Source organism: Gymnoscopelus microlampas (genome assembly GCF_963454915.1).
Source record: "Gymnoscopelus microlampas genome assembly, chromosome: 6".
Classification (NCBI taxonomy): Eukaryota; Metazoa; Chordata; class Actinopteri; order Myctophiformes; family Myctophidae; genus Gymnoscopelus; species Gymnoscopelus microlampas.
Window position 1 is genome coordinate 22,618,705 of NC_139943.1, and position 288,358 is coordinate 22,907,062.

General features: G+C 41.0%; 10 protein-coding genes across 11 annotated transcripts in view; 1 reads left to right on the top strand and 9 right to left on the bottom strand.

The window, feature by feature from the left end:
- Positions 1-54,368: 54,368 nt before the first annotated feature.
- On the bottom strand, positions 54,369-55,512 carry LOC311046909 (mixed lineage kinase domain-like protein; the record flags this gene model as incomplete). The annotated part of the gene is made up of 3 exons (XM_084059488.1): positions 55,077-55,512; positions 54,574-54,699; positions 54,369-54,484 (listed from the first exon to the last, which is right to left on the bottom strand). The coding sequence occupies exons 1-3, from the start codon at positions 55,507-55,509 to the stop codon at positions 54,369-54,371; spliced, it is 675 nt and encodes a 224-aa protein (XP_083915614.1). The 5' UTR covers positions 55,510-55,512.
- A 27,235-nt stretch (positions 55,513-82,747) lies between these two features.
- On the bottom strand, positions 82,748-140,365 carry tmtc3 (transmembrane O-mannosyltransferase targeting cadherins 3). Of its 2 annotated transcripts, none has more exons than XM_084060317.1 (14): positions 140,268-140,365; positions 138,710-138,923; positions 133,597-133,815; positions 129,274-129,373; positions 124,190-124,305; positions 123,308-123,480; positions 117,489-117,741; positions 105,704-105,852; positions 104,906-105,026; positions 102,249-102,360; positions 100,387-100,490; positions 99,134-99,303; positions 97,746-97,972; positions 82,748-85,102 (listed from the first exon to the last, which is right to left on the bottom strand). In XM_084060317.1, the coding sequence occupies exons 2-14, from the start codon at positions 138,896-138,898 to the stop codon at positions 84,195-84,197; spliced, it is 2,841 nt and encodes a 946-aa protein (XP_083916443.1). In that variant the 5' UTR covers positions 138,899-138,923; positions 140,268-140,365; the 3' UTR covers positions 82,748-84,194. The 2 variants fall into 2 exon arrangements, with proteins under 2 accessions (XP_083916443.1, XP_083916444.1); XM_084060318.1 differs by lacking the exon at positions 140,268-140,365 and adding an exon at positions 139,765-139,883.
- A 3,576-nt stretch (positions 140,366-143,941) lies between these two features.
- On the top strand, positions 143,942-192,158 carry cep290 (centrosomal protein 290). Its single transcript, XM_084059123.1, has 49 exons — positions 143,942-144,013; positions 144,151-144,197; positions 144,844-144,987; positions 145,725-145,778; positions 149,230-149,376; positions 149,935-150,117; positions 150,782-150,871; positions 151,481-151,603; positions 152,023-152,146; positions 156,749-156,921; positions 157,772-157,934; positions 158,118-158,218; positions 158,331-158,397; positions 159,747-159,844; positions 160,229-160,313; positions 160,496-160,626; positions 161,213-161,377; positions 162,448-162,552; positions 162,940-163,043; positions 163,752-163,854; positions 164,262-164,492; positions 166,531-166,704; positions 167,101-167,212; positions 167,480-167,688; positions 167,900-168,051; positions 168,911-169,022; positions 173,128-173,583; positions 174,066-174,230; positions 175,923-176,030; positions 176,440-176,574; positions 176,713-176,982; positions 177,561-177,668; positions 178,656-178,855; positions 179,368-179,581; positions 182,669-182,806; positions 183,654-183,875; positions 184,430-184,561; positions 184,697-184,839; positions 185,146-185,301; positions 185,488-185,611; positions 187,656-187,790; positions 188,619-188,705; positions 189,123-189,287; positions 189,402-189,524; positions 189,635-189,804; positions 190,361-190,502; positions 190,693-190,766; positions 191,283-191,374; positions 191,524-192,158. The coding sequence occupies exons 3-49, from the start codon at positions 144,844-144,846 to the stop codon at positions 191,766-191,768; spliced, it is 6,954 nt and encodes a 2,317-aa protein (XP_083915249.1). The 5' UTR covers positions 143,942-144,013; positions 144,151-144,197; the 3' UTR covers positions 191,769-192,158.
- Positions 192,159-192,236: 78 nt separating this feature from the next.
- Positions 192,237-199,752, bottom strand: rlig1 (RNA 5'-phosphate and 3'-OH ligase 1). The gene is made up of 7 exons (XM_084061119.1): positions 199,555-199,752; positions 196,712-196,829; positions 196,002-196,097; positions 195,732-195,848; positions 194,352-194,549; positions 193,542-193,711; positions 192,237-192,915 (listed from the first exon to the last, which is right to left on the bottom strand). The coding sequence occupies exons 1-7, from the start codon at positions 199,648-199,650 to the stop codon at positions 192,727-192,729; spliced, it is 984 nt and encodes a 327-aa protein (XP_083917245.1). The 5' UTR covers positions 199,651-199,752; the 3' UTR covers positions 192,237-192,726.
- Positions 199,753-201,232: 1,480 nt separating this feature from the next.
- LOC311046910 (uncharacterized protein) lies at positions 201,233-205,702 on the bottom strand (the record flags this gene model as incomplete). Its single annotated transcript, XM_084059489.1, has 4 exons — positions 201,233-201,303; positions 202,522-202,600; positions 203,473-204,322; positions 205,684-205,702. 3 exons carry the CDS (start codon positions 205,700-205,702, stop codon positions 202,591-202,593), a joined length of 879 nt encoding a protein of 292 aa, XP_083915615.1. The 3' UTR covers positions 201,233-201,303; positions 202,522-202,590.
- An 11,348-nt stretch (positions 205,703-217,050) lies between these two features.
- On the bottom strand, positions 217,051-228,753 carry drc1 (dynein regulatory complex subunit 1 homolog (Chlamydomonas); the record flags this gene model as incomplete). The annotated part of the gene is made up of 16 exons (XM_084059490.1): positions 217,051-217,184; positions 218,501-218,603; positions 219,224-219,373; positions 219,909-220,018; positions 220,503-220,589; positions 221,043-221,132; positions 221,749-222,181; positions 222,549-222,683; positions 223,007-223,146; positions 223,658-223,780; positions 224,380-224,466; positions 225,872-226,009; positions 226,992-227,175; positions 227,335-227,447; positions 227,622-227,709; positions 228,617-228,753. 16 exons carry the CDS (start codon positions 228,751-228,753, stop codon positions 217,128-217,130), a joined length of 2,175 nt encoding a protein of 724 aa, XP_083915616.1. The 3' UTR covers positions 217,051-217,127.
- Positions 228,754-231,131: 2,378 nt separating this feature from the next.
- LOC311047235 (enhancer of mRNA-decapping protein 3-like) lies at positions 231,132-236,550 on the bottom strand. Its single transcript, XM_084059882.1, has 7 exons — positions 236,409-236,550; positions 235,807-235,974; positions 235,249-235,478; positions 234,594-234,935; positions 234,326-234,479; positions 233,008-233,225; positions 231,132-232,339 (listed from the first exon to the last, which is right to left on the bottom strand). Exons 2-7 carry the CDS (start codon positions 235,968-235,970, stop codon positions 232,005-232,007), a joined length of 1,443 nt encoding a protein of 480 aa, XP_083916008.1. The 5' UTR covers positions 235,971-235,974; positions 236,409-236,550; the 3' UTR covers positions 231,132-232,004.
- Positions 236,551-255,938: 19,388 nt separating this feature from the next.
- LOC311046742 (AT-rich interactive domain-containing protein 3B-like) lies at positions 255,939-272,255 on the bottom strand. Its single transcript, XM_084059261.1, has 9 exons — positions 272,013-272,255; positions 270,653-271,306; positions 262,333-262,407; positions 261,961-262,033; positions 260,529-260,712; positions 259,887-260,137; positions 258,505-258,774; positions 258,121-258,210; positions 255,939-257,358 (listed from the first exon to the last, which is right to left on the bottom strand). Exons 1-9 carry the CDS (start codon positions 272,034-272,036, stop codon positions 257,216-257,218), a joined length of 1,764 nt encoding a protein of 587 aa, XP_083915387.1. The 5' UTR covers positions 272,037-272,255; the 3' UTR covers positions 255,939-257,215.
- Positions 272,256-275,689: 3,434 nt separating this feature from the next.
- Positions 275,690-279,966, bottom strand: cox5aa (cytochrome c oxidase subunit 5Aa). The gene is made up of 5 exons (XM_084059679.1): positions 279,809-279,966; positions 278,473-278,589; positions 278,149-278,270; positions 276,261-276,378; positions 275,690-276,149 (listed from the first exon to the last, which is right to left on the bottom strand). Exons 1-4 carry the CDS (start codon positions 279,879-279,881, stop codon positions 276,265-276,267), a joined length of 426 nt encoding a protein of 141 aa, XP_083915805.1. The 5' UTR covers positions 279,882-279,966; the 3' UTR covers positions 275,690-276,149; positions 276,261-276,264.
- Positions 279,967-286,066: 6,100 nt separating this feature from the next.
- LOC311046912 (protein mono-ADP-ribosyltransferase PARP6-like) overlaps positions 286,067-288,358 on the bottom strand; it is a gene marked incomplete at both ends in the record, with an annotated part of 9,303 nt that continues 7,011 nt past the window's right edge. Inside the window, 6 exons of the mRNA XM_084059491.1 lie at positions 286,067-286,163; positions 286,279-286,363; positions 287,485-287,548; positions 287,644-287,723; positions 287,820-287,889; positions 288,204-288,276. Of these exons, the coding sequence (XP_083915617.1) occupies positions 286,067-286,163; positions 286,279-286,363; positions 287,485-287,548; positions 287,644-287,723; positions 287,820-287,889; positions 288,204-288,276 (469 nt within the window). The remainder of the gene's footprint in view (positions 286,164-286,278; positions 286,364-287,484; positions 287,549-287,643; positions 287,724-287,819; positions 287,890-288,203; positions 288,277-288,358) is intronic.

The window sequence follows — 288,358 nt, forward strand, 5'->3', positions numbered from 1 at the left end:
TTATTAACAAGTTTGTTAACAGTACAGGTAGTACAGTCAAAGGTTATGCTAAAAGGATAACACAAAAAGCCCTTGGGGGCTTGTTTCCATTGTGGTCAGTTGTAGTCAATTAATCAGTAATAGCCTACTTATAATACCTACAATACAATACAATACAATACAATAGAAAACTCAGTAGAATCAAAAGGTATGTTTACAGAGAAAGGATCGAGGGGTGGGGGGCGGGGGAGTTAAAATACTATATTCTGATAGTAATCATTGCTATAGAGAGACAGATGTCTCCCTGTCTCTCCAGCTCTTTAATAAACAGAAAATACTTTTTTTCGGTAGGTGTCAAAATCTCAGCCAATCAGGAGAAAGTACCCATTTTTAAGCTTAATTTGTATAGTGTTCCAGTTCCAATTCTGCCTGCTCATTTCTTAGTGTCATCACTTCCAATTTCACTTGTTGTCTCCGCCAGGCCGAAAGGCATGGCGAGAGAGTATGTTTTCCACCCCGTCCGTCCGTCCGTGTGTCCGTGTGTGTGTGTGTCCGTGTGTGTGTCCGTGTGTCCGTCTGTCTGTGACCAGCTAATCTCCGGCACCGTTGTCTTGATCGCAGCGAAACTGTGCACACGCACTCCCTGGATGCCAATTCAGAACCTTTGCCCCAAATTTTTCTCATGGGCCTTTTATAGCGCCACCAGGAGGCCGATTTGTGCAAAACATATTTTTTGACAGCACTCCTACAGATTTTGTCCAAAAATCACGCAAATCGGTACACAGTATCTCTGTAGTCATTAAACAAAATAGGTCTTTCAGATTTCTCATATTCCATCCTGATTGGCTAAACATGTCTTCCAAAGTTTGCAGGACTGCTCCATTTTGAACAAAATGCCTCAAATCATGAACAAAGCATGCAATTTCCGTGAAATGTTGCACGCTCATTCCCATTAGGCCGTGGAAGAACTACCATTTGAAAATGTTCAAATCAGCCTCATGGTGGCGCTATAACAGGCCGGTTCGTGTTTTTACCTATAATTGCACCGATCTGTGTAAAACTTTGTATGCACACTCCCTAGTGGTCAAGGAAAAACCTTTGCCCTGCATTTTTCACATCTACCTTTTATAGCGCCACCAGGAGGCCGACTTATGTAAAACACATTATTTTATACTACTCCTTCCAATTGTATCCAAATTTCACGCAAATCGGTACACATGATCTCTATAGTCATGTGATCAAGACGGATGTGTTTGATTTTTCATATGCCATACTGATTGGCTAAGATTGACATCTAAAGTTTGCATTATTGGCTTGTTTTGAACAAAATTCCGCAAATCATGAACACACCGTCCAATTGCGCTCAAACTTTGCACGCACATTCACACTATGTTGAGGAACAAATGCCACACTTTTAACATTGGCCTGTTATAGCGCCACCAACAGGTCTAATTTAGCAAAACATGTTTTTAACAAAATGCCTCAAATCATGAATGCAGTCAGTGTCCGATTGTCGTGCAAGGCCTAAGAAGAAATGGCAGCCTTTTCATGCGGCCTATTATAGCGCCACCAGGAGGCCACAATAGCCTACCTGACCTGGCGGAGACCTGTGCTCCGAGGAGCACTTTTTCTAGTTTAATCTGTATCCTGATTGAGTTCTCTGTCCTGGTTGGATAAAATTGGAAATGAAACTGAAACTGAAACGAAAATGCATTTTCTGTTTAATAAAGAGGTGGAGAGACAAGGAGACTCCTAATACTGAACAAACACTCTATAGCAATGAGTACTATCAGAATATGAGCTATTTAACAATGATTTTAACCAACGCAAATCACTTACCCTACCTTTAAACTATGCTCAATTGTAATTTAAGGTCAGCTTTGTTTTTTGGGTAGGGAGACGAGATCTTTAATGGGTTTTGGTAGGGCATTCGACATTTTGATGGCAGCATAGTAGAATACATTTTCCCCATACTGTTTTATATTGTACGTATAATACTCTCTAATATTATAGTATGTTTCTGATTCGACTCCGCGTCAGAGAACTGTGCTACCTGTCATACTTCTTCCCTTTGCCACCTGTCATAACTCACTGTACAAGAAAATGGAAAGCTGAAAATGCTTGTAAGCTGTGTGCCCTAAGAAGAATTAGAGGTGAGCTATTATTGAGCAGGATAAACATCTAAAAGAGCTGTAATCAAACACCCATTTTATTGACGTTGGCAAACAAACGAATAAATTATGCAATCTTATGCATCAAATCAAACTAAATGATAATTATGATAATTATGTAATCAAGAGCCATGCTAATTGCCGCCACAATCACTTCAGTAGCATGCATGTGTGACACTGACTGATGTACCAATCCAGCAGGTCTGAGTTCACATGCAGCTTGTTTTCCCACAACATTGTCCCCATGAATCACAACAGCCAGCGACCGAGGTATGTGGGCGTGGGTTTTGCGGGGGTGTTAAGGTGTTCGAGTATATGCGTACGTGTGTGTGCTTGGTGTGTGTGTCGGTGCGTGTGTGGGCGGGCAACAGCATAATCATTACAGCCAAAGACAGTGAAAGGGCGTCCTGAATGCACGGCCTCGAATGCTCCGTTCCCCGTTCTCCAATGACAGCGCATACATTAACAAAAAAAGGGGCATTATCTGCTCTCTTGAATGCGTGACAAAGCTCTTTATCGTCACTAACTGTCCTGTTTTGTGTGTGTGTGAGTGTGTCCCCTACTTCTTCCCTCTCTGTCTCTCTTTCTATTCGAGTGTGTGTGTGTGTGTGTGTGTGTGTGTGTGTGTGTGTGTGTGTGTGTGTGTGTGTGTGTGTGTGTGCATGTGTGCCTGAATGTGTGAGTGCGTGTGTGCATGTGTGCGTGTGTGCGTGCGTGCATGTGTGCATGAGTGTGTGCATGCGTGTGTGCGTGCATGTGTGCGTGCATGCATGCGTGTGTACGTGCATGTGTGCTTGCATGCTTGCGTGCGTGCGTGCGTGGGAATCAGCACTGGACCCTAGTTACAGGTCAGGTGCTCTAAGGTTACTAATAGCCCACACCAATAGACTTGTGATCCACGTCTTGCCCTTTATGAGGCTCTACCCCCCTACAGGCCGCCCCCCCGTCCCCCACCCCCCAAGCCAGCCCTGTCCCGGGAGGACGTAACAGGAGGCTTATCAGAGCGCAGGGCTGTGCTGTAATACTCCTGTGAAAGGGTTTCCAGGACACCTCCCAATATTGATTTTTCTGGGCAGGAGGGCTGAAACTGAGACGGACAGGCTACCCCCCCCACACACACACACACACACACACACACACACACACACACACAACGCCCTCCCACCCTGACTCCCACTCCCCTCCCTCGGAAGCATCAGGGTGGTGGGAGGATTATTTGTATGTGTGGGTGGGGGTGGGGTGGTGGTGCCGGATACAGCAGGACAGGAGAGATGGATAGGCGAGGGATTGAGAGAAGACGAGAGACAGTGATGGAGACAGAGGAATGGAAGGGGAGGGAGAGAGAGACAAGACAAACACGGCAGGGGCTGGGAGACAGGGAGCAAATGAATGAGAAAGATACAGATACAGAGAAAGAAAGACAGGGGGGGACACACCAGAGAGAAAGATTAGAGAGATATGGCAATGGGAGAGATACAGCAAGACAGAGAGAGATGCAGAGAGTCACAGAGATAAATGGAGACAGACAGCGAGAGGAGAATGACAGAGACTGTGTGAGAGAGACAAAGATGCATCACCTGTGTTGGAGGGACCCAGTCTGTATTGACAGGGGAGGGGGGGGGGGTCGGAGGGGCTGGGATGAGTCAGTCAGACAAGGAGGGCCTTGAGGGCTCTTGTTCGGTGTCGCCTTGGTGCATGGCGAGGGTGCGCATCAACTCCAGCCCCTGTCATCTGATCCAAGGTCAGCCCTCCTCTGTGACGGAGCACTGTGTGAGTCAGTGGCTCCTGAATAACGCTTTCAAGCCCCGTTCACGTCTCCCCCTGGAGATGAATCACTGAACTTTAGCCTATTATTTCTGGAGAGGATCCCATTTCTTCCGCGCAACTTTGTTTCCTAAACGCTCCAAAGGAAACGTTGGTCAGAGGCTTCGCCCACACAAGAAGGCATCATTAGGTCCAACGCAGCCTTCGTGTGGGTATATTGCAATTCATAATTTTGAATTGGAGCTGGATAAAAAATAAAATGCAGGAGGGATTGCACATACTGTATGTTATGGGTGTGTGTCGTGTGATCAAATCTTCCATAAAGTCTATTGCATACCCAGCGTTATTGCCCTCGTTGAGGCTCACAACCTGGTCAGCTGCCTATAGGGCTGATACGGTAGCTGTTCAATCAACACACAGTAAAAATCAATATTGGCAGCTGACCAAACAAAAGTGTCACCATGCGCTGAACTGTCTGTCAATATGAGAGACCTGCTGGAACTCGCCATGCCAAAATCGGTTGCTATGGATGACGTGGTCAATTCACAGCGTAGGGGACGCTAGCGTTTATCTCGACAAAAAGGTTCCAAAACACAGCATGATAAGCAGCGACCTTTGGTTCTCAGAATGTTTTCAGCCAACTAACTATCCACACTATCAGGAAATCCCAGCCAGACTCAATTAATGATCAAATGTGTTATTTATCCTTCCAAATGGAGTATGATAACAATAAAATTGGTACGTGATTGTACACTCGCCATACTCTGATATTGACTGTTGACCAGGTTGTCAAGTTGCACCTTTTCTGGAGTGCTAGCAGTGTACACACCAGTTATTCTGAGTGTACAATCAAATTATAATATTATTTACCATCACCATAAGTTATTTTGCCCTAATTTGATTACACAATATAATAGTGTTCATGTCAAATGGTCCATCAATGTAATTTTCACTGCTAGATGCCAACTACGCAAGCGCAACACGACAAATAATCATTATTATCCATGAAAGGCTAATCTGGAAAAGCCACATTAGCCATGTTTCTAATAAAATATATAAATCTATCGGCATTACTGTCAAATTCTGTAGTTTGGTTCATCTTAAGTGTCTCCTAACCCTTTATTATTGTTTAATTTATCCGTATCTTATATATTGCAATGTCATTTGGGGAGCTATTTATCCAACACATCTTCACAAACTTCATATGGTGCTAGAATGATTCTGCAGGATTGCTACATGTAGTGATTGGTCTGCTCATTCTGCTCCTCTTTTCAAACAACTTAATATTTTGTCAATTATCAATTTAACCTGCAACTATATTTTCAGTTTTCTTTGCCCTGTAAAGCCTTCTTCCAGTTCAACAGTGATGTGCACCATTTCAATATCTCTTCAAAGTCTGCTTCACTTACTCATTTTAAAAATATACACTTAGAACCCATTTGATGAATCAAATGTAACAATTCACATACCTCTTACACCCACACGCACATACTCTTTTCTACTAATATTTCCTTTGCATTCATACTGCGTATCGATTGTTGTATTATTTATGTTGCCAAATAATGTATGTTTGTTTTTAATTGTTATGATTACTTTGTATTATTTTTGTTAAATGAGGTGAGAGTAACTTTATAAATCCCACAGGGTTTTCTAAATCTCACCTGCACAACCCAATTTTTTGCTGTTGTTGTTACAAATTTGTTGTTTTTAAATGTGCAAATAAACAAAAGATAGATGCTCCACCATCTTTGCTGTAGTTCGATCGGACAGAAATCTTGGATCTGGGTTTTCAGAACCATCAATTATCAATTTCTTCTTGCATACATGCCAAACTTTAGATTTAATGGTGCTGCCAAAACCAAATGTTTCCCTTGAGATGCTTTATTTAAGCACAAAAAAATAACCACACACACACATCCACAAAAGGAGTTGGATGGGTGTTGTCATATTGTATTATCTCAACTTGTAGAAAGCACCGCTTCCCCATTCAATTTACTCTTTGAGTGATTTTCAAAGGGGAAACTTGATAATACTGTGACTGAAAGCCAGGTGACAAAAGCGTGGCAACAAAAGCTATCTCCATCTTTTACTATAATGACATGAAAGACACCTGTTCTTTCTCAGATGCTACACAATAAATAGGTAATGAATACGGTACAGCGATAAAGCACAACATAGTGGCATAGTGATTTACCAGTGCTAAAATGTTACTCAACGGTGTATTGCTTCTATACTCAACGTTTTCATAAAGGCACATGGTGCTCTCAAGCATGACTCACCATCATGCTAAAGACCATTGCAACATTGTAAAGACATTGCTCATTCCATGACTGATCTAATTTATGAATGTTATAGATTCCACTTGCCCTGCGGCAAAAAGCTTGTTTGCACGAGGGAGATAGTGAGGACCAGTTACAAGTCTCTTTTGTAGGCTTTGTGTATTAAATGTGCTCTACAACAAAGCTTGCCTTGTCTTTACTACTGTAACTTATTAATTTTTTTTTTTTTTTTTTTATTGAGTTATTATGACAGTGAGTGTTGATATTGAGTTATGACAGTGAGTTATGACAGGTGGCATGGATATTGAATATTAACTTGCCTTTAGCCTAAAAAGACAGCAAAAACTTTGACACAAAAATTCAGTTTCAAGATATAGTACCATATTATTGTCTCAGTAAGCAATACTCACATGAATATGTTAATTGGACAACCTTTTGCTTTGAGAGAAAGCAAGGTAGTGAGGAAGTACAAAATGTTTAGGGTAAATTTGCTTCACCCAGCTGAACCACTTGCGTTCTTTTACATAAAAGGTTTGTTCAGGTTTTGTGTGAAAATGTTGAAAACAAGAGAAGCGTATAAGGACACTTTCATTGACAAACTTTCATTTGTCAATTTACAACTTTTGCATTTATCAGGCGCTCTTTTCAAGAGTGACTTACAAAAGTCAAGATTAGAGTAGTGGCATGAACCCTAGTCAACCAACAGCAGGGTAAAAAGAGTGCCAAGAAAAGTGTACCTTTCTTGTAAGTGCTACAATGTAACTAGGATAGCAGGTAGATGATATCAAACCTAGAATCTGTCTACATAGCATACTATCTAAATGATAGACTTAGCATATGGACAAGTAAGATTTGAACAATTATCTCTGGATAACATTGTAACTAGCATCTATTCCACTAAAATAGGTGATACAAGGAAAGAAGAGTGCTATGGGGTGAGGAAACAATGTCAGCGCCTAAGAGAGAGGGAGAGTGAGAGAAAAAGGGCCCATTTCACCCACGCAATAGTCCGGCCAATGCTGGGTACCGGAACAGGCAATTCAATGTCAACACTATAACCCTGCAAGCATGCGCGCGCGCACGCACGCACACAAGTGTTGCCCAATCTCTTTTTTTTATTTGAATTTGTTACATGAACACCAGTCCTTCCCAAATCTCTGGCATCGGATTGTGAATGTAAATACATTTTTCTACCAGTATCCAGTAACGCCATGGCTGAAGAAGTATGCATCTTTTCATAGACAGCACCTTAGTGTATGGCAGGCAGAGCTGTTTGTTGTATGTTTTATCAGATGTTGGATACACCATGGAAAATCACTGTAATCGATGACCATTTAAATATCCCTTGGGCCTAAAATGTGAGGCCAAATAAGTTCATTTGTTGCATGTCTTGCTACATTCAGCTGACTGTTAATCAATTTTTTTAAGATTAAGACTTGGAAATGCTTTGATGTACAAATATGTTGTGCAACTGTGTTGCAACATATTTTGAAGGGGTTTCTTTAAGGATACAATCTGGAACTTTGTATGGGCTTGTAAAAAAACGTATGTTTTTACATAATTGTTGCCGAATGTTGTGGAGTGTGTTTTAACTCATAGAAGTCAAGAGGGATTATGTGATCAGGCAGACCATCAGGAGCACCGGGATAATTCGCCGTGGGTCAGTCTGTCTGAGGGGCGGTAGATGGTCTGTGTGTTGATGTTGTTTTGTTTTACTTTCCTCGGCTGACCGGCCCACAGAGTGAAAAGAGATCGGCCCACCGGTTTGATTTTCATAGTCAACAATAAAACTAAAAATGTGGTCCGGGTAGCTCAGTCAGTAAAGCACTTGCTTTTGGACGACAAGGTGCTGGGCTTGATTCCGGGCCCAGCAATTTCAGCCTTATTCATTGAAGCCACTAGATTTGGGTTTAGGCTACTTTCTATCTACTTGATTTGATAGGCAAGTTGTGACAACAACATTGTACTGAATTAGCTGTGAGAGGCTGTGTGCGAAAGTATGCATTAGAGTCTTTTAACCTGTTAATTAATTAATTAACGATGAGATATAATAACAATATAAACTAGAAAAAGTGCTCCTTGGAGCACAGGTCTCCACCAGGTCAGGTAGGTTATTTTGGCCTCCTGGTGGCGCTATAATAGGCCAATGTGAAAAGGGTGCCATTTATTCCTACGCCGTGCACGGCAATCGGACACTGCATTCATGATTTGAGGCATTTCGTTCTAAAAATGTGTTTTGCTAAAATTGACCTGCTGGTGGCGCTATAACAGGCCAATGTTAAAAGGGTGGCATTTGTTCCTCAACATAGTGTGAATGTGCGTGGAAAGTTTCTTCATGATTTGTGGCATTTTGGTCAAAACAAGCCACTACTGCAAAGTTTAGATGTTAATCTTAGTCAATCAGGATGGAGTATGTAAAATCAAACAGATCCATCTTGATCACGTGACTATAGAGATCATGTGTACCGATTTGCGCTGAAATTTGGATAAAATGGGAAGGGGCAAAGGTTTTTTCTTGGCCTCTAGGGAGTGCGCATACAAAGTTTTATACAGATCGGTGCAGTTATAGGTAAAACTTGAATCGTCCTGTTATAGCGCCACCATGAGGCTGATTTGAAAATTGAATTGAAGTGGCATTTCTTCCTCGGCATAGTGGGAATGTGCGTGCAAAATTTCAGGGAAATTGCATGCTGTGTTCATGATTTGAGGCATTTTGTTCAAAACGGAGCACTCCTCCAAACTTTGGAAGCCATTTTTAGCCAATCAGGATGGAATATAAAAAATCTGAAATACCGGTTTGTTTACTGACTATAGAGATACTATGTACCGATTTGCGTGATGATTGGAAAAAATCTGTAGGAGTACTGTCAAAAAATGTGTTTTGGAAAAAGCGGCCTCCTGGTGGCGCTATAACAGGTCCATGTGAAAAATGTGGGGCAAATGTTCTGAATTGGCATCCAGGGAGTCTGTGTGCACAGTTTCGCTGCAATCAAGCCAACGGTGTCGAAGATTAGTTGTTCACAGACGGACGGACACACACACACACACACACACACACACACGCACACACGGACACACACACGGACGGACGGACAGGGTGCAAAACATACTCTCTCGCCATGCCTTTCGGCCTGGCAGAGACAATAACGTTCAGAAGTGGGCCGGTCAAGGCATTAAATGCCAGGGCTGAGTTTTTGTCACATTGAGAAGTAAACACAGCTAAAGGTTTGATGAAGATTTAATTCAGCTACACAGACCTATACCACTAGACACCGCTACACATGTAAATTATATTCGTGTTTAAATACACTTGTGTTTGACAAGTGTATGCAAACATGCATATAATTTACATGTGTAGCGCCTGGGATTTGAACTCCGGTCTCCCTCATAGCAAGCCAACATCTTATAGACTAGACTAAAAGATAAGTCCCTCAGATCTCAGATCCTCTGCCTGATGATCAAAAGCCTAAGGCCACCAAGATGATTTTTCCTGCGTGCAGCGCATGTTTTTAATTGTTTATAAATGGGAGTGCTGCGTTTTTGGAAACTCCAAGCGTCGGTCGCGCTGGGCATTTACCTTGCACTCGCACGTGCACACGAGGCGCTTACCTCTGCCTGCAGAGAGCTAAAGTATTTTCAACATGCACGCCTGGAAGCACTGCCAGGCATGCGGCCCGGCGTTTTCAGCCGAGAAAAGAAGCTCCAGTGGAAACGTTGCCCAATATCTCCTCCAACCAAGGTGGAATGCCCCTTTAGGCTAGTGGATAAGATGTTGGCTTTCCATGTAGGAGAACAGGGTTAAATTCCCAGGCATTACATATGTAGATACTACTTTATTTCTTATAGGAAGAAATACATTCTGCACACTGGTTATGCTGCAAGAGCTCCACTGTATATTTATTGCTGTCAACATTTTGATCAATCAGATCTTCATCAGGCCTTATACATACACTATATTTGCGTTTTACATCATTCACATTATTCCTGTTGTGTAAAGTACAGTATGATCATCAGCTATAATCATCATACCAAGAGTTTCACACAACGCAGAGAGAGACACTGTAAAGTGCTGTTAAGTAGCGTGTTTCTTTTTCAATAGCAGACTGACTTTGACAATAATGACTTGCCCTCGGCTCTTGAGACAGAGAAGCTAACCGAAGAAAGAGCATCTTTCAAACCTCCCATAGTGTGTGAGTGTGTGTGTGTGTGTGGGGGGGGGGGGGGGGGGGATAAGCAACAGTTACGATATGTCGGTGCCTGTAGGCGTTCAATTCTAATCAAAGCATTGCCGAATCTGTGAGGGCCCCTTTGAGTCTCTGCTGAACAGGATGGTTCAGAATGGCAGCCAAGCAGATGAGGCTGCCAATGTGAAGAACAGAAGTTTAGAGAGTGAGAGTGCGCGCGCCAGAGAGAGAGAGTGTTGATAGGATGCTATCAAAAGCAGGTATTGTACATTGAGTGAAATAATAAAGCATGTGACCCTTGGATGCATCCTGGGTTTTGCAGTGAGGGGTCAGGAAGAACTTGTCAGCATGTTTCACGTGGTTTGGTCAGGGGCCCTGAGGTGATTTATCTTTTTCTTGTCTTTTTTATTATTACTATGGCTTGCCACTTTTACTCATAGGGGTTCATCACAAACTTTTAAGTTACTCGACCGCTGAATTACTCATTAATGTTTTCAAATTGTCTTGTCTTCAGTTACAGGCAGTGGCTAATGTTAGCAACTTCGCCAGGAGGGCTTCAATATGTGTTAAGCATGGTTTGTTGGTTCCCCATGACACCTGGCTGTGCCCTGCAGGATCTGTCAATTACTGACATCCAAATATGTGTCCCCCTTTTAACGTTTATCACTTTGGACTGCTGTAGGCATATTCATTCTGCTAGTTACTACTAGCACCATATCAGCAGATGTCACTTTATATTAAACAGTGTGAATTGAGCAATGTGTTTTGTTTCTATTAATAGTAGATTTGTTGTTATGTTTATTCTTCCTTAGAAACCAACAACTACTTACACAACAATGCAACTGCCTTTTGTTAATAAACCCCACCAAAGAGGATCTCGACTCCTGTACTTTCACTGGTACCCCTGAAGCGAATCAGAGCAGAATCCAAACCCAGCTAAAACCGTTGATATACAGTCCTTACTCACAAACCCTCAATAACAGAGGGAGATGCTCTACAGTTTGGGTTGTGTGTGCAATTACCATGTTTGTTTTTATAAGGCAATTGTACAAACTGTCTGAGCTGCCTATGGCCCCATAGTATTTTAACAACAACTTAACCACAGTTATTCAGCATTGAGATGATTAACCTCACCCAAACTGCACACCTATCCAGTTACCAGACACCATGCACTGCACGGTGTGCAGTTTGTGTGAGGTTTCACATGCATTATTTCTCTCATATGCTATTTCTACTAAACATATTTTCTGTAATTGTTTTCAGGGAGCCAGTGCAGTTTTACCAAGAACTGATTTTTCTTCATTGCGATAAACTTTGGGAGCAGAAGGGAGGTGATTATTTGAGACTTGAGTGGACAAGATGGGAGGTGGATCAGGGATGCAAAATCAATCAAAGTGGGGTGAAGAGGTTTCCAGGTGGTTATCAACTAATGCTGAGTGCTACCGCGCACCGGCACATAACCAAGTGATAAGATAAGATAATCTCTCCTCCCGTACTTTTATCATACTCAATATGATTCCATCCCATTGGTCCAATTATCCATCACTGTCAGCTGCTATATAAGGGTGAAAACATCAGCCTTCAAGGGAAAATAATCACTCATTTGTGGTTAAGATTTGAGGTTATTTGAGGCCTGGTGCCTCAGCCAAGTTAGTGCGCAGATGATGTGAACTGTGAGGACCTGAGTTCGAACCCAACTGCCTCTCTTGTCTTGCATGTCTCTCCTCTCCCTCCTCTCCTGTCTCTATACACTCAAGTAGAGTATAATTGAGTTTAGGTCGCTTGAAAAGGGCACTGACCGATGTACAGAGGTCCATAAAGAAGGAAGAGACATTGAAGAGGAATACTGCAGTGGTTTAAATCAAATTAATATTTTACAATCCATCAGTCATTGCAGTAAGAGCCATGTCTATCTGCCATTATGGATGTCAGCTCTGATGAAAAATGGTTTGAAAAGTAAGGATGTGGTCTGGTTTGTGAGGGCTATATAAAATCTTGCTCCAGTATAAATGAGATCATGGCCAACATTGATTTCAAGTGACGTTGAACTTTGGTAGAACCTTGCGTTGCATAACTACCATGACTTAAGTCCAAATACTGTCAGTCATTTTCATCAGCTGCTCCTGTGGAGGAACACCAGCTCAGTGGCCTTGTGTGGAGAATGTACCCTGAGATTGGCAGGTCGAGGGCTCAATCCCCAGCAGAGACATACCAAAGTAAACTATAAAAATGGCAATACCTCCCTGCTTGGCACTCAGTATCAAGGGTTTGACTGGGGATAAGTCCTTGCAACATAATAGCATCATGTCCCGAGGGACGAGGGTGTACTTGTACATCAAGGTGCCTCATGCTACAGACACTGGCGATAGGCTCATGATGACCTATGGGCCTCAAACTCTTGCTCAGGCAGCAATGACACTCTTTGCTGCCTGAGGAAGAGTTGAAATGACTCGAAACGTGTACGTGTTGCCATAAACTTGCATCCTGTCGATGTGAAAGGGAAATGTTCATAGCCAATTGAGATAGAAAAGATTGGAATGTAAAAGTGGAATGGGAATTTCCTCACTATGACAAATTTGATTAGTGTTTTGCATTCTGTGTGAACACAATGAGAAGTGAAAAAGTGCATTGTCCATTTGCCTTAATGGTTTGGGGTTTTGAGGCACTGTTACATAAGAGAATGAGGTTAGAGTTTCAAGAAATGCGTCCAAGCGAATGAGAAAAACTGTAAATCTCTGGGTAGCAGAGAAGTCAGACTGTTTGGCCCTCAGTTCTAAGTGAATAAAACAATAATTTGGTACATGGATGTTCTGTTCTATTCTCTTCACCTTAGGGAGATGAATAGATCAATCTTCAATAGGCCCAACTAAAATACGGAGACAATCAATAACTGAAGCATTGAGAAAATAGAGCAAAGGATTCATTTAACATTGTCTCCATTCTCTTACAACATTGGACAACGTTGAACTTGTTGGATGAATGTTTTAGGAATAACTTTGTGCGGGGGAAATAAGTCTTGGTCTGTATGAGGTGTTAGATATACGCTGGTGATGCAGAAATGTATTTGTACAGCTGCATGGATTCTGATTAGATTTTAGGGTAAACAGATTCAGCCAACATACTGTAGTCCTCCAGAGATCTCAATGGCCACTCTCCAAACATCTCTTCAATTATTTGTTTCAATTTACTTGATTTTAATTTGCATAGTTGAACATAAAGATTAAATTATGATGAATGGGGTTGTCTTTAAATGCACAACATTTAAACAGTGATTTTTTTTTTTTGCTTCAAATCACAGAAAGGGATTTAGCATATGCCTTAACTCACCCACTCAACATCCATACACTATATAATAACTTTTATTTAACCATTAAATGTATATGGAGACCAAAGGTATCCTTTTCAAGTAACGAGCCAAGAAGCAGAGAGACTACACAACTTGGCATAACAGAGGACAGTACAATGCAGATCACAGCCAAAAAACACACTGACTGACTACCACAATAACTCCAATGAGTGGGTGAAATTAAAAGAATGAAAAACAGAGAAAATATACTAAGAAGGAAACAAAAAAATAAAGCTACACCTCAAAGCAGGAGCATCAGTAATTTTAAGACATATTTCCACTGTGCTCAGGTGGCACAGTGGTAAAGTGCCTGCAACACCGGCGGAGGCTGGGGGTTCACTGTGTCCACACTAGCATGGATATTTTTGTGCATTTTGAAAAATATCCATGCTAGAGTGGACAGGCCCTTAGATATGAACACTGTGTTCTTCCAACGCCCCAAATCTCCTGCTCTGTGTACTCCTGCATGGGCTTTCATGGGCTCAAATGAAGCTTAGGGTCATGTAGATTACATCTTTCTAATGCCATGGGGCCTCAGTAACAGGAAGTCACATGGCTTGAAAACTGAAATGAAATCAGTCCGCTTCAAAGGGATATACAGCACTTTGAAACCAACACATTCAGCAAAGGAACTATGGGAATGTGATCGGTCTGGGCTTTCTAATAGTATCCTATTTATGCTACTTCAATAGAGGTGCAGTGCTGTGTGCGTGTGCGTGTGCGTGTGTGTGTATGTGCGTGCGTGCGTGCGTGTGTGTGTGTGTGCGTGCGTGCGTGCGTGCGTGCGTGCGTGCGTGCGTGCGTGCGTGCGTGCGTGCGTGCGTGCGTGCGGTGCGGTGCGTGCGGTGTGTGTGATGAAGGGAAGAAGAGGAACAAGCCAGTAGCCCTAGAATACACAAAAACATTGCTATATCTGGTGCATATGTGCTTCATAAATGTCTTCATAAAAAATCAACCCAGGTCAAATTTTGGAAATAATATTACTGCAGTGCCACACACAGTGCTAAATACACACATACAGTACTAGACTGAGCCACTTGTAGACCACAAACAGTAAAAGAGAAATAAGAGCAAACAGTAAAAGTGAAATTAGAGCAGATTTGAAGAAACCATAGAAGTCCAAGTAGCGCAGCATGTTATGTCAGATATTGAGAAAATGTAGTTTGGAACAGCGCTGCCACAACATTTTTGTCTGGAACAGCTGGGCCAACTCAAGTACAGACGGACTTGAGTTGATGGTGATTGATTGACTGACTGACTGATGAAATGTTGGTCTGCCTTGACCTAGAGTAAAAACAGCCAAGCCAATAATAGAGCAATCATCCCTCCAAGCTATGGGATGAATTATATCCTTGGTTGGTCTACAAATTAACATTACAACTAACAACTAACTAGCCAATCACAGATCAATTGTCCCTCTGGATGTAATGAGCGGAGTATGAGTCACATATGGCCCTCTTCAGCTAGAGTTAGATCGTCAATAGACCGAGAGTAGAGCTCATAGATAGGAGAAGTGCAGACAGTCAGTGTACGTTTGTGGTGGTTCTAAAACTTCCATGTGGTGCCCATTGAAATCTCTGGCAGTCAGCTTGGCAGTCGGCCGCCGGCCTGGCACTGGCACAACTGTGAGGTACATACATTTACCAACATATTCCTGATGTGAAATTTTCATACCGTTCCATCTCTAGTTATGACTCGATGTAAATGTCAAGAAGAATAGAGCCATAAAATGTGATAGAACATTTTAAACCAGGGGTATTCAACGAGTTTAAGCAAAGGCCACAACTGTAAAACACAGGGAAAAGTATTTTAAAGTTGTCCTTTTTTCTCCCCCCGGCCCCCACACACATATGTAAAGTGACTTTGAGTACTTAGAAAAGCGCTATATGAATTCCAGGTATTATTAGTGTGGTTGCCCGAATGGGCAACCACACTAATAATACGATCGACACCCGATTCGAAGAGACCCGCGACCGGCATCGGCGCAACCACACTTTGCACGTCTAGTTATTACTTAAAGGTACAACAACGTATAGGCTTTCCCTGTTAATTTAAAAACAATGTTTACACATTATTAAACAGTGTTTTGCAATGAAATTATGATCAATCATGACTTTAGCTTTGCATCAATCAAAAATCATGCAGTGTGATGACTGAGGCAATTAATTCGCACGACGACAAGCAGAATTGCAGATCTACAGTAGATTAGGAAATAAATATTTTCTACCGGCAGAGCGGCGCACTGTCTCCACATTTACACACCAAAGATTACATTTACACGCATTTGGTGGGTTTGAACAGACTTCCTGTGTTAGCTGATCTAAATTATCATGGATCATGGATCATGTCCTGAAGGTAGGTGCAAAGCAACCGTATGAAAACAAGCCCAAAAGAAGTGACTAGGCCACATGAGCACACACAATATATGTATTTGAAAATAGCCAAATCAACAAGCTCACAATGTGTTGTGGATTGTAGATCTGCTATTTACAAAAACTCTTAGAGGAAAATGTGAAATATTTGGGATATTTTTGAATCATTTAACAACACAAATGTTGTATGGCACAACATGTTTTCAGATGGGGCGTCCGTGGACAAAATACATATTGATTGGGGTCCTTGACATGAACATATTTGCGAAACACTGCTTTAGACAAGCCCAAATAAGCAACTACACCTTAGAAACAAGTCCAAAAAAACACAACCCGCAACTACCAAAATTCACACGCGCGGGGCATGCCTTTTCAGAAAAACAAGCCCAAAGTCGCTTATAATAAGCAGACTTGGCAACATTGCTTGTAAGCCAAAGCCACCAGTGGTTTGTACTGGGTGAGGGTAGCAACAGGAAGCCAGTCAACGGAACACAAAAGAGGGTAGACATGTGAAAATAAATTTAAATAAAATGACAAATGAGAGGGGAAGAATAGAGACTGCTGACCAAGAGGAATGCACACACCAAGAAGTGTTGCCACACACATCCAATCATGTAAACAAATAGCTTCCAACAATCATGTCACAACTCAAAACTTTCAACAGCAACAGTGCTATGGCCAAAACATGATGTATTGCCTTTAAACCCAAATATAACCACAATGGACCAAAAATAAATCTATAACCTTAACCATTAGTAGACACAACATACTGTAGAACAATGAACAGGCGCCTACCTTTTTTCTTTTCTTTTTCTTTTTGCACTCTTCTCAACTTCTGTGCAGCAGAAGTCCTGTCAGTAGAATCCACTTTTTTTTTGTGTTGTGCCTCCAGTTTCACATAATCAAGCCTCTGGAATGGCATAGTATACTCATACCAAGCAAGCCAATCAACTGTGCCACAGGTGAACTGATTGCCTCCAACAGACATACCAATGACATTGGGGGGGGGGGGGGGGGGGGGCTTGGATTACATTTCATTTTGAAAGAGCTGATGTTTAAGAAGTTAAAATTAAATAAACCATTAAAATAAAGATAAAGATGTAGGTGGCCTGATGGAATGGTGTTTGGTTGAGATTAGGCATAGGGTTTATGTGGTTTAATTCATTACTTTTAATTTAGGTCAGGCACTGCTATTAGGCCAAAGGTACCAATATGGAGAAATTACCCCAAGCTATTTTGAAAGTAAAACTTTATCAAGTCTGGATATAAGCTATACGCAGCTAAGACATCCATTTCTGTGAGCTACTAGTAGATATAATGTTACAAAGATAATAGCTTTATGACAGAAAAACTGCCTTTAAATGTTCACAACGCCTCACCCTCATTATCTATGTTCAGTCATTTTTCAATGATCATTCTCATAACAACAATTTTATAATGTTTTGTGTAAAGTATTGTTGAAATGTGCAATACAAATAAACATGCCTTGCGTTGCCTAACTCCTTCCTTTAAAACTCTACTGTTTGGTTTGGCAGGCTGCATTAGACACCTTAGCTGGCAGATAGCTGAGTGTTATGCAATTTTACTACAGGAATGTTGCCTAGCACAGTTTAAGTTTACAGTAGGCATGGGTTTGGTGTGTCTAAGGCTCTAACTGGAGCATTCTGTGTCTACACAATGTCTAACCACTTGATGTTTCCTCAAGTAAGTAAGTAATTAGGTTAGAGAAGCTTATTGTCAGTATCAGCCGAGAATGCGGGAGACATACATGCAACCCCTTTTCAATGTCCTAGACCCATAGACTGTAAAAAAGAAATGGACAAAGTTACAGTACACCCATACTCTAAAGACCGTAAATGAAGCCTTATTTTTCAACGATTTCAAATCCGCCATCTTTCTATATCCGGTCAGAATATGCAAATAAGAAACCGGAAATGAATTAATGCTATTGGTTGGGACCAGAGCGGGGGTGGGGAATGAATGCTATTGGTTGTGTAGTTTGTCAATCAAATCATCACAAGGTAGCCACACCCCTCTTACAGCATACCCTACTTTATTATTATTATTGAAATTCTTTATTAGGAATAACCCCTTGAGATGTAGCATCTCGTTTTCGAGGGGATCCTATATCATCAATTTTAAAATAAATGGGACCATAATTTACCAAAACGCATATCATGGTGATTGAAAGAAGACTTTAAACTAACGACTGGAAGCATATAGTATTTATGACAATGTTTATTATTAAGGTAATAAAATCAAGTGTAAAGTTCGGCAAAAACCTATCCGCTTGAATGGTGCCCAATTCTTTCTGACACCAGCAGGGGTAAAACAGCAAGACTACAGGCCAGTCATATGAACTGTCATTCATTTACAACTCAGAAGCTGGCCCCTTGGCTAGACCCCTGGGAGATTGCTGAGGTGGAGCGTAACACCTACCAGCAACAATCAGCTCCCAGTACTTACTGCATGTCTTGCCGCACCCAAGCCGTGCTACTCAGACGGTAAGTTGACAGTGCCCGGGATGGAATCCCCCCATAGTGGACCAAAGCCAAAGGCGAGTGCTTTACCAACTGAGTTACCCAGACACAACCCTGATGTTTCCGCAAAATATGGCCAAAATCAAAGAACCCTTAAGTATAGTAGGACGCCTGCCAGCCGCCACCACTCAATACTTCAGTCCAATACTTCCACTGTGAATTGAAAATGTAATTTATCTGCATGACAAGAGCATTGCTTTCTTTTGGCTATATCCTTCATGTTCGCACGGAAATGCATACTCCCGCACACACTTTTCTGTTTTATTAATCAACCGCTCGGTCACGTAGGGACCTTATCCTGATGAATGTGACCGAAACTATGTGACCGGAACGTTGGTTAATAAAGCAGAGAAAAGTGTGTGGGAATGCTCATTTTTGTGTGACTGATTTCATCTAAGGGGATTTACTCGCAGCACCACAAACATTTTTGAGAGTGTGCCTGTTGATCTCTCCTTGCATCCTTAATTGCCAGCCAAAACGCTCGTTAGCTTGCTTCCCGTCACTAACCAGTGTGAGAAGGACTGTTGACTGTCTGTGTTCTGCCAAGAGTTCAGAATTGAATTGAATTGATTGAATGAAGTGTTTCTTGTGCTTGGAGGCTACTCTGGCACTCTGATGCTTTAAGTTAGCATCCATGTAGACCTACTAACAACCTTGTTTTGCCATGGTAATGTGGTGTGTGCGTGCATGTGTGTGTGCATGCGTGTGTGTGTCTCTGAGGCTCATAGCCTGCCAATGAACCTGCACGCCAACTGTTCCGAGATACTCACATCAGATGCGAGGAAGAAACTGCCATCGATTTGACATTTGATCACAGTGGCATAATGTGATTAGTTATAAGTGCATTCGAGTGACTGTCTTCCTCATGCTTTAACTACTCAGTGATGCCTTTTGACCATTATATACTGTTAAGAGAAATTAAATGACTATATTGGCTGTATCCGCATTCTTTTGCAGGTCTGTGTACTGTAAGGAAAGATAAGGCATGAGGTGACTGAATTGAATTACATGCTGAATGTAGAGTGAACTGTCTGGGATTTGAACCCTGGTCTCCTGCGCGGGTATGGATGCTAAAGCCAAACATCGAATACACTGTGTGTGTGTGTGTGTGTGTGTGTGTGTGTGTGTGTGTGTGTGTGTGTGTGTGTGTGTGTGTGTGTGTGTGTGTGTGTGTGTGTGTGTGTGTGTGTGTGTGTGTGTGTGACCCAGACATCTTTACAGCTAATACACCAGATGTTGTGATTGATGAAGAGTCCAGGGCAGTGTCTACAGGTATTAGAGATGGCATGCACCTTTGACCTTAGCCTAGAGGAAGCCTTTAAAGTTTATCACCAAGGTCATTAAATACCAACCTCTCCTACATACCATCTCAGAGCTGGGCTATAGGTGCAGACTATTTGTATATTTATATTGGGCAGCCTAGGACATACCCACAGACTGGACTTGAGCACTTGAATGGGAGCATATTCTACGTTGCCAAACATTATGTTCCCATGGTCCTATCTTCCCAGGTTCTACCCATAACCCTAACAGTCCCGATACCTATCTCTAACCCTATCCTATCCCTAACCCTAATATGACCCTAACTTTCTAGGACCCTGCGAACATAGGACGCTGGGAACACACAGTAGGAATGACCCCACTTGAATTGTACCTGTATTCCGTAGTGTTGCTTGAATGGGACTGACCGGCTGATAGAGAGGGAACATACTGTAGAACACTGGTCTTTAGTCACACTCAAACCAAGGATGCTGTCATTATGTAGTCGGTATGCTCAATGGCTGGGTGCCCAGACTTTGGCTGCTTCTGATCAAACGGCAGATTTGCAGTGACCATGCTGTCCCTAATTGCTCATTTGGGAATACAGCCTTACAACCGCATTTTCCCAGCACTGTTCAGCCAGCATGTTGGCACACTGTACTTGTGCACTTTGGCTAGGAAACCATTTGTATCTTATGATGAATGGTGAATTTGGTGCAAAGTTTATGACTGATGCTTTAAACAAGAATAACTTTCACAATAGTATCCCTTTGGGTTCATTGTGCAACACTCATAGAAGGAGCTGGAGGCATGCTACATGCTGAGGAAAGTGCACCACACTTCGATAAGTTGAACTGAAAGTTTGCAGGAGTGGCTCGTTTTGAACTAAAACTTTGCCGTAAAACTTTGCACGCACATTCCCACTAGCCCGAGGAAGGAATGCCACCCTTTTCACATTGGCATATTATAGCCTCACCAGCAGGCCAATTTCTGCAAAACACATTCTTTTATATTACTCCTACAGATTTTGTCCAAACATCACGCAAATCGGTACACATTATCTCTATAGTCATGTGATCAAGACGGATCTGTCCCACCGGTTTTGTCGGCCGTCTATGCGAACACAATTGGCTCGTGTTTGGGGGAGGGAAGGGTATGGTGGGGGAGGGTGATATTGATCATTGCATGAAATCCTACGGGCTGGGGGCGGCACCTGTTAGTGGGGAGTGTTGGGCGGTAGGAGGAGGACGAAGGCTCACCTCTATAAAGACTGAATTTCGAACATTGCTTACCAACAATAACCTACACTGTACCTGACCTGGCAGAGACCTGTGATCCGAGGAGCACTTTTTCTAGTTAAGACTGATTTATATTATGTACTGTATATTAAGCATTAGACCAGCGCTACTCAACCCGCGGCCTGCGGGCCGCATGCGGCCCGCCGCCCGCGTCTTGGCGGCCCCTTGTGGTCAAACCAAAAAAAAATAAAAATCTTTTTTTTTTAAGCACAGGATAAAAAATATACATTTCCGTTCAAATATATGGGTTGCTATTTTTTTTTTCAAAAACAAACATCAATTGTTACAGGTATAATGCATAGTTTTCTATGCATTTCGGGTTTTTGGGGGGGTTTGACCCCCATTTTTTTTCGGCCGCGCGGCTTTGCCGCGCGCCCAGGATAGGTGTCCCTTATTTCAATCTCTGGGAGTTAGCAACCCTAACCTTGAAAATCGAAAATAGGACCGTCATTTTTAGCTTGCGGCCCCTTGGACTTTTGGTATTTTGCTGAGTGGCCCCTGAGCCATCTTAAGTTGAGTAGCCCTGCATTAGACTGACTTTCAGAGATTAACAACAGGGGTTGTGCCCCAGCCAGATGAGATTCTGTGTAATCCTTTTCTGTTTTAACCTCTTAAACCCTATATATTTCATTGACTGGAGTCCCATGGGGCTCTATACAAGACCCCCTTCTGTTTTCACTCTACACTTATATCTTAACTGAAAATCAACAAGCGTAGCTATTTTCGGCGGATCTTCACCCAGAATAGGGATGCTAGGGTTCATGTGGTTAAGACTAATTTATACTTACAATATACAAGTATAAATTAATCAGCATTAGACTGATATTCAGAGATTAACAACAGACTGTGATTGATTTTGCATATTTTTGCATTGCTCTCGTTTGTCTGGATGTGCATGGTACATTATGCATTTTTATTGCAGCTATGTAGAGATACAGTACATCGATCAGTTGTTCAGCATTTGTGCACAGCAAGCCCTCACTCTGCAATGAGACTGTAAGAGCATTCTTCTGCCTGCCTGCCTGCCATGATGTTTGGCTTGCTAACAAAGTGTAAGAAAAAATAGAAAAAGTGCTCCTCGGAGCACAGGTCTCCACCAGGTCAGGTAGGTTATTGTGGCCTCCTGGTGGCGCTATAATAGGCCAATGTGAAAAGGGTGCCATTTCTTCTTAGGCCTTGCACGACAATCGGACACTGACTGCATTCATGATTTGAGGAATTTTGTTAAAAACATGTGTTTCGCTAAATTAGACCTGTTGGTGGCAATTTGGATAAAATTGGAAGTTGTAGTATAAAAGAATGTGTTTTACATAAGTCGGCCTCCTGATGGCGAAGGCAGATGTGAAAAATGCATGGCAAAGGTTTTTCCTTGACCTCTAGGGAGTGTGCATACAAAGTTTTACACAGATCGGTGCAGTTATATGTAAAAACAGAATCAGCCTGATATAGCGCCACCATGAGGCCGATTTGAAAAATTGCAAGTGGCATTTCTTCCTCGGCCTAATGGAAATGTGCGTGCAAACTTTCACGGAAATTGCAAGCTGTGTTCATGATTTGAGGCATTTTGTTCAAAACGGAGCACTCCTGGAAACTTTGGAAGACATTTTAGCCAATCAGGATGGAATATGAGAAATCTGAAAGACCAGTTTGGTTTAATGACTATAGAAATACTGTGTACCAATTTGTGTGATTTTTGGACAAAATCTGTAGGAGTACTGTCAAAAAATATGTTTTGCACAAATCGGCCTCCTGGTGGCGCTATAAAAGGCCCATGAGAAACATTTGGGGCAAAGGTTCTGAATTGGCATCCAGGGAGTATGTGTGCTCAGTTTCGCTGCGATCAAGACAACGGTGCCAGAGATTAGCTGGTCACAGACGGACGGACGGACACACACACACACACACGGACGGACGGACGGGGTGGAAAACATACTCTCTCGCCATGCCTTTCGGCCTGGCGGAGACAATAAAACCTGCACAGCAGGTAGCTCCTGTTTTTCAAAAATATATTAAGAGTTAGTGAGTCTGAGGAAAGTCAGAGGAAGGGCCTTGTTTTTTTGTTTTTTATCCAGCACCATGCCTACGTAGTAGTGTGAGGAGAAGATGTTCAGTTTTTGGTCCACTCCAGATAGACCTGAACCTCTTGCTGGATGGTTGTCTTTGATGACCCTGGATGAGTGTTAACAGCCCTCCTAATGCTTACATCATGAGTGGATGAGTGCTAACAGCCCTCCTACTGCTTACACCATGAATCAAGATGAGATGGGATTTTTCTGTTTCTCCGTTTGGTCTTCACTGTGGAGCACCAGGAGCTATTAATTATACCAACTGCGCTCCACACGGTGGCCCAGCCCTCTGAGCCTCAGCACGGGGTTGGAGAATGTCAGTTGGTATTTCAATTCCAGGGGGGCTTTGCCAATGTCTCTATTAGAGTGGTGGCTTTTGTTGGCCCATAATAATAATGATCATTAGATAACCTTAGATAATATTCTTTCAAATGAGCATAATGGAAGCATACTTCATTTAGAGATTTCTTCTTGCAATGCTGTCAGCTGATGTCTGTTGGGCTGACCACAACCCTCTCTTCTTCCTTGCTCTGTTAAATGTCCATAGAGTTTAAAGTTGTCAAATGAATCACCCAGTGTATGATCACTATATGCACCTTTAAATTAATTACTCACTGTGGATAAGTTCACATTCCAAAGCATGTCTCATAATGGCTCTTTATATATCACAAACTTGACAAATAATCATAATAGTATAATAATAATTAAGAACTAGAAAAAGTGCTCCTCGGAGCACAGGTCTCCGTCAGGTCAGGTAGGTTATTGTGGCCTCCTGGTGCGCTATAATAGGCCCATGTGAAAAGGGTGCCATTTCTTCTTAGGCCTGGCACGGCAATTGGACACTGCATTCAGGATTTGAGGCATTCTGTTCAAAAAAATTGTTTTGCTTAATTAGACCTGCTGGTGGCGCTATAACAGGCCAATGTTAAAAGGGTGGCATTTGTTCCTCAACATAGTGTGAATGTGCGTGAAAAGTTTGACCGCAATCGGACACAGCGTTCATGATTTGCGGCATTTTGTTCAAAACAAGCCACTACTGCAAACTTTAGATGTCAATCTTAGCCAATCAGGATGGAATATGAACAATCAAAAACATCCGTCTTGATCACATGACTATAGAGATCATGTGTACCGATTTGCGTGAAATTTGGATAAAATCGGAAGGAGTAATCTAAAAAAAAAAAGTTTTACATACGTCGGCCTCCTGGTGGCGCAATAAAAGGCAGATGTGAAAAATGCAGGGCAAAGGTTTTTCCTTGACCTCTAGGGAGTGTGCATACAAAGTTTTACACAGATCGGTGCAGTTATAGGTAAAAACACGAATCGGCCTGTTATAGCGCCACCATGAGGCTGATTTGAAAATATTCAAGTGGCATTTCTTCCTCGGCATAGTGGAAATATGCGTGCAACATTTCACGGAGATTGCATGCTGTGTTCATGATTTGAGGCATTTTGTTCAAAACGGAGCACGTGACGGACACACGGACGGACGGACGGACAGGGGGCAAAACATACTCTCTCGCCATGCCTTTCGGCCTGGCGGAAACAATAACAATTTAAGTTGGCTGTAAATTGAGTGAATTATATTTACTCAACACACCCGTTCACATTTACAAACATAAAGGCTGAATAGACATTTAATACAAGAGCCATATTGTTATGTTATATAATTGAAAATGCCAATAAATATATTGTTTAAAAAAAAGAAAAGAAGGCAAGTAGATTCTTGATAAAGAATAAATAAGGTTTTACTTGAAAATACGGAATAATTGATTACAGAAACTTTTGAAATATCAGCAACAATTAAATTCCTAAATGAAATACTTTGTAGTATACTCTATGATAATCCATCTAGAGTGCAGGATTCCAGGGGTCCAGGATTAAATATTTTGTATCCTGGAGAAACTATTGTCCAACCGTCTGTATTCCTTGAGTATCAAAATGCTGCCCATCTCTGTCCAAATTTCCATATTAATCTAGAGTCCATGATCGTCATAAAGGTCCTGTGGAGACTTTGGTTAGAAAGTTCTCAGTTAATAAACTTGATACATCCCCATGAAATCTCAGGGGGTTTTGAAAAATTATCATAGCGTCTTGTAGAATGTCCAAGAAGCATATTCCACTATAGGAAATCCAAAATGTTCTGACTTCTGTCTTTTCGTTTTCGATTGTTATAGTGCCCACTGCACAGGCAAAGAGGACGAGATAGCAAATGAATAGGAAAGGAAATGGGGTGATATTCACAGTGTAGTACGATCATTGTATATTCTGCAGGTGTTTAATAAGGGCTATTTGTCCACTGTGCATACTCAAAAGGTCTATGCATTATAATATATTTCCAGACATCCTGTCGGGATTAACAGGGGGTACTGCAGAAGGGATGTCTTCTCATCATGATTTATTTGCTAGCGGTGAGGAAGCGAGAGGGACATGGACCTCTCTCAGAATAGCTCATGGCATTTGTACCAAAACTCCCTCTTTTCCAGTGTTGAAGATACCAAAACTCCCTCTTTTCCAGTAGACTGTGTTGAAGATATTGACTGGAGTGAAGTAAACAATAGCGGTTCTGTGAACCTCCATGTGCAGAGAGTAAAATGGCTTTTTTCAGGCATCCTCTTGCTTGCACATCTGCATGCGTTGCCCAAACATACAACGCTCAAAACCCCATTGTGTGTGGGTCTTATCTCTTGTTAAGGATCATGTATTTACATTTTGCTTTAGCTATTTCAACACCCTCTTTTGGAAAATACATGAGCCTGTTCTGTCGTCCAACTTGTCCCATATGGACAGTATCAGGTAAGGGGTAGCCTCCTGTCCCCAGTATAACCACCAACATGTTCATAACTTGATGTATGTAACAGACTGTACTCCAAGTCAACAGGTTAACAGAAAACTGTGATAATGTATCATAAATGGTAAATGGTGCATTTATATAGCGCTTCTATCCGAAGCGCTTTACATTGATTGTGCCATTAACCCATTCACACACACATTCATACACCGATGGCGGAGGAAACCATGCAAGGCACCAACCTGCTCATCGGGAGCAATTAGGGGTTCAGTGTCTTGCTCAAGGACACTTCGACACTAACTCTAGGGGAGCGCCCCAGCCCGGGATCGAACTGGGAACCTTGCGGTTTTCCAGTTCACACTACCCGGCCACTCTACCCCTGAGCCACTGCCGCCAGATTGAGCAGATCCGGAGAAGAGAATTAATCCTGCCACCCTGCCTCTTGACCTGTGTGGTAAAAACGTTTTTTCCAGTCTTCTTCTGTTCAATGTCACAGGTTGCTGTGAATTCATTGTCTAAAATGGCACTTAGGCATTTGTGCACTATGGCAGTGCAGATGGACCCTTGCGTCTTATTTCTGCTTCGACATGTCCGCCTCCACTGGGCATACAATTCAACTTGGGCTCCTCAGGGCCCTAGCAATTAATACTACATTATTGTCAACGGGCTGGCTCAGCAAAATGTCCCGCAAATCTGTCACCCGTCCCGGGCGTGGACTACTCCCAGTCCTAGTATCCTCTTGTCTTTGTGCAGGTGTTGCTGGCAGGCCCTCCTGACTTATGCATGGATCCTTTGTCGTGGTGATTTTCAGGAAATCCTCATGGTTCCAAAGGCTACTGTTTATACATACATTACACACACACATGCATTGCATACATACAATTACATAGTTATACAAACATGCATAAGAAAACAATAAACAAAACAACAAAAAAATCTAAATTCTATTCAGCCCAGATGGCTTTTTTCCAAGGTGATCAAAAGCTCTGATACACAAGTCACTTTTGCTCGTTTGCCTTTGTAACATTATTCATTGTTTCCTATTAGGTTCAGGTGCACTGGTCCATATATCATCAGCCTTGTGTCCTCAGCCTTGACCTCGGCTTTAGGACCCTCTGTATGGGATATGTATGGGAGACGTGTGTCCCACTCATGGCCTGGCTCGCAGGCCGTTCCCTCTCTGTCTCATTAGAGCTCATTCAGTTAAGCCCCTGTGTGACAGAATTATTTCTGTCAGTTGACCATGTAAAGTATGTGACTCATTGATTTCCTTTTCCTCCTTAGACATTGTTTTCCACTTAGCATCATCGTCACCCGTCAGGCCGTCACGCTAGTTTTTTCCCCCTTTCTTTCTTTCTTTGTTGTCTGGCTCGCTGTTCGCCTTCACATCTACATGTATGTTCCGTGGGCTCTCTGCACTCATCAGCGCCCCAAGAGGGCTCCACAGCACATCTCAGCACACCTGCCTCTCGTCTCCAATCTCCTCACCTGCCCTTCATCTCCAATCACCTCCAAACTCTACAAGAACCTGGCCTGCATGCCACTGGGCGCCAGAGCTTAACCAGCCTTACGGATTAACCCGGAATTCTGAGTCGTGGCAGCCAGCGGAGCCTACACCCCTCATCTTCCCTTGTTGTTGACCTTGATTAATAAACTTGTGGGCTTTAACCTTCAATTCGCCTCTTCCTTGCTGTGCGCCTGGGTCACACACACATCGATCCTAACAGCATACTTCATTTAGAGATTTCTTCTTGCAATGCTGCTTCTTGCAATGTCTGTTGGGCTGACCACAACCCGCTCTTCTTCCTTGCTCTGTTAAATGTCCACAGAGTTTAAAGTTGTCACATGTATCACCCAGTGTATGATCACTATATGCACCTTTAAATTAGTTACTCACCTTGGATAAGTTCAAATTCCAAAGCATGTCTCATAATGGCTCTTTATATATCACAAACTTGACAAATAATCAAATAGCATAATAATAAAAATGATAATTGAAGTTTAATTTACAACTTGGCTGTAAATTGAGTGAATTATATTTACTCACCACACCTGTTAACATTTACAAACATCAAGGGCTTTATAGAAAAGGCACATCGATTCTTTATAAAGAATAAATAAGGTTTTACTTGAAAATACAGAATAATTTGATTACAGAAACTTTAAAGAATTATCCTTATCCTTATCAGCACCAATTCAATTCCTAAATTAAATACTTTGTAGTATACTCTATAATAATCCATCTAGAGTCCAGGATTCCAGGGGTCCAGGATTAAATATATTGTATCCAGGAGAAACTATTGTCTTAGAATTCTGTTTGACAATAGCTGGTATACAAGAGCGGAGTCAACTTTTGGGCCAAAATCAGATTAACTTGAGTCATGCAAACTTGAATACATTTTAACATTAAAGCCATAGAACATTGAATTCAGAGCCATGCAAACTATTGAATTCCAGTTTACTTTAGAGCCATGCACAAATGAATTTCAGTACAACATTCAGTTTAAACGTTTGACTAATGCAAGAATCTGAACTGTAAAGTGGAGACTGGGGTGGTGGAGGCAAGCTTTGCCAGCAGCAGAAATTCTGTTGTTAAGCCAGAACAACTTCCGGGTCCAGGTGTGTATTTTCATGCGCAGTGCTGTGTCCCTCGCTGCTTTAACAGATCTGAGACTAAAATAACGACTAAAGTGTCATTCTACCGCTTTCCTGGCAACGACAAAGAGAAGAGGAAATCGTTATTTTATATATATCTATATATAAATATATCTATATAAATAAATATAAAAAATAAATATTATAATGTTAATAATAATAATAAATAAATCTGTGTATAAATATATATATATTAGCCTACTTTTTATCTATGATATTAGCATTAAGACCCTTTTTAACACTCAATGGTTCTTTTCTGAAAAAGGAGGTTATTGTAAAAAGATTTACGAGTTCCGATATGTTTGTTTACAATGAAGAGTGGACGGCTCTGGTGCCTTTTGGACCCGGAAGTGACGTCGGACTACAAAATGACATCAGACTTAAAAACCGAATTGAAAGGCAGAGATCCACATGTGAGGGAGCCGTATCTAAACGGACCACCTTGTTGAGGGAATGAGTTGTGATTGGTGTATAGGAAAGCGTGGCTGAAAGCAATCAGCAGAATGACAGATGATTACAGCTGAGGCTTATATGACTCCCATGCCCTGCATGAACTAACGCGAATCCGCGATGCTTCATTTGTGCATTATACATATATGTATGTATTTCCAGATGTCCTATCAGGATGGAACAGGGAGTACCTGGTAGGGATGTCTTCTTATCATGATTTATTTGCTAATGGTGAGGAAGCGAGAGGGACATGGACCTCTCTCAGAACAGCTCTTGGCATTTGTACCAAAACTCCCTCTTTTCCAGGAGACTGTGTTGAAGATATCATCTGGGTTTAGCACAAACTGGAGTTCACAGAACTGCGAAGTGACAAAAGCGGTTCTGTGAACCTCCATGTGCAGGTGGAGCAGGAAGTGAAATGGCCTTTTGAAGGCATCCTCTAGCTTCTCATGAGATCTGCATGCGTTGCCCAAACATACAACGCTCAAAGCCCCATTGTGTGTGGGTCTTACAGTATCTCTTGTTAAGGCCCATGTAGGCTCATGTATTTACATTTTGCTTTAGCTATTTCAACAATGAGAAGGATCCACAATTACTTTTTGTTACTTACTCTGCTCTATTGTTGGTCGTAGAGTGATGCTGGTTCTGGAGAAATGGCTGGTTACAACCAATGACTCTCTCAGCTGACCAATTCACGGCAGTCTGCACCATGTGCTTGGCTGTGGAGGCATTGAACTAGATCAACGATTCCCAATCAGTGGACCGGGCTCACTGGTGGGCTGTGCTTTAATTAAAACCTTGAAAATGTTGTTTTCATTGTGATTTTCATAAATAGAAACTTATATAATACGTTAATTCCATTGACCAAGCCCCCACAACCGACTGATCGATCCTAAAAAATAAACATGGTCTGAAAATGCACACGGCCAACGCATCTGACCACTTAAGTGGTCGGATGGGTGGGCTGCAAACAACGTCAAGATTTTCAAGTAAGGCCCTGATAGAGAAAGGGTTGAGAACCACTGAAGTAGATGGTGATGGAAGAGGGACTCAGTGATGGTCTGGACTCAGGAGCATTTGATATGGTCTTGTTGGTATACTGATACTGTAAATATTAAGACAATTCAACACATGATTGTTAGCTGTGGTACAATGAACCATTCATAATAGCATTATCCTCAGTTTACCCTTCTCAACCCCTCAGATGTGAGAGGGCATGCAAGGCCATTTTATAGAACATCATGGAATGAGGGAGGTGTATTACATTTGATAAATGTGGTATTTTCTTTATAAACAAATATTGCAAAAATATATTTAGCTCTACAGTACTTCAACATTGACATACAGTAGAAGCCTTGTAGGGGAGAACCGGGTCGGTTGTAATGCGTCTTGGTTGTAAAATGCACGTTTTCTCTTGATTCGTCAATGCCATCATCATAACGTCATCGCGTCAGTATGTGACCAGTGCTGTAATGAACGTGCCCAGGAAGTAAATAGTATTTTCATCCAGGCTAGAGAGAGTTATCGCAGAAAAGAAATTCACCTTGAGTATCTTTGGTCTACAAATCTTTCCTTTAATGTTGCTGAGCTAAAATCCACATGGTTGTCTGCATGTATCTGTTCTTCATCAGTTTACATCGTTTTCACACGCTATGCACATTAGTTCTGTTCTGTAAACAACTCCAAAGCAGTGGAGCGCAGAGCGGGTCGATTGTAACACCCTCTTTTTAGGTGTAATCAATGGATTTTCCCATGGAATTCACTCTGCCATCCGGTAATATTTAATGAATTCCTTATGTATGATACATTATCTTATCACATCTTTGGTATGAAAACAATGTGAAACAGTTGCTTGAATTAAATATATTGATTTAAGCTGAAAATGATTTGTTCAATGCTGTTTTTTAGCAGTGTTACATGACAGTAGTAACTCATGCTGTTACAATTAGTCTCATATGCGCTTAAAATGTAACATCGGAACAGCGTCCACTTTAGGTTTAATAACTCACAACCTGTTTTATCAATTGAAAAACTTTAAGTGTTTTATGATAGCGGACATGTATACTGTAGGTCCTTTGCTTGAAAATATTACATATGTAGGTAAAAAGATCGCTGAAAACGTCACAAAAAAACGTCACAAAACGTCAATCGTGCAGGCTCTCCCCTACATACTGTTGTACATACCTTGTACTTTCTTCCTGCATGACTGCCTGTAACCACTTTCAAAAGAAAATGCCTAATTTCTGTGCAATGCTAGAGTAGGTAAAATGTTGGAATAGCATGAAATACTGTTCCACTGTGACTTCTTTACAAGGCTCAGTAATCAGACACCAATTTATTACATTGATGTTGCTATACTGTACATCTCATATCAACACGTGGCATGGTGTTGCACAACTGTTGTTTCCGACAGAAAGGATAATGGCATTCCAATAATTTTGTGAAAAGCCTCTGTTGTTCACCTTGTTTGACTCCGCAGGTCAAACAAGGCTCAATGCTGATCGATTTGTTTGATGACAGCAAGTACATTTTTCAGATATCAGTCTGTTTGTTGTTGCTGCCAGGCCAACTCTCTCTCATTTCAGTTTTAATGAAGATAGAAACATCTGGTAGATGGAAGTATTCCCTCAGTACTGGGGCACCCCGCCCACGCGGGCCACGTGGTTAGAGCGCATATGGGTGCAACATGCTCTGCCTCTGAACAGTAAGTCTCCCGTTCAATTCCTGGCCGGCCAGACTATTTTTGTCTTTCCCCTACTTTCTCTCTGCATTTTCTATAGCTCTGTCAAATAAAGGCTAAAAATGTCAGTCTGTACAGACATTTTGGGGGCAGGGGTTCAAGCACAGAAAAGCCCGCCCCCCCCCCCTCATGTTGCCATACTGCTGCCATCCACAAGCATACACTACTGTACGTTCATGACTTTTCATCATAAGAAATTATTTTAGATCAGCAGTCCTACTTTGTCATGCCTCCTGATTTTAGGGTCTCAAAAGATTGTGTTTTTATGTTCTGTAACATTTTGTTACACTGCACATATTTTTTTTATAATTGAGACATTAACTGAACTACAGATTTATTTGACTATCGCACTGAGAGGAAAATAAACCCCACAGTATTCAAACACATGCACACGCGCGCACACATGCGCACACGCACGGGCACACGTGCGCAGTCGCTCGCTCGCTCGCTCACACACACACACACACACACACACACACACACACACACACACACACACACACACACACACACACACACACACACACACACACACACACACACACACACACAAGTGGGTGACTAATAGGACTAAACTACCAAAATTATGCGAAACAATAACTACCTGCATCAGAAATGTATTGCATGTTGTCCTGCTTGACAGAGATAGTGTGCTTACTTACAGCGGCCAGTAATGACAAATTAGAGTGCCCTACTGACATACTTACTATATTTCGTTTTAACAGATATATAACAAGTGTTATTTTGGTTTCATATCTGAGTAGTAGAGGATGCATGTGGCGCTTTTCATTATGTGCTGTTCATTGATTGAGGGGGGGGGGGGGGTTATTGGAGAAGGGAGTAGGGCTACTTCTTAAAGTGATAAGGTAAATTAATTCTAGCCTACACATCTCAGTCTTTATATTTGATAGAATATTACAATAACAAAACAGCCATCAGCAGTGCCCATAATGCACTTCAGTATGACAGAGGCAGACATAGCTGATAAATATTTCTATTTCTCAAACAGGAATCTCATGTTAGGGTATGACTCCCTTGTGTTTCATGAGAAGAGCTATATTTAACTGCCCGGTCATTGGCCTCGGTTGTCAGCAAACAACTTGGAGCTCTCAGTGAGAACAATTGTGGGAATTCACTAAACAGCCAAGTGGTAGCAGAGACTCACAGGCTTCACCCAGGCACTTAATCATTCCCCTGCAGATTATAGCACAGCACAGCTGGAGTAACCAGTAATTATTGTATGGTATCTAAATGTCTCTGAGTCAAGAGCTCCTCAACACAGTATTTGATTTTGGGAAAAATGTGACACTTAACATTAACCATATGAACCCTAGCGTTCCTATTTTGAGTACGCCATAACAAGTGAAAATTGTATTTAATTGAATGAGTAATAGAATTTTCGGTTTATTTTTTCCATCTCAAAATTGTTTTGTAGCCTGTTGGCATCAAACATACATATCAAATGCTTCATTAGAAAGTGAATCTATTTTGTTTTTTACATGACAGTGTCTACAAAGTGGAACATAGTTAACCACTTTAATGCTAACATCCTTATTTTGGGCATGTTATTATTATTCATTATTTATTTAAAAAAATGATATATATGAATCACAAATGTTCTGAATAAAAACAAAATACCAGATCTACAAGAGATTGGCTTGTAGATAGGCTTATTATTATAAAATAATTAAGTAAGTACGGTAGACCCATACACTGTAGGCCAGGAGCCTATCTCCTGTTTCTGTGAGGCAGCTTGATACACAAATACACCCCCTGCACATGACGCTAGTATGTTGCAGGGACTTACCCCCAATCCAACCCCAAACGCTGAGTGCCAAGCAGGGAGGCATTAGGTCCCTAGCCAGGCCGAAAGGCATGGCGAGAGAGTATGTTTTGCACCCTGTCCGTCCGTCCGCGTGCGTGTCCGTCCGTGTGTATGTCCGTGTGTCCATCTGTCTGTGAACAGCTAATCTCGGGCACCGTTGGACTGCTCGCTGCGAAACTGTGCACACACACTCCCCGGATGCCAATTCAACCTATGCCCCCAATTTTTCACATGGGCTTGTTATAGCGCCACCAGGAGGCCGATTTGTGCAAAACATTTTTTCTAATATTACTCGTACTCCTACACAACATCACGCAAATTGGTACACAGTATCTCTATAGTCAAGGGATCAACACGGATCTGTCCGATTTTCCATATTCCATCCTGATTGGCTAAGATTGGCTTCCAAAGTTTGCAGGATTGGTTCATTTTGAACAAAATGCCTCAAATCATCTACGCAGCATGCGATTTCCGTGAAATTGTGCATGCACATTCCCACTAGGCCGAGGAAGAAATGCCACTTAAAAATGTTCAAATCAGCCTCATGGTGGCACTATAACAGGCCGATTCGCGTTTTTACCTATAACTGCACCGATCTGCGTGAAACTTTGCACGCACTCTCCCTAGAGGCCAAGGAAAAACCTTTGCCATGCATTTTTCACATCTACCTTTTAGAGCGCCACCAGGAGGCTGACTTTTGTAAAACATTTTTTTTGCTATTACTCCTTCAGATTCTGTCCAAAAATCACACAAATCGGTACACAGCATCTCTATTATCATGTGATCAAGATGGAAGTGTCCGATATTTCATATTCCATCCTAATTGGCTAACATTGGCTTCCAAAGTTTGCTGAATAGGTCCGTTTGAACAAAATGCCTCAAATCATGAACGCAACGTGCGATTTCTGTGAAATTTTGCACACACATTCCCACCAGGCCGAGGAAGAACCCTTTTCACATTGGCCTGTTATAGCGCCACCAGCAGCTCTAATTTAGCAAAACACATTTTTGGAACAAATTGCCTCAAATCATGAATGTAGTGGCCGATTGCCGTGCAAGGCTTAAGAAGAAATGGCACCCCTTTTCACATTAGCTTATTATAGCGCCACCAGGAGGCCACAATAACCTACCTGACCTGGCGGAGACCTGTGCTCCGAGGAGCACTTTTTCTAGTTAGTCTTTGGTATGACTCAGCCTGGGATTGAACCCTGACTTCCCATTCTCAGGGCAGACACACACTCTAAACACAAGGCCACCGAGCTGGGTATTTTTGAATAGCTGAGGTGTAAGTGGTTAAGAGGACAAACTGTTCCACTTTAAAGTTTGCACTTGGTAAATTAATTAGAGCAGTTGACATCTGGAAGACAGATGAATTACATTGGAGGATTCTAGTCTTTTTTCCCCCTGCCTGCAGCACTGCGTGGCAGGGTGTTATGAACACTCCTGTCCATGTGTCTCTGTGTGACTATGTGTATACGAATGGATTTTCTTGACTCTTGACGGCAGTGATCACTAGGTTGGATTGAAAAAACCTTTGGGTTGAAATGGTGAAAGTTCAAGGTCATGGAGACATTAATCTTTCACCGTTTTGACCTACAGTAAATGGTAAATGGCCATCCAGCAATCAGTCTGGAATGGAGTGACGTAATTGGGGCGGACAGGATTTTTTATCTCCAGGTGAGTTTAATTTGGCTTTCCCACACCCCTATTTCACTGCTCCTCTCTTCTCTCCTCTCTCTATTCTTTTGGTTTGGTTTGATTTATTAGACAGACAAATATATATATACTTTTAAACAATGTCAAATCAATGTGTAGTCTCAAGGTCACGTTATTTGCCCACCTGTTTTCTGTGCCATTGCGTAAATAACTCCTACTGAAAATCTTAGCCGAAGCCTAGCTAGCAAGCTGCTTAGCCGAAATGGAAATTCTAAGAGATATTTTAAATATATTTTAAAATATATTTTCGTGAACACTGTGTTGTGATTGGTCAAGTACCCTTCTGGTCTGAAGAGCAGATGACAGCTCCATCTTCTCAACTTTTACGGGGTGGAATCTCTTTAACATTGGATGACTGCAGTTTGAGAGACTAGTGTGTGGCCTGAGACTGATTTATGCATGGCCTGGCAAACCATGTACTGTAGACTAAGGCAACATCCATTTTTAGGGTTGCAACCATTGATTGTTTTCTTTAGTGATTATTCTATTGATTATGTTTTCAATTAACTGTATAATTGAGAAGCATGTTTCTTTAATATGTATTTTAAAATGTTGGATATCCACAAATGTATGCACATTGCCCTACTTTTTTATTTTGAAAATAAGTAATTGAAAAAAAAGTAATTGAAAAATGAAGGACACCTTGTGCATTAGAAGGACAATATCAGTCACCAGAAGCAGGGACATGTGTTTTCAATTAGTCTAACATGGTTAACATGGAATTTGAAGTTGAATGTGGGCTTATATAGGAGGGGGGAGTGATTGATCGAATAAACATCTAATATCATATTGAATCAAGCAACTTAAAAATTGTCCGTTGTGCACACAAAAGCCTTTAAAAGAGTTTTAAAGTGAAATACCCTGTTAATGGTAGGGTAAGTGATATTTTTTGGTTAAAACAAAAGGTTTTTTTGTTAAAAGATTAAAGCTCTATATTCTGATAGTGATCATTGCTATAGAGTGTTTGTTCAGTAACAGGGGACTCCCGGTCTCTCCAGCTCTTTAATAAACTGAATTTTTATTTTAGGTGGGTTGCCAAATTCAGCCAATCAGGAGAGAGTAGGCTACCCATTGATCAGCTTCAATTTTATAGCGTTCCAGGTCCACTGTGTCTGCTCATTTATTTGTGTTACTGTATCACTTCCAATTTCACTTGTTTATCCTGTATGAGTTCTCTCTCATTATTTGATAAAATTGGTATCCCAACCTGAAAATGTATTCTGTTTACACATCAGCTGGAGAGCAGGTTGACCCCTGTTACTGAACAAACACTCCATAGCAATGATTACTATCAGAATATAGACCTGTTTAACACTTATTTTAACAAAAGAAAATCACTTACTGCACCTTTCGTGCAAGGATAATGTTTTGATTCTACTATACGGCATCATCAGAGTATAAATTGCCTTGGATGAAGACGCAGACATCAGTCAACATTTAACATTTTTTTCAGCAATCAACAGATGTGTCTTTGGGTTTCAACTCCAGAGTAAATAAACATCCTGTTTGTGGATTGGCTGAAGCGTGTGAATCTCCTAATTTCTCGTGTCTCTGTACAGTCAGTAAGTCAAAATGCCAGGATTCACACCCACATAAACCCATGCAGATATGCACAACACAAAAAACAATATGCACACACACATACATTAATAATGGCATAGACATACATACATTTGACCACCCACTCACTCACTCACTCACTCACCCTCCCACGCACGCACGCACGCACGCACAGATTGATATACAGTACAGTGATATATAGTACTAGAATGTGCAAGGGCCATCAACTATAAACATCACATCTGTTCTATCCTCAGCTGTGTTATTCTGGAACAAAGTATCAAAGGAGTATCCCCCATGGGATTCAGCAGCTTTCTTCCAGTGTCAAGATGCTCAACTTGAACTTACACTATATCAGTATGAAACCGATATCTTACCCAGGAAACTTCACTCATGAATACTGTATGCTATAGGAGGCAGAGACTCGGAGTGTCACTTTATTGGGACCAGAAACCTTCTTCACAGCCTGATCAGGCTATGAAAATTACTGCGTCTGCTGAAACAGCCCGATCTCCAGAGAAAACTTTGTCATAGTACATTTTGCAGAAACGTACAGTGAGAACATTTTTTCCCCCCAAAACGTTGCATGTGAACGTGGGGCACAGATGAGAACCATGTAGGGTTAATCGGCGATTTTACGTTGCATACTAACGAACCCTAAACCTAACCCTAACCCTAACCCCAAACCTAACCCCTAAACCAAAACGTTGAAATGCAACAAAAATGTAAAAATGTACGTTAAGTAACGTATTTGTGGTCCAAAAACATCTGGAGAAACGTTCAATGACGTTTTCCTCTGGCGACAGTGCAGCCAATGTCAGCCTAGTGCTCAATAAAGTGATCCTCTGCAGATATGAGTGCTCCTGCCTCCTCTATCTTAGGACAGTGTTGACGTTTCCTGCATTATTCTGTCTTAACCAGGTCTGCTTTAGAAAAGAGAGCATTGACCTTAATGGGTCTTACCTGGTTAAAAGTTAAGGTAAACTGGGGCTCATCTCTGGTTCGATTCCGGCTGGAGCCATAACGTTGCATGTCTTTCTACCTCGCTATACCCTCAGATTCCTGACTTTTACTGTATCTAAAATCATTGTCTAAAACATTGGAATAAACTTATATTAGACAATACATTTTATTTTTTCCTCTTTCTCTCTGAATTTACATTCATTATAATCATACATTACTTCATCATCTTAATTTAGAGGATCAGTGCCTTGGTGGAGGCTACAAATTGAAATTATATAACTAGGCTATCATCAGACATTTCTCTTAGTTACTCTCTAATCTCACAGAAGACACGTCCTAGCTGGGCAATAGCTTACTGAGCTGGCCCCGATAAATTATTTTAATCACTGCGATGTTCATTATCTGAAACACATTTGCAAGGAACTGCTACAGTAGAGATGTTTGCCAGTCAGCAGTACAGTATGGGTACACTAGCAGCTCACAGATGTGATTATGTCTAAATGTGAAACAGAGCTGGAAAATAGCATGCATGTTCAGCAAACCTTTCTAGGCAAATAAAAGTTCAAAATAAGAGGCTCTCTTAATTTAGCATGTCATGGCTTGTTAGCTTTATGTAATAAACCACGGATTATGAACATTAGCTTGTGCTTTAGACCATTGCACAACAGCTCAAGGCACCTGCTCTAAACTTGCCAGGAGGGAATGTATTAGTCTGTTATTTATAGTCATCCATTCGCATTGTCTCTGTCATACAACATTTTCTTTTTATGACAAAGGGTACAAACGCATTGGACAGTTTTGCAGAAACAGCCATTTAAATAAATGGTTTCATGTGCACTTTGACATTTAAATAAATCCCAGCTGTCCGGCGGAAAACTTGTATGTCCAAATCCATTACTTTTCAGGCAATGGAAAAAATAACCTGTGTTCCAGTGGATCCAGTGTAGTTATTATTAGTCACAAGCTCTTGAAAAAGCTCTTGTAAAAAAATGTGAAAATAGCTGATCTCGTAAATCTGCTATACTTTTGCGCAACATAGTACGATGAAGTATAAAATAGGGAATACATTTTATGACAAAACAAAACAAAACATAGAAACATAAAATACACATGGAGATGCAAGGTTTCTGCCAGACAGAAAGAAAAATGTTTTGATGTTTGCTGTGATTTACAGTCACCATCATTTGAAATGGTGTCACCAGAGAAATAGGTCTTGGCTCGGACCCCGTTTCAGAACCGCAGAAACTCTTTGATCTGTCTGTATATTTATCTGGTATTTTTATGCTTTATTTCAGATCGGACAGTGTAGAGAGACAGGAAACCAAGGGAAGAGAGAGTATAGTACAATATGTACAGGATATTTGTGTGTATTGTTGGTACCTCCGGTACCACAAACTAGGCACTTTGATTATTATCAACAACCACTGGACCTGGTTAACATAAATAATTTTCTCTAAGATGGGGCCCCAAATGTTGACCTCCTTGGCAACTAGTTTTCAAATGACTGGCTTCACAGTGACAAGGAGCAGCTATGTGAAGGGTTTTGGTATTGGCTGAAATGGAGAGACACTGTTTTTAATCTGACCACAGACTTTTGTTGTGACTGGATCTAATGTAGACGCCTCATTAGCCTAATCCATGCTAAGATTAGATGGAGGCGCCAGAGTGTACATTTTTTGATTTTGCTTTGTGGTTGTGGCTTGTTTTGTTGGTCCTTAGTGTAGTATTTCCATCTTGGTTGACTTCCAGTCTGTCCCTGTCTACAAGAAAATGTGGCTTGAGACAGATCCATAATGAATTAACCACCTTTTGTACCGTCTGACGTTATATAACTAAATGAAAACAAGTCGTTTTCATTGTAGATTAGTTAGTTTATTAGTTTTAGCTTGTACTTGATTGCCCCACATGGGGATCTGCATGGGAACGCGGTTGCTCCAATGTGGATCTCAAACTGGCAGCCTGTGACGTCAATTGTCTTGTTGACAGTTCTCAACCTTTTTTTCAGGCCGCGACCCCCCAAAATAATCAGCAGCAGAGGAGGGAGCGGTGGCAAGGGCCTGGACGGCATTGACAAGCTGACTGAGGCGATCATTCACTGGGCCAGAAGAGTTTCATGTTGGCCCAAAAGCAGTCCTTGTGAAACAACGGCGCCTATTGAGAGAATTCCACTGGTTTGTACTGTCAGGAGTCTCAAAACCAGGTGAGGACCAAATGCAGAAATGAGGCACAGGAAAGAAGGAATTAAATGGTCTTACTCTTGACTTTGAAAACTGGGAACTCAAGTACACCTTTCACAGGGCTAAACACAAAACACTGTCAGAGCAATCTGACAAACAAGTAAACTAAGGAAGTCATCAAGGGGTATAAGTAGACTTGACAATTAGGGAGAATGGGAACAGGTGAGGTGAGCAACACATGTCAAACAAGTAACAATCAGGGTACTGGCCAAATGGGGGTGGCAGTGACTGTGACAGGGGCAGAGGTTGTGAGACGAGGTACTAAGTTCTAGCCTGGTAAACCCCCCTCCCTCCGGAAATCTCATTTGCATTTGATTTCAGGAAGGAGGTCTGGGATCGCTCAGGGAGTAAAGCTGCCCGCAACGCTGCGTATTTGAACCAATCAGCGGCTGCTAGGGGCGGGATCATCCAATCACCTGCCTAGTAGCTTGAAAAAAAGAAAAACCTCTCTGTCATCGATTCTGCTTACGGAGTCTCAGATGGAAGTAGGCTGTGAAACAAATGTGTGTCGCAAGCTTCTTCCATTTGACGGTGTCAGGTTAACTAAGTTCACCAGTAACCGGAACGGTCGGCCCAAAATCTAGTCGGCCCCGTTTATTTTGTGTAATGCTTCGTGAGAACATTGGGCACCAGCGAGACGGAACACTTGGCCTGCCTGGTGAGAACAGACTACAGCCCCTAATATTAAGTTAGGACTAGTTAGGCAAAAAACTGGCACCGCTGAGCAAGCCGTTAGGTGAGCGAGTCACTGTGCTGAACGTTGCGAAATCCGCTTCAGCCGACTCATCACCGTTTGAGTTACGTTCCGATAGGGACAGAATCGTAAATCATCGCCCCCCCTCTAGTCTCTTTAACCCAGAGACGTCAAACATTTGCCGTCTTGGGAATGAGAATGCGTTGTATTCCCGGGCCGAGTAGGTTCTGTGATATACCTGGTGCCAACCGTTCCGAGGTTGCGGATTTGACTGGGCCGAGTAGGTTTGGTAGCCCGAAATACGTGGGTCCGACCGCTCCAAGGTCGCCGGATTTGACCCGGGCTGAGTAGGTTTGTGGGCGAAGGACACAAACATTACAGGTGCAGTGTTAGGTTACATTCACAAACTCATGGCACATGTCTTCACGATACAACAAGAATGTCACTCAGTACTCCATGGGCACAAGCAGCAGCATCTCCACCATATATGGCGACGGCCACCAACCATAGCAAAGACAGCACAACACTTTGCCAGCCCTTCTGCCTCGCCTCTGGACATCCCAAGCTGTCGAAACCCTCCAACAACCAGTCCATGGGTATGTCCCAGGCTGGACCACCAAAGGAAATAAACAAAGTTGCCAGTCTCGCACTGTCGCCCGGTGTCAGAGCGCCCTCCGCAGCCGCTCCCATGGGCCTGGAAGTCCACCCACCGCTGCTCCGACAGCGGACGGACACACCGCAGAAGCGCCGGGTCCAATGCCTCTCCTCCCGGCAGCTGTTCACGGGAGGGGCCGTCAGGCAGCGTCGGCCGCCGGTAGACTACATCAGGGGTAGTGCCTTATTGTATGCAAGCCTGATGATCGTGATCGAGCACATGGCCACAAAAGTTGCAAAATGCATCTACAATCTGACCTACTACAATAACACTGGTAGTTACAAGATTCTGTGAAGGCACGCACGCACGCACGCACGCACACAGACCAACCCCTCCTACAGAGCCACACACAAAATAGCGACTGGTGTCTTTACAGGTGGAAATTCTCCAAAATAACCCTCCATTGTACGGCACTACGAAAAAATGTAATAACATATCTACAAGCTTGTGGATCTGCATATAGTATAGGCTACTGTAGATAAGGCTTTCAAATGGTTAAATGCACAAACTCCTGTGCAATTAATTGCAATTAATTTATTATAAAAAAGATTCCCACGTTTTAGTAACAGAACCCAGAACGTTGTGTACTCATTAAGCCATGCAAAAAAAACTAAAAAAACAAATAATAACAGAGGCAATTATGCATGTGGAGTATAATGAGGGTCTCTCCAAACGGAATACAGGCTACAGAAGCTATTCTTGTCCATCCTCTGTGTATAAAGGTCAAACAAGTGCACTGCAAATGAATGTGATGCTTTGCAGTGAAAGGACACACATTTTATTTTTACAGGGTGCAAAGTGGAAATCTCTCACATGCACTGTTCTCGTTCCAGGGTAAAGGTACAGTTGTTGTTAGAAGCAAAAAGAGGGGTAGCGTAACGTAACGCCTGTAACATTGATTACACACTTTGTGTTTAAATAAATCTAGTCTATAATTACATAACTTGTATTTTTTATCTTATATGAACACATTTTTAGTTTTTCATGTCATTTTATTTTATTATTTTATAATTTTAGTTTATAGTTGCATCACTATTTGTATCAATTTGCCTCATGCTTTTAAACTAAAGCGCTAACAAGATCCTGTCCACTAATGTCCAGTCTTGTTCAATGTTCACTACGGTCAACAGCCAACAGCATGGTATAAATACACAGACAGAGTGGAAACCCCCTTATGTAATAGGTCTGTTCTTTGTTAGCCTGAGGGCTATTATCACATTTGTGGGCTATTATCACATTTGGGCCTTTCTTTTGAGATCAAAGTCCATGCGTCATTCTCTTTTCATGGTGTATCCAGATATTAGCCAGTTATACTCCTCATCAGTCAGTCCGTGATCAAATAATAATAATTTAATCATGAATCATTTTTTTAAAATCATGCAAAAATAATGTCAATGGATTAATCAGGATCAGTTCATCCTGCTAATATAAGCCAATACAAATTATACAAAACTATCTAAATTCTGCTCAAAGTAGTAGCATGATCAAACATCATTGTAATGTATCATACCATAATATTTGCACATTCGTCATACTGTAGCTGACATTTCAATCCACAGTTGCATGAGTAGAGATTGTCAGGGAATTCATATAAAATATTCTAATCACTCCTTAATATAATTCAATGTCATCTGCTACATTTTTATAAAATAGATGAAGTTGGAATGTGGACACAACATAAATTAACCCTTGGTACCCTCCTGGAGAAAAAAAAAGTATATTCCTGTATTTGTTGTATTAAGCCTTATGTAGTGGCAGTCTCCTTTCGCTTCAATACATTTACAGACAATAATTGTCATAAAAAAATATGCTTTACTTGTTTCTAGCTTACCTTGCTTAACTTGTTTCTTGTACAATGGTCAAAAAAACTGTGTTGCACAATTAACTCAAGGTGTATAATCATAATATGTCACAATATAGACATTGCATATACATTTCTTAATATGGCTCTTACACCTTATTTATACTTATTTGCACGCCAGTGTGTCGCACCAAAAGTACCGTAGCCGACAGTACAAACTTACAACAGGTCGCACTGCTTGTAGAGCTGCTATTTTCAGTATAAATGGAGCTTTAGGGAGCTTGAGCTGGACACAATTGGATGTTATCTTAGTTTGATGCTGCCCTCTAGGCCAGTTATCTCTTGTAAACTATTTTTTTTACACTCAGTACCTAGTCAAATTAAAAGTCAATATAATAAAATGCATTAAAATATGGATAGGAACGTAGAAGCCATACAAGCGAAAAGCTGGCCGACAAGCTAAAGCCAACATCTCTAAAACCCAGGTCAGGGGTATTATGGAGTACTCCTGCCTAGCCTGGATGAATGCATCCCAGACCACTCTTGGGCAGCTAGATATTATTCAAAAAAAGGATTTTAAATTCATTGGGGTGGATGAGGCCTTTGCCCTAAAGCTGTATGCCATCAGCAAGCTGAGTCAGCAGTTGCAGCTACAACTGTTCTTTACAAGATGCACACTCCCAGCTGTCTAGAGGATTTCAAATCACTGCTACCCCCAGCTCACATCCTAGGTCGAACCACCATGAGGGTACCACCAAGCCACGCCCTGACTCTCCCCAAGTCCAACACCAAATGCCTGGACAGGAGCTTTCTCCACTCTGCTATAACAACAACAGCCTTCCCCCTGTTGTTGTTGGAGATATTACATCAAGTAGTGTTGCTGCCTTTAAGAAAGGACTGAATAAACACCTCCTCAGCATGAGACTGCAATCCCATGAAGCTCAATGAGTAGCTGCAGATCAGTGATAGGCTATTTGAATGTTTTCATATTCTATCCTGATTCTGAATAGCTAAGAATGGCTTCCAAAGTTTGCAGGAGTACTCCGTTTTGAACAAAATGCCTCAAATCATGAACACAGCGTGCAACTTCCGTGAAATTTTGCGCGGACATTCCCACTAGGCCGAGGAAGAAATGACACTTTAAGGAGTTGAGGATTTTTTTAAAATCAGCCTCATGGTGGCGCTAAAACAGGCTGATTCGTGTTTTTACCTATAACTCCACCGATCTGTGTAAAACTTTGTATGTGCACTCCCTAGAGGCCAAGGAACAACATTTGCCCTGCATTGCTCACATCTGCCCTTTTTAGCGCCACCAGGAGGCCGACTTATGTAAAACACATTTTTGGATATTACTCCTTCAGATTTTATCTAAATTTCACGCATATCGGTACACATGATCTCTATAGTCATATGATTAAGACGGATCTGTTTGAATTTTCATATTCTATTGGCTAAGATTGACATCTAAAGTTTGCAGAAGTTTTGTTGAACAAAATGCCGCAAATGATGCACGCAGCGTCCGATTGCACATTCGCACTACGTTGAGGAACAAATGCCACCCTTTCAACATTGCCCTATTATAGCGACACCAGGAGGACGATTTTTGCACAACCATTTTTTTTATATTACTCCTACAAATGTTGTCCAAACATCACGCAAGTCGGTACACATTATCTCTTTGGTCAAGTGATCAAGACGGATCCGTCCGATCCGTCCGATTTTTCACATTCTAGCCTGATTGGAATTCCCAACATTGCTGGCCCACAATAATCTACCTGACCTGCCGGAGACCTGTGCTCCGTGGAGCACTTTTTCATGCACACATCTTTTTATTCTGCCGTACCGTTTAATACACTTTAGCAAATTTAATGATCTCATATTAATGAAGGATTGTTCATTCTGCTGAGGCAATGGGATATTATTAGCTGCTTACACCAGAACCTTTTTAATGTGTATACTGTATTGCACCTTGTGCACTATACTGTATTGGAGACAGTAGGAGGTGTACTGGCAGCCGCTGACATGGGGTGGGAAATTTGGTCTATAGTTTTTTTTATTGGTCCATAATATTGTCTATATATACTGTTCCTAGACATTAGTGCAAGAAGAGTATCAGTGCATGTACATGACGATTGAGGTGCAGAGTATCGGCAAGTGTCAAGTTCAAACATATAGTCCTCAAAGGTTATTTACTGATATAATCCACAGGTACCGGTACGTCTATGAGGAAAGCAAAAGTCCAAGGCCAAGACGATGACAGACGGTGGTGGTGTGGTGTGTTTGTGTCCCACTTGAGCTACATCATACCCGTAAATAAAGGAAATAAGCATTGGATTCGAGTCAATAACATTCCACTGTTCAAAACGAAGTGGCTGATAAGTTGACCATTTTGTAAAATTGTTTTGTGAAATTCTCCTTCTTCCTATAGACGCCTTAACAGACTACGTCACACTGATAAGAACCAGTATGTGCGCGCAGGCCGGCACCAACTGAACTCCACCGCTCATAAGATGCAATGTTAAAGTGATCACAGCCTCACATGTAAAAATGCATCCCATCAAACTTTCAGATGCTGTTTTTCTCCCAGTGTGGAGGAAGAATGCTTAGGATTTTTACTGTGATCTCTCGCTCTTGAAATATATAGTCCTTGGTTTCTGTTGTATGTAAACAATAATAACAATTCAAAGCAGCTGTCCCCCAAACCCCACCTCCAGTGGCTGTCATAAGAACGGAGGGAGCGCTCTATGATCATGGCACCAGAACCTACTTGGCTCGCGGCTGAGCCTAATTTATGCTCCGTCCCATGAAGGTGTCGCGCGCAGAGAACGGCCGAGAATAGCAGACCTCCAAGCTCACAGCAGTCGCATCCGCGACGCAGGTGTGAGCTTGTATGTCAGCTGTTCTCGGCGCGCAATACCGTTGCGCGATGAAGTATATATGTCTCGCTAGGGCGCACCCCACTAGCCAACACACAAGAGGAGGTTGAATGAGGTGAAACCAGCACCCCAAAACAGCAGGTTTGGGGATCTGTTGGGAATTGATTACATGAAACAGTCACCTGTGCGTCCAGTCTCAATGTTTGTAAACAAATAATTGGTCTATTAAACTTTTAAATGAAAAAGTAGATTGTCTTGATGTCTTGATGAATGTAGCTGCAGTGACTAGTGTGAAAGGTCAAATGACCAAGTCCAGGCCCGGATTTACACAGCCCCCTTGACCTTTTGGTACCTACCAAAATGTGACCTTTCAAATGACCAGGTCCAGGCCCGGATTTACAGAGGCCTGTCTAAAAAGTATTTAATGCAAATTCTCTCTGTCACACACACACACTTCCAATAACAGCCACAACACAGCCGACATAGTCTAGATTCACATCAGCCTTCAATTCCAGAGCCACAAACAAGCAGTCACTGAACATGTTTCACTGCCACACCGGGCCCCATCAGCACATGACATGAACAGCATACAACACAAACTGCAGCAGCAAGCATTCAGCAAAGGAAAAATTTGGTATGTCACGATTATTACATGATCGCCTAATCACAAGTATTTGAGATAATCGCAATACTTTTTCAGATAATCGTCATAATCATTTCCATGTTGAAAAATGTTAATATGTTTTCGAACTTTAAAAAAAAAAGTGGAAATAGCAGACTGCTATTTCCACTATTCATGTTTTTTTTAAAGTATAAAGTTATTGAATCATGCAAGTTATTTGTCATATCTGCCCTGTGCACCTTTTGTTTACGAAGCCTAAAATGCCAGATTTTGTTGTATTAATAATGTTACAAAGTTCAGTGTACAACAGAGCACAACATATACGCATTTAAATCGTTAATCGCAATTATTTGAGCGACAATTAATCACCAAGTAAAATGTCATAATCGTGACAGTCTTAAGGGGGTTCCTACTTTGAGCCGTCTTTATCAGCCGTCTTCAGGGGAAACCCTGAGAAGGACGAGGTCTTCGGCCGTTCGACAGTGCCCATGCAGACAAACCCATGGATAGAGAAAGATCTCCAGATCTCGTTCTCTAGGGCAGGGCATCCTCGGATGAGCCTTAATTCCAGCGGCGACTCCCGCCATCTCCATCCTCCGTACATCTGGTTAGCTTCACCAGTACTTTATTAGAGGTGGATGGTCTGGTCTGGGAGGGTGTTACACTGTAGGTGAGAACGTCAGTCTTCTGGGCATAGTATGTGTGTGTGTGGGTGATCTACGATATATTGCGACATATTGCGATATATTGCGATATATACATATATCACAACTACATATTGTTTATATATACACTGCATATTGGGTAGCTGCAGATCTGTGATAGGTTCTTTGAATGTTTTTCATAAAGCCTGTATCTGAAAAAGCAAAAAAATAAATATATATATATATATATATATATATATATATATTTATTTATTTATTTTTCAAAAAAATCGCGATATCGATACTGGAGTATCGATACAGTATTGCGAAATAAAATATTGCGATATATCGCGATATCGATAATATTGCCCATCCCTAGCCAATATCACAATGTTTGCCTCTTTCTTATCATATTTGACCATTTGGCCAATTTAGTATTAAAGTCATTAAATTGTAACTTTATAAATGTGCAAATACCCTGTATACACTTAAAGGGCATAGCAGTGGTGCCCATGTTGTGGTGTCAAACCCATTAATTTTAGATTTCCGAAATATTTTTTTATAAATTATGTTAAGCCTGGAACCAAGCCATCCAGAATCCTGGTGAATGTGTAAAGTGGTTTACTAGGCCCAGTGGTGTAAAAAGTACTCAAATTCTTTACTTGAGTAAAAGTACCAATACAACAGTTTAGAAATACTCTATTACAAGTACAAGTCTGGTATTAAAAATGTACTTGAGTAAAAGTACAAAAGTATTGGCATCAAAATATACTTAAAGTGCCAAAAGTAAAAATAATCATTATGCACAACGTGTTACGATGTGACGCGTTGTGAGCTGCTATTTTCAAATAACCATACTATATGGGCTATAGGGCTGAAGTGGTATGTTTTGTAATAATAATCCAAATCTACAAAGTAACTAGTAACTAAAGTTTTCAAATAATTGTAGTGGAGTAGAAGTAAAATATTTGTCTCTGGAATGTAGTGGAGAAGTAAAAGTATTGAATATTAAAATACTCCAGTAAAGTAAAAGCACCTCAAAATTGTATAGTACTTGAGTACATGTACTTATTACTTTAGTTTACACCACTGACTAGGCCTGCATACTGTAGCCTGTCTTAGCATCACAATCAAACATGGCTCAACAATACAACATATTCACTTCACATCACATCACATCACATCACACAACACAACAATGCTGCATCCTGACTAGTTGTTGCTTTACCAAATAAAATAAAAATGATTATGAAAATAATGACATGCAATTCCATCAATTCCTTTAATGCTAAGCAGCTAATTAGCTAAGCTAAGTCACCTGTAGAAACCCTGGTAGAAACTCACCACAGCTTTGTCAGATGGAGAAAATGCACTTCTGTTTGTGTTTTAGCAGCTTTCACCACTCTGGTAAACACTGACAACTCTACGCAACGTTCATCTGGAGTAACGTTATATTATGAGTTGTTTATTTTGATCTTTTACTTCCAAAACATTGCAGAGACTGTGTGTGTGTGTGTGTGTGTGTGTGTGTGTGTGTGTTGGGAGAGGGGGGGGGGGGGGGGGGGAGCTCGACAATTGGAGGACTTAAAAAGCCCGCCCCTCCCTCCCTGCTCCTAGGGAGTGTAGGGCAGGGTTTCTCAAAGTGGGTGCCCCGTGGCAGATGGTGGCACCCTAGGGTGCCGTGACACAAGTCCATGCAGGGGTGCCACAGCAGGATACTAATATTTGGAATTCATCAATATCACTTCAGTTTAACCACTTAGACCCTCTAGATTTAATTAGTAAAACGGACCTTGCGAGTGCGACACGTTGTGAGCTTGTAGATCGGTTATGTTTGGCTAATATTCCCCCCAGAATAGGGATGTTGGGGTTCAAGTGGTTAAACGTCAAGTATAACGTCAATCTGTCCTAACTCCAAAAGGAATTATTCTCTCAAGTTTTCACTGTGACACGCTGTATCTTAGACTTAGGGAGAAAGATTTACATATTTGCGTAGCGTAATCTAACTATATAAATGGCGAGCAACTTCCGCACCCTCGGTGGTGACACCCCACAGCTCTGTTATCGAATAAACAACGCACCGCCAGACCACATGTCGCCTACTGACTCGCCACGGCCGCCGCGCTGAATTTACGCCTCGCGTAGGGGACATCTCACTGCTCACTACACCGTTTCCACCGCGCAACATAATTAATTCTACTCACCAAATGTCGGACAAAACGGAAGGGGAGCCAGCTTCGTACCCTTTACCGTGCGCACGACCTCATCACCACAACAACAGGCAGCCGCTGCGGGTTTTTTTTCCTTTTTTTCCAAACTTTTTTTTTTGGTCACCATTTTATCCAGGCACCATTTCCGGTGTAACGTCGGGTGTTTCTTTTCACCAGCCAATCACCTTTCACGTTGCCACGTCCGTTGCCACGTCGCGCTGACGTACGCTAAACAAGCGCTGCCGTGCGCACAATGCAAACGAGCCCAAAGGCGCGCAAAAATAAGCCGACCATTGCTTAGACACAAAGTCAGACCTGGCAACGCAGCCTACGCCAATCATGTGTGAGAGATCTACAAGCTATGGGGCAGAGACGCCACCGTATCTTAGCAACAACTACAGCGCTCACTCTCATTGGTCGTGTCACGCTAAGAGCAGTCTCCAGACAATGGCATCGCAGACAGCTTGCTGTTACTGCTGTAGCCATCACAGGCAGTTGCAGCACGACGGACAGGGCGCTGTGATAGCTGCCATGTCGCTAACGCTAACCTGGTTGTCATGCCTGCAGCGGCTGTGCAATCACTTTGTCAACAATGCACGTTCCGTGTGGTGAATGTCTATATTGCTGCTCAGTTCGTCCATTGTAGATGGTGTATGTTTCAGATAATTTCGCTCCGATTAGAGCAGTGTTTATCAACCCTTTCACCCCCCCCCCCCCCCCCCATTGTGAAAATAGCCGATCTACAAGCTCCAAACGCCTCACTCCACTCTGTGCTGCAGCTACACGGACACACAGACAGGGACACGGAGGGACCTACAACATGTCTGGACATGTCTGTGTAAGCGAGAACTATACTTCGCCAGTACAACGCTGTGTAACCGAGAGCACGTGCGCACGACCAAATCACAACAACACCAGGCGGCCGCCATCTTGCAGAAAGGGCTGCCATTCGCCAGCTTTCAGAAAAACAAGCAACCACCTTCATATTTTTTTTTTTTTTTTTTTTTTTTCCTTTTGGAAATTTTCATCCCACGATTTCCGCGCGGACCACCAGGGGGTCCGCGGACCCCCTGGTGGTCCGCGAAACATACAAAATATAATTTCTTCTACTTATTTTTCATCATTTTGTCACTTTTACATTACACTTTCTTACAAATTTTTTTTTTTCCCCCCTTTTTGCAAATGTTACTTAGACAATTTGTCTACCCCCATATACACACGCCCACGCGGGCGCCGTGCGCGTACATGCCTCTAACAGCCATAATCCCCATCTATACTGCCCACTCTGTGCTGCAGCTACACGGATACAGAGACAGGGACACGGAGGGACCAACAAACGCAAAGCCCCGTGCGCGGCTGGGGTTGAGGGGGGCGTAGCCCCCCGAAACTCTAGTTTGACATAAATGTAAGGTGCTATAAAGTAACAATGTTATTCAGGGGTGCCGTGGATGAAAAGGTTATTTACAGGGATGACCTGAGAGATATATAAAGTGGTTAAAATGATGGTAACGCTATCAACTATAATTGTCTCCGCCAGGCCGGAAGGCATGGCTAGAGTATGTTTTGCCCCCTGTCCGTCCCTGTCCGTCCGTGTGTCCGTGTGTGTGTGTCATTCTGTCTGTGTACAGCTAATCTCTGGCACCGTTGGCTTGATCGCAGCAAAACTGTGCACACACACTCCCTGGATGCCAGAGCAGAACCTCGCGCTTTTTATAGCGCCACCAGGAGGCCGATTTGTGCAAAACAATTTTTTTGACAGTACTCAGACTACAGATGTTGTCCAAACATCCCGCAAATCGGTACACAGTATCTCTATAGTCATCAAACCAAACATATCTTTCAGATTTTTCAGATTTCATCTGATTGGCTAAAATTGGCTTCCAAAGTTTGCAGGAGTGCTCCGAACAAAATGCCTAAAATCATGAGCACAGCTTGCAATTTCCGTGAAATTTTCCACACACATTTCCACTAGGCTGAGGAAGAAATGCCTCTTGAAATGTTTCAAATCAGCCTCATGGTGGTGCTATAACAGGCCGATTCGTGTTTTTACCTATAACTGCACCGATCTGTGTAAAACTTTGTATGCACAGGGTACTGTGGGTACTGTGTAGAGGCCAAGGAAAAACCTTTGCCATGCATTTTTCACATTTGCCTTTTATAGTGCCACCAGGAGGCCGACTTATGTAAAACAATCTTTTTGATATCAAGCCTTCAGATTTTATGCAGATTTCACGCAAATCGGTACACATGATGTCTATAGTCATGTGATCAAGACGGATCTGTTTGATTTTTCATATTCCATCTTGATTGGCTAAGATTGACATCTAAAGCTTGCAGGAGTGGCCCGTTTTGAACAAAATGTTGCAAAAGTGTCTAGGATAAGACTAAAGACGCAACTGAACACCTAGCATAATATGAATAACATGGACCTCACAAGATCTGACTTTTGTGGGGGTGGGGGGGGGTGATACTATTACTATTATAATTCATAAAGTTAACAACCTATAAAGATAACCTTTGTCTTAACTGGGAGTATGCTCTGTACAGTACATACATGGTCATGGGAGCACAGTGTGATTTCACGGAGGTATGTATAAATTATAAAATGAACTCATCACTAGTGCATATACTTTTTCATATCCTAATTGTGTGATTTTCTTTGTCAAAGGAAAACATGCAGTAATTTAGGTGATGGTGGTGTGTGGTTCTCCTTCAGAACTTTCCCATGTCATAAGTGTCTTGGCAATGATAAAAACCTTTGATTTGCAGCCTTAAAAATGCTTATTTAACTGTAGCCAGACTGACATGAATATATTTTCATGTTGAATGTAAGGAATGTGCATGTGATTCACTCACAGGTCTGAAGAAGAGTGATTGCAAGGTCGCAAAAGGTGGCGAGAACAAAACGAAGAAAAAAGGTACTGTAGGTGTAATATGATGACTGAGTCTTAAACAAGATTAAATGTCTAGTCTTAACCGCCCACCTCAACATATTTCAGGATGGCGTAGAAGAGGACTTCATTCCCTCACAGAAGGAGTATGACAGCACGAATAGATATTGTATATGCTAGGTGCATTCTTGTACACACATCTCAAGACGTTGACTTAATATCTGTTTTCTTTGTAGATGATGCTGAAACCCATATGATCTGGGAATATGGCTATGAGCACATTGAACTGGGAGCTGTGAACTGGGTATGTAGTAGTCTACTTTTTGCAATGCTGAAGGCTTGATGCATGCCAACATACAATATCTAGGTATAGATATGTCTGTATTGTGAAAGTGGGGTGTAATTGGGCTTGAGAACCCAGTGAGGCTGTAATAAAATCCTAATATTCTTCCATTTTATTCAAGGTAGCAGATGTTCTCCTAAGGGACATCCTATAGAGGCAGCAAGGTGGTGCAAGCACCAATCATTTGAAGGCAACTTTAACCTGCCAAGTGTCATTGAGATGGACAGTGAAGACCGCATAGCAACCCGTGAAAGAACTGAGGTTGTCTGATGGCATGGATGAAGAGGAAATATTGCTCATGAAGGAATGGTTCTTGTTCTCCTTCAAGTTACAGAGTGACTTTGAGATGTTCTGTGTGGCTCTTACTGACAAAAAGACGAAACATGAAAGTCTGTGTCTCTTTTGAGGAGCACGAGTAAGGTGTAATAAAGATGACATGATGTCACCCAAGTCTGTGATCTTTTTCTTGGAGCTGGTATAACTTAATGTACAAAGCACATTCAGCTTGTCAGGATGTCAAGATAAGCCTTTATTGATCCTGGAGGTAAACTAAGGTGTCAAAGCAGGATCAACAGTACCTATGAAGCAGAAGAGGTACAGGTAAGAGTCAAGAACCAAACAGAGTTAGTATTAAAATACTGAGCTGCTGGCCCTATCAGCACGGGATCTCTGAATAAGTGAACATATGGGGGTCATGCCTATGTTCCCTCAGCCCTATGTTCCCTCAATCCCTAACAATTTTATTTTATCCAAATTAGTCCCTATGTTCCCTCAGCCCTATTTTCCCTCATCCCAAATTAGACCCTATGTTCCCTCAGCCCTATGTTCCCTCATCCCAAATTAGGCCCTATGTTCCCTCAGCCCTATGTTCCCTCATCCCAAATTAGACCCTATCTTCCCTCAGCCCTATGCTCCTTCAGCGTCACATAATGGCCCTTCCATAATGTGCTGTTGGGGTCACCTGTTGGGTTCCCCCAGGCTCCCCAAGGTATCCCCCAAAGGTATTAGACTATATATAGATATATTATTAGTAAGTTCTAAGTTATAAGACTTCATAAACTTTTCTTTACACCGATGATGATGGTGACCACAACATTAAATTGTGGCTACGTGGTGCAGCTCCGACGGCCCAGGTGAGGCGTGCACCGTGGAGTTGCCGGTCCGCGGAGACCCCCGTGAGAGGGGCGGCGGGAGGGGCAGCGGGAGCTCCCGGCGGCGCGCACTGCGACGGTCACCACATCTTCCTTAGCCAGGTCGATGGCATGTTACGGGGGATTGGCACCCGTGGTACGCAGCTGTTTGGTCGGTAGCCGGAGTGCGTGACGCAAGCAGGGTTTGAGAAACGGAGTCTCCGGAGCGCGCCTTTGGGCGCCTTTGAGGGGCCCTCGGGTGGTCCGTGGCAGGACATCTAGGGCAGACGGGACGTCTCGGTCTCGCTAGGCCGGGATGGGCCACGGAGGAGTGCGGAGGAGGCCGGGGCCTCTCTGCACGTGGTCCCGCCGCGCCTGGTCGGCAGTGTCCGCCGAGCAACCAGTTGCTCTGCAGTACACACCTGTATGGAACCGTCTGCATTTGTTACAAACCATAGTATGAATTGTATTGAATGAGACGTGGCACCTGACTTTAAAGTTCTTCACTTACGGTCTTCCATCATTTGGACTTCTTTTAGAGCAGCATCCAGTTTCTCTGCCCCAGAATCCTGTTTCACCAGCATAGCATCCAGTTTCTCTGCCCCAGCCTCATGTTTCTCCACCATACATTGAACCACTGTAATACATGTGATAATAAAGCCAATCACACAATCAAGACTAACTTCATGAAGTCTTGTGACAAGAGCCTTTTTTTTTTTTTACTATTTCACTTACATGGGAGATCAAATCTATTCCAAACTGGCTTACTTGACTGTATATAGAATACAGCAAGCACTGCTTCCTTACCAGTGGACTCTAGTGATGGGTCATGCTGTAAGAAGTATGTTTCCATACAGCACTGTTATATCAAAATAATGGATTTCAGGAGTTTGACGTGTTGCATAATAATTTTTGCATAAACATCTTAATCAATACTGTAGTTCAATAGTTGATAAACTACACACTTATATACTATTACACTAATACACTAAAGATGACAAGAACCCCTCTCACAATCCAGCAGCTCTGTGTGATCCTTCTTCCTGTCTGCTTCATCCTGTGCCCGCCGAGAAGATTCTTTGAACAGTTCATGGTGGTCTTCCACCTGCAGAGCCCCGGACAGCAACTGGTGTGCTTCAATGAGACGCTTGTTCAAATCCTCAAACATGTCACCAAATGTGTCGGCCTTCAGCGTACGTATGAGGAAATTGTCATTGTTGTGTTTGTCCACAAAGATTCCAGCATCCTGCAATGTGGAATCGAGGTCACGGAGGGCCTTCTTCACATTGTCAGAGATCTTACCACCTAGCTGGATTGCCTGCACATGTTTCACCAGCCCTTCCACACGCTGTTTTAGACGCTTGCACCGTTTATTGTTGGCCTTGACCTTCTCACAGTGAGAGTAGAGTTTAAGTGCTGAGGACAAAATGGGTTTTATGAGCTCCATGATTGACTGAAAAAACATGAGAGAAGGGAGAAAGGGGACAGATGACTTTTAATTCAATCAGACTGAATCAAAACTAAGTATAATTCCAGCTGAACTTAATCTGATTGAATTGAATGAGATTATATTTTGTTGGATTCATGTAACCCATATATTGTGTATGGTGCACAGACTGTACACACAAAATTGGAGAGGTATCAAAATCATCAAAGATGCACACTTAGGTTTCTCTTCTGCAATTATAATTGAGAATGAATTGATTGATTGATCATTCATTCATTCATTAATTTAGCAACATGACAAGAGATGCCTTTGTCAAGGATAAAAAAAATAACACAATAAAAAAGCAGAGTAAAAACACGTATATAACATGAGAACACAATATCTCTACAATATTTATTGTATTTACATTATAAAACCACTTTAGTCCTTATTTTATACTTAGGCTATTTGAAAATAGCCGATCTACAAGCTCACAACGCATCGCGACTCTTTGTGAGCTTGTAAATCTGCTATTTTCAAACATTTCAGTACTTTTACTTTTGGTACTTTAAGTACATTTTGATGCCAATACTTTTGTGCTTTTACTCAAGTAAATGTTGAATTCTGGACTTTTACTTGTAACAGAGTATTTTTATATTGCAGCATTGGTACTTTTACTTAAGTAGAGACTTTGAGTACTTTTTCCACCACTGGAGCTTATAGATCTGCTATTTTCAAATAAAATCTTGGGGGCTAACTTATAATAACAATACCTGGCAAGTTAACACTGGCTCTTGCGCGCTCAGACCATCGGTTCAGGCAGTGAAACCGGAGTACAATGCCTAGCTAGCGACCAATCGAAACCACTATGCTAAATCTCGGCCAAGTGTCTCTCCACCCCCAAATACAGAGACAAACTCGCAAAAAAGCAGCCTACTTTGCTATACTAATGTAACCATTTAAGGATTCTAAAACGACTAGCTTTTGCATTACAAGCCTTCTTCAACATTCGAACTGTGTTAATATGAAAAAAAAAACGAAAAACACAACAAAAAAAAAACGATCTAAATGTTCCATTATCTACTGATTGTCACCTGGCGACATGAGGCACTTTTGACCAGTAGCAGTCACATATTAGGGTCTATTTTGGGATGAGGGAACATAGGGCTGAGGGAACATAGGGTCTGTTTTGGGATGAGGGAACATAGGGTTGAGGGAACATAGGGTCTAATTTGGGATGAGGGAACATAGGGCTGAGGGAACATAAGGCTGAGGGAACATAGGGCTGAGGGAACATAGGGTTGAGGGAACTTGAGTACGCTCCCAACATATGTACAGTCTGTCAAATATAAATGTACAGTGTCTATCAACATTACAGAAAGTGTATGAATATTATGTAAAGTCTAACAACACTGAGTATATGAATAAAGTATCAATCTATATGAATACATGTAGAGTAACAGTGAGTATATGGCTAGATGCACAGTATGTACAGTACAATTTAAGGCAAGGACCCCCTAGCTGAGAGAGAGCTGAAGCAGGGACCCCCTCTATATTGTAAAAAAAAATGTTTCAGATTAGACTTTTTTTGTTTACTTGGTCTGCTCTTTTTTCCCTCTCCACCAAACACCTCTTCGCCAAAAATAGCCGATCTACAAGCTCACAATGCCTCGCAGCGCGAGGCGTTATGAGCTTGTAGATCTGCTATTTTTTGGGCTTAAGTTCTCCTCAGAAAAGGGATGCTAGGGTTCAAGTGGTTAAGGTAAAAAAAATAATCATATCACACAAAGATTTGGCGAACGCCCTGTAGTAACTCTGAGGACCCCCTAGGGGTCCCGGACCCCCTGTTGAAGACCCCTGATTTAAGGTACTGTGTAAGTGATACATTTTGATGTTTCATAACAGGGGTCTCCCCATCTCTCAAGCCCTTTAATACATAGAAAATACATTCTTATACTAATACAATATTATCATATTAGAGCATACAAGTAATTTGAGATTTACATTACTATTAGTAGAATATTATATGGTCATATGCCACCCTCATTAGTGCAGAACAAAGTGCTTGAAAAATTATAAACTAGTTATATAATATGATATTATTAAATATAGAATGTATATTTACTGTCCCCAAAGGGAAATTTGTCCATCCTGCAGTTCCAGAAAATACAAGTCATACATCAAAATCTCAGCAACATATAGCCTTCATGTAAGAGTTTGCTCACACATACTCATATTGCTAATACACACAATTGTGACATATTGCACAACCCCCATGGCCAATTAACTGAAAAAATATACAAACAACTCCAAGGAACTCTCTTGAGAATGATTAAAATGCAATCAGACATTTAAAAGCAAAGTTCCTGGCCCCTTATTTAGTGGTATTGCACCAATATGTTTTTTTCACTTGGACAAGGTTTTGTGGTCTAGACTAGAGAGCTCCAACAGATGGATTTGACCCACATTCATCAAAGCTGGGGGGGGGGGGGAGAAAAAACATACAGTAGGCAATACAAACAATGGTTTTGGTCTTCAGTATTCATCAACACAGAATTATACCAAAACTGAATACAAACAATGGCAATGGTGTTGACCACAAACAAACAAATGTTCATAAACAATGGATGTTCATTGTTCACAAAAACTACAGTCTACTAAACACCCAGGTGTTTAGTAGACTGTACTTCATCAATCCAAAAGGCTTCCTGTTGGTTAGGTTTTCTTTGTCTATCAAGCTCTCTTATGGAAGATGAAATGTGACTTTCATCACTTCAGGCTTGAGGCTTGTAATGTGGATGGGTTACTTAAGGTTATGGAATTCCAGTGTTCTAGTGTCTATAGCCATAAGGTAGTTTAACATCTTCTGTGCCTGACTGATAATAGACTGCTCATAGATTTGACTTTTCTTATGGCCTTCTGCATGAGTGCATCATTGGACATCACTAAACCGTTAAACCCTACTTCGTTGACTTGGGCCCCCTGCGTTTTCCCCTCGATACCCAATCTCTTTGTCATAAATAGCCTATCTACAAGCTCACATCACATGTCACATTGGGACACGTTGATAGCTTGTACTGTGGGTCTATTTTTGCCAAATGTTTGCCTATCATGACATGCTCAGAATAGGGACGCTAGGCTTCATGTGCTCATGGTGTTTATGTGTTTAACAGGTAAGAGAGCAGACACATACTGTACAGTATAATGTACATGGATGGAGAGTCCAGTCCAGTCCAGTCTGAGGACCTTTGCCTGTCATGGTCCAGCTATAGTTTTGTTTTGTCCAGGGATAACAGTAAATAAATATTAAAATAATAAAATAATATTTACTATTATAAACTGAACTGTCCCTAGGCCATATGATGACGTAAATAAATACAACAAACTATTTCCCCTTTTGCTAACAGAGATAATAGGCCTATGTCAAAAACACATCTGATACTGAGAAGTTGTTTTGCCAAGATCTGTTTATGTAGGTTTGCCACCAAACCCTGTTGGCAAACTGCCCACTCAGAGCAGTGATATAATGTAATTTAAGATTGCACATTGCTTTTCATTATATCAATGTGATAAAACTTTTTTTTTAAATTTTAAAGCAAAAATGTAAAAGGCTTTTTTCACAGTGTAAATGTGCAAACATAGGAAACCACCTAAGCGGGTTTGTATTTTTTCCCCCTACATATTTTCATTGCAGATAAAAGCGTAGACAGATTATGAAAGGCAAACTTTTGAGGTTGTTGTGCATTTGAACTTGCTGTGCTTCCAAAACCAGCAGATTACTAATCCCCTTTGTGGGTCCCTTAATCCTCCCCATGTCGCCGACAGAGAATCCAGCTTCTGAGAACACCAAGAACATACTACGTAGAATCAACATTATGATTCAGATCTGTTGTTTGGTAGCGTTATCTTTTCCCACCTCCTGTGCCTACTGTTGCTTGATCCGTCGCTGCTGTGAATCCAGCAATATACTGGGAGTGTACAGGACATTTTGGAGACTGTTTAATGTCTGGTGTTGGGACGATTGCGCTCTGCTATGTCTCTGCTCTATCCCAGCATGCGGGAGATAGTCACAACATTGGAAACTACCTGTCTTGACGGCTTTATTTGCATTAACGTGTATTATTGAGTCACATAACATTTGTACATGTTTATGCATGCATTGTGCTTATACACCCTTATAAGAACCTCAGACGTTATGGTTCACTTTTCACCGTTTGATGTTATTTTTTTAATGTTTGATTTATGTTTTTCTTTTTTTGATCTGTAAGAAATATCATAATTTATACTTTTATGCAATGATGTTTTCTAATACATTTGAAAGTTAAATCTACTGTGCATCCTGTACATGCCCCAGCCTGTTAAGCCACGATGACAACCTGGCATAGCGTTAATGGCTGAAACCACGTTACAGTACATCGCCAGGTTTCATGATTGCATAGAACCTCAGATAGATAATAGGAGCTTTTACATTGACACCTGCCTTTTCATTATTTGGTTAGATAGGGCAGGGCAATTCTCCAATATGCTAGCGTATATTCTTTTTTTAACCTACAGTATATTCTGTTTAAAACACAACGGACGGAGATTAAGAATGAGATCCTTACTGCACTTTCCATGCAACAATATGGAGATGGAATTAATGTCAACATTTGGTCCATAAATAATGTGAAAACACCTTTAAGTCATATTGCCATAAGCTCTAGCACAAGTGCATACAAACATACAGTAAGACAAATTTGGATACCGTATAATTCAGTAATTCAGTTTGAGCTTCACCCAGCGGCTGTTCAACAGCTACTCAAATGGTTATGATGAGCACGCCGCTCTGGCCAGCAGTTAGGGGTTAAATGTCTTGCTCAGGGACACTTCGACAAGGGGTGACCATCTGATTACCAGACTGCCTCTCTACCCACTAAGCCACAGCTGGCAGCTCACAATAATTGCACCATTGCAATTAACACCATCATATTATGTCACAATGCAATGGTGTCTAAATATCTTTGATATTTAGTGTAGAGTGCAAACATCTAGCATAGAGCCCTTGGGAATCCAGTCAACTAAGTAAAAGATTTTAAATGTTTTAATAACGTATGACATCAAACTTCACAAGAGTCAAGACCACCAGCAGTCAAACAACTCATACTGTCAAATCAATAAACCCATTTTAAAAATGATTAATTTTAGGGCTGCATTGTCTTAGGTACACACTACTCTGAAATCCACATGTTCCGATTTGTTTGACATTTTGGAAACAAACTCTAAACTCTGTAGGCTACATCAAAGTGCTCCTTCAATTAGAGTGACAGTCTGAACATGAGCCACTGGAAGTGCTTCTGCAGTTACAGCTCTTTTTATGTAAACACAGCTTGACATATCGCTCAAGTTCACGCAGTGTTGGCGAACTGAGTGTCTCAAAGTCAATCTCAATCTCATCTGGGTTGGAATCATGGCTTAATGGTGGCTCTCGAGTATGGATAATGTGCACCACACCGTCCAGATTCCCACCAGGTAGTCGGTTAATGTCCAGGCTCAGCTGGCGTTTCTCATCATACGTCATGGGCAAAGCTTCACCATGTGAGTCATGGCCCCTGGTTTTCTTCTGTTGTCTGGAGCCACTGCTGTTGACTTCTCTGGAGGAACTCTTCTGTTGACCCTGCTTTTCTACTTTTTCCTTTTTGTCCTCTTCCGGGTTGCCTTCACTGTTTTTGGCATCCGTTTTCCTTTCTTTTTCTTTTTTCTTCTTTGGTTTACTCACAGGAGCCTGAGAAAGTGCGACAAGCTGTACATGGGTGGATTTGAGCTGTTCTGCGCCCACCTGCCCCTGCAACTCAGCCAGTCGGCTGTCGCTCACCCCCTCCAAGCCGGAGCTGCCCAAACTGGAGTTGACACTGGTACCACTTAAGGCTGCACAGTTAGTGACTGTGGCACCTGCTGGTGAGTTCAATTCTACAGGTTTGACTGGCATCTTGGAAAACCTCATCTGAAACACATCCTGTAGTTTTCTAGCCATTGCAACAACCTCATGATCAGGGGGGTTATACTTGTAGCAATTCGAGAAAATGAGTCGAACATCAGCAGCAAAGGCCTGTGCATCCATGTACTCACGTCCATCCATCTTTTTTTTGACACAGCTAAGATCCATGGGGTATTCAATGATGTCATGGTAGTCATGTAGCTGTAGAGCCTCAGCATCAACAGGCTCGTAGAAAGGCCAAGCGTAGGCTGCATGTTTCTTAGAGAGCATTTCTTTCAGGATGACATCGCAGCACTTGAGCTGCTCACTCGGTTTACACCGTTTTAACCTCATCTCAACGTCTTCCATGTCCTTCAGAGGAGGCTTGATGGCTTGTCCTGTGCTTTCACATCTCGGCTTACCCTGCGGCGGGTCGTTTATGCTGGTTGCGATCGTTGAGGTGGTGATATCTGCTTTCCTCTTCAACCCTTTTCTGTTGACAGTCTGTGAATTTCGTGGTATCACTGAAGAGCAGATCACAGTTTCATCAAGACCAGCTGAAGTGATACCTGCTGGTGAGTTCAATTCTACAGGTTTGCCTGGCATCTTGGAAAACTTCTCCTGAAACACATCCTGTAGTTTTCTAGCCATAGCAACAACCTCATGATCAGGGGGGTTATACTTGTAGCAATTCGAGAAAATGAGTCGAACATCAGCAGCAAAGGCCTGTGCATCCATGTACTCACGTCCATCCATCTTTTTCTTGACACAGCTAAGATCCATGGGGTATTCAATGATGTCATGGTAGTCATGTAGCTGTAGAGCCTCAGCATCAACAGGCTCGTAGAAAGGCCAAGCGTAGGCTGCATGTTTCTTAGAGAGCATTTCTTTCAGGACAACATTGCAACACTTGAGCTGCTCACTCAGTTTACACTGTTTGAACCTCATCTCAACCTCTTCCGTGTCCTTCTGAGGAGGCTTGATGGCTCGGCCTGTGCTTTCACATCTCGGCTTACCTTGCGGTGGGTCGTTTATGCTGGTTGTGATCGTTGAGGTAGTGGTGTCTGCTTTCCTCTTCAACCGTTTTCTGATGACAGTCTCTGAATTTCGTGGTATCACTGAAGAGCAGATCACAGTTTCATCTAGACCGGCTGAAGTGATACCTTCTTTGGCTGTCTTGCCCTTAGGTGCTGGAGGTAAAAGCTCCAGTTCTCCTAGTGGCATCATCAAACAAATACAGATATGGGGATGTTGTGATCCTGTCTCCAACAGGCCGACCTTGGCTCTCTCTCCCGGCCTTTGTACGGCGATAAAGTGAAGGTGTGGACAAGTCAGGTTAAGTTATATAGTACCTGGGGTACCCAACATTGCCTAGAATAGTGCACAACTGAAATAGGCACAAAGTACTTTTGCCAGTCTATGACATTATTCATCTATGATGTCAGCACAATGACATCACCACTGTGATGTTAGGCACCTCCCTATTTGGGAATGGTTTCTGCTCAAGCCACCCGTCTATTGACTTCCAGTGTAAAATTAAAGTTTTTTAAAAATTGTTTAAAACATTCATCCACATTATGCCACATAAACCTAAACAGAGAGACAGAGAGACAGAGAGACAGACAGACAGACAGACAGACAGACAGACAGACAGACAGACAGACAGACAGACAGACAGACAGACAGACAGACAGACAGTAGATCTGAGAAGGTCTTATACGGAGACTAGGTAACTTTGAGCCTAAATTAAAAATACATATATATATTTTTATTTTGCATTTTTTCCAGCTATCAGCCACTATATAATTATGCAGGTGTGTTTTCCTGCAGAAAGACACATCCCTCTGGCTGTATTTTGGTTTTGTTCCACTGTTTATGTTGACATTCCACGGTTTATATTGACATTCATCCCTTGCAGGGACTAAAAAGTCTGTGGGGGGAGGGCCGGAATACGGAAGAGACAGTTCATATGAACGGCCTGTAGTTTCTCTGTTTTACCCCTGCTGGTGTCAGAAAGAATTTATCTTAACGCAAGCAGATGGGTTTTTGACAAACTTTAGACTAGATTTTCTTACCTTAATGAAAATTGTCATGAATACTATATGCTTCCAGTCGCTAGTTTAAAGTCTCCTTTCAATCATCATGATATGTGTTTTGGTAAACTATGGTCCCATTTATTTTAAAATTGACGATAAAGTAGGTTATGCTCTAGGAGGGGCGGGATGATTTGATTGACAAGCTACACAACCAATAGCATTCATTCCCCGCCCCCGCTTTTGATTGACAAGCTACCCAACCACCAATAATGCTCTGGTGTCATTCTGCAGGATATGACGCGATATGATATGACGCGATATTGAAAGATGGCGGATTTGAAATTGCTGAACAATCGGCTTCATTTACGGTCTGTAGAGTCTAGGGGCGTAACGCTGTCCAAAGATCTGCAAAGTTACCTAGTATCCCTTTAAGCCTGCTTTTAAAAGATGATACAGTTGTTACAGATCTCAGGGTCTCAGGCAATTTGTTTCAGAGAATTGGACCATAGTGACTAAATGCACGTTCACCAGATTATTTTTAGGGTGTGGCTTTGGAGACCAGGCCAGCCATCAATAATAATGATGATAATAATAATGATGATGATAATAATAATAATAATAATAATAATAATAATAATTATTATTATTATTATTATTATTATTATACATATAATAATGAATATAATAATACATATAATAAGAGGATCTGTCTTTCTGTTTGAGCTGCTGTACTGATCAGTGCCAAAAGTCTTGTACCACGTGTACAACGCCAGTAGGCCAAAGAATTACCTCCGTGACTGGCCACATGAAGTCTTAGATCCACATGGGAGCCAGGCTGTTGGCTAATTAAACCCTGTCTTGTTTTCTAGGTACAGTTAGAGCCCAGTCTCTGATGATCTGAGAGTTCAGATTGGTTTGTAATATAAACTGGAAGAGACATTTGGAACTCTCAGATAATCTTGCTTGTCAAATGTAATAAGAAGCTAGTAAGACCCTTGTAAACAATAAGAAGTACTTTGATTGATTTTGCTCTACATTAGGAGCCAATTATGTGATCTAAATAAAATAATATTTATAATCTACGGTAAATATAATAATGATAATAATAATATATTTGTATAACACCTTTCATTGCAAATAAATGAATGTTAAAATAGTACAAAGTTAGCAAATTTAAAAAAAACAGTCCAGTTAAAGCTACTGTATTAGAGCAAGACGATGAGTACAGTGAAATAAGAGATATAATAGTTAAAAAATATATACAAAATGACATCGATGGACATAAAAGTGGTTTAATTAAATGCCAAATTAAAAAGGACTTCTTAAAACCAAAAGAGCTTGCATTTTATGGTAGGATTCCCTTTACAGTTAATCAACAAGTTAGGGCCATAGAACAAGGTGGTCTTACCAGGGTTTTTATTAAATACTTTGGGGATCTAAGAGGAGGGTGGAGGAAGACCTGAGTGTTCTGGCTGGTGATTATAAATTAATATAATAGCTTTGAAATCAATTCTACAAGATACAGCTACAGTCGCCAGAATTGGTCTAATATGATGTTTTCACCTAGTGTTTGTTCTTGTGACCTTGTTAAAATGAGAATTCAAATTTTGATTAAAGTCTAAAATCACACCCACACCTCTGCTTTTATCTGTTTAGCCAGACATCCAAGCCGTTTCTCTTTCTATACAGGAGTTGCACGTGCACACGCACATGCACACGAGCACACGCACACACACACACACACACACATTATCTCATTGGTCAATAAAGAAATTATTTTATCTGTGCTAGAGGGCCACACAATAATGTGACCCTGCCATGCTATGAGCTCAGCTATACCTATAACCTGTTGGCACTGCAGACAGTGCAGAGAGCCAATATTTCACAACTTGCGTGCAGCCTTTTTTTAAGACCTGATTATCTAGGTAAGCTGACTATGCATGCATTCACATTCAAAGGTATTTTTGGGTGCTTGCCCACTGAGCAGCCTGATTTGGGTTATGGACTGGCGGAGGTTGAGAGAGGATGTTTTCTTTGTTGGTTGATGACAACTATGTTGAAACACTTGTTTCTAGCTTGTTCCTGTAATGTGCACATTTTACACTGGAGCTTAAATAAACAACCGTAGTGAATGTACAGCACAGCCATTTGTATGAAGCACCGTGTTTGACTTTTTTTGCCCGAATCCAGAAAAAATATATTGAAGGACATTATTTATTTTCAATAAAGCACGCTTCAATCTGTCAAAGTAAACATGACACTCAAGCTATCTGAGTTGTAATGCATGTAATAACAAATTAACTATTGCACAATGATCTGTCAATTGTGTATTCATACAATCAAGGAACTCTATGTGTGTGCATGCACGTGTATTTGACAACATTCAGCAATCTGGTAACAAGACAAAACAAGAAGGGCTGGGGGATATCATAGTGATGACGTCATACTGATAATGTTGGTATGGAACTCCATATTTGGGAAAGCAGCATCAGTAGTATGATAAATTACATTGCCATCCATTAATTATTAAAGTTATAATGGATGGCAGTGGCTCAGCTGCTGGAACTGGAGGGTACCTCGTTCGATCCTCGTCTCCTCCTAACTTTGTGGCGAAGTGACCTTGAGAGCAAGACACTGAACCACTAAATGTTCCCTATAAGGAGGTTGGTACATTTCATGGCTATTATGGAATGTACAGTAATGCACATTGTAAAGCGCTTTGGACAAAGATGCTATAGTATAGAAATGCAAGACCATTTCCTTTACTGATCCCATCGTGAAATGTGTCCTCTGCATTAGACCCATCCTAACAATTAGGAGCAGAGGGCAGCTACTGAGCTGTCGTTTGTTTATCCCGATGTTGAAAACCAATTGGTTTAGTGGAAAATCCCTGTCTGCACGTTGCAGATGGCCTCCGTGTGCCCGTTGGCCTTTTGTCAACAAATAAATTGGGTCTGTTATCAGCTCAGGGCAAAATACATTGATATCAGTTTCATGTGATTCAGTGCGACAGACAATTAGGCACCACATGGCCAATGGTATTTTACTGACATTCCACTTTTATTGACAGACTAGCTTCAGATCTACTGTTTAGACAGCCATTGTGTGTGGTCAGTCAGAGAGTGTAGGAAATGGCTGGACCACAACCCAATGTACCTTATTCTGATATCCCCTATGCAGCTGTATAGATTTTATAGGAGAGAGAGCCCCAAGCGTGAGAGAAAATAGTTAAAAGACACAACAGAAGGGTCTGAACTGAGCTTAACCACTTAAACCCTATACACTTAGTAGTCCCCAAGGGGTCTATTTTTCCCTCTACACCACATCTCTTTGCCAAAAATAGCTGATCTACAAGCTCACAACGCGTCGAATTTGCGTTGCATTTGCATTGCATTTCACCCCAAAATTGGGATGCTAGGGTTTGTTTGGTTGAATGGTTTTGAGCAGACTCGGAGACTGTCTGTCTGTCTGTCATGAGATGAAAAAGGAGAGTCACTGTTGGCTGAGTGGTCCATCTTATCGCTATGGCACGGAAGACCACAGAATAACTACGGCTTTGTTTTTGGGCTCCTACCACATGGCATAGTAGAGTTTAGCAGAGGATTAATATTACCAAAGGAAATCATAGTAGCCTAACAGTTTCCCAATAGTGTGTTGTGTGCAGGCCTGGAATATCATCTTTTTAGGGGCAAGGCCACTTTCTTTGGCCTTGTAAATGTTTTGAGGGCAAAAAGATGGTAAGGCCATCAAATAAAACACTGATATTAAGTGAGAACTGAGGAGGAGTTAAGAATTTGTGAAATAGATAACTGTAACTCTGTACTCTGTCTGCTGACCTTATGTCCTGTAACTGTTGGCCCACATACATGTAGCGTGTGAATGATTAGTGCATGTGAGTTTATGTTCTGTTTGTCACCTCCACCTGGCAGAGGACCTTGATGTAGCTATTTTGGTCATCCTTTTTGTCACCCTTTTTGACAATCTACACTCTTGCAAGGGCCTAGTTCAGTTGCATATGTACTTCTCTGACCACAAACGCTTCATGTCCTGAACGGTTCATGTCTGTGAAGACTACAGCAAAGAGACAGAGGAGAAAACTGTTAAATCAGCTGGGGGGCAGTGTGGATTGGGCCTTAAGGCCACTGTGGCATCAGGGCATCATTTTTTGAAGGGCAGATGGCCAAACTGTGGGGCAACGGCAGCCATGGCCTTCGTGGCCTGCCTGGAATTCCTGCCCTGGTTGTGTGGATGAGCTACTGCTTTAACAGCATGATTCAACGTCCTCTTTGAGCTTTGCACCCACTTTGTTCAAGAATCTCACACACTCTGGTGGCGAAGGGGTTACGTTCCTGACCAGCACAGCAGACAGTAGGGGTTTGAATCCTCTGTGATGCGTCGGCCTTGGCCCGGGCACTCCAACAAATACAATTGGCCGTGTTCGGGAAGCTGGGCAGGGAGGGCAATTCATCTCTATCGCTGCACTACCGACTCCTAAACGTTAGTCAGGGTGCCTGTTCATCAAGGTAGTTGCTATCCGCAAATATCAATAATTACAAGCAACTTCACAGAAAAAGAAGCACAAAGTTTCTTGTAATAAGCGGACATTATTTTGCATCCTAATTGGATGTGTATGTGACTTCATGATGAATTGTTTTGGAGCTGTTTTACATATACCTACCTCAGCATTGTATGAAAGCAGAGTATGCACTCTGTCGGAGCCGCCTAGCATGGAAAAAGATTAAGCTGAAACCTGTAAGCAGGGTTTAATTTGTAAGACTAAACAAAAACAAAACAAAAAACAGAGGGTGGACATTTTCTTAACCAGTGGTAAGCAGCAGCAGTAAGATGGCCCTATATACTTCATAATATGACAAATACAGAAAATAGCCTATCTACAGTATATGTTTACGTTGTGAGCTAGTGCTGCCTTTTCACTATTTCTTAAATTTGAAGGAAAATAAACAATTTTGAAGAATTGCCCAAAATAGGGATGCCGGGGTTAATGTGGCTGACATACATTTTTTATTGTTAAATTATCATACAAAAAATATATAAAAGGAAATGCAGGTATTCAATTCAGTCTGATAGAAGCAGGGATAAAACATATCCCCCAGGGATACAAATGAATGACCAGAAAGGGATATCGAAAGCAGAGGAATGTCTCTCCCTTGAGAGTGTACAAATGGAACAAAATGGACCCAGAAAGGTCCATTAGCATGTACAATTTTGCAATTGCATGTACACTCTCAGAGTTACAGACCGGTAAGGATCCATTTGGTTCCTGACTATCAATCATTTAGCTGGGGACCCACTGGAACCCCCTCAAGGACCCCTGGGGGTCCCGGACCCCCACTTTGAGAAACCACTGAGCTAGAGGCTCTATGGTCTTCTAGTCATCCTTATACGACCTTATCAGGCAATCATTATCTAATTTACACCACACAATTATGACCTAATTTACACCACATGTCAGCATAAAATGTACAGCATGTTTTCACATTTGATAGGTTGACTGATCATAATTAATTTACAGTACACCACATGTCAGTTTATAGTATACAGCCTTGTTTGAAGTGATTCCATCAACCGTTCAAGGCTTTAACGCAGCTCATCCACATGTGAAAACATCCGATTCACACGCAATCTCATGATTGGAAGAATAATCTGTGCATATTTTCCCTGGTTGCCTTGTGGGACACCGCTAACCCTTTGATCTATTCAGTGTGCGGCATAACAAAAGGCTGTGGAGAGAATGTATGCACCGCTGTGTGATCAATCTCTTGCCATTACGTAATTGTAATTTGATGCTCATTATGCTTACTGTTTACGTATGTGTATTATCTGCCATTTTATTGTACTGGTTTGTAGTATACTGTAGTATATAAATTGCATGCATGGCCTCAGGTCTTATACAAATTATCAACACATCTCTTCAATCAGGTTGCTTCCCACAGACCCTAAAAACAGTAGTCATCAAGCCACTCTTAAAAAAGTTATCTTAGTCACTGTTAAAACAAATATAGGCCCATAACCTCCGGTTTCTAAGTAAAATCGTTGAAAAGGCTGTAATTCAACAACTGAACAACTTCTTAAAGGGACTACACCATGAATTTAAAAAATAATAATATTTAATATCATATTGTTTATGTCCCTCAAACGTTTTTCAAAAGGTTTGAGCCTAAATCAAGCCTCAGATATACTTTGATTGATTGATTGATTGATTGATTGAAATTTTTATTAGGCAAAAGAATGTAAAACAACACAGTTACATTTATAATGCTTTTGTCTAAAAGGTCCGGCCAAAAAAGTCCTTGCGGACTTGTTTCCGTTGGGGTCCTTGAATTAATTTCATAGACATATATAGGAGCAACCAAACAGTTCAAAGATCAGCATAAAAATACAGAGGAAAAAAATACCACTATGTACAAAAAAAGCATGAGAAAATAAAAAAATATATACAAAAAAATAAATAAAAAAAAGGGGGGAAAAAACATGAGAAAATTAAAAATTATATACTAACTTCTCTCTGGCTTATAAAGCACTTTCACCTGCAATACCACATTGTCCTGTTTGGCACGGGGCGCTATTGAGCCAGTTTGTATGCATGTTATCTCCTGGTTCTGTGTGGAAAAAGTAAAAAAAAAAAATAAGAAAAAAAAAATGTTTTTTTTTCCCGTTGGAACTGAAAACGTCACGTCAGGGACCAAATCAGTTTGGCCTGTTTTGAGACCAATTTACAGAAAACCCCAGATTCTCTGTGAAAGCCTGATTGTTCAAACTGGGGTATTTTTGAGGAAAGAAGAGAGGTAGGGGAGACCAAAAACACACAAAAAAGAAGAAAAAGTTAAAATTCATGGTGTAGTCCCTTTAACACCAAACAATGGCCTTGATAACTTCCAGTCAGGTTTTCAACCACACCACAGAACTGAGACTGCTCTTCTACTTACAGAAAATACAGACAGTGGCACGATTTCCGTCTTAGTATTACTAAATCTCAGTGCTGCATTTGACACGGTCGACCACAATATATTACTAGACAGACTGAAAAACTGGGTGTGACTTTCTGGCACAATTCTAAACTGATTTGAATCATATTTACAGTACAGAGACTATTTTGTATCTATCGCTAATTACACACCTGTGTGGACAAAAATCACATGCAGAGTTCCGCATGGATCCATTCTAGGGCCTCTACAGTTCAATATCTACATTCTGGTACATGAAAACAACAAAATAATCTACCATAGTTATGCAGATGATACACAAATCTACATAACCGTATCACCAGAGGACCAATACAAACGATGAGTAAATGCATTGAACAAATCAACAATTGGACGTGCCATCATTTTCTTCAATTAAACAAAGTCAAAACTGAAGTAATAGCTCTTGGAGCCAAGGAAGACAGATTAAAAGTCAACGCCCAGCTCCAAACGGTAATGTTAAAAACCTTTAGCCAAGTCAAAATCCTTGGTGTAGTCATGGACAACACAAAACACAGTTTTATGTAATCAGCAGCAACCAAAACATTTTTTTTCTAAATACTTGTCTTTTCATCCCTGGAGGTTTCACAGAGCTATGCTGTGGTGTGAATTCCGCCACATAGGGCCACAGTGGTCAGCATCACCCAAGTGGTAAAGACAGCTTTAAAGAGGATGGGTTGAGGAGTCACATTGCTCAAGCACATGAAAGCCCTGTCAGAGGCTGAGAGAGGAGGTGATAACTACCGTTATGTGTTTTGCTTGCCTCCCATTCATCTGAACTCATCATCTGCGGGTCAAAAGTACAAAAACAAAGTAAAACATTTCAAATGAGGCCTTTCGTGCCCACGATGGCAAGCCAGCTAGTGAATAAGATAGGATAATAATAAACCTTTATTCATCCCTGGAGGGAAATTCAGGGTATACCACAACAGGAGAGGCACAGTAAAAGTAAAAAAAAAAAAAAAAGCAAGATTAAAGGTAGGGCAACATATAGCTTTTGATATTTACATATATATTCCATATGTAAACAACAATATCAGTTTCTTATCATATAATTATATGGAAATGTCTTAAAATGAGAAGTTTAGAAAAGGTGTCACAGAAAGGAACTGAACAGTGAAGATATCACGAGTGGAGGAAGCTGCTGCTGCTGTACACTGTGTATTGCCAATACTTTGTACAATATTGGCCTATAAATGAAATGTGTAGCATTTAAAACCAGATGTTTTCAATGCCTCTCGTTTGTAAAAAATAAATTAAATCTATATACCATAGATGATATATGAGGAACCAATAAATGAACATTATAATGTTTAGCATTTAAAAAATAACATATGTTTGCAATGCTCTGGAGAGCCTCTCTGCTGTAAAAAGTGAATATACCGTAGATGATATAAGGAACCGATAAATGAACATTGTAATGTCTAGCATTTAAAAAATAACATATGTTTGCAATGCTCTGGAGAGCCTCTCTGCTGTAAAAAGTAAATAGAATGTATATACCGTAGATGATATAAGGAACCGGTAAATGAAAAGTGTAAATGTAAACCACAACCACAACAGGGTTGATAATAGATAATAAATCACTGTATTTTGGGACATTTAACCTTGTGTTGACTGGTTGTGTTTGGGAACTGGGAAGGAGGGAGTCCATTTTATGTTGCGAATTAGGCTCCCCGACGCCGGGTCGTTACACAGCATTTCAAATATATATGTTTGCAATGCCCTGGAGAGCCACTCTACACAAAATGTTCACCTCTTAAGACATGGCCAACCCCCCCCCTCTCCACACACACATACACACACACACACACGCGCGCGCACAGTACACACACACACACACACACAGTGTGTGTGCGCGTGTGTGTCTCACACACACACACACACACACACACGCGCGCGCGCCTGCACATATCAAAGATTTGCACAATATACCGGTATTGCATATAGATTAACCATTGCACATATGGCTTTAATCACAACACCATTACTGTGTATCCTGCAATTAGACTTGTCTCAATGCTGAACAAACAAAATATTTGTTAAGCGTGGCTGTTCTTATTTTCCTTTGCATAATCATGCTTTGATGGCTTAGTTGGAACCTGTTGTGTGTTGTGTAGCGGCAGACAAAGGTCAATGATGATGCAATTAGCCTTATTCACAATAAGGTCTTTGCACAGCTGTGCAGCTGACCTCTGGTTTATTGGCTTATTTCAATTTTAACCAATAACGATTGTGTGAACAAAACAAAACAAAAGCAGTGTCGAGGAAAGTATGAGTAAGCACAGAGTTATCATTATAATAATTGAATTCACCAGTGTGTAGTTATTTTGGAGAAGTAATCTTTGTGTCTAGTGACCTGTGACCTACAGTAGACCTCTGACCTAGGCTTTGCGACCATGTGCTGTTGTCAGTGCACATAGATGTCAGAGCAGATTATAGATACTGTAGGTTCATGAATAGAATCGGACAATACAGAGAGGAATTTGTTGTCACATGGGGGTTTCAGACAGCATAAGGGGCTGGTTGTGAGAAGCAGTTTTACAGGAATCACTTGAGGGTTGTTTGTGCCAGTGTAAGTCTTGTCTTCATTGTTGCAATAATTGATATAATCATTCATCCTTTAAGATATGGTTTCTTGTGTCTTTGTTTCTGAGCGTTTGTTTATGAAGTTATTAATAGAGTTTAAAAAAAAATACATCCATGACAGCAGTCTATGGTGAAACATGTGGATAAGACCAACAGACTGTAATCAGTAACCATGTACCCATGTTTATTGTGGGGCGAACATTTAGCGATCTACGTGTTTACAACTTGTCACAAGCTTGTAGATTCATTATTTTCGGCGAAGATATTTGGTGTAGAGGGAATAAAGACTGGACAAAGTACAGCCCCGATTCAAGTAAGCATCAGTTAATGAAGTATAGAGGGTTTAAGTGGTTAAGTTCCTAAAACAACAAATTGTATGGAACTAAATTGGAAGTTGTTTTTTGTTTCTGTTCTGTTTTTCTTTATGGTGTGAATATATACAACCTAAAAAGTGGATGCAAAGTCATCATAAACAGGAAATCAAAATATTTACGTTACTATGTATTAATGGCTAACCTTTTGTCCAGGAAGGGCTTAGAGAGCCCTCATTCTCCCTGCACCCTGCCCCTCTCATAAAGTTACACATGCAGGCTTCCTAGTACAAGGGTGGGCTCTTTTTCAGCAACTCTGTGTTTCACACTTGTGTCATGACAAATACTCATGCCCTGGACTCGCCCCGCAAGTCCACAGTAGTCTATTTCTGGCTACTGAGCAACTCCAGTGAAACAGCTGACATATAGGTGACAACTTTCCATTTTCACATCACTAACGCTTCTTTAGCACTCCAGGGATTCAAACCAGTGACTTTTAAAAAATCAATTAAGCCCTAGTAGTAGTAGTACTACGTCATTAAGATGAATACGAAAATGACTCTGTGGAGAGTCTGACCTTCTCTCTTAGGCTGAGAGCGGAACAATATGCGAAAAAATGGAAGAAATGGACTTCTTACTGTTTGATGAGGAATGTAATTCATTGACTGATTGTTGTTAAAAAAAATAATATATATATATATATACTGTAATCCATAAATATGTTAATCTTTGTATTATAACGCCCACCTCAACACAATTTTTGTATGCTTTTTTGTTTGTTTTTACTTTATTTATTTTCATTTCATTTTATTTCTCTGTCTATGTGTCAATCTTATACTTGGAAAACAATAAAAAATAAGTTACAAAAAAAAAAAAGATGAATACGAAAATAGCATATTTACAAGCTCACACACTGCAATGTGACTGTGTTTTATCTGCTTTTTGTCCATGATTATTTTTTTGCCTATAATAACATTCCCAAAATAGGGGAACCAGTTTGAAAGTGGTTAATGACCAGCTCTACTGTCTTTGTTCACATGCCAGTTGTGCTTCCTTCCGCATTTGCCTCCTTCACTTGTCTGTGAAAGTTTAGACTAGATATGGGGCAAGTTGCATGACCCCGTGACCCTTGCCTGTAACCTGGAACAGAAAGGTGAACATTTTCGCTACAGCCAACGTAAACAATCATCAACTCTGCCTCAGGGTACTGAACAAATATTCATGAACGGTTCCTTGAATCGATTTGTCAGTGCACTCCCAAGGTTTATGAACCCTTGAAGTCATTCTTCAAGGAATCTTCAAAGTGAAAGAGCTTTGTGTAATGAATGTGTGGTATTTCCCTAGCTCTGGTCCATAGCGTTAGAAGGAGTTCTCCCTCTTTCTAAGCTAGTTCTTCCCAATATGTATCATATTCAGAGGAACGCACCTGCCTTTCTTTCTTGTATCATATTTATTTTGTATTTCTCCCCAGGGAGAAGTTTCCCTAAGATAAAGTGGAATCTGCTGACAAATTTCCCATGAAATACACAACAGTGAACCTGATGCTGTTATCAAACATCTCTGTAAAGCCGCCTTCTCTCTCAAACCCGGTCAAACTGTGAATTTGCCAGGTGTGGATTAACTCATCCATGCATTTATCTCCTCAAGGCAGGACTTTCAGTGTATCCATTCCATGGAAGTGCTCCCACTTACACCCCCCCCCCCCCCCCCACCCCCACCTTGCCTGTGGAATACCATACCCTCCCTGAAAATCTCAGAGCACCGCAGCGCTCTAACCTTTTTTTCTTAACTTGGTTTGATGTTTTGATCTATTTTAATATAAATTTAACTTTTCTTAACAAAGGCATTTTTTTCTCAACTCACTGTTGTTTTTCATTCATCTTTGTCGGTGGTTTGTTTAATATTCATCTTGTAACCTCTGAAATTTACTTCGAATGAAAAGTGCACAACAAATAAAACGTATATGTAGGCTATTATAATTTCTTTGAATTCCTCTGCCACCAGTATCTGTTCAACAATATGAAGTTAACTGAGGTATGGTATGCTGGAGTGTATCTATGTACGTAAGAAAGTGTTTTGCTGTTGTCACTGTAAGTAAAACATTTATCAATAAAACACACCGTTTAAAAAAATATATAAGAGAATATCCCCCCACTCCAGAATGTATAAGCGCCAATTTGTCCAACATTTTGAAGCCTCCGCAAAGACTTTTGCGGAGGCCAGCACGTCCCTGGCCAGCACGTCCCTGCCTGTGAGCCTTGCAACAAAACTCCCAACCACACCACTACAGAAATTAAGATAAGATGAACCTTTATTGATCCCTGAGGGAGGATATGAATTCCTTCTCTGTTGAGAGGAGATGAACATAATTCACACAATCCATAGTTCTCCATAGCTTTTTTTTATTGAATACTTTATTAGTCAGAAATGTAAACAGCACGTGTTACAGTAAGACATTAAGGCTGAAAACACAAAAAAATCCTGGGGAATTGTCTCCATTGTTGTCCTATGCATTCAAGTATTCAACATAGCATAAACAATTATAACACAATAATACATGTCATCAACAAATATAGTCAAAGGAGAAAAAAGAAAAGGGGCGGCAGTGAATAGCCCCTCCTTTCGATGGGAATTTACTTTACTCCTCTTGTGGTCTCCTGGTAGATGTTTTTTCAGGTACATTTTTGAAATAAACCAGTGATACACATCCTTTAATGGATAGTGTCAGGGCATTCCACATTTTGGTGGCAGAGTAGTAGAATGAGAATTTTCCCATCATGTTTGTTCTAAATTTGGGTGGTACCAGATCATGGTTGCTCCCTCTAGTGTTCTGGCTGTGGTTGTCACTCAATTTGGAGAAGTAGTTAGACAGGTATGAGGGTATTGAGGGTACTGTCTCTTTGACTATCTTAAATACCATTTCCATTGGTATTTGCTTAACCCTGTCTTCTACCTTGAGCCAACCCAAACTAGCAAAGTGTGTTGGAACTAAGTTGGTCATGGGCTTAAGGCTGAGAAGTAGTTGTATCAGTTTGTTTTGGGAAACGTGCATTTGTATTGTGTTACCTGCATCAGAAAAACAAATATGCCTATGTTCTGTAATACAACATAGTTTCTTATACAAAGTAAAAAATACAGAAATACATTTTTTTTCTTCTGTGTTTTGTCTGTGAAGTAAAGCAGCCAACAGGAATCTGGCAGGAGTCCACTTACCTCATGTCTATTTTGGTTTGTGTATTATTTCATGCTTCTATTTTAGCATAGGTGGGTTAAGGCAAGACAATGGTTTTGGAATGTACCTAAACATACAATGACCGCCTTATAACTCAAGGGCTTTAGCTATCAGGGAGACACATATGAAATAACATTTATTTTCATAACCAAATGAGCTAAATACATTTTTTTGATTGTCCAATGAGTTTCATTAAGAAATTAAAATGTCAGTAAAATAAGGTGATGATTCACATGATTCATTACTAAACCGATTGATTACTAAAATGATATTTGATATATTTTCTGTCAATCGATTAATACAAATCCAATTCAGACTACAGCCAATATGGGTTTACAATTCCTCAGAGAACCAGCGTTATTTAATGTTTCTGACCTTCATCCAGAGGTTTGCTGAGCATACACATAATTATACGTTCTGCTGAACCATGCTGTTTTGCCTCATTCCGTTAATACTCTACTTTTGAACACTGTGCAGGTCTACGTTTGCTTTAAATACCTATACTGTACACCCACCTTATGGCTCCAACCTTAAGGCTACTACTGTCTCCCAGAGTATTAATCAAGTTTAAAGTGACAGCCAACACTTGCTCCTTCTCAGCAAAGCCTGCTCTGCTACATTCAGCCCTGCTCTCTGCAATTATCTTACCTCCCCCCACACTCCCTCATTCACTATTTCACAGTATACTCCTGCCCCCTAGAAGTGTTTTTCGTGAAAGACCTTATTGTCTCCGCCAGGCCGAAAGGCATGGCGAGAAAGTATATTTTGCCCCCTGTCCGTCCGTCCGTGTGTGTGTCCGTCTGTGAACAGCTAATCTCCGGCACCGTTGGCCCGCTCGCTCCGAAACTGTGCACACACACTCCCTGGATGCCAATTCAGAACCTCTGCCCCAAATCTTTCCCATAGTCCTGTTATAGCGCCACCAGGAGGCCGATTTGTGCAAAACCCATTTACTCCTAGAGATTTTATCCAAACGTCAAGCAAATCAGTACACAGTATCTACAGTCATGTGATCAACACGGATCTGTCCCATTTTCCATATTCCATCCTCATTGGCTAAGGTTGGCTTCCAAAGTTTGCAGGATTGGTCCGTTTTGAACAAAATCATGAACGCAGCTTGCGATTTCCGTGAAATTTCACACGCACATTCCCAGAAATGGCACCTTTTGCACATTGGGCTGTTATAGCGCCACCAGGCCAGAATAACGTACCTGACCTGGCGGAGACCTGTGCTCCGGGGAGCACTTTTTCTAGTTTATTTTCTTTTTTCTTTATTTATTTGGCTTTTCTGCCTTTATTTTATAGTCAGTGTAGAGAGACAGGAAACAGGGAGAGCGAGCCGGGGAGTGACACTCGGCAAAATGTCCAACTACAGACTAAGACTAATGAAAGCACACCACCATGTCTCAACAGCACCAGACAGAACAAGGTTGCATTGCTGGAATTTCAAGTTAAATGCAAATTGCTTACTACAGTAGCCTGGTGAAGGTCAAACATAATATTCATAATAAATGATACTTTATGTATGTGTCCGCTCAAGGTAGCGTGGTTGGGTCAACATGAAAACGTCACCACTAAAAGAATACAACATTTGGTGTGGGGTCCGGGGACTGCCAGGGGTCCTTAAGGGGGGTTCCAGGGGGTCCCCAACAAAAGACCGAACATTTGTAATAGTCATTTTGAAACTTTTTGCAAATCTCTTAAGGGGTTCCCTGGCACAAATAATTTTTAGATGGCGGTTCACAGCCAAATATATATCAATTTGGGGGTCCTTGACATGAAAATCTTGAGAACCACTGATGCAGTACACCCTGACCTGTGGAGTTAGTGGCTCTGCAAATACACGTTAACAATACAAAACAACTGAACATTGACACGTACGGTACAAAAACTGAAAGTAGCAGAGGCAAAATGATGTACCATGAAAGTGGTCAACATACAGTTATGTCACAGTGCATGTGCAAAACAATGAATGATACTGTGGTGTGCACATGACCATCTATGTGTGTGTGTTCTTCTGTTTTGAGATGATGTGTTACATCTTGATTTCAGCCTCTTTGCATTGAAATGCATTTCAATGGGATTTCAGACAGGCTTTGCTGTTCTCTCCTCAGAGAGTCAAGGTTAAAAACAGAAACCATTAGCATGTAGACTTATTTTTCTGAGATGCTACAGTACATTCCAGATACTGCAAGGTGAATTGTCAAGGTAAGTATTAAAATTAATTTAAAATACTTTACATACAATTTTTTAATTCATTTTGGAAACACATCCATTTTGTTTTCCTCTAAATACACCCTGGTCATGACCGTTTGAAGAGTAAAAAACGCAAACACCTCCGGAATATGTATTTGCATGCCAAACTTTGCCTATTACGTTCTGTCAAAGGAAATTCCACGCCTCGGTTATGATCAAAAGAGCCTAAAGCTAAAGCATCATGCGCACATGCTACAATGCATGCACCACATGAAAAGCAGGTTGCGACTGACAGTTTGACAGATGAAGCAGTCCTTCAATCGAGGTGACATTAATGTTAATGCAGCGAGCTGTCGGATTATTGAAACTTTCCCCTTTGAATTCTTTCTGGTTTACTGTACCTGTGGCTAGTCATCCAGAGTGCAGTAATCGAGAAGCAAAGTAATCCCAGTAATTACAGTATACAGTGCCACACTGAGAAATTCTGTTGCTCTGGAGGTTGTGTGCTGTTGCCGTCTTAACTACACAGCAAATGTCAGTGTTAATTCAACTCGTGTAAAAAATGTAGCCAAATTTAACAGAGGATTTTACTGTGTAGCCTGACATACATGGATTCCCTGGATTCTGTTGTCTCTGTAAGCAGATGCAGGAGTAAAGTGGGCATGTGATTTCTATCAAAATATCTGGGTGCACAAACCACAATTTACAGTTTGCTTTCGATTCATAATGATCTTATGCTCAGAGCTGGGAGCAGCTCAGTAACCACAGTTTCCTAAACACACAAAATACCTTCTCCACCGATAGACCCAGGGGTTAAGTGCCTTCCTCGAGGACACCTTGGTGTGCATGAGTGTGTGTGGGGCTTCCAGCCCTAAGCTCTTCCCCCTAACCTTGAGGTCACCATTGCACACACAGTCATAAACTCTGGTAGATGCCAGATGGTAAGATTTGATGATGGCAGTAAACTATCTACGAATGACCTGGATGTCGCTTTAACAGTCATTTTGTTTGCAAGCTTTCATGCATCAATTAGCTGGTTTACAGCCTCTCTTACTAAATAAAATATCAGCTGCTTTTGTGCCAACTCCAAATAGACATGTGCGTCAGGAAAACTGTATAATAGAGTGTGGGTAGAAACCTTCACATAAAGAAAAGCTACCGATACACCGGCACTGTATCTGCCGAGGAGGCTACCCTTCTGTACTCCATAACCCACCTGAATGAAATCCACTTCTGCACACATTCAGTGCAACACAGATTAACAACAAACATGAGGCAGAACTCAGAAATGGTCAGTCGTCACTTTGCCTTTATTCGACAACCTGGACACCCCACCTGGCCACCACCACCAATGTCAAGGGCTATAGTGTTAGAAAAAAGTAACTGATTACTGTAGAGCCATATGAAATCCGTTTTATTTTTTTCCCAATTCCGTTTTATTTTTTCCCAAATTCTGTTTTTTCCATTTTAATATTTCTGAATTCTGTATTTTGCTTTTTATGCTCATTTTTACCATAAAAAAAAGTGTCTGGTAAGTGGAAATGAATAAATGTTCAAGATATAACAGTCCATACATGGCCCTTGTTGTGTTATACGCAAAAATGTTCCCAAAATAATTCGGTGACTTCGGTCTGAGCATGCGCAAAATGGCGTCGCGCATGTATTATTGTTTCTATCGTCTTTCTAACACTATTTCTACGTGGATTTTACTGTTTATAAAGTAGGATGTGGCCATGCAAAATGGTGGTGTCCCGTGGATTTGTAAAAATTCGCGGTAAAAAAAATTTTTTTACCGCGATTTTTTTTTTTTTTCCAAATTCTGCAATATTCCGTGTTTTATTCCAATTCCATTTTTATTGGTCATTTCCGCGATTCCGTCCGCGATTCCGTTAACACGGATTTCATATGGCTCTAGATTACTGTTAATTATACAAAATCAATTAATTCATAATCATTCAGCACATTGCGGTGAATCACACAATATAGCAACTGCTTCCTTGTTGACATCTGTACCCATTTTGAAAGGCTAATAGTCATGTAAATCTGACATTAAACACATGTACCCTATAGCGCCCCTATTCTGGGGCCAACCTTCAGCAAAAATAGCAGATCTACAAGCTCACAAGTCGCAATGCGACTGGTGAGCTTGTAGATAAGCCATTCTCTGTGAAGACATAAAATGGTGTAGATGGGGAAAACGGATGGGGGCCTAGTATACAGTAGACCCCTGGGGGACTCCGGTCAATAAAGTATACAGCGTTCAAGTGGTTAATGTTCATGGAAAAAAAAAGTGCCCGCCCATTGACTCAAAATACATCTCCAACACATTCCACAACAAAACATTGACACCTACTGTACATAAACTGAAAGCAGCAGAGGCAAAATTATGTACCATGGATTTTAAAGTGGTCAACATACAATTATGTCACAGTGCATGTACAAAACAATGAATAATACTGTGGTATGCACATGAACATCTGTACATACAACCTAACTTAGGAATAATACACAATGTTTTCACGGACTCAGTGATGAGAACAAAATACTGTAGTGTATACTGTAGTTCTGAAATGTAACTTTCCCATCTGATGCTTCATGTAATGTACATCTTCTGTTTAAGCATAGTTCAGACCAATGCCTAGCAAAGAGACGGAACCGTTTAAGCCCGATTTATAGACATCGTAATGATCGTATGTGTCGCGTGCCAAAAATAACCGATCTACAAACTCACAGCCCGTTGCTTCCGTAACACATTGTGAGCTGCAGATCACAGCGGAGACAGGAAAACTGACTTAACAGATAGAATCCTTTCTTTCCATCAGTTGAGTGTCCCATTGGCAATGAGTTTCACAGCACTGTAACCAATTATTGCACATGGCAAGTGGACCCCTCCCCTCAATCAGGGACAGTCCATGGATATCAACAGTAGCTCATAATGACCAACAAGTAAAACAATCCTATCCTAACAAGTTTCCACTCTGCTGAGAGATACTGTGCTCACTGTGAAATGGAGGAGTGCCTCATGCCCATTCTTATATAAAAGCAGGTGGCTTGTGGGCATTTAGATTTTAGTTGTCTTTAGAGTTTTTTGTTTCGTTTACCTGGTGTGTATTTCTGAATTTTAACAGGATCTTCATTGGAGTGATAACGGGCATTCAATTCAGTCAAATAAATTAAATGTTGGAATAAATGAATTCAGAAGATCTGATAACATGAAAGGAAACACCCAGAAATTCACAAACACAGGATCTCACATTAAAGACACCTTTATACTTTGTCGTACTGTATCGTATAAGTAACAGATTTTTAAGCAAATATTCAAACTTCAAACCAGGTACTTTCTGTCTGCAATACATTACCGTAGTGCGACAAATGACAGATTAGGCTTGTAAGTCTAATTTAAAGGGATTCATTACATCAAGACTTAAATGTCTTGATGTAATATACATAAATGTCTACATCAAGACATACATGTTTTGCTGTATTGGGCTTCCATGTTTGTCCATTTCACTACAACACTCAACAGAGGGAAACAAGCTGAAGAAGGATAAAAGTGAGATCGTTTTGTGTGCTGTGAGGTCGGTAAACGTGAATGAGCAGTGCAGCCTTGAGTATCAGAGAGCACGTGTAGGGGACCATCGACCATCACGCCAATCCAACAAATACTGTGCTATGCATATAGTCTTATTAATACTATAATTTTAACTTGTTTACATCGTGAGCAATTTAGCACTTTCATAAAAAAATGTTTTGTAAAATATTGTAGTTGACTTGTGATTTTCGGCAATGATTAACGATCGTGTCTCCGGGCTATGGGATCAAGGAAGTACAAAAGATACACATGACATTTGCGCTTTGGTGGGCAGCGGTAACATTTCCATAGTAACGCGAGCACCACCAATCAGAGATGAGTATTTCTCCATGACATCGCAAATTAAACATGTTTTTCTTAGAAAAAAAACACTAGATTGAATTGCATAAAGTGTAGCTTCTGCAGGAGCATATAGCATTGTTTTACAACCAGGAGCCTCGTGGTAGTCTACATGGGATTGTTACGACACTAAAAATAAAATCCTCTATGGAGAAAAAGAAGTGCATTGTTATTTCCGGAAACTCACTGTTGAGCTTTCACTTCTGCCCATAGGGGGTGCCACAAATGTGAAAGCTTGCAATCTGTGGTACAACCTATATTTCCCGCTGCGCCCCACGACCGACACTGCCCTGGGTAGACAAGCCGACCTGGCAGAGATCTACGCTTTGAGGAACACAGTTTTCTAGTTATTTTTATAATTATTACAGTACCTACTTAGTCCTTATTTGCTACACGAAATGCAGAACTGTCTAGAAGAGGGTTGCAGTGAGATGGTGGAAGAAAGGGGAGACAGAAGGGGTTGGGTGACAAATTGAGTGCAATAACAGTCTTTAAATGGGATTTCAATGAAATTGCAATGAGAACAGACACCATGGATGTATGGGGCAGGAAGTACAGAGATCAATACACGTTAAGTAATGTCTGCTGTCCGGTTTTATGCTCTGTGTGTGTGCGTGCGCGTGTGTGTGTGTGTGTGTGTGTGTGTGTGTGTGTGTGTGTGTGTGTGTGTGTGTGTGTGTGTGTGTGTGTGTGTGTGTGTGTGTGTGTGTGTGTGTGTGTGTGTGTGTGTGTGTGTGTGTGTGTGTGTGTGTGTGTGTGTGTGTGTGTGCGCGCGCGCGAGCGTGCGCGCGTGTGTGTGTGTGTGTGCGTGTGTGTTGTGTGTACACAGCTCCTTTGCTGTTCCATGTGGGTTATTCTGAGTAGCATAAGTACTGATATCATCCTGCCTTGAGAGGAAGCTAAAAGAAAGCGTCATTTCCTTTAATTGTTTGAAATACAATCATTCCATTTTTAAAAACAATAACTATGCACAGGAGTGAGTCACATATAGAAAAAAATATCCAGTGATAAACAATGACTACACACAGGGCCAAACAGAAGCATAAATAACTAGGACTAAGGTATGCAAATAAAACAAGACATTCATATGAAGCAGAGTCATTGTTGCCTGCATCTGTAATACATTTGAAATAGATTCGATCGCAGTGCCTTTGTGCTTCTTTTGTTTTATTACACATGTGCTACATGTAGAGATCCCTTCTTTTGCTGACTGGCGATGAAAGTGGCCTGTCGACATAGCAACCAAAGCAAAGGGAAAAAAGGGGCAATTGATCAAAGGATGCTTGTATGTGTGTGTGTGTGTGTGTGTGTGTGTGTGTGTGTGTGTGTGTGTGTGTGTGTGTGTGTGTGTGTGTGTGTGTGTGTAGGTCTACTGAGGAGGAAAAGCAAAAGACAAAAAACTATCTGCTGTCTGATTCTGGATCAGTCAAAGAGGGATTTTTATAAAAGTCCTGCCATAAAATACAACGTCAGGGTCAGTCACCACTTAATATACGCTCAATCTCTTCCAGTCTCCTCAGGGCGGCCGCCCTTTTCTTCTCTATGTCTTTAATCTCTTTAGTGGACTTGCTTTTAGTCCGCTTGTCAGCCTGGCCACTAACCGGAGGCTCTGATTGGTCCGCGCCCACGCCTCCCAGGCTCTCAGTAGAGGATTTCCTCTCATTCTTCTCCTCCCCAGCCGCCTTCGCAGCACTGGCGGTGCCCCTCCCATCCTCCTCGACCACTTCCTCCGTCCGCTCCTTTCCCCTCATCCTCCCGCTCTCCTCCCCCTCCTCCTCCTCCTCCTCTTCCTCCTCCTGGGCTGGCGGGACAGTGGCTCCCTCTGCTGGGCCAATCGGCTCTCCCGCTGCACTCATGGCCGCCATTTTGTTGCGCACGATGCTCAGGTGGCGCCGCACGTACTCTTCGTTTGGCGCCAGCACCAGCGTCTCCTCCAAACAGCGTGCGGCGCGCGGCAGGTCGCGCTCCTCAAAGTAAACCACACACAGATTGTGCTTCCCCTGCACGTTAGTGGGATCCATGTGCAGGATGCGCTCGAAGCAAGCCTTGGCGCCGCGCGTGTCCTTCTGGTGGTTCATCAGGATGTCCCCTTTGAGGATGAGGCCCTTGACATGCTCCGGGTGGTGCAGCAGGAGCTCGTCCAGGACGGGCAGCGCGTCCAGCTCGCGGTGGGACTGCGAGTAGAGGAGGGCCAGGTTGAAGAGGGCGCTGCGGAACCCCACCTGCAGGCCGATGGCCTTGCGCATCCACCGCTCTGCTGCAGCGTTCTCACTGGCGTCCATGGCCAACATGCCCAGGTTAAAGTAGCCGTTGGCGTCGTCTGGCTCCTCCTCCACATAGATGAGGAAGCGGCGGTTGGCCTCTGGGCGGAACCTGGCCTCGCCTGTCATCAGAAGAACCCATATATTACGGGGTAAAACTTTATTTATATAATTAAAATGCAACAACTTTTCATACACTGCCTGGTAAAAAAAAAAAAGTCTGAGCTCATTATACACACGGGGGCTTGATCTGTTTGTATAGCATAATCCACTCTACTGTCTGAGTGTACAGGTATATTCTGCAATGTGCTATGGCCCTCCCAGGAAGTGTGCTTCAAGTTGCAAACACAGTTGCACAAGATTTCTAAAACGAGAAGAGCGTGGCTATACATACAGATGCACAAATGTACCATCTGCACCAAATCAAAGCCATGGGCAGGCCAAATGTTCAATTGGTGGCTCTTTCTTTCACTCTAATGGCAAAATTACCTGGGAAACATTCCACTAAACAAAGGATAATACATTAAATGCTTCAATGTGAAAAAGGTTTTCAAAGTCACGCACATCCAAATGATAACATACCAGGTGTTGAACAGAAAGACACACAAAAATAGAGTCCGGATATTTAACCTTTGGTGGTAATATAATAAATATCCATGGAGAATATCATTGCTTTACTTTTTCGGAAATGTAAAACAGAACTTGTGTAGTTATTATTTAATACTTTTCATTGGTTAAATATTTATGAAACCCACAGACAGGCATAACCACTGGCGTCCCTATATTGGCCATGTCATTAAGACACAATATTTCCCCAAAAAATAAACAGGGGAATATAACAGATCTGCAAGCTCACAACGTGTCACAATGCGTTGCGTTGTGAGCTTGTAGATTGGCTATTTTTGAGCAACACTGTCATGATTAACATGACAGTGTTAATCGCTAGTCAGCAAAACATGATTGCAAGGATATAAAAATATCCATGGAAGCATGATCCAGTGCGGACACTATTTTCTGTTCTTCTGTCCAGCACCTGGTATTTTATTATTTATTTATTATTTTATTGTTGGGATGTGCGTGCCTTTGTAAACCTTTTTCACATGTTGAATGGAAGCATTGCCTTGCTAAAGGCTGTAGTGGACTGTTGCCCTGCTAATACAGAAATAAGACAAAAGATAAAAGAAAAAGCCACCTACTCTGAATCCAGAAATGTGTGGAGAGCTACAGTACTAGGTAAACAATAGTCTTTTAGAAATCAATAAGTGCAGTGCATTTAAAAGTCATAACATTCTGAAAGAATAATGTATGGCATCCTAGTAAAGGTACTGGAGTCAAAGGGAGTTATAGACTTCTGTGACAACATCCTTGACCACACTGCTTTAAATGATCAAAACATAGTTTTAAACTAGCCATACATAATACAGTTAAAGGAGGAGTTCACCCAAAAAATGACTTATTTTCTATCAATTGCACACCCCATGAAGCCTTGAATCCATGGATTTATTTTAGTTTTTGTCGCATTCCTAAGCTAATAATTTGATTCCTGTCTCCTACCGGCTAATGTATCCGGTAGGAGACACAAAGTAGATTATTTGTGTCTCCTACCGGATACACACCCGGTCATCAAATTATTGGCTTAGGAATGCCACAAAAACAAAAATAAATCCATGAATTCAAGGCTTCATGGGGTGTGCAATTGATAGAAAATAAGTCATTTTTTGGGTGAACTCCTCCTTTAAGGCTTTTGCAGACAGGGTGCGATTGGTCAATCAGTTTTTACCGCATGCGAAAAGACGCACAAATCGAACTGGGTTTGATTGAAAAAAAAAAAAACGCACCGCCGCAGCCACTTGCCGCACAGCAAATTCGGAGCCGGTGTGCATGAGGTCATAGAGAACCCATGTGTTCTTTTAAAAATGATATTGTCCGTTTCTTCCGTGCGAAAAATCGCACCCTTTCTGCAAAGGCCTTTACTCCTATGACTACCATTTATTGGCCACTAAGGTGAATGAAGAAATAAAGTAGAAGGGCCCTCGAATGCTACAAAATATTTATTAGTCCTACTGAGGTAGTGAACAGAGTTCAAGCAGCACTTGAATAGCCAGGAACACAGTAAGATGTCGACATATACAAGCAAAAATAATAGCAAAAAAAAAAAGGCTTTATGTGGCTATAACAAAAAGACCAAAACTTCCATTTCACTTTAGCACTGACCTACTCCTTGTTCCATAGAACAATATCAAGTCCCTTTTCCACTGGCCAAAAACCCCCCAACACCCACCAACAACATCTGGCTTTTCCGGTGTGATGTTATGAGACAGCTTCTCCTGATTCAAGCAATAGAGGGAATATTGAGACCAAAGCGCCATTTATACTGTGCTGATGTCGCACACCAAAAATAGCAGCTTACAGTGTGTCTATGCAACACATTGTACAGTATGTGTGTACAACTGCTATTTTCAATGTGGTACACGGCACACAACCTTGTGTAAATCAGGGACAAGGCCTCTATAGTGCAAGTATTTAATTCCTATTTTCCCATAAAAGTAGATATGGTATGTGCAAACTGGAAAAGAAATACAAGAATAGTTTGCTAGTTTGTTCCAACCGCAATCTTTACAATCTAGTAATTAGAACTTTTTTGGTAATTAGACTCCTCTATTATGGCTGAAGTTTTTTTGGGTTGATCAGTAGTCAGCCAGCTCATATTCAACATCATTTCATGGTTTGGATAATTATTCAGTACCCAACATGTCAGAATTAGCAATAAAATATCAGTGGTACACCAGGTCAGTCATCATATACACCTCAGCGTGAAGAAAACTCTGACAAGATGCATTTGTATGCTGCCCGTGCCTAATTAAAGAAAGGGTATCTAAAGGACATGTGTGAATGGTTGTGATTCTTCCGTTTTGAATGAACTCTTCTGAACCGTGCACCCGGTAAAGAAATTACTTGTGGAAACTTGAATTGTCCTCACAACCTCTTCAGTTATACGCCAGGAGTTATGTATATACTTAAAGTTGATATCATGCACTAGAGATGGTGACTCAAACACTTTATTGAGCTTTATATTGCCGTTTTTCTTTAACTAGTGAACTGTGATTTTAACCTGCTGCTATTTGATGTGATTTTATACCCGATACGGTTTTTCATTTCTTTAACCATGCACATGAAACTGTGATTTTATGCATTGGACATGTTTTCCACCTGCTCAAGAAGCATTTCTGCCTTCCGTAGTGCCATCTCTCCATTACAAAATTTGAATTATGCACCATTATGTATATTGAACATTGTATATTTCATTTGACTGCCTTCCTGTTATTTGACTTGTTCCGTGTTCCTTTGTTCTCAATTTTCTCATTCGTAACTATTGTAACTCGTCCTGTAACTGCAATGTTGAGAGAGAACACAATTATTTCACCCATTCTTTTACACCTGTAATCACGTGATAATGTACAGTAGTTGATTCTGATTCAGTGGAACCACTAAGCAGCATCTATGACAGATGGACCAGGAAGAACGGGTAACGTTCCTGCCCACCACCACAGAGACTATGGGTTAGAATCCTCCATGGTGGCTCTGGCTTGGCCGGGTGTCCATATGAACACAACGATGTACATCGCTGCACCAGCGACTCCTCCAGGTTGGTCAGGGCGCCTGTTCAGTGGGGAGTGGAACTAGGATGAATCCTCCCAGTGAAACTCATCACTGCCAGGGGAAAAGAAGCGGCCTTGACGTCACGTGTATCAGAGGAGACGCGTGATTGTCTCTGCTACAGGTTCAACTGTAGTTAGCAGTGACAAGGGACTAGAATACACAGGGGAATTGCTATAATGACTTAATTGGGAGAAAAATGTAAAAGCAGTGTGAAAAAAATGTGTGATGTGTGGCTCACAATGAAATCGACAGGACCCAGGGGTTTATCGGCAGAAACAGGGCAGGTTAGAGTTGACAGTCAAATATGCTACGCATAACATAATTAGTTTGAGTTAAATTACTTAGTTAAATTAAATAGACATAACCTTCTCTAGGCTTTCCACCTACGGCTATTTTTATCAGAGAGAGAGAGAGAGAGAGAGAGAGAGAGAGAGAGAGAGACAGAGAGAGAGAGAGAGAGAGAGAGAGAGACAGAGACAGAGACAGAGACAGAGAGAGAGTAAGTAAAGTAAGTAGCCTTGAAAGCCAATGGATTCCGAGCCATGTGGCCCATAGGTCAGAAGCCTATCTCTGGACATGATGCTAGTATGTCGCCCCAATCCTAGCCTGGAAACCAGACGAATCTGCCATTGCAAAAAAGTTGTGATTGAATTTCACTCCCTCCAAAGTAGTGAGGGACCAATCAGGGCCCAGTATGCAAATATGGGGCGGGTTTTTTCACCAGAGCCAGTGTAGCAGACGTGAGCCTTCCGGCTTTTAAAAGTAAAGTAGGCAGGGAATCATTTACTTATATAGGAGCCACACAGTGGAATGACCTCGAAAACAGTGTCAAACTGACAACAAATCTGAGGACTTTTAAATACAAAACTAAATCATGTCTATTAGAAAAGGTTCCCCTATAGAGGGTCTTTAGACTAGGAAAGATAAGGTAGCACTTGTTTGTGTACTGTGTATGTTACTTGTGTTCTTGTATTGTTTGTATGTAAGTACAGTGAATGTTACTTGTGTTTTGTATTGTTGTGTAATGTGTACTGTGTCTGTACTGTGTATGTCACTTGTGTCTATGTAGCGTTACGTTAGTTACATGTGTTGTATTGTAAAGTATTTTTTAACGTATTGATTGTTAATTGTAAATTGTTATTTCCTCAACGGAAATAAGTCTCAGGACTTTCTTGTGTTATCCTCGAACTGCGGTGACCATGTGGTGATGGCTTTTCAAATAAATCAAATCAAATCAAAAAAGTTTATCGAAAGACGCATTTTTGTTAATCCGCCCCTTGGAAATGCAGGTTCCATACAGAGACTCCAGACTAGCATATTAGTCTGGCCATGCCAGGCTACCCCAATGCAACTCTTGATGCTGGGTACTAAGCAGGAAGGCATTGGGTACAATTTTTATAATAGAGAGAGAGATGTTTATTATTAATAGTAGATTTGTTTTTGATTGAACTTTTGACAGTCATTTCAGTAAATGATACTGTCGGGGGTGGCAAAAGTCGACAGTTTCTTTATCAACAGTTTTATATACTGTATGTTATATTTATTTATTTTTTCACGCCTCTCTCCATGGTGCTGAAATAGCACATAGAAAGTCCTGGGTCACGTTTTTTTCCCCCATTCTGAAACCCCATAGATGTGTTTAATAGCGCGTCAAATAAGAACTGTGTTCCAAAAATAAACAAATGATCCTGGCAGTTTGACTCTTATGGATATGAACCATCAACTGACGGTGAGAAAACGCTAATGTTACTTCCGCTGAATTAGTTAAATTTTCGCCAGAAACAGAGTGTATCAAATATGAGTGACTGACTATCATAAACGATACAGAGCCACCCCCTGACAATATCGCAGAGACAGTTGGACCACAATTCTTATATGAGACGATTCTAAGATGACCCAATATTATTCTCCATAGAGAAATGACTTCCGCGACCCAGGGGATGAACGAGTGACGTCAGGACTTCTGTCCTCTATACACACTCTATTCCCTTAGATTTTGCTTAATTATAGTAGGATGTACAGTATATTGAGTTTGGATGGTTATTTGGTGTGCATGAAAATGAGTTCAGATGGTTCTGATATGCTCTTGTGCCAATACAGCCCCCCCCCCCTTACAGTAAGTGACTAACAAAGCCTGGTGTTATGTTTTTAACCAATGTATATGCATATGACAAATTGTCTCCGCCAGGCCAAAAGCATGGCCGAGACCCACCTGTCCGTCTGTGTGTACGTCTGTGAGCAGCTTATCTCCAGCACAATTGGATCGATCTGCGTGAAACTTTGCATGCAGACTTCCTGGAATCGGCCTGTTATATCGCCACCAGGAGGCGGATTTCTGCAAAACATTTTTTTTCCTGACTACAGATAGTCATGCGATCAAGACAGAAGTGTCCGATTTTTCATATAGCATCCCAATTGGCTAAGATTGGCTTCCAAAGTTTGCTGGAGTGGCCTGTTTTGAACAAGATGCCTCAAATCATAAACGCAGCGTCCGATTGCCGTGAAACTTTGCACACACATTCCCACCAGGCCAAGGAAGAAATGCCCTACATTTTTCAAATCGGCCTCATGGTGGCTTTCAAAGTTTGCTGGAGGGCCCGTCTTGCACGACATGCTACAGTACTAGCACCGCTGGACCAGAGCTTAAGATTTCAGCCCGAGTCTGGCGGGACCCGACGGGTCGGCACGGGCCGGGTTCAATTGGTCACGTATTTGTCAGGCTTTGGGTCGGGTCGGGTGGGCTAGGCAAAAAAATAAAATATATATATATATATTTGCTAGGATTTTGCGATTCTCTTACCTTTTCAAGTAGTCACAGAATATTTATCTCCAGTATGATTGATCCCCTGATGGTTGCTAATCACTGAGGGTTTTCAGGTGTGGTTTCACAAATGTGACCTCGTTGACATTTGTTGTTGATTTTTTTTCTCCGTTTATTTTTTAATCTCCTGGCTCCTCCAAAAAAGAAAAAAAAATACATATATATATATATATATATATATCTTATATATTTTAAGAGACGTCAAAAGACGTCATTGGCAGTGTGGGCTTACTAAAAACAGCCGTCAAAAGGTGTCATTGGCAGGGAATGAGTTAATAATCCAAATAAATTAATATATTAATTAATTTGTAGCGTATTGTGTTTACAATAAGCAATTTGTCGAATTAGTCAGATCCGGTTGCAGGCTGACAAGCGCAGCGCGGTATATCATGTTCTCTGTCTCTGTGACTGTAGTAAGCTGTGCTTGACAGAGTGTGTGTGTGTGACTGTGTATGTGCATGCCCTGCCTGCCCCCCCCCCCTCTCCCTCATGACCTGCCTTGACCAATAGCGTTGAACTGAACGTGTCAGGGAAACAATAGCAAACGGCTGCACGGCAAAGGTGAAGAATGGAGTCTGATGAAGTGAAAAGGAGACTGTCATCTGGCGATTATGATTTAGTTTTGCAAGAAAACAAAATACTAAGGTCTGATGTATGGAACTAATTTGACAAGGTGCATGACGGGAACAATGATCAGGTGGATTTTGTGCAATGCAAAGGTGCAAAACTGTGTTGCGTCACAGCAGCAGAAACACAGGGACTTCAACTCTTGGCAGGCACACAGATCGGTTGTGAAGGGGGGGGCCCCCGATCTGTGTGCCAGTCCAGGCAAGTCAACCAAGTGCGGCAATGTTTTTCACAACTACCCCTAAAGCCATGCCTGCAAAAGTGAATCAAAATGTGACAGAGAAATGTGTCAGCTTTTGCTGTAAAGATATTCTCAGCTTGCGCAAGAGCTCTTTAACGTGGGGGCTGCGCATGGGAGAGTTGCACTTAGCTCAGTTATGCCAAGCAACGTTACAATTGCAAAGAGGTGTGCTGACATTTCATAACAGAGGAGATGAAACGTGTGACAAAAACACTGTCAGAGTCAAAGACTGGGGACAATATCCGACGGGAAATCGTCAACAAGCTAGCGTGTGGGCCGACGATTACCACATGATAAGTTATCTGACGATCACGTGCCATTTCATAACAGTGGAGATGAAACTTGTGACAAAAACACTGTCAGAGTCAAAGACTGGGGACAATATCCGACGTGAAATCGTCAAGAAGCTAGCGACAAAGTTTGGCATTGACAGGCATGCAAACAGGCCAATGGTGAAAAAGGTGACAAGTTTTTTAGGGGTACCAAACACGTTTTTAGGGGTACAAAACCCTTCGTGGTGCCCGGTGCTTGAACCCGGTTTGGTGCCCCCCGCCACCGCTTTGTCAACGGGGGTTATTATAATGTGACTCTTTACCTCCCCCTACAGGCTGGTATTATAATGTGACTCTCTACCTTCCCCTACAGGCTGGTATTATAATGTTACTCTCTACCTCCCCCTACAGGCTGGTATTATAATGTGACTCTCTACCTCCCCCTACAGGCTAGTATTATAATGTTACTCTTTACCTCCCCCTACAGGCTGGTATTATAATGTGACTCTCTACCTCCCCCTACAGGATGGTATTATAATGTTACTCTCTACCTCCCCCTACAGGCTGGTATTATAATGTTACTCTTTACCTCCCCTACAGGCTAGTATTATAATGTTACTCTCTACCTCCCCCTACAGGATGGTATTATAATGTTACTCTCTACCTCCCCCTACAGGATGGTATTATAATGTTACTCTCTACCTCCCCCTACAGGCTGGTATTATAATGTGACTCTCTACCTCCCCCTACAAGATGGTATTATAATGTTACTCTCTACCTCCCCCTACAGGATGGTATTATAATGTTACTCTCTACCTCCCCCTACAGGATGGTATTATAATGTTACTCTCTACCTCCCCCTACAGGCTGGTATTATAATGTTACTCTCTACCTCCCCTTACAGGCTGGTATTATAATGTTACTCTCTACCTCCCCCTACAGGCTGGTATTATAATATGTTACTCTCTACCTCCCCTACAGGCTGGTATTATAATGTTACTCTCCGCCTCCCCCTACAGGATGGTATTATAATGTTACTCTCTACCTCCCCTACAGGCTGGTATTATAATGTTACTCTCCACCTCCCCCTACAGGCTGGTATTATAATGTTACTCTCTACCTCCCCTACAGGCTGGTATTATAATGTTACTCTCTACCTCCCCTACAGGCTGGTATTATAATGTTACTCTCCACCTCCCCCTACAGGCTGGTATTATAATGTTACTCTCCACCTCCCCCTACAGGCTGGTATTATAATATGTTACTCTCTACCTCCCCCTACAGGCTGGTATTATAATATGTTACTCTCTACCTCCCCTACAGGCTGGTAGGGCCTGTAAAAGGCCAATCAAAAAGAAGGCCATCAAATAAAACGATGATTGACCTTAAATATAGTAAACATCCATCATTTACACCTAGCTGTGAAATTGGGAAGCACCTGGGGAAACTATAAAACATTCATTTACACAACAAACTGTTTTTTGCCGGTCAAAGTAAGATCTACACGTCAGGTAGAATGACTGTATCAAAGCTAATTTACCCAGATCTAAAAATGTATATCATACATGTTGGTGATTTGCCAATGGATAAAACCATGTGAATAATTTAGCAAAGACATTGTCTGAAGAATTATTCTAGCCAATGTGTCTAAAATGGTGGCTGTGGGGTAAAATTAACCAAATGCCCCAGGGTAATTGAGCTGAATATCCTAATATTAATCACTATTCATATTTTATATTATTTCTTTGCTACTCAAATTATAATGGATGACATTTAATTTGGATGAATATCTCATTTAAGATAAGTTTGCAATATTATTATAATAATTGCAAATATTAAAAGGTTCAGAATAACAAAACTTTATGTAAGTAGCATTGTATTGTTTTAAAAAAAAACGTTAAGATAATAAATAAGACTATTTGCAAGGGAAATGTGTTATTCAATTATTTTTGATAAGTGAAAACATTATTTGTTCAAGTTGTTCAAGTTTAAACTTTTAAAAACTTTTTAGAAGTTGTATTTTTTAATATTGTTTTTGTCATGGATGCTTACTCATAATTTCGATTGATAGAAGACATCCTGAAATAAGGTTAAGTGAAAAGTGGCTCAACTTATCCCATTCTCCCCTAGCTGAGGGGGCTGTTAAATAACAACATTAAATCTACACCGTTTCAAAATCAAAGAATACAGTAAAGGTTTGGCAAAGCCTCGCTGAGCGCGCGTGTGCGACACGTATGAGCACACGCGCGCGAGCACGCACGCACGCACACACACACACACACACACACACACACACACACACACACACACACACATAAGTTTGTAGCTGCACACACAGACACGACGTAAAATAACAACACACTCACCACTGCAACGGATGGTCTAAAGAACGGTATTAGTCCACAGTGCATGGTTTTCACGTTGTTAAAACGTTTAGCGGAGTGACTCATAAACTTTTTATCGATTCAAACATCTTCCACAACGAACCATCACAATGGCCCCTAGCCCAGCTGAGCTAATGCAGCTGTTTCGTCAGCTAACGCAGGCTGCAGCGACAACTTCCTGAAGCGGGTTTTCAAAATAAAACTACCGCTGATTAGTATCATGTATCATGATTAGTCAACTGAAGCTTTATTTTGGCGTTCGTCCACAAAAACCTCCTTCCTATATCCAACCTTTGCCAGTCTATATATGTGACTGGCACAGCCTTTACAATCGACACGACACCCCCCCCCCCACCCCCCCACACATTTTCTCAACGGATCTGCACGATTCACACAAATGACCTATCTGGATTCAAAACGGCGAATTTCGCCGAAAAGTGACACTTTTGCATGCATGCATTGAAGCTACTTCTCTGAGGAGAATTGTGTGGGTTACCGATCAGGGAGCAAACACTGTGCTGGCTCTGCGACCATACCACCGACTCGATTACATTGACCACGAAATCAACACAGTCTTACGCCATGGACTTGACGTCGCAGAGTTGAAGAAGGATGTTGCTCTCGTTATAGGAGAGACACTTAATGCAGCTAAAGATTTAGTGAGGTATGCTAAACAGACAGGGCTGGCAGCCCAACTGTCCAAAACTCCGATGCAAATGGTGGACACCCGGTTCAGTACAGTTTTCCTCAAACTGACCACTGTTCAGGCAATTTACCATGAGCTTCATGAGAAACTGGAAGCGCAAGGAGAGAGTCAACAGATCGAAAGAATAGCCTTTCTACGAAGCACAGAGGGAACTCGAGGGAGATCAGTATCCTACACTCAATCTTGTGTGCCTTTGGCATGAGAGACTCAAACGCCATTGTCAACCCCACGCAATGGACTCAGCCCCAGAAAGCCGCCGTGCGTTAACGGCACCAAGAGTGGCTTGCGCCTGATGGACACTGATGGAGAGGCTGCGGGAACACCTCCTGCCCAAAATGCGGACACTGAGTTTGCGTAATGGGAAAATGAGCAGAGAGCTAACGAGGGAGAAGTTGACGAGGTGTGTCTGTATATTGCCCAGACGCCTGTCATGGCTGATGAAAGAGATGTTCTTGGTTGGTGGAGGGTCAACAAGCCAGTGTACCCAAAGTTGGCAAGATCATAAAGACAGTTGGAAAAGGGTAGAATGAGTTCTTAACGATTACCAAGATTTAATGAGAAAAAAAGGCTGCATGGAGCAATTAAGCTTGTTTAGAAAAATGGCGGGCTTCGGGCTGGGCCCAATTTGTCAATTATGTATCGGGCTTTGGGTCGGGCTCGGGCTGACATTCTGTCGGGCTGGGTTGGGCCGGGCTAAAATATGTAAGCCTGATTAAAACCCTACACTGGATTTTACATTGTAGATAGGGGTCCCAGAGATGAAATAAATTGTATCAAATGGGGGTCCGTGGCCTAATGCATATCAAAATGAGGGTCCTTGAAATTCTAAAGGCTGAGATTCACTGGATTAGTGGATATGGCATCTTGTCAAGGGGAGTGTGTAAGAATTGTGCTGCAGCCTTAATAACTCACCTTTCCATTTAAAAAAAAAGTTTGTATACACATGGACAGGCATGTACTTGCTCTATTCAGTAGAGTACTGTATGTGACAGCTGTAAAAGCTGTTCACTAACATAGGATGTGCCCTCAAGTTAACCTGCAATGAGAATGCAGTGGCAGTGGAGAGTGCATGTGCACGGCGGCATGGCACAGAGATCCTTTTTTTTTAACTTACTCCTTCTGTAACCACAGTCACACCTGCTGTGAATAAACCGGTTTTGTAAACTTTGACTCCCACATCACACCAATGAAGCATGGTATAAAATCCCAGGTCTGGACCTTAGCCAGCACAGCCCACAAGGTTCACAGAAGGTTACAGTCAAAGGACAGAACTATGTTGCAACCTTCTTGTTATCTTTCCTTGATCTGTTCTTATTAACTAGGGTGTTTCCAGTAGTGCCACATATTTGTGTATAGCAGTGGTTCTCAAAGTGGGGTATAATGGGGAGCCCCAGGGGTGCCCAGCCAAATGAGGAACAGACTAGCCCAATGAGAGAATGTATAAGAATGGCTATTCGAAGGTTTCACTCTGTTACTGTTATCTCCCCACCTACGACAGTTAAATAATTCCATATGAATCTAACCACAGAGCTTTAACATGAACTTTAATAAAATAAGCTTTAACATGAGTTTGGGGATTAATAAAAAGATTATTGACCCAGTCAACCCGAGGCAACTCATCCGACTCATCCGAGTCTATACAGACATATCATTTCCTGACGGAATAATTTCCAGTTCTGGTATGTAACACGCAAGTACAGATATAAAAAGGAGTAAAAATCCAGCATCTATATTATGAAGGTGTCAAAAACGTAACAGGTCTACGCCTCAGAGCTTGTTGATATCAACTGGTTATTAGTGTTGAGTGTGCAAGCTTCTGTCAAGTGGCTGCTTTATTTAACTATTGGTTAAATAGTTAATCTCTTAATTCTTGGACTGCATTTATATACAGTAGTGCCACACAAATGCTTGACATTCACATTCATTAGAATCATGACCTGAGTGAGTTTGTTTTGCAATACCTGAACCAAGATCTCTATATTGACTAATACATTTGTTCAGGTCTAAAGGGTTGAGTCTTTTATGCGTCCAAAACCTCCCCCCAGCCCACTCACCGGACTCCTGCATGAGCAGGGCAGAGTTGAAGAGTGCCAGCTTGTGGCGTGGGTTGAGCTCCAGGGCGTGGTTGAAGTTCTTCAGGGCCTCCGACGGCTCCTTCATCTCGATGTTGACAATGGCCAGGTTGTACCACAGGTCGGCGTTGGTGCGGTCCAGCTCCAGCGCTCGGAGGTAGGCGTCCCTCGCCTCCGTGGGCTTGTTCATCTTTAGGAGGAGTTCACCCCTGGGTTCAAAGTTCAAATGACAGGAGGTTCAGAGGTCAATCTGTTTTCTGTTTTCTCTTTCATTGTGTTGGTTTAGTGTTGTTGTTTTTTTACCACACCTAAACAAATGACAAATGTGTGGCAGGGTATTGCAATCGCTGTGCGTGTGTGCGTGCATGTGCGTGTGAGCGTGCGTGAGTGAGTGAGTGAGTGAGTGAGTGAGTGCCCATTTCCATTGAGTACTTATTGCCTGCCTCATGCCATTCTACCTTGCCTGCATTAATCAGACCAGTTTTCTGCCCGTTCCGTAAGCCTAGATCCACATGGGACCAGCATGGCTCCAATGGGGATCTTGGATATCACATGACCAGCCTATGACGTCAGTCGCCTATGACATATCTGTGATGTGTGACTCCAAATTTGGCCAAGACTTCTATCCAAGCTGACCCTTGTTGACTTCCATTATCAAATTAAATATGAAAGTATAAAACGTATATGGGAAAAACACAAGTGGAGGTATTTCTGAGGACTACTGGCAGTGTGCACAAGACATCTGGCGCTGATCGGTCTAGGGGTTTGCAAGATCATCTGCGGACACAGACACAGATAGACAGACACACTAACTTAACCCTAACACAGACAGACTAAATTAACCCTAATTATAGACGGCTAGACTCCTGCAGAGCCGTGCCATAAAAAACAAAACAGAGTGACTATTCATACGCAGATGTAAATAGCTTGCCCTCCACAACTCAGCTATTTGCACCCACTAGGAGTCTTTAATTGTGAATTATATTATAATTGTGTGGTAAATTTCAGGCATTCAGGCATTTAAGGATTAGTTACTCGATCTGTACATCTAGGATCAGTGCAGGAACTACAGCCTTGAGGACAAAATTAAGCATGAAATATTATGTGCTTTGACACAATAAGGCACACCTGAATAAAAGTATTGGTAAGAAGAGTGTAGGTAAAGTAAAGTTGCATGCTAGCAAATGTACTTAAATGTTGTTAGTCAACACAGGGTCATTTAAGAATGCAACAACCAGCAGATAAGGCAGATAAGGCACACACACACAAAAGAGTACATGCGCAGAAAGAAAAGGAAGATAAGGGACAGTGGATAAGATTCAGAGGAAAGAGGGCTGGGGAGGTGTGAATAAAATACTTCAGATTCTTACCTGCTGATGTAGGCTTGTTTGAAGTCTGGTCTCATGCTGATTGCTTGTCGGTAAAGTTGATCGGCTTCTTCTAACCGCGAGTCATTGGCACGGATCAGATTAGCCAGATTTATGTAGACGTTCAAGTGGTTGGGTGCCACACGTGTGGCATACTTCTTACCAGGAATGATCTGAACCAAAAGGGAGGACGTTAAGAACGATGACATGATGACTTTGTTGTTTATTGCCGATTTATTTTATCCAGAGCCTTTTAAAGCCAATCGGCTAGCCCGCCCGCCCTCCCATTCAGAGATGCCCATGAGTCTCTGAGCTCGAATCAAGTCTCGAGTCTTTGGCCTTGAGTCCGAGTCAAGTCTCGAGTCTTTGAGGGTCGAGTCCGAGTCAAGTCTCGAGCCTTTAGCCACCAGTCCGAGTCAAGTCTTAAAAAAAAAAAAAAACAAGTTGGTATTTTTTGGGGGTTCTATTCTTAATTGATTTAATTATGTATTTATATTATGTAGCCTAAGGCTGAAATACAGTTATGATGGTCCACAAACCCAACCCGAAATGAGAAATGCACAGAATGAATGTTTATCAAAATAGTAGGATACGTTCATTTAGGCTCCTTTGCATCTCATATCTTCTTCATCTTATCTTATCAACTGCGTAAGGCACAGGCTCACACACAGCCTGACCAAGACTACTGCTGCTAGTTAGTCTACATATTTTTTATTAAGGAAGACTGGCACAGTATATTAAGGAAGATTTGATTCAAATCAATTCATATTTTGATTAAATCGATGAACTGTTGCACCCCTACAACAGTCTAACAAAAGTGGTCCCCGGGGGAATAGGAAACCTAACCCAATTAGTACACATTGATCTACACAGATTATGGAACCCATAACCTTATGCTCTTATTAACATCACTGAAGACGAAAGCTTTTCACTCTTTTCTTAAGGGGTAGGCTGTGAAATAACATTACTCTTTATAAAAAATAGTCAAAGATAAAAATATCTTTGTATCTTTAAATCTTAATTCACCTTTGGTCAGAAAAGGACAATGAGCATGTAACATTAATGCCAACTTGCCAACAGCTTGCCATCAAACCAGGGAGACCAATAACAATAACAATTGTGTTGTCAAATCATATGCTATAAATGTCATGTCATTTTTGGATGATGGAGATTTTTTTTGTGAGGGACACATTTGAATACTTTTGACAAGAACAAACATTTCATTTGTGTGACACACTTCATGAAACATGACACACCTGTGGCATGAGGGATTTAGCAATCAAGTAGGAATCCTCTGCCTCTTTGGACTTGTTCAGGTTCTTGTAGGTTCTTCCCACGTTCATATGAGCACCGATATCATCTGCACAAACACCAAACAGAGAATAACAAAGGTTCACAACAGATCAAAGGAAGTAGTTTGAAATGCAGTCCTCTTGCCAAATAGGAATTAGCTTACAGGGTGTCTTGGACGGAACAACATAATAAATCATAAGAGCTGAGCAAGACGAGCCAATACGAACAAGGAGAAAAAACAAAAACAAAATATGGCATGCTGCGTAGTTCTCAATAAAACATTGTCTTTGTTTGGAAAATGAATAAAGTTGAGCGCTGAAAGTGGTTGTTATGACATTTACTGTAGAAAGTGACGCTTGATGATTAGAAAACCAGGAAATCCTCATCAAGTTAATGTGTTTACATACTTAATCTGAGGGAAACACTTGTGGGTGGTGACCCGACAAAAGCCATGTTTTGACTGTGGACGTGCTTCCTCCAACCAGATCCTTTTATTATTTAAACTGTCTGGCTTCTTTAACTAAAACAGTTCAATTAAGTTAGTACAATTAAATGAGTTATTTGGATCACATTCCTGGCTTCAAACCCTGGTTTCACACCCTTTTCTACCGTCCTTGATTCACCCGTCTCAAAGAATCTTTTGTTTTACTTTTAATGAATTTCTTCTGCATCTTCATCACCTCCCTCTAAATGATTGAGGTGGATCTACATGCTGAAATCAACGAGAGATGATCACTTTCTCTTGAATTCACGTGGTATTTGACATCGTCATTGTCGGGTGGAAACCGGGTCCGAAACCGTTACTTTTCAGGAAATTGAAAAACAAAAAAACCTGTTCCAATGGATTTATTATTTAGTCACAAACTCTTATTAATACTTTTCATTGGTTTGATATTTATGAAACCCACAGACTTCACCACTTTCACTTTTACTTAAAACATGTTCAGGAAATACCCAAATTAGCACATCTACAAGCTCACAACACATTGCTTGTATATCTACTATATTTGATACTTTCGCGGTGAAACTGTCATAAGACGGAGTAGGGCATTGATTTATGGAAAATAAATAAATAAAAGTTGAAATATGGAGATACAAGGTTTCTGCCCGACAGTGACGATATATAAAGAGCACGTGGTTCCAATGATTTGTACACTCTGCGTGTTTCTGACATAGATAGACATGACTCCCCTGGAATAGCGAAATGTGCCATAGCAGCCAGCAACAACAGTTAGGAGACTAGTTGAATAACATCTTCACGCTGAGCTAGTGATGCATTGCTATCAAAACGGCACTTTGTCAGAAAAAAAAGAAGGTTTTGAGGATCTAACAAAGTAGCTATTGAAACTTGAAAAAATAAATACAAACACAAATTATAAAAAGCAACACCAGTGTCCCATAACCTCAATCAAAATCAATTCCTATAAAGAGCAGGTCGTAATTTGTAAACTGGGGCGTAAGTCAGCGTGTGTCTGATGTTATTTTATTTTCACATACCTCCCCTGGAATAATGAAATGTGCCACAGCCAGCAACAACAACTATGAGACTAGTTGAATAACATCTTCCTGTTGATGTAGTGATGATTGCCCACTATCAAAACGGCACTGTGCCAAGACAATAAATAATTATGAAAATCTTTTTGGAGCACTTACAAAGTAGCCGCTGACGCAGAATGAATGAATAAATACATAAAGTGTGTGTGTGTGTGTGTGTGTGTGTGTGTGTGTGTGTGTGTGTGTGTGTGTGTGTGTGTGTGATATCATCATGTCCCCAAGGTACTTTGAAGCTCTGCAGATTGTCTGTGTGATGATGAGCAGCTCCTACCTGGCTGGACTCGGGTGGCCTGCAGGAAATACCGCAGGGCCTTTTCATAGTTGTTTTGGTTCTCCAGAGCATGGCCAACATTATTCCACAGCTTGGCATTGTTCTTGTTGACCTGGTAAGAGTTTTAAAAATGTGAAAATTATTTCTTTGATACACCGATGGCAAAGTGCATTGGCAACAAGTGACCAGGGCTGTTTCGCGTCGAACGAGCAGGACACCGTCGTTGGTTCGGGAGCCAGAGCCGAACCAGAGTACATGCATCGTCCAAAGAACCAGGTCAGCCACAGTTACCTGCATTACACCTGTATATTGAGATGCCAAAATACCAAGTTAAGCCATGCCAAGTGAATAACGTTTGTGTACAAAGGGCAGTGCTACTTAAAATTGCCTTATTCTCTGTACAAAATCCTAATAGCCAGCGCCATGCACACAGTCCATCACAGGTGTGCATCATACTGCAGGTGCGCTCAAACGCTGTTGGAGCGCACCCAAGCAAATGATACATAATAGCATTCACTTTCCTGTGTAGTTTTAGACAGTGAATGCTACAAAAATGTTTTGTGTAATCTGAGATTTTGTGCAATGTGAAACAAATTGTTTTCCATCTACTGTAACCAACCACTACTAGCCAACGTGAACGAGAAACATCTCTAAAATAAGATTGTATTCATCCAGTCAAATCCGCAATAGAGTTATTAATAAGACTGCAACAAGACTGCATCTTGTTTTGATTACTGCAAGGCCCTTTACGCCTGTCTCAGCCAAGGCTCATTACATTGCCTGCAGCTGGTGCAGAATGCGGCAGCGAGACTTATCACTGATAAAAGGAGATCTGAACCAAGGGGCAAGGCTTGGATATTTACGATGAGGCCAACACAGAAGCTTATGAATGGCCAGAGTGAGGCACTGTTTTACCCTGCGCCGACCTGCAGTGTCAGAAAGAATTTATTAACGCAAGTGAATGGGTTTTTGACAAACTTTAGACTAGATTTTCTTACCGTAATAAAAATTGTCATAAATTCTATATGCTTCCAGTCGCTAGTTTAAAGTCTCCTTTCAATCATCATGATATGCGTTTTGCTAAATTATGGTCCCATTTATTCTAAAATTGACGATAAAGTAGGCTATGCTCCAGGAGGGGCGGGATGATTTGATTGACAACCTACACAACCAATAGCATTCATTCCCCGCCCTATTCTTGATTGACAAGCTACCCAACCAATAGCATTTTTGGGGGTTGTTTTCCGGTTCGCTGGTCACGTGACTGGTCTCAACCAATAGCATTTGAGTTCCGGCGTGGCCAACTGTATATATTAACGATGGAGGAATGCACGTTTCTGAACTATCGGCTTCATTTTCGTTCTGTAGAAAGCAGGGGAGTGGCTTTGTCCATCCTTTTTTACAGTCTATGATCTGAACACATTACCCTGGTTTTAGCTACACTTCACTGGTTGCCAGACAAACCAAATCTCAAGTTAGCAAGCGCAGTAACCACTTTTAAAAAAGCACTTTTACCAAAAATCATCAACTCTATAATTATACTTTGTTGACCGGGCCCCCCTGGGATCTATACTTGGTCCCTCTACACCAAATCTCTTCGCCGAAAGTAGTTGAACTACAAGCTCAAAATGCGTTGCAATTAGGCCTGTGAATCTTCTGCTATCTCACGATTCGACTCCGATTCTTGGGGTCATGATTCCGATTTTTTTCCTTTTTTTTTCAAAACAAACGATTCTCCATTCAAAAACGTTTTTTTTCTCAGATTCAAAAACTATTTTTTTCCGATTCAAAACAATTCTCCATTCAAAACGATTCTCCATTCAAAACATAGGATTTCAAGATCTACTCCAGTCTGCTGGCATGAGAGCAGAGTACATTTACGTAGCTTTAATAATTGTAAAGGTTTTATCAACTAAACATACAAAGGTAAATCCAAGATCCCCAAAAAATATTTTTTTTAAAAATGAGAATTCTGAATCGTCCAACAGTAGAATCGCAATTCGTATTCGAAACGATTTTTTCTGACATCCCTAGTTGCAATGCAACACAATGTGAGCTTGTAGGTCTGCTATTTTCTGCAAATGTTCACCCAAGTACAGGACACTAGGGTTCATCTGGTTAATCTCCTAAGGCAGCAGCTGGGTGTGGGATTCTATGTACATTTCCAATTATTCTATACGAGTTGCTTGTTTATAAATGTTTGTTTTGTTTTCTTACTCTTTTGGCATCATTGATCATTGGTATTGTGTATTTTACTGTTTGGTATTACATAGCACTGTACAGGCAATTTGTGACTTTGTTAAGGAAGGTGCTATAGAATTAAATATTATTATCGTTACTATTACTACTACTCGATTTGTTTTGCACCCATCTTTTAACAAAATCAGACAGCTTCACTTGATGAATGGTGAGTGTCTCTTGGATGCTGAACTTTCTGTCAGAACAGGTGGTGAGGATGGGATCTAAAACGTCTAACCCCTGGCCCTCAATACAGCAGGATGTCTACACCCGATCTGTTCGCCGGAGATAGCTGATCTACTGTAGAAGCTCACAATGTGTTGCCTTCTACATCCATTTTTTGCAAATGTTGGAATAGGGACGCTAGGGTTCATGTGGTTAAAGGTTTTGCCACGCAGAGGAGCTGTTTTTGAACTCACCTTCAGGGCTGAAGTGAACAGTGTGTACTCAGATTCCCAATCCCAGTTCCTGTTGAAGGTTTTCATGGCATGTGTTGTAAGAAGCACTCCAATCATTAACCACGAGATCTTTTTCAGGTGTCTACAAAGGAAAAGCAGAATACAAATTTGCCTTACATGCATTATTCAGCTCGACCATTTCACTCGCATTTGTGACTAAAAATAGATACACGATCTGTAAAAAATATTTGAAATGGTTTCAATACTAATGTTCCTGCACTATCGATACCAGAAGCACACACACAGAGCACATACCCATGTACAGTCAGTCAAACCAACCAACTATATACAGTATAGGCTCAACTTATCACAAAGCCATTTTCTCATCTTATCCCGTAGCCACAATCTGAACAAATACAATGCTACACAGTGTTTTCCCTGAGGATGAAGTTGTAGCAGAGGTAGCGAATATATAAATAATATCGGAGAAAGACAAATTAATACAAATTGTGCTCAAAATAAAAAGTCAGGTCACGGTGGACCTTTGGACCACCTGCAGGCAAAACACTCGGTGAGATCAAAGAGTTTTAACTCTCTTTCAATGGGTCTGGATGGACCCCTCTACTCCCCTCACAAGTTTGTAACATATGAACCGACCATAACTCCACTCATTTTGTAGTTAACACCTACACTTGTTGAAAATTATTCGGACATCGGATGGAGCACATACCGGTCTTTAGAAGACTACAAGGTCCAGGGTACACAGATGAAGCCTACTATTTGTATGGTACTGTGGCCTAGTTTAGGACATGCACTCACCCTTTATGTGAAACAATCCTGAATCCATGTGCCACAAGCACACAGAAGCCCATGCTCGGCACATAAAGGACCCTCTCTGCCACGACAAACCCCACAGGGAAGAAGAGGTTGGATGCAGGAATAAAAGGCAGGACAATCAAAGACAGAGCCTGAAACAGAGAAAATATGACATTAGAAAGATTGCACTCCTAGAGTGCATACCTCGGCCAAAAAGTGTCACAGCACAGAGTCTGACATGTAACAAACATAAAAGACAGCCAAAATCATTTGAATAAACTAGTACTAGGCTTTATATGAAAGTACTCCTAAGTAACTGATATAGTTACAAGCGTCTGCCAAATCATATGTAACCAATATGTTAAAAAAGAATGAAACTCTTCAAAGCATTTGAGTCATGAAGTTATGGGTTATATAAGCAATTGCGGTAATTGGTATACAGGGAAAAAAAACAAGACCGCCAAAATATTAATTATAAAAAATGTATCCCACTCTTGGATGGAATCTGTAGTGGATAGTTCCATCTCAAATGGAAAGAAAATACAGCCAAAGAACTGGCTTTATAGTTCATGTCCAAAGCAGTGAGGTAGTGATGTGATGTAGCTGTTGCTCAAGATGTTCAAGGCTGCCCGTTGTCAGAAGTGAACTTTGTGTGGATAAGTGAAAGGAAAGATTGTGTGTGTAATTATATGCAGTATAAATGGATAGAGGTAGACTAGACAAGCATTCAGTTTTTGCTTGATAAGCTATTACAATTTCAATGGAATCAATTATACTGAAGTTAGTGACAAAATACACTTCATACAGTATATGAAACAGGTCACTTACAAATAACTTTTATTTTGTTTATCAGTCATTAAATATTCCACCACCAAAGTGATAACTTGGGTGATACTGTACATGTAAGATCTGGTGCAGAGCAAATAATGCCTACTGACACTTTGTTACGTTTTTTTGTGTGTGTTCTTTAGGTTTTAAAGCCTGAGAACTACTGCAACAAGACAGTGGGCCACGCAACAGTTCCACTTTACAGGTTCACACGCTCACTGCTTTGAAAGGATGTGCAAGCCTAGCCTACATGACAAAGGTAGCGGTCTTTATAGTAGATCATAAAAAACTCATGGGAAACTAATTCTGTTCCGCTTCCAGCTTTCTTACGGTGCAGATGCTTTGCTACTTGCTCTCGCCTCAGCATGCATTCTTCTCATGATATCCTTGTCTTTTTCTGCGAGAAGTTATGGGCAGTGAATTCTGGATACTTAAACTGTACATCACTGGGACTATAATTCCTTTGTAGATCTAGTGGGCTATTGCAATATTTCAACATTTTTCAACAGACCTCCTCAATACTACCCTCACTCACATAAACCGCAGAGAATCTGAGAATAGCAATGGCCCTACAGCGGAGCCGCTGCCGCAGGTGATGAAGGTTCTGGTAGAAGGCCTGCCAACCACCCCCACTTCCCAGTATATAGCATCTAGCCAACATACTGTATAATCCCTGATTAAAAAAAGCTGTGCACGTTGATAGCACAGATCTCGTTACAGCAGGAAACAAGGGATAATATATAGATTCGTTTTTTTTTTTTACAGGCAATCACTGATCTGCAGCTACTCAGTCAGGAGTATATATAAACTGAATGTTGGATGTTTAAAATGTCCTTGAGCTTTATGGGATTACAGTCACATGCAAGATAACAATCTTTCCTACAGAGACTTGGTTTTCTGTGTTTCGTGTTGACAAGTTTGAGAGGATTCTCGGGACAAGCCAAGAGAGGGGGTGTACAGTATGTCATATACAGTACATACACACATATATACATTAGGCCAAAATTCCCACCAGCACATACGTGTAAGTTATCTAAAAATCGAACGGACGGATATGCTTAACATTCACTGAGACAGGGTTCCCACACATTTTAACAATGAATTTACAAAACGTTTTCAAAGTAGTTTACCCCATTTCCAGGCCTGCAGCAATGATGAGACTCATAAACATTTTGTTCTATCAATGCCCTCTAGACATCTACAAGCTGACAACGTATCACGGTGCAACACGTTGTTAGCTTGTAGATCTATTATTTTTGTCACGTGACTTCCTGTATACATTAGTCCACACGTATTTCAAGTAATGCTAGACATGTTTTGGGACAAAACATGAACAAAATCAATAGCCAAAAACTATGTAAATTATATCCAAACATTCAGTTAATTCCAAACCTTTTCTAGGCCTGGAAAACTGTTTTTTTTAATGTCTAAATATTTCATGACCGTGGGAACCCTGCTGAGAGTAGCCTGGAGGATGCTATCTACTCTTCGATGAACCCTAACTATTTTGTGTGACCCCCATGATGTTGCCTGTATCAATTTTGCAAACAATATGTCTCATAATCTATAGGCAGACTGCAGGATGAACCCAACTGATTTAGTTGACACTATGGCCTTTCCTCTAGTGCCTCCCTCAGTGATTATAACCATCTCTGTTTGTTTGTGTGTGTGTGTGTGTGTGTGTGTGTGTGTGTGTGTGTGTGTGTGTGTGTGTGTGTGTGTGTGTGTGTGTGTGTGTGTGTGTGTGTGTGAAATTCTCGCTGCTTGGTACAATTGCCAGATAAGTTGAGAAGGTTCGACTATGTAATTGGCAACGAAAATAAAGGGGGTTTTGGACACATACAGTATACAAAAATGACTGACATATACACTTTGTTCAAGAAAACACAAGACGCAATTGTTTAAAAGAAGAGAAGTTGCTGTGTGTGAAACCAATTAGTTACGACACCAGCAACAGCAATGAGAGTAAAACATTGAAAAAGTACAGTTGAGAGTAGACACAAGAATAGAAAATAACTAAAAAATATTGTTTCTGAAGAAACTATGTGGGCTTTCTTCAAGACAAAAAATAGTCGTATAAAAAGTACGAATTCAGTCAAGGTCCCAGGCAGTGCTCTGTTTGACTTGGTATCTATGTGTGTGTTGTGTGTGGGTGTAGACTTGCCTCCGGTTGATCAGATTGGGAGCACATGTTTCCATTCTCCTAATTGTCATCAGTTACACACCTCTGTGTGTGTGTGTGTGTGTGTGTGTGTGTGTGTGTGTGTGTGTGTGTGTGTGTGTGTGTGTGTGTGTGTGTGTGTGTGTGTGTGTGTGTGTGTGTGTGCGTGCGTGCGTGCGTGCGTGCGTGCGTGCGTGCGTGCGTGCGTGCGTGCGTGCGTGCGTGCGTGCGTGGGGGGGGGGGGGGGTTGGGGGTTGAGAGGGGGATATGGGGTGTGGGGGTGGGGAGCTGTGGGGTTATGTTGACCAATGCACACCATTAATGTTAAATTGGAGGTTGAAATGTACTGGGAGTTTTGCAGCTTGAAATGTACAAACGTTTTTGCATCAAAATATACTTTGAGTACCATTGTTCAACATTTTCAGAAAATCTACAAGCTCATAACGCGTCACATTGTAGATAGACTGTATGTGGTTATTGTAGGTTTTGTACTAATAATAAAATAGGAATAGGGAGGGTCCAAAGTTTTATCACTTAAGTTTTAAAAGTTAAAAACATTTTAATGTAAAAAGTTCAGGCCTGTGTGTCCACAGTAAGCTGAATTTTCAAAATTGTGAATGGAGTTTCTAGGTGAAAGTAGTTGTGACGTACCAAAATCTTCCATTGACTTCCATTATAATTTTAACTTTTAAAGTGAAATATTTCTAAAACTACAAAATATTAATCTTATTTTATTTTATTATAAGCTTTGTAGCTCAAGACCCACAGGAGAAATCAGATTTTTGCCTGGGACTCAAACAAGTGAAAATAGCAGATCTACAAGCTTGTAGATCTGCCATTGTCACTACTTCTTAAAAGTATTTATTCCCCTCTAATTACTGGATTTGTATTTTTATATATATATATACATTTAATGGAATTCTTTGTATTGTATTCTTTGTATATTTAATGGAATTTGTTTTTACCGTACAATATTCTAATTTTAGAATTTTGGGGGGAATGTTTTGAAAATCATTTGAAATAATAACTAAAAACAAAATGTAGGAAACCAAAAATTAAGTGGTATTTAATTTACTCGCGACCCACAAAAATTGGTCTGCGAGCCACATATGGGTCCCGACCCACTGTTTGGGAAACAGCACTATAGAGGGCCTCAGAGTTGTCAGTCCAGTTTATTGTTTCTAGGAACTCTTAGGTAGCCTACTACAGTTACCGCCCTCAAACTAGAGCCAATCGTGTCACAACCACCTCCCTTTTCTTTCAAGTTTGTTTTGTCATTGTGCCATAAATAATGCAGAATAAAGGTGGGTACAAGAACTGGCATGAAGGTTCTTCCACAATTCTTCTTTTGAAGAATTGTGGATAAAGATTAGTCAAAGTCTACATAAAATACTTTGTATTATAAGGATAGGGTGTTTTTTTGTCCCATTGTCCTAGTTGTCATCATGCCGATCAGTCAGGACAAAACAATGTATCCCTTCATTCAGTATATTTCTCCACAGCGGTGATACCGCTCCATGCAGTTGTTAAAACGTGTTATAGTACATTAACGTCTTTTCAACACAATAACACTTACACAGCATAAATATTTTGTTTTGACCAAACGTGAATATTTTTTTATTAATAACTAGGAGGAATGTGCATGACTGACCAAAATCAAAGTCGATTGTTCTACTGCTATTAAAAAATATTATTGGATTTTTCCAATATGCCATGACCATGGCATACAGTAGGCCCAGGTAAGTACTCAGTTTTATTAGCTGCTTTTACACTAAATAATTAATTCACACAACCTCTTCCACCAGTCTTCACCCATCTGGAACACAGGGATTGTTTGAAATGAGTTCAAACATTTGGGGTTTAAAAACACTTCACCAGTGATTAAGCTAATGTCAACAATTTATCGAGCTGTATAAGCTGTGTTCCGACCTTGCAACAAAAGAATGGCAGAATACCACATTAGGGAGTGAACAATCCTGCAAGGACTTGTTAAAGAACACCTCTCTGAGAAGAGTTGAGGTCTAGGTGGTAAATCTTATATCAATCAGATCTCAGTCAGATCTCACACGCAATAATGGTTGTTTTTTTTGTCAGATACAATGACTGACATAGGGGTAGGCAACCTTAGGCACGGGTGCCAACATTGGCACAACGGAGGGTAATCACTGGCATTGGAGCTCTTGAGAGGATTTTTCTTTTAAAATAAAATATAAAACAAAATGTAGTCAATTTGATTAAGTCTCCTTACATCTATATGCAAATTATATCCTGCACATAATTCTACATTCATTCAAACTATGAACTCTGACTGGGGAGGGAGTCTGGGAGATAGGTGGGGTATTGCTGAGTCTAATGATCATTACATCCTGATGTGAAAGAAAATATTTCAAAAGAATAAGAACAAGGGAAAAATAAAGGTTGTTATGTATATGGACAATCAAAATAAGTTGGAAATATTTTATTTTGACGTGGTGTCATAATTAAACTTAATGTTGATTTGGCACACTGACTATCAAGAAAATAAAAACACTTTATTAAGCACTTCAGGTCAAAAAGGTTGCCGACCCCTGCTGTAAACAATATAGCCAGTTGGTTGCAGTACTTGGCTGGTTAAACATTTCAGCCATAGCACAGATCAGATGGAACAAGCTTTTATATAAACTAAAATAATGTACTTTGTAATATGATAGCATGACATTCTAATGTAAACTACAATGATGCAGTTCTTAGTATTCTAACATGATAGCTAGAAAAAAGGCGGAGGAAAGAATGTGTGATCTCAGTCATCTGTATACATCTCTCGCTTAAGTACTGTAGGGCCCATGCAACTAGGCTTAGTAGGCTGATGCCTTACGGAAGCCTCTCTGACAAGGTCAATATTAGAATTACTTTCTATGTTGATTTGTGGTGTAATTTTCTCAAAGGCAGGCCTCAGAGCACTGGTGCAAGAAAGTTTAATGACCTCACTGTTAAGAAAGTCAAGGGCCTGTTATACAACAGATACTAATTTCTCAACACCCACGACTCACTCCTTATGCGCGCGTGCACACACACACACACACCCCTTCAAAATACAGTCTATGTTACTGTAAGCATGTGTAAGCCAGAAAAGCGGCTGTTTGAGCGATCTCAGGTAATATAGCACAGTTAGGGAGCACAAAAATTATCACAAACCACAGACTGACTCAGCGTTTACCACAGGGTTAAAGAGTAAGATCTAACTCTGGACAAGATCAAGATTCACTGTGGGCCTTTTTTTACATTTATTTTAAGTATTTTTCGTCACACACACACACACACACACACACACACACACACACACACACACACACACACACACACACACACACACACACACACACACACACACACACACACACACACACACACACACACACACACACACACACACACACGTCAAGTCAATGCTGAGACTCTTTTGTTAATCACTCCACTTGTTCCAAGGACTGGTTGACTGAAAATAGCTGCTCATGATTCGTTAAAAGATTACATCTTACGTCTGCTCCAAATGTATCTGTATGCTCTCTGTTTGATGCATAATGTGCTAATGAAGTTCCACAATCAAAATCCCCTTTTACAGAGCCTGTTCAAGGTGGAAATGTTGCAGTATACTTCTGCCTCATTTCTGTATAGAAGATACAGACAGGGAAAGGGGGTATTGCAGCGGACGTAATCACAGAGCTGTCTACGGTCGGCGCATCTTTCTGCCTGAAACCGCTCCCTGCTTCTCTTCAATTTCTCTTCAAATGTATTTCTGATGCACAAACAGCTGCACTCTTGCTCTCTGATAAAAACAAACCACAAGTCAAGAACACACAAATCTATCAAACTAAAAAGTACTTTAAAAAGCGTTTTATTAAACGCAACTACAAATATTAGGTACCTATTAAATTGCACGCCAAAATAAAGCTGCACATGGCAACTTTTCCTTTATCTTCTGGCTGTCCATCGTTCAACAATTGTGTGTGGCTTTTGTTGTGTGCTCTGCTCAGTGGTGTAAAGTAACTAAGTACATTTACTCAAGTACGGTACTTCAATTTTGAGGTATTTTTTACTTCACTGGAGTATTTCCAATTTTCAGTACTTTTGCTTCTACTCCATTACATATCAGAGGCAAATATTGTACTTTTACTCGACTACAATTATTTGAAAACTTATTAGAATGTCCTAATGCGTGGGGAGCCGTGAAATTTCCATTACTTTTTTCATTTATTTTTTACATATTCTTTTAATGTTTATTTTATTTGAAAGTTAAATATCCCTTTAAGTTACTAGTTACTTTGTAGATTTAGATTATTTTTACAAAATATACATTAACCACTTCAGCCCTGTATCCACCTGTTTCCTAGGCTTGTGTTTTCCACTTCCTGTCGGATTTCATTGGATATCATTAGTCATCTGACCGGTTTCATTGGATTTCATTGGATCAAAAGACAGGAAGTGGAACACAGTGAAAAGCCTAGGAAACAGGTGAATACATTTTGGCCATTTGAAAATAGAAAATTTCAAAAATATTTTGGACATTCTGCATAATGAGTACTTTCTACTTCTGGTACTTTAAGTATATTTTGATACCAATACGTTTGTACTTTACTCAAGTACATTTTGAATTCCGGACTTTTACTTGTAACTTCTACATTGCAGTATTGATACTTTTACTTAAGTAAAACATTTGAGTACTTTTTCCACCGCTGGCGCTGCTGTGCTGTGTGTGTGGCGTTGTTGTCACGTGACTAACAGCGTGCATCAGCTGCAGGCTAGGAGGCTAGCCTATTGCACATGCTGAGACATGCTCGCAATGGTCTAGGGTGAAATTCACTGTGCAAAACGTGTCTGTGATGGTCAAATACAGACACATATACAGCCAATACGGGCCCTAAGGCGGGCTGGGCCGGGCCGGGTCTAACAGCCGGGTCGGGTCTAACACAAGTCACATAATGGTCAATATATCGGCCAAACTAAACAAATCAGGCTTTTAACCCCTTGAACCCCAGCATCCATATTCTGGGGGGGACATTAGCAGATCTACAAGCTGAGCTTGTACTGTAGATTGAGTATGTTGGGCAAAGATTTTGTGAAGAGGGAAAAAAGATTGCATCAAGTACAGTGCAACTCAGGTGTGTTTTACTAAATAGAGAGGGTCTAAGTGGTTAAATATGAGGGTCAGTACTGTCCGGACATTATTGCTGTAGTCCTAGAATAATTATTTAAGAAGTTGTTAGGAAAAGAAAGAGGTATTGTCTAAGATAAAAAGAAAACATACATTGGGAAAGTTAAGGAAGACAAGGAGGCCTAGTGGTGACCTAATTGTAAAGGAAGCAACACACTGATATCAGGGTAAATGCTCTGCACAATTTGCTTAAAAACAAATTTGATTAGGTGACATTAGGGTCATTTTCAGCTCCTTAAAATGGAGCAAACTGAAGGGTTATTCAATTACATACTGTCTGCGGTCTTTCAGTTTACAACCTGGCAAAACATCTTCAAATACATGTTTCTGCAAAGCAAAATATTTTCCAGGGCCTGAATACAATGTAATACACATTTCTACACAGTATGCATGAGAAATTTTGATTGGCTGGAATTCTGAGGCTTCACGGTATGGGCTTCCAGAAACCCTGAAGGGCTTTTCTAACTCACTATAGCAGACATAATCTCCCACATCTTTGGAAACTACTCGTATTTTTCTTCCATGTGTCACTTAAGGATATGTCAGAATAGTTGACTAGCCATCAGGGAGGGAGGGAAGGAGGGGGAGAGTGAGAGTGTTTTTCCTTATTAATAGCGGATTCATTTTGGTTAAACTTTTAGGAGCATCATTTCTGCAAATGATAGAGGGTGGAAAAAGTAAATCATGTATTTTCTAAAAAGGTTTTATATAATGCAGATTATATAAACTACTGAATATGTAAGTTTTCATATCTCTCTCCATGGTGCTGAAGAAGCAGATTCTAAGTAAGTAAACTTTATTTATAGAGTGCCTTTCAAAACATAGTTACAAGCTGCTGTACAATGAATCACAAAATAAAACAAATTTAAAACTAAATAAACATTGACAGCCTGCCAGGGGCCAGACAAATAGTCTATATGGTCAGTAGTGTGCATGATGCAGTCACAACAATTCATTCAAGTATGCCTCAAAAAGATAATTAAAATAGCCTGCCTAGAATATGCTGTGTTATAATTGTGTTATATGTGCATATAACACAATTATAACATTTAGATTGGTCATACAGTACTTTCCAAGTTGTGAATTCCAAAGATGAAATTAACATGAATACAAATACACAAAAGAGTTTGATCCTGGTCTGCTATTAGCTTTGGCTAAACATGCTATTCTAAAGGTTCTATGACATTTATTTTCACTTTTTTTTATGTTTTATGTTTTTTAGGGGGTTTTATGACCTCAATTACACCCAAAAAATCTGAACTTTGAACATTCAGTGGATTTTCTGTGGTCTGGGGTTTTCTGAATAATTAGGCTGAAAAGTAATCTGAGCTTGGCCCTTCGGCAGTGATGTCACAGCCGATTAATCCCGCCCACTCTCCTCCTAGCCCCTCCCCTCCCCTATCCTTTCCTTTGGGGGGGGGGGGGGGGGGGGGAAGCAGAGGCGATGATTGACAGGCAAAATCCCTCAACAGCGACACCCGCATGCAAAAATTTATTTTTTCATTGCAGTTGAAAAGGCTTTAGAAATGTGAGAGAAAAACACCTGCCATGGATCAATGGAGTGGAATTTTTTGTTAAAACTTTTTATACACGTTTGAAGGACCATGACAAAGACTTTTAATGTGTGGTAAAACTGAATGTCATGAAACCTTTAAAAGGCAGACCATTTACCAGCAACCTTTCTCTGTCTTCTAAATCCAGTTATATTTAAACAGTGATCATCTTACACGTTATTTTCATCTCTGTGGATGAAATGACATGCTTTAAAGCACATCGGAGGAGGTATGGCTCACTGTAAAAATATAGGTTGATGATTAATTACACAATTAAACAATAGACCTGTTAATTTAGTCACACAAAGAGTGGAAGACGGAGAGAGAGAGGAGAACAAATAAATGAAAGCTAATGTAGCTGAAAAGAGAACATAAAAAGAAACATATTTAGGCAATGCTAAAGAGTGATAATGTTTTGTTTTGTTCGTTTGCATAAACAAAGAATACAGGTGTGTTTTGTTATACTTCACAGCTATACAGCTTGTAACATTATGATTACCTGAGGGTTTATTCTGAACAAAACAAAACATGTCTATCTCTCATCTATTTCAAATTAGTTCTTTTTTTCTGAGCCGTCGCAGTGCTCCATTTCTTTCAGCTGTTGACAGACCTAAGCAAGGTTACCAAAATGACCTCATACTGCTGACAAGTAGGAAAGACCCCTGTGGTACCGGTGCGGGTCAGATGGAAGTGGAGAGGGTGAAAAAATGGTGCCATGCTTTCCCAGTACCGTGTGATGTGTGAAGAAGTACCATTAGTCTTGTTAATAATCAGATTCCATCTCATAATCAAGAGAGTGTGAACTGTGCACTGATGTATGTTTTAAACAGAAAGGTAATTCATTTGTTTGTATGCGATTGACTGTTCACACCACAACACTGTTGCTGAACACAGCAGCATGCAATTGGTTATGTGTCTAATGCATCTAAATGCAGTTGCAATTACACACACAAATAATTAAATTCATGATTATTATGCCAGTTTAAAATACAATGTTAAATATTATAAACCTTTTATATAGAAATAAGGTCTTTGCCATGGACTTTGTTTCACAGCCCATTACTACTATCTGCCTGTGCTTACTGTTCAATTCCGTTTCACTTCCTCTGCTGATTTGAGGCTGAACAGCCAAACAGAAAACTCTCTCACATAACCTCGGCTCGCATCAACAGGTTTTCCGTGGTACCTGTGGAAATCCTGGTTTTCACACACTACTGTACATGCACACACGCAGGCACACAGACCGTTTCCATAATTCACTGGTTCTCTCTAGAACGGATATGAAAACGGGCAAAGAAAACCGATCCCAGTTAATTCCTCACCACCACCAATTCAACATGCTCAATCGGATGTAAACTTGCTTAAAATAATAGAAACGTATTAGGGGGGTTGAAAAATAATCAGATGAGCAAACTGGACATGGCATCACAGCTGTAAATTAAATTGCATTCATAAAAATGAAAAATGTGAAGCTGTATGTTAGTTTTTTTCATATTTGCCAGTGTAATTTAAATGTTTTGTTGTGTGTGTGTGTAGATCTTTTACATGTACAGTAAGTAACTTCGCAATAGGGGGCCACAGCTAGAGGCTACGGCTATTTGGGGGTCCTCGGCATGGAAAGGTTTGGGAACCCTTGGTTCAGACAACCCACTTACAATTAATGTACATTAGAAATATTAACTTTTGCACATTCCTATTATAACTACTTGAAAAATCAGGTTTTCATCATCGGTGAGCCGCTTAACCCATTTAAAACTAAGGCCGATTCTAAAAACGCATTCTAAATCCTGACCTAAGTTTTCTGAAAAACATCAAATATTTATCCAAAAATTAAAAAAAACGTATGTTGCTATATACTGTACATAGCAACAACAACCCCAAAAGGGGTTCCCGTCTTGAAAGGTATAGTTACAAATAGGGGTTCCCGCCCTAAATGGGTTAACACTTTGATATGCTATAAAATAACTATTTCATTTAAAATAACTACCTCACTAGAGTATCAGTTACAGGGGGATCAAATCAATGATATGTGTAAAAAGAGGCGTCCTCTCTCACCATGATGACAGTTTTTGCAGAGCTGTGTCTGTAGCGCAGGCTGTGGAAGGCCAGCAGTCCCAGCATGGTGTAGAAGGCCAGCGTGGCCAGGTTACGAAGGTCCAACAGTGACTCCACCAGCGGTATGGTGCCCATTGTCCAATCACAGCAGAGCTCCGATGGGTTCAAGAGAAGCCATGCGTTTACAGGAAGCAGGTAGTTAAAAGTCAGCTGTCTGGCGGGGGTGGGGCTGACCGCCGCCGGGTTATCAAATCTTCAAACAGCAAAGAAACACAAGAGAATAACCGTCAATTTGCCTTGTAAAACATGGACATGTAAGTAGAAAATGTATACGGTAAAGGAACCGCGGCCACAGAAAGTGTATTTTGAGAATTGTGGTCCAAAAATAAACAAGTTGTCCTGCTCTATTGTCAGGGAGGTGGCTCTGTATTGTTTACGATAGTCAGTCACTCATATTTGATACAGTCCGTTTCTGGCGAAAATCAAATTAATTTGGCGGCGGTAACAATCACGAATCGCGATAGCAATTACGTTTATGGGAATCAAGAACGGGGGGGGGGGGGGGGGCTCGGATAAAAATGTAACTACCAGAACAGCTTTAGTAGGGGAATGTTCTTTCATGGTTGTTACATTGTCAGGTAAGACCATATAAATACAGCACTTTCACAAACTATTTACAGTATATATTTAAAGAAACGCCAGTTAAACAATATGAAAACGAATTAACCACAACTGAGTATCACATTTGAACATTAAACAAACACTAGTGGTAAATGGAAAAACTGCAACAATGATGACCCTTGGTGGCTTCTAAACTATAATAGGACGTACCATGAAGCAAGCAAGCCCAACCTCTGTCTGGAGACCTTTTCATAAGTCATCGATATCAATCACAATGGAGATGGTGGCAGTCTGAACGTTCCTCACTGTTATGACTATACTGCTCTAATTCCAAACACCGATACGATCTGAAGACATCCTTTGGATTAGTGATAAGAGATTATCTAGGGAGGTCATCTATTGTAAGTCCCTTTCATCTTTGATCAGTGATCTCAAACGCCACCCGGATGTGTCTGTGTGGAATGCCATGGCATGCGTAAGTGGAATCTGCTGTCACACAGAATTAAGATACAGTCAAGTATTTCAATGGAGATCCTGACATTCAGGGTGCCAAAGTGTTTCACTGTTTCACCGGTTCCTCAGCAGCCATTGTTTCAATATTTCGTCGGTCTTTCCATGATAGTAGAGGCTTTATTCACGTTTGTCCTGCCGCTTGGTTCCCAGTGCTGCAGCACGTAACGTCCTGGCATTAAGGCAGCACTGCTGACGTCTCACACAGGATTGAGATTGCGCATTTGAGATAAAACTGCAATCTGTAAATTTTATGAGTTAAAGCTGCAATCTGAAAGAATATTCTCCTGGCTAAAGCAGAGTGCTTTTAAAAGTTGTTTCGAAAAGTTATTTTGCTGGAGCTCTGGTCCAGTATGTTAGTTGCATACTGCACAAAACATGGAAAAAGTCAACTTGAAACTTGGTTTGATTATTAATTCAATCCAGGCCATTCAGAGTATGGGATTAAGTTACGTCTCTCTGGGTCACACAATCAAAAGTATTTCATCAGGAAATAATAAAGCGTGAGAAAAGGAATTACAGTGCTAAAAACAAACAAGTACATGCTACAATACAAAGTACACAAGCACACGTCAACAATGGCATCTTTTCTTTTTTTAACACATTAGCACAAAAGAATTCCTCCTGGCATATGCCCATGAAATGCCAGCACCGTAGAGGCCTGCAGAGACAATGGTTTTGAAATGTTACCTGATATGAACCAGGCATATTCATCAATATGCATATACACATTTAAAGGTATGGTAAGTGATATTTTTTTGTTAAAATAAGTGTTAAATTCCTTTATATTCTGAATCTGATAGTACTCATTGGTATAGTGTTTGTTCAGTAACAGGGGTCTCGCCGTCCCTCCAGCTCTTGATGAAACAGAAAATGCATTTTCAGGGCGGGATACCAATTTTATCCAATCAGGAGAGAGAACTCACACAGGACACAGGATAAACAAGTTGAGTGATGACAAAGAAATGAGCATACAAAATTGGAACTGGAACACTATCAAATTTAAGCTGATAAATGGGTACTATGCTGATTGGCCACTCACCTGAACATTTATTTTCTGTTTATTAAAGCGCTGGAGAGACCTATGCTACTGAACAAAAAGTCTTTAGCAATGATTACTATCACAATATAGTGCTTTAACCTTTTAACAAAAACATTTTTGCTTTACCCAAAAAATACCACTTACCCTTCCTTTAAAATGTGTATGTAAACATGTTCGAAATCACCTCAAATTAATTGACTGGGAAAAGAAATTCAAAAGATAAATTCAGACAAAATATGAATCTAAATTATTTTAAATAAAACAATTTGACCTAAAAAGATGTAGGTTTTCCTTGTGCAACGTACATTTGCTTCACAATAAAGTACAGTTGTAATGGAGCACTGAAGTCTGCTGTAACTGCCACTAGAGGGCGCTGTTTCACGGGTTCGTGGCTTTATTTTTTGTGTTGAAATCCTCATTTGGGAATCTTAGATCGCGTCATATAAGAACTGTGTTCCAAACATAAACACACCACCCCGGCGTTTTTGTCAGGGGGGTGGCTCTGCATCGTTTATGATATTCATTCATAATTGATAGAGCCTGTTTCTGGCAAAAATGTAATGAATTCTGCCTTAAAATTCTTAAGAACTACTACTTCCGGGTCTGATATCACTGTCCCTACAGCGGCCGCGTTCATGGGAAATGTAGTCTTTGGGTTGTTTGACTCGTTTCTAGTGTTTATATTGTGTTACTCTTTGGGTAAATGTGTACATGTTTGTGTGTTTATTTTTGGAACACAGTTCTTATATGAAGCGATCTAAGATTCCCCAATGAGGATATCAACACGAAAAGTAAAGCCACGAACCTGTGAAAAGCGCCCTCTACTGGTAGTGACGTCAGGACTTTGGTGCTCTATGGCAGGGGTTCCCAAAGTTCGCGGGAGACTGACGGTGGGGTCGCAAATTTATTTTGGGTCATTTTTTTTCCCTTCAATTTTAAATTCAACAGAATGGGTGAAATACAATCTAAAAATGATTACAAATAGTACATTTTACCATTTTAATACATTACAAATGCGCACCGAACGTGCACGTTTATGTGCATAAATGACCTCCAGGTTTAGGTGGGGTCGCGAGTCAATTTCCGCATTATTTTGGGGTCGCGGGCTGAAAAGTTTGGGAACCCATGCTCTATGGGCCATGTTAAAAGAGAGAAATAAAAGTACAATACAATGCATTCACTGAAATAACATGTCAAGGATAAGAAAACACAATAAAGGCAGACTTATTTCTATTGTGGTCCTTGGTCTTGTACAAACAGACATAACAACAAAGAACATACATCATCCCTAAGCCCACTCTAAAAACTATACAACTCTGCCCTATAAAACTATCTTATTAACAGCATAGATAAATAAATTAAACAGACAACCGTGTAAATCTGCAACGCTATCTAGAAGCCATGATTTGACCTTTTTCCTAAACCCAGGGTCCCCACACATTTTTAGCAATGAATTTCCAAAACTTTTCCTAAACTTTTCCAGAATATTTAGCCCAATTTCCAGGCCTATATAACAATCATTCGGCGCAATAATGTGTCTCTTACTCCTATGTAGAATGCCCAAAGATAGGCAGTGTAGCAAAAATAAAGTTTGAGACATACATTAGGCTGCCGTCACACAGCCCGTTCGGCGAAAAACTACATATTTCGTGTAATATTATTCATGTTTATGAAAATGTTTTGTTTTAACAAAATCAATAGCCAAAAACAATGCATAGCCAAATATTTTTCCAGGACCCTTGATAAATTCCAGGACCTTTGATGATGTTTGATCAATTTCAAACCTTTTCCAGTACTGGATTTTTTTTTTTTTTATTTCAAAATATTTCCAGGAATTTCATGACCGTGGGGACCCTGTAAACCAGTTATGTACTGATGCTCTTTATGGGCAGTAGTAGCATGTTACAATTAGGTGTTCCACTGTATCTAAAAGAGCATTTACTCATATTCGTTCTGCACTTGGGTGGGTACAGATCTGCAATGCTGGCTCTGGGCATGCATGTCACCACTTCTACAAAATAAATCCATAAGATACTCAGGGGCCCTGAGTGTAGATGTTACGGACCATATTGAGCTGGAGTTGTACAAACCTAGCTTCCAGGGGGAGCAAGCCCAGCTGTTGGAAGTGTTCTTTACGCACATGCTCTCTAGAGGCTAGCCCTAGAGTAAGTCGTATACGTTTGTTTTGGGAAACCTGCAGTCTCTCCTTTAAAACTTTGTAAGGTTATATACTGTGCAAAACACATTTTTGGCAATTACTCCAACAGATTTTGTCCAAACATCACGCAAATCAGTACACAATACACATTATCTCTATAGTCATGTGATCAAGACAGATGCGTCAGATTTGTCATATTCTATCCTGATTGGCTAAGATTGGCATCTTAAGTTTGCAGTAGTGAGCCGTCTTAAGCAAAATGCCTCAAATCATGAACGCAGCGTTTGATTGCACGCAAATTCCCACTAGGCCAGGGAAGAAATGATGCCCTACATGTTTCAAATTGGCCTCATGGTGGCACTATAACAGGACAATTCATGTGTTTAACCGTAGGTCATAAAATTATATTTCCTTTGGATTTCTTAGGTCATTACAGAACTCCCCAAATAAGCCACGCCCATTTCCACCAGACAAGTTTTCCGCCATGTTGCGTTTTCTTTCTTTCTCAGTTTTTGCTGCTACTCCTACAAATTTTGTCCAAACCTCAACCAAATTGGCACACATTATCTCTGTAGTCATGTGATCAAGATGGTTGATGGCTTTCAAAGTTTGCAGGAGGGGCATGTTTGCACATAATGCCACAAGCATTACTGGACCCATCATTGAGAAACTTTGAACGCACAGTCCTAGTAGGCCAAGGAAGGACCTCCATTCAAAAGTATTTACATTGTCCTGGTATAGTGCCAACATGAGGTCAATTCTTTCTACCTGGCCTGGCGTAGACCTTGAAGCAACCATGTACTTGAAGCAACCATGTACACAAGCTAGTCAGCCAATGTGTTGACAGGCTGTGTGCAATTTATTTGCATAAAGCAAAAGATAGGAAGATGGAATATAACCATAAATAATGTGATGCAGTGATGTAATAAGACGGAGTCAACAGTGTGGCATCCATGTGGATCTTGGACATAATGTGGCCTGTCTATGCAGTCATCTATGATGTACTGTAGTATGACTCTATATTTGGGAAAGGTTTCAGCCCGATTCGACTGCCATTGACTTTAATTATAAAATTAAAGTTTAAAAAAGTTAAATATTAAATAGAATATAAAACATATGTGGAAATAAATTCAGAGTTACATCTTTGGCCTATTGGCAGAATGCAAAAGACATTTGGAACCGATCGGTCCAGCAGTTTGCGAGATTTGGCCCAGACTCACAGACTCACTCACAGACCCTCTCCTACAAAGGAGCCATGCCGTAACAATCACAAAACCATGAGAATCAAATCAGTACAATGTACAGGTGAGATAATGTGACAATATAAAGTTAAAATAAAACAAAAGTCAGCATGAGATCTCAAACAGCAATCGGTGATTGTACAGCAGTTACACAATCATAAAACGTTGTAGCAAAATGTTTAGAGCAGGAGGAACACTCATTTGGATCATTTGGGCAAGTGAGATATTATAAAAAGATGGTGCCCACCTGGTGAAGACAGGAAGTTGTGACTGGATGACCTGGACCCTCACAATGACCAGCAGGAGGGTGCTGATGACAAGTACGATGAGCTTCAGGAGTGTTTGCAAAACAGCGTAGGGGAAACCGTCTTTACCCCGCAGGACTTGAACAAGCGTGTCCAAAAGCATGGGCAGGGTAAACTAGGACAAGAAATACATAATAGTCAGTGTTCATCGAAGCCTGTGTTTTGATTTATTTTATGTTACTGTATGTTTTGAAACTGAAAGCTAGTTCATTCCACTTCGTATTGCCACAGACAGCTGAACAGCTCAGAGCACACTAGGAGAGGCACAGAAAAGAAAGATCTATTTGGGGTTAATTCCAGCTCAGCTGCAGACGTATAAGAGGGATTCAGAGATGACGATGTTGTAAGGGAAGAAATGCAAGTTAGGAGGAGGGTAACTAACTAACATCATATTAAGCAAGGCTCATCCAGGTCCTTACTGAAGACCTGCCAGACACTTCTTGTATCGTGAACCTCAAGACCAAAGCTGGGTAAACTGCTCTAAATGGCACAATGGCAGTACCATGCGTAAACAAAAATTAACTGATATATCACAGGGACGGAGATTATTTTGTGTTCAGCGATAGGTTCACATGAAGTGAGTGTGAAAATAGTGGCGAAATCTAACACCAAGACATGTTTGGTTTGAGAAGCTGGAGGCCGACAGCAGCAGGAACTAGAGACACAGCTGCTTGCCATCAGTGCTTTATAAATACAAACATTGTACTGGAAGACAGTTGTGAAAATTCTGAATGACCCCGTATAGCCCAAAGGTCCTCTGAAATGTGTTGTTGAAGACATGGCAAAGTGTGAGCATTGTAAACTGTTAAGGTTATGAACCTTACCCCTTGTGCAACGAACACCTCATGAACACAGCAGATCCCAACAACTGTGATTCCCTGTTCTTTGCATAATGTGGCTGCAGCCACGAGGACCACAGTCAAAGCGATGGGGGTCCAAACTGAAAAATGACAGAAAAGAAATTATAACACGTGAGTATGCAGCCTGGACACCAGAGAAAAACATTAGCACCGTACATTTCTGCACAAAACTGTTAATTACAAAAATGTTGCAAGGCGCAATGGCCACTGAAGATAGGGCCCTCTATAGCAATGATTAATATCAGAATGTAGAACTTTTTAACATTTAGTTTTGACAAAAAAAAACTTTACAGCACTTTTACACCACCTTACACCACCAACGACACATTTCAGTTTAATGTTATGGTCACAATATTTTGTGCAAAATTTGCATAAGGAAAAGTTATTCTAGGAATCCCTTTTCTTTCTGAGGGATACATACTCATAAACATGCATTTACATTTCCTGAGGTACTCTGAGGGCCCTTTTGGCTGGTCCAAAGACTCTAGAAAGCCAATAACAAAACCTGACCCAGCCTTTGAAATCACGACTCCCAGGCTGTAGAACGCCTGCGAGGAGCTTAGCTGAGCCAAGTCAAAGCATTTCTCCAAACACACCTGAACACGAGTGTTTTTGTAATGTTCAAAATACAGAACAGCATGACACTTCCAAAGAACAGAACGGATCAGGAGCCAGCATACAGAAAATGTTATCAGATACCAGATTTAACTACTTTGATATGTACACAGATGCAAAGACATGCCAGTGGGTGAAAGCATGCACACATGCATGCACCCATCAGCAGTCACCCACAATTACAACTATCTCTACCCGGCTACCATCGGACAAGGCATGAACACTGCCTGCCAACAGGCTGGAATACTTTCCTCATGTTGGCCTAGTCTCCCTATGTTGGATTATCTCCCTTCACGTAGATTATGTTCACCTTTCCTTATGTAGATTTACCTGGCGTGGCGTCACCTGAGGTGGTTTTTAACCATTGAGAATATGCAGGTAAAAACCTTTCCATGTTGCACAAACTGTTTATTGAAACAGCACCTTAAAAGGAAAGTTATGCATATAACTAAGGTTACGAATTCCGGATGACCGCCAGAGGCGGTGTTGAAAACACCGCCTCTGGCGGTCAGAAGGAATGAAGTAGAACACCTATTTTACCCAGCCTCATGGTAACATGTTATGCGCACAACTGGATATTATGCTAATGTTTCTAAAAGACCATGTACACAGCTGCATGAGATACTAAATGTTCTACAAATCATTTATACGGTTCTACAAATACGGTTCAACACGCACAGCGTGCTTTTGAAAAATTCCTCATGCGTTTTATGTCCCACGGCTGCCTCGGCTCAGTGGAAATAGTAGGCTAACAAAGTCAAATAAAAACTTCCAGCACACACGTCTCGGATGTAACCCTAGTAACAGTAGAAGAGCGGAGCTACCGCAACTACTATGGCTGAGTGGTGCTTGTTCTGTGCGCTGTGCGAGTCCGGTGCATGCGTAGTAGAGGGCGAGAGTATCTCGGTGGCTAAATGAAAACCTGTTTGTGCGTCTGCACCGCCTACAGGGCTAAATGTGGGTGAAAATTGTAAACATTTATTGATTATTAGAAGTGGAGACACACGTAAAGGTGGAAAAGTAAATGGTTGTCAAGCCAGAGCCATGAGCAATTTTTGTGGCAAGACAATTGGACAACTGTTGTGCTATGAGTTTGTAGTCTGCACACATACGTTCTTTACACATTCTTTGATGCTGATTCTACAGACACGGCCAAATTCACACCAGCAGCAGTATGCCGCTTTTACGTTCTGAAAAAGCACCTTGCATTAGCTACACAGTATGGCGAGGAGTGACCACCACTTTCCCCACTGCGTCAGGAGGCAGAGTCAGCTAAATGTGGAGCGGCAAAGTTAAGAGAAGTACATTTTTTTGCTGCTGCCATGCAGCGAGATAGAGTGTCAGCCAACCAGACCCATGCTGTCTTAATGTTGTGTAAAGCATTGTGAATTACCTTGGCGTTGAAATGTGATATACAAATAAACGTGCCTTGCACAATCAACCTTGGACTTAAGCAGTAGATTCAGATTCAGATGACTTTATTTAACCCAATGGGAAATTCATTGAGAAGCATACCCTGATGTGAGGATCTAAGACGTCTTACTTGGCTATAGTATAGACTAGAGGGAACAATAAATCACAAATATAGTCAGGAGCCAGACTATGTTTTATATGTGATTAAAATGATTATGAAATTCACTGGGAGCCAGTGAAGTGAGGATGTTAAACTAAAGTAGTCAATTTATGGTTTAGCGACTCAAACAAGCTGGTCTGCGTGAGCACAGCCAGATGGCATGTGAAATCTATCAGCTGACAGATCTGCCAAAATTGGCAGCTTAATGATGCAATGCACTAAATCATGTGTGTTTGAGGGTAAAATTCCATGCCGTTTTATTAAGAAAACTAAAAAACTATATATAAACATATATATATATATGAGAATCAGTGCAATACCTCACATCAAAAAAGCAACTACACTTCGAGATTGACCCATCGTGGTACTTCCAAGTATGGATCGTCAAGGTAGGTACCACTTAATTTAGTTTACTACAGCATTAAGTGATTTATTAGCACATGTGTTTCGCCCTGAGCTATAGCACCTGACAAAGCCCACGGCGAAATCACTTAATGCAGTAGCAAGTTGTCCATCTCTGTTCTCTGGAGTGTGCAGTCCCTTCCTTATGGCAGGTCCTTATGGCAGTATGTGTGTGTATTTATATATATATAAATATAATGTATGTATTATTATTCTGGTCCTTCTAGTCTCGCATAGGCAGAGCTTTCATAGCTCTGCCTACTTGGCCTGAGAGATACACATACTGTACCTGTATAAACCCCTCAGGGGAAACAGAACTCTTAGGGAAAGTAGAGCCCACTGGTGGTTTCTGTCATTTGACATATGTAATGGGGATAAACTGTAAAATATCATGTGACTTTTTCACTTGGACATACCCAGAAGGCGGAGGGTCCGGTATGTAATGGATGAGCCAACCTAACGATGGTGGCTGTTGAAAAAGGCACGAACCAAAAGATAGCTGTTAGCCTATTTGTTTCCATATAACCTGCATGTTGGCATCACATTACAGTAAAGCATAACTCTCCTACAGGTGGTTGTGAATGTTTTTTTGTTATTGATGGAGCTGCTTTACGTTTTTGTAAATATTACAATATCTTTTTTGTCTGTGCATTGTACCTAGAATGTGAAAATAAATAATTATATATAGCAGAGGATGGAGATTCTCCGCTCTATTATCTCTCAGGGTGTAGCAGTTTGGATGAACTGAACTGCATGTCACGTCTCTACTCGTAAGTCATAACTTGCAAATGCTGTAACGTTACTCAATGACTTAACTGTCCAACTTTTGAAAGACACACAGAGAGGGGAGCGCTGTGTCTTGGGGCTAAAAGACAGGTGCTGGCTGGCAAGCAGCCCACTGTCTAACTAGAAGAACTCTAACTACAGTAGCAGTTGACTATATTAACAATAGAAGAACATTACTCCTCTGTGATCTAAATATGTCCTTACTTTAGACTCAGGGGTTGCCATACTTGGGTTTAATACAGTTCTAAGTTTGTCAGTCTGTCTGTTGTTCTTCATCTTTTTCTCCTGTGTTTATCCTCTTCAATGTATGACCAGTACTACAACTGCAGTAACTTTTATCAAGCATTCTGTAAACATGCCATTCTTCAACAAGGGTATCATGTCTCGAGTTGTGCATCGTTTGCTTAGTGACAATGATGTGCACGGTTTCGGCTAAAAAAATCATCTTCATTCAGACTGCATCCCAGGAGAGATACATTTTCCTCGCAAATACATATATTTTTTCGTCCCCTGGACGAGAAGACACCGTAAGTCTCGAGTCCTGGCACCAAGGCTCTCAGTGTAGCGAAACTATGATTCAAAGCTTGTTCAGGTCATGTGTAAGAACCTTAAAAGAATACTTAACCCCCAAGGGTTAAAAGATTAACTGCAGTAAAACTATATTATAATAATACATTCATAAACTCCCACACAACTGTCACAGTATAATCCATGTGTCATGTATGTTTATACCGGAAGTGTTTTAGTAAAGTTTGAGCAAAAGAAATATGGAAGTACTGAGGATATGACTGGATACATGACACCTGTAAGAGCTGTGTGGGAGTTTATAAACTGATTTTTGATATAGTTTTGCTGTTGTTCATCTTGGACCCCTATTTTCTTCAATTCATCAAGCATTTTCTTTGTTTTTTGATTTTCTCCATTCCCTGTAAAGGAATTATCCATGAATTCAAGGCTTCACTGGGTGGGAAATGAATAGAAAGCTATTTCTGGTGTGAAGTATTCCTTTATTGCCGTCTAGAATCCATTGTTGGTTTTATCTACTGTTGCGTTATGACGCAAAAATATTTATCTCTTTGGATTCAACTCAACTTGGATTCAACTGTTGGCAGGGTGATTTTCTTGGACAGATGATAGAAATAGAAACTTGTTCAAATGGATCTTCAAATAAACCTTGGCAACTGTTAGTATACCAGACCGTCACACCGCAGTAAAGCCTTTGTTTGTTAAACACTTGAATGAATCTGTAAAATACAGACAGCAGCAGCACCATTTGTCCAGGACCTTAGTATTTGACTCAAACTAGTAAGGAGCCGGTACCAAATTTGATTCTGTGTTTTGAGGATGTGGCAAGGTTCAGAGCAATTGTCTATGGTGATGAAGCAACCTCCTCCTCAAAGTTGAGAGAAGTTCAAAGACAGGGCGGCAGCCAACCAGAAGAGCGCTTTGGTCTGAAATAGCCGTAAACTAGGCATTCAAATGAAGGTGATGTGGTGTTTCAGACACTTTCTACTACACACCTATTTAGTGAAAAAGAAGTGAAAAAAACAACGGTAGAAATCACTGCCGCTACTGGTGTGGATTCGCCATTACTGTATGCACTGGCATTCAAGGGTGCAGGGTTGGTATGGCTGTCTGATGACAGATGGCAGTGATGAGGAGACAGACTTACCAATAGAGTGGTCTGTGCTTGTAGATCTTGTGTAGGCCAGGAAAGCAGCCAGCAGAAAGATAGAGGAGAGGAGCTCAGCTCGGCCAACAACACCAGTTACCTAAGGATACAAAGTAGTATAATATTAATAAGTAACAGTAGTGGTGGCAAATACTAGTAATAGAATTGGTACTGTAGTATAAGTTGCGGAAGGAGTAATACATAATAGTAGTGATGGTGCTGAGATGTGGTGATGTGGTGTTTGAAGCAGTATTGGTAGAAGTACTAGTTATGGTTGCAGTAGTGGTAGTAACAGTGGAACCAATAGTAGCAAGCGTAGGAGTAATGTATTGTAAGTAGTAAAACAGTATTAATTGTACAAACCACTATCAAAGTAGTTTGTACTGTCAGTAGTACTCGAAATGTGACCTGTTACAGCCATTACAATGATAACAGAAATCTATGATCTGAGTCAATGTATCTCAGTCAAATTTCCATAGAACACTTTGCTCCAGCTATTTAGACAGGTTGGTAAATAAGGGTGCCAGGTAACTAAATAGCTGTAGACATTCTAATTTCTACAAGCCACATTTATTTGTATACTTGAGGACTGCCCCCAGGTGGTTGAATATGGAACTGTTATTCCCAAAGCCAATTGCCAGAGGCACTCTTCTTTCCCTGTTTGATGTGCCTCAACTTCAACCAGAGCACTCTACAAAGAACTCGACACAAAAACTACCCGTTTCCGTAGTTCCAGAAAAAGCATGCAGAACTGAAAGTGTTTTGTAGCAGTGGAAGCGCTGCGTAGGTGTGGGCCAGGGACAACTGAGAAGTGAAAAGAACACTGTAAACATGCAGACCTGCTCCACTGATAATACATCAGGTATTAGACCCAAGTAAATGTAAAGAAACTGTTAGTTAAAAAATGCTACCATCAACAAGTGTTTGCAAATTAAGAATTAAACTTATACACAATATTTGCTAACAAATAGTATTTTGGCAAGTTTGGCTCATGTCAAGTGATTTACTTATTTAACCACTTAAACCCTCTATACTTAGCAAAACAAATCCTGAGTTGCAACTGTACTATTTTTTCACTCCAAATCCACCAAATCTCTCTCAAAACTAGCCGATCTACACAACGTGTTCCGCTGTGAGCTTGTAGATCTGTTATTTTTGGCAAACGTTCCCCCCAAAATAGCGATGCTAGGGTTCAAGTGGTTAATGTTTTACATCTTTTGGACCACTGCCATTTTTACCAGATACAGTATAGCTGGTGACTGATATTCTTGTATAGTTAGGAAGAATGACCTGGATAAAGGTCTCTCCCCTGAATAATCGTAACATTATCTCTCGTATCTCTTTGTATGATCTGTAACATTGGGTTGCATAATTGATTGATGATAAAACCGTGTAAGGGCTTCGTATGCATTTGCTTGCATCTGTGTACTGTAGCCTTTGTATAGAATGTATAGGTAAACACTTTATAGTTCACTTTTATGATGAAAGTGGAATAAAACAGTGCAGGAGGACAAGGAGGGATGGTGTTAAAAAGGCAATTTTCACCTGTTTTTATGAAATTCATAAATTGGAATGTCATTCCTATAATTTAATGGGTCAAGCATCAACCATTTAATCGCAATACCTCAATTTCGGGGCAGTAATATATCACCTATCTACAATGAAGCATACAGAAAATGTTTCTTTAAAGCAGACTTGAACTGTGTTAGAAGAATCTTGGGTTGTATAGATATTAGCTGGCCAAATGATAATTATACTGTAAGTCCAAATGTTGTGAAGTCAAGTCAACTCATATTTATTTATACAGCAGATTTAAAAACAACAGCCGTTGACCCAAAGTGCTTTCCAATCAAGCATGACCAGCAACATCATGACAGCCATGAAAACAAGCAAAATGTAAACAAGTAACTCACAATTAAAAACTGATGCACAGACAAAACAAATCCCTCAAGAATTATTGAAAACACATCACAATGTATGTAGAGGAAGGACAATACATAAACCAAGGAAGGGTCTTCACAGAACTAAAAGCAAGGGAGAAGAGGTGGGTCATTAGAGTTAATGTGTAATGTGGGATGGGAGATTATTCCAAAGTTTGGGGGCGGCTACAGAGAAAGCCTTTTGTTTTTAGTCAAGTTTGAGGGACTAAGAGGAGCTGTTTAGAAGATGACCTGAGTGCCCTGAGGGCAGGATGTGGCTTTAGCAGGTCAGCGATGTACTGTGGAGCTAATCCATTTTGGGTATAAAAAGAAAAAGGAGAAATTTTAAATCGATTCTATAATTCACTGGCAGCCAGTGCAAATTGGCTAGAACAGGGGTTCTGTGTAGACTTGTTTTTGTCCCAGTTAACATCCCGGCAGCTGCGTTTTGAACCATCTGTAGGCGAGATAAAGTGGATTGAGTCACTCACAGGTATAGGGAGTTGTAGTAGTCCAATTGAGAGGTAATGAAGGCATGGATAACTGTTTCTAGGTCCTGGAGTGGTAAGATCGGCTTTAATTTAGCTATGGTTCTGAGTTGATAAAAGCTGCCCTTCACAACACTACTGATCGGTTTGCTTTAATTCAATGAGTCCAAAAAGACACCACGGTTCTTAACTTTGTCCTGCACATTAGCAGACAGTGGGCCATGAGCATCGGTCAGGGGGGAGATGGATTCTTGAGGGCCAAACATAATTTACTTCTGTCGATCATCTTTATCTGTTGTTCTGTTCTCCATGAGAGAGCTAGGAGTAGCGATTCCATTCACTCTCACTGCATGGCAAATACAGATCTCTACTTTTTTGCAACACTCATGTACGACGAAGTAGAGCATTAATTTGTTTAGAAAAAAACAAGAACTTGAAATATGTGCATACATGGTTTGTATCTGACAGCAACGATATTCTCCATTCCATCTCTGCCATGTTACAGTGAAATTGCTTGACTGAAGAAGAGATCAAACCCTCATCTTTTTCAATAGACATTATGCCGAGGTGACTTCTTGTCCAGGGAAGTCGGAAAATATTATAATGATATGTTTGAAAGAGCATGTGAAACCCACCAACGACTATGAGTGATCAATTGAACCAAATTATTTTGACCGCAAATGACATTCTCACTCTCTTTTGCATCATTTAGATATTAGACCTCACAGTCAGCACATTCCTCATTCTGGATTATGAGACTATACCGTAAACAAAATAATTGCATTTCAGGATGTCAGTACAATTAACATTAACATCACCAGTCAGAGAGACGACCAAAAAACGTTCAGAAAAAAAGACAGAGGGGGAGTGGTGGGGGGACACACAGGAGGCTCTTTGTCCGTATTTTATCATGAAGGGACCTTCAGTGCTCTGTGCATAAAATGAAAAACAAATGATCCGTTGAGAGCGAGATTCCAGACGGAGATAATGTGAAGGACATTCGCTGGAACAAGTCTAAGGACTCATTTGTTAGGCAAATGATCTCTTTTTCAAGGTCTGAGAGACTGCACTTAGATTAGACCAACGACATGGGTGGGGGCAGGGCGAGGTGGTGGTGTGGGGTGGGGTGTCGAAGCTGTACAAGCTGCTGTGTAAAGGAATAGCGCTCCACCCCTGGGAAGCAGAATGTTTTCTTTGTCTTTTCTAACTCTCTGGTCAGGGCCTGTCTGGTTATCAATTCAGCGGACTTGAATGGGATGAAATACAAGTACTAATTGGGGGTAGTGTGCAAGTGCGTGTGTGTGGGGGGCGGGGGGGGGGGGGGGGGGGTCAAGTTCCAATAATCAAACAAACCTGAAGGCTGAGTTCAGACCAAGTTCAGTCACAAACAGGTTGGGAAATGACCAAATTAACCACTAGCCACCAACCAAACACAATTTTTTGCTGGTAAGTTACAAACCACTTTTGCAGGTAACCAGCAGCACTCACTCCAAGGGTCCTGTTTGGCCTATTTGGACTGGAAATAGGCCTGAAAAGTGGCTGGTGAATTCTGTAATCCAGCGATTCCCAACCTATGGGCCCACTGGTGGAGCCATGAGGAGCAGGACGTTGCAAGTGGGCCCCCAAATAATTGGCAAAACAGTAAGATTTGAATGATAATATAACAGTAATACAAAACAAATGTATGTAAAACAAATGTTACAGTATTTGTTCTTTAAAACCTTTACCGATCAATAGAAACTTAAAGTACACTATGTATTGATCCAAGACGGGCCACTTTAAAGATTTTCAAGTGGGACCTGACCCAGGAAAAGTATGGGAACCACTGCCGTAATCCATCAGCCACTGTGACCCGGCTGTAGGACAAAAGAAGTTGCCTGTAGACTATTAACATTTCATATCAGATGAACACTTACTGCTTCAGCGTGGATGGGGTGAACAGCGAACAGCAGCGCCGCCACCAGGCTGGAGGTCCTGTCGAGGAATAGGCGACACACCCGCAGGAAGAGCACACACACCACGGCATGAAGTACCACATTGAGCAAGTGGTAGGAGGCAGAGGTCAGCTCACTGAAGAGGTAGTTCAGCCGGAAGGTGAGCACAGTCAGGGGTCGATAGGATTTATGACTGCGCTCCTGTAGAGATTCGTAAACATAGCTTATCAGAGGCATGGCAATCCCACTGAATGTTTATCAAGAGTCATACATTTTGTCTGGACTGAAGTCACCCAACCCTCCATGCCCAGATTTCATTTACCTCAACTACAATAAGGTCACTTTTAGAAAAATGCATACAAGATTTCTGAAAGGTGCATTATATGTGATAGATAGTGGCTTCAGAAGGTATTCAGACGGCTTCTCTATTTATAATTGTTTTACAAATTTACAAAAGAAAAAAACGGTACTCAGCCCCTTTATTCTGCACTTTTGGCAACTTTAGCTTCAAGTATTATTGTGTAGGCAGCAAGCAGCTTTGCACACCTTAATTTGTTAAGTTTCTCAAATGCTTCATCTCACGCTCTGTCAGCTTGGTGAACTGTGATGTTCAGGTCTCGCCACAGATGTTCAATGTGGGGTTAAAATCTGGGCTTTGACTGGGCCACTCATTGGACATTCCAAGAATTAAGTCCCACACTCCAGCGTTGGCTTGGCTGTGTGCTTCGGGTCATAGTCGTGCAAAAAGGTGAATGTTCTGCCCAGTCTGAGGTAGTGTGCACTCTGACGCAGGTTTTCTTCATGGACCTCTCTGTATTTGGCTGTTCATTTTTCTTAACTCTTGACCAGTCTTCCAGTCCCTGCTGCTGAGAAACAATTAACATCCCCATAGTATGATGTACCAAGCTTCACCCTAGGGATGCAATTAGCCAGATGATGAACAGTACAGGTTTTCACCAGACGTAGTCCTTGGCATTCAGTCCCAAGAGTTCCAGATAATATTTTCCTCATGCTCAGAGTCCTTTAAATGCTGTTTGATAAACTCCAGAAGTGCTGCATTGTGTTTACTCAGGAGTGGCTTAATCACATAAGAGATTTACAACAATTCTAATAGACAAAGCCCGTCGTTTTAGTTAGTCAACATGACCACACCATTGGTATTTTGCTTTTGCCCACATTATGAGGCTACTGTTAAAAACTCTTTAAAAATAAGTTACGTTTGATGATCCAATGGCAGACATGTACATTAATTTATATTTTGGGATTATTACAAGCTGCTTCACTGTGCTGATTTGGAGTGTTAGAACCTGTTTGTCTGTCTTGTTGAAATGTTGACTCATTGTGCTTGTATTTGACAGTTGACAAATGTTGCATGTGTCTGGCCACAGTAGAGTTCAAAGACACATTCAAGCATTTTGGCAGGTCTAACTCTGCCTAAATGCTCTGTGCTCATTTCTGGGCAACTTATTTTGTGTTTAGTACAACAGAACAATGAAAACTAAAATGGAAATGGGACATGACATAATTTGCTTACTGCTATAGGTTACTGTGTTTGCCCCATTAGTCCCATTTAAACAAATAGAGGCCAAGTTGTTCAGTGATCAGCATATTATGTTTACTAGTTTATTATATGATTGGCTGCAAATTTCAAGAAATCTGTAATAAAACATGTGATAAACCGTTTTAGCAATTATGGAACACCCCCAGTCCGTCCACCCTCCCGTTATACCAACCGACTATTTCCAGCTGCCTGCTATTTCCACCCAGCTAAACATTGTATAAACTTCTGGAACACCCTGTACCAAGCTCATAAGTCTTGAATCAAGTCTCTAGGAAGAGACTGGTTCCAAGCTCCTTCCATTTCATAATGATGGCATCCACTGTTTTAAAGGCCTCTTTTCCACCAAAATAAAATAATGAAAAGAAGAAGGATACGTCATACACGCTTAAGCGGACCGCTTTAGATGGCTCCGTGGCGTCCAGCATTAAGCATTAGACTTCCAATCCCAGCGCCTTGGTTGCACCGCGGGATTGAATCCCTAGGCCTGTGCTGTTTATTTATCTAAAATGCATCCCAAATACTTTTGTTAGGTTTAGGCATCGTTTTTGTCGCCCCGAGAGGCAGACCGCTCGGCCCACTTGGTGGGAACTGGGAACAGACTACAGCCCATAATATTAAGTTAGGGAAGTAGCTCCCTGTTTACACATCTGGATCCCCTTTTTTATGTACATTTAAGTCTTGGTTGGATCGTTACATTTTTGCTTTGGCAATATAAAATAAATGTATGTTTTTTCATGCTTATAAAGCTATTTGGGTTTAATTAAGATTGCGGATCTTTTAGATTACCTGCAAGCGTTCGTGCTGTTGGCATTGTTTATGTTTACATATCGCATCAACAGTATCTTCCGTCTTCCAACCTACTGATTATTGACACGCCCACGTATTTCGTCACACAAGATGAACCACCGATTTTGTGGTTCCCGTTCGAACAAACTTTTAGGGTTCGGAACCAACTCATTTTCAGTCGAAACACTCGGAACTGGTTAAAAATTAGGCGGGAAGAAAGAACAGAACCGGTTAAACCCCGGTGGCAAAGGGGCCAAAATATTGTAAACCCTTCACCAGATCGATGCCTACTGTAAGAGATCTTTCATGGCTTAGCTTTTGCTCAGAAATGCACTGTGAATTGTGACACTATACAAGTGCACACATTTCTACATGTCCAATAATTTACTTTTCCACAGACGGCCTCCAATCAAGTTCTAGAGACACCGCAAGAATGATCGAGGGAAACAGGATACAGCTGAGCACAGTATGGAATATGACAGCAAGGTCTGCAACATCTATCATAAATTCCTCAATTCTCTGTGAGTGAGTCGTGTGTATGTCTTAGTATCTCGAGAACCGTCTAACCCATTGGTTCTCAAAGTGGGGTCCGAGGACCCCCAGGGGTACTTGAGGGGGTTCCAGGGGGTCCCCAGCTAAATGATGGACAGGGACCAAATGGACCAATATGGGTCTGTAACTCTGAGAGTGTACAAATGGAACCAAATGGACCAAATTAACATTGATTTTACAATATGAATTGGGGTCCCAGAGACATGCATGCCATTAAATGGGGGTCCGTAGCCTAATGCATGTCAAACTGGGGGTCCTTGAAATTAAAATGGTTGAGAATCACTGCTAGAGAGACGTAAAAACCTTCTCTTATTGGGGTGCCTGGCTTATCTTTTCAAATGGGGGTCCGCGGGGTAATAAGTGTCAATTAGGGGGTCCTTGACATGAAAAAGTTTGAGAACCACTGATCTAGAGAACCGTCTAACCAATCGTCTTCATATTCAGGGGGTGTCTTGCTTACGCCCAAAGGGAGTGCATTCACTGCTGGTCGGTCGGATCTGCAGTTCTCCAGAACCAGTGTTCTGGAGAACACTGGTTCTGTACATTGCTGTACATGCAAAGTCAATGCAAAGATGACCGTTGCCCGCAAATGTCACAAGATGAGACGAATGACATTCACCTAGTACTGCCACCGGCTTCGGATGCTGTCAATGCACTGAATGGGACATTATCACTTTTAACCAGACTACTGATTGGTCTAAGTAGGTGAGATACTGACCGTACTGACAGGGCTCAGTAGATGTTTTGTCGTTATTCTGTGGGTTGATGGTGCTGCGATCAGGATTTTTCAATACCGATCCGATTCCGATCAGGCAGCATTAAAATGACATGGACCATCTTTTTGTCGATCTTCCATTCAAGCAGCATTTAAATTATGGCGCCCGTGATGGCATCAGCTGTGTGTGAACCTCTGAACTTGCGTGCATGTAACACCGCTCTCCTCAGGGTGAGCTAACCCTAACCCTCAGACTCAGTAAGGACATCAGACTTACATCTGAACTCCAGATGTCGGTCGTGAAACTAATTGCATCTGCACTCTACACATATGCAGCCAGGAAACCTTGCACATCTTTATGAAATTGGGGGATGCCGGTATCAGTGATATAACTGCGGCTGGGCATATCGTAGCGAGGCTCTAGGTGCTCTATTAAACGTTTAAATCTGACATTATTCACCACCGACAGTGGCTGGTCATACAGCACTATTAACAGGGCAATGTGCTCTGTTATTTCTTTTGCCTTCTTGCTCTCTCTTGGGAGTTTTTCACGCTCTTCATGTGTCTCTGCCAACGTTGGTTGTTGGGAGCCAGCCTGTGGTCGCTTTTTCTTATCTGTAGCTTTTTGATATTATATCAAATATATATTATTATATAAATATATATATTATATCGGTCATTTTCGCTGCAGTCCGATCCACACTTTTTCGTTGATATCGAGCCGATATCCGATCTGTTAATCGGATCGCGGTATCTCACCTCAAAACATGATTTACGATTCTGTGCCTATAAGTACGTAACTCGGACAGCGCTGAGTCGGCTCAAGCGAACTTCACAACGTTCGTCACGGCAAATTGCTCGCTTTAGCTCGCTTGGTGGTGCCTCTCGTGGCTCAAGTTGGCTTGAGACGGACAAAACACCTACTGAGCCCCGTCGGTTGGTCAGCATCTCTTGATCTTGATTAGACCAATCAATAGCCTGATTAAACGTGATAATGTCCAATTCAGTGCATTGACAGTATTCAAAATGGGTGGTACTGCACTGTCAACACAACACTAGCACAACATCAACACAACTCTATAACACCAACACATCTACACAACACTAGCACAACAGCAACACCAACACAATTACACAGCCATGCAACTTCTAGCACATTTACACACACACACACACACACACACACACACGCACCCCAGCATGGGGGGGTATGGGTCTGCCCTGCACTAGTATTTTCTGTATTCTGAAGCCGTCATGAAAAAGGTTAATTGAATATCTTCCAAAGCCATATTGAGATCATTTAATTATGTGATGAGTTTCATTACGAAATGCATTTTAATTATTGTACAATATTTTACAGTTTGCACCAAAAAGGTTAATGCAAATGTCCCATAATCATTCTAAACAATATTATTCAAGTCATTTCATCTCATGACTCTGTGTGCACTGGTGATGATGATGCATAGGGGAAATTAGTTTACCTCTGCCATAGGCGTCCCCCAGAAGTCATTTTGGAACAGGTTACGAAGAGGGGTTGTGGGCCGCAAGTCCTTATTGTCAAGGATTGCTGAGACATCATCAAACACAAAGCCGCACGACAAACTGTTCCAGTAGCACCCCACCACCAGTCCAGTCAAAAGCAAGATCTCCTTCCATGACACGACAGCCATTGCAGACCAAGGGCCTCATTGATCACTGTCCAAAAATAGAACCAAGAAGTTACTGAATAACAAGTCTCGGTGCCACAGCAGCCATGTTGTCTACAATTCCATTGTAAAGTCAAACAGAATGCCACTACAAATGCAGACTGATCACAAACATGGATCATGTGAGGGGAAAAAAAGCACCATCCCTATTTAATTTAACAGCAAGGTTTTAATACTTGTAGGTGTGAGCTTCATTCTTTCCCCCTATTCACAGTCAGCTGTTATTATGGTTCCTGATTCCAATCTTCATTAATATCACTTTGTTACTAGTTACTTTGTAGAGTTCGATTATTATAACAAAACATACATTAACCACTTCAGCCATACATTTCGGCCATTTGAAAATAGCCAATCTACAAGCTCAAAATGTGGCGTCGCGATGCATTGTGAACTTGTAGATCTGCTATTTTCAAATACAATATATACATGTTATACATTTGAAAACTTGTGAGATGGGGACGTTCTGCATAATGGCAACGTTCTACTTTTGGTAATTTAAGTACATTTTGATACCAATACTTTTATACTTTTACTCTGGTAAATTTTGAATTCCGGACTCTTACTTTTAACAGAGTACTTGTACTTTGCAGTATCGATACTTTTACTTAAGTAAAACATTTGAGTACTTTTTCCACCACTGCATAATTGATTGATGTACTTTACTTAGTAAGACATTAAGTACAATTCACAATACAAGGTCTACTAAACTGGATAACTCATAAAGCACTAAGCTTGTTTAAAATGAGTTCCCACGCACACAAATCATGATGACATATAAGAGACAGACAGATATATACACTACTATACAGAACGCCATACAATCAGCTTACAGGTTACTGGTAAGTGCATAGTTATAGCCAGTCTGAGACTGGCCCTTGTAAAAAGTCAAAGCCGGCTTTAATCCTTTTAGCATCCTATTGTATAGAACTGTACTTTCCTGTGCTTTTTTTGGCAAACTGTTAATACAGTATTCAATCAATCAGACTGCTAGCAGCCTGACACGCCTAGGTTCAGGTTGCTATAGTAATAAGTAGCTAACGTAGTTGGTATCCACCCAGCTAATGTATAAACTAACATTGGACATGTGTTAACTGGTACTACATCACATTAAGTACGTTATCACTTATTACATACATGTATTACATAAATAGTCACATTAACATATCAAATTAGCAAGCGAGCTAACGATGACTTTAAAGCGTTACTTTAACAGCATACATTTCTTGCCCATGTGGCGTATTTGTGTTTCTCTTTAGCCACGCACTTTCTTCCATAAAATATAATGAGTGAATCGGAGTTTAAATATGAATGATGTAATGTATAGAAAACATACGTTAGTGCATTAAATCTGCAGTCGATATTCCACTTTAGTGCTTAATGCTAATGCTAAAGCTGGATCATTCAACGACGAACGACCACTTCCGGTACAGAGTTGAAGAGCAGCGTTGCCAGATTTTGCGAGAGAAATAAGCAACCAGGTCTATGGAAACAAGCCCAAAAGAAGGCCACATGAGCGATTTAAACCTGATTTAAACCCAGACCTGCATTGGCTATTTGAAAATTGCTATTTTCAACAACCCTTGCAATAAAATGTGGAATATTTGGAATATTGTTTTAAATATTCACAAATGCTCCCTGTCACAAAAGTTTTTCATGAAAATATTTGAGAACCTCTGATTTAAATAATAATAAAAAATTAGAAACCAGCCCAAAAAACCGCAACCCGCTACCGCAACTACCAATATTTACAAGCAACTTTACAGAGAAACAAGCCCAAAGTCGCTTATAATAAGCCGACATGGCAACACCAGTTGAAGAGTGTCCGCTGTCGCAAAACTGAACTTTCATTTTTTGATTGATTAAATATTGTATTAGACACAAACAGTGGTGGGAAAAGTAATTGTAGTGGAGTAAAAAGTACAATATATTTGCCTCTGAGATGTAGTGGAGTAGATCTGTAAAAGTACTGAAAATTGGAAATACTCCAGTAAAGTAAAAAATACCTCAAATTTGTTCTTAAGTATTAGTCCTTCAGTAAATGTACTTAGTTACTTGTTTCAACCACTGTCTGAGTATGTTTGTTTGATTGTTTAGTTTTTTTATACATTTGAGACGAGTGGGTAGAGAAAAAAAGACAACGATCGAGATAATCGCTTGGCTTCGTCATAGTTTTTCACGACAGCCAGAAAGTGCTCCAAAAAACGCTTTACGATTGTTGTCAACGGTATCCTAGCAGCCACCACAGTGCCAAGTTATGTCGATTTAGCTCAATGTTTTGTACCTTAGGAGTATAAACAAAATATTTGATAATATAAGTGCCCTCCAGCTCAAAGTATAATTTGCAATAGATCACTCGATCGGCACTTGGGTAACATAAAATGACAGGATATCACGTTATACGAACTTAATAATTAAATCAGAAACCAAAGGTTAGCTATTGACGCTAATGTAAACATGAAGAATGGAATCGATAGAAATAGCCTGCTATGTTGGAGCTGATCATCTTGCCAGACAACTAACCAGTGGTGTAAAGTAACTAAGTACGTTTACTCAAGTACTGTACTTAAGTACAATTGTGAGGCACTTTTACTTTACTGGAGTATTTCCAATTGTCTATACTTTTACTTCTACTCCACCACACCTCAGAGGCAGATATTGTACTTTTACTCCACTACAATTGTTTTTTTGCAGATATGAATTATTCCATTCTAAAACATACATTATCCACTTTAGCCCTATTTTAAAATTTGAAAATAGCCGACCTACAAGCTCACAACGCGTCACATATCGCGACGCGTTGTGATCTTGTAGATCTGCTATTTTCAAACATTTTAGTACTTTTACTTTTGGTATTTTAAGTACATTTTTATACCAACACCTTTGTACCTTTACTCAAGTAATTTTTAATTCCGGACTTTTACTTGTAACGGAGTATTTCTGCATTGCAGTATTGATACTTTTACTTAAGTAAAACATGTGAGTACTTTTTCCACCACTGCAAATAACTCCTTTATTCAGCTCCCTTTAAACATCCCCACAGAGTGACATAGAGTTGCCAGGATGCCTGCTGTTCTGGACTGGAACACAGTGATGGGAGCAGACCCAGCAACACTGCCTGACAGTGAAGAAAACCAAGCAGACCCCCTCTTCGATATGCTCCTGATGGTATAACGTTCATTCATTAAACCATGTAATGTGCATGCAGGCTAAGGGTTGGGGTGTCATTGTGTCAATATCACACCTTTTTTTTACATCAATTCTACACTGCGGTCACGCTGGCCGCACTTCAGAGAGAGACCGTCACAGCCATTTCGTGCCAGCTGACTAATGAATGTCTTGTCTTAGTTCTACCTGTACTTGCCCTAGAATGGCTGATATTCAATACAGATTTAATGTATTCCATCCACATAGAGTCATAGATGGCACACAAAATGCATTTTTGTGGGGGGGGTTCATCTGATCTGGGCACCTTTTTTTAAGTTATGGCATAAAATGTACTTAGTAAAATATCTCCACTTTTCCATGACATAAATACGGACCACAAAACTATGACGAAGCCAAGCGATTATCTCGATCGTTGTTTTTTCTCTACCCGCTCAAATGTATTTAAAAAATGCAACAGGCGGCTTTCACAGCAGCACTGAACACATGTAAACCTTTTCAATGAACACATACTGTATGGGTGGGACAGACAAACTAACAGGTGTGTTGCGATCGGTGCAGGACCTGTTCAGTGGCCTTGTGGTTAGAATGTCCGCCCTGACATTGGGAGGTTGGGTATCAATCCCTGTCCGAGTCATACCAAAAACTATAAAATGGTAACCTGGTTCCTGACCATAGACCCCGCTCACTCTCTGAGTGGACTGCCAGCTTCAGTCTGATAATCAGGCTAATAAAATGGTACTACCCAGTGCCTCCCTGCTTGACACTCAGCATCAAGGGTTGGAATGGGTGTAGGTCCCTGCGACATACTAGTGTCATGTCTAGGGGTTGTACTTGTACATTAAGCTGCCTCATGAATGCCTTTGAATTAATATTTTTTTCCGTGACCCACACCGTGACCTAATCGGTCCGTGACCCACAAATGGGTCCTGACCCACTGTTTGGGAAACAGTGTTCTATGGTTGTATATGAAATGCATGCAATGTATGCGGTATCAGCCATTCTAGGGCTATACCTGTATCACTGCATACTGGGACAAGCTTGATCTGGACATTGCCCTGTTCGTTCCTCTCAAACAATTGCATTTATCAACACTGAGTTGTGTTGATAATGAGATTGTTCTGCATAAATGCACTTTATCCCTCTACAGTCAATTACATATTAACTTGGGTTCCTGGCATATAAACTAAATACATTTACTTTGTTGTTTTGTGGTTATCTCAAATGAAATAAGACCAAATTAAGTACACCCAATTTTCACAGTTAACTATGGGTTCTTTGCAGGTTGAAGAACGGGAGCTGAACGATAAATCCTCAGAGCAAATGATCCAACTCTTCAGAGTTACTCAGGCCCTGCTGAAGGTGTTGTATCTCATTTTCAAAGTGAATCATTTAGGGTCAAAGCAGCAAAGCTCCACAGGAAGTGGAACCCTATTGATTTTGTTCAAGTCCCCACTTCAATCTTCTCAATCACACAAAACGTATCTACAGACTTCACTGATCTTATGTTGTTAAAGAAATTCAATCTGTTTCAATTATAGAGGCCAACACATTTTTCTTATTTTCCACAACAATTGAAGTGATGTGAAACACATCTTCTCTGAAGGTCATGAGCTACAGCAAATGTTTCTCAAAGGAGATATATACTTTTCAACAGAGCATCAGCATAATTCTAGTGATGGCCATGATTAATTAAGAAAATCAAGAGCTTTCCTTCTTGTTAATTAAGAAACAAGCATCCAAATGTTCACAATCTGCTTGGACCATATATTAAAATATTAACTTTGTACATGGTGACAGTAATGCTTGATAATTTCACCCACCCCCTCTCCTTTTCTCTCTCTCAGAAGAAGGATCGGGAAGTTGCCCTAGCCTATGATTTCCTTGATAAAACAGGCTTAGAGCAAGCGCAAACTGGTTAGTGGAGATAAATCTTTTAATTTACCAAACTACACATTCTCTGTTACTTTGTTTGTTTGTTTGTTTTTTCAAATCAGCTTTTTTTTTTTCAAATCAGCTGCAGTCAAAATATTTTGTTTGTATGTGCTTTGTAGAAAATGAATTGCGCACCAAGGTGTCAAAGCTGGAAGAAGAACTGGAGGTAACACTCAGCCTGTTTCTCTCTCTGCCCCTTTCTCTCTCCTTTCTCTGATACAACAATAACTGTGAGATACAATATCATCCGCTGACCAATTAACACTGACCAATAGAGTGCTACATAGATTATGTCTTTTTGTAGGTCAACCTGGTAGCTGTCACCACTATGGGTTCCCACCGCATATTTATAATAATAATAATTGTGTGTTTTGCCAATTATTTGGGGGCCCACATGCAATATCTTCATGGCCCAGCAGTGGGCCCCGGCCCACAGTTTGAGAACCACTGCTCTATTCAACTTGGACAGTAGATTACAGATTACAGCTCACATATGTCTGGTAACAGTGCTTTGAGCCAATGGTGGAATGAATCTTCAGCTGCAAAGGAGATTGGGTGTCCTTAAGAAGATTAGGCTAATTCCTTGTATGCACACAGCCATTTGTTGCAGTTACAACTTTTCTTTTTTTCCATTTCTATTCTTCCCACAGAAGTTTCTAATATGAAATTGGTTTCCACTGCATAGAAGAATGGGGCTTTTATCAATTAAGAATGCATGCACAAGCTAGCGTTGTAAACAGATGGACATGAAGGGCGACTGAGAGTTCTTCTTACGGTGGTTGTGTTGTTTATTTGCCTTGCTTCCGGTCCAGATGGCTCAGCGCACAGGCACCGGGAGAGACACTCGCTTCATGCGTGATGAACTTCGGCAGCTCGAGAGCCAACTGGAGCAAAGGGAAAAGGAATACTCTCAGTTGAAGAGGGAGATGAGTAAGGAGAAGAAGACCAGTGAGGAGGTATGACCCATTGTTATCCATCATTTAGCTGCATGCTCTCCGTTTCATGGTATTCCACATGCAGTGATGGCAGCATCTAGGGGTGCAAGTTAATCGAACTAGTACTAGTATGGACGGTACCGTACTAGAATTATTAAAAAGTATCGATAATTTAAATTAATAATTGATTGATCTATCCCTATTTGGGGCATGTCATTATAGGTGAAGATTTTCCAAAAATCAAAAAAAAAGTGAAGATAGCCGGTCTACAGTACATAGCTCACAACGTGTCTTAATGTGATGCATTGTCAGCATTTAACATTTTATCAAATTAATTCTTATGGTTGTTTTATGGTATTAGACATCCCAATAAATACAATTTTCCCTGTGTAACAAGATTATTTAAACCTTTATTAATCCCGGGGGGCGGGGGAGGGGGGGGGGGGGGGGGGATTGGTAATCCGGTCATTTCAGTGGCCATCAGCAATACAAGATTCAATAAAACAGAACAAAACAAGAAGAAAGGTGTAAGGCCCCTGACTGAACATGACTTAAATCTGTGATGTTTATAACATGGAAATATTTTTTTCCTCCATTTAAGCTCCCATTAAATCTTTAGGGACACAGTATGTGACACAGTAATGTACAGTATGTCTCTCAGGTGCCGTCCGTACTAGTGTGTCCTTAAAGTTCCAGCACAGTCATCTCTACCTACAGGTTTTTATTAACCCTCGTCTATTTCCACCGTGTTCTCTCAGTTGGTTGTGCGAGCGGAGGAGGCCGAAGATGAAGTCAGGAAGCTAAAAAGAGAGGTTTGTTGCCCGTGAACACATCATACAATTCATAAATCTTTCTTAAAGGGCAAGACCACTTTGGTAGAGGTTTGGGTTGTGTAGTTACCTTGCCATGATGTAATTCCAAAGGTGGACTAGAAATCAAAAATAATTGCTCCATTGTTTCGAAATTGATAATTCAAAATATGCTCCTCATTGACTTACATTGTACGGTAAAACAGCTCTCAAAATCACTCTTTTAGCACGTAAACAAACACAAACAAAGCTGATTAAGACAATATAGAGCATCACCAAACCCAGTACCGTTTGTTTTTTTAATAAAAATGTCAACTTCCTGTTGATTTTACTATTTGAAGATCCGGATCCGTGGATCCAGTCCAAAAATAGCAAAATCAGGAGGAAGTTGACATTTTTATTAAAAAAACAAACAGTACTGGGTTTGGTGATGCTCTATATTGTCTGAATCAACTTTGTTTGTGTTCGTTTATGTGCTAAAAGAGTGACTTTGAGAGCTGTTTGACCGTACAATGTAAGTCAATGAGGAGAATATTTTGAATGATCAATTTCTAAACAATGGAACAATTATTTTTGATTTCTTGTCTACCTTTAGAGTTACATCATGGCAAGGTAACTACACAACCCAAACCTCTACCAAAGTAATCTCTCAAGAACAGATTCCGACCTGCGGTGGAATCTGTCGGAGCGGTTCGTCCTAACCAGTGCTCATTGGATACAAGTGGGCGTGCCTTCAGATCAGGAAGTGGGCCGCGCTTTACCCAATCAAATGTAGTGGGCGGGATTCACGTGTCCATCCACCATGATCCACCCTCCCCCCCTCGAAACTAGCCGAAACTAATTTAACAATAGCGTCCTCGGAGCGGACAAAACCACGGAAAGATATTCACATTTTAAATTACTCTTTCATCATAGAAACAAGTGGGCTTATAACCAAAACCATCCATGTTCTCTGGGAGAAGTGGTGTTAGTGTTCCGTGTAGAAATATTGTTAGTGGGAATGAAAACATGGTCGCACCAACCGGAAGTGATGCGCTATAGGCAGACATGAAACCGGTGTTTCCCTGCGCACTAGGCTTCCATTTGCCTCCGGCCAGACCCCACAGACAATGATCACAAACAGCAGAGGTCGCTGTTTTTCATTTTCTGTGGGGTCTGGCTAGCGAGACTACTACCAAAGTGGTCTTGCCCTTTAAACCATGACATGGTGTCCGCGGTTAGTCAAAAGTATTAGAAGGTAACAAATCAATTTAGAAAAGATCGATTTTGTATTTTGAATTTGTATATTTATTCCATAAGGCGACGTGGTTGTACGGCAATATTGCATGAATGTGTTTTAGCGCTTGTGGGATTTCTGTCTGTGGGGTGGATTTAATCAAGTTGTGAAGATACAGCTGTAGGCCGCAACAAGAAAGGAATGGAAGTTAATCAACCCAAAAATGTAAACAATCATTGTTTACGTTTTTTTGGGGGGTTGATTCACTTTCATACATTTCTTGATGTGGCTTACAGCTGTATCTACACAACTTAAACTGTTGGATGTGGACTGATCTCATCGCAAGACTACATTTGGGCTCTGAAAACATGTGACAAACTTGTTTGTTTGGTTAGAGGCACCCTTTAAAGATACTGATGTAACCAGTTAGAACTCGAAGTGGCATAAAGGTCTTAAAATATATTGAAAGGGTCTTAAAAATGTATGTTGAATTAAGTTTGCTGATACCTGCAGATACTCTGTCATGAAGCTCAGTGCTGTCTTTGCGTGATGTACTGTGCTGTCACTGTGCCTTCCTTCGCTGTACTGTCACTGTATGTACCTTCCTTCACTGTACTGTCACTGTACCTACTGTCACTGTTACATTTCACTACAGTGTTCTGTCATTCTTTGTGCTGTCCATATTAATCTTTTCCTTTCATTTTCCTTTCATATCTTTCTGTTCCGTCAATATAGAATAAAAAGCTTAATAAAAAGGTAAGACACAGTCAGTGTAGTTTAGAAGTATTTGTGAGATTTCTGAAGTAAGTCTCCATCAGGTAGTATTTGAACTGTAGTAGAATTAGGTTGTAAGTGAGACGGGGTAGACTGTTGATTGTGTGGACCTTCAGACATAGTATTTTAGAGATGTTGTGAACTTGTGAAGCACCATCTAGTAGCTGCTTCTGTGAGTTATAATGTCTGACAGAGTGACCTGGGTCAAATGCCATTCAAAAACATTTGTACGTTAAAACCCACTGTCATATGTTTTTAAAGGATACTTCATTTAATTTAGCCACATGAACCTCATTATCTGCATTCCACAATTGGAATTGAAATATACCTATTTTTGGTGTGCTTCAGAGGAGACAGTGTGTGAGGCAAAGCAAATGTCTTTGCCTGCAGAAGTCTATTCAAAATATACCTGAGGTTAGATATGACTTCAGAGGGGTTGTCCTGCACCACACAGGGGACAGACGGTTCATGACCTTGAAAAGTGCAGCAGTACCTAAAAAATATTCTCACCACACGTTAAATCATTGTTATTTTGAGAGGGCAAAGTCAATTTTACCATCTGACTCATACGTATTCATTTCATGCTTGTCTGAGCAAATATGTGAAATTGTTAAAAGTACACAATAGGGTATTATTACAATTTAATTCTTTACCACACAAATCGTTACCTCCATAAGTCATGTAACAGTGTAATTATAAAACAAATTGCTCCTTTGTCCTTGTAAGACGTGGGCAGCTACAACTGAAACATAACACAACACCACAATGAGATATAAGACAATATAATATAATACAATAAATAAAAAAAGCTATATTGTATTATTTCCCTTATTCCCTGCAACTTGTTGTCTTACTCATTGTAAATTCCAGTTTTATGGAATGATGACTAATCATTCCATAACATTTCATTTTGCTGTAACTCAGTAAAATACTGCTTTTAATGTATTTATAAAAAAATTAGAGTAGCAAATGTTTTAGTTTAGTCATTATGCCAATCATGCCAGTCGTGATACAGTTATGTGATTTGTTACCGCTCTTTATCCCCACTGCCTGCCATTGGCTCGCCTGCCAGTGATCCAATTCAACACCCCCCGTAGACAAGCGCCATCCCAGCCCATAGGTCCATATTATTCCCGCCCTGCTTCCCTCCCACGAACACAGCCAATTCTGTTCGTATGGATGTCCAGCCAAGCCTGAGGCACTGCAGAGGATTCAAACCCGTAGTCTCCATGGTGGTTAGGCATGTACTTTATTCCTGCGCAACCCGAGCAACACCAGCAAAATACTGGTCAGGTGTCACTGTTTAAAGTAACATCTGCTTGTCTGCTGTCTTGTGCCACAGGATGATGAATTTATTTGGTTCCATTTGTACACCCTCTAGACAAGTGGCGCAGTCTTAGATGACTCTGGCTGGGTTCAGTTCCTCTCCTCTAACTTCCCTCTGTCCTTCCTGTGGCTGGTCAGAACGAGCAGCTACAGCAGGATGTTGACTTCTACCACAGAGAGCTGGCCCAGAAGGAGCCTCTGTCCTCCAGGGATGAGAGCAGTGAGACCCAACGAAGGCTCATCTCAGCCAACCGTGAACTGTACCAGTGCATGGAGGACCTGCAGGTAGGCCGACTCTCACTAGTGGGTACATACTGGAAAAGGGATTTGCCTCAGCTTAACTCAAAACAATGTGACAATTTAGCACATGGCTTCCAACACGGTACATGGTAATAATACATATTAACACGCTTTATTTATAGAGCACTTTGTAGACAACGTTAGGAAGTGCATCAATCCAATCAAATAAAATAAAAACATAGGGACAAAAACATGACAATGTAATGCAAAAAATGCAGTGTGAAGACACTTAACAAAAGCAAGCAATAGCAAGATTGCAACGCAACTAAACAACACCCACATGAACATAACACGACTGCCATTAGTGCAATGTCACATTGCAGAACCTACAGACAATGAAACAGATCAGACAGTGGACATCATGTACTATAGAGTAACAGTGTACATATATGATCATCTGTGGTGAGGATAATGTACTGTAACGGTACTAGACGTAGCCATAATCAATGGCATATATTGATGCACTGAGCACCCTGCCAGATTCTGTAACATTGGCTAAGTTCATATCAAAGTCATGTCACTGTACGTGTCCGTGTCCGACAGCGTGCTGAGGACGAAGTCCTCGAGCTGAAGACGCAGAACGAACAGATGCGACAGAACCTGGAGGAGTCGGTGGTGGACATGGACAGGATGACGGACGAGTACAACAAGATGAAGATCGTGGTGCAGCAGACCGACTCCATCATGGACCAGCTCAGGAAAGAAAGGGACCAAGCAAAGCTACAGGTTTGAAAAAGACTTAAAATAAATGTAAAAAAAAGGCCCACAGTGAATCTTGATCTTGTCCAGAGTTAGATCTTACTCTTTAACCCTGTGGTAAACGCTGAGTCAGTCCGTGGTTTGTGATAATCTTTGTGCTCCCCAACTGTGCTATATTACCTGAGACCGCTCAAACAGCCGCTTGTCTGGCTTACACATGCTTACAGTAACATAGACTGTATTTTGAAGGGATTACTGTGTGTGTGTGTGTGTGTGTGTGTGTGTGTGTGTGTGTGTGTGTGTGTGTGTGTGTGTGTGTGTGTGTGTGTGTGTGTGTGTGTGTGTGTGTGTGTGTGTGTGTGTGTGTGTGTGTGTGTGTGTGTGTGTGTGTGCACGTGTTTGTTTATGTGACTAGTGAGTGTTGTGTGTCCTTGACTCCTTGTAGCCAGCAATATGCGTTTTCTCTGTCCTTTTTTATTTAGCCATCTGCTGGTGAGTGTTTACATGCATTTGTGGGTATGAGGATAATGTGTCAACTGTGCATTTCTGAGTGCCTTGGAGGTGCATGTGCGCACAGAGTACAAAGGCACAAAGTGTCCTGCCCCGAAGCATCAGTGAAACATCTGTGGCATTGCGTGTGTGCGTGCATGTATGTGCATATGCGTATCATAAGTGTGTGTTCCATCTGCAGGTCAGAGAGTTATCAGAGCAGATCCACAGCAGGTCGGAGGAAGATGACCAGGTCATGGTCTTGGTCAACACCAAGGTGGAGGAGTGGAAGGTAGACATTATTTCAAAACACATTTTCATTTGACTTTCTTTCACAATTTACCTGTTTAGCTGATGGTCTTATCCAGTGGAACTTGCAAAGAGCCCAGCAAAGAAACAGCTAAATGAGCTTGAAATCCTATAGTAGATCAGCAGAGCAGACAAGGAGTCTAGCGAAACCTGAGCATCATAGCTTCACGGATATCTGCATTCAGGAGAGAATGGCAGTTTGCCTTTATTTGCTGACACCATTGTAGGATAAAGTATAAAATAGAGCTCAAGTGGTTAATCAGAATAATCGATTTAGTTGAATATAAAAGAATCAATCATAAGAATAATTGCTAGAATAATCGCTAAGAAAATAATAATTGCAGCCCTAAAGGAGTCTAGCAAAAGATGGGCATCATGGCTTTAAGGATCCTGGGATATCTGCACTCAGGATAGTTTGCCTTAATTTGTGTTCATGCTAATTTAGATAATAGTGATCTGTCGTTATAGTATGTATCTATAGCTCTGGAAGTCTGGATACAAGGACAAATTGAGGCGGGATGTTTTTTTATTTTCTAACATTCTGCCTGCTATCCTGCCATCATGTCAGTGTCTTTACACTTTACACCCGCAGAGACTGTTTGCTGCTAAAGATGAAGAAATCGTGGAGTACCAGCAGACCGTCCGCGAGCTCAGAGACAAGCTTCGCTCAGCCCAAATGGACTCGGACAAAAGCATGATTATTGCTCTGCAGCAGGTGTGTGTGTGTGTGTGTGTGTGTGTGTGTGTGTGTGTGTGTGTGTGTGTGTGTGTGCGTGTGCGCGCGTGTGTGCGCTTGCATGTTCATGGGCCTGTGTGTGTTGTGTCTTTGTGGCCAGCAGCGTGTGTTTTGTCTGCCATTTTTGTCCTGCTCTGTTTCTCTTCATCTGCTGTGCCCTTTCATCACCTTCTCCTTTCTTCTGTCCTCAACCATCTGCGCCATGTGACTCCAGGTCATTTATGAACTCTGTGCCGTAAGTTTCCTCTGTCCAACACATACCTCTTTTTTTGCTGTGTTTTCTATCCATTGCCACTTCTTTTGCTGCTCACGCTCCCGTTATCATCTATATATGATTGGTCCTACTCACATGAGGTGATGACCGATCACGTAGAGCGTTTATCTGTTTCTACCTCCAGGCAGTCCAGGAGAGGGATGATCAAATCAAGTTGCTAAGTGAAAAGGTGGAACAGCACACAGAGGACATGGACAAGAACACAATGCTCCTAGAAGAGCTGAAGAAGCCCATTAAGAGGGACAGAGGTGAGTGGTGTAGGGAGCGTACCTGTGTTCCCCAGGACACACAGAGGGAGCGCTTGTTTTGGTCCACACGATAACCTATTCCATCCATCACGGCTTGCCAACTCAGACGACACACGCTACGGTGTGTGAGAGCATCAGCTTCTCCACCTGCGCACTCACTCGCCTGGCAGCTTGCTTGGCTGTGCCTCATGAGCCTCAAGGCTTGGACAAAAACGAGTGCTCCCCAAAAAAATATTGGCTTAACCCTGAGAAACATATGGCCCAGGGAACATAGGGAGGACCCCTGTAAAGACACCTGTAAAGTGCTCACAAAAGGATGGGAAGGACTGGATATTGTTCACCCTCTGGCGTCTCACATTTTGTTTTATATTGCAATTTTAATGGGTTCTTCCTGGGTCATGGGTGGGGATGGCCAACATGGAAGGATTCAACTTTTTACGATGAACAGCGGTGGTCTGCTCTAGGTTGACGTTCAACATGAACCATCCTTGTTATCTGACGCCAAATCTGTCACGTATAACCCCATGGATTTATATTTAACAATGACATATTAAATCCTTTTATTTATTTTCATTTTTTCGTGACACATAACTGATTACATGTTAAACATATGTTTAACATGTACTGTACATTTTAATAGGCAATACTTTGCAGGTTGGAAAGGGCTGTGATGATGATAAATGATAAACACCTGTACAACATCTTTATGATGTGATGGATCACTAGACAAAATAACTCTCTCTTGAAGTATTTATTGGACTACAGTATGTGAGTATCAGCAACATGTTTCGGCCTCTGCTTAAATCCTAGCATCCCAATTCTGGGCATAATAGGTGAACATTTGGCAAAAATAAGCAAACATTCTGCAAAGATTGCAGATCTGCAAGCTCACACCCCTTTGCAGCAAGATGTGTTGTGAGCTTAGAGTAGAGTATTGGCTATTTTCAGCACATTTTTGGAGTAGAGGGAAAAAAGGAGGGAACCAAATATAGACCTCTCTGGGGGACCCTAGTCAACGAAGTATAATAGGGTTTAAGTGATTAATGAATTAGGAAAATTAGTCAATTACAGATATGAAATAAAAATGTATATCCATTATTTTCATAGTCCAGTACATTTCAAGAAAATCATCATTATTATCCTCATCATTTACTTTATGGCTTATTCATACTAAATAGTTTTTGGGGGTGCCCATGGTCTACCTACACATATGTGACTGGGTACAGTGCTTTGTGCCGCATGTTGGCATTTTTCATTTTTGACTTTTTTACATATTATTAAAGTACAGAATATAGGCTTTCATATGATGTATCATTCATTGAAATCGGAACATATTTGAAGAAGATGTGTTCATTTGAATCTGGTTAACTATAATAGTGCAAACTGAGATAATCCCTCCTAAAGAATTGTCACTTCAGAGGACCTCTCAGCTCCAGGTAATGGGCGTGAACAATGGGTAATTTATTCAGCCTAGCCACTCCTCTAATCACTCCCCCATTGACACCTTTCAGCTGTCCACTCTGTTTAGTGCCAGGGACCCCCATAGAGGATCTGTGTTCTAAAAAATAGGCATAAGTAATCATCATCATAATAGATTTAATAAAATATTTATTTAAAAATAGCAGATCTACAAGCTCACAATGCATGCTTGTAGATCAGCAATTTTCCCCTAACCCCTAACCCTTTCAAAATGTACTTGAGTAAAAGTACAAAAGTATTGGCATCAAAATGTACTGAAAGTACCAAAAGTAAAAGTACTAAATATTTAAGCTCACAATGCGTCGCACCGCTTAAGTACAGTAGGCTACGTGAGTAAATGTACTTAGTTACTTTCCACCACTGCAAACAGCTTCACGTCGTCGTGACGTGACGTCTTTGTTGAACTGCAACATGGCGTTTGCACTTTGTTCATTTACAGCCTGTACATCTACATAAACGTTCAGATTTAAAATATAAAGTGCTGACATTATGGCCACGGATGTTACTCTTGATTTCGGGTGGGTGTAAGTATCTGTATCTTCCGTATTGTTCAATAAAAGGCATTTTGATCCGATCGGCGGCCATTTTCTCATAGAGTTATAATGTATCAGAGTGCAATACACCTCCCAACCGATGCGGTCGCGTAGTTGAAAGCAAATGGATAAAATGGCCACCGATCATATTAAAATGCTTTTTATTGAACAATACAGAAGATACGTGTACTTATGTGGGCCCGTACATAATTGTAACATCCGTGGCCATGGGTTAAGCACTTTATATTTGAAATCTGAGCGTTTATGTAGATGTACGGGCTGTAGTTCAGGCAAGACACTCGCCACTACGAGCTAACGAGGCTATGCTATCTAGCATAGCCTGGAATACAAACGAATACAAACGAACGTCGAGCGGCCTGTTTAGCTAAAAGGTTGGTATAGCTCAAAATGGGGGGGGGGGGGCATCAAACAAACGGAGGAAAATGAATGAATAATCCTTTCTGATGGCCAGATCAGCAACTTTCGCTATGCACCGTCCTAAAGTTAAACAACAACACTATAACTCCAAGACCAGTGTTGCCAGATTCTATGAGAGAAATAAGCAACCAGGTCTAGGAAAAAAAGCCCCAAATAAGCGACTATGGGCCACATGAGCATTTTAACCCTCCTTATTGTATACATCAGCTATTTGAAAATAGCAGATCTACAAGCTCGACACGTTGTGAGCTTGTAGATCAGCTTTAGTACTTTTACTTTGGTACTTTAAGTACATTTTGATGCCAATACTTTTGTGCTTTTACTCAAGTAAATGTTGAATTCTGGACTTTTACTTGTAACAGAGTATTTTTATATTGCAGCATTGGTACTTTTACTTAAGTAGAGACTTTGAGTACTTTTTCCACCACTGGAGCTTCTATTTTCAAATAAAATCTTGGGGGCTAACTTATAATAACAATACCTGGCAACACTGGCTCTTGCGCGCTCAGACCATCGGCTCAGGCAGTGAAACCGGAGTACAATGCCTAGCTAGCGACCAATCGAAACCACTATGCTAAATCTCGGCCAAGTGACTCTCCACCCCCAAATACACAGACAAACTCGCAAAAAAGCAGCCTACTTTGCTATACTAATGTAACCATTTAAGGATTCTAAAACGACTAGCTTTTGCATTACAAGCCTTCTTCAACATTCGAACTGTGTTAATATGAAAAAAAACGAAAAACACACACAAAAAAAAATCGATCTAAATGTTCCATTATCTACTGATTGTCACCTGGCGACATGAGGCACTTTTGACCAGTAGCAGTCACATATGGGTAAACTGACAGAAGGAGACTCGCTCACTGCGTGGAGGTTAAGGAAAACTCCTTAGACAAGAATTTTTTATTTTCTTTATTTTGAGATGCCCATAATGTGCTCGGTGCTCAGTGGATTAAAAAGCAAACGTTTCAGTCCTCCCAGGACCTTCGTCAGTGCTATAATCTACCTACACATATGTAAATGGAAGAGACAACTAGGCTACCTTCTGACAAATGCATTCTTGATATTTCACATAATTATTTCCTTTTTGAACATGATGATGAGTGATAACTACCTAGAAGTTGTATGGAATTTCCAGTATGTTGGCTGGAACAATCCTTGATTCACAACGAAAAAAAATCCCTTCTTTGAAAATATTGCTTTATAAAAAAGGATTTTTGGACGATATCTTTGTCACCAAGCACCAAGCAGAGACTCCAAGGTTTTTTGTAGGCCCATATTGACCTGAATCTTTCATTCAATCCAATAAATATGTTTTTTTTTATTGCAAGAGAGAAGTACACTATGCGGTCTTCCCTTTACTAGTCAGTTACACACCCAATGACCTGCACATTTTATGAGTGTGCATTCTTTATTTAATTTAATTTCTATTTGATGGAACACGTTCAGCTAGAGCCAAATCTGCCATGTAAATCTGTCAAATAACATGAATTATGAGTGTGTTTCATTAATCTTATTACCTACAGCCGCTATTTCTATTTGGTAGTGTCAAAAGTCTATACACATCACAGAAATAAAACTCCCTGACAGTCTCTTGGATGCACTAAAAACATGTTCAAACATACAAAGTACAATGGAGCGGCAGCGGCTCAGTAGGTAGAGGGGCAGCTTGGGAAACGGAAAGTTCCCAGTTTGAACCCGGGCTCCCCCAGAGTTGGTGTCGAAGTGCACTTGAGCAAGACACTGAACCCCTAATTGCCCCAGATGAGCTGGTTGGTGCCTTGTATGGTTTCCTCCACCATTGGTGTGTGAATGTGTGTGTGAATGGGTGAATGCGAAGTTCATTGTAAAGCGCTTTGGAAAAAAGCACTATATAAATACAGTTAATTTACCATTTACCATTTCTGCCATGGTTTGAGAGAGAATCTGGGAGTTTGTTCATAGATTGTGTTATGAAACAAAGTGGCTGGTGAATTAGGGATCATTGGCATTAATTTCAATAAACTGACCTACTTCATTACAGTGGCAGCTAATGAAGCATCTTGACTTTGCATCATTTATTTGGCTGATGGGAAGTAGTGGCTAGTAAGCTATAGAAACCACCAATCACTATGGTTTAAGATGCATGGATTTCCTCCGCTCTCTCCAGGCCTAACGTCAACCATCCAACAGAGGAAGTTGGAGGAGATGCAGTCTAAGCTGCTGGCGGAAGAGACCCGTGCAATGGAGGCGGAGCGAACAGCCGAGCTGGCAGAGGCCGACGCCAAAGAGAAGGACATAGAACTCAGCGAGGCCCTGAACCACTTGAGGATGTATGAATCTGTGAGTATGAATCACTCACACACCTCTCTGCTTCCCACTCTTATCACTGTGTTTAAAGTGGCTATATGCAGAGTCTGCAAGATTACCCTTTCTCTCTCTTTGTGTCTTCTGGCACCAAACAAAATGGCTCTCTTAATAAAGAAAATCCCCCATCCCCCTTGGATCAATTAAGTGCATTCAATCAATCAATCAATCAATGTATCTGATTATATCCCATCTGTGATTGATTAAATATTTTTGATCAATGTTAAGAAACGTGCATGTCAACTTGTATTTTCCTTTTTAATTTTCTTGCTCTCTCTCTCTCTCTCTTTCTCTCTCTCTCTCTCTCATCTGTCTCTCATTAATGTACAAAGCAGGCATAGACTTTCATCAAAGGTTTAGTTGTGTTTTTACATTTTAGCCAAAATCACTCAATATCTCATTCCCTAGGCATGAGGCATTTATTTGATTGGCTGACAGTTAACCTACGATAATTACAATAGCCTTTTCATTTCAGTTTTTGTTGTGAGAGAGCAAAATATAAACACAGCCTATGTTTTTTGGATTTTATTTGGTAAGTGGTCATGGTATGAGCATGATAATGCACTCCGAGTGGAGGGACATCTATTGTTCTCCTATTACAGACCTCATGTGTATTATGAAATATGTGTCCAACCTTTATTTTGTAAAAGAGCCAATGAAACGACTGTATGGCTCTGGTTCGATTGACTCCAATCTGTGTCCACAAAGACTTGGATTTGATTATCCTTCATGTCACGCCACACGGCAAACATAGTTCCCCCAAAACACCTTCAGCCGGTGACAAAGCAGGAACCCTGTTGACTCTTTGGGTAACTTTACACCACAGGGCACTGATGGACTAGAAGCAGCCATTGCAGAGATCAAACAATGCAAAAATCAAATAAGGCTCCGTGACCGCAACGTAGAGACCATGACCAAAGAGATCAATCAGCTGGAGATGCGGATGAACGACCTGATGGATGAAAATGAGGACTTCAGAGAAAGGCTGGGTCAGCTTGTTTTTTCAAAGCTTTTTGTCAAATCAAATGTATAGTGACTCATTTTGTATTCAGTTGAAAATGCACCACCAGCTGAGATGTTGTACTGCCGCCTGTTGATACTTTTTAATGTTGTTGTGTGTACTTGCTAAACATGATGACAATAAATGAATTGAATTGAATTGATTACCCCAGGTCTGGAGCCCAGAGAAGAAGTGGATCTGACGGAGTTCAGGCGGACCAAAGAACTCAGACAGCGGCAGTACAAAGCAGAGAATCAGGTCCTCACCAAAGAGGTAACATCAGAGTGATGGGGGCTTCAGAGGTTATCATGGCTCCTCTTGAATTATCCTTTTACAAACTTAACCTCTCCGCTTGAACTTGATCTCTCCACTTGAACTTGTACAGATTGAATGGCTGGAAGAGGAGAGGTTGGAGCTGAAGAAACAGATCAGACGAATGGTGAAGGAGAGAGGTAACGCAAAACCACTCTTTGAATAGCATGACACCTATTATTATTATTATTATTTATTAAAATGTCTTATATCAAATAATGTGTTTTTCCTTAATAAAGTGATAGTGATGTGGGTAAACCACCACATGATTAAAGGAATCCAAAAATTATAATATTTAGAATGCAGTAGCAATAGGTTGATCTTACATTACATTACAGTCATTTAGCAGACGCTTTTATCCAAAGCGACTTACAATAAGTGCATTCAACATAGGTAGGGAACGAAACTACTAATCACCAGAAGCATTAAGTGCATTCTCTTCTAAAACAAGCAACCAAGAGTATACCTAGCGCTAAAGTAAAAGTGCAATATATCAGCTACCTACTTTCATAACCAGAGACAAAATAGGAAAATCTTAACGTTATAGCAGCCATCGGATGGTTTGGATATATTATTCATGCTAGTTATAGCTCAATGTTCTACAGTAGATCAGATGTGATATTGCTGTGCACCATTTATTTGTTCAGATTGTGGCTATGGGATAAGATAAGCAACTATGTTTGGGCTAAGTTGGGGGTATTTTAAATCAGTGGTGGGAAAAATATTGTACACCACATGGCTTTCTCAATTACTACATATAATTTATGAAGAGAGAATCTTGACAAAATGCTATTCTATAAAGATTACAGAACATATGAGCTTTATTGCAAGATCAAATTACCCCACACGGGGGGTAAGTTGTGTAAAAGGAACACTTTGTTCTGTTGTCAATAACTGAGTTATCTCAACTCCGAGGGGGTTTAGCTTAGCTTTGAGAAACGGGTCAACATATTTAAGCTATAGAAATTCTTTACAGTAAAGTGTGTCGGCCCTTTGGGTGCACTGCTGCATTTGCTGTTAGCACCTTTCATGAGCGCTACTCTGTAGCATCATTTCCATATGGGCTTCCCTCATGCTTGTGACGGTTACATGCTGTATATTTTGCCTTTCCTTGTTCATTTGCCTCAAAAGTGAAGTATTTCCAAACAGCAGTCCTTCTGTTTAGAGAGAGAGAGAGCGCATCTGGTATCGAGAGTGCAGAAAATTAGTATTGAAGTCGTTTCAAATATTTTTCAGATTGATCTCCAAAATACATTTCACCATTAACACACATCTTTTTTAGTCACAAATGCAAGTGGAATGGTTGCACTGTCAAGCCATGATTATTATAATATTTTTTATTTTTTTAATCTCATTCAATTGTTTTATAACCCTTACATATGTTTTTAGAACTATATTCTGACCAGGCCTAAACAAAAATTACAAACTAACTGCTCGTGCCCCTTATGTCTTCTGTGTCAAATTATTTTCTAACCACCTCTCTCCTTAGGAGTGACTGTGTCCAGCTCACTGGTGGAGGATGATGCCAGGCCTAGCCGTTCAGTTCAGCAGAGGACCAGCTATGTGGAGGAGGACCTCAGACGCAAGGTCAGCTACAGTACACAATAACTGCAATCATTTTAGCATGGATGAGAATGAGACCCTTATTTGTTGGAAGAATGTACTGTTCTGCTTTGCGTGCATGGTCATTTATCTCTTTACATTTTACGTTAGAGCTGGATGCTCTCTTATCCAAAAGACTGAGCTTAAACTCTTTCAACATTACATGCAGTCATCATAATCGTCATAATCATCTTATTGATGCACAAGGTGCACTGGTAGCTTACTGGTTAATGCGCCGACCACATGGTCAATAAGTCCCTGGCTCAATTGCAGCTGGAGACATGTGTTGCATGTCATGTCCTGCCTCTCTTCACTTTCCTGTCAGAATAAAGCAAAACTCCCGCCAGTGATGAATGTTTGTTTTTGCAGAATGAATACTTTCAGATGGAAGTGAACAATAAAGAGATAGAGCTAGAGCTTCAGCGGGCTCGGTCAGCTCAGTTGCAGATCAAATGTAAGTACTGTGCAGACCCAGGGGCAGTGGCCCCTCAAGAATGTCATTGTAAAACCCCCCTTTAAAGCAGACCCTCCAGGTCCACTCATGATATTTTTGTCTTGATGTGACTCGTGCCTTAAGGGCAAGATGTTTGAGGTTTGACAAGTCACTGTTCCCCCTCCTGCTCCGTGTCTCCATAGTGGATGAGCTGTCAAAAGTGAAAACTGACCTGGAGGCTGCGTTGACAGATATCCTTAAAACCATGAGGGTCAACCAAGTGTCATCACCATCTCAATCTGTGCTCATCCCCAGCCTGGAGAGGCTGGTCAATGTAAGGGAAGCAATCCATTAGCACCAGTCTGATATATCAGCCATTATTTGACTTTTATGACAACATCGTTCTCAGCAATTATGCAGTCGATGTGTACCGATTTCTAACCACTTTCAACTTGGTGTCTCTATTTTGAGCGTTTCATTATAGGCAAAAATTAAGTCTTCACAAATAGCAGATCTACCAGCTTACAACGTGTTGCATTGCAGGTTGTTGCATTGCAGGTTGTAGATCAGCTATTTTCTTTTTATATAGTTTAAGTGGTTAAATAAAATGATGTTAAGTTATTTGTATTTATTTGTTTGCTTTTAAGTTAAATATTCTCAAATAGAAACATTATCTGGATCAGCATCGGATCAGCATCGGTCAGGCTCTACAATTCATAGCCATCATCTTCAGGTTTTAGCACACAGATGTACATAGGTTTTAGCACACAGATGTACATAGGTTTTAGCACACAGATGTACATAGGTTTTAGCACTCAGATGTGCATAGGTTTTAGCACACAGATATTCATAGGTTGTAGCACACAGACAAACTATTCTCACACCAGTTGACCTCGCCTTCTCCTCTTTCCACATCTCAGGCGATAGAAATAAAAAACTCAGGTGGGCTGGCTGATGTCAGCCTCCACCTCAAAGCGCAGGTCGACCAGCTGACGGGGAGAAACCACGAGCTCAGGCAGGAAATGAGGTTGGCTCGGGGGGAAGCAGCCAGCACCTTGAGTCAGCTTGTCCAAGCCAAAGAAAAGGTATGTGAGTTTGTTGTTTGTTTTTTACCAAACAGACAAAGACATAAGACAAAGTAATATCTTATGAATCCCAGACATTGCGCGTCCTTCACTTCCTAAAGCGCCACATGAATTTACTTTTTTGAATTTAAATGTATTTACATTTTATTTTTAACCGTTTATTCCTTTGTCCATGTGATTAGATTGTTTTGACAAGACATCAAGTTGGTGCGTGTGTGCACACTCATGTGTGGTTGTTTATGTGATAACATCCTCACGGTAAAGCAGTTGCAATTCAGCGCCTAGGGAAAATGCTCATTATTAGTTTTAGCTTTGCTGTAAATTATATCCAATCTCATCCACAAGAATGAGATTATGTCTAATAATAAGCACAAAAATATGATTGTTGGAAGTCAGCATTGCTTGACAATGGTGGTCATTCTTTACTTAGTTGATGCATCATCTTTGTTCCAATAACCTCAGTGAAGAACAGCAGATTTTTTGGTAATCTCTGAAATGAGTCTCACGATTAGGTTATTATTATTATTTATTTTTTATTTATCCCACGATTTTGTAACCCTTCTTTCACCCGGTGCCAATTTTCTGAGTGATCCTGGGTGCTACACTCCCCCCACCAGCCTAGGGAGCCCAGGGCCGAGCTCATGCCTCCTTCAATGCATGAGAGCCAACTAACCTTCTTGACACCTGACAGGGGGGAATTTCCCTGGTTGGACGTAGCAAGTGGAAGTAACACGTTATTCCATCCAGTTCCCTTCCCCTCCATCAGGCGCCCTGGCTGTCATGGGGGAGGCGGTATAGCGACCAGGATTACTACATGTTTTTGTGAGGGTATTAACTACCCTAGGAGACACGGGGAGAACATGCATACTCCACACAGAGTAGGCCCTTTCACCAACCCCACCTAGGTGAGGTATGGGCGCTGATGACGCGGAGGAGAAGACACGCCCCCCAGCGCCCACAGCATCCCCGGCGGGAATCGAACCCAGGACCTTCTAGCTGTGAGGCGACAAAAGTGCCACCTGAAATGTCTTAAATGCTAAACTTAATTTTCTCCCACCTCTGCTCGTCAGTTGAGTCGTTTGGAGGGAGAAGTAGCGAAGCTGCCTGATGGCCTGGCTCCCTCCAGCACGGAGGCCAGCAGCTCCCTCAATGAGTACGCCACGCAACTGCTGCAGGTTAGAGGCTCTCTCCACAAAGCTGGATAGAATTTTTTTCCTTTTCCTTTAAGTTAATCATTTACTGAGTTTTTTCCCCAAACTTGTAAACATAAAAAAATGTAGATTGAGGTGGAACAGGGTTAAAGTATTAAGTATCTCCACCAAACGTTGAGGCCGGTGTTCGATTCCTCCACAGTGCCTCCGGCATGGATGGGCGCTCTGACAAACAGAATTGGCTAATTGAGGCAATTGGGGGTTGACAGTCACAGAGACTGTGTAGTTAGTTATGTCATTGTTCAAAGGGAACTGTAATAAAAATGTGAACTATTATTGATGCTAATGCTGTTAGGTTTTTTTAGTTTTGTCTGTAAAACTCAAATAAACACAAATAAATATGTACTGTAGGAACTCAGAAACAAGGAGGAGTCAACCAGTGAACTTATCACGTTGCTGGAGGAGTACAAGGGGAAGGTTGCTGTACTTATCCACCAGCAGGAAGAGCACCAAAGGTACAGCCGAGGGCTTCCCATACTTTGTTGTGTGTAATGTATTTTCAGATTTCAGTGTGTAATTTTCATTGGCCAATGCAGTTGTACGCCTCATTGATTGACGTTTTTATTGACAAAAATGCATATACATGAACATAATATTTACATATCTGTCAATAGGATAAAACACAATGAAGCTTGATCATTTCCATTGCAGTCCTTTGAGTGCAAAATTACCATGTGTTAGGGGGTGGGGGGGTAGTCTAGCAGGCTGTTGGAACGATAAATGTAGTCTCATGAACCATCAATTCATAAGCAACATTGTGATGAAACCCTGTTAACAATATGTATTACCATTTCAAGCACTTTGTTTTATTCAGTCTCTCTCCCTGTTTTACTTCTGCCGTACTCGTCTTCCTTTGTAGTTTTCTGTTACTTTGTATAGCCCTTTTACGACTTTTTACGAAATGAAAGTTTCTTTATTTTACTATTTTCTATCATGGAGAATATAAACTGTCATCAGCATTGTCTACTGTTGAGTCAGTGGTTCTCAAAGTGGGGTCCAGGGACCCTCAGGGTTTCTTGAGGGCGTTCCAAGGGGACCTTTATAGGTCCATTTGGTTCCATTTGTACAATCTCACACATTTGTACAGAGTTGTGGGAGTCCTTGAAATTAAAAAGTTTGAGAACCACTGTTTTAAGTCATCATGTCACTGTGTGTTTGCCCAGTGAGGAAGAGTCATGGCAGAAGGAGAGAGATGTTTTTGAAGAGATGAGGAACAAGCTGGAGGAGCAGAATGAAGCCGATGCGATCAAAATCCAAGATTTCAATGTGAGTCTGTTCAGTGCCATTTAAACATACTCTAGACAAGTGGTGAAAATAGACTCTCAGTCAAAACAAAAGGCCACATGGCGGAGGACCAAGCGGGTTTGTTTTGCCACTACTATGACTCTTTATACAATGTTTCACAAACATTTTGGAGTCATGGTCCCCTTTATAGCTTTGAATGTTTCTGAGGAGCCCCCCTGCAGGAAATGTGTGGACTATGTCCGATGTGGGGGGAAATATTGCATTGGCCTGCCTAGAATAATTTATCAACATGTGTTGAAATAACATGTGCTCAGTGAAGTGGAGCCTACCGTGTAAAGGATGGACCTGCGCTTTGTACTGCAAAGAATGTGTGTTAACTTAAGTGTTTATCAGGTTTAGTAATTTCTCCATCCTTATCAACACAACAGACCCTGCTGGACACGTTACAGATGGACCCCGAGGAGATGCGGAGGAGAGTGGGCGAGGCGGTGCGCAAGCTGACGGTGCTGCGCGTGAACGAGAAGGTTCTGACGCGACGCTACACCATCCTGCTAGAACAGGAGCAGCATCTCCGCAAGGAGAACAGCAGGCTGAAGGATGACAGCATCCGCATGCAGGCCTCTGTCACAGAAAGGATGGGTTACCTCCAGAGATACAAGGTAGAGGGACATTCTTTGTGAGAATAGTTATATATAATAAATATATCATTTCATTTTAGGTAGTCCCTAAAACTATAGAAATTCCTAAAATGTGTCAGATTTGAGATATTTTTTACTTAACCTTATTTCCTCATTTGGTTAAGTGATTTGTTTATTTTTTCCTGTGTGAAGGTCCTTACACACTGGGGGTGTTTATTTTGTGTAGTTAATTCGCACAAAATGTTCAATGGCTACATCCACACAGAACGCGGATATTATGCAGCGATATAGCGAGGCAATTTGTGTTCAGAAGATCTATTTTTCACCACAAATAAAGGCATCAACCTTTATCAATGAGGCATCAACTATATGAATAGTTTTGAACGTACTCTGCAGCGATTTTCGCATTGTTTACGCACAACAGAAAAATAAAATCTCTTTTGAACCTTTTGATACTTCTCCTTTCAAGCTTGCTACACATACATCTATCGATCCTCACTATAAATTTGCCTCAAGAACTACTAAAGTCTGTCTGGCTAGACTTTGTGCCATTTTATCTTTTTGGAAAAAACAGTTTTGGACATTTCCTCCTAAACTGTTGGTCCAATTGCTACCACATTTTCTATGGATCATTATTGAACCAATCTCTTTCAAAAAACACTTGAACCCTAGCATCCCTATTTAACATTAGCATTGTATATCCTCTATTTTCAGCAAAGTTATTTGGGGTAGAGGGGGGGTGGACCAAGACCCCGAGTACAGAGCCAATTCAGGTCAAGTTTACTAAGTATATTGGGTTTAAAGTGGTCTTAAAGAGCGGCTTGTCCAAGGGAGCAGCCTCATGACCCATATGCTGATTTAAATGGCACACTAGACACTTAAAACAGGAAACATAAAAGAGAATAGTTCCCATGTACCACATAAAAAGCCCAGAGGAACCACTTACTTATTATTTATTATCCTTTTTATCCTGCATTTATCTTGTAAATCACTTTGAATCTTTGTTTTGATGAACTACACAAACAAAGTTCATTAGGCGTACAGGCCTGAAGGGCTGAAACCCTTTTGTTTTGTGCTCATTTTTCTCCTGCTGTGGTTTTGCTAATTCCCGCGAGGAACGTAAGTGGAACCAACGGTTCCAGAGCCATTTGGCTCATACTGTAAGTAAGGAGTCTATCTCCCGTTTCCATAGCGTGAGGCAGCTTGATGTACAAGTACATCCCCTGGACATGACGCTAGTATGCAGGGACTGACCCCCAAACCAACCCTTGATGCCGAGTGCCAAGCAGGGAGGCACTGCCACTGGGTACCACTTTTAGTCTTTGGTATGACTCAGCGGGTATGGTATGAACCCCGACCTCCCAGTCTCAGGCGGACACTCTAACTGCAAGGCCACTGAGCTGGTTATTGTAAATGGTAGAAACGTGATATTGTCACCATTGATTGGCAATTGTGTGCATTACTTGCTCAACAAATATGACCTCTATTGGTCTGATTGGGTGCCATAATTAAAGGTGAACATTTTAAAATCTTTAAAAAGTCAACTCCATGAAACATGCTACTTACATCCACCTACCTTCACGTTTTTCTGTCATTTCATGTTTGAAAAACACTTTGACATCTCCCAAACCGTAGGTCCGATTGCTACCAAATTGTCTGTGGATCATAATTGGACCAATCTCTTTTTCAAGAGGAGCTTGTCCAAGGGAGTAGCATCACGACAGCTATTGCCTTCATTCATCTGCTGATTTGACTTACATGTAAATTGCGCACTGCACAGCCAAAAAGCCAGGCGGGCACTCTGCGTGCAGTCTGTACTCAAATGCCCTAACCTGGACTAAAAAAGGAAACATGAAATACAAAAACTCCTATGTACCACATAAAAAAGACCAGCGGAACCACTGACATGAACAGACATGTGTGTGACTGATCAGTGTAACAGCTACCGCTTTTTGGGGGAATGATGCTTTCCTTCTGTTTCTAGGAAAAGGAAAACTGAATTTCAAACTGGTTTCTTGCTTGGGGAATGAGACACATGATGCTTTCCTTCTGTTTCTAGGAAATGGCCGCCCATAAGATTACAGCCCTGCAGAAGGCCTTGGAGGACAGTGTCCCCTCAGTGGACCTGGAGAGAGCTAACAAACAGTACAACGAGCTGACAGTGAAATACAGAGACACGCTGCAGAGAGACAACCACCTCGTCCGCAGGACTAGTCACCTTGAACATCTAGAGGTATTAAAGCACTGTATCTGAATGAGCGTCTGTCTGCTTGCCGTAAAACCTTTGACCTTTGACAGGTGTTGGAAACTGTCAACAGTACTCTAGAGACCTCGCAACTTTAATTTTCTATCAGTCTGTCTGTGTTTGTTTGAACCTTGAATCGCTGGTATGTGGCTAATTATTTATATTATTTATATTTATTGTCATAAAATTGGAGTCATCAACACACTTTGGCTTGAGGACAAAATCTCTTTTCCTGCACTGAGATAAAGGAAATAACTTCTTGATTTATATGGATAAATATCTAATTATGTACAGTACACTGTTATTGGCACATTAACAGATCAGATATTCTCAAGCTGCACAGATACTTTGATCATTGCATCTTTGCTTCTATTCCACTTTCAGAATGAGAACAGTTCTCTCCATGAGCAAATCTCAGGCCTAAATAAAGAGCTGGAGATCACCAAGGAGAAACTGCATACTTTAGAGCAAGCGTGGGAGCACATTAATTCAGTTGGTAAGCAAAAAAGTATGTTTTATTGTTGCATCGTGTTTCAGTATTTCAGATTTCGTCACACAACGAAGTACATAGATAGATAGATAGATAGATAGATACATACATACATACATACATACATACGTACATACGTACATACATACTGTGCATACATGCATACATGCATACGTATACATATACCTTTTATTACATTTTTTTGTGGGTGAGCAGCTCATTAGTTCTTGAACTCTTTAAAAGTGCTCGCCATGTTTTTCCCCTGACCATCAGGTGTTAGTAGGGACACCCTGGATAAGGCAGACAAGGCCATGGCAAACAGCGAGATCGTGTCAGCCTCCAGACGGATAACCACCCTGGAGATGAAGGAGCTGAATGAGAGGCAGAGGGCCGAGCATGCTCACAACATGTACGAGCACACCAGGAACTCCCTCAGACAGGTGGAAGAGCGGAACCTGGAGTTGGAAGCCAAAATTACAGAGGTAGGTCAGTCAGCACATAAACAGTAGATATGCAAAGCTCACAACGTGTCGCGATGGGACACGTTGCAAGCTTGTAGATGTGTGCAGTTTTTCATTATTTGTGAAAATCAATTATTTTATTACAATTGACATTTCTTTTGATTCAATCAATTAGTTCAATTAACTGTTGCAGACCTCGATGTAAGATGACTTTATCCTTCTGGTTTGTCAGCTGATGACGCTGAACGTTGAGGCCCAGAGGGTGGAGAGAGAGCTGAGAGATGAACTAGCGGATAGCGTGAGCAAAGCCACGAGCGACGCTGACCGCGCCAGCGTGGCAGAGTTGGAAAAAGCAGAATCAGAGCTCCGCATGGAGGCATCAAAGTATGTCTAGCAGTGTTAACCACTTTCATTATAGGTGAAAATGTTCAATTCTTCATGATGCATCAGTATGTTAACCACTTAAGCCCTGTTTTATACTTATCATATGACAGTGTTGCTCTTCAAAAAAAAAAGAAAGGCATAAATAGCCATTCTACAAGCTCAATGCAACACATTGTGTGCTTGTTTTCTATCTTTTAGTTTTATTTTCGGGAATTTTGGGGATTTCTTTTTATGTTTCACCTATAATCAGTATAATGACATGCCCAAAATAGGGACACCAGAGTTAATGTGGTTAAGTGAGGTAAAAATTCTCATGCCATTAGAGCTGCAATCCGTGGTTTTTATGTCCTACCCGGGATTCAAACCCAGGTCTCCTGCCTGACTGAGAGACTAAACATCTAGCCCTCACCCAAGAGGCAATACCCGCTTGGCTGGGGGAGATATTGCACTTGAGCTTGTACTATTTGTGAACCAGTAGGTGTCCCACCCGACACGAGTCTAAACGTCTCAATGGAAGAGTAGATAGACCACCTCCAACCACTGCAGATGTGCTAATTATATAATATTAACATATTCTACAAGTAGTTCTCAAACATTTTCATGTCAAGGCCTCAAAATTCTGTAGTGTATTTGGCCATGGACCTCCATTTTAAAATATTGTGTAATGTTTAACCCCTTGAACCCCAGCATCCATATTCTGGGGGGAACATTTGCCAGAAGATACAAGATCAGCTATTTTTGGCGAAGAGATTTGGTGTAGACAGTAAAAAGCGGTCCAAGTACAGAGCCAACTCGGGTCCAGTTTACTAAAGCTAGAGGGTTTAAGTGAGTAACCTCTAACCTGTGCTTATTTCTGCAGACTACGGGAGGTGTCAGATGTGGCGAAGATGCAGGTGTGTGCTCTGGAGGCCAGACAGCAGTCCAGAGAAAAGGAGGTGGATGCTCTGAGGAGACAGGTCCAGGATTACCAGGTAATGAACCTACAGTAAATTGTACATGTCAGCAATTCCACTGACCTAGAAGAACAAGATTGAATTTCTAGTTCACATTCCTAGGTTATGTGCAGACAACATTCTGTGATCTTACTTAGAATGATCTTGTAAGACAGAGGTTCTGAAATATTTTCATGTCAAGGACAAATGTAACTGCGGACCCCCATCTGAAAGGATTTTCTGCCAGATTACAGGCATAGTAAATTTACGTCAGATTGTACTGTAAGCTCAGTCTTATGCAGACTGCCATGTTTTGACCAGCCTAAGGTTTCATTACCGGTACATTAAATGGTGTTATACATTAGTATAATATTTAACAATTTCTGTCCAAACTCCCAAATGTCTTCTGATCTACATCACGTTTTGGCGTGCCTTCGCTGTATCAACGCGCGCACCTAGACCAAGATGCAGTTGTATATCTAGTCTCATATGGTCAGAATCACAAGTCAGCATGTCCGGGTTTTGCCAGATTAAAGTCCAGGGAATCCTCTGATTGGCTGGGCTGTAACGGAAGTCCATGGTTAGTCCATACAGTAGTTGGTCTAAGGAGGTCTATGGTTGCTCGTTCATATGTCTGTCACACATTAGCGTCCTTGTCCACTTTTCAATAGTTATGTCCTAGATGTTCCATATCTGTCAAATTGGCTGGCTGCTGTGAAGCTATTTCATGCTTGAAGTACTGTATAGTGTTCTTTACCAAACCTCATAGATTAGACTCTAGTCTTTCTGCATTTGATGAAGCTACAGATTTGATAAAGATACGGATTATTCATAATTTTGAAATGTTCTACTTGCGATGTGTAATTAGTGTGGTTGCCCAACAGGGCAACCAGACTATAGTACTCTATACACTTTATTTCTTTATTTCTTTATTTCTTTATTTCTTTATAGATAAACAATACTTTAGAGCGCATCTCCTCCCACAGTTTTGATCCCCTAATGTTGTGCCATATATCAAAATGACCGTCTTGAACGGGAATCGTGCGCGTGTATAGGGCTAAGAGATTGGTTTAATAGTTTAATTGATATTGATTTATTAGTGCATTAAATTTCCCCATCCACTTTAATGTAAAAGTGAAGAAATTCACATTCAAGTATTTTTTTCTCAGAAACCGTAAGAGCTAGAGCTACCAAATTCGGAGGGAAGGTTCATAATATTATCCGAAATTATTGAAAAAATAATTAAACCATTCGGCCTCATGGTGGCGCTATAACAGCCCACTTTACCTTTTGGCCTATAACTCTTGAACCGTAGGTCCTAAAATCAAAATTTCTTTTCACCTGGATTCCTTGGGTCACGACGCATCTCCCCATATAGGCCACGCCCATTTGCGTCAGGATAGATTTTTTGATATTGATTTATTAGTGCATTAAATTTCCCCATCCACTTTAATGGGAATTGCAAAAACTCCCATTCAAGTATTTTTTTCTCAGAAACCGTAAGAGCTAGAGTTACCACATTTGGAAGGGAGGTTCATAATTTAGTCCAAAATTATTAGAAAAATAATTACACCAATCGGCCACATGGTGGCGCTATAACAGCCCACTTTACCTTTTGGCCTATAACTCTTGAACCGTAGCTCGTAAAATCAAAATTTCTTTTCACCTGGATTCCTTGGGTCCCGACGCATCTCCCCATATAGGCCACGCCCATTTGCGTCAGGATAGATTTTCCGCCATTTTGAATTTCCTTAAAAACACACTTTTTGCTCCTTTTCCTTCAAATTTTGTCCTAATCTCACACAAATCGGTACACATGATCTATGGACCCATGCGGTAAAGATATCCAAACGGCATTTTGATTGTCCTTACCGTTCGTCCGTAAATGGCTTCCAAAGTTAGCGGGAGGGGCCCGTTTGACCAAAAATGCCATAAATCACGAACGAAACGTCCGGTCAATCCCAAATTTGAATCACATGTCGAGGGTGGTATACTAAACCAATCCCCAAAAGCATTTCTACTTTGATCCATAGGGGGCGCCACGAATGCTCAAAATGTAACCGTTTGATGCAAAAACCTTATTTCGGGGGGGATCGATCCTCTCAAAATGAAACGCAAGCGATCTCAGGAGTGACGACACAATGTAATTGGCGCAGCCTCCGACGTTATTCCTCCCGGCGTATTCCTCGAGTCCCGGCGGCCGCGACCCGCGACCGGCGTCGGCGCAACCACACTCTGCAATTTCCCCGGAATTGCGACGCGTCTAGTTGTTCTATGCTATTCACAAAACCATAAAGGAGGGTCTTATGTTTGTGGGAAATCTAAATGGGATGTAAAATATTTACTAAGAAATGTAAATGTATTGAAACATTTTAATATACATTGTTTTATTCTTGTTGACGGTGCGTTCATGCTCATATACCACAGTATGCTGAGGTTGCATGCAAGGCCCAAGGTCACTACTGTAACCTTAAGAGGTTTAAATGGGGATATTAACTGTATAAAGAGCTTAATTATTCTGAGTTAGACCTCAAATCCTGGAGCTGTGTGCGTGTGCGTGTGTGTGTGTGTGTGTGAGAGTAATGTGACACCTAGCACCACTAATAAAAAGTGCAACGTTATATTGGTTCTTCTCTTGGATAAGTCTGTTGATGTTTTTAATCATACAGCAAGGTCAAAAGGTTAGTGGTGGAGGGTAAATCTGTCATCATGCCTTTAACTTTATACTGTAAGCTGGAATGTATCACCTGGACACGATAGATCTCTGTGTGACTGACTGGTATGTTCAAGTTCAAGTATGGTACCGCCATACACTTCAGATTCAAATCAGAACTGGATCAAATAGTAGGATTATTGGGCTTATGGTTTCCTTTTTGTTTGTTTTTATGAGTCCACTCATTCTGTAAATCAATAACTGCCAGATATTATCAAAGAATAAAAAGGAGAGTTAACCTGTTAGATTTTAATAATATGGACAATAAATATTAAGGAGGCTAAACACGTCATTTATTTTTAGCCATTTAGTCCATTTTATTATCCCCGATAACAGCAGTACATAAATAACTTGAAAAGTGCAATCCTCGGAACGCAAATCCCCACTAGGCCAGGTTGCCTACTCAGGGATGTGCTGCAACCTGTTATAGCGCCACCATGAGGCCGATTTGAAACATCTGGGGCCAATTGGACACTGCGTTCATGATTTGTGCTATTTTGTGCAAAATGGGCCCATCCCGCAAACTTTGAAAGCCAATGGCTGCCAAACGGAATGGAATCTGAAAAATCTGACAGACATCTTGATTACATATAAAGATAAGATGTACCAATTTTTGTGTGAGGTTTGGACAAAATCTGTAGGAGAGGCAGCAAAAAATGTGTTTAGTCTCATGGTGGCTCTATAACAGGCCAATGTGAAAAATGTGGAGGCTTTAAAGTACCAATCATAAAAGAAAAATGTGGAGGCTCTTCCTTGGCCTACTGGGAGTGTGCGTGCAAAGTTTCATGCCGATCGGTCCAACGGTGCCCAAGATTAACTGTTCACAGACGGCCGGACGGACAGACAGCCGGATGGACAGATGGACGGGGTCACACGACTGCAGGGATTATAATATGCATTTGAGCATACTGCATACACTCGTGAAGTTTCTATATTTCTGCATAAATAAACTAAAACATCACTAGAAGTTACACAAGTAGATAAAGAGAACTCAATTAAACACATACACACAAATAGAGTACATGGTAATTTAATTATTGAGAAACATTATCCAATATTACATTGAGTATCAGTATACTACTCCAGTGAAGTTTCACCGTGGCCAACAATGTAAGACTAATTAAGTAATGGGCAGCTTCCAGTTGTGAATGTGTAACTGTATGACTGTGAAGCAGGTGTTGCTGAAAAAGAGCATTTGTACTCAGTGAACCTACATGGATAAATAAAGGTAGAAAATAAATATATATTCTTTTGTTCTAACAAAAAGTGTACACATTATGTTGGGGTGGAACGCAATTACGGAAATGTTAAAATACTGGTTCTGCTTGGAACGAACCGATTGAAAAAAAGATTCCACGTTTCAAGCCCTGATTCCATCTGACATTACCTCCTATGTCATCTTCAATATCCACTGTTTTACTTCTTCCTCAGTCCCACTCAGACGAGAAGGCCCTGATCGCCAAGCTCCACCAGCAGATCTTGGCGCTGCAGCTCAGCGAGGCGGCCGCTCTGCGCAAGCTGGAGGCCGCCGCCACTCGAGTCCAGCAGCTGGAGGCCTACAATCTCCGTGCCGAGCAGCGTCTGGACGCTGGGGAGCGGGCACTGTACCTCGCCCGTCAGGAGGGCAGGAACCGAGCCAAACACCTCCGGCAGACCATCCAGGCGCTACGCAGGCAGTTCGCCGGGGCTGTGCCGCTAGACCAGCAGGAGCGCTTCTCCCTGACCATGCTGAGCATGCAGGAGGACAGGGCAAAGGCCCAGGAGGAGAAGAGGAAATCGCAGGAGGAGAGGAGGAGGGCAGAGGGGAAGGCGGAGGAGCTGGAGCTCAAGCTGAGAGGGCTGCATGAGCTGATCTCTACACTCAAGGATGGGAAAGGAGCTCAGAAAGTGGGTGGGGAGGGGTGTAGCTATTAGCATGACTGGGTTCATCATCTTGTGGATTATGATTGGCTGACTCACTAAAAATATATATATTGGCTATTAACTCATTGGCTGCCAGCTTTTTGAATTTTTACCTTCAGCTGGCTGCCAGACTTTTTCAATGAGAAAAAAAAAGCACTTAGGAGCCGAGATACATAATTTTTAAGTTTTCAGTTATAAGGAAGTGTCTGGGAGCAAAACTCTTCGGAAAATCATATCTCCTTGGTCTTTGGGTTTTTTTGAAAAATTTAAAAAAAAAAAAAAAAAAAAAAAAAAAAACTTTTATTTTGAAAAATTTTTTTTTTTGAAAGAACGCAGATCTGCGTCAATGGCAGCCAACGGGCTTTTGCGCAAATGAACGCAGATCTGCGTCAATGGCAGCCAATGTGTTAATAGTCCCAGCTTTCTTGTTGGCGACCTTGCGTAACACATTATGTCACGACCAACAGGTGAACGAGTGGCACAAGAAGATGGAGGAGGCTCGGCTGCATGAGATGAGGAGGGGCAGGGAGCTGACGGTGCAGAAGGAGGAGGTCAGATACCTGAAGAAGCTGGTGGAGGAGCAGGAACGCACTATCTGCTCTCTGGAAGAGGACGTCACCCAGAAAAACACTGTGAGCTTTTTGAAATACACCCACACACACACATGCAGACATCTGTTTACAAGCAGCTGGTTTCAAATTCAACGAATTTGAGGACCTCAATTTGAGGACCTAGTTTGTCATTCTCATCTATGTCGCTCCACAGATTTTGTGCCATACAGATTTAAAAGCTGTATGGGTAAGGAGGACTAAGGAGTCGCTTTTATACTCCTGCGAGTGTTTTTGACAGATATGTACTAATGTATGTTTATATAATTACATTTTGTCCATAAAAATGTAAATCGATCTATCCACAGGAATCATTCACTGTCCAATGAATGACAGGACACAACTGCCCTGAAAAATCCTCAGTGTGAATTTACACAGTCTACAAATCGGAGTTACATATGGAGAATTTTACCGTGTGGATGTTGTGTTCATAGAACCTGTGACCTTTGCATTAACCCATTTGGACTTTAGGCCGATTCTAAAAACGCCATCTAAATCTTTTCTGAAAAACTTGTTACTAAATGTTGCTATGTTGTACATAGTTGTACATAACAACAACCCCAAAAGGGGTTCCTGGATTGAACGGTATAGTTACCATGGATTAAAGTTCTCAGTCGCCAAGACTGATTTCAGTCACTTGGAAGAAGCCAGCATGTCTTCTAATGGAAGCATGTTGCGCAGCAAAAATAGCCGATCTACGAGCTCCACTGCTCTAGCAAATTTCTAATCTAGATATCACCAGATGTATCAGTAAGCGGAGATCTGTCATTGTCTCGATGACATAATAATACAGAGCAGAGAGTGCTGAATGCCTGGGCGTTGTGGAGAGTGAGTGTCATTCATAGAAATGCATGACAGAAAAGGCGCTGGTAGCTAAACAAAAACACGTACTGTGGACATGGCCCCTAAGACTAAAAGAAAGACAGAGTCAACAGTTTCATCTGTCGTTTATCACTGCATTATGTTCCCCACCACTGACCTGATGCTAAAATTACGTGAACGGAAGTGTGGAGAAAGGTCTGGCTGTGAATTTGAAAAGGCTCCCAAGAACGTGCAGTCTTGCAAAACACAGGAGGTGCATATGTTCACCATGTTCACTTCAATAGCTCCATTTGGAAATCATTTATCACTCTAGCAATGATTAGGGTGATTACTAGAGGGGGGAAATAAGGCAATTGTTCAGTACTCTGATAGACCCAACATGTGTGCGTGCAAGACCAGTTACCAAGAAATCGTTAAATCATTATGTTATTTATCAGATGGTCTGTATTGTTTTTCTTCCAGATTAGTCATGAAAACGTTTTAGTTTTCTAACACGAATTTTTTTTTTGTACTGCTACTTTGCCTTAGCTAACCTTTGCAATGTCACTACCGTACGTGTAAATTGCAATGTCGTTGCTGAAACAATATATTGTGCAGTCCTACCCCAGACTGACACGGAACAGTATTTTTGTGAATTGTGTCAAAATCATGCTTTGTTTTGGGGGTGCAGGATTAACACAATTGGCCACATTCTCAGGTGGGCAGGTCGATATCTGTTGCTGCACTCGCAACTTCTACAGGTTGGTCAGGGCACCTGTTCAGCAGGGAAAAGAACTAGGCTGGACAACGTGGTCCTCCGCATGTGTTACACCCTCCCAGTGAAACTCATCACTGTCAGGTGAAAAGAAGTTTCTTAGCTGATACTCAGAGATACGCTCTTTGTCTTTCTCTTAGCTTTACGAAGAGCGCCAGCTGGCTTGGGATCAGCGAGAGGTGGACCTGGATCACCAACTGGAACACTATGAAAAGCAACAGAATGAAATTCTGGGCACTTCCCAAAAGGTGCCTGCTTACAGATTTAAAGGTCGTTATCTGGTACTGAAATTGGTTTTAGACCATCTAGCACTGCCCTCTCTAGAAATATACTTTTGCGCTTAAAGTAAAATGACACTTTGGTAGAGTTTGGGTTGTATGGTTACCTTGCCATGATGTAACTGATAACTCTGGTGAGATATCTTCAATAGTTTATCAGGTGATTAGAAATTGATATTCCAAAATGGTGTCCTTATTGACTTGCATTACACGGTGAAACAGATCTCAAAGTCATCCTTTTAGTACATAAAGAAACACAAGCAAAGCAGATATGGAAATAATTGACCAATTTGAGAATACATTTTGTGCTGCCTTGGCAGAGGTCTACTAGGTGTTTTGTATTTGAGTTCTGTTTCTTATTTGTACCCTTTTCTTGTAGTTTGAGGAGGCTGCCGGTGCCCTGCCAGACCCGAGTCTGCCCCTGGCCCATCAGCTGGAGTCTGCCTTGCGGAAAATCAAGGAAAAATCCCGCACCATCCTGGAGACACAGGCTACATGTAAAACCCTGGATGAGGTACAGCGCGCGCGCCACCCACCCAATTTGTGAATAGTGGCAATTGCATCCACAAGCATCAGTGTCACTTGGACAAACTCCTGTACATTTAGAAAATAACCTGTCTTTAAAGTATTCCAACTCTCTTCCATCATGCAGAAGCTGAAGGAGAAGGAAGCCTCCCTATGGAGGGCGGAGCAGAATATTATGTCAAGGGACAGGGTTATCAATGAACTGCGTCTTCGTCTCCCTGCATCCGCCGACAGGGAGCGCCTCCTGGCTGACCTCACCAGCCACGAGGAGTTGCAGACGGAGAGCCAGCCAGCCCTTAAGGTCGCACACCAAACCATCATCAACCTGCAGGGACGCCTAGACCAGAAGGAGGACGTACTTAAGAAATGCCAGAACCTCCTGAGCCGGGCCAGACAGGTACGATGGCTATTGTAAATCAGATTAGTATTTTCTGATGACATCATCACTATTTCTCCATAGACACAGTGAACATGGTTAATGTCACAGGATGAAAGAGTTGTAGTTTTCACATTCACAGTTTGTACTCAAGTGACATCACTGTGGTAAACTTTTCAGCACATCTGCGGTATTTCAGAGAGATGCAGAGGACTGCTTAGTTGTATGGCTGGTAATGGAACGTTAGCTTAAAATCATAGTGTCCCATTAACTCAGAAAACAGAGATCAGTGAAATTGGCTGCTGTAGTATTTGGTGGTACTGTAGTGTTTTTGTCTGGCATATGATTGGACACCATTTTACTAATAATAACACCAACAATGAAGATTACCCACACACTGCCACTTGCACGGTACATAAAGGATTTATTAAGCAACGTTTCGGTCACAGAGAACCTTCCTCAGGCATGTATTAATAATAATGTGTGACATAAATGAACTGTTTATATGCAAGGCATAACATTAAAATGTACAGTAGGAGAGGTATGCAGGAGTATAGATTTTGTTCTATCTCTTGACACCTTATTACTGGTCCTCCCAGGAACAGGAGGAGATGACCAGGAGACACGAGGAGGAGGTGAGAACGCTACATCAGAAAGTTGACTTGCTTACGGACACCTCCCTGGACCGCTTCAAACGCACCACACTGGTACGCAGCCTGTCTTTCATTGTCAGCTGTCAGTTTGTCGTCTGTGTCATAGTAGTTTCTGTTCAGTCAGACTGTGTTGTGTGCAGTAGTGTCTGTTTAGTCTGTGTCCTAGTATTGTCTGTTTAGTCTGTGTCCTAGTATTGTCTGTTTAGTCTGTGTCCTGGTAGTGTCTGTTTAGTCTGTGTCCTAGTATTGTCTGTTTAGTCTGTGTCATAGTATTATCTGTTTAGTCTGTGTCATAGTATTGTCTGTTTAGTCTGTGTCCTAGTATTGTCTGTTTAGTCTGTGTCATAGTATTGTCTGTTTAGTCTGTGTCCTAGTATTGTCTGTTTAGTCTGTGTCATAGTATTGTCTGTTTAGTCTGTGTCCTATAGTATTGTCTGTTTATGTCATAGTATCGTCTGTTTAGGCTTTCTGGAAGTGGGCTAAAGTCTCATTTATATTTTGCTGCACAATGAACCAAATGGTTCCACAGAGAACCTACCATAAATGAATTGAGCTATGGAATCTTTTGAGTCGCACTCAGAACCATTGCCTGGTAAGCTTAACTAGTCAATCCTGGTCAATGTTGGTAAATAGTTGTATAATGTGGCCTGCCTAGTATATCACTATCCACTAGGGGCAGGTGGCGCTAGTGAGCAACCTGTCAATATTTACATGTGCACAGTCCAGGATACACAATGTATGTGGCGATAGATTCATGAGACCCCTATCATGTGTTTATTATGGGTTTTATTGTTCTTAGGGGATGTGATAGATGTGTGTACAGGATGTGTGTGTTTGTGTCTATGTTTGTTTGTATCTGCAGTTCCCCAAAGCTCAACACCCCCTCTTCACTCTGTCTCTCTTCTCCTCCTCCTCTCTCATTTCTCCCTGACGTTTTCACACCATCCATATATAACTACTTTTGTAATCTAGCCAAAGTTTGTTCGACTGTCAAATAGAGTCAATAGAGGGCCAACTAACATGCAAATGTCAAATGTCCAGGAGCTGATGAAGAAGCCCTGTATCAGCGTGACAACCTCCAAGCATCTGGAACGTCTGGCTGAGATGGAGCAGACGGTGGCAGAACAGGACAGCTCACTGTCTTCCCTCACAGACAGGCTGAATGCTGCTACCGCAGAGCTGGGACGACAGAGGGACGCAATGGCAACGCAAGAGAAAGACCACGCCCAGGAGTGGATAAAGTGAGCATTTATTCACAATGTTATTCACATTGTCATTGAAGTGAGTATTTCGTTATTTCTGTGTATATCTGAGGGTATAAGCACAGTGTATGGCGCTGGATTTCTCTCTAAGAAGGTCTTCTGTGATATTCTTCAAAAATAATTATATCGGGGGGTAATCTGGGATCCAAGTTTGAAAGTTTGAAAGATCTGCATCAAACTACGCGACCCCCAATGAAGACAAAATATCGCCTCAATTGCTTCAAAGAAACTAGAATGCTAGGAAAACCTCAACCTTGCGTCTGTCTAAATAACATGCTATCTAAATAACATTCTTAACATTGTGGTGAAGCAAAAACAAATATAAATGACAAAAGCAATCCAATGCAGTACAAGGGTTTACAACAAGCACCACATCATTTGTCAGATGGAGGAATGTGAGAACCAAGCGTTTTTTTGGTTTTAGTTTTTTTTGTCTCAATCGTTTTTTTTGGGGCACCAACCGGAGCCTTAACAGAGCTGATGTGATGCAGGCTTGAGGAGCGCCATGTGGCCCAGGTGAAGGCTCTGTCCGGGGAGGTGGAGGAGCAGCGGAGCCAGAGGGCCCAGATGGAGAAAGAGCTGCAGTATCTACGTGTGGAGCTGGAGGCACAGAAGGAGGCCAACACGCGCTCCCCCAGCAACACCATGAAGAACCTGGTGGAGCGGCTGAAGGCACAGCTCAACCAGAAAGAGAAACAGCTCAAGGTTGAACCATTATTTTTATTGTGTTGATTTGAGGTTAATATTTGATTGGCATTTTGGATAAGCTTGTCAACATTACAACATTACAAGTAACCAATCATGAGGAATGTGAGGTTCAAAGTTACAGCACAGAGGCAGCAGACGTAGCCTGGCATGGCCAGACTAATATCACTGCATAGGACAGGTATTGGTCTGGAATCTAGTATGTGTGGAACCTGCATTTCCAAGGGCCGGTTTTAAAAGAAATGCCTCTGGTGATAAACCTGCCCCATATTCCAGGCTACAGCAGACTTAACAAATAATAATGTGTGCTTTGACTCTGATAAAGAGCTGCCAGGTAAAGAAATAATAGCGAGGCACTTTAGAACACATACTGATGTTTTATGTTTTTGCAAGGATAGGTGAAAGTTCAATTGTAGGGGATTTCTTTTTCTTTTTCCCATTTTCCCAAACATTGTGTACTCAAAACCTTGGCAGCAGGCCTACAATAAAATAGTTGGACTAACATGATATATGCTCTGTTTTATATTTGGATTAAAGCTGACACATGGTAAACATCATGAGTGAGATTTAAGCCGGTTAACTTCAAACACTGCATTCAACGTCCGGTGGAGATCTTCCAAAAAGAGTGAGCTCTCGAGAGACATAACGCATCAGGAAGTGCTATTGTATGTCAGATGTCAGATGTTTCTGACTGAGTAATCCTATGTATTACATGTGTGTTTGTCTGCACCAATGCCAAATCATATTCCTCGGCTGTTCTTACATATCCTGTGTATGAGTTAATACAATGTGTCAGAGATCTGAGCCCTTTTGACATTTGTAGCCATCTAATGGATAACATGTCCGAGGTCCAACATACACAATAGATGTTCATGGGTGGGAAGCCGGCAGGGGAGGTCAATCTCTGTCACTGCAATAGCGACTCCTACAGGTTGGTCTGCAGGAGGTGGAACTGGGAGGGGATAGTGTGTTCCTCCACATGCGATAAGCTCTCCTGGTGCAACTGGCAAGTCCAATGTGTATCGGACCAGTGACCATGAAACATTTGATTCTGAGAAGATTTATTTTTTGAAAACCGCAAAACAAAAGGTATTAACCCATTGAGACCTGAAGCCGATTCTACATGTCTCCTAAATCTCAACAGTATTCTGAAAAACGTATGTTTCTATATCAGTGGTGCTCAATCTTTTTCATGTCAAGGACCCCCAAAATGATATGTATTTGGCCGCGGACCCCCATCAAAATATCTTGTTCCAGGGACCCCCCAGAAGCAAAGATTTGAGTTGAAAATGTTCGCTTTAAAAATATATATATTCAAAGATTTGCACACATTTTCACAATTTTTCAAAAATAGCAGATCTACAAGCTCGCCGCGCTATGAGCTTGTATATCTGCTATTTTTGAATAGCCCAAAGTGTAACATAATGCTTTTTAGCTCAAATCTAAAAATGACACAGTTCAAGGTCTTAATGGGTTAATTAAATAGATTATATCATATAATTAAAGGTAGGGTAAGTGATTTACAATTATTCAAATAATTGCAAAATGGGTCTATGTTCTGATAGTGCTCGTTACTATAGAGTGTCCTGTCCATATAAGGAGTCTCCATGTCTCTCCAGCTCTTTATAAAACAGAAAATGCATTTTTGTTTCAGTTTCAGTTTCATTTCCAATTTTATCCAATCAGGATAGAGAACTCAATCAGGATATAGATTAAACAAGTGAAATTGGAAGTGATGACACTAAGAAATGAGCAGGCAAAATTGTAACTGGAACACTATAAAAATGAAGCTTAAAAACTCAATCAGGATATAGCTTAAACAAGTGAAATTGGAAGTGATGACACTAAGAAATGAGCAGGCAAAATTGTAACTGGAACACTATAAAAATGAAGCTTAAAAATGGGTACTTTCTCCTGATTGGCTGAGATTTTGACACCTACCGAAACAAGTATTTTCTGTTTATTAAAGAGCTGGAGAGACGGGGAGACTCCTGTTACTGAACAAACACTCTATAGCAATGATTACTATGAGAATATAGTGCTTTAACCTTTTAACAAAATACTTTTTGTTTTAACCCAAAAATATCACTTACCCTACCTTTAAACATTCAAAGATTTTTGTTCACAGAATCAAATGTTTTATGGTCGTGATTCAACAGGAGCCTGGATGGCTTGATTCTAGGCTTAAAATAATTGATATTAATATTTTTTGGAAATCTCTATGGGTAGAACGAATGGGCACTGGATCGGTGGAACCACAAAATGGCTGCCACTGCTATGCCGTATATAGACTGTGGGGAATTGGCAATGACTAAATGGAAGGGTAAAAAAAGAAAAAGGGGGAAATGAGATCAAACAAGAGAACAAAAAACAAACAACTTATCTACATATTTACACGTGGTACCTGAGAAAAGATATAAAGGTACGGGAGCATAGCAGCAGATGTATACTGTGCATGATATACTTATGGACGTTAGTTAAGGTGCTAGAAAAACGCACGATAAAAAAATACAAAAGTCAGTGCATTGTACATGGGATTAAGGTGGAAAATGTCAGTGTGTGTTGACCGCATAATCCACATAAGGTAGACTGACACTGATATAATCCGCAAGTAGGTCCATGAGGAAGAGCACAAAAAAAAAAGAAGCGACTTACTATATGCATTGCACGGCCAAGCATTCAACAGCTGGCTCCATTATCGCCAATGCTGTGTACATCTCTAGTCTCATGTACAGTAGGCCCCTTTATCTTTCCTGTGTGAGACCCGAATGCATGTGTCTAAAAGAGACATGACTTGCACGCTAACAGGGTCTAGACACATGTATTTTGACGCAGTAGTGGAAAAATATGACCCACGCACTAAAATACTCAAGACTTATTCATTCCAGCACAGTGGACATTTAATTAATTTCATTTAATTTAATTCTCTGTACATCAATGTCGACACTGTGTTCTGTGTTTTACATGTGTGTCTGCACTCTGCACCAATGCCAAATTGTATTCCTTGCCTGTTCTCATATATGGCAATAACGTGTGTCAGAGCTCAGACAGCTTTGTCTTACATCTGTCTGTGTCTGTGACCCTCAGGCTCTCAGTAAGGCGCTGTTAGAGCTGAGAGCTGAGATGACGGCTCACGCTGAACAGCAAATAATCACCGGCGCTGCACAGAGAGAAGAGAGCCTCAATATCCAAGTGCTGATAGATAGGCACACCAAAGATCTAAAGGTAAGGAAATTCATAAATCCTCCACTTGTTCTTCCACATGCATTATCCATGTCGTTGCCCTACTTATAGAATTTTTCCATCACTACAATAGAGCAGTTTGGGTTTAAGTACCTTATCCAAGAGCAGGCCCGCCAAAAAAGTTGACGGTACAGATACCCATGATGAAACGAACACGTTCTGACATTTTGGCCTTGTCCAGCAGAAACGCTGACGAAGGCCAGAAGACCGAAAGGCATCTGTGTCTGTGTGGATGATCCTTTGATATACACAAACATTCCATGATGACGACATGTTATTTTTGAGCATCTGCCACTGACCTTTAACCTGTGCACCTATGAGCCATACGGCGCATGTATTCATTCTAGAATCTGCTTATCTGCCATCGTTGTGCTGAGGTCAAGCACGTAGTTACTGTATGATTCAGTGTTGATGTTTAACAGTGTACTGTTTCAACCACATTAATCTTTGTGACAGTTTAGTCAGTTTCGTCGACAATAGCAGATCTGCAAGGTCAAAACATGTTTCCAGGCGTTGTGAGCTTGGAATGATAATAATACATACAATTAATATGGCGCTTTTCTAAGTACTCAAAGACGCTTAGATTGTAGATTGCCTATTTTCTGCAAAGAGATTTGGTGTAGAGACAAAACGGGAGAGGACCACCAAGTACAAACCGCCGGGGACCCTTTATTGGGTTTAAGACAGAAATAAAGGCAATAAAGGCATTTTGTGAAGTCCACATGGGGGTGCAACTTTGTTATTTTGCCCTGACGATGTGAATGAGGGGGGCCTAATGGCGGGAAAGCTCAAGAGTACCAACGTAACAGGAGATCTCTCTCCTCTACAGGCCCGCATGCAGGAGCTTAATGAGGAACTCCACGTTGCCAAAGAGTCTGTCAAAGGAGCCAGGGGCCGGGAGACGGCCATCAAGGAGGAGGTGGAGGTCCTGAATCAGGACTTCCAGCGGAGTCAGAAAGCCCAGAGCCGAATGCAGGGGGAGAAGGAGGAGAGGGAGAAGGAGATCCAGGATCTCAAACAGCGAATCAAGAGGCTCAGCGGTGGCCTGCAGGTTAGGGTCGCTCACAGACACCCATGTCCATCTACTGTATGTTCTGCTGCTTCATGGGGGCCAATATACTGTAAAATCCATGAGTATATTACATACAGTATATCAGTATATTGGGTATTATTTTACAGTTACAAATTACATGACCTTCCCCTGGACTCAAAAACAGAAGACCCTGCCTCGGCCTCAAATTAAAAAAAAAGCTTAAACCTCCCCTCTTTTCATCCATTGACCCCCTCCCATAAATATGTCCCTTGGCTTTTCTTTGTAGTTTCATTAGTATTTAAAACCATTACTGTCAACAATAGCACATGTTTCCAAACTGTGAATATCACAAATGGGGTCTTGATAAGTTAGATGCTTCTAAAAATGCTTAACCGTTCCTTATAATCGAACAATTGCTTATTACTTAATTTATACTAGGTCGTCCAACAGAGTTGCGTGCCGCAAATAGTAGATCTACAAGCTTGTTCGAGCTTGTAGATCGTCTATTTCCGGCACGCAACACCATCGTACGAATAAGTATAAAACAGGCTTATCTGTATTTTTGCACGCAGAAACAATCAGAGCTTGATGGTAAGGGACCCACAGTAGAGGCTCTGCAGAAGAAAATCAGGAAGTTAGAGGCTGAACTTGAGACGAGAGCTCTGTCTGAGCCATCAGAACAGAAGAGTATCAAAGATGACAAGGTATTTCAAATGAATATCTGCATCTTCATGTTATTTACATTAGGACCATCCACTAAATGTGAAATCTTTATTTTTACAAGTTGAAGTCAAAAGTGGTTCAAGAGTGAATATGTTTATGTTTATTCCAACTCCCAGCCAAAAGACGATGTTGTGCGATGGGAAGAGGGCAAGAAATGGCAGGCCAAGATGGAGAAGATGCGGAATGAGTTGAAGGAAAAGGAGAGGGAGGCCGATGGTCTTTCTAAGAGGCTCGCCACTCTCAAAGACCTCTATGCCAGGTACTCAAAGACCTCTACGCCAGACCCTCCCATGGTCTTATACACTGTGTCAGAAGATCAGGGTTTTTTTATTATCCCGTAGTACGTTAAATGTGCAAGAACTGGGCATGGTGATGTTGATGATGCAGAGACATACTGTATACTGATAACTTAGGGCCTAGACAGTGACACCGTACTGACATTCATGGTGGAAGTTCCTGTATTTGTGAGTTTGTCTATGGGTTTGTGTGTGCGCGCGCCGTGCGTGCATGTCATGGATGGTTACAGCTCTATTAATCTGGCTCTTTTCAATGTCGCTTTGTGCAGACTAGAGCAGGAGAAGGTCGCCTTGCAGAAGAAGCTGAGTCGTCGCGGGGTTACTGCAGACCAGGTGGTGGGGGAGAGGTCAGCTGAAGCCCAGAGGGAAATGGACGAGCTGAGGAGAAGGAACGCTGAGCTGGAGACAGAAATACACAATATAAAGTATGTCCTGATAAGACGACTTCTGTCTGTTTTATAAATACTAATAATAACTACAGTACATTGGATCCATTGGAACACAGGATATTTTTCCATTTCCTGAAAAGTAACAGTTTTGGACATTCAAGGTTTCCACCTGTCAGTGACGAGATCTGCTAACTCTAACCTATTCCCTTATTGCACTTCCAGGCAACAGCAGGCCTTGCCTCGAGATGCTGTCATGGAGGACCTGACCCTAAGAAACCATTTTCTTGAGGAGAGACTTCACTCTCTGGAGAGCCTGATGGCAAAAGAGGAACTGTCAAGACCTTCTGTAAGTCCTGGAAGGCCTGTATAATATCCGTTTCACTGTTTGCTTCATATAGACACAAACTGGACAGGACACCAATGTTTTCGTTTACAGTACCTGATGCAGTAGTTGGTGATTTACAAAATCTGCCAGCCACGTTGACTGTGTCTTGTAAAATACATGACAACCTCTGAACAAAGGTTAGTTAGAAAGATCAAGCAGTCCATACCAAAACTTCTTCATACAGTATGTAGTCACAATATACAGCAATGTAGCTTATGGTCTCAATTCTTGTCATTCTGCAGTACAGTATGTTTCTCTTAAATACCCAAATTAAAAACAGACCAGTGTCAAATGGTACTCAGAAATAACTGTGTTTTAGCATGTTTGTAGTATCAGGAAAATTCAGAATTAAACATCAATCACACAAAACTATATTGACATTTAAATTTTAAAGTTTACTGTGATTGTCAGAATGTTCTAGTAGGCTGTAAGTGAGCTGTTACAAATCATGAATAGTATTTACTAACGCTATTTATCTTGTGCTCCTCTTGGCACCAAAAATGTTTCTCTCTCTTAAGTTTTGTTTTCATGCTTTCTCCACCTCTCTTTTCAATGCCTCTCATTTCTCACTGGACTTTATTTCATTCTATACATATGAAGGGGGAAAGCTCCTTTCTGAGGGGGATTCACTCCGGTACCTTTGATGTTGAGGATAAACCCGGGAAAGGGAACACAGAACCCTGTTTTATCATGAACCGTCAGTCAGTGATTGTAGTAGACCACCCTGGCATGCAGAGGGCGGTAAAGCAAAAGCTTTGCCGCCAAAAGGAAACTCATGCCAGCTTTGAACAAATAGTGGCAGAGGAACAGCCACTGAGCTCAACAGAAACCCCCGAGACAAGCGAAGTAGACGAGACAAACAGCTGTAGCACAGAATATACTGAACTTTTAGATGCAAGAGATGAGGGAGACCCTGAATCAGACTGTGGAGATGCTGAGCAGCAGAGTATAAAACATGCTGTGGGGAAGGGAGATGGTGGACTGCAGGACCCAAAAGAATTCGGTACATCGTCCCCAGAGCAAGTCAAAGTGACTGACAGTGAAATGGAGGTGAATCCAGAACATGCTGCGGCAGAGAGAGATGGTGGACTGCAGGACACAAAAGAATTAGGTACTTCATCTCCAGAACAAGTCAAAGTGACAGGCAATGAAACAGAGGTGAATCCAGAACAACCGGAAGATAGAGATCCAAATGATGGTGGACCGCAGGACCCAGAAGAATTAGGTGCATCATCTCCGGTGCAAGTTGAAGTGACAGGCAACGAAACAGAGGTGAATCCAGAACAACCGGAAGATAGAGATCCAAATGTTGTGGGAGATGGGACAAAAACCCCACCAGAAGCTGAGGAAAAGGTGGAGCTGAGAGATGAAGCTCAAAACGTTAATACGGAGATGGCTGTTGAAGGGTTCCTCTTACCTGAGCTGGATGTGGACCCCAGAGCCATCTTAAATGAAGACCCTGATAAAGTCATTGTGGCAGAACCTGACATGGCCTTGATTACAGAGAGAGAAGTTGAAATTACAAAGAGACTTTCCCCTAAATTTGGGTCTAAGGTCTTTACCAAGGCCTGTGTGCAAAAAGGAAACTCAAAACCTCCTAGCCATTTGAAGGTACTCTCAAGGCGTTCACTGCCGTTATCCGTGGAGGTGGTAGTGTCAGACAGTAGTGCTAGCAGATCGTTCCACATCCAATAGCAGTGATTGGTTTTGTGTGTACTGTGTACTCCTTCCTGCAGTTTGTGGCTGTGTCGTTGTCGTTGTTGGTATAACTTTGCCCGTCCTGTTCATCTCTGAAGCCTTCAGATAAAGAATAAGTCAAGTGAATCTTTTATAAATTATAAACCCAGTCCAAATCATTTGGTCAATGATGAACTTTTTTTTGGTCAAATATTAAACCAATTAAAACTCAATATTATTCTTGACTGAAGGCTTCATTTTAATCAGCTCTTGCCAATTGTGGCTGCATGCCGTTCATGACAACATTTTGCTCTTTGCCTTCCTATAGACGTCAGGACGAGGCACTGCCACCCCATCACAGAAAGATCAGGAGCTCTGGAGAGAAAACCTCAGGCTTTCCTCTGAGAACCTGGAGCTTCGCTTTCAGCTGGAGCAGACAAACAAAGACTTGCCCAGACTAAAGGTACAATCAATCATGCACATACAATAAAGTCGCTCTCTCCACTATTTAGCATTTCTATTGCCATTGAACAGCATATGGGAGGTATACACATATCACATTACAGTAAGGCTCCCAAAAGGTCACAATAGTTTCATAAGGAAAGGTGGAAAGCCACTTAACCCATTTACATGTACCATAATCTATTTAAAAATATATATATAGCATTGAAAAAAAGATGATCATGTGCGTTGGAATCATAGACTGTATAAAAAGGACAGCGTTACGCCCCTAGACTCTACAGACTATAAATGAAGCCGATTGTTCAGCAATTTCAAATCCGCCATCTTTCAATATCGCGTCATATCGCGTCAAATCCTGCAGAATGACACCAGACCATTATTGGTTGGGTAGCTTGTCAATCAAGTGCGGGGGCGGGGAATGAATGCTATCGGTTGTGTAGCTTGTCAAATCATCCCGCCCCTCCTAGAGCATAACCTACTTTATCGTCCATTTTAAAATAAATGGGACCATATTTTACCAAAATGCATGTCATGATGATTGAAAGGAGACTTTAAACTAGCGACTGGAAGCATATAGTATTTATGACAATTTTTTTATTAAAGGTAAGAAAATCTAGTCTAAAGTTTGTCAGAAATCCATCCGCTTGCGTTAAGACGAATTCTTTCTGACACCAGCAGGGGTAAAACAGCGAAACTACAGGCCATTCATATGAACTGTCTCTTCCGTATTAGCCTCAATGTAAAACTTTCAAGCTGGGCCCTTGGTTGGAATGTATGACGTGAGTGTGTGAAGAGGTGTTTAATTCTCGTACGTTGTGTTCTTTGACAGGATCAAGTAGCGCACCTCAGAGAGATGTGCAGTGTCTTGAAAAAGGAGAAGGTGGAGGTGGAGAAAAGGCTGTCCCTCATACGTGGAGTATGTCGACTCAACCTCACCCTCGACCTTTTACACAGAATAAGTTTCCATTTTTATCAATTTGCACATACTGCATAAGGAAGGGGTGGATTCAGAATGAACAACTTGAGATGCCAGTGCTAAACTTGCACTGTAAACATATTTTTAACCCCTCACCTGTTGAGGCCTGTCACAGATAGAAAACACAAACATAAGAAAACAACCCCACTCGTGATTGGGAGGCATGCGTTAATCCGACAGACCTTTTCTCCGACTATGTGGCATCCGCGTGCGGTTAGGGTTAGGGTGCGGGTTTGGTTCGGGTTTAGTATTGGAAACGTCGGAGCGCTGCGCTGTCGGAGGAATGCGCTGTCGGACTAACGTACTGCACCCCTCGTGATTGTAGCTCAAACTCACATATAACCCTTTCCCATCCAGGATGGTCATAGCGGTAAAACCGTACCTGAACTTGAGAAGGTCATTGCTCTGATGAAGAAGGTGGTGGATAGGGTGCAGCGGGAGAATGAGATGCTGAAGAAAGCTTCTGCGACTGGCTTCCAGGAAAGGTTCTCTACCCTTCAGCAGGAACATGAGAAACTCAAGGTTAACACATAAACTAGAAACATATTTCATATGATTAGTTTGTAACTCAAGATTATTAAATATTTCGACTCTCTCACCGGGTCCAACTTTTGTCGTACTGTATGTTCCCTTAAGACCGACCATGAAAAACTGAGGAAGCAAACTGAAGCAGAGGTGAACTCCAGGCTTGAATCCAAAACCAAAGGAATGGAGAGGATTTCAATGGAGAACGAACGCTTACGAAGGGAGATAAAAAGGGCAAGTTAAATACCATTGGGTAGCCAATATATTAATGTATTCATTCATTCATTTATATTTCCATAACATTTTTGTTTCCCTTATTTTCATGGATCACTTCTTTTCTACAGGAAATGGAGGCTTCCGAGAGGTTGAAGGTGAAAAAGACCAGCCTGGAGCTGACCAATGAGAGGCTGGAGGCTGAGCTGGAAGAAACAAAGCAGAGGCTACGTGCTGCCTATTCCCGTACCATCCCAGAGGGGGCAGACAGCAAGACTTGGAAGGCTTCTGTTGTAACAAGGTCAGCCAATGGAAATTACTCTGGAAAATGCGCTCAGTAGAGCACAGTCCTCCGCCAAGGAGTAAAGTTTTAGCCAATATTCCTTCATGACCAGTTAAACAGTTCTTCCTGGGCCCATGATAAACCTTTTCTCAAAGTATTGTGGTGTTAATGTTATTCTGCTCATACTGTAAGTTATGTGCATTGTGTGACATGTCACGCCTACTGCCACAGTAAATCAGCTCCTCGTTAGCACCCAACCAAACTTTTCACCAAGTTTTGTGCAAATCCCTACTCCCTAACTGCTAGAAATATCCTACTGACAGACATGTGAAAACATGACCTCCCTGACTTTGGTATAGGAAAACATGGCATTATTTAAGATTAAGTCACATTTACCAAATCCACAGGATGTGACATAACGATCCATTGTTCAAATCTACTATTACAATTTTTAAACGACGAATGTGAATAAATACCTGTCACTTTAGAAGGTCAAGTAAAACTCAAGATGGTGTGTCTTCAGGACAGAGTACATTATAAAGGGTGTAAATCAGCCATGTTTGCTGGTCCTCAGGATGTTTGAGAACAAGATGAGGGAACTAGAGAAGGAGCTCTCCCAGAAGACGTCCAGTGTCTCGGAGCTCAAACAGCAGCTTAAGGATCTCAGCGACAGGGAGGAGAGAACTCTTAAGACTGTACATCAGCTTGAAGATCAGGTACAACCTTACTTAATATATTTTAGTTATTTTTCTTTTTCACCTTATTGATCTCATCAACCACACTACACAGCAGGATTAGTTTAATCACTTAAGGCCTATTTTGTTGTATGACAGTGTTGTGCAAAAATAGCTATTCTACAAGCTCACAATCATGGTGAATCATGTGTTTATGGTTTACATTCTCCAGGTTGAGATGTTGAAGAAACCCCCTACCAGGGGAATGACGGAATCAGGCCTCACTACTGAGCTCCAGTCACTACGGTAACACTGTGTTCTTGTACTGACAAACATCATGTGGGGATGGAACTGTTTTGTTCCATAGTTTGTTAAAGCTCAGAATTCACCAAATATTGTCACAATGTAACCACTTTATATAGTACTGTGTAGACCCACTAGATGAATATTACTAAAGCCTGAAACATACTCCACTCAAGTACACAAATGACACCACCTTGAACATATATAATACAAGCACAAATATAATAAGACCGCTTCATTCTATTGTTGCTTGGCTGCTATAGAAACCCTTGCTCGGCGTTACAATTTTGAGGTGACCCATAACAGAATGCTACAACACGTGAAAACGATTTCGCGTAGCGTGTCCGCGTCAGCATTCTTGCGTGGAGTATGTTTGAGGCTTCATGGTGGTGTTTATCGGCTAGCATTTAATTGAGCTGCTAGCTTCCCTCATTCTTTTCCTGCCTCTGCTCCCTCATTTAATTAGTTTCAAATACATTTGCATATTGTAATAGAAACATTTCCCTTTTGTGTATGAAGATTGGCCAACCGTAAGCTGGAGCAGGAAAAACTGGAACTTAAACAGAGGCTTAGCAATCACATTGAACATGGAGAAATGTCCTCTCAACCAGGTGAGGTTGCCATTTAGCAAAATGTCCCTGTGTTTTAGTGTACTGTAGGTTCTCTTTGATTGTTAGCCATTTTACCATAAAGAAAATACAAAATCATAAATGATTTGGTAAAGAATCATCTGTAACACGATACTGCTCTGGATTCTCAGGTTACGGTGAACTTAAAACCTTTCTGAATTCATCCAAGAGGGAAAACACACAGTTACAAACTGAGGTCAAAAGGCTAAAAAAGGAACTTGAGAACTTCGACCCAACATTTTTTGAGGAGATCGAAGACTTAAAATTTAACTACAATTTGGAGGTGAAGAAAAACATTCTGCTGGAGGAGCGACTGAAAAAAGTGTGTCAACGGTTTGGTGTGGCAGCTGATATTCCCAGCGTGTCAATCAGTTAACTACTGCTACTTATCTTTTCAGTACCTGTGTTAACAGTGTAATGGCCATCAGCCAAATTTTTATCAATTTTGACTGTAGCTCATGATCAATACCTCGTAGGTATAACCAGCCCTATTTTAGATTTTGTGTTTTAGGTTATTTTTATTCTAAAATATTTTTACTATTTAAAGGTTTTGGAGATCCCAATCCCTGGTTGTCAGAAATTGATTGTTACTCTTTGATTTGCTTGAAACCTTTCACTAGAGGGGTCACTAGAGGTGAGCATTAGTGAGCCATATAGCTGTGACTTAGACCGTAAAGAATGTAATGCTTCTTCTCAAAGGCAGCTGCTTTTTATACCAAGTTCAGGCGAGGTAGCAGTTTTTTAAAGGATATATTTACAGTATGAGATTCCTGCTATCTGTATGCCAATAAAACAATTTCATGCAACCTTACGTCTCTCTAAATATTTATGTATATAAAACAAATCTCTTTACAGTCCCGTTTATTTTTGTCCACCTACAAATATAACATCTGGAATACCATATTTACAATATATTTTATGCAACATTTCTTTGTAATTTAAAGTGCAACCATTTGGTAACTTAGTTTACAATATCACTATAAACACTTCAACTTACCAAATTGAATACAGTCTTCGCTTCATTCTGATGCTAATGGTAAACTAAATGATAAGCCTATAATATAGAACAGAGCAGTGCAGTATACCTCTTTTGCATACTGGTTTATTTGTCCAACATTAGTTGAGCTTTGAGTTTAAGGATTGAATTGCTTTTAAATGAGAACTTCAACATACTCCAAAGGGATAATTAATGGCAAAACCAGGTATGGCAAAGTCAAAGAGGAATTGGCAAATTTTCAAATCCCAACTATGTAAACACAAACCGTATACTTCGCAGCAGCCTGGAGGCTTTAAGGAAAAGGAATGTTGTCCCCCCTCTCAAAGTCTGACTGGATTTAAGAGTCAAAATGGACGTCCAGCAGCCGGCTGAAGCGCTGTCCGTTCAGCCTGGAGAAGGATGTGAACAAGTCCTTGGTGCCGACATCGTATTCCTCCACTGTTCCTTCAACATGAATGACCAGAGGTCTGCTGCCGAGCGACGTGTTACCATCTGGCCACCTAATTCCCAGGTGGTGACGATGAACCTAGAAAGGTCATCCAACCAAAACGTTCATTTCTTGAATTGTAGATATTCAGAAATGCATGTAAGACGATGAGTGGAACTTTTTTCATGACTTAGTCAGCTAGGTACATTTAAAATGGCAGGGTATTTGGAAACAATTTTAAAGCTTGAGAAAAGAATTGTCTGCATTTTGTTCTACTCTAAACCACAGAGATCATAGTTGCAGGATTCAGCTAGACTTCACATTTAGGGTTTTTTCTCAGTATTGTGCTTCTTAATTTTGTATTGCACATTCTTACCTTAATTTAGTGCTGGGTTATAATAATATCACAACATTTTAGTGATGTCTCAATATTGTCATGTTTCCTCTTAACATAGTTACACAGCTCAACAATGTATCTCTGTATTACATATACTGAAATCAGACCTCAATAACAAAATATAAAGGAAACTTTCAATAGAATATAAGGCATAGATTCACTTATTCTCTAGTAGAGATAGTGGACAGGATTACTATTAAGGGCAAGACAACTTAGAGGCCAAGAGGAGAAGATTGTTGCACTATTTTCAATAGTTTGTCATTACTTTTTTTGACAAAATGTTTGTCACAATGGTTGGTTAATCACAATATCCATATCAGAAGCATACCTTAACCATAGTGCCATTATTACAGTGCCACACAATGCCCTCAACACATCCTTCTGGACTGTTCTGGAACCAGGAACACAACTGATGAAAGTCCACAGGCGGAGGGTTTCTCACACACACACTTCCATGAGACACCAGGACATGGATGGGCTGCTTCTTACTTCCCATTCCTCTCAGGAGGGAAAAAAAGGAATCGTTTATTAATTTGCACAATTCTGAAAAGCAGATACATATACAGTAGACACCAAACTCTAGTATAGAATAGATGCATACACTCATTCTCACACACAGGAGTGCAAGCACTCTGCCAAATACAATATATGCATACGCACACGCTTACAAAAATACACGCCCTTGCAGGAGTGTCAGTAATGATGTTGATTCTAGTTTAATAAGATGGGTAATAAGAGATATTAATATTCTATTCCATCTCTTTTGTGATGGGATATTGTAACTGAAGGCCCTCTAATTTGCATTCAGGTATCGTCATCCTTACTACTAGAATGTTTTCAGATATGATTTGGGTTTGAGAGGTGGGTGATGACGGGCCTATTTTGCCGTTGTTGAGTTGAGAAAGGCCTTGGATTTATTACCAGGTCTTATGCACCAGAGTTGGCATTCGTCATATATTTGCAAACTGTTCGTGACAGACAATGTAATTATGAATGCAGCATCAGCCTTCCTGCAAGACTTCAGGAACATCTGATGGATTTTACAATGACCGTGGGTTAAAGAAGGCACATGCTGAAAAGTCATTGACAGACTTTATGACACTTACCATAGGAAGAACCTATACTGTATGACCCTTACCATAGGGGTTCCCATTGATGTTGGTTCCAATTAGCTCCAGTGTCTGTTCCAGCAGATCAGCCAGTGGAACCAAAGCGATTTCCAACAGGTCTTCATTCTCAGAGCTGGGCCTCAGAACAACCGCTACACCAGCATCATGGTCCACAACAGAGGAATGCCAGCAGTACTGTTTGTTGTCTTTCTCTACTGGAATCCAACCTAAACAGCAACAGTCCATCAGTCCAGACCAGAACACAGTGCGAGGCTTTTAACAGGCAACAGAAAGGTTTTGTTCTCCACCACATTAACCCTAGCATCCCGAATCTGGGGCAAACATTTAGTGTCCAGGGGGAAAAGGAGGGGGCCTAGTATAGACCCCTTTGGGACTCTGGTAAATTAAATATGTAAGGATGTAAGGATGAAGTGGTTAAAGAAAAGAAAGGCAGCTTAAGATATCCTTTCTGAGCAGTAAGCTATTCAGGTATGGAGATTTAAGCAAAAATAAATATATATACCGGTATTATAATCTATTCCACATAAAAGGATTTATTTTCTTTAAAAGCAATAGAGATTCTACACATTAGACTAAAATGTGCACACGATATTTAAAAAGATATACAGAACAGGCACAATATGGAATCATCTCACTGACAAGGGCACATGAGCAGCACAGCTGGTAAGCACAATGACCACTTCACCTCAATTTCCCAACCATGTCATCCCCTCCTCCCTGCCCTCACCTTCTCATTAAGACCTGAGGCGATTCTTAAAAATGTTTTCTAAATCCTAACCGTTTTTTTGAAATAAATCTATTAAAAAAAAAGTCACGATTTTTCAAAAATAGCAGATCTACAAGCTCATATTGGTGCCGCGCTATGAGCTTGTATATCTGCTATTTTTGATTAGCCAAAGAAATCTAAAGTGACACAGATGCGTTCCAGGTCTTAATGGGTTAAGCAGCAATCCCTAAGTCTTATGTACATTGTCTCCCTCTCCTGGCAGAGAGGGGTAATTGCAATGATGCCTAACCACAGAAAAGATGACTGCACATCTACAGTCTAATGCGGTGCAACTTTAACATTGGCAACCAGCAGGTGTCCTACCAGGCAGGCACCTGAGTCATCTCTCAACAGCAGATGTGCTAGTTATACTGTAATAACCTACTCACCATACAGATTGGTTAAAATAACATTTTACTCAATAAAATAAGTCCTGGATTTCAGCTTTAACTGATAAAATTCAAATTTTGATTCAATTTTTGTTTCAATAATTACACATAATGTTGCTATATACTGTATATAGCAACAACTACACACAGAGGTGTTACCGGCTTGAAAGGTATAACAACATAGGTGTTCCTGGTCTAAATGGGTTGTTTTTCTTCTTAAAGCATTGAAGGACCTGGTGTGTGTCCATGTTCATCGGGCAGAGGGTGTCCGTTGTGATGTTTGACCCTGTGAGCTGGGATCCATGTCGCCGGCACCGTCTTAAAATCCTCCTCTAAGTTCCATGTGAAGCCTATGCAGAACAACAAGATTAGAGTTATCTTACCTAACTGCCTTCCACCTTAAAAACGGTCCAAAAATTACTATCATAGATATTTGCTTATGGCTGCACAGTTGACTGATAAATACCATAAGAGAACTTAAAGAAGAATTACATTTGCTATACCTTTAGAACCCTTGTGAGAATGTTGATACTTTTTGAACCTCTTGTCTGCTTGTTTGTTGGGCTTTCTGTCTAGCCGAGCCCAGAGGTAAGGCTGACCTACAGACAGAAAAACAAGTCCATTTTATTTCAATTCACTTCAAACAAGCAAGGCTTCCTCTCTTTCAAGTCAATTATGATCTGGACATTTTTAATAAGCTAGTATTTGTTACAGCAGGCCACCAGTGTTAGTTGGTTCCACTCTTCTCAACAATAGCATCCTCTTCTCTCTCTCTCTCTCTCTCTCTCTCTCTCTCTCTCTCTCTCTCTCTCTCTCTCTCTCTCTCTCTCTCTCTCTCTCTCTCTCTCTCTCTCTCTCTCTCTCTCTCTCTCTCTCTCTCTCTCTCTCTCTCTCTCTCTCTCTCTCTCTCTCTCTCTCTCTCTCTCTCTCTCTCTCTCTCTCTCTCTCTCTCTCTCTCTCTCTCTCTCTCTGCCCAGCCAATCACACATCAACTCATACAGTTGTGCACAGAGACTATTCTGGGCATATCATATTAGGCAAACGGCCAAATTAGGCGGAAATAGCAGATCTACAAGTGTGTTGTGAACTCATAGATGGACTATTTTCAGCAAAGCAATTTGGCAGAGGGAAAAATGGAGGGGACCAAGTACAGACTTTGGGGGACTCCAGACCAGTTTAAGTGGTTAATTATGTAATTTTAAAAACAACTCACCTTTATACTCTGAAACATAACAGCACGTGCCATCCAGTTTTTCTGTGGCAAGTGCACAATCAATGTGAGCTTCCAATGCAACAGGATTCACATTTTCAGTTGCAACAACCTGAAATGGCTGAGGAGACAGACCAATAATAAACAGCATTAATTTAAGGCATTATGTCATCAATCATCGCTACATTTTAACCAGCTTTTTCAGTTTGGTCTGTTCTACTCTCTCACTTAATTGAGAGAGACCCAGCTGTTTTGCAGCTCCACAAATAATTAACTGGAAAAGACAACATGACTGTCTGTCATAAATGTGTAGTTTTACTCTCTGCACCGCAAAATTAATCACAACAACCAGATCATTCAGTCCGTCAAGTTCACACACATTAACCCATTTTGGGCGGGAACCCCTTTTTGTAACTATACCTTTCAGGACGGGAACCCCTTTTGGGGTTCCTGTTGCTATGTGCAGTATATATCTTTTTTTGTAATTTTTGAATAAATATTTGAAGTTTTTCAGAAAACTTAGGTCAGGATTTAGAAGGTGTTTTTAGAATCGGCCTCAAGTTGACAACCTAATTCTCTAATTCAGTGACACTGAACCTTTTTGATCTTCAAGGACCCCCAGTTTGATTTGCATTTAGGCCATGGACCACATTTGATGAGATTATCATATCTGAGTACCCAATGACCCAATCTATACTGAAAAATCCTCAAAAATGTAATGGACGGTTCCATTTGTACACTCAGCATTTGGTACCCAACTATCAATCAATATAGCTGGGAACCCGACCCCAGGGGTCACTGAGCCCCATGTTGAGAACCAGTGGCAAAATACTAATTCACTGCTCAGTGCAACATAACAGATTAGATTACACTTATTGGGCTTGGTTTAACTTTTGTGGTTTCTCAAAAATGTTCATAATTGTCCTCAGACATCAGTCCACCTCAGTCAACTACATGTGTGTGAGGATGTGCCATTTAGCGGCTGGAAATCAGTACAGAGCCAGGTACTAGGTTGCAACCAAAAGGTGTATTTATTCACCCAGAAAATACATACAGGAACAAGGACACCACAGTAGCTCTTCACTCTCAACAGACCTCTCTCAATAGTGGCAAGTGACTGCCTTTTATGATCAGCTGAGCTAATGAGCCAGCCTGGACTATACCATTATAAGGGGTGTTCTAACTCAGAGCATAACATAAATAAACATACAATACATAAATAAACACACCATAAATACGTAAATACCCTTAACCCCCACAAGTATATTCAAACTGACTGAACTACAAAATACTCTTTCCCAAATGTATTCAATCAACAATAAAATCAGGACTGTGCAAAATACAACTGTGCAAATAATTAAAGTGCCAATATCTACAGTGCCCATATGCTGTGCAAATATTGTTCAATTAATAAGGGTTCAAGTACACAACATAACATAGTAACAGAGGTCCTCTCTGTTACAATATGGTTTATTTAAATGCTCCACAGCTGCAGGCCATACAGCAGAATGAACATGACTGAATTCCAGTGGTGGAAAAAAGTGCTCAAATGTTTTACTTAAGTCCGGAATTCAAAATGTACTTTAGTAAAAGTACAAAGGTATTGGTATCAAAATGTACTTAAATTACCAAAAGTAGAAAGTACTTATTATACAGAATGTCCAATTTCAAAAGTTTTCAAATGAATAAAATGTAAAAAAAATCTTTTGAAAATAGCAGATCTACAAGCTCACAATGCCTGCATCACATGCATTGTCAGCCTGAGCTTGTAGATCGGCTATTTTCAAATGGTCAAAATGTATATAGGGCTGAAGTGGTTAATGTGTGTTTTGTAATAATAATACAAATCTACAAAGTAGTAACTTGTTTTCAAATAATTGTAGTGGAGTAAAAAGTACAATATTTGACTCTGAGATGTAGTGGAGAAGTAAAAGTACTGAAAATTGGAAATACTCCAGTAAAATAAAATAAAAAGGACCTCAAAACAAAATTGTACTGAAGTGCAGTACTTGAGTAAATGTACTTAGTTACATACATTACACCACTGCAGAAATTAAATCTGCATTCAACGCTGCAGCGGTGATGAGATGAGATGACATGCAGTGCCTAAAGACATTTGATTTAACCTCAAACCAAATAGTAATGGCCATGTACAGCAATTAAGAAACTACATAGGAGGCGTTTTAATTATACGACTTGTAATTATATTTCTGTTGTCAACGTGCTAAATGCTCCAATCCGTTTCCTAAACCTAGATAGATCAACATCAATGGCTGCGGTATCGCTGCGGTACGCACAAACCTAGCCCTTGTCATATCATGACAGTCATGGATGAACTTCAACCTGGTGTTTGCACTTCCTCCATTTACGGCCCGTACATCAACATAAACGTTCAAATTTAAAATATAAAGTGCTTACCCCGTGGCCACGGATGTTACAATTATGTTCGGGCCCGCAGAGGTACCCGTATCTTCTGTATTGTTCACTAACAAAACATTTTAATCCGATCGGTGGCCATTTTCTCATAGTTATAATGTATCAGAGTGCAATACATCTCCCAACCAATAGGGTCGCGTAGTTGAAAGCATATGGCAAAAAAAACTGAGAAATTGGCCACCGATCGGATTAAAATGTTTTTTATTGAACAATAAGGAAGATACGTGTACTTCTGCGGGCCCGTACATAATTGTAACATCTGTAGCCATGGGTTAAGCACTTTATATTTGAAATCTGAACGTTTATGTAGATGTACGGGCTGTAAATGAAGAAAGTGCACACACCAAGTTGAAGTTCATCCATGACGGTCGTGACAGACGACGGTCGTGTGATCCATTGCTAGCACAAACCTGACATTCGCGTTTTCTGGATTGTTCTTCTTTCACCTCAGTCTGGAAAACACACGGTATTTTCTCCTGGACGGAGCCAAGACGTCGCATTTTCATATGTTTGTTTTGTATTCAATAATAAAAGAACGACCAGTAACGTTCGAACTTCGATCGTTTGTTGTGGTTGTAATCTGCTGCTCGGTCCTCCATGTGCGGATGACTGCTCAACTCTGTACGCATGCGTCGATAATGAGAATTATGGGTATTGTAGTGTTTCTCAACCTTTCTGTGACGGGTATTGCTGCAGTACAGTCTTGACCTTTTTTTGGCCCAGTCGGACATGTGGTGGAAAAAGTATTCAAAGTTTTTACTTAAGTAAAAGCATCAATACTGCAATGTAGAAACACTCTGTTACAAGTAAAAGTCCGGAATTCAAAATGTAGGCTACTTGAGTACACAAACTTGTATTGGTATCAAAATGTAGCCTATACCAAAAGGAGAAAGTACTCATTATGCAGAATGTCCCATTTCACAAGTTCAAAATGTATTCTTTTGAAAATAGCAGATCTACAAGCTCACAATGCGTGGCATCGCAAGGCATTGTGAGCTTGTAGATCGGCTATTTTCAAATGGCCGAAATATAGGGCTGAAGTGGTTGATGTATGTTTTGTGATAACTGATAATAATCAAAATCTACAAAGTAACTAGTAACTAAAGCTGTCAAATAATTGCAGTGGCGTAAAAGTACAATATTTGCATCTGAGATGTAGTGGAGTAGAAGTAAAAGTATTGAAAATGGGAAATACTGCAGTAAAAAATCCTCAAAAGTGTACTTAATTAAGTACAGTACTTGAGTAAATGTACTTTGTTACTTTACACCACTGACACTAAGGACCAGATCTATGTTTTTCCCAACCTTTTTGTGACGGTATTGCTGCAGTACAGCCTTGACCTTTTTGGGCCAATGCCCCCTATATTCAGGTCAGTATCATGGTCATAGTGCTCTTGCCCCCTCCCAAGAGCACCTCAGCGCCACCCTTTAAAAAGCGTTGCTTACAAATACAAGCACCCATTAAAGGGTGGTATAAGTTTTTACACTGGGACAAAATATCACTCCCGAAATAAGAAATGTATACTATATATTTATTAAATGAAAAAAAGATCATCAGAGATAGAACCACACACAGCGTGTGAGCGTCTAATTCACAGCCTAACTCAAAAAATATTGTAACTATAAAACAACCATTTCTCTTGTGAGAACCAGGAAAATGGTCCTCACAATGTCTAATTCTCAAAATCTACTGTACTTGTGGGGACATTTGTCCTAACAAGTATAGTCATACAAGTACTGTACACACACACACACACACACACACACACACACACACACACACACACACACACACACACACACACACACACACACACACACACACACACACAGGCACATTAACACATGTAAATGGTATCATAGCACCCCCAAAACAACAGATGAAGGCAGGTTGAAAGAAATGTAGCCATGTTTGTATGTACAATTATTTCCAAAGTCAAAATAAACATGCAGTACAGACATTCCCAAATACTAGCGAACACTAGCGCTATTATGAAGAGTTTGTTTTGTTGTCTGAATTCAAACAGGCGGTGACCTCGTCTGCTTCCTCTTTTTGGTTACCATGGAGATCCAGGTCACTGTCGGTATGTTTCCACATCTCTGTCTCTGTGCCATCCTTCTGCTGTCTCCGAGACCAGGATGGGAAAACCTGCTTCTTCCTTTAAAACACACGCACGCAGCAAAGTTTGGTTTGTGAAACAAAATTGCAATCATTCCTAATGTAATTTTCCAAACTTCCAAAAAAATCTGAAGGCAAGGTCCCGCAACATGCACTTTTTTATGCCTGAATAATTTCCCTCATATCTTTCTTACTGAACCACAATTTTGCTCCACCCTGCTCTTGCAAAAAAGTAAGTAACACTTTTGATCACACGCAGCAGCAGAAGGAAACGGATGTATTTTTTTCAGCATTTCTGAGAAATATGTGGGTGTAAAGTGAAAGTTGTTATAGGAAATGCTATATCATGCCTGTCACACCCAAACATGTGAACTTGCTTGGTTTCGTTGATATGGTTAATGAATTTTTTACTATTTTGAAAAACATTTTAAAATAGTGGAAATAGACGATTTACATTGACACGTTGTTTTTCAAAATAGCAAAAAAAAGCCTAAAAGGTTCAGGCATAAGGGGTAAGGCGACGTGCAAGATAGGGCCCTTATGGGTTTAGCCTATCTATTTATCCTTTATTCCTTTAGTAAGCCCAAGGTTTTTTTCAGTGTGTGTTGCATGTATGTAAAATACCTTAAATTTAGTTTTATGGCTGTTGTACGCTGGTATTACAATTTTGTTAGAGGTGAAATCAAATTACTACCTAGTCTTTAGCCATTTTCATCCTATGTCAGCTACAGCGTTGCAAGGATTCGAACCAACATCATCTCGGGTCACGGGCTCCATGCAGGAGGTGTGGAAGGAAAATGGCCAAAGTCACTGGCCACCTACTGTATGTTGTATTGGTTCTTAACATGGGGTCTGGGGACCCACAGGGGCTCTTGGGGGGGTTCCAGGGGGTCTGTTAAATTATTGATAATTAGGCAACAAATGGATCCCTACAGGACTGTAACTCTGAACTCCTGAGAAACCCGAGCGTTAAAGTTACAATCCGTAATTTTACGGCCATTGTTTCCCTCTCCCTAAGAGAGGTAATTGCAACAATGTCCGAACTACAATAAAGATGGTGGCGAATCTAGTGTGCAGTATCAACCAGTCAGTGTCCTTCCTGAGAGAGTAGGGAGACCACCTACACACAGCACAATTCAAATCGCGATCACCAGGACTCAAAAAGACAAACAAAAAAAAACATGCCCTTTCGTTAATATGATGACCCTACAAGTATATCCAGTTCATTTCCTATCTTACAGTGGGAGAAATTACTCACAGTAGGAAGTACCACACAGTGCCACACAGTGTCAGGATGAGGAGTATGACTGCAACAACGATGAGTGCTCTATGTACTCCTGAGGAAATAAAATAAAGTGTACATGCTGTTAGGAGACAACCTATCAAATGTGGTTTTCACTTTCTGGCCAAGCCTCAAAGCCAACAAGTTAGTGCTCACAAAATGTGAATTGTTCTGTTTCTCTTTTAGAGTTCAGGAGACAAACTCCACAATGAGGTTAGGATTAGATTTAGAATAGAATAGAATTTAATGTCAAATTGCCTTTGGCTTCACTGTGGTAGAGTTAAAAACATCCAAATACTAATATACTATAGGACAAAAGTCCTTAGTTAAGTGTGCTCTACTGACAATACTTTAAAGAAAGGATGGACGGACGGGTGCTGACTCACAGCTTTCTTTCAAATTAAGACAAGACCATAGTGTCCAATTCAGAAGTCAGTCTGCTTCTAATAACTTTACTGACATTGTCAAACATTAGTGTCCTACCCGACACCAGGGTCAAAATCTCATGTGGAGACCACCTCCAACCACTGCAGATGTGTTGTTTTTGTTTTTTGTTTTTTTGGTTATATTTAAACTTGCATGTTAGTGCAGGTACTGGTTGTATGTGCCGATCATCAAGGATATATATATATATTAAATTGGATAGGGGGCAGGTATTAATAAGATTTTTTTCTTCTTCCTGCTTCTTTTCGCTCATGGGTGTACAGTATGTGAGTTAATGAATTATTGAAATTATGAATTGTGTGAACTGTAATACACTACCATATGCAAAACAAAATAAAATGAAATGAAATGTTCTAGTCTAGTAATTGTATTAACATACTCTACCATACAAATTGGTAAAATGAATTTTTATTCATTAAAAGGAGTCCTGGATTTCAGCTTCAGAATTAATAACAGATAGCACATGACAACGTGAACACGTACCTCCCAGGTAGGTGTCTGCAGAGCTGACAGTCTGCAATGTCGCTGAGCCTCTGGTGTGGCTGCGGGTGACTGGAGGTGAGGGAGATGGAGTGAATGGGGACAAGGAGGTGGAAGACAGGACAGTCGAAGAGGAGGAGGAGGAGGGGGAGGAGGAGGAGGAGGAGAAACGAGCCGTGATGGAGGTCAGCAGTAAGCGAGAAAGCAAAGAAGGTGCCGAGGTGGAGGAAGCAGACGTCCTTGTAGGAGAGGTTGGAGAGATGGAGAATGACCTGGCAGTTGAAGGTACTGATGTGAGAGTGGGAGGTGAGGTTGAGGTTACAGGAGCCAGCTTCCAGCCTGGTGGTGATGTTGATGTTATTGAGGCTGGAGGCTTCATTTTGGTTCTGACTGGGGGAGTGGGAGGTGAGGTTGAGGTTACAGGAGCCAGCTTCCAGTCTGGTGGTGGTGGTGTTGATGTTATTGAGGCTGATGGCTTCATTTTGGTTCTGACTGGGGGAGTGGGAGGTGAGGTTGAGGTTACAGGAGCCAGCTTCCAGTCTGGTGGTGGTGCTGTTGATGTTATTGAGGCTGGGGGCTTCATTTTGGTTCTGACTGGGGGAGTGGGAGGGGAGGTTGAGGTTACAGGAGCCCGCTTCCAGTCTGGTGGTGGTGCTGTTGATGTTATTGAGGCTGGGGGCTTCATTTTCGTTCTGACTGGGGGAGTGGGAGGGGAGGTTGAGGTTACAGGAGCCAGCTTCCAGTCTGGTGGTGGTGCTGTTGATGTTATTGAGGCTGGGGGCTTCATTTTCGTTCTGACCAGGGGAGTCACTGCTGTCGAGGCATGTGCCTGTACTGGCAGTGTAGTGGTTGACTTAGAGGTCAGTATACAGTCGGTGGGCATCGTCGGAGTTTGCTTTAAATCTGCAGGTGATGAGGTAAAAAAAAAAAAAGAAGCTGAGTGTTGACTGTTGGTACAAGAAGAATAGGGGTGGCGAAAGCAATATGGCTCCACCAAATGAATTTATGTTATCCAATATTTCCCAGTGAAACAACTGTTTTAAAAAAGTTCTGATGTATGTTGACTCCCAAATTACGGCAATTGAATGACAGGGTCATAAGTGTCATATGTCCGTCCCTGACTTAACAGGGGAACTAACACTTATTGCTATGGATACCACCCGATACCATAACAAACACATCTTCATATGGAACTAAAGTGTCACAGAACCCCCCCACTGATTGATTGCTTCCTCTTCCGTGTTTGACATGGATGTGCACTGTGCAGCATTGCTATGAATAAGTGGGTCTGCTAAATGCCTAAATTGTAAAACTGAATATTAAGTCCATTCTATATATTTATTCTTATGGTTGTTAACCTTTTTTTAATCGAGATAAACCAAAACAAACAACAGAGCAATGGCATAAAGTAAAAGTGACTCAAACAGATTTTGAAATGTTTTGATTGATAAATATACCTGATGTTTGGAAGCAGAATGCAGCAAATTGTTTGGTTAGTGCTGCCTTCCATTCCACCAACCCAGTTTTGCCCTTGCCACATTTCTTGTCAGCTGTTATACGTGGGACGATGGCAGTCTGTTCATCTATCCAGCCGTATCTGTTTGGACAGTAAAAACAACAACGAATGGGCATGTTATATTTATGTGACAATTGGCTAAAAGATTGAGAGGGAAACAGCATGGGCGATTCTCAGACACGGCTTTGACCGGATCTAATCATATTCTGTTTTTTGTTGCACTTTGAATTCCCTTGTTGTTGAAATGTGCTATACAAATAAACTTGTCTTGCCTTGCCTAGGCCAGAAAGGGGTGTGTTGGTCCGGAAACAGCCATTTTAACCACAACATGACAACATCAAAAGAACAAACACACCAAAAGTTTCATCTATGGCAACGCACCCACAGCTTGAGGTTTCTTCCTGTTAAAGGGGAGTTTTCCACATTTTTCGCCAATCTATGTTCTATTTGTAAAGTGTCTTGAGACAAGTTGTTGTGATTTGTCATTATAATCAAATTTAATTTAATTTGATTGAAAACCTACTGTCTATTTTAGCGGTCTATTTTAACCATGAGCTTGTATATACAGTGTGTGTGTGTGTGTGTGTGTGTGTGTGTGTGTGTGTGTGTACTACATACCGTATATACTGTATAAAGATTTTGAGATAATGTAAATATCTTTGCCATATTCCCCTCTAGCCCTACCACACTCAGCCTACCTGCATGTCTCCAGTCCATGTTGAAGTGATCTGTTCATCTGAGCTTTGGTCGCTAAGGCAGCATTCTGACACCTGCATGCTTCTCTGGCTGTACTGGCATTATATTTGTATTGGCCCCCCTCGGGATACATGAAGACCCCAGTGACTTCTGGACAAGACAAAAATACAATATCTTTTGTTTTGTCATAATATTAGTATGATATCATATGACAAATGTATGCGTATATCTAATCAATAGAAAATACACAGTAAAAGCCCACACATTCTATGAGAAGTATTTAAAATGTTCTATACAGCCGCGTGAGCTGGAATATGTACCCACATACAGAATAAAATATATACACATTTACTATTTTACGCATTTCCTATTACATATCGTAGGTTGATGATAACATATTAACAATAATTAATAGTATCAACCAAATATGTAAATATCTAATCTAACAATGTTTGGCTAATCTTATTTGTCTTAAATGGACTTATTTGCTGAATGCAAACTGTTGCTGAGTTTCCTCTGAAATATAACTTCCTCGCACAAATGTATAGCCTACACAAGACAAATATCCTACCTTTAATTTCTCTGCTGTCCAATGCCAGGGTAAAGATTTCAAAAAACAATAGCAGTGAGTACATGAAGAGCCAGTCCATTGTCTTGGTTTTTCTGATAGCATAAAATAAATCTGTAGTCGTCTGGATCTGAACAAAAACTCAAGTGAATGAAGGGGGTGGGTGTTGCAACAGCACTAGATGTGTTTGGGAACAGGAAGCATGCAGGAAACCAAGGTCAAATCTGCTTGATGCCCCACTATCACAGAACACACACCTCAACACCATCACCGGTAGCTCTAAAATCCGTTAACTAAAGATCTCCCACCTCTCCCTCCCTCCTTCTCTCTCTCTCTCATGGTAATGACAACAAGCCACATTAAACATTTTTACCAAAATGTATAAAAGGCCTATAGTAAAATGAATGTTTTTTGTTGTTGTTGTTTTGCTCCAGGAAATAATAATATAAGGCATAAACTCTTTTAGTGAGCAACTAGCACATTTAGGCCTATAACAATACTGTATATTACCAATGGTGTCCTTCACAGGAAAAAAAACAGCCAAAGAACAACAGGTCACACAGTGCACGATTTCTTAATGGGTTTGCGGTTTCTGCCAGCATCAGCATCTTTCACACAGTCATGTTTGGTCTGACAGACCCACTGGAAGAGGCGGGGCTTCCTGTGCATTGTTTCTCTCTATCTCTCTCTCTCTTCCGGCAACTAGTTCTCTTGCATGCACCCACACGCACGTGCATGCGTGTACACACACAGGCACGTGCACGCAGGAGCCAGTCAGTGCCCGAGCACCTGCCCGATTGCGATTGCCTTCAAAAGGTCTTTTTTTGTGCCTACATAATTTGATATGCCTCCCTCATTTATATCTCTCTTGCCGAACCAATCCAGTAGCTTTCCGCCCTGCATCTACATTTACACACACATCACATCAAGGCCCTTTAGCCGTATATACTGTAGGGCATAGGCCCATAAATTATTGTCAATAAAAATTGTCACAAAAAATATATGATAAAAACATTAACTAAAACAAGTGATTTGTCAGTTAATCTAATCTACGCATTGTTAGAAATAGTAAACAATGGTGTATCATATGACAGATTAACAAACCAGATTCAGAAGACATTCACACAAGTGATGTGACACGGAGAACCATTGCTGAGTGCTGCTGCCCACCCAAGTTTGAAACAGAGGAAACAGGTCATAAAATTAATGCTGTCATAGGTGAGTCTAATGCAAACCCCCTTATGTAAGCAATGGACTGGGAATTCAGAACAGAGTGACTTTTCAGACTGAGATGTAATGTGCCCACTCAGATGTTTAATACATAACTTCTCTAAGATGTAAAATAAATATTGATTACATCTGGGGGGGGGGGGGGGGGGGGGTTATTGTGAGATTATTCTTCCCAATGTTGTTGTTATGTATGTAATTTCCAATTCCCCCTTTCACTGTAGTCCCTTGTCACTGCTGAACCGGCCCTAATGATTGTTTCTTTATGAAGGGTGCAGATGAGCACATGCCTTCCCTGATACATGTGATGCGACTAGTCAGCTTCTTCACACCTGACAGTGAGGAGTTTCACCCGGAGGACGCAACGTATAGGAATGTGTAGGAGTGTAGGAATACATAGGAGTCACTAGTGCAGCTACAGAGGTCACCGTCCTCTAACAGATTCACTCCCACGAACACAGCCAATTGTGTTCGTTGAAGCGCCCTGGCCAAACCGGATGCACCGTGGCGTGGAGGATTTGAACCCCTAGTCTCTGTGGTTGTGAGCAGGAATTTTACCCCTGCACTGCAGATGCCCCTATGCAAGTCACTTTCATATGAGACTCTGCTATGCATGATCTTTACTGTGTTTTGCATTCTAGATGTGTTTCTATGAACATAATTTCCTTTCAGAAATGTGGACCCCAACTGCTACAACCATGGACCCGGGGCAGAGATTCTCGATAATACTACACATCCTCTACACCAGTTTTCCAGTTGTTACTTGTTACTGCATGAGGCACATCCTTCCAGCTATCAGCTGGTTGGCTGGTTGTCTTGGTGTCAAGGACACTATGTTCCTATCCAAGCATGGACAGTGCTCTGCTCTGGGTCAATCCTGTGTTTGCTAAAATGAACATTTACGGCAGTGTTGTCTCTTTGAAAGGTGACTAGCACCATGATTGACAACTCTGTGTAATTACACTCGCTATTTATAATTCAGAATACATTTGTGTCAAAGGTTATACACTTTTTAACTTAATACATCATATCGCTGCTGCTGCCGGGCATGAAACATTAAATATTTCATGCCTATACATCTTATGGGCCTATTTTATACTTTGTTGACACAAATGTATGACAGTGTCGCGCCAAAGACAAGCTTGTAGATCTGCAATTTTCACCAGTTAAGAAAATACTTGAATTATTTTGTCCAAAATAGGGAGACCAGGTTAAATGTGGGTCTGTGTGATTATAAATATTTAACCATAATGATAATGATAATGGCCTACAGTATTTGCCGTAATTTGCCATTTTGTGCAAAATCACCTATGCATATACTGTACGTCGGTCTTGCCCTGGTTTGAACCAGCAGAATGACAGTCCAGGCAGGGCAGTGGAACTTGTCCTAGTTTAATTTAAGCTGAAGGAACTGATCTCGTTTACGTCTTTTAAAAGTTTAATGTCTGATTTAATGGCAGACTCCATCCCCACTTGTGACTGCATGCTTCCTTAGTTAGTGTTTGGAGTTTCTTATTGTATGTTTTCTACAGCTGCTATTATTGTTGCCTTATGATTTTTGGTACACTGTAATTTAGTTTTTAATGTACCATTTTTATGTTAAAATAAAAATTAAAAAGTATGTTGTTGAAATTGACAAGGCTCCATAGAAAAATAGATATTGTATCTGTGTATATAAATAAACGCGTGTGTGCGTGCGTGCGTGAATAATGGATCTCAATTGTTTTTCTCTGTTGTCTGCTCCAGGGAGCAACATGAGGGACTTTGTTGTGCTTTCAGGAATACAATAAACTAAGACAGGCAGGACCTTATTGGAAGCTGATTAGTCACACTTTCCTAGTCATGATAATTTAGAACTTATGTAGTCTCTAGTCAATCATGGAGCACCATAAGGTGGCTAGTATGTAGAGCTCAGGGAGTAGATATATTGTATGGCTATGGTTGATCTTTGAACAGAAATACTTTTACAGTGAGGCTTTTATATGATTTGTTCTTAACGATAAATGTTTATATGCTGATTTAATTTTTTAAACATGTCAAATTATTAGTAGCCTAATTATTCTGCCAGTATGTAATTTACTGGCTTCATCTATGGTTGTTTTAGTATGTCAATCCCTTTATAATACCCCTTTGAACAATTCTGCATGAAAAGTATAACTGTCATCATAATCCTTTTTACAGCCATGGTGGTCCGGAGGAATGAAACTGGCTCTGCAGCTTGTGAGTAATTAAGCACCACTAGGCAGCACTCACTGGAAGGTGTCTCTATAATGTGAATACTCTTTCTAGCTCTCTTCTATCGCGCAAAAACTAGCCTATCATGTTACCTAATGAATGATAAATGATGCCCCACGAGGGATAGGATCTGCCTGGGGAAGCAAACATGAAACCGGACAACCTTCATTTAGGTTATCCTCGCAGAGTAGAGAGTCTCTTCTACATTCAGAGCACCATTACATCTGAAGGCAGAAATCTTGGGACCTGTGCCCGGTCCTGCCCTTCGATATGTCCCTACGGGCCACATCTCATGGAGACCTGCAGACCTTGTCTTCCTCTATGGGGAGAACCTCGCTGGACAAGCCTTTCTCCATGAGCAGCAGTAATGTCAATGGAGTGAGTCGGTTCGGCAAGGGGGGAGGAGTGGTGGAGGAGGTGAGTGTATTGCCGAGGCCGTGCCGGAGGCCAGTGCGAGCCGTCCGGCCGATCAGCGCCCTCAGCAATGGTGGGACCTTCCTTCAAATCAACCACCTCCAAGGAGAACTAGTGAGGAAAAGAAAGGTAAGAAATGATGTGTGAGTGTGTGTCGCAACGTGGCATGTTGTGAGCGACTAGGGACCAAGAATAGACTCGACCATAATCAACTAAGCACTCATTTATTAAGTATAGAGGATTCAGTCACTCTCAACAGCCTATCAATGCACTGCTGTATGCGAGTGCAGAGGATTATATATAAAACGCAGAGAGGAACAATTTAAAATGTTGTTTTTGGTCACTGTGTGGCTTGATCTTTCCCCAAGGAATGTGAGGATATGAGGAAGGAAAACAAGTATTTATCTAATGAGATCCATATGGAGAGGATCATGATGCGTACAGAGAATGAGCTGACTATGAGGAACCTGAGGAACCTGAACCAGGAACTGCAAGCGCAGGTCAAAGAGGTACGCCCTGGGGTGCCTGGTGGCTCAGTCATTTAGTGCACAGACAATAAGCTCCCTTTGAGCACGAGGACCTGGGTTCAAATCCACTGTCTTGTCTTGCATGTCTCCCCTCTCTCTGCCCTTTCCTGTCTCTCTGGCCTGTAATCTGAAATAAAGCATAGAAATTACAAATAGGAATCTTAAAAAAGAGGTGTGCCCCCCAAGTCACATGACTCAGGTGCAAGTCGTCTGACTTGAACCGAGTCATCTGACTCTGATTTAAGTCTTTATTGCTGATCTTTTACTCTTCCGACATTCATGACCTGCGTCATTCTAATATTTCACGTAAAAATCCCTCCTCATCTTACAACTACTCTTTCTTGACCTAGCCCCCATTCACTACTGTAGACTGACAGCAAAATCCTTGGTGTTACCGTTAATTTAACTCTCAGATGCTCTGTCTTTATTTGTGTATATACAGTATATCTGTCTGCTCTCCCTTCTCTTTTCCTTACTTTCTCTCTCTTTCTCTTTTCTCTGCCAGGCAAAGCAGAAGCTGTACCAGAGTCAGCAGCGGGCGACATTGTGTTCGCGGGCGGCAGAGCACGCCGACGTGTCTCGAGAGGAGGCAGAGAAGACCAGAACTCTGGCAGAGGCCCGCACCCTGAGCTTCAAGCAGGAGTTGGAACAGACAATGGTAGAGAGGAACAGACTGAACGACGAACTGCAGCATCTTAAAAAAGAGGTTACACACAACACGCACGCACGCACACACTGTATATGCAGATGTATGTATACACACACACACACACACAGAGTGGCGTAGCGCAAAATCGCGGGGCCCCAACGCAAAGAGGGGGGGGGGGGGGCTTTCGCAAACGGCATTGAAGATGGTGCTGGGTATGGTGCGGTAAATGCGCTGCTTGCTACACACACACACACACACACACACACACACACACACACACACACACACACACACACACACACACACACACACACACACACGCACGCACGCACGCACGCACGCACGCACACACACACACACACACACACACACACACAGTACATACATACATACATGCTTTATACATACTGCAGGATGTATACATCGCCACTTGGTCAGGGGAGATGTTGTGCTTATGAGCTTCAGGCAGGGCTAATTGTCAACCAGTACATGAAAGCACAGAGACACACAGACACACACACACACACACACACACACACACACACACACACACACACACACACACACACACACACACACACACACACACACACACACACACACACACACACACACACACACACACACACACACAGAAAGGTCATTGACACTTGACACAACTGCCTAATTACATCCCAATTATGGGGCGACCCGATAGCCGAGTGGTTAGGGTGCGTACCACATGGGCTCTAACGCCTAACAGCAAGTTCCCAGTTCCATTCTCGGCCAGCCAAACCATTTGCTGCATGGCACTCCCCTACTCTCTCTCCACTATATACTGTATGTATTAGCACTCACACACACACACACACACACACTATAACAATCATGATATCCATTCCTGTGTTGTTAGTAACGATGCAGAGTAACAGCTTCAGTACAGGTTGTAACACAGTACACTACCTCAGAGCTCAATCCTGCCTGTTTGACTTGAAACCGTCTTTAATTTAGTCTTGATTGAGATCTTCACTTGCAAAATAACTGCTTATCACGTACTACTACTAATAAAGACAACTATTTGCAATATATCCATAGTACATAACAATGTCTATATATATACACAGTATGTCTCAATGTCTGTATATCTGAGGTATGGAGCAATGCATTGTACTTGTTCTTTCCTAGGGCCGATATAGAATACATTTTGCAGTGACATTTTGCCACTGAACTCAAAAGGAATAATCTTACAAGCCAATCTGTTCTCTCTTTACCACAACCACATCTATTTACTGTACAGCAAATAAAATAATAACAATGATGTGACGATGACTTAATTTATAGCTTGTGATAACATAGTGGCCTTCTGTCTTTTCTTGTAGCACACAGATGTACAGCTACTGCTTGCGCAAACAGAGAAGAACTACTTTGAAACTAAGCTGAAGCTGGAACGAGCGTCCGGGGATAAGCGGGCTCTGATGGAGGAGAAAAGGACACTGGAAGGAGAAAGAGATGAGCTCAGACACAAGCTGAGACAACTCACAGAAGAAAACATCCAAGTTAAAGACAAGTGAGTATACAGGTCTGAGGTGGGCTGAAGTCAGATTGGTTTAAGTGATTGTGATTATAACGAGGCAATGAAGCAACGTAATTATTTTTCGAAACAAGGTCAATCTTTCAGCGCAAATACAACCTGTATGAATGAGGCATCACTAAAGTTTGGATCTGAGAAGGGAATCTCAGATCCAACGATGACCCCAGAGTCTTCAACTATATCCCAAACTCTATATCCTATATCCCAAACTAGACTTCCTCTTTCACTCGATCTTCAGACCTTTAACCAATTCCAAGCTCACACCAGGAGAGATACGTACCTTCTGTACTAACCAGGGTATTTGGCCTTACCAGAATAAGGACACTAGGGTTCATGTGGGTAAGGAATTATGGTCTATGCTGATGACACTGTGTTTGGAGAAACATCTTTAACAGCTGGTACCCGCTTCATAACCTCAGTCACTGTCACGTGCCTGCTCTCTCTCACCCACCTCCGTTATTATGATCTATTTGATGAAGTTCTATCAGAATAATACTGTAACTACATGAGGATGTTGAGCATTTGAACAATAAATATGTGAAGAATACTAAGGCAAGAAAATGAAAACATACAGTAGAGATAACATGCAAACACGTAATGAGGAGCAAGACTTTAACCCAAGACTTTGCTAAGATTTACTCAGTGTGTGTGTGTGTGTGTGTGTGTGTGTGTGTGTGTGTGTGTGTGTGTGTGTGTGTGTGTGTGTGTGTGTGTGTGTGTGTGTGTGTGTGTGTGTGTGTGTGAGTGTGTGTGTGTGTGTGTGTGTGTGTGTGTGCGTGCGTGCGTGCACATGCTTGTGTATCTCACAGAGAGGAGAACTCCAGGCGCAGGGCCATGGTGTCAGAGGAGCATAGCAAGAAGGCCAACCAAGCTCAGCGGGAGGCCGAGCAGGAGAGACGTCTGGCTGAGAAGGAGAGACAGGAGCGCACCGGCGAGTGCCTCAACTGGAGAGAGAGACACCAGGTCCTGGCAGACAAGTTCAGAGCTCAGGAGGACCTTGTGGCGATGAGGCAGAACAAAGCAGTAAGTATACTGTAGTGCAGTGGTTCTCAACCTTTTCTGGATCAGGGCCCACTTGAAAATTTCAAGTGTTTGTGGGCTGCCGTGTTAAGTGGTCAGATGGGTGGGCCACGTGCATGTTACAAATATTTGCTGTAGAAGTAAATAGGGCTTTCATGTGAAATAAAGAAGTCAGTATATTGTACTTTAACACGAGCAGCATTAACTGGTACTCAATGTTTCACTACTTTTTCTTTTATACTTTTCACACCTACTGTATATTGAGCTAAAATATCTCATATACAAATAGCTTAAATCTCATACACAAATAAGTTTAGTAGTATTATTGTTGTTGTTGTTGTATCATTGTCACTGTTCATATGTCATATTGTTTTCTCACAGTGTCAGGCCAACATCAAGAGCTATTTCCTCTGCATGACAGAAAGCGATCAGAGGGTTAAGATTCTAAAGAACCAGGACGGCACCCCAAGGAATTTTACAGTGAGTTTGTACTTGCAGTGTAATTCAATGACCTAAGGCAGGGGTTTTCAACTGGTGGTCCGTGGAGGTATTGCATGTGGTCCCTGATCATGCATTCAATAATGTAGGAAAGTGAAGATTGTTTTATTTATTTATTTTCATTATTTTCATATTTTTTATATTTTGGATGCATTCAGTAATGTAGGAAAGTGAAGATTGTTTTATTTATTATTATTATTATTATTATTATTTATTTCTTTATTTTGGAGAAACTTCAATCTCTGTGACAGTAGTATTCCTGCTGGCATACCTGAAGATGTACCCTGTGCCCTGTATATACAGGGCAAGGTTCAAGCCAGAAAATGACATGAGATTCTGTCCCTGTCCACCACAATAGCCAAGAAGAGACAGACATGGACCACCCGTAATCATGACCACTACAGTTGAGAAACAGTGCACTAAATGACCTAGTGACCTAAGATGACGAGTCAATGTTGTCAGTTACTGGGGAAGTAGGAGGTCAAGAAAAGGGAGTTAGAATCTGAGTCATCATTATTAGGAAATGTGCCCATATAAGCATGTGTCTGCTCGCTCATACATAAGTTACAAATCAGTATCAGTTAACATGAGTTTAATATGGAAGGCTGAATAAAGTAACAGAACAGAATAAGGGTAATCGTAGGATAGGAATGTGGTTCTCAACCTTTTTTGAGCTCTGGACCACTAGCAGTGACGGCTCCAGAGAATTCAGACAGGGGGGGCTATGGTGGGGCTGACTTTTTTCCAGCGGGGGCTTGACGCATGCACGCGCGCGCAGCGATGCACACGTGCGCACGATTTTTTTTGCGGTTTCGGGTCGAAAAATGTGCGGGTTTGGGTGGGTTTTGGTACTTTTTTACATGATCCATCATTCGGTAACATAGAAGTCAGTCAATTATTTTTCACATATTTATATATATTTTATTTATTTATTCCATAAAAAAAATCTTAAAAATTGGGTTTGTGGCAGGGGGTGCTTAGGGGGGGCTAGGCCTTCGCTAGGGGGTGCTTGTGCCCCCCCCAAGACCCCCCCCTGGCGCCGTCCCTGACCACTAGCATAATATTTCAGTTAAATAATTACTGTTAATTAAGGGCTTGGTAAAATGTGTTAGTATCGTGCAACAAATTATGTTAAGCCCTTAACAGTCATTTTTTAAGACCATGTGTCCATGGACCGTTGGTTGAGAAAAAGTGTTATAAAGGGTTATGAGTATTTTAGTTCGTATAACTATAATCGTGTTATAAGCAGATTATAATGCATTATAGACATAGGATGCATAGCAAGTGTTACCGGTGTGGTTAAAGCCTATACTGGTGTCCCAATTTTAGGCATGTCATTATAGGCAAAAAGAAAAAGGAATCTTTCAAACAATTCACGTGAGCATGTAGATTGAAATAATTTAGAAAATGTTTGTTGTTCACGAGTCTGGGACCACATCCCGAGATGGCCCTGCCTCCCGAGTCCACCCTACCACCCAGTTTAAAAACAATAATAATAAAATAAAATGCTACGGGCTCTGTTTAAGACACTGCTGCTGCTCTATCACTGTATTCATAATCCCCCCCAAAACATGGTCTTCTATCAGAAAATAAAGGTTTCATTCCAAAGAGGTGAAATGCAAACATTAGTGTTGTGTCATCAATCTCATGCATTGTACCTCCTGTTCAGGAAGGAGACCCTGTTTACATCTCCACCCCTGAACCTGGTCCTGAGGACGCTGACAGGAGCTCATCCAGGTAAATGACTGACCAACACACAGTGCCTTTACCCAACACTTCAGGGGTTACCAAACCGTTCCATGCCAAGGACCCACAAAAGGCCATAGCCAAAAAAAGAGCTGACCTACAAGCTCAAAGCTTTTATTCTCCGTTCCAATTGCCCCACTACATCTATCTATATCTGTCTGTCTGTTTACACATTAAACAGAGACAGAAAGTATTAATTTAACAAATGGACCCTTATGGGTCCATTTGGTTCCATCTGTACACTCTCTGAATTAAATGAATGCTGATTAATAAACACTGAGTAGTTGCCATGGATTGAAATAAAAATGTAACATTTAATTACATAATTTAATGATGTTAACACACACTTTATATACTGTTTATGAGCTGACTTTGGTAACATTTCAGGAGCATGTTGAGAGTATCAGCCCCACAAACGGGAAAGGACACAGGTCCGCCCCACTTTGGAGACCTGCCTGCTATTGGAGGGGACAGACCCGACAGACCCGACTCTGCCCCGCCGAGAAGAAGTCGAAAAGTGGTGGAATATTTCTGGATCAACACAGATGAGGAATGAAGAGCTGGTGACGCTCTCCAAGCCATCCGGTCGAACCAAGACAACAAATAAAGCCATGACATCCTAAAATGTGCAACATGATACCAGGCTACAGGAATATACTGTATGAAGCCAATACAGCTGGACAATCAATATTATATCCATATCCATGATATGGGATTAGATATCATCTGGGATTTTGGATCGCAATGTCGTGATATGGCATAAGTGTTGACTTTTCCTAGTTTTACTTAATGTCTACAAGCTTACAAAGCGTTGTGATGAGACTTATTGTGGGCTGGTAGATCTGCTATTTTTGCTATTTTGGGACCTTTTTGAAAACAAACAAATCAACAAAAAGCCCTACCCCATGTTTACAATCGTGATTACTCCTTGTCTGTAGAACTGTAAATGTTTTCATTCATAGAAAATGTGACAAATAAAAACAAGTAGTCGTTCACTTAGGTCCCAGTTGCATCACCTGGGTGGGAGGTATCTCCAGCTCTGCATTGACCTATCAGAAAGCAGAATGAGAGATACAGTAATGTCATTTTTTTGTTTCGGTTGTTGGGTTTGATTTAATGTCTATTGTTTTGTAACTGTGCTAGGAGGAATATTATTATATGGGTTGTAATTTTGCCCTAACTTATATACATTGACATGAACAGTGTGATCATATCTCTATGCCTGCTTCTCAACAAGCTTAGGTCAATCCTTGGTGCAGATTCTTAAAAGGATCCCTGACTAATAAGCCATATGCCTTAATACATTCTAATTGCACTCTATAACAATTTTTGAACACATCGGGTGCCAGCATTTTATAATAACAGATTACGTTCGGTGCCGAAATCTCACCGTTGAGCTGCGCAGCGCTGTTTACACTGTAGACCCCACGACGTGCATTCCATGAGAAAAAAAGCATGTCTCCATTTTAGCCGATGGTGCTGGCTAACGCGAGTAACAATGGCGGAGCGATCGTGCACACAAAATGAGTCGTTTTCCCCAGCGTAAAAAGTTTCGGAGTTATACGGGTTTTAGAGAAGGAAATAGAGCGGAAGCGGATGTGCGCCATGTTTTTTGACACGATGATGCATCTGGCCCATCCTTGTCAGAAAAAACGAAAAAAACAAAAAGACACCAAACACGGTTTGGACCGTGATCGGCACCAGAGCGCTACTATGTGAAAACACGGTCCAGACCGTGATCGGCACCCGATGTGTTAAAACAAAAAATATTAAATAATTTGTTTATTTTAGAAATTGTTATTTTTTTACTAAAGGGCAATAACGGAAGTATTAAGATGTTTTTCAGAGCACATGCATTCCATACATTCCATAGGGCTGGACCACGCATGGACAAATGACATCATCAACCAGCGACAGACGTTGTCCCCCTTGAGTAAAATATGAACTATTTCTAAAATAAACAAAAATATTTAATTTTAGTTATAGAGGGCAATTAGAATGTATTAAGGCATATAAGGTTTATTAGCCAAGGATCCTTTTACAACACGACAATCAAAGGAAACATCCGCACTCAAACAGTCAAACAGTCTTTAATGTGCTGCAGCACTTCTTTTTGTTTGGGGGGGGGGGGGGGGGGGCGGATGTTTTCTTTGATCTTTATGCTTCCCAACATGTTGAAAGGAAATAAGATGGATTTATTAATAGTTTTCTGTGGTGTTTTTTTTTCACAGAAGAGTGCACAAACAAACACACCCACACACCCACACACACACACACACACACACACACACACACACACACACACACACACACACACACACACACACACACACACACACACACACACACACACACACACACGTACCACTGAGTTGAGAGACTGGTGCAGCAGCATGCGGAGCTCAGCATTCCTCTGCTTCAGGCTTTGTGTGTCAGTGATGAGCTTAGACCTCTCTGCCAGGACCACTCTGGATGACATGATTAACGGAGTTTGAGAAAACACTGCTGTGTGTGTCAGTGTTGATTTTGACAACACATTTTGATTTAGTCATAGTCTTTTGAATAAAATTCCATTTAGTTTTAGTCATATTTTAGTCATCTGAAATGTTTTAGTTTTTGTCTACTTTTAGTCGACTAAATACCATAAAAATGTATAGTAGTAATACCTGATTATACACTTGGTTGCATGCTGAAAATAGCCGATCTACAAGCTCACAACGCGTCGCAGCGCGACGCGTTGTGAGCTTGTAGATCGGCTATTTTCAGAGTGCAACACCCGAGCGCAACCAAACATAAAATGACTTGTCTTAGTTCTACTGGATCTCTTCTCCACTAGTCCCTCCCTAACATTTCCGTCTAGTTTTTATTTGTTGACGAAATTGTCAGTATATTTAGTCTTAGTTTTAGTCATCATAACTTAGTTTTTATTTCGTTTTCGTCAAAAAAGGTAGTTGATGAAAGATTTTCGTCATAGTTTTAGTCGACGAAATCAACACTGTGCGCGTGTGTGTGTGTGTGTGTGTGTGTGTGTGTGTGTGTGTGTGTGTGTGTGTGTGTGTGTGTGCATTTGTTAGGGGGTGCAACTCACTGGTACTTGTCCAGTGCATTCTCCAGCGCGTCCCAGACCTTCAGTTTGGACTCAGGAATGACGTTGGCCAAACTGTCCCAATAGGCTGCATCTTCACAGTCATCCCAGTTGTCCCAGTCATCCAGGGCCCGATGAGAGGCCGATCGCTCCCTGTTAGGACCACCATGAGCACTTATAAGCACCAAATGACCACCCATGTATGACCACTTCAGTCATAAAGGTCTAAATATAGTATTCATTTAACTGTGGGTGTAAACTTTTACCCAATTGACTGGATAAATAAACACTGACAATTTTACTGTGTACGTTCTATATAATATTTCAATTCAATTCAATTCAGTCTTTATGTAAGACCCAGGAAGATCTTGCATTAACATAAATGACAACAAAACGTACAGTATGCTTCATGGAGAGAAACCTTCTCAATGCTGCACAGTAACATCCTTAGTATTAACTATAGTATAGGCTTTCAGAACTGCCAGGACCTATATATATATATATATATATATATATATATATATATTTGTAACTCTTGAGTTGTTACATCTGTATGCTCTCAGAGTTAATATATATATATATATATATATACACACATATATATATATATTTGTAACTCTTGAGTTGTTACATCTGTATGCTCTCAGAGTTAAATGAACACTGAAGATTTCACGGTGTGTGTTCTGACCTGGATTCTCTGCACTGAGCAGTGAAGGCTTTCAGAACTGCCAGGACCTCGTTGGGATGTATGAGGTCCTCCTCTCCTTCTGCTGTACCACTAGACTCACCCGCCCCCTGCTGGAAGAGATAACACTGCTGCTAGTTGTGGAAAATACACTGGACTTCAGCCGCCTAAGTTAAAATCATATTTATTAAAGAATAGCACTAAATATTAAAAGAGTAAAATATTTACTGTTTAAACTACTTCTGGGCTAAATCGTCTGGTGCACGAATGGCACAATGGTTTATTGTTTCTTTTTTTGCATCTTTATTATTCGTTTGTATCTCCTTTTTATTTCTTTAACCACTTAAACCCTATATACTTTGTTGACCCCAGGGGTCTACTTGGTCCCCTCCTATTTTCCCTGTACACCAAATCTCAAAGCTCACAACGCTGGTAGATCTATTTTCAGCTAATGTTCGCCTATTTCCACCAAATTCACCTTGTGACATGCTCAGAATAGGGATGGTAGTGATCACGTGGTTAAATCTTCTTGAACCTCTATATTTGCCTACTCTCCCAGTTTGTCCAAAAGGGTTAGGGTGCCATCACTTTGCTTACCTCAGACTTCTCTCTCTGCTGCTGTCTGTACTTGATGAAGAATTCCGCCAGTTTGTAGACATCATCGTCACTTTCAATGCCCAGGGCCTGGAAGACAACATAACAGGAGTCTATACTAACCAATAACTTTTGTGGTTTGTAGAATAACCACATGGGTGAGGTTTGCCATGTGGGGCCACATAGTCAGGTAGGGCTGGGCAGTAATTGATGGATATTATATCGATGTCGTGATATGAGACTAGGTATCGTCTAAGTGTTGTTTGTTTCCCTGATTTTAATATCTTAAGCCTTATTTTTATACTTTCAAAAATTGGCAAAAATAGCAAACTCGTAAAAAATATGTGCTATTTTAGCTTATTCAGAATTTGGTCAAATATATTTCGTCCATATCGCCCAGCCCTGTAGTAAGGTTTGTAATTAACTATACATTTCTGTCAGATGTAGTAAACCCCATCCATCTGGTACTCCAAACACACCAGCTAACAACAAGCAGCCTATCTTCTACTAGTGAACACTGATGGCCGTACAATAAGAACTCACAGAGAAGATGGAGTCCAACTTCATGAGAGACTGTTCGTCCTTCTTCAGAGGAGACAGCAGCTTTAGGAGTTTGCTCTCTATCAGGAATCCCTAGACAAGAGGATTAGGAGTCAAATCCACAAATCAACGATCAACAGTCAAGCCTCGACTCGTCATATATTTTAATTCTATTTGAGGACTGGACAAAGGAGAGGGCACACAACGCTCCAGTAGACCTGTCCACTCCTGGTTGCAGGGTATAAGTTTCATCTGTACAGTATATTGCTACCTTGAGCCATGAACCAGGCTGCATACAGAGCATGACTGGCCTTCTAGGTTCAAATGGCACTGTATTCTGTATCTATCTTTTATGTCCTTGTTTTGTAGAGCAGTGGTTCTCAGTGGTCTGGGGACTCCCAGGGGTCCTTGAGGTGGTTTCAGGGCGTCCACAGCTAAATGACTGTCTGGATCCTTTAAGGTCTGTAACTCTGAGAGTATAAAAGTGGAATATTTGTACGTTCTCAGAGTAAAATCTAAACAGATGTTTTAAATTGTAGATTGGGGTCCCAGAGATCGTATCAAATGGTGGTCCGTGGCCTAATGCCATATCAAAGTGGAGGTCCTTGAAATGAAAAAGGTTGAGAATCACTTTTTTCAGAGTGTAGATGAACACATCCCTTATGTTAAAGTGCAATAACACACCTTCACCTTCGGCTGTGGAACTCACCGCCTCGTCACACAGCACCTCCAGCAGTCTCTTTACCGTCCACGTCGACACCTTCCCTCTCTCTTCCCCCGCGCTCCACTCGCTTTCCTCGTCCACCTCCACGTGGCTCTCGCTCCTCTCCGCAGCCACGCTCTCCGTCCTCCCATAAGCCGGTCCCGCAGACGCGTCCCTTGTCCCCGGGCCGCTGTGCCCCAAGCGGACGAGGTGGGAGGCGACTCGCAGTGCGCTCCTCTGGGCTCGGTTCTGTTCGCGTGTCTGGGTGTGTCCCGGGCGCTCCGCGAAGGCCACGGGGGGGCGCTCCCAGGCCACACCCAGCTGCTGCTCATGGAGTAGTCGGTCGATTTCCAGAGCCTGCTCCACCAACAGCTTCACCTCGGCCTCGCTCATAAGCCACACCTCCTCATACCTGCCGGTGCTGACGGCTGCAAAGTGCCTGGAACGACAGAGCGGGTCAAAGGTCACGGTCAAGTGTTTCCTAAACATACTGTAGCTCGGCGACCCAATTTTGAGTCGCAGACCCATATCTATGGGTTGCAACTTGAAGTAAATATCCCGTCTTTTAACCTTTCCCAAAACATTTTATACACAGCTTTTGTGAAATTTTCGAAAGACCTGGAAATAGCCGGTTGGTCGGCTATTTTCATTATTTTTGAAAAAGGACATAGTGGTTAATTGATCATGTATTTCTGATACACCAATACACGGGGATACACCAAATTTCCCTTTTGCGTTTCAAGCTGAAAACGTTTGGCAATCCCTGATTAGACAGAGAGAGTCAGAGAAAGAGCGAGAATCCCCACCTCTTTTTCTTCTGTATGTCTTTACACTCCTGCACGCTGCGTTTGTAGTCTCTAGTCAAACTCTCTATCTCCTCTTTAGACAGCTTCTCCTGGGCGCCACACCTGCTCTTCAACTTGTTCAGCACATCCCACAGTCTGCAATACACACACAGCACTGGATCATTTGAGTGTGTGAGCACGGTTACAAAGATGTTCTCAATTGGATTTATGGTTGAAAAAGATCTTCAGACTTAAGGGTTATGATTGGTAACAGTTTGGGATTAGGAGGAGCATTTACAAGGTTTAGGGGTGAGGCCTTAAGGTTATGGTTTGTTTTAGGATATGCCAGGGTTATGGATTTTGAGGTTAGGGTTAAGTTGTCCCAGGCCAGCAGGTTAGGTAAAAATGCATATTTTTCTTAAGTGGTTTTGATGTCCCCACAAAGATATTAAGATATCAAGTGTGTGCGTGCGTGAGACCTGCTGATCTTCCTCTTCTGCTGGGACTTGGTGATGGTGTTCTCCTCGTCTCTCTTTTTCAGCACCTGCACGTTGTATTCCAATTTCTCCTGGTTCAGCTGGTAGGTCGCTTTCATCTGCTGTAGCTCCTGCTCCAGCACCTGTTTGTTTGTTTATTATTAGCACTATTCTTAAAAACAAAATACCCCTAAAAAACTGCACAAATACACAAGGAGAAAGTGAAGTAACAAAAATGGGCTTTTGAGAATAATTTAAAAAAAACAATTTATGAGTATAAAAGTACCATTAGCAGCCCCTAGAGGACATGCAGCTCCTTATACACCCTTTGGATGGCTTCATTTTCTCACATTTTTGAGTTTCAACATGATGTCTTGTGACAATTTTCAGAAGACTGCAGGATCCATTTAGCCTGATTATCAGAGATTGGGCGGGGTCTATGGTCTGGATCCATTGCTTTTGAGTAGAGCCCTCCTGCCTCCTACCCTGTTGTTGGGTTATGTTTTTGGGACCATGGATTCTTTCTCTGTGATAAAAAGTATAGTATTGTATAGGACCCCCTCTAAAATGAGATGCTTTATCTCAAGGGGCTATCCTTTCAATAAATTCTGACCAATAAATTATGACCATAAATTAAATTAAGTGTTTGTTGACCTGAACATCTGTGTCCAGTTTGATCTTGATGGTGTTGTACTCCTCAGCGCTCTCCAATCTCAGCTTCTGAAGTGAGGCCTCAAATTCCTCCACCTTCTTCATCCTCTGCAGCAGGTTCTGCAACTGGAGGCAGCGTGACATTATATTGACATGGGTGACTGTTAGGACAGTGGTTCCCAACCTATTTTTCCTGGAGCACAACCCCCCCTCCCTTGTTGCATCTGACAAAAGCTGAGACACCCTAAACGTGCATGTACGCATTTGTGATTTTGCCTGACATACTTCGACAGCAAATAGTGAAAATAGCTGATCTCCAAGCCCACAACGTGCCACACGCGTTGTGAGCTTGTAGATCTACTATATATATATATATATATATTTTTTTTTTTAAAGACTATTATTGACAATTTATTTAACAATTTAACAATTTACAATTGACCAAAATTAAAATTTTGGACCTCCTCCAAACAGACATGGCCTCACACTAGCCTGGTAAAGCCAGGCTAGCCTCACACGGCCCTGTGATCTTTGGCGCCCACCCCAAAGGGGAGCCCGGACCCCAGATTGGGAACCACTGAGATAGGGGAAGAAACCTTCAATCTGTGCAGTGCACCGGTCTATGGGTGGCAAAGAGCAAGGGAAAGACAGAGTGAACGATTAAGAGGAGGAAGAGAGCGAAGGAAAGAGAGAGTTAATGATTATATCACTTCTATCATGCTTACCTCCCTGTCCCGTCTCTCTTTCATAGACTGCTCCCACTTATTTCTGTTTCCAGTCAGCAGGACCTTCCGTTCCTGCATGTAGGCGTTCTGGGAACGGCACAAGCAGCCCACATGCAATCATTAGCCAGGCTGATAGGTGATAGCAGTAGGCTGAAATAGTAGAATCTCACCACTAGCACACACACACACACACACACACACACACACACACACACACACACACACACACACACACACACACACACACACACACACACACACACACACACACACACACACACACACACACACACACACACACACACACACACACACACACAGACGTACAGATGTACATACAGTATGCAGGTAGCACTAATCCCAGCTGCTGCCGTGATCAAAGACCATTCAATTGGAGGACGGCCAGTGTGGCTGCACAACCACTCTAAAGTCAGGGTCAAGAATTTCCAGTGTTTTTATGCATAGTACTCCCACTCATGACGCTAATAGGATCTTCCTCAGATAAGGTGTGTATAAGATGTACAGTATATGTGTATATGTGTCATACCACAACGGTGCTCTGAAGGTAGGGGTAGGGGGACTGATAGCCAAACAGTCAAGCACTTATAACTACACGTACGTCTTAGTTTGACTGAAGGGAGGAAAAGACTGCAAAGTGGAAGAATGGCCTTTGGTTTCCTAGTTTAGATCTGTATTTATCATGGTATAAAAGTATAGGGTATAAGTACATATAGTAAGCATATGATATACTGTAGGTACACATACAGTATACAAGGCGGCCGCAGCGGTAGAGAGGCCGTCTAATCAGAAGGTCACCACCAGTTCACTTCCCGGTCTATGTGTCCCTGAGCAAGACACTTAAGCCCTAACTGCCAGACACTCTTATCCACTGACTTACAAAGTGCAAGATCATAATAAACCCTGGTCAACAAATGAGGTTAATGGTCACATAAGTAGAGTGCAAAGAAAAACAATGAAGTGCTATAGAGTAACTAGACAAGGTACAAGCTAAACAATTATAATAACATAAAATCTGGCATCTGTCTAAACAACATGCTGTCTAAATGACATACTTATCATTTGTGGCCACACATCTATCTAAATAATATATGTGAACACTGAACAACACATATAACAGTATATAAAGAATCAGGAGATATGAAACAGGAAGTGATAGTATTGCTTAATAGTTTATATATTTTGATGTAATATCACTATGCTGATATTGAAGGTTTAACAGAGACTATCATGGTTGAGTATATGATTTCAGTAGCTTGCACCCTATTATGCTGGTGATACCACATCCTTTTGTCAGATCTTTGTCTGTGCCCAAAAATGGACAAATGCACATCATCTGGGTTTGAAGGAGATAGAGTAATAGCAATAGAGTGGTACGTAAAGCATATACATCTTTGAAATAAATCTTAGATATTGGTGTGCTTTTGAGGGTGGCCGTAGCAGAGTGGGTAGAGAGAGTCATGTCACATCCTACCTCCATCTGGTCGAGCTCCTCCCTGTAGGTCTTCTTCAGAGTTCTGACCTGCTCCTCCATCCTCTCTATCAACAGGTCCACCTCCTCTGCCTGCTTCTTCAAGTCCTTAACGTAGCGGTCATCACTGGCTTTGAGCTCCTGTCAAAACACGCAAACAAGTGTGTTGCGAGGTGTCCCCAGCTGACTGATGAAATGACTGATGACTAGTGATTTCACTTAGGACTTTTAAAAAGACTAGAGGTTCGGGCCGATACGCAGCCCTCACATGCCTACGCATGCCCACTTTTGTGCCCATATATGGAGCTGACTGATTTGTTTAAGCCCTGATGACACATTAAGGTTAGGCAACACACTCCATATTTGGGCGTAGCTGCATTGGGAACTTCTAATATGGTTATGTCTGAGTCTGAGTGACGTGGCCGTGGTCCGCCGCCTGCCCGCCTACCCATTTTTTCCCCCCATTGTTTTTCACCCAGTGCCAATTGTCTAAGTAATCCTGGGCACTCCCTCTGCCAGCCTGGGGAGAGCCCAGAGCCGAACTCATGCCTCCTTCAATGCATGAGAGCTAACAAGCCTTCTTATCACCCAACTCCCGGGGGAGTTTCCCTGGTAGGACGTAGCGTGTAGAAGGAACACGTTATTCCAACCAGTTCCTTTCCCCTCCATCAGGCGCCCCGGATGACCAGGGGGAGGCAGTATAGAGACCAGGATTACTGCATGTTTTTGTGAGGGTACCTACCCTTAGGGACACGGGGAGAACATGCAAACTCCACACAGACATTTTAATATAGGATTACAATGGTAGTTCTTGCTTTAAGGTTTATTATTTATTGGTGTTTGTTCATGTTTCATTGAATTTATTTGGTCGGTGACTGTTAGACTTTTAAACTTCAGGGACTCTCAGTGGAGCATTGTTCGGTAGTCAGCATGTATGTTTCTTTTATGGAGGCTTGTGCTGTATTTGTAAATTTTTACACATGTTCTAACATTTCTGCCTCTTGTCAAGTGCATTCTTGCAAAAAACGTATCAACGTATTTGTTACTGGATAAATAAAGGGTCCATTTGGCTCCATTTGCAGACTCTCAGAGTTAAATGAACACACAGGATTTGACAGTGTACCCGCTGCAGGTCTGTGATGAGCTTGTTCTTGTCCTGGAGCAGCTGAGCACACAGCTGCTGCTGGCTCTTCAGGGTCTCTGCCACCTCCTGAGGAATCACCTTCCCCTCCGCGCTCATCCACCTTCTGTTGATCTCCTCAAACTTGTCCTGGCTGGACTCGGCCTCGCTCTCTATCTCCTCCACTCTGGGTGGGCAGGGGATGGAGGGAAACAGGGATGGACATGAGTTCTAATCCCATATAAAATGTCACCTAAATACCAGATTTGTAGAACCGTTTTGCTGAATGTTCGCATCCAGAATATGGAGGCTAGGCATCATGTGTTTACTAAATGTGGGACATTACCTTAGTCTTTGAGTCTCTCTCAGTTGTGTCCTCCGGTGAGACTCTCTGGCATGGAGAGCTGTTTGTATGTTGGTGACTATCTCAGTCCCGTCATTCAGCAGGGTGATGACTCTCTAAAAGGGAGGTAACGAGTCAAGAAAGGAGCTGGTCTTAACGGTCTGAACAATAGGAAGAATTGGCTTTATCTGAATTCACAAAATGCTGTTAAATGTTGTGAAGTGAATTTCCTTGTTAAATATGTTTTCTAAACAAGAAAGCAACTCAATCATGTGAGCGCCTCAACAAACCTTTTGACTTTTATCCACTTGCTCTTGGCTTTTCCTCTCCTCTTTGATCTCTTGCTTGTCACCCATGAGGTCACCTCCCTGCTCTTGTCTAAGGAGACAGGTGGGTGCATGGTGTTGAATGTAACAAGTATGCGGATCACATGCCGCATTGCACCGAAAATAGCTGATGTAGCCTACAAGCACACAACAGATTGTGGTGAGATGTGCTGAGAGCTTTAAATCTGCTGTTTTCGTTGCGTGACTCTGCTGTACTAAAAGCTAAAACCACACCAGTCCCATGCCTTAACTTAACCATAATATAACCTAATGCATTTTAATGCATTAAATTATAGATGCAGAATGGTTATGTGAGATTAAATATATATATATAAATAATGGGTAGCCTACTCTCTCCTGAGTCCTGATTGAATAACATTGGTGCCCCATCTGAGTTTTATTTTCAGTTCACTAGAGCTGGAGAGAGGAGGAGACCCCTGTTACTGAACAAACATTCTATATCAATTATTTCAGAAATATAACGTAGGCCCCCGTTAAGGCACAGGGTTGGTGTGGTTAAATCCAGTTGTGGACACAGTACTCGAGTCAAAGTATTAACTCCTGGTCAAATATTAGCCTACTCAACTTCAAGTGAAAGTTGCCTATCACCAGAAATGAGAGATCTCATCAGACATCTCAAGGGGGTTATCCTTCTAATAAAGGTACTATATATAATCCTTTTAGCATCCATTTGTATCTAACTGTACTGTCTGCGCTTCAATCAATCAAAAAAATTGCTCAGGTTTGTACTTGAGCTAAAGTGCTGGAGTACTTTCTTTTAAAAAATACTTACAGTAAGTATTCAAGAAGTACATACTTAAGTATTCAAAAGTAGGCTACTTTGGGGGGGGGGGGGGGATCAATAATAGTTAAAATAGCAGATCTACATACTTACAACACCTGCCTGACTGTCACCAAGTGACAAGTAGTAGCACAACTCGCCAGGCGGTCAGTTTTACCTTGTATTAGCTTCATGTCGTGCTGCTATACGGAGGTGGCGAGCAGCTATTCTCTCCTGTGGGTCTTTTGAGCCCAACGAAGGTCCTGCAGCCGCTTCTTCTGCAGCTTCAAGCGGAGGGTCGAACGTTTCATTCATACTTTAGTGCACGTGGGTGGAAACGTTGAACGATCTGCTATTGTTAGACTTATCCCTAAATTCACGGAGGAGAAGACGCTAGAAATACAGCAATGCAGAGCACAGCAGTTAAGGTTAAGGACTGTTATGGTGAACGTTGCTATGGTTGCGTCGTGGCCCCCAGGCGGTGAGGTTACATTTGGCCACTAGATGTCGCCATGTGATGGTTTGGATCAAGTGTAGCCTACACCAGTAGTAGCCTACTCAACCTGTGGGAAGGGACCCCCAGGGGATTTTTTTTTGTTGGGACTTTTAAGACCTTGTTAACACCTCAAAAAGAAAGAAAGACCATTACTGCATTAAAAGTTATCAACAAACTATACTATACATCTGGTCAAACATATAATATAAGAAAGAGGCAAAATTGTGAAAATAGCAGATCTACAACCTCACAACTGCTGCAAATCGGCTATTTTCACAATATGCATCTGTGGAACCGAAAATGTAATGCCTTAACTCCTACATTCCAAGTGTTTATCAGGGTGGGGGTCCCCAGTTCAAACATGATTGTTTTGGGGGGTCGCGGCATGAAAAGGTCGAGAACCACAGGCCTACACAGTGAATTAACTAGAGAACCTATTGGTGTTCTTTTGCAATATCAATTGATTTTATTGAACTCCTGATATACTGTATAAAGGTGAATAATTTTACGAAGATTATGGGATGTATTACGTTTTACGTTTTTTACATTATCAATTTACCCCACACTGGGGACAAGCCAAAGACACTTTTTCAGTGATCATTAAGTTATCTAGACAAAATGTTTTAATTATAAAACTACCTTTACCACGGAGTCAGGTCAGACATTTTGACTAGTAAACACAGCTTTAGGTAATGACATTAACTGTGGATTTCATAATAGGTGTTAGTGTGTAACAGCAGGGACAGTCACAACAGACACACCTAAATCAAAGAATTAACATTTAAGCAAAACTGCCACAAACCCTAAGACAGACAAAAGGTATTGAAGTCAACAAAATGGTGAGTAAATCTTTTATTGTTCCAGTTTAAAGCCATGACAAGATTGTATTTTGCACAATAATCATGGTTCTCAAAAGCAATGCCAGGACATCTGCTGAAAATACTGCATTACTTCCTGACTGCCAATATAAAATTGGCCAAATGTGCACTTGCTTAGCTGAAAAGCAAACTGATTACACTCACATTGTCAAGATTCTCATTTGCAGATCACAGAATTAAACACTTGTAAACAAACTTAAGTCACCAAGCACATCTTGCATAAAAATAAAAAAAATATTGTAACACTAAGGTCAACTTCTTTCACATTTCTTGGAATTCCTCTTCTGAAACACAACTTTAAAACAAAGAATGGGTATTGTAGCAGGTTAATAGAAAATATACCATCATCTCCCTCTGGTGACTGTGGAAAAACAAAGCAGTCATCCCATGTCTGAAAATGAAGCACTAATCCCATGTCACAAAATAAAGCACTAATCCCATGTCACAAATCATAGCACTTATCCGATGTCACAAAGCAAAGCACTCATTCTGTCGCAAAACAAATAACTCAACCCATGTAGTGCTGCCGTAACATTTGATGACCGTTTCAAATATAGTTTCAACATTGGTCTTATCAGGTGATGTGAACATCTCACCAGTGGAATGTTTGAGTAACCAGGAATTCAACTTTGTCCAATAACGGAACTTCCCAACAATTCACTGATCGAACGAGGTCTATAATGGGCATGAGAGCTTACACAACAAAGATGATTTGTGCTGGAGTTCAGTGCTTTTTCAGATACCTACATGAACATACTATATTCAAATTTCAAACCAGGATTGGATCATGCGTCATGTTTTACACAAATCCTGGTTTAACATGACTTAATGTTTCATAGTTTTTGGAAGCCCAGTGTAGAACCAGTGGGTAGACATATCTGGTACCATGAATGGAGGTAAACTTACAAAGACAAGTAGAGCCGCCTAAACAGAGGGACAACCCCAAGACAAAGCAAAACAAGCTCCTCTCGGCTTTTGAGTATAGTTATAGTTTGTAGATCACAAGGAATAAACCACCAACAATATTGTAGGATTCATCACAAATAATGCACCTTGCTCAAAAGTCTGCTCCTCAGTGTAGATAGTGTATGGACTGATTTACAATCTTAATGTATCCCTCAGAGAATAAAGGAGGTTTTAAAGTGTGGGATTCACAACTCCGTTTTTAATGCTAGATTAAAAACAAGATCACAAGGCAGTTAACTATTAGCACCTACAAAGTTTAACGTGAAAAACGGACCATCATTTATCTGACGGTACCTTGGTGTCAATATTAAGTTTGTTTTCTTCCTTTTTTTTCACCTAGTTTATTTTATGGAATATATCAGCTTAATTCCACAACTCTTGTTGAAAGAAAACTCATATATATATATATATATATATTTTTTTTTATTATGCCAATTCCCAATTTTACCCGGACGTTTAGTCCATAACAGCACCATGGAGGATTCTACCAATAGCTGCCTGATACATTATAGTTTTTAGCTTGTAAGAACGGCATGTTTATACAAATGCCAACTATGAAATGTTTCAATTCAATTAAACATTGTACTGTATATAATCACAATTCCAAGTATTCTGGCATTTTACAATCTAAAGATAGAAAAGTACAATTTAAGTGTCACATTAAGTGGCAACAAGAGCTTACTGCTTTAACATGTCAGACAATACTGTGTAAAAAAAAAGAATGCAGTCAACACTGTATTAACCTGAATTACTTCAGTGATTGCACTGCAGTTAGTCAACGGTTAAGTTTGAGGAATTTGTCATTTAACACTAAAATTGTTTAGTTATTCTTCCCCTTTAATGTAATAAACTATTTCACTTCAGTTATTCTACTAATGCAGAAATGTAAATGATGCATTTCCAATTGTACCACCATGTGAATACAATGGTATCTACATACCGACTGCAGCTTGCATAAGAGAAACTTAACATCTTGTCAAAGTAAGACATTAACAAATGTTGTTAATCCATGAAAATAAGGAAACAGATGTTTTCTAGCTCTGGAGCTAGATGTTCTCATGTCTCATGCAATTAAATCCCTGTAAAAGTGATGTACCACACAATGGTCCTAAAGCAACAGAGTGGGACAAGTCCTACACATAGGCAACGACTTTCATGATAATGAAATGAATGAAACACTTTCAAGAATTTAAGGCCCCAAAACCCCAAATGGTGCATCAGTCCTATTATGCAGAGTGCAAGGGAATGACAAATTTGCACCCAAAGGGAGAGTGATATTTGATCCCTACTTCCTGAAATACATGGCAGGGAACCCCTATATCACAGAGGTAGACCCTGCCAGCCCCCTCAGCCAAGGGGAGCGGGAGACACGGAGAGAGGGACCACTTGGCCTCCACCGCCTGCCCCTGTCCGCTCACTGGCGGGTCTATGCCGAGTACTGGAGCCCGGTTCTGGTTGGCCCAGTTGGCCGCAGCTCTGTACCAAGGCTGGTCCATCAGAAATGTGCTCTCGTGGCAATCCAGGCAGTTAATGATGAGGTCCACGGGGCTGTCTGGGAGGTCTGCAATGTAGGAGAGAAACAAGGTGACTTGGTTTTTAAGTGCTGGTTGACCTGCTGACATATCAGTGTGAATAATTGACCCATTTAGACGTGAGGCCGATTTTAAAAACGCCTTCTAAATCCTCACACAGAGGTGTTCCCGGCTTGAAAGGTATAACAACATATAGGTGTTCCAGGTCTAAGTATTACAGTATTTCAACAATTTTCAACCTTATTTCCAGTTAATAGGCATACAAGTCCACATATACAAATAAAAAGTTTATAAAGCACACACATCCAAAAGAAAATGTAATTACATTTAACAGATTAACACCAAGACACCACATATAACATCCACAATACTTGCAAATGTTCTCTGCATCATTGTAGCAGCCTAGTTTCCACCACCCACTGACGAATTCTGACATCAGTGGGTGGCAGATGATACATCTCGCCTGGCCGAGCAAGAGATTAAGATACAGTATTGGGTATAGGATATTTTAGTATTCATCGTTTGGTCCAGGGAAAGTCTTTGCAGTGACACTGAGCGATAATATGCGTTTCATACAATAAATACATTGAGACAAGCTTGAAAAAAAGTTCTCTGTGGAAATATAAGCTGTCATGGTTGCATCTTGCTATCCTCCGTTTAAGTAAATAATACAATCCCTGCAATAAAACAGACCTACCTTTGATATTTGACACCAGTTTAGCACCAGTTTTGCTGAAGAGGTTGAGCTCACTGGTGACCGACTCAAGCATCTTGACAAATTTTGGTAGAAACAGGATGACCTCCACTTCATGATTGGCGAGGTGGCGGCCACAGCTGATGCCTTGTGCCCCCTGGACATGGGGGCCACACAGCAGCGCCACTGTTGGACGCTGGTGCACATTCTTAGGGGTCAGTCTGCAAAGAACAAACTATAGTCTTACACAGTGAACACACAGCGAACAAGCAAACTAGAAGCGACAAATTGTCCTGATATATGCCGTCCGATGTTGCAGTAGACATGGACTGAGATCCTACTGTCTGAATGCCTGAAACAAAACGTCCCATCAGTTGTGACTCTGTATTTGATTGGCTTCAACTACACAGTGTAAAGTTTAACTGCAGAGACACTGTTGGAGACAAGTCTATGTGAACTCATTTTTATGGACACCCTTCCACAACCGAAGTTTTCAACTGCGATTTTTCCTAAGCCTAATTTAAGTGATGGAGGTCAAAGGCCAATTGCTCTGCCATAAGTCTCCGACAGTATGTCCAGATGTGCGCCCTTTTCTTGAGGTAAACATTACCCCAGCATACGTCAACTGACAGACTCATCGGACAATGTGACAGCTAGACCAATTCGAAGTCTGACAAAGTGGATTATGAATAATATATTTTATCCCAATCACACAGTGCTACATGTAAGGAACGTACAAGACGGCATTCAGCAGGGACCTTTAGGCAATACCTGAATAGTGCCAAGTTTCTTCTCACTCATCAGAAAATATGTTTTGTTGTATTAACACATTGTGTGCCAGAGGTTCATTAAAATAGGGTACGTTCAGTGCCTGCATATCTTCCATCCACTTACGTTGATATGTTTCGTGCTGCAAAGCGTGCGTGCGAGACGGCGGAGGGTCCCGACTAACGCCTGGAACAATAATATTTATAACGCGATCCTCCATTGCAGAGTGATCGCCGATCGAAAACGGCTCACTTCCACCACGTTAAAAAGAAATGGAGATATTAAGCTTTTAGTCAAGGAGTTAACATTGGAGCGGCCGACCGGAAGGATTTTTGACATGGATCCACATCCGGCCTCTGCTTCTCAGAGACTCCTTGGATGATACCAAAGTTTCGTTAGAGCGCTCCACGTGGGCCCCACGTATAAAAATAAAAATCGGCCAAAAACGTTCCGGACCGTTAGTGGCACATGGTGCATGGATTCTCAAAAACAGTCCGGACCGTTTATGGCACTCAATGTGTTAATTAAGTACAGTATTTAATAGATTGCTTACCTGTTGGGCCCACCCAGCAAAGTCAAGGCCATCTGACTTGCACAGACGCCTGTCATCTCTAGTCTCCGCTCTAACGAGAGGCCGTGACGCTCTGCTACCGACAGTAGGCGCTTGCGGAAGTCATATGATATAGTAGGCACAATGAGCCCTGAATCTGTAAGGAAACAAGGAGGGAAAAGGGTACTTATAACTGACAATACTAAACACTAAGAAATATTAATTAATATGTAGCACTACAATTCATAAAGTAAGCCCATTAAATACTTGCCAGTGCAAAATTCTTTGTCTCCAGGGTGTGGTACAGTGATCTGTCTATAGACGATGGGTTTGACCTCCAGTATGTTTTCATCATGGCGATAACGTGTCGGTGTTTGCTCCTGAGGTGTACCGCGTGACCGTGCTCCGTTACCGCGGCGCTCTGACGTGTCGATCTCTGAGAACACAGCCGCTTTGTCGAACAGCGCCAGGTTCCCCTCAAAGTCAAAGTCCTCCATGCCATCATCCATGCCGTCGCCAAAGCATTCGTCGTCTCTGAGCTTCATTTGACCGCCGTTCTTCACCCCATTCTTCTTGGGAGTGACCTGGTTCGCTCCCCGACTACTTGAAGACCCTGAACAAACAATTACAGATAGGTTAAAGCCAGAGGTTCTCAAAGTAGTGTCCGGGGAACCCCAGGGGTCCTTGAGGGGGTCACAGGGGGACCCCAGCAAAAATCTGTTTCACCACTTTGTACATGTATGTAGTAAGTAACAGATGCTTTCAATATGTTGGAATATTTTCACAAATCTTGTCCCTGTACACCCTCACGGCCAAATATAAATTAATTTGGGGGTCCTTGACATGAAAAATAATCACTGGGTTAAGCATCTTCACAGAAAAATAAGGTGTCTGGCCACAAATATGTTTATAACACTAGAACTTACAGGAGTTGTGTCTGCGACGGAATCCTTGTTTAGGCTGACCAGGTACATCCAGGTGGCGTTCCCCGTAACTTTTGGAGCAGTGCTGTGGAGAGTTCAGCCTCTCCTTGGTCCTGGGGTCATCCCTTGGTACTGCAATTGGACCGCTGCTTAACTTTGCAGACACAGAAGAGCCATTCCTCACATTACCATTAGTAATGTCCAAAATCTTCAGTTCCTTGATGTCCATGGCACTATTTTTAATAGGTGAGAAAGAAGAGTAAATCAGTCGACTCCACACTCAGTCAAGCAAATAACGGATATCGTAAATTACTGCTTTAAAACCGGGAAAGCATCCGTGTCATTTTAGATTTGAATGATTTAAAAATATTCAAAAATAGCAGATGTACAAGCTCACAGCACTACGAGCTTGTACAACTACTATTTACTACTAAAATAAAATAAAAAAGTGTTAAATATTTTTTGTAAAAAAACTAAAAAGTTTGAGAACTACTGTAATTAGAAGGCATTTGAAGAATCGGCATCAGCAGGTCTTTCTTAACGGGGTTAACTTAACTTTACCTGAAAGTGACCTCGGGAACAGAGCACTTGACCCCATTGTGGAAAGGCTGCCTGAGGGAGATGGTCTGGCTGCTTTGGTCCACAGATGACACTTCTCCTTGATAGACCCCCAACGTTGGACCGCAGTTTATTGACACCAAACTACCCAACCAATCTGCAGCCATTCTTCTGTATAGTACACAACAATAGACAACAGAGAGGGAATTGATTGATTGAATACTTTATTAGACAGAAATGAAAACAGCACGAGTACAGTCATACACTTGGTCTAAAATGATAACCCCAAAAGGTCCTGAGGACTTGTTTACATTGAGGTCCATGTATTCAATTAATCAACATAGCATAACAAATAACACCAAAATACCACATTACCAGCAAATATAAAACACTATGTCTAACCCAACAGAGAGGGGATGCGTTTGCTGCTCTGCTGCGTAGTGCGCACAGTCCTATGTTTTCATAATCATGTAAGCTGACAATTTAAAAACATTGATAACTTGATTCATTGATGTTAGCTAACAACAACAATTAGCTATGGTGGCCTGTTGTCCGCTTGAGAAGCAAGAACGCAGCGTTTGAGTTCAAAACTAACGAAGTCTTACCTTTTGGGAGTTTATTTCAGCAGATTATTATCTTCAGGGGACAACAAATGTAAAATGTTGAATATTAACACGTTTAAATACAATAGATAATATTTGCGCCTGTCCGTCGTTAGCAAATGACTGTAACATTAAATAAAGCTGCAACCGCGTTTGATCTGCTATTTCCGGTTCCTTTCAACATAAGAGTTTAGTCGTATTTCAAAATAAGATTTCAAATATATCCAACTTTATTGAACAAATCCATTGTACAATTTAGGACAATGGACCCCCAGGGGGGTCTCCACATGATTTTTGGGGGGTTCGATCCCCAGATGACAGTGAAGTGTTGCGTGGTGTTGTGAGCTTGTAGATTGGCTTTTTTTCACAATATTTATAGAACCAAGTAAAACTAAATGTAATGCCTCAACTCCTACATGCCAAGTGCTTGTCAGGGTGGGGGTCCCCAGTTCAAATATGATTCTTTTGGGCTTTGGGGGATCACGGCCTGAAAAGGTTGAGAACCACTGACTCAGGCTACACATTTCATACTCAGAGTATATTATTGTATTCCAACACATTATAAAAACAAAAATGGATATATGATAAATAAATAAATACAAGTACGTGAATAAAGTTTTCTTAGCCTAGTCTTGTTAATAACATTGTAAGAACACCATAAGAAGTAAAACGGTTAATTACCAACCGATGAATCTGATATGATGTACGCATATATATGTCATTTAGTGATTGAAATAGTATCCTTTTTTGTTTCATTGCTGATCTACAATATTAGATCAAAGTCTTATTATTTGAGCAATAACAACAAGTGGTATAACTGGATTTTTTTTTTCGGTTGTGTTTGAGTGATGATGACAATCTTTTTCTTTTTCTATCTGACTTTGTGAGGAACATGCAGTATTTCACACTTTGCCAGCAGAGCAACAGCTCATGACGTGACGCATCGTGAGCTTGTAGATCAGCTATTTTCAGCCAAGAGATTTGGTGTAGAGGGAAAAAGGCAGGGACCAAGTAGGCTATAGCTTGTAGACCCCTGGGTGGGGGGACCCCAGTCAACAAAGTATAGGCTATTAGGATTCAGTGATGTAAAGTAACTAAGTACATTTACTCAAGTACTGTATTTAAGTACAATTTTGTAGGTATTTTTTACTTTACCGGAGTATTTCCAATTGTTGTCAGTACTTTTACTTCTACTCCACTACATCTCAGAGGCAAATATTATGCTTTTAATCCACTACAATATTTGAAAACTTTAGTTACTCGTTACTTTGTAGATTTTGATTATAATTACAATGGGACATTCTGCATAATGAGTAGCCTACTATCTGCTTTTGGTTTAAGTACATTTTGATACCAATACTTTTGTACTTTTACTCAAGTACATTTTGATTATTCATTATTCTGGACTTTTACTTGTAACAGAGTATATTGCAGTATTGATACTTTTACTTAAGTAAAACATTTGAGTACTATTTCCACCACTGCTAAGGAGTCACATATTATCTGTCAAAAGTAGTGTAAGTTTAGTTGTTTTATGAGAGAGGCGTGGTTAACAACTCATGTCAACAAACAATAACCTGCCCATTGAGGATCTGCGTTCATGTGGAGAAAATCTGAGCAGAGATGGACTATGACACTCCCATCCAACCGCGTTCTGTATACACAGGTTACCATGGATACATTCCTTCAAGAGCTGCACTCAAATGGCCAGCTTGCAACCAAAGCATCTGAGTGGCTTACATGGGCCTGGGAATGGTTATACTGCAAGGTTCAGCCAGTCAGTGAGTATTATAAAGATAATCATTATTTTAATATGGTATACCTTTTGCATCCCCAGTAGCCTGCAAATCATTCGTTGTCAGCTATAGTTGTGTAAATTAGGGCTGGCTTGAAAACAAATCACGATTATCATTATTTTTACAATAAATGGATGATTTTTTTTTAAAGAGTGAAAATATCAGATCTACAAGCTCACAACGCGTCGCATGGAAACATATTCTGAGCTTGTAGATTGCCTATTTTCACTATTTGTACGTCACCATTGTACAACAAACTACAATACAGGACTCAAGTGGTTAATCAGACTGATCGATTTTGTCGATTATTAAAAATGGATTCATTATTTTGTGTCGATTCGTTAAGAAATAAATAAAGAATAAATCAAAATAAATCAAATAAAACCCTGCTCCTCGATTAATCAATAAACCTACATGAGCAAGATTAAAGTTTCGATATATTTTCGGTTAATTGCCCAACCCTAGTGTGAATATTTTGTTTCTATGTTTCATATTTCTTAACATTGTGCTGATAGAGTTCTAGCAAAGCCTAACTATTGGAATACAGGTAAATATAGAACAAATGATAGGCTACAGAATATCCATCCATCACCAAAATCTCTATAGATCTCATGAGATCTATAGAGTCATGTATATATGCGTTCATATTTGTTTGTGGCTGCTGAGCACACAAACACAGGAAATTCCAGGACATCAGTTCTAGGAATAGATGCCTCCTCAGAGCCACTGTATGTACCACTGTTGTGTGACAACTAGCTATCCCTGTCTCTTCTTCCATTGGACAGAGCCAGGCCGTTGACATGTGGGAAGATAAGGATTGTGCTCTCTCACTTACAAAGAGCAGTGAAGATTGGGATTCAGGAGGAATCTTTAATAGACGCCCATTCAGGTCCACAAGCCCACTTTCTCTTACTGATCTAGATATGTGGGACACCAAGTCTCGCTTTAAAGCTGAGGTAAGGACCAGTTATGTTTTTTTGTTTTGTTTTAGTTTTTTTCTTACAAACAATACCTGCTTTGAGTGGAATATATTGTTATTGTTCTTATACATTTTTATGTTAGTCCTCAGCATGGTGTGGGATGGCAAATATCTCTGGATCAGGGTATCTGTCCAAAGTCAGCACAAGGTGAGAAGAAGATGCACTTTTGTAAATTGCATTTGCATACAGTAAACTGTATAATCTCAGACTCTTAAACCATGTAAACCCCAGCATCTGTATTGTAGGGAAAGCTTTTGGAGAAAATAGGCGAAAGCCTTCCCCACAATAACAGAAAACTGAAAAAACACTGGTTTAGACCCCTGAGGGACTCCACCATATGGGGTTGAAGTGGTTAGAACATTTTTTGTTCAAATGGAACTTTAGTTGTCATTGTTATCGTTGTGATTATGTGTTGCTCCTAGCACATCTGGTAGCAGTGGTGGCTTCAGACAAAATGAGCCAGCCATGAGACGACGATGGCACTCAATGTCCCGCCTGGCTCCGGAGGGCGCTCCTCGATCCTTTACTACTCCTTCCCCTGGAGCTGAATTGCGGGCTGCCCTGGAGGAGAGTGGCTTTAGACGATCAGAGCTAGTACAACGGCTGCGTGAAGCTCACGGGCGTCTAGACAGCAGTACAGATCTGCTTAAGACCAAAGAAACACAGCTTCACCACAGTACGACCACCACACAGCTCCTGGACATGAAACACAAGGTATATGACCACACACAGCTCCTGGACATGAAACACAATTACGGGATATGACCATCACACAGAGAGAGAGGGGGGGGGGGGGGCATCTCTCTCTCTTTTTTATGGTGTGCTTCTATGATAGGGTTGGTCTGTGTGTGTGTGTGTGTGTGTGTGTGTGTGTGTGTGTGTGTGTGTGTGTGTGTGTGTGTGTGTGTGTGTGTGTGTGTGTGTGTGTGTGTGTGTGTGTGTGTGTGTGTGCGTGCGTGCGTGCGTGCGTGTGTAAAAACCTCACACAGATAATCTTGCAAAACGGCACATTTTCAAATGTGTTTTATATACTTTGAAATATGTAACTTTAATTTAATAATGGAAGTCAATAGGGCTCAATAGCGTTCCCTGATTCAATTTTATTTTTGATTCTTATATTCTGCCTTTTGTTGGCTGTTGCCTTGATAGGAATGGTTCTAGATAATTTCTCTTTAAACCTAATCTATACGTACAACCTTGTCGCTTGCTGGAAATAACTGATGTCCGGCGAGCGACTCGACTCATGACAAAGTATCAAATTAAGCTTAGCTAGCATTGTTGTCCATGTCTTTTTATTTGTGCATCCATCCCTTACTCACCTCAGCACTGTGTTTCACAGCAGCTGGCAGAAGCGGTGAGTGCTCTTGAGCAAGAGAAGGAGGAGGCTGAGCTGTCCCGATTTGAGGAGAACCGACTGCGTGGAGAGATTCAAGAAAAGTCAGTATGAGGACACCATTTAACCACATGAACCGTAGCATCCCTATTCTGAGGCAAACATTGAGCAAAAATAGCAGTTCTAAAAGCTTACTGTAGCTTACAGTATGTCGTAATGCGGCATGAAGCGTTGTGAGCTTGTAGATGTTAAATACCATTTTCAGCAAAGAGATTTGGTGGATATAGGGGAACACTACATGGTTTAACTAGTTATAATGCCCTCCGGATAAATCTACCATGATATTGAGAACAGCTTATTATTCTGACACAGAGGAGTCCCTAATTATCAGTATTTGTTGTGACATCTTCTTGCAAGGGTCCTGCAGCTGGAGATGGACATGTTGAACATGAGGTCATCTTTGGCAAAAGGAAGCATCACCCAACACTCTTCAATTGAAAGAAACACCAACCCACTTACCAGAATGTTACCTTTACCTATAACAAAAGACCTTTACAGAGAGGTGTGTACAATGTAATGAGTTCTATCCTGCCATGCTACCATGGTACAGCTCTAATAGAATAACTGACTTACTCAGCCAATCTGATGCCACTATTGCACATTGGTCTTGCACTGCTTTCCTCCAGGAGAAGCAGGAGGCTGACAGAGAGCTGAGCAAGCTGAAGGAGGCTCTAAGGGTGGCTGAGGTGAGATCAGCAGAGACAAGTCAAACCATCCAGCAACTCAAGTCTGCTAAAGAGATCAGTTTAACAACGGTAAAGTGAAATCTAAACACCCCATAACTCTTAACTCTCCTTTTGCGATTGTTGCAAAGACGTCTGTGGTGATAGGTGGCAGCGAGATACAGGAGTGAGAGAGAGAGAGAGAGAGAGAGAGAGTGAGAGAGAGAGAGACACTGAGAGAAAGAGAGTGAGAGAGGGCATGGCATGTGATGCTGCTGTGACATTACTGTTTGGGTGGTCAGAAGTCCTTCAACCAATTCACCATCCATTTTTAATTCTGTTGTATAATTTCATTCATTTCAATTTGTTCAAATACAACATAAACCATTAGCATGAACCACATGGCAGCAGAGTTGTGATAACAGAGTAGTATAAACAATAACTAAAATACTTACATGGCAGGTATATCATACCTACATATATATTTTAGTATACTGTATGTACAGTAGTGCACACATACATTTTGTCTACATTTGTGTCCCTGAGCAAGACACCAAGGGATTAATAATTGATTTGTTTATGTCTGTGCTCGTAGGTGCAACAGACGTTGTTGAGTCAACTGGATGAAGCAAACCAGATGCTCAAGCGCTCTGTGCGGGCCCACAACGAGGTACAGGATGAACTGAGCGAGGCTCGTAGTAGACTGGGACAGGCCTGCCTGGTGAGTGACATCTTAACCTCACTCATCATACCATTCATAGACATGCCACACCCATACATACACGTTCAGACAATTGAATTAACACAACACATTTTCAACCTGGAATCCATGTCATGTCGCAAAGGAAAAAGACCTGTTGTCCAACCAAGTGCTGAGACTGGAGGACAGCATAGAGGACCTGAAGGCAGAACTATCGGGATCTCAGACAGAGAAGGACCGCCTTGTTCAGGTCAGAAGAGTCATTTTGCGCTATACTACCTAAACTCAACTCAACTCAACTATGTTAACGGGGAGCCGATGAGATATTTGTGCGTGTGGATGTGTTTTCATAGGAGAAAGCAGATCTGCGCCAGGGGGCCCAGGATCTGGAGCTGCAGTTGCAGCAGAGAGCACAGCAAGGCAAGGAGGGCCTCACTGACCAAGTCCAAGTGTGTGAACTCCATAGGGAGCTGTCTGAAGCTAAGACTGTTAGCAACAAGAGGGAGCAGGAATCTGTTCAACTGAAGAAAGAGCTGATGTTTGTCAGAGAGGTGAGAAGCTCAGGAATGGACATAAGATGGCGCTGAGAAACAGCTGATTCCCTTTCTTTGTTGGGTTTAATTCTTTCTTCATGGAGATAGATCATTAATTTGTCAATCAGGCTTGGGAATAATAAGATTACATGATTACAATTCTGAATTTAAAGTTTGAAAACAAACATGTTGCCATGTTTCTGTGCTTTTTCTATGTTTTTGTTTTAGTTTTTATTATGAAAGCACTTTGTCCTACATGTTTTTTTACTCACTTTCGCCTTGAAATCAGGTAAATGAAAAACTGACATGTGAGCTTGAACTGGTCAAACGGTGCCTGGAGACGTCACAGATCCAGCTTCATGACCTGTCGGCAGAGAAGGTCATCCACACCAACCAAATCACGGCTCTAGAGGCAGAGAGCTCTCAGCTGATAGGAGAAAATGAGGACTTGCATAGCAAAGTTAACAAGGAGGTACAGGCAGAGTTCACAGAGATGAGAGAAACCTGTCGCCAGCTCAGGTAAGATACTGCACAATCGTTACCCATAATCTCAAGACATTCATTTGCAGTGAAAGTCTTTCAGCGGAGTGCTGTTTAGTTGAATAAGAGTTCTCCTTGGGGGCAGGCCCTTTAGCCCGAAGCAATCAAATTAACAAGGGGCATGGCCATGAAGCCTAATTTCCTGTTATTCAGGCATTGAAACAAGCTTGCCCTGTGAGATTAGAAAATATAAAAAATAAAGGCTTGAAAATGCCCCTTTCAGACAGTAAATAAAGTAATTGGACTTCCCTTGCTAAGGCTCGGTTGAAATTTTCTGTCTAACTAGAGAATCTCAGGATGGCCAGGAGTTGGAAAAGCAGAGGCTGCAAGAGCGCTGCCTGCAGTTGGAGTCCGAGGTCCTCGAGAAAGAAGAGGATCTGCACGTGAAGCTGGAGGAGCATGAGAAACTAGAGGCTCAGAGGCTCCAGGGTATGGAGGAGCTACGAGCTGTGGCCTCACACTGGAGTGAGAAGTGGCAGGATGTGGCTTTGGCCCTGCACTCCACACAGGGTCAGCTGGAGGAACTCAAGCAGAGGGACCCAGGAAATAAAGTAAGTCTAGTGTCTACTTACCTTCCTACCTAGAGAGGTTGGCCGGTAAATCTAACATAGATTTTTTTCTTTTCTTTTTTTTTTTTAGCTCCAAGAGGAAGTTACTCGACTGGTGGCAGAAATTGAGAGACTCCAAAGAGACAAGAAGAAAGACGGGTGAGTGTGTACTATGTTCATCATTTCATATTTTAAGTTCCATATCGTATTAAATTGAATTATTTTACAGAGAATCTTTTCTTCCTCAGAGAGGACATTCAGAGTCTGATGAGACACAAAGCCAAAGTGGAGACAGAACTGAACAAAGTTAAGGTAGTGTGCTGACTGAGAGCTAATCCTTGTGTAATCGTCACAGGATTAGAGGCTGCAGTGGTAGATTTATTCAGGTCATATCACTATACATTTTTGTCCCCTGCAGAAGGACTCTGATTCACTGCTGCGGGTTGAGCTTGACGCCTGTAAACAAGAACTGGAACTTGAGAGGAGCAGGAGCCAGTCACTGCTTCACAGACAAAAAGAGAAAGGAAAAGGTTCTTGAACTAAGATAAACATATATTTTAATAATGCGTATGGCTTACTTTTAATCTCTAATCCAGATGAAAAAGCTTGCATTATATCATTATTATCGTGTAGTGTGCAAAGTAGTGAGAGAACTCATGCATTTGAAGAGAACATGTTAATATCAGTACTAAACACAAGAGGACGTTTTACTGACATGACACTGTATGTATACTGATATCTGCAGGTGACAAAGCTGTGCAGACTGGAGACAAAGGGACAGTTTCAGAGACAGAGTGAGTGTAAACTGGCCCCTCATGAGATATTTAAACTCATTGTCAGGTAATGTCAAATTGTTAGTGCAGTATTGCGGAACATGCCACACCAACATTTAGCTGCTTGTACCTTTGTGAGTGAGTGATAAGTAAATCCATCTTGATTCTTGATGTTGAAAATTAAACTTTATCATTTATTTCTCTGCTGTAATATGGCATAGCATGCCACCACAGATATCCACTACAGGCACCTCTACAATGTCACAGAACTCCTCAGTTCAAAGATTGGAGCAGCAATTGACAGAGAGAGAGGAGGAACTGAAGGCAAAGTATGTTTTATTCAATTAATGATATAAATTGCCGAAACCGACCATTAAAGATGCTGTCCAACGGGCAAGGCAATTGTTTCAAAGATAATAGTATGGTGAAATGACACATTCATAAATATCCTATATATTATGTGGCAGGGAAAAGGCTTTGAAGAGCTTGGAAAGGCTAAGAGAGCAGGAAAAAACTGAGGCTCAAATCAAGATTTCTGCGCTGGAGCTCAAGGTAATTACAGCCTAAACTGAAACGCTTTCCCATTTACTAATACATATAACTGTCTGTGAATAAAGACTCGGGAAAGAGTCGAGAAGAGAATTATACCGCAGAGCAAATCCCCCATTTCATCTTTGGTTCACTGTCTGTGATTCACTGTCAGCTTTTGAAGTCCAAGGGAAAGGCAGCGGCAGATGGTCAAGCCGATGGAGGTCAAACAGATGTCCCAGCCAGCCACATACTGAGGGCTCAACAAGAGGGTATGAGTGAGTTGTGCATCGGGGAGGAAGGCTACTTGGGACATTGCATCTATTGCACTTAATGGATAAACATGATATATATGCTTATAGTCTACATACAGTGTGATGTAATTCTAGTTCGTGTCCACATGGCCCTCGTTCTTATGTCTCTATATGTCTGCAGACAGCAGAAAGCAAGTCAACCAGCTGCAACAGGAGAATAACCAGGAAGTCCAAAGGCTACAAAAACTGAGGCAGCTTCACCAGGTAGACATACTTCACAAAAATGTCAGACGGACAGTTTTTCAAAATGATGTGTTGTGACCGGCTACTGAGCCATAATACATTCTTAGCGGGATCACAGAAAAATGAGCCACTCAAATTTGTCTAAAAAAAAAACCATTGAGAAACTCCACCCTAATGCATGACACACGCAATGTGGTGCAATGTGATGAGTTGTGATGCGTTGTGAGCTTGTAGATCTACCATTTTCGGTGAGCAACAAGATGTGCAACCAATATAAATCAGGTGTAAGTTTCTCCCACAGTGGAGACATTAACAAAGGATATCTGTTTTTTACTCACAGGGTAATGATGAGTCTCTCGAAAGCAAGAAAGATAAAACAATCTGTCCAGTTAATGTAGACCACGAACAACAGAGGAGAATGGTCATGCAGCAGGTATGTAGCCTATAACAATATACCCAAGAATAAGTTTAAATCAACATTATCTATATTGTTAAATAAATTATATTTCTATGCACTTTATTGCTTCTCTGCACTGCATTGATGCCACCAAAATACATTTGTTGTACATTAATGTCCAATGACAAAAATAAAATCCATAGTCCATGCATCTGTTTGTTTTAGCCGTAAGTAGTAATATACAGTGTAAGCCTGCTGGGGATACAGTAATACTGTATCCTATCACATATGTGTGTAGTTGAAGAGCCTGTTGAAGGAGCGAGAGGAACAGGGGAAGATCAATGACAGACCAGAAGCTGCTCCGACTGGGCCCCCCCTGCAAGACCAGACACCCAAGTCTAAGGTAAAGCTTTCACCCCATTGTTTTCTACAGAAATTATTCTATATTTAATACTTGATATTTTGTCATTAAACCATACATTCAGGAGCGAATCCTGGTTAAAATGATGTAAAACAAAAATAAAGCACTGTTGCACTGCTCATTCAGAATGCCCTGGACACACAGAGGAGTCAGAGGCATCGACAGCAGGAGGTGCTGAGGGATCGGGGCCAGCAGCAGTGGCCGGGCCTGGAGCCTGTGTTTGAAGAGGAGGAGGAGGAGGAGGAGGAGGAGGGCCTAGCCTGGCCAGAAGGGGTGGAGGGAGGGCATGAGGAGATGGAGGAGGTGGTGCTCCTCAGGGAAGAGCTCCACAATAGAAACCAGCAGGTTTGAAACTATTCAGTTAGAGTGAATCGCTGCGTGGGTGAGGGGTTATTGGGTCACAGGTTCAGTCTGCTATTACAACCAGCATGTCATGATTCAGTGCACTTTAGAAAGACACTGCACCCCCACAGATGCTCTGAATACACATGCCAGTTAAATGGCTAAAATAAGGCTGATTGTATTTGAACAGCCATCACTAATTTTCTGACTGCATGCCACAAGATGCAGTTATGCTGAATGATAATTTAGCATTCACACCTCTAAGAATTAATGTCATTTAAGGCTTGATCATGATACTGTCAGATTAGTCTGCCAAAGAAGACTAGTTGGTCCTCATTCTGAGTGCATTACACTCACGCACACACGCGAGCGCGCTCGCGCACGCACACACACACACACAGCTTGTAGGTCAGCAATTTTTCCCGCCTATTTTTGCCAAATGTTTGTCTATTGTCGCCTATTATGAAATGCCTAAAGGCTGGGGTGGCAAAATAATTTTGTTATAGTATTTCTGTGTCTTCTGTTGAGAATCTACCATTACCAGTTAATGACAATACCAAAAAAAACACTTTAAAGTGATGTTCAGAAGCCTTAGTTGGTATTAAAATGTCTTCAATTTATTGATTTCAAACCAATGTCTTAAAGACATCAACGATTGTCAGCCATCCATGCAGACATATTCCAAAGCATTTTATTGTTGTTTTTTGCTTGGTGAAGTCTTTCAAGCTTTATTGAAACTGGTTCTAAAAACTTTGAATGTAACTTTCTAAAGAAGCAGACAAAGTGACAGAAAATGTAATAAGAATTATACAATCAACCACTGTTCCCCCTGCCAGATGTCAGCTATGAGCATGGAACTCAGCAGTCTGAAGGGCAGAAATGAGAATCTACTGCAAGGTGAAGTCGAGAATGAAGCAATATTACCATCAGTAGTCCATTGTTGCTATAGGAGACATGTGAAAACCCTTGTCAACATCCGGTCAGCTGTTTACAGCACTATGAAGCAAATAGAAAACAATCCGACCTGATTATAAATGTTTCTCTGAAAGTTTATGCTGTTACGAAAGGATGTTCACAAAGGTTGGAACATTCAGATCAGCTAGATGTGTGCTGTGACCTGGGTTTTGCTGTGTGAAGGGAGATGAGGATTTTGCCTCTTTGGGAGTATTCTGTGTGCAGGCCACAGTATTTACATTTCATAAACAGAGACATGTCCACAAATGGCCACATACAGTATAATTGGACTGTGCTGAGTGGAGCCCTTTTTTTAAATGAAGAAAACAACTTTTTCACCACAGACAATCCATTGAGTGGATAAGTCTCTGTTCAAAATGTATTTGATTTCTTTATCCATATGCACCTCACTTACAACACACCAGTGGTTCTCAAACATTTTTATGTCAAGGACCCTCAAATTGATATGTGTTTGGCCACAGATCCCCATTTGAAATTATTTTGTGCCAGGGAGAGTTTAGTCAAGATTTGTCCCGATATTTCAAATCGCAGATTTACTACTGGCAGCTAACAACGCATTGTATCACGGCACGTTGTGAGGGCTTCAGTTTTTTTACTTTTCCTCATTTTCCCCATTTTGCCCCCCACCCCCACCCCAGAACCCCCTCAAGGACCCCTGGGGGTCCCTGGAGAACACTTTGAGAACCAGTGGCTTACACACTTAGGAATACCCGATATCCATGCGGATATACAACATGACCTAGCTTTATCTGCGTACATTTCTGTCCCATATGTGTAATTTAGTCAAGCTAAGACTGCAGGGCCTGTGTGGAGCTGCGCCGCCACAGCTGACAGCCAAGAGGTCATCAGAGAGGTCAGCCTCTCCGGGGGAGCAGGACCTGCCTATCCTCTATCCAGATGGAATATTCCTGGCAAGGCTGATTGAAATCTACAGCCCTGATGAAGATGAGGAAGAGGAGAAGAGACACACAGCCTGAAGACTTATTGTTATGACTTATATTACTGGGGCAAAACGCTTACATTTGGGGCAAACCATATTAAATTCAACTATTCAACTTCTCTTTTCTTTTTCTGCATGTCGCAAAATGAATTTCTGCAAGGACTAATAAAGAATCTATCTATCTATCAAGTAATGATAAAAAATATGAATGGTCTTTTCAACCAATTGCTTGAAATTTACAAATACTGATGATGACAGCTCTAAATTGTTTATGTCAGTCAGTAGTGCTTATGTAGGCAGAAGTGTGGTTTGTTAATTTTACACGGTATGTTTAAGCACATAATTGTTTACGTACATAAAACCCACTCAAGAGAATTAAAGTTGACCCAAAGGCAAATAACCCTACACTATTATACTGTATATCTAAAATGTTTAAATGTACCAAACAATTCAGAGAATGGAGCTTCATAAATTACCACTATGTTTTGTAAAAAATATATATTTATGGATATATAGCATGGCTATAGACCAATGATCACAAGTGAAAAGATTTACCCATGGGCTCAGGTTAGTCAGCATACCAGCAATAAAGTCCATCTCTAATATGAGATGGACAGCTACAGTAACTGTTTAGTTTAGTATAGTTTAATTGATTATCTTCACCAGTATCAATAAAATCATACATCAACATTAGCAAACTGTTACATAGTTAAAGGTGATCAAAAGGCATAGGCTAAGCTAAAAGCTTATAAGTGCCTATCCTACATACCTTTGTTTAGTTACTAAAAAAGAATTACAATGATCGAAAAGTCAACAGTAACCAAGCCAAAATAAATTGCAGATTTAAATACATATAACTAAAAACCGTCCTGTATAGTTCATGGTCCAGCAGGGCTCATTGACCTTTCATACAGTATGGCGGCCATTTTGCTCTTGCATCACACTCAGAGACGTGTGGGTTGGTGTTCCTTACCTAACATGACAGTGGAGCAAAATGCTCCCCATGATGTGAATATGATTTATGAGGTCAATCACCCCGTTTTCTTCCAATAACTCATATAAAAAAGTGCCCTTTTGTTTGGCTGAGGTCAAAGGTGAACTGTAACGCCACATAGTGGATATCCTACTGCCCACACAGTGTGAGCAGGTGATGAGTCTGACCCACAGGGCCAAAGTAGGTTTGGATGATTTGGATCCACCAAATTCTATGGTGTGGTTGGCTGGCAACACTCAGTGGCTCTGGCTGGGCGGAGTAAAATCATGCCTTCTGCACCTAGCCCTGGCTGCACATGTCCCTCCAATGGTAATGTCCCGCTTGTGGGGCCTCTGAGTTGATCAGGACTCGACCAATGGACCTGTCACAGAGAAGACAGAGGAGAGGAGGTGAATTCAGACTGTGTGTGTCTGTGTGTGTGTGTGTGTGTGTGTGTGTGTGTGTGTGTGTGTGTGTGTGTGTGTGTGTGTGTGTGTGTGTGTGTGTGTGTGTGTGTGTTCCCACAGTGACTTACACCACTGCATAGGATCACTGTTTCAAAATCAAAGAATGCATATCAGAGTCTGTGTAAATCCTCTGTCAAAATCAGCAGAGGGGAGGGTTGCGTTGAAACAGCTGTGTGCATCTCTCTGTGTGCATCTCTCTGTGTGTGTCTCTTTCTCTCCTGTTGCTTTTCTGTCTGTGGATTAATTTAATGGAGGAGAATGGGAATTAGGGATGAAACTTCTATTAAAAACCACAAAGCAAGCAGGATACAGTATGTGCTTAATTTATACTATACCGTACAACGGTATCGTGACACATTGCGAGCTATCCTCTGTGCACATGTGTGTGTGTGTGTGTGTGTGTGTGTGTGTGTGTGTGTGTGTGTGTGTGTGTGTGTGTGTGTGTGTGTGGGGGGGGGGGGTATGTATAAGCATGCGCCTGGCACCTGGCAGTAGGATGTGCACAAAAAGTGTGACACTAATTGGTCCTGCAGTTTGCAAGAATAGACACACAGAAAAATTGTCATGGTCAATCTATGCCTGTCAGAATTAAGATTAGAGTGGATAATGAGGATAAACGTTTATAGGCAAAATCACAATCTGTGCTCCCTGAAAAGAAATATTGCAACAAACCAGAATAGCCTAATAATTAAATAAATACATATTTTACCATACTATATCTTATTACCAAAAAGTCATAATGAAGTCTTGTTTCCATTTTTTTAAACTGCAGAGAGTTGCCATCAGTCCCATAATTATGATAAAAAACATTTAAAGATGTTAAGACCCATTCTACACCACCTGTTCTATAACATGCAGAATCAGTGTGCTCTATCAAGAATTGCTTTAATGAAATGAAATCTTTTAAACATAATTGCCTTTCCTTGGCAGGCTTGCTAGATACTGTATACATAACCCTACCCAAAACTAAATTGGAGATGCTTCAGTTGTGTTCCCAATTTATGGAACACTAAAGAGATTAGAGACATACTCTGTTGAAATCTTTAAACAACACTTTCTTAACATAGCCTTCAAATAATAATAGTACAATTTATCACAATTTGTAAGGAATTATATTTCAATTTATTTTCCATTTAACTATTATCGACTATGTGCTTTACTTTTTAGCTCCGTTTTCTTTTTTAGTTTGTTTTCATTGTAATCTTCAATAACAATCACTTTAAGCTGCATGTTTTGCATGAAAGCCGCTATACATGTTTATTATTATTATTATTATTATTACATATCGTTGCTGTTGGGTAGAAACCTATCTCCATGTTTCAACTTTTTATATACAGTATCAGTATGTTCGTAAATGTCTGCTCTTCTTCATTATACAAGTGTCGCACAAATGTAGGGAAAATTGCAGAGATCGGCTATTTTCCATATTTATATAATTTTTCAATAGTAATAAAAAAGGAAAGGTTTTGGACATACAAGGTTTCTGCCCGACATCAGCTATATGTAGTATCCGCCTGTAAGTGGTTGTACTAGACAGCTAGACAGCCTTAATGCTGAACGAGACTGGATCTGTTAAATCAGAGATCTGGAGGTGGGGGAGGATTGGAACATTGTCGTGGGATACGGATTAAATCACACTGTCATTAAAAAAAGGGATGATCTCCTGCCTGTAAGACATGGTTTAATCCCCAAACATTAAAAGCAAACATAGGGACTTGCTTTACCTCCGCCCCTAAAAAGCAAAAGTCAGCTCAGCTCAACCCATTAAATAATGTTTCCACACATATCCTCAATAGATCCCTTTGATCAGCATTGACTTTTTTTCAATATCAGCTTGGCTGTACATGTTGTGGACATAATAGCTTGTTTTTACCTGTTACTGCAGGTGTATGTGAGTGAGGTTGGCCAGGTTGTCTGCTCTGAGGACCATGGTTTTGATGCAGCAGGCCAGGGTCTGATACTGAAGCAGAATAAAAAGCTGACCTAAGACCAGTGGTGAGCAGCTAAACCCCTTACTCATCGGTGCATCCTGGGTGTTCAATGGTATCAGTTCCCAGAGCAGAGAGCAATAAGCCAATCAGGAGACGATGAATCAAAAGTCGGGTGTTGTGATAAGTATAAACGTGCCACTTCAGCTTCACGGATAGGTCAATAGCTTATGGAAAGCCTTTATCACATGCAACAGTCAGCAGTCTCAGCACCACCAAAAAATGAATCCCAGTCAATTATTTCTCTCCACTTATCCTTTGTGCAACAGTTTCCATGCTAATCTTGGGAACCTTGATGGACTTGATGAGTCCTTGATGCGTGTATTTGTATTTTCTTATTAATAGCAAGAACCTCAATAGAAGTCCAAGATGTTCTTGATATCATGAATGCAAGTTGTTTTAATGAATCATGTTTCTTTAATGTTTTATGTCAAATAAACTTTCAAACTAAATTAAATTAAACTACAAAACCCTTCCTATCAACTACCTTTTTAACCTTCCTCTTGTTTGGGCTCAGCTCTTTGTTGCAATGGTAGAGCTGATCTGCGTTCCAGTCTCTTCCGCTACACTGGACCTCTACTTCCCCCAACGGCGAGCCCCTCAGGCTGGGGAGGTCTCGTGTGTAGAGAGCCAGTCTGAGCAGGCAGCGCTGGAGCTCCTCGACAGAGCCCACCCTCAGAACCAGGACCAGGGTGGGGGTCTCTGAGGCGAGACTGCAGGGGGCAGAAGCCTGCACGGGGCAGGGGCACAGAGGAGCCAGGCTTCCCAGCACAGACACATCCTCCAGCCTGTAGAGGGTCCCTGTGAGGCTGAGCAGAGTGACCGTCAGGGTTTGCTGCTCTGCAGAGAAGGCCAGAGTGAAGTGGAGACAGGGGTTGAGCGGTGAGGCTGGCTGACTGGTGCTGGCATCGGATCCATAGTGCAGCATGGTGAGTGGGATGGGTTCCTCCGCAAAGACGGAAGGAACAGAGCTGGGGCTAGTGAGTCTACTGCGCTCATCATAAGAAAGGCTGTCTCCCGTCACAGTACAGCGCCTCTCCAGAACCCTGCGTGTTCTGGACAGCAGTCCCAGTTTGGGAAGTGGGGGCAAGGAAGTACGGCTGTGGTCCATGGGCTTATAGAGAGGCGGGGCGAGGGGCGGGGTACTGAGGCGACGTAGAGATAAGTAGGACTTTGGGTGTTCCTTCATCTCAACGGGGCCATGAGAAGAGAATGACACAGAGGCAAAATTGTCCTCAGAAGGGCTGCTGCTGAAGGTTGAGGGATAGCCCAGAATATCTCTCGCATGCTGCTCATACTGCTGGCTGACCACTGCTGAAGCAGCTGAAGCAGGTGGTGGACCCTGAGCCAGACTCACAGGGTCAGTGGCTGATGTCGATGGCTCTTTGTTGTCTCCCATATCGATGTGTCTGCTCCTCCAGCACAGGACACAGCCCAGCATCAAACACAGACAGAACAATATCAGGCCAACCACGAGCAGAATCTGGAGATGAACTAACAAGACAGAGTAACAAAAACTCAGATCAGATCAGTGATGAGCTCTGACATTCTTACACCTCCACACCAGCAAAACCAGTGGATTAACAAAGCAGCAACACAATACGTAGCAAAGCAATGGATTAGCAAAATAATACAGTGTAAATGACAATTTCATTCATGAAATCCTCATCTCTGCCTAAGTATAACACTCACACATATTGATATTATGACAGTCTATACTTAAAAAATACAGTGCACAGAATGCAGATCTTACCTTCTAACTGTTTGGTGAACAAAACTAGCAGCATAAGCCAGAAGAAGAGTATGACCATTATTCCCTCAATCATACCCTTATAGCAGAACAGTAACACCGACTGCCACAGTGGCTGGCCTGGGTAATCTTCGTCATAGTAGGGCATGGTGTCTTGAGTTCCTGAGTTTAGCTTGAGAAATGATCTACACAAATGAGGACACAATCCATATCCAGTGTTGGGGAAGTTACTTTCGCAATGAAATATATTACCTTCAGTTGAAAGTAATACATTGCTGTACATTACGAAATTACTTCATGTGCAGGTTTCACAAAACACTCTCAAATAAAATGCAAAAGGATTAGGCATAATATTAAATGGAAGAGGGAGGCAAAATAGAATGGAGAATAATGCCATAGTAATGTCATGATATTTTAGCAGCTTAACATTTCACTGTCACAAAGAAACAAGCTGCACCCTCTATCAGTGCAGATTACTGCATATATTTACATTTTCCTTTTTTTGTTTAGTTTTTTATAAAAGTCAAAATTGTGAATAGTAGACTGCATTGACATTAGTGTGCATGAATTTGTCAGATGCTTAAAAAAATACATTTTGAAAAGTAATGCTTCAACTGTAATGATATTACACAATCTGAAAAGGTTATGCTTAACTCATGAAAGTCATATTACCAAATAATGTTTTACCTACAATACTGTACATGCCTCTCACAACAGATCATATGTCCAGTAGTTCAGGTTGCATTCTGTTCTGCCATTTTAGACGTGGGGTTGCTGAAGTCACATAGCCAAGCAATCCAGATAACTGTATACATTCCTCTTTGATGATCAACATCACATGGTGGTGCCTGTCCCTGCACATTGCATGGCACCTGTAAAGTAATTCACACAAAGTATTTTTCATAGGCTAATGGGAGGTACCCGTTTCCAGTTCCCCAAGCTGCAGATGAAAAAATAAATCTTGATCAGATCGGAAAAGACCATGTCACAGCCAAGACGGTCCACTATTGCTGGATTTCGACTGCAGCTTTAGCACATGACTTCAACCTTGGTGAGTCCTGCATTCACAGAAAGCTATTTCTCTCTGATTAGGAGAGGTCTGTGGGCGGAGACAGCAGTCTCATAATACCTTTATTATAGAATGACTATCCCAACAGTAAATATTTCAACCCATCCCCCGCCCTCAGCAGCCCTCAAGCTGTTACTTCCATTAGTATGGTCACCGTCATAGGTTTACTGTGCAAGAGTTCAGGAATTAACTTTCAATCAGGATCTCTCTCGCTCTCTCTCTGTCTGTCTCTCTCTCTCACACACACACACACACACACACACACACACACAGTCTATTTGATGTGAACAATACATACATTATGACCCCTAAGATAAATTCACATAGACCCTCATAAATTGCACAGTATCAACCCATTTGAATAAGCAACACAAATTGAAACCTCTTTGGTCCAAAATGTTCTGCAAATAAAGCTAGCGTAAAATAAAGTACATTCTTTTAACTGCCTGAAATATTTATTTTCATTAATAAATGTTTTTGCATTTACATTATGTAAAGCACATTTTCTTATATGTATGTAATGTCCCATACAAATAAAGTTTGACGGTTTGGATTGATGGAGCAGGGAAAGGGTAGCAGTTCTTTAGAGAATTAAAAACTTGCCATTGTATGAATGAGTTATTAGGGTGCAGACACACCAAACTTTAATTCTGCCTATAAGGCGGATTCTGCCAATGCTTTTCAATGGGAATAGAGCGGGTTTGCGGAAATCCTCTAATGGCAACAAACCGCTCCGTTCCCTTTGAAAAGCATTGGCAGAATCCGCCCGCATTGGCAAAATTAAGTTCGGTGTGACTGCAGTGCACCCTGAATGCATAATATCATCGAATAGGTTACTTCAATACTACTCCCAAGTGGACATTTACACATGCACATAATCAATTATGCCAATATTGATCCTCATCGATTGATTCATTCAGCTGCCCTGCCACCTCCATACAATGGATGGCCACTAGAGGGGGGGGGTCTGACTACAGGGACAGTCGTATAACTCACTTTAATCTGTAGCTAAATGTAAAACCTCTCTTCAACCACCATGAGAAACATGACAAAATACCTATAGAATCCATCGTGTGGGCAATTGGAGCCACACAATTTCCCCTTGATACAGCGTTTAAAAAGCATCAATCTCATATTTATCCTGTCGCAATCTTCCTCTTTTTTTTATAAATGATCCAAAATCATCAAGCTGCAAACCGACGAAACAGAAGAAGAATCCTACATCACACATAAGACTTTTATTGTATATGGTCATGTCCAAACAGGAAATACAACAGGCAAAGACCAAAACAGACTCCCAACATCAAACTTTTTTTTTCACAGCATCTATATCACTGAGATGCCCGTTTCCAGTGAGAGATATTACCTCTTGATTGTCCAAATATTCTTCAGCACAAATTAAGCAGATAAACAAATTGACACTCTGTGTTAAGTATCACATTATACCGCCAGAGGAGTGAGGTAGAATTGCTTCAATGTTCCAATTGTCAAAATGCTCTTCTGATCAAAAGGCTGAGGTCATTCAAGATACATTCTCTTAGCTTAAGTACAGTATAACAGAACATTAGAACAGACAGTATACAGAGCAGCAATACAGCATGAAATAGAACATCAATCATATGAGTTCACCCTGGTTGTTTAAGCAGAAATTCCTGAGAAAGTTACTTTCCGACTTGGAAAGTCAAATGAGGTAAGTGGTCTATCACTTCCATTCAAAATGCGTTTTCTGCAGAAAGCTTGCATCTGCATTCATTAATTGAGCAGTAGCTGACAACTGACATGCAGGCTAATGAATGTAAGGGAATCCTCCTTGGCCCAGCCAAATCACTGCCAGTGTGAAATATACATTTGCTCTGTCATTATTTTCCAAAATGCAAACCTTCAGCAAAACAGTCACAATACACTGTATATCATACCCTCCCGCTGCGTAAATATGGCTTGCTTTTACATACGGCCACTTTTGTGTTCCATCTGAAACAAACCAAATGGTTAAGGGTCGAGGTATATAAAAATGGCCAGAGGTATAACAAAACGAAGGCTTTTTTGGTCTTCATTAGCTGCACTACACAGCTTATTTGTTCTATTTCTATGAGTTTGACAGTTGATGAGCTACATTAGTAGCAGCTACATAGATGCACTTAACAAAGCCCTTTCTTGACATGAATGTCACTACATTTTCAAAGTAGCTTCTATGAGGCACTACGGTAAACTTTACTGAGTCTACACCTGATTAATTCTGAAATCCTGAGGTCATTTACAGAAAACGGCACCCAAATTTATACTCCCATTCAAAACAAACATAAAAAAAAATTAAAACACTACAAAAGATATATATACGGTATATATAAAATCATATTGTTGAATGAGTTAACATGTGATTTCTCCAAATGAATGCACTGCTTATGAGCGTCTATTAAGAGGCTGAGTTTGGTGTTGTAACAGTAAATCAAAGAATATTATCTGATGACGATAATAATAAAAAATAATATAATAATAATAATAATAATAATAAGGATGTACATAACTCATGGAGGAGTCTTAATTTGGTTCCTTTGAGGAAGAGGAGGATGAAGACAAGGGGCTGTGTGCAGTAGAGAGGGCAGTGAAACCACTTGTTCCAGCAGGGGTTATGTTGTGTGGCACCACAGGAGCTGAAGAAGGCCTCTGGGCAAACAGCATTCCTAAGAGGAAAAATAATTTTGGTGTTCAATACAGGAGAGGTGCAGCCTAAATCCTGTACTGTAAGTAAGGGAAAAGCTTAGGTGTTTCAGTGAGCCTGCATTAAATTAGCCAGTTCAAAAGGTGTGGTCAATGGGTATGGTTCATTTGCGATTCATACATTAAAAAAAAAAGTTTAAATATATTTGACCAGACACATTAGAAACATGTAGACAACACGGCAACACTTATACATTATGTTTTGGCATATCCGGCTATTTTCTGCAAAGAGATATTGTTGTTGGACCCCTGGGGGTTCACCGGTCAATGAAGTATATGGGGTTTCAGTGGTAAACACAATCACAATGAATGTTACTGCCTTCAGTTGTGTTTACCCATCAGAATGTCTGCTTTGAAACGGGTCTATGACCTAATCTCTATTGAAACGGGTCTATTACCTAATCTGTACTAAGTTTTTTCTAAATTAATCTGAATGTTTGTGTAAATTTGTTATGCTATGCTGATGAATTGAATACATAGGACCACAATGGCCAGTTCCCAGATCCTTTTTGTGTTATCCTTTTAGCCTTAATGGTCTTACTGTACACGTGTTGTTTACATGACCACAGCAGAATGTTGTTCATACTGGGCATGTCATAATAAGGGAACATTCACAACATGTCTCGTTGTGAGCTTGTAGAACGGCTATTTCCGGCAAAGAGATTTATCCCTGTCAACAAAGTATATACGGTGGGGTTTAAGTGGTTAACACTGAAATGTCTCACCTTTGTAAATGGTCCCATTGACTTCCACTGATACACTGATGCTGGCCGCTCCATTGGTCGAGATGCTCAGAGACAAGTCCTGTTTGCTTTCTATGGAAGGAAAAAAAGTTATTATAATGACTTAAGTTAATTTGTTCTGTACACGCTCTAAAGTAATTAAAACAAATGAATGAACGAACGATGTGCAAGTTAAAGATAGCGGATGATAAAAACAATGGAGCAATAATACAAACAATAGCATGTGTTGTAAGCCTGTAGATTTGCTACTTTCGCAGAATGTTCGGCTATAGGGGTGCTAAAGTTCATGTGGTTAAATAAGACATGACAAGCTGAGGAAAACACTCCCATCATTGACGTTAATATTAGCAGTAATTTGTGATCTACCTTGGCCATTGTTCAGTTTGAGGTGGGGGTTGAAGTGAGAGGCCATGGCCAGTAGGTTCTGCTGTAAGGCCTGCTGCATGAAACGCTGCTGCTCTTCTGCAAGCCGTGCCATCTTCCTTTCTGGACCCTCGGCGGCCATGCCAGCGGCCCTCTCCAGTTTCTCACGGAGTTGTTCCAAGGTGACGGCTTGGGCCAGCTGCTGCTGCTGCCCCAGTGCCAGAGCCATGGCATTGGGCAGCCCACTGGGTCGCATGGGAGTGGAGGTCTCATCTGATGATGCACAGATACAAAAAAATGTGAGGATTAAAGCTGCAATCCAGATGCTTTACGTCCTCTGCCGGCGGAGAGAGGTAATTGCAGTTCGAACACAGGGATCCGAACCTAAGGGAGACCAAACATCTACCACTCAAGGGAATCCTTAGGTATTCTGTACATTTCTCTTTAAAAAAATGTAATTTCACATAATAATCTCAAAGAACTAGACATTCAACATCGTCTTGTGGACATTTCCTCATTTTGTGGAGAAATACGCAGAATACATGAGATGTTTTTTGCCGCAATATATGATCTCCTTGATTTATGTTCCCAACTCGCATTGTTAATGGCTTGAGCACCGTTCTAGTTCCATAAAAAAAAACACCAGAGGGCGCAAGTCTCCCACATTAATTTTGTTTGTTCATCACAAGCTAGTCACATTGAACAGTGATGTTTTGGCACCAGATATAATAGCTCAACAATGAGATGAATACGTGTTTTTAAGAAGAAAGAAATACAACAGGACGTGATTCAGGTTTTACTTAAAACTTCTGTATCAATACCATCTTTAAAACATTCCTGTGTGTGTGTAGGACACTCAGAGGAAAGACTGTATAAGATTTACAGAAGTACAATTACCACTACTTTGATGTAGTATAAAGATGGAAAATGTATGTTTCCGAAAAACAACAAAGGACACTTATTTTAAACCATTCAAACCGGGAATGCATCTGTGTAACCACTTTAACAATTATTTTACAGTTTGGGCTATTCAAAAATAGCAGATATACAAGCTCATAGCGCTATGAGCTTGTGGATCTGCTATTTTTTTTAAATCTCAACATTTGTGCAAATATTTGAATATATGTATTTTTTTAAAGGGAACATTTTTGACTAAAATCTTTGCTTTTGGGGGGTCCCTGGAACAAAATATTTAAGTCCGCAGCCAAATACATATAATTTTGGGGGTCCTTGGACATGAAAAAAGTTTGAGAACCACTGATAATAGCAACATCAGGTTTTAGGAGACATTTGTAGAATCGGCCTCAGGTCTAAATGGGTTAATACAAGTCTCAAGTGTTCACGCTCATGCACACGCACACCCATCCATCCACCCACCCACCCACCTGTGGTTCTCTTGAGAGAGGGTCTGTGTGATGAATTCAGGCCATTGTGACCACCAGGCGGGGTGTGCAGCTTGGGAGAAGCCAGCAGGGTGTGTGGAGCCGTGGTGGGGGAGGCAGAGAAGCGATACAGGCTGTTGCTGTAGCTGGGACGTCGGCCCTCTCTGCGGTTACTGTCGATGGCAGCCTGCAGCTCGCCCAGAGAGCTCAGCCCTTTCTGTTCACATTCAAACGCATACAGGTACTTCATGTACCTAAAAAGGTGGAAAGAAAAAAAAATGCATCACTATTGTGGTGAGCTGCCACCAGAAGCAGAGAACTATTTAAAACTCTCAAAAATATTAAAAGGTCATTGTATTCTTAATAAGCAAAACAAAAAAAGAGTGCAAGGGGGAAGTACAATACGCAATCAACTGAATCCACAATAAAACAGAAATAAATACATTCTAATTATGCATTACATATATTTGCATCTATTATATCATTATTTTATATTTTATTATATTATTGTTATGTAAATGTTTGTCAAAACTTGTGCAGGTCTAGCTAGCCCAAAGTTCATGACGAGAGCAAAGGAAACCGGTCAGTACTTTTTCATTACTAATTATGGAGTTTGTTAAAAAGCAGATTTACAAAGACACCTACTGTGTACGTAGGGTGAAGGCAGCACTGGTGATGGAGGTGGGGAGGTTGAGTCCTCTGGTGATCTCTCTCCAGATCTTCTTGTTGATGACCTCCACCAGGCCTCCTTTCTCTGTCACCAGCTTGTACAACCTGTACAGGTCCAGGATCTGCTTGGCCATGATTGGAATACGGTTCACAGGAGTTCCTGAATGAAATCGGTGGGATACATTTCTCAGCTCCAATAGATTTATTTTGCCTATTTTACAGGCTGAAGTCATCTTGTTTTACGTACATTTAACCACTTAAACCCTATGTATACTTCATGGGCCAGAGTCCCCCAGGGGTCTACTTGGCCCCGTCATGACCCCCTCCTTCTCTGAAAATAGCCAACCTACAAGCTCACAACGAGTTGTGACGCATCGTAGATATTTTCAGCAAATATCATAATATGAAAATATTTGCATATTTTGAAATGCCCAGAATAGGGACCAAATGACATGACACAATAATAGATATGTAATGCTTGCATGAGTTTGTGAGACGGGGGAAGGAGGCTTGTGGAGCCAATTCAACTCCTTTTATAAGCACGTAATAATAATAATAATACATAAAAGATCTGATCAATTTGCTGGAGGTGGAACATCAAAGTTTAACAATTCACAAAAAGAATAAGAATAAACGGAAAGAACATCAGAAGGCTTTGTTGGAAGTACATGCAGGGTTACAGGCAGCATGTATTTTTCATATTTTTATAAGCTTTGGTCCAACACAACACAGTGGTTTGAACATCTACTGTCCACACATTCTGATTTAAAAAATAAAGCAATGAGGGACAGACTGGCGCTGTTATGTTTGTACAGTATGTATGTATGTATGTATGTATGTATGGGATTGTGACCTGTCCACCTGTGGGTTCGAGTCTAAGATTAAGTCAAGTGGGGCAGAGTGTAATCTGTGTGGATGAACGTTACTAATGAAGCTCGTTTCAAATGGATGGGGGAGGGGATAAATCCACACAGTTCTGCTCTGTTATCACTTTGCTTTTAGAGTTGGGGGAGGGGGGTGTTTTAGGACCAGAATGCCAATGCAAGAACTGACAGCTTATCCCACCAACCCTGCGATAAAGCCAATTAATGAGGGGTGGGCAACAAGTTGGAGGAATAAGATTACTTCTTACTTTAAATGAACACATGCGCCAGCAACAAATAGCAAGGTGCTTTTCATAGTATTTCTGTTATGAGTAGAGGTCTTATTAAGTGTGTGCTGCATGTGGAGAAGAGGGGATTCCATAGAACTTAGTCAACTGAGCTGTGGACATTTCAATATGTTCACATGCGCACTGTGGTTGGACTATATGATGACATCTTTCTGTTGGTTAATCAAAGGTAGCAAGATATTTCAGATGTAAATGTTTACAACAGTGCTAGTCAATGGGCCTCATTCTGTGACATACCTCGTTTTTGCATAAAGATGAACAGCTCATCCAGAAACTCCTTCCGATTTGGGTCGTTGTCCAGTTCATAAAGCTAAGATATAAAAAATATTGTCAGTGATGAGCTAATCAAGTCTCAGGTTGTCTACTAGAACTCGGCGATATAGTGATATTATATATATATTTATCTGGGATTTTGGTCATCATAATATTGTGAGTTTCTCAAAAAACATCTTGTGTGCCAATATCTTCTGAAAGCACCAATAATAAAAAATATCATTACATTTTCGTTATGAGGCTTTTAAAAAATATATTGTGATCATTTGATTTATTCACTATCTCCCAGCCTAATTTCAGACATTTATTTCCATACAATCAATAGACACAACTGACCTTGGCAAAGTCCCTGGATGGTTCACCCTTTGCTTTTCCACCTTCAGGTTCCTCTGTCCAGCCTCCACTTGCCTTCTGTAAACAGACAATAGACATTACATTTAAGACATTTAGCTGGTGTATACTACTCTCATACCATAACCTGCAGAAGAAACTTCAATTCCTAGTGCACCAATATCATAAAGATAGAAAGAACATAGAAGGTGGGAGGAGAGGACATGAGGTACTTTGCTTTAAGTTTCTTCCACACTTTAGTCGTTGCCAATTCCCCCATGTATAACACAGTCCCTGTTGCTGCCAACTCCCACTGTTGGCCTGTGATGGGAGTAGACAACCATGTGCCTCCAACATGAGGTACTTCTTGAAGTTTATTCTGTTTTCCTATGCCTTTGTTTTTACACAACCTTCGAATGCAACCTATTGAGTCACATTCTGTTTATGTCTGTCTGTTTTATGTTCCGTCTATAACTGATTGGAATAATGGAGACGATACTCATGTTTGTTTACATTGACCCCCATTCCAGGTTTACTATTGCAAATCCACCTCCTTGCTTGTGGTCTGCCGGCATGCTCACTCAAACCCCTACAACTGATCCAGAATGCAAGACCTGGTCTTCAACCTCCCAAAAACGGTTCACATATCCGCCTTCTGCATTCTCTTAACTGGTTTCTGCCCGCATCCAATTCAAAACACTGGTGATAATGACCTACAAGCCAATTAAGGGCACGGCACTCCCTACCTTCAGGACATGGTCCACCCATTTCCACACTCTTTGATCAGCTAAACACAGAATGTATGTCCCTCCATTCCCTACCACACCCTGGCCGACTCTCCAAGCATCAGACTCTTCACCCTCTATCCCAAGCGGTGGAATGACCCTCCCCCAGTCAGGACTGGAGACGCACGCACTCCCCATTTTTCACTGCAGTTTGAAAACTCACCTCTACCTCACCACCCATTTTTGATAGACGCTAGTTATACTATGCAGGTGTATGTTGGTTACTTTTTCATGCTGTGCAATACATGTTGTTTTCAACAGATACTAGGTTTAATGTTGACCTGTTATCCTAGGTACTTTTAGCAGTTGATTTCCGACTCCATTTACCTGAACATTTACCCTTCTTGCCGACTATGGTTCACGCCACTTACTACAATCTCTAAGTTGCTCTAGTGGATACTGGATAGTGTCTGCTAAATGCTTAAATTGTAATAATAAACTAATAACAAACTTTATTTGTACAGCACCTTTCATCATATATCATTAAGAAATGCAATATACAAAACATTGTAAAAATAGACAAGTATGATCACAGCAGCTTACATGCTCAGTCCGTTTTGCATAATCAGTCATCAGTCAGTAAGTGTAATTACTTAAGTAGTTACTTTTTCACTCAAGGTCAATGCACAGTAAAATCCTCAGTGTTCATTTAATCTGGAGTGCAAAAATGTAACCTATCAACCATTTGGTTCAGTTTTTACACTCTCAGCGTTAAATGAACACTGAGGATTTTACTATAAGGAATCTGCGCTTCCCACCTGTTCTGTCTGAACCTGTTCCCCTTCCCAGCAGTAAAAAACAGTAAGTCACTGTCGTGCTGGAGGGTTGAACAGCTGGTCAACCTGAGGATCGGTCTGCTATAGTTGCACTGGTGTAAACCACTGATTCCCAAACAGTGGGTCGGGCCCATTTGTGGGTCGTGGACCCATTTTAATGGATTACGAGTAAATATCCCCTTTTTTTTCGCTTAATACATATAAAGAAATATATATTTCAAAAGATTTTCAAAACTTTCAATATAAAAAAAAATCTAAATGTTTGATACATAAAGAAATCTAACATTTTTCAAAAGAATTTCATAAATACAATAAAAAAAATAAGAATTTCCATAGATAAAGAATTTAAATTAAAAAGAATGTCACAACGCGCCATGAGCTATTTTCACTATAGCCCAGTCCCAGGGCGACATCAAATTTCTCTTTTGGGTCTCAGCTGAAAACGTGGGAACCAATGGTGTAAAAGGCCTAGTAGCCTACTGCTTGTGTATGCGGGAATACATTCAGGACGAGATGCCAATTGAACCACAGGCACAGTAAAAAGAAAAAGGAGAGATTAATGAAAAGCACAACACTCATTACACAGTTTAACATGAGACAACCCCTCCCTTTCTAACCCCGTGCACATCCTATGTGACAGTTTAAGGTTAAAGAATGTGAAGGGAGAGCAGTGGGAGACCAGTAGGAGACCAGTGTGTGTAACAGAGTGGAAGGAGCCTGCTGAGATGCATTGTAATGTCCAGTCTAATGCCTGGTACACATTATACAACGTTTAGTCAGACAGCATGTCGCATTTAAGGATTGCAGAGTCTGAATCTCGCTGCTCTTTCTGTCTCGACCACATTAACCCTGGTGTCCCTATTTTGCACAAATATTTGAAAAAAAAACAAATGTAAACAACTTAATTTGTTTTATTTTTTAATTAAGAATTAGCTGATCTACAAGCTCACGATGCATCAAGTGTACACTGAGAGCTTTGAGATCAGTTATTTTTGCTATTTGTTGTTTGATGACAAAGTATTCAGGGCTTAATAGGTTAAATAATGTCTTACTAGGCAATGAGACAACTAGGAATCTCATGGGGTGACTAATTTAAGGGTCTGATCATGACTTCTCATCACAAATCCAGCATCTATTTGATTCATGGGAGTACCTTGACGTCCCTCAATTGGGTGGCCAATTAATGTGTAGCACAATGGAATAAGATGAGGAACACCGTGAAAGTAAACATAGAAAATGGGGAACAAGCAGCTCCTTTGTGCTAATTTATTTGTTATAGCTTGCTTGTACTGAGAAAAAAAATCAATAAGTAAGATGTACCACAAAACCTGGATCAAGAACACTTTGTTGGGTTCCTGACAAATATGGGTTGACGGTCCATTCAGCGAGAATTGAGAATTCATTGGCTGTTGTTGACCCTCATGGACAGGAGAGCCTGCCCCTGAGACTGTGGCAAGAAAAATCACACTTGTCTGATCTTGTCTGAAGAGTTTGATCAGCTGTTAACACCGCTCTGACTGAGTCACTGGGGGTGTCACACTTAAAACAACTGCAATCACAGGCTCTGTCTGTGATTTTCCATTAACAAGCTGTGATTTTCCCATGTGCTGTTATATTAACATAACACACTGATTTTCTTAGGATGTTTAAAATAAGGCTAAGATTGTAAAATCCAAGGGAAAGTTTTGTAGCCTGTACTTTACATGCAATAAGCAGTCCCATAATGTAAGAATGTACATTTTAAACTTGAGATAACCTGCCCTTTAAAGACCTTTAAAGACCATTCCATTCAGCACACAACTATCTGTGGCCATTTATTCCTGGAATATATTTAACCCATTTATTGTTCTCTCTCACATGCCACTTAGTCAACACTGAATAATGGATTGATTTACTGCATTGAAATTTGAGAGAAATAAATAATTCTACTTGTTGCTTCAAAATGTAAGTAATTTATTTAGCTGCCCTTCCTTAGGATCACTCAAAATCATATGACTTCATAGACTTCTGCTAGCATTCTTACTACAATGAGTGCTCTAAAGATGTTATTCCATTTGCTAGGTGGTTTATGGTAACCTGATCAGACCCACTGGGGCTCATAATGATGCCATTTCAGTCCAGGGGCAATAAAATACACTGGAAGTAGCTAATAGAAGAATTGGCTTTCACTCCATGCAAAGCCCCTTAATGGTTGTTGTGCAGGCAGAACCAATTCAAATGGCTAAAGGTTCCACCAGCTTCTATAGTATGTCAACTAGAATAGTCAGGTAGGGCAAACATTTTCCCTCTGAAAAACACATATCTTTGGTTATTAACCGTGTATGCTATATACTCACTCTCTCACACACACACACACACACACACACACACACACACACACACACACACACACACACACACACACACACACACACACACACACACACACACACACACACACACACACACACACACACACACACACACACACACACACACACACACACACACACACAGGAGTGTTATACACAAAACACACAAAAGCAGTCACCCTGGTGATAGAGTTGTTGACACATCTAATGGCTTGTGGCTTAGCCTTTCTAATAAAAGGCACTGCAACTGGCCCCCAGCAGCAGGCCTATTGACAGAGAAGGGAGATAAACATCCCGGTCTTTTGGTCATCAAGTGAAAATAAATCCCTTCCCCCTCTTATTGATGAGCCAGGGAGACCTACTGTGGATCTATCAACAAAGAGGCTTCAGTTAATTGCTCACAGCACATTCAGCAATCTAACCATGTGAGCCCAGATCATTTTCAGGGATCAGTTCAATTAGTTGGGGTTTGTAAAGAAAAAAACAAAAAAACAAAACATTAGATGTAGTGGGAATAGAATGTACTTAATAATTCTGTGAGTCAGTTTGTGTTTATGCATAGCTGGACTCACATGGTTAGATGGGGTAGTGCTTTATGAGCATTAAGTCCAAACAAATTAAATAGTCTCAGGGTCAGTACACAAAAGTGCAATGTTAACTAACAGAGGTCTTATCTTCAAGTTAGTTCTAATACAAAGAACATTAAGTTAAGTAAATGATAAAAATGCTACCTCTGGTAATGAGCAACAGTACAGCGTGTCCTGTGAAATTATACCCCTCAAGATTTCAGTGGAACCAAAGAGTGCGTCACATTTTTTTTTATCCAAATCAAGAGTCAAAATAAATTATCTGGCCCCCTGATGTGTCTTGGGATGGACTACAAGCCAAAGGCGCTCCGTTTCTACTGGCCCAGCAAGGAAATTAATGGGTTGCTGGTGGGCTTGAACAATGGATGTCCAGCATATCAAATTGTTCAAGCATGTTACTTTGTACAGTTCAAAGAGAATGGAAGTGAATTACAGTCAAATAAAAGAATGAGAGGTCATACCCACCCCATAAATCTCAATTGAATAGCTCTTGTCTATCTATATTTAACCAAACCAGGAAAGAGAACTTACTTAATGCTATAAATAGCTAAGTTAACATTAAATGTAAAGCCTCGGTCAGTTAAGTCAATGCTGAGTTTGGTCAACACCATTAAAAAAAAACATACTTCATACATATTGTACATTTTAATGAAGTGTGTTCCCGTTCAAATGAGCAAAACAAACGTACAGTCGCATAGCATTAAGGAGGACTCCTAACACCATGGACCAGAGCTAGAACCAACATTACTCTAGCCTTTAGTCTCCTTCAACTTCTCATTAGAACGCCTTCTTACATGGTCAAAGAGAGAACACAGATACCATGTAAGATGTTTCTCTAGTCTAGTTGGTAGGGGGAAATAAATGACTCGGCTTCACCCACCGCTTGTTCTTTGTAAAATAATTTTCTACCCATATTTGTTATAGAATTAAAACCAGACCTGGTGCTATACTGAAACGACTTTGCACAGGGGTAGGGTTTACTTTATACCTAGTTTTAAGACTTGAGACATTGTTCCATTTCAGTTTTTGTTAAGTCTTCGGTACATTTTGCACTTCCATTTATATGCTCTTGTTCTATTCATATAAAGACCCAATATCCCTAAAAGAATGACTAAGGTTGCATTTTACTGTATTTTCTAAAGTTTTTTCTTTCTTTCTTAAATTTACTATGTGCTGAGGAAAATAGAGGCATTCCCACAGCATTCCTAATAGCAGTGGAATCTATTGATTACTTGCAGCTGAGTCAAGCTACCATTAAGTGTTGCCAGGCAACAGCTAAATAATGCAAGGAGAACAAATGAGATACAGCTAGGTCAGCAGTGATTGGTTATTATGGATCTACAAGGGTTTAAATATCAAGGCAATGGACAGATGTTTAAATGCAATGAATGTGGTGGGGGGGGGAGCAAATTAAATACTCATACTAATGTTGTATGCTAATGTGCTGATGCTTCCCTTTCTGTTGAAAATTGTGATACTTCTCCCCAATCTGCAAATACTTGAGTTATAGAGAATAGCAGGCAATAACATCATAATAATATGTTCTCCTCCTCCTCACCCGTGACCAGATAACATAAAGGAAAAAGCATAGAAGATAAGATACAGTAAACTTTTCATTTTGGTAAGAACATGATATAGATGGAACTACAAGATTTTGCTGTAGACTGTAATTACCAAAAACTGAAATGGAATGTTTCAAATCTTACTTAATAAAGTAATAAAGTAAAGTAACTTCTGCAGAACTGTTTGTTTGTGCTAAATGACTGTTTCCCAGTTAGACATCTGTCTCCATAAACTAATAAACTACCACAAGCTAACACTGTAATTTCACTTTGATAGTGTGAATATTGGCCCTTAAGGGTCCTTTCATAGTTAAATGAACAATCCAAATTGTGTAGCTGCCTGCAGTATACTGAGATATACATACAGTACTACCACGGACACCACTGTCCTTCTGTCCGACTCCACTGGCCTCATTAATCACAATGTATAGAAGAGGGGCCAGGGTAGGGGTGACTCATACAGTACAACCAATCAGAGAAGCCTCCATATGAAAGGGTAAAAAGAGGAAAAAACACACACACACACACACACACACACACACACACACACACACACACACACACACACACACACACACACACACACACACACACACACACACACACACACACACACACACACACACACACACACACACACAGTCAATAGGCAGCCTGGAGGTTTGAGTACTAGTAATTATACTAACTAGACATATATCCACTGTAAGGTGGTCTATACATTTTTTGTTTTTTTCCTATCATCGACATGTTTCTCTTTGCCGTTTGATTATTTTCTCCTTGCTCTCCCTGCCCCCCCCCCCTCTTTTTATTTTCTCTTCCTGAAAACAACCAAAACAATGGAGCTTGTACACAAAAGGATTTCACCCACTTCTTTACACCTGTAAACCCTGTGATGTGGCAATAAAGTTGATTCTTGATTTAGATAAAAAACCCTTGCCATGTACCTCATTATAGCTCCTATGAGCATCTCAACATACAACATTCAACATGTCCAAGGCCTTGCATTCACTCTAGTTTTTTAGTCAGTACCTCATAACTAAATATGTGTGAACTGTGAAGCATGGATCCTGTTGTGTTGGTCTCAATTTATGTTAACCTCTAACGATTCTTCTGGAGAGAGGTTTGGGTGGAGGCCAAGACCAATTTGCCTTGCCAGTGCCAAGACGCGTGTTCTCAAAACGAGGGACATTATAGTATACGGTAAAGCCCGGCTGAAGGAGGAATCCTGGACTGGCGACTCGAGTTCAAAACCAATGCTGTCAGTGTCGGGCTCTGCGCCAAAGCGTCACACTCCTTCCTCCACATGTGGGCCTGAATGTTAGCAGCCATGTGCAGAAATCCCAGCAGGGACAAGTAAACAATGAAAGCGGGATAGAACACAAACACACAGAGGAATACTACACTAGATACTAGAAATGTCCTTTTTCTTCATGTAAATAAGATGGAATGATATATTGACTTGAGTTGTATTGAGTCTGAAATGACATAATACCAGATGGGATATTAAAACTTTTTCGTTTTGTTCATTCTTTTCTAAATTTAGACTAGCCAATTATATTTTTGGCTTCTCCCCAATTTAGTTATGCCAATTCATTCCTCCCCACACACATTTCTGTGTTGTCAATGCTGTCGTAATCCTACTGACTCACCTGCCAGTGAGGAGCCCCCACCAGGAGGACATAGAGCCTTCGTCTTCGTCCTACTCCTCCCGCCCAACACTCCCCGCTGACAGGTGCCGCCCCAGCCCGTAGGATTACGTGCCATGACCAATATCACCCTCCCCGCCCAGCTTCCCTCCCCCGAACACGGGTCATTGTGTTCGTATCTGACGCCCGACAACGCAAGATGCACCACGGTGGATTCGAACCCACAACCTCCGTGGTGGTGGGCAGGGACTTTTCCCCGAGCGCCTAACCTTAATGTTTTGATATACCTATTAGCAAATAAAAGCTTGACAAACAAATGCATTTTTAAAAATACATATTAAAAAAGGTCATTGTTCTTGAACTAGCAGCCAATTTCTAATTACAAAAAGAGGGGTTTGAGATAATGCAATCACACTGGCCACTGTACTCAGATCCTTAACCGTCACCAAACCTAAACTTAATCGCATCTAACGTACTGTCTAAACACAACCTGATGAACAAATCTCTGGCTATTTGTACGATGCATTTTGGGTATAATACTGCCGGTTCAGGAGCCACAACCCAATTAAAAAAAACTCAGCTGAACTCTCATTCTACAGCAACAACAAAAATGGCTTACTTGTTTAAGCACCTCATCATAGCCCCAGTCAGCGAGACCACCAGGCGATGCGAAGGATTGTTGGCCCACCGGAGAGGGCAGGTCATTCTCTTCTGGCTCCTGTTTCACAGTGATTGGCTCCTGCTTCACAGTGACTGGAGGAGATGTGGTCAGTTGCTTTGCAGGTGAGGCCGAGGAGGAATAAGGAGGAAGGGAGAAGCGGGGCTCACAAGCAGGAACCTGAGGGAGTCGAGGTATCATGACCTGATGATGATGCCCGTTCTCATCACCTTCCTCCATGTCATCGTCATCTTCATCCTCTGCAATTTCTTCATCTTCTTCATCATCATCATCCTGATCTGAGTTGTGATCTCCCCTCATGTAATCAAACTCTTGATCCATATTGCTCACATTGCCGTCCATAGATTGTTGTCCCATTTGAGGAGTATTGCCATCGGCCCCTTTTCCCAAGAAGGTTGACTGTTGCCTGTGCCCAGAGGCCCTAGCTGCAGCAGGCTGCTTGCCGAAAAGGAGCTGGGCTTGAAGAAGGTCCATCCCCAGCTTGGCCTCCTGTTGCCTCTGAAGGTGCTCCATCACAGCCCCAAGTCTCACTCCAACCGGGCCCCCCTGGTGGCACCCTGGTCCTCCTAGACCACCCTCCTGGGACAAGCTGGACTATGGACAAGAAGAGAAGTGGGGTTCTTTGTGGTCAATTAAGCCATGGGAAAACAGACATTTTGTAATCCAATTATTGCACTCACACAATACACACAACTTCCTGGCCTACAAATTTACAAAAATCTCTTGAGCAAATGTGCTTTGTATGTAATTAAATTAATATTTATGTATATATAATATATAGTATAATATATAAAATATAATATTTTATTATTTATCTAAATAGGCCCTCAGGATACACATAGGCCTAAAAACCCAACAGGTGGATACAATACTGTTTGAAAAATAATAACAATAACAAAACTGATGGCTGCGACGTTAAATTAGTTCAACTATTCGTTAATATATTGATAAATCCAGAATAAAACGAATGTAGAACAGCATATAACGTTAGGACGCTTTGTAGGTTCATGAAAGCTGATGAACATTTGAAATCGAACAGTTAACGTTACATGTAGACTGCAGCAGCTAGGCCAAAATCTTTCTGAACGATAGTTCAAAAGAAAACAACAACTGATCAATATACCAAAGTAACATACATTCGTGTTCAGAAACATTCTAAAACTACTTGGACATTAAAATATCGGAAAAAAAACAACTATGTTCCTCGTGAAGCTGCAAATAAACCAGTCCAACTTGGAGATTAATCGCCCCTGGCTTTGTTTTACTGTAACAAACTCGATCGGAAACGTTGCCGACTCACCATTTGCGCCTTCGAATAATCCATCACCGCCTCCTACTATACAGGTAATATCAAAAACTTCCCTTCTTTCCTCAGATCGATCGATCGATCAATCGCGTTGCATGACCAAAAGTCTTTGGTTTACACCGGATTTGAACCCTCGATCATATATCATAAAAGCTCAACAATGTGATCGAATGATCGAAAGCCCCAGTGTGGAGGAGAAGTAGCCTAATAATGTCCGTGCTGCTCACCTCCCCTCGACTCGTCACTGACTCACACACACACTGCGCATGGAAACTCAAACATCTCTGTGATTGTGTGACTGAGTGGCCTACACCCCCAACGCCCCCTACACCCCCCCCCCCAACCAGCGTTGCCAGGTTTTGCGTGAGAAATAAGCAACCAGGTCTAAGAAAACAAGCCCAAAGAAGCGAGCCCTTCTCGCCCTTTAAACATACAATGGCTATTTGAAAATACAAGCTACAAGCTCACAACGCGTCACGATGCAACATGTTGTGAGCTTTTTGATCTGCTATTTTCAAAAAAAAATCTTAAAAGAACATTTGAAAAAATATTTTATAAGAATATTTTTTGAAACATTTTAACAACACAAATCTTGTATGGGGATCCCTGGCATAAATTGTTTTCAAATGGGGGGGGGGGGGTCTGCGGACAAATGCATATTAATCTGGGGGTTTTTGATACACTGGTTTAAACAACAATAGGGAACAAGCCCAAATAAACAACTACACTTTAGAAATAAGCCCCCCCAAAAAACGCACCCCGCAACTACCAATATTTACAAGCAACTTTACAGAAAAACAAGCCCAAAGTTGCTTATAATAAGCAGACATGGCAACGCTGCCCCCAACTCCATGAATGAAAGATCCGCCCCGTGTGTAAAACGCCTGGAAACTGGCCTTTTCTTTTGTAAGGCAGCCTTTCGAGTTTTACCTCCCGGGACTTCACAGTTCACAGTCACACACAGTAGTGTGGTGCAGGCAGGGATCAAAGAAGGCCACATGTTCACCCCCAAAATATTACATTTCCGCAGTGTTTTTTTTTTTACTTAAGTAAAAGTAACAATAACAATTTAGAAATTCTCTGTTACAAGTAATAGTCCGGAATTAAAAATGTATTTGAGTAAAAGTTCAAAAGTATTGGTATCAAAATGTATTTAAAGTACCAAAAGTAGAAAGTAGGCTACTCATTATGCAGAATGTCCCACGTTTTCAAATGTATAAAATAAAATACCAGTTCTACAAGCTCACAACGTTTTTTGTTGGAGATATTTGTTGGAGATATTGTGCTGATGATCTTCAGGCAGTACTACTTGTCAACCAGTAGGTGTCCTACTCCTACCCGACACCAGGGTCTACATTTCTCAATGGACGAGTGTGGAGCGAAACCACCTCCAACCACTGCAGATGTGCTAATTGTATCATTCACTCTACTCCACCATAACGTTTTATTCAATAAGTTAATTTAATTGAGAGTGTGAATGTAACCAAATGAACCCAGGGTACATTTGCATTTCTAGGCTTCATGATGCTCGGAGATGGAGATGAGGGCATGTTCCACATGGAGATATAGCCTACATCAACGATTTGAACATTCTAATTATTATTATTAGCCTTTTCTCTAAAACTCAAATCAATTGAATTCACGAATTGCTTTGTGTGGTGGTGGTCTGTCTTTCTGTTGTCTCAGACTAGTCAGTTGGCCTGTCTGTAGGAGTTGTTGGCCTCAAGTCAACGGCCAGTGTGTCAATGCAATGCAGTTGTGGCAGGAGTGCAGAATGGGGGAAGGGGGACAGCTGGCTGACTGGCCTGTGTTTTTATAATCTATAGGCCTATAAAACTTAACAAACACTCTTTTTGAATAATTGTGTTGTTGCTGCAACTATTTACTCTGCTGATATGCAAAACATATCGGAGTCTGGTGGTATGAGGTTTCATCTTAATTCATTAATAATCAATGACAGACTTTCCATGTCTAGGGCGGCTAAACATCTCAGGGGAGAGTGAGATAGTTGTGTTCAGTGTTGTGGGTGAAACAGGGAGAGGCCCGTTGTTTGTTTCAGGTGCCAGTTGTCATTAGCTTGGCGTCGCTAGAATACACAAAATGGGAGCAAATGAAATTGCTTTGGCAGATTCGTCAGGTTTCACTTTACATTGAAGGCAAGTCGCAGACGCTCAATTATCCAGACTAGAGCGACTTACAAGTGCAAATTCAGAGTGTGGCATTAACCGTAGTCAACAAACACAGGGTAAATAGTCACATAAGTAGAGTACAAAGAGAACAATGCAGCAGTGGTGTAAAGTAACTATGTACATTTACTCAAGTACTACTACTACTTTTACTTCTACTCCACTACATCTCAGGCAAATATTATACTTTTACCCCACTACAATTATTTGAAAACTTTAGTTACTATAGTTAATTTTTAGATTTAGATTTTTATTACTGAACATACACTATCCACTTAAAGTCAATATATATGCTATTTGAAAATAGCCGATCTACAAGCTCACAATGCATCACCATAAGATGCATTTGGAGCTTGTAGATCTGCTATTTTCAAAAGATTTGTATACATTTTGAACTTGTGAAATGGGACATTTGTCTGCACAATAACAATTTTTATTTTTTTATTTTAATTTGTATATTTTGATATACTTTTGTACTTTTAAGTACATTTTGATTGCCGGACTTTTACTTGCAACAGATTCTACATAGCAGTATTGATACTTTTACTTGAGTTAAGAAATGTAGTACTTTTTCCACCACTGCAATGAAGTGCGCCAAAGAACCTACTAGGATACCAGGTAAACATCAAACCTACCATCTTTCTAAACAACATGCTTTCTAAATAAGATTTTCTTTTCAAAGCAAAGCAAAGCAAATCTAAATAACAAAAAGGTGAACAAGAAGGCTAACCAAATATCTGCAGACTGCATAGTATAACTAGCATAAAAAAAGGTGACAAGGAGTGGTCAGTGTTAGGGATTGAGGTGGTGGAGTCTGAAGAGGTGGGTTTCAAGGCTTTGTCTTGCAAACCAACCAATTTTCTTTTGAGGGTGGTTGTATATTTTCAAATAGTTTATAAAGGGTTGAGAAGTGGGGGGCTTTTAAGAAAACCTCACAGAGCAGAGGTGCACCAGTATAAATTGTCTTTCATAATCTACCAACATAACTTCTGATTATTTTACTAATATCAGGTTCATGTCAAAAACGTAATATTATTGAGATGCAGGTTTAGGCTACTGTTTAAGTCAAACTAGTTACTACTCACATCTCCAAATACATTCCTGATTACACTGAAGCTTGTTGAACCTACTGTGTACAGAAATGAATAGAACTGGTAAGTAATCTCTTTCACTCGGGTGTAAGAGGTCAGTATAAGCATTTTTTTATGACATAACATAGCATTCTCAAATCTTTGTGTGGGAGGGGGTAAAGTTTGCAATTGTGTGTGGTATTGTTGTCATCACACTAATTGAAACAAGAGCTAAAATGACCCAAGTTTGTATAACCCATAAAAGTTAAATGCAAATATTCAAATTAAAGTTGTTATACTTTCACCTAACAAAATTGGGTTAGACAGCCATAAAATATAACATTAAGCTGAATAATATAGTCATACAGTACTTATTTGTACCTTGGTGATAATAAACCTATAACTCATATACATGTACCTTTAAACATTTTTATTACCATCATATACATTTTCCCTGAAATGAAAACATGTCACATAGATTTCAGAATGAAATACAGGTTAAGTGATTTATATTTACATTCATACTAAAATGCTGCTCTCTGGTGGCAAAATAAGTTATTACCCTCACAATTATACATGCCCCGTTACAGTTGCAAGGTCCAAAATGTGCGTCATGTGACCTACAGTATAGTCTACTTTATGTATACTGCAGCTTTTAGAACAGGTGTCAGCTGCAACAAAACTTAATTACCTCAAAACATTAATACAACACTCAATCAATATAAGTTTTTCCTTTATTAGGTTCGTCAATATTTTACAAGCAAAAGAACTTAATAAAGGCCAAATTAAATATCACACATATCATTATACGAGGCAAAGATTTAAGTACAAGGTTTCCATGTCCAATGTCCATGGTGTCCATAGCTGTTTGAGAACTGTAAGAGAGACATGAGAATTTCAGTTAAGAGTGAGATATATGTAACACTTCTGAGAATACTACTATGTAGTAAACAAAATAATACATTGTAGTAAAATGTAATACCTACCCTGCTATACTTTGTCAATGCCCAGTTCTTCAGGGGTGGAGATTCCAAGTTCATCTAGTGTTGGCCGCAGTTCTTGAAGCAGGTATGGGTAGATCTCTTTGTGGGGGCCTGTCTTGTCCTGAAAAAAATTGCAGTAAATTATATTTCTAATACAATCAACATAAATGCCCAACCAATGTTTAGGTTTGACGCTGATCCCAATGTTGGAGAGTCCTAGACCACCTATTACCAACATTTTGACCAGGGCTCAAAACTTACAAGGTCCTGTCATCCAGGGGACATTAAAATATGTATTTGGGGTGAAAAGTAATCTCCCTGGGACTGGGACTCTCCTTTCCATGGATCAACACCTCGCATCTCAGACCGTTCTCCATGACTCTACTTACCAAAATAATGACCTGTGCTCAAGACCTGAGTATTTAAAGGGATAGTTCACCCGAGATTTTTTTGTTTTTGACGCAATCCTGAGCCAATAATTTGATGACCAGGTTTATTTCCGGTAGGAGACTACTTTGAGTCTCCTACCGGAATCATTAGCATCTTTCCGCCAGTAATCAAATTATTGGCTTAGGAATGCGACAAAAAAAAAAAAACTCCATGAATTCAAGGCTTCATGGGGTGTGTAAGTGATAGGCATCTGTGTAAAACTGATCCGCAAATACAAGAGGTAAAAATGTACTTTGACACTAAAGCCAGTCGTCCGTGCTGTGACACAGGCTAATTTTCTCCAAAAATTGTCTTTTATTAAACTCTTTCAATAAAAGGTCAACTTGCCACTAGTCTTCTCAGTCTCAAACAAGTTAATAAGAATTTTGTCCCCACCCCTTGGGGTGTTTTTTGTCACTGTAAATGTATACAGTATATATGCACATAAAATTCGTCCTCTGCATTTACCCATCCTATAACTACTAGGTGCTCCTAGTAGTGAGCAGCCATTCTAAGGCGCTCGGGGAGCAATTCCGGGTTAAGAGTCTTGCTCAGGGACACACATCGACACATTGCTGGCCTGGCCTAGCTATGGCTGCCTCCTATGTCATCCGCAATCATTACTGTAGTTCCCCCAACACTTGTGCATGGTAAATCTTTACAGTATATGACACCCACACCCTGTCCTACTCCCATCATTCCCTGGTAATCAAATCTTCTATCAGCACTTTTTAGTGGCCATGAATCACGGTATGAATATAAAAAGGATTGCCCAAGTATATTTCACAGACAAAAAAAAGAATACATACATGAATTAACTATACTGCTCAAAAAAATAAAGGGAACACTTTGATCCCTTAATTCTTTTGAGTTTTTTCATGAACTGTGTACATACTGCTAACGAAAAACTCAAAAGAATTAAGGGATCAAAGTGTTCCCTTTATTTTTTTGAGCAGTGTAGTTAAATAAAATATATTTTTGGGATGGTCTACATTATCATTCACTTTCTGACAGGTAACATTTTAATTTTGAACTGCTCTGGGACCGTGGTGTGTGTGTGTGTGTGTGTGTGTGTGTGTGTGTGTGTGTGTGTGTGTGTGTGAGTGAGTGAGAGAGAATTTAACTTGAATTGTACAATGAACAAGAAAATATATATAAAAATACACAAACAAACTTAATTTTCTTTAGCCAAAAGTCCGGTTCAAAAATGTAAAAAAAATAAATAGACAATCTACAAGCTCAGCTTCACCCAGATGCTTAGATGAGCGTTCGATGCGTATGGGCAGACTGGGAGGCGAACCGGTGACCTTCTGATTATCAGACAGACAGCCTCTCTACCCAGACTAAGCTACAGCCATACTACAATACTACATGTATGATGCGTGATAATGATAATGAATAACAGCCATATATATATATATAGATCTATAATATCTAGATATATACAACTTTTCTCTCTCACCTTGACAGCTTCCAAGATTCGGATAGCACTGGCCAAGTCATCTAACCTCCGACAAGCTCTAAGTGCTGCCTCGAGAATCTTTGGTTCAGGTACCAAATCATAACCGATCAACGTGTTCATTCCTGAAAGAAGGAACCACAGAAATCAGTTAAACAAATGACAATATCAACATCTTTCATCTACTTTTACCACCTCCTCAAATGGCAAACATAACATAAAAAACCTTAAGCACACCAGACACAATTAGTATTACCTTCTTGTAATATGTAGGCTAACTAGTACTTTATATTCTTAGTCATACAGACAGTAATTCGTCATACAGACCTTTTCTCAGTTCCCAAGCATCAATGTCTGGCTTGTTGAAATAGGTTACCCAACGGGCATCAAACTCTTCATCTGTCTCTTGCTTCCCATGTGAGTAACACCTCAAAGCCATTGGAGCTACAAGATGAAAACGGGTCAGTCAGTTAACAGGTTGAAAATTGTTGAAACGTACTTACAGTGGCACCTAGTGTTAACTAAATAAGAGGTGCAAGCAGTGCACACTGCACAGTCAAAGTATGGCTCAACATTGTACTGCATTATTGCATGACCCCATTAGAGAATGGCATGAACATTTCAGTAAGAGTGCGCCAATAAAAGTAAGGGAAAACACACACCAAATCAGCTTTCACTTTACCTTGTGTTTTACATAAGTCTGATTTAAGTAAATAATGACAACACATGTCAACATAAGACCTGTCACAATGCCCAGCTTTATTTAAAGTGACATCTAATGTAGGCTAATCTATCAAATAAGGGCTTAACAGCATACAGTCATGGGTATCTGACTGAAATCATGGTTGTTACTGCCTAGGAATGGATTCGTGTTGGACTGTCGCCAGTGCCCCGATATGACCTGGTTATGCAGTACAGAGTTGAACAACACGACAACTTATATTCAACTTGTGATTTGGAGACGCTTCATACAGTTTCTATTGCTCTAATACAGGCTATATTGCTATAACCTATACTAAGACTAAGCTCTATATAAAAGGATCTATGGCTCTAGTCGTGTCTACTGTCTACACAACATAGCCTTCATCTACTGCAGTGGTTCTCAAAGTGGATTTCAGGGACTCTCTTCCTTTAGAGGGTTCTAAACGGACCCTTACAAGTATGTAACTCTGACAGTGTACAAATGGAACCAAATGGTCCATTTGGTTCCATTTGAACACTGTCAAGAGTTAAGGGGAGACCTTGAAATGTAAAAGTTTGAGAACCATTGATCTACTGTACCTGCTACCTAGCCAGTTAGCCACACACAGGGCCAGGGCCTGTCAAGTGGGTCATGGCAAGGACACACATTAAAAAACAACATTACAAATTGAACATAGGCTGGTAACAGTCAACCAGAGGGACGACAGGCAGCACAAAGTCAAACTAAATTAACCTGACTGTGTAGAAAGCATTTATAATGCAACTGTAGCATGATAGCAACCATCAGGCTACTGTTAGCATGCTAACACTAGCATGAGCCCCTGACAGCCAACGGCCGGCAGCTGGCTGCTAGTGTTAGCATGCTAACAGTGGCTTTGATTTGCGTCCCCATACGTCTCAACTTTAAAGTATTAAATAAATGGGACGAAGTAATAAATTAAGAAGCGTTCACATCGCCTACCTTGACATCCTGGCTGGACACGCGTTAAACTCCGGACGCCGGAGACCGAGAGTCGGACGGCAGCTCTGAACATGTTGGGTAAAGTCAGCTGAACAGAACTAAAGGGGACACGACCCTGCTGTATGGGTACTGGAGGAGACTCAGATAGAGCGCACGTACACAACCGCCCCACTGCGCATGTGTACAGTAAAGCTTACATAGTCATACTTCTACGCACGCACACACACACACACACACACACACACACACACACACACACACACACACACACACACACACACACACACACACACACACACACACACACACACACACGCAAATATGACATGCAGTTGTAGGATTGCCAACAATGCAGGAATTCATAGGCCTGGGTTGGGATGTAATGTAATGTAGGCTAATCTAAATCAAATCAAATCAACTCAAATGTGTGTCTTTCTTTTCTAATACGTATTTATTAATTTGACAGATACATGCATATACAATGACCGTTAACTGTCTTAAGTAGGCCTACATTTGTCTTTTGTTCTTTCCCCGTACATAACTAATTTAAAATAAATACAAAAATAAAATTGCATATTAAAATTGGTTAAAGGCAGGACCAGCTGGGCGGGTGGGCCAGCGGACCACATCATCACGCCCATGTCACTATATGACTCAGCCATAACCATATAAGGAGTTCCCAATGCAGCTACGCCCAAATATGGAGTGTGTTGTCTAACCTCAACGTGTTGTCATCATGGCATCAGACTCAAACAAATCAGTCAGTTCCATGCATGCCCATATGGGAACATACTGATGAGATCAGCGACCTCTTTATATGGAGATAAGAGTGACATGCAGAGCTGGAACAGAATTCACTTAAAGGTGCACACTGCATTCACTAATGTATGATTTGTTGGGTTTTGGAGAAAGGCACTTAAAACTCTAAAAGGGATTAGAGCAGGGGTCTTCAACAGGGGGTCTGAGACCCCAAGGGGATATTCAGAATTACTACAGGGGGGGCATCAAATGTTTTTTTTAAAACACATTAACCACTTGAGCCCTAGCGTCCCTATTCTGAGGGATGCTACTCGTTTTTGGCAAAGAGATTTGGTGTGGAGGGGGAAAAGAGCAGACTATTAGTATACAGTGAAAGCTCAAGTTTACTTAGTATTGAGGGTTTAAGTGGTTAAATGTCTGAAAATACACATTAACATGAATCCAACATACATTGATGACAGTGCTGTCAAATAAGTCTTTGAAGCTGTCAAATGTATGAAAAAGTTGCAACACAATTTTATACAATAGGTAGTGGGGGTCCCTGTTTCATGTTGAAAAACATTGAAGACCCCTGGCTTTAATAGAGAATTGAATTTCTCTTGCTTGAAGGGTACGGCTGATTAAGTGATTTAATGAGGCATGTAGTTGAAACAATTATTTATTTTAATTTAACTGTTTTTATTTTTGGTCCACATATAAGGACACCATTTGAAAACAGTTTTATGGATATTATGGCTTTTTAGGACAGCTATAATACCCCACATTATCATCAGAGAGCCATATGACATTTGATAAATGTCTATCTTCGGGCTGTATCAGCACCACAGTTCTGCACCTCTCAGCACATAGTCTACTGGGTTTGACCCAGAAAACGCTAGATGCATGAGTTGGTATGATGAGTGTTCTTGTTGTTTTTTAACAAACAAGAAAAGGTTTAGAATTGCATGCCTCTTAAAGATTATATGAAGGTGATTAATGGTATTGCTCTTCCTTTTATTTGACAGATTAAGGGTATACGAAAAAAGTGTGGTAACTGGTTATTAAATAGCTTATGAAATAAAATGTCATCAGGTTGATTAAAAAAAGGATCATACAGAAGAAGGTCTACATGGAACCAGATGGTTTGACACTTAAAACAATATCTTTTCTAAAGATTTGCACTTTAAAATACTGAATGAGATTTAGATGTTTTTTTTAGTTCCATTTGGAATTTAACAACTGCTATAACTTTGATAAGGAGATTCATTGTGAAATAACTGAAATTTGTATTACCATTGCCTTTTTAACATCAACTGTGGTATTTTACGGATATACATCTTGTTCTCTCAAGACAAGAGAGAAGCTGTTTTTTTTATGGAACCTGTGAACTGTTCTATTGTGCAGTTTCTGCCTCAAAGCTTGTAACAACTTGTCATTTCATTCACTGATTCATACGTCACAGAGGTTTGTAATTACTCTATAAGCCAGGAGGGTAAGATGTCCAATCATTCTCTGCTGAGCACAGTCTTCCATAATGAGGAGTGTTCCTCTGTCCACCAGGCTTTTTAATCCTCCTCTTTTTGTTAGAATCTGTTGTCGCTGTACTATACAGTCTTTCAATGCTGTTTGACATGAGTTACTTGACAGCAAGTGGTCAGGGATGCTAGACTATTGGATTATTCTGAACGTGTTAATAATAGAGCCAGCCAGCCTGAGTGAGCACCTGTGTCAAGCTGAATAGTTTTGTGGTTTATTTAACCTGGCTTGTTGGAGCTTGAGTGAGCAGCCAGTGAAAGGTGCATGCCCATTAATAGGTGACAGATGACACTGACAGCTCTATGCCACCCTCTTGTGTACAATGGCGACATTTCACTCAACCTTAAACGTGTGTGAGCTATAAATGAACTAATAAATACAATACACATCGATTATTGTATATGGTTCTGATGATGATGCATTCATATCACTACCCTGTACTGGATATTATTCACATGTTTTTACCCAATTCATTTTTAGACACTATAGAGAATAATGACAAATGATAGTTTGTTGACATGACATACAGGCCTGTGGGTTCTGGAGAATTTGTGGTAGGAATGACACTGCTCATATATGAGGATTCTTGTTTTTTAAAGTTATTCTTTTAGGCTTTTTCTGCCTTTATTGATAGGAAAGTAGGCTGACAGGAAATGGAGAGAGAGACAGGGGGGTGACACGCAGGAAAGGTCGTCGGGTTCGGGAGTCGAACCCGCAACACACTGTCAAGCTGGATTGCCAGCCTATGTGGTATGCGCCTGGACCGCTAGGTCAGCGGGCCCCCCATAGAGGGGATTCTTGGTCACCACTACCGTCTTATGGTAAAGCACACAGATAACATGAGCTGGCCTGTAATGCAGATCCATTCCTAACATGGTTCAAGGGCCAAGGTCAACAATGCGGTTGCTCAACCACTTGAGCCCTAGCGTCCCTATTCTGAGGGATGCTACTCGTTTTTGGCAAAGAGATTTGGTGTGGAGGGGGAAAAGAGCAGACTATTAGTACACAGTGAAAGCTCAAGTTTACTAAGTATTGAGGGTTTAAGTGGTTAAATGTCTGAAAATACACATTAACATGAATCCAACATACATTGATGACAGTGCTGTCAAATAAGTCTTTGAAGCTGTCTATGAAATGTATGAAAAAGTTGCAACACAATTTTATACAATAGGTAGTGGGGGTCCCTGTTTCATGTTGAAAAACGTTGAAGACCCCTGGCTTTAATAGAGAATTGAATTTCTCTTGCTTGAAGGGTACGGCTGATTAAGTGATTTAATGAGGCATGTAGTTGAAACAATTATTTATTTTAATTTAACTGTTTTTATTTTTGGTCCAAATATAAGGACACCATTTGAAAACAGTTTTATGGATATTATGGCTTTTTAGGACAGCTATAATACCCCACATTATCATCAGAGAGCCATATGACATTTGATAAATGTCTATCTTCGGGCTGTATCAGCACCACAGTTCTGCACCTCTCAGCACATAGTCTACTGGGTTTGACCCAGAAAACGCTAGATGCATGAGTAGGTATGATGAGTGTTCCTGTTGTTTTTTAACAAACAAGAAAAGGTTTAGAATTGCATGCCTCTTAAAGATTATATGAAGGTGATTAATGGTATTGCTCTTCCTTTTATTTGACAGATTAAGGGTATACGAAAAAAGTGTGGTAACTGGTTATTAAATAGCTTATGAAATAAAATGTCATCAGGTTGATTAAAAAAGGATCATACAGAAGAAGGTCTACATGGAACCAGATGGTTTGACACTTAAAACAATATATTTTCTAAAGATTTGCACTTTAAAATACTGAATGAGATTTAGATGTTTTTTTTTTTAGTTCCATTTGGAATTTAACAACTGCTATAACTTTGATAAGGAGATTCATTGTGAAATAACTGAAATTTGTATTACCATTGCCTTTTTAACATCAACTGTGGTATTTTACGGATATACATCTTGTTCTCTCAAGACAAGAGAGAAGCTGTTTTTTTTTATGGAACCTGTGAACTGTTCTATTGTGCAGTTTCTGCCTCAAAGCTTGTAACAACTCGTCATTTCATTCACTGATTCATACGTCACAGAGGTTTGTAATTACTCTATAAGCCAGGAGGGCAAGATGTCCAATCATTCTCTGCTGAGCACAGTCTTCCATAATGAGGAGTGTTCCTCTGTCCACCAGGCTTTTTAATCCTCCTCTTTTTGTTAGAATCTGTTGTCGCTGTACTATACAGTCTTTCAATGCTGTTTGACATGAGTTACTTGACAGCAAGTGGTCAGGGATGCTAGACTATTGGATTATTCTGAACGTGTTAATAATAGAGCCAGCCAGCCTGAGTGAGCACCTGTGTCAAGCTGAATAGTTTTGTGGTTTATTTAACCTGGCTTGTTGGAGCTTGAGTGAGCAGCCAGTGAAAGGTGAATGCCCATTAATAGGTGACAGATGACAGTGACAGCTCTATGCCACCCTCTTGTGTACAATGGCGACATTTCACTCAACCTTAAACGTGTATGAGCTATAAATGAACTAATAAATACAATACACATCGATTATTGTATATGGTTCTGATGATGATGCATTCACATCACTACCCTATACTGGATATTATTCACATGTTTTTAGACACTATAGAGAATAATGACAAATGATAGTTTGTTGACATGACATATAGGCCTGTGGGTTCTGGAGAATTTGTGGTAGGAATGACACTGCTCATAGAGAGGATTCTTGTTTTTTAAAGTTATTCTTTTAGGCTTTTTCTGCCTTTATTGATAGGAAAGGAAAGTAGGCTGACAGGAAATGGTGACACGCAGCAAAGGTCGTCGGGTTAGGGAGTCGAACCCGCAACACACTGTCAAGCTGTCAAGCTGGATTACCAGCCTATGTGGTATGCGCCTGGACCGCTAGGCCAGCGGGCCCCCCATAGAGAGGATTCTTGGTCACCACTAGTCCACTACCTTCTAAAGTAAAGCACACAGATAACATGAGCTGGCCAGATCCATTTCTAACCTGGTTCAAAGGCCAAGGTCAACAAGGCAGTTGCAGGCTCCAGTTTAGTCATGTTTTCCTGACAGTGTTCTCCTGACAGATGTGAGACTTTGATTATTGACCAGCATCAACATGCAATACAAATCTTGATTTAAAAAAAATGCACAACTGTAAAACATTTTTTGCAAACCAGGTTGAGCACTGGGGCACATATCCCCATGATTTGGAAGTGCTCACAGAGATATAGCCTAGACATCTTTATTGATCATATATGACGATGTTTATATCCATGGTGGATCTTTGTCAGACCTAACAAAGTGCTAAGGGTTCTACTTCCAAATAACAAAAGCATCTAAACCCTGACAAAAAAACCTTTGTATAAATCCTACACATACTGTATGTGAAGTTGTACAACTGTGAGTAGACAATGTTACAGAATAAACCACATGCACATTGCAAAACAAGATAGCACACAAAAGTTAAGACAGAAGCAGCATTTCCATGACTGTCAAATGATGACAGACAAAAAAGACAAAACACAAGATCCCTCCACATCCATCTAAATGTCAATACAATAGTACCTCGAGAGTTGCCTCTTGTGATTGGCCTATTTATAGATATGGCATGACATCAAAGGACGGACAGTCAAGGCATGCCAGAGAGAGAGAGTAAAGAAGATAAGCACAATGAACCTAACAGCCTCTCTGACCAGTGTTTGCATGATCGTTTGATTTGGTTAACATGCAAAATGTAATTCACAACATGAGTCATGGACAAATATCATGAGACCATAATTGGACATGTGCATGTGCGTGTGCGTGTGCGTGTGCGTGTGCGTGTGCGTGTGCGTGTGTGTGTGAGCGTGCATTCCAGGAGGTATAAGGAGAAGGCGCATATGTGCATGTTGGCATATGTCTGTCTGGCCGCGTGCGAGTGTTCATGTGCATGTGTGTCTGTCTGTCCATACATACATTATGCATACACATATTTTCTCAGCAAGGCGTCTTTGCAATAACTTGCATAATCTCCCTCTCTATCCTGGGGTCCTGAGTGTTGACACTGGTGTCTCCTATCCGCCCGTTCTCATACCTGAGAGAGACAAAAGTAGAAGGCACTGAAAGAGAGACGCTGATTGGTCCGTTATCTGATGGAAGTGGCGGATATTATGTTTTCTCTGCTGTCTCATGTTGTGTACTGTACTTACACAAAGAAGAACCGTGTACACACATGGTCGGATATCGGGCACATCCATATGTTCCCATGTTTTTGAAGATCCTTTGAAGTTATAACTGTTAATGATATGAATAACATAATCATTTTATGAGACAAAGCCATGGAAGTGCAATTTGTGATAAAGCAGTGTTAAACTTTATATATAAAAAAAAAAAAAAAGGTTAAAATGAAAAAACTGCTTCCGATACTTGTGACAGATGCAACATCTCCAAGGGCACGTTGGGTCACACTTTCTGGTCTTGCCCAAGGATCGTTTTATTCTGGCAAAAATGTTTTGCTTCGTACAGCAGAGTATATGTTTTCATATCGAACCTGATGCACTAACTGCCTTGTTTGGTTGCTCCGAAGCTTCTCTCGCTCTGCCGTACTCTGTCCAGCAGACTCTTATGCTTGGTACACTGGTAGCAAAGAGAATTATTTTAACAGAGTGGAAGATTTCCACTGCTCCTTGTTTTACCAGATGGCTTAATGAGTTCATATCACTGATACACCTGGAGAGGCTGCGTTGCAACAAACAGGACAGTCTGGCAACCTTTGAATAAATATGGGGTCCTATCACAGGGTCATCTCGACTCTGTTGTGTGACTGCTCTGTTTTGTACAAGTTCAATTATTAATGTGTCCAACTGTTGTATTGTAGTCTGTTGTATTGTTTGCCTATGCAGTACCTCATTATGATAGGTTAACTACACTCATGTTTAAAATGCATTATAGTCTGGTGTTTGTTTGTCTTGTTATGTCTTGTTGATGTCATGTCTTATAAAAACAACAATAAAAATTAATATATTAAAAAAATCAAATAATAATAATAATAATAATAATGATAAAGGCCCCGACGGCTGGTGTAACCATCTTGGCACCTAGGCGACCTTTGCTGCGTGTCACCCCCCCATCTCTCTCCCCATTTCCTGTCAGCCTACTGTCCTGTCAACATTTTCAAACATGCCTAAAATAGGGACGCCAGGGTTGAAGTGGTTAAGGAGTGTCGTTATTTTTAAAGCCTATTTACAGAGTCGGTCCACCCTATACGCACACTACGCAGGTTGCGTAGGGGGGACCGCCTAACCGCGTCTTTCTTTTTTTTTTTTTCGTCTTTTTTTACCCGCGTCTTTTTTCGCCCCCTTTCCTGTATCCTGCTTAGGGCCCCTGTGGAGTCTAAACCGGCACTGCCTATTTACCCTCACAGAGTGCGATGCAGTTCAGATTCCTGTCCTGAAGGAATCTGGCTTGTCCTGGCCGCTCCTAGATTGAATGCAAGATGAGATCAGTGAGGCTGAGATCATTGTTATGTAGGACAGTGTAGGAGTTTGAGTGTACGATACGAGTGCACACTGTACCTGCTTGATTGTGTTGTTTCGGTCATATTTGTTGATAAGTTCTTCTTTGGAAGGAATTTGTTGTTGCCCTTTACCCATGTCTGAGAATAGAGGGGGGAAGGCTTTTACAAACTGCAAATTAACAGAGATACTCAGTTTCAGGGAATGTAGCAAAAAGCTTGTGTGTGCATTCTTACCCGAATATCCAAAGGATATGCTGGAGATGGGGCTTAAATAGATGCCTTTTCCATATTTAGCCCCATGAAGCTTAAATAAGAAAGAATACAAGAGTGAATGATGAGTGCATGAACCATCTTTAAGTTGAGCAAATTCAGGGTTAAAAAGCCTAACTGAACACTATTATTTTGTCTGTTCAAATCATCATTATAAATATGTTGGTGCCTGTCAATTACTGGTTAAGATGCTTGCCTCTGAAACCTCATGTGATTTCAAGCGTGTGAACCGCCTACTTATAAAAAAACAAAAAACCTGAACACCATATCTATTAAACTGACCCTTTGGCTGCGAATACATTTGTACTTTTCATACCCAGGCTGTGAATACATGCGTCCTTTTCATACCTGCAACTTTGTGTAGGAGGCATTGACTAGCCCATTTCTGAGTATCGAATGCCAATTTTCAATGTGGGAGCCACTGAAGAGAGAGACAGAAACAGATGAAAGACTGAACAGATGAATGATTGTATTGATTATGGATTGAATATGTGTGGAGTGCA

Coding starts and splice junctions, on each gene's coding strand:
- cox5aa (XM_084059679.1), bottom strand. CDS start 279,881: ATGTTCAGAGCTGCCGTCCGACTCTCGGTCTCCGGCGTCCGGAGTTTA. Junction 278,590..279,808: donor TGTCCAGCCAGGATGTCAAG/GTAGGCGATGTG, acceptor TTCATCTTGTAG/CTCCAATGGCTTTGAGGTGT. Junction 278,271..278,472: donor TGCTTGGGAACTGAGAAAAG/GTCTGTATGACG, acceptor TCCTTCTTTCAG/GAATGAACACGTTGATCGGT.
- LOC311046742 (XM_084059261.1), bottom strand. CDS start 272,036: ATGGATTATTCGAAGGCGCAAATG. Junction 260,713..261,960: donor CATCTTTATGCAAAAACGAG/GTATGTCACAGA, acceptor GATTTCATTCAG/GAACTCCTGTGAACCGTATT. Junction 257,359..258,120: donor CAATGGGACCATTTACAAAG/GTGAGACATTTC, acceptor TTTTCCTCTTAG/GAATGCTGTTTGCCCAGAGG.
- tmtc3 (XM_084060317.1), bottom strand. CDS start 138,898: ATGGCTGTCGTGTCATGGAAGGAGATCTTGCTTTTGACTGGACTGGTG. Junction 129,374..133,596: donor ACCCCATCCACGCTGAAGCA/GTAAGTGTTCAT, acceptor TTGTATCCTTAG/GTAACTGGTGTTGTTGGCCG. Junction 102,361..104,905: donor TGTTCACTTCAGCCCTGAAG/GTGAGTTCAAAA, acceptor AACTCTTACCAG/GTCAACAAGAACAATGCCAA.
- rlig1 (XM_084061119.1), bottom strand. CDS start 199,650: ATGAAAATGCGACGTCTTGGCTCCGTCCAGGAGAAAATACCGTGTGTT. Junction 196,830..199,554: donor CCAGAAAACGCGAATGTCAG/GTTTGTGCTAGC, acceptor CTGTCTCCTCAG/CCATTTCAGGTTGTTGCAAC. Junction 196,098..196,711: donor TTATGTTTCAGAGTATAAAG/GTGAGTTGTTTT, acceptor TTCTGTCTGTAG/GTCAGCCTTACCTCTGGGCT.
- cep290 (XM_084059123.1), top strand. CDS start 144,844: ATGGCTCAGCGCACAGGCACCGGGAGAGACACTCGCTTCATGCGTGAT. Junction 174,231..175,922: donor ACGTCACCCAGAAAAACACT/GTGAGCTTTTTG, acceptor TCTTTCTCTTAG/CTTTACGAAGAGCGCCAGCT. Junction 185,612..187,655: donor AGGAACTGTCAAGACCTTCT/GTAAGTCCTGGA, acceptor GCCTTCCTATAG/ACGTCAGGACGAGGCACTGC.
- LOC311047235 (XM_084059882.1), bottom strand. CDS start 235,970: ATGGCTGCAGATTGGTTGGGTAGTTTGGTGTCAATAAACTGCGGTCCA. Junction 235,479..235,806: donor GTTCCCGAGGTCACTTTCAG/GTAAAGTTAAGT, acceptor TATTAAAAATAG/TGCCATGGACATCAAGGAAC. Junction 233,226..234,325: donor TTGCTGGGTGGGCCCAACAG/GTAAGCAATCTA, acceptor TGTTCTTTGCAG/ACTGACCCCTAAGAATGTGC.